The sequence below is a fragment of the Notechis scutatus genome, chromosome 3 (assembly GCF_049901735.1).
Source record: "Notechis scutatus isolate UNSWTSFEM ecotype Mainland chromosome 3, rNotScu1.2, whole genome shotgun sequence".
In the NCBI taxonomy this organism is placed as follows: domain Eukaryota; kingdom Metazoa; phylum Chordata; class Lepidosauria; order Squamata; family Elapidae; genus Notechis; species Notechis scutatus.
In genome coordinates, this window is record NC_142011.1 from 166466767 (window position 1) to 166755124 (window position 288358).

A 288358-nucleotide genomic window follows, 5' to 3' on the forward strand; every position below is an offset into this window, starting at 1 on the left:
AAAAGTAGTTTTTAATTGTATTCTGGCTGAAACCAATATTGAAATAAAGCCAGAACATTCACTGTCATTCACACACAGCTGGAATTATGAAGCTCCACCTTGATCTCTTTTCTCAGATAATTGTATAGGTCATCACAGCCAAGGGTGAATTTCTTCAATAAAAGTTCTATGTTTTCCTCCCTTGACAGAGAACAACACACCCTTCCCACAAGGTGGTGTTATCTTCCTTAACTATGCTTAAATCTGGACGATTTAATCAGATGGACAAGGATTTCATTAGCAGATTGTGGTCCTCATCCTTCTATGCAACCTGTCCAGATCCTCAATATAAATGGCAAAAATCCAAAGTAACTGTATAACCTGACCCAACTCTGGCATCCAATTCAACTTTGCCCACAAAAAGCAATGCAAAATGTTCACATTTCAGCCACTATTTGCACACCGTAGCAAATTATAGAACACAGAATGGAAGAAGAACTTGTTCACTGAAAGTTAAGAGAGGTAGGGAAATCAATCCCTTTGGCTGCCTTTACTGTTTTGGAAAAAAAGGTTCAAATGGGCTTTCAGAGGGACTTTACTTTGTATACCATTATACATCCCAAGAGTTATTTTACTTTGTGAGAGTGCAGGCTGCCCAGAAAATTGCCAGCACCTGTACTGCTTTCTTCCCTTCCCTTTAAGCCAGGGGTGTCCCAACTTTGGCAACTTTAAGACTTGTGGACTTCAACTCCAGAATTCCTCAGCCAGCCAAGCTGGCTGAGGAGTCTGGGAGTTAAGTCCACAGCTCCAAAGTTGCCAGATGGTTACCCCCTGCTTTAAGCCTTTTGCCTCCCAGAGGCATCACAGAAACATTGACAATAAAAGTTTTGTTGTGAAATAACTGAGGATGTGTGGGGAGAGGAGAGAAAGAAGGGAAGGAAGGATGTGTTTGTATGTGGATGTAAGCATCACAAACTCTAAGAAAGGGACATTGTTCTCTGGCTATACTCACTAGCAGCAGCAGGAGGAGGAGCTTTAGGGGAAAAGTGGAGAGGAATGAGTAGAAATAGTATATGAGGATGTGAGTGTTTGTGTTTTGCCTAGGGACATGTGGCATTGTTGGCTTTTTTGTGTCAAATTTGAAAAAGAACATGTGACAAAGAGGTGGCAGCAGTCGGCTATCCAAAACAGGTGGCATTGGCTCAAACTCAAGAAATTCATTACTTTGTATGAAAAGAAAACAAACCTTAGCTGGAAAGAATTTGGCTCCCACAGAGCTCAGACTTTGCAGGTAATAGCCAACATCCTGGCTGCAGAAACCAGATTTCTTATTAGCACCTATAACAAACAAGGATGGAAAAGATAGATGGAGCAGATTCTCCCTTAGGCATAGAGACTTCGGTAGTGATGAGTATCCACCCTATGCCCATAGTTAGGCCAAAGAAGATGATAGACCAGCCAGAAAAGAGGCAAGGCTCAATTATTTGAGCCATTATCATTGCAGAAGTGTTGAAGCAACAGCAAGAGGAATGGCTTTGATCAGAGGTGGTATTCAGCAGGTTCTGACCAGTTCTGGAGAACCGGTAGCGGAAATTTTGAGTAGTTTGGAGAAAAGGACATACCCACATCCATCTATCCCAGTAACTATTAGGTCCCTTACAATAATCACATTAAGTTTTGCTGAGGTCATAGTTTTTCTTCCCAGAAGTGCTTGCATAACTGCAAACATTTCCCCCTTTTCTCTGGCCTTTATAATCTTTTGAGAAATGTCCACTTTTCCCACAGTTGTAACAACTATGGGTCTCCCCAGCTTTGCAATACTTTCATTTGAGTAGGAGCTAAAGACTTTATTCTTTCTCCTTTAACTTTTCCTGTTTTATGGTTCTTCCTTTCTGGAACAGGCTTTACTTATTCTCCTTTCTCCTTCTGTATTTTCCTTTCAAACATTCTCTGATCTTTTTGCAGTTAGTAATCTTCAGCCAATTCTACTCCCCTTTGACCTGTTTCTGGTTATTTTTGCATTCAAAATCTCACTTTACTAGGGAGTACATGTAGGAACTCTTCTAAAATTATTTTCTATACCTCTTTTTATTTGCTCCTTTCATCTAGCCTCAATCTTTTCCTACCTATGTCTTCCAATCTCGCCCATAATTCACAAACCCTTTCATGCTTGTCATATGCATATTGTCATATGCATAAGTGCACAATTTTGCCTACCGTCCCTGTCCTATTGTCCCCATTTATTCGCACCTATTTCCTGTATTCATACTCATGTTTATTCTTATACCTATTATCTTGTAAGCGATTGACAAATCAAATAAATAAATAAAATATGTATAACTCTTAAACTTCTGCCTGTGGATTTGAGTTACACCATACTTGTTTAGGATTACCTCTTTAACATGGTAATAATCCATTACTTCCCTCACTGGAAGATTGTTATAAGCTCTTAAAACCTTTCCTGTTAAACATGGGACTGATCTAGCCATCCATTCACTCTCAGAACAATTATAAGAGGCAGCAACATTAGTAAAGTAGGCTTCTATATCTTCTTCCTGTGTTAACTTGGGCATTTTTATATCTTTGTGACATCTCCTCTCTATTCATTCTGAAAATACTTGGAAGTGAATGTGCTCCTTCTGATGACTGGACCTCTTTGAGCAAGTCTTATCAGTCCCCTAAACTCTTCTCACCTCTTTCACTCTTTTCTCATTCTAGCCTATCCTCTTGATGGTCCTCCAAAGCTGTTCTTCTTCCTCTTTTATAATGAATCAAAGCCAGTGGTGAAATTCAAATTCTTTTATTACCAGTTCTGTGGGCGTGGCTTGGTGGGTGTGGCAGGGGAAGGATACTGTAAAATCTCCAGTCAGAGGTGGTATTTGCCGGATTTCATTAAAAAGGCAGCCTTTTTGGGAAAAGAGCCCCTTACCAGTTTGGGCAGATTGATTAAAGCCAGAGTACAGGCACAGGGAAATGAATGCTTTACAAGAGGGAATGCTCCCATCTGGAGGCAGTAATCTATTCTTCCTTAAGGAGTCACTGGACTCCTCAGTAATAGTGGTAGGAGTAATTTGTAACTTACTATGTAACCTAAATTGGAATAATTCTCCACTTATTGAAAGTTGGACTCAGATAAAAATTCAAGAAGGAAGCTGGGAGGGAGGGGTACTCTAAGAGCCCAGTCTAACACAAAATGGAGGATGGAGCAGAAGCAGGAAGGGAAGGATCCTGAGATCTTTCTAGCCATCGTAAGTGGGATGTCCTAGGAAGGAGAAAGCCTTATAAAAGGCTGACAAACCCAAGGTAAGGTGAACCCCTAGGGATAGACACTTCTAAAAATATGGGAGAGAGAAAAGGGAAGGAGTGTGTGTGTGTGTGTGTAGAAGCAACAGAAAGCAAGAAAGGGAAGTTCTCTCTAGTAGTACTCACAAGGGAAATTAAATTTTATCTTATTATACTTACCTGTATATCAAATCATTTCTTTTTACTCCAATTTCATTTAAAATTGTTTTTATAGGATTTTATTAATAATTTGTGTTTGAAACTCAATATTTTGATATGGCCAATGGGCTAATCAATAAATTAAAGTACTCTGTCAAATGAATAATCTCTGCATAAATATCATGAAAATAGTATCTTTAATAAACAAATATATTTACAATACAACACTGACATGTCTTGATATACGTTATAGCATTAATTCTTTGCTCCTGGTTTAAATAAATGTTTCTCATTCTTTAATGGAATTATACAGACCAGCACAAACTTCACAAATGTAACAATGAATATTCTTACTGAGTCATTTTTTTATTTTGTTCTGAAACATTTCTTACAAACATGAAACTGAATAGTAATATGGAATCTAGAAGCTCTTTTGATACAATGCAAATAAAATTTTATACCCAACCCAATGAATTTCTTTATTCACAAATTAAACCCATTGCTAATAAAGACAAAAACTTCTGTTCTAGATATTAGCAAGGCTTTTATATCCCACTTAGTTTTAAGCTTCATTTTATCAATGAGATGCCATGGATTCTTATTCTAGTGTCATCTTTCTACTGAAAGGTAAATTACAATCTCAACTACTGGTTTCTAAATTTTCATTTAAAAAATAAGTTTTGGAAATTGATGTTCCAATTGTAATTGCTCCAAGCATAACATAACTTCGAGTAGGGATATATACATGAGGCATGCTAAACCCCATTCATTCATCTTACTTTAGAAAGTAGCTACAATGTGATCACAGAGTTTCTGAATACTGTTAGCAGAGCTTTATTCCAACATGAAGTTAGATTCTTGTTGCTTAGCCTATTCTTTTACTGTTAGGTGCTGTTTTTCTTCATTTTTAATAATTATATATCCTCCTCTAAATTCCCAGAGGCTGTGAACTTAATAGAGCAACTATAAAATTATGAATTTGCTCATTTCAAACTTTATTAGACTTTTTCTGTAAGATTTATAAGACCCAAGATTTTTATGGTTTGGAATGGGTGATGCTAAACTATCTTTTAATCTAACTAATCAAAGACATATTCAGTCTTCAAACTGGTAGCATGCATCCCACGGGAGAGGAATCCATGCCCCTTCAGGAATGACTCAATGCACTGTGCCTTAAACAAATTGTTTGAAATACTACATGGGAGAATGGTGAGAAAGTGACAGTAAGGTGTTTATAATACTGCAGTTTTAAGGAGTGAGACCTGCTTCATGGGAATCTATAAGATCATACATTGTTATATTATTTCAGGATAACTTTAGCCATTGAATTCACCCTATCTAATTTACTGAATCACTTGCATTATGACATATATAAAAGTATACTGCACCTCAGGCATTTTAAGGCATTCTTCTTTACCAGGGGTCCCGCAGATATTATAGCACCTCAAATTTCAAAATTTCTAGACTTTGTGACTAATTTTAAAATGTATGGAATATTATACATTCTCCAGATTGGAGAAAGTAATTAGATTGAGGGGTGGTTTTTTTTCCTTTCTTTTTATCATAGCAGTTTGACATTTTCTCTGTATTACAGTATATGCATACTTACTTAGAAGAATATCTCCCAAGTTTGCTGTAATTATTTTCTCAAAGTCCATAATATTTTTTAACTTATTTCCTGGAAAACATTAAGATTGTACATCCAGCTTTGCACAAATGGATTTCATCTCTTGAAACAAATTTATCTTTCATAGGGACTGGTTTAGATCTCAGCTGCAAGAAGTTAGATGATTGACAGTATAAGAACCAGTTTAACATAATACTTAAGGCACCAGGCTACAGGGAAAGCCACACATTCTAGCCCTGGGTGACTTTGGGCTAGTCATGCTCTCCCAGTCCTAGAAAGAAGGCAATGGCAGACTATTTCTGAAAATCTTCCCAAGGAAACTGCTGGGAGTTGTCCAAAGAGTTGCCAGGAGTCAACACTGGCTTGAAGCCTCCAACTGCCAAAATATGACAGCAACATGTTGGAGATTTCTGAATCTCTTTGCTGTTATACAGCGGTCATGTGGATTCCTGAGTTCTGCATCTTAGTTTTCTCTTTGATGCATCCCTAAAATCTGTCTTGGAAGATAGAATGCATTTCTAGAATAGATTGAAGGGCCACTGCTGGATGGACAACCCTGAGGGATTTCGTTAAACTCTGCAACACAATGCATTGAAATATAGGCATTTGATTATCAATGACAATGCAGACACATAGTTGGCATTAGTTCCCCTGGTTCCATTCTCCTATACAGAAATCCACTTGAAGTTTGTGGCATAACACTGCATAGATCTAAGGAACTATTATAAAATGTTTCCTCTGCGAAATCCTCTGCAGTAGGATTCAATAGCAAGAAGCATATTCAAAGCTCTGCCTAAAGCAAACTCTTCATGTTGTGCTTTCAGCTAATCACTTTCATCACAGTCATTTTTCCAATTAGCACAGAAAAGCAGATATTGGATGGTGCCTAAATATATCCAGAATGATTCACTCTATGAGGAAATCAACAAGAATATTTTCCTTCTCCAAAGTATTTGCATAGCAGCATAAGAAAGTTATGATAACCTGTTTAAGTGCATGGTCTCATATTGTTTCCATACATCCTCCAGACATTAAACTTCTGGACATACTATCCAGTTAAAAGTTTACTAGAGTCTTTGTATAAATGGACAGGATTTCAAGAATTAGCACCATTCCTTGCATAGAGTCCCCATGCATATGAATACTACAATTAATCTTCCAACTGACTAGTATTATTAAATATATCAGGGAAGTGGATAGTTAAAATTAAAACCTCAAATTCAGCCTCTGGAGGGGCAGATAAAGGAGCAAGGAAGAGCAATGTACCAGGGTAGGAACTGATAAAAAGATCCTGCTATTTCAAACTGAGTTACATAGTTTCTTCGTTAAAATTTTCCTCCTTTCCTCATTCAGGGCTCTGAGCTAGTTCCAATGTTGGTGGTCAGGAATGTCAGGATTATGCTAGATGATATGCTTTCTCTTCTGCCATTTATAGCAGCAACTGCAACAGCATGTCTACCTTCACTTACTGAACTTTTAGCGGTTCCTGTCCCTGGATATTGCATATTCCTGGTGTTCTCTCCCAACTGCAACAGTCTATGTCTTCATTCCCTCCTGCCCCTAACCTTGATCTAGAAATTTGCAGTACTCGTTCTGGATTTCCTTCATTTTCACCGTATTTCTTCTCATCACAGGCCTTTACAGGTCCTACTAGCACCAGAGCCCAATCTGAGTTTATGGTACTAGTGCAGGGGTGTCAAACTCAAGGCCCATGGGCTGGATCTGGCCTCTGGGGTGCTTAGATCTGGCCCCCTGGAAACAGCAAAGGACCAGCCCGCAGTGCCTTGCTAGTGAAAATGGAGCTCGTGTGTGGCCCACAATAGCTCCATTTTCATTGGCAAGGGTTGCAAGAGGCCGATGCAGCCGAGAACGGAGCTCAGGAGCCCATTTTTGTCCATTCTCTGGCAGAGCACTTGGGTCACCACAGGCATCCCTGACATGAGTGACAATGAGCTGGCCACACCCACCCTGGCCACACCCACCCCAGCCCCCCAAGGTCAAACCCTGATGTAGCCCTCAATGAAATCAAGTTTGACACCCCTGTACTAGTGTAAGATTAGTCATTTACCACTACCCATCCTAGAAGCTCTTGTCTTGGCATAATCCTATTATGTAACACAATCAATAGGATAACCATTTCAAACCATTCCTTTCTTGTATGTACATAGCACTTTTTGGGCTAAAGCATGACTTCTGATAGACATTGTATCATAAAAATTTCTAGGATTGTCTGCATACAGCCAAATTATTCAGACCTTTCTGAAAATCTATCAAATGGCACTGCTGGACTACTCATTCCAGAAAGTTCTGTGCAGATGAGCTCCAACATCCATTACTTTTAAAGGCATCCACTTTCAAATCACTTTCTTTACAGAGTTTGCTAAATTAAGATTGTTTGAGTTTGCCAAGTTTGGTGTGTGTGTTTTTGTATGTGAAAGAATATATATCAGATTATAAAGGTCACAATTTTCTTCTAATGGCAAAAACATCGTTTTTCCTCTCATATATATGGCATGCAGTCTTCTATCAGGTTTCCAAACAAACCTTATAGTTTCCTAATACAAGGATAACAGGTGAAAAACAAATGCAAATATCACATTCAGAAATATTGCAACAAGGCCATAAAGAGATGGGAGAGGGTACAGTTATTTTTGCTTAAAAGTACACACATGGAATCATTTATTCTTGCTGTTTAATATTTAAATGTGCAAAGAATGAGTGGTGGTACATTAGACTCATTTTTCTCTTATAGCGATATTAGTGTTTTTGCGGAACATGATAGTTGTGAACAGAAAGTAGATTGAGATATACTGGTAGATCTTTGGTAAAACTGCCATTGATTGGCAAAGGTTTCTGGTTTCCAATTGCTTAATAACTTCCTCTGCCTTCTACCAAAATAGGTTCCTGAGAACAAATACTTAGAGAGGAAAAAAAGGTGGACTAAACAAGTGCTCAGAAGCACAATATTACAATATATTTAGTGTAAGTCCTCTAGCAACACTCATTTCTCTAAAATAAATCCCAAAAGCTCAATGTTTGTTCATTTTAAAGTCTGTTACAGTCAAAACAGACTAAGGGGTAAATGGATTAACCCCCACTGCCATTTAAACAAATGCATGTCAGATATACAAGATATTTATAATATATATACATCATTTAATAAAATACTTATTATTCCCTTAAGCAAAAAAATGCTTTAAGAAAATTATTCCATTTCATTTTGATTAGACAGGTTTAGTTTTTGGAATGTGGATTCTTTTAATTTAGATTAATAAGACAGCTTTTTTTCTTCCTTAACTGTATGCATTTTTAAGAATATTAAGGAAAAAAGAAGAATGGAAGAAATCATTGAATCACTCTACCAGTTTCTTACTTCTTTAACTGAAGTTACAATTGAATTCTAAATCCACTCTAATTTTAAATGTACTTTATACATAAACAATGGAAATAATGATCTTTATCAATTATTCCAAATTAAACTAGGGCATCAATATTTGCTCAGAATACATGTAAACATTTCAATAGTTTGCAAAATGGTTGAATTTTTTTTAATGCAATTATTTGCTGCTGTTGGTTGACATTGAGTTATTACTTTTCAAATTATTAAAATAGTATATTTTAAATCTCATGCCCCTACTAGACATCAAAAACCTTTACCTCTTTCTTTCTTTTTATTAATAGTATGCTATGTAAAAAAAAAAAACTGCTGGGTGCAAGAATCTATCTGCCCAGACTGTGGTGGATTTTTTTTTTTTTGCATTGAAATATGGATCCATTATTTATTACTACCTGGGAATTTTATAAAAATGAACCTACAGCAAGAACAAGGTGCAAAGGTGGAATATTTGACACTTTCTGTTAAACAAATAGAAACAGAAGACAATGACTATTGTTATTAGAATAAAAATAAGAACTCAAGAAAAAAAAAGATTACAGGGAAATGCAATAATAATAATAAACTGATTTGTGCACCAGTTTTGCTAATCCATAGTAATAAATATGTCTCACTAGACTACATGAGAACAAATTAATTCCCTTTAATGTCCACTATTTAGCAGCTATTGAATGTTCAGGGATGCAAAAGGCACACCTTTATCCTTCTATTATGTACAAAAGTGTTTGCTTAACGCCCAAAATAATCTGCATAGTAATAACTGTTTTTCTCCTACTATTTACAGAAGGAAGGAAGGACTTAGTGCAATAAAAAATTAAAAATGGTAGATTGTGAGTTAGTTTCAGGGTTTGTAGCATACTCTACATTTTATTGAACTGGTCAGCACTACATTTTAGGTCTCCAGCCATTAATAAATTGCAATATTTTTTTAACTTGTAGTTTGCTCAGTTTAAAATCCTCAGAAAGGATCTCTTCATTGAGCTGGACAAGCAAGTTGCCATCAATTTTTTCAGTTACAAAAAGTGTTATGACATCCTCTGACAAGCCTATAAATCGTAGAGACTTAGATACTTCCTCAATGGAAAGTCCAGACAGATCTACAGGTGGCTGCCATGGTGAACCGTCACCACAAGATCTTGGTGCTAGCTGAAGATGAAGAGGTGATGAGAAAGAATAAGAAACCGAGAAGAGGTCTTGCATGCTTTTTTTACCCAGACATTGGTCTTCAGAAAGGTCTGGAGAGCTCCTGTGAGGATCTTCCTCAGCACCATCTATTCTGAGAGACCCAAGACACAAGTCAAGCCCTGGCTTCTCCTCCACCATCTTTGGTGCACGAGGGGGTAAGGCAGGGCAAGAAATTGACTGCAACGTGTCACTTACTGCCAAACTTTTCTCATCAATATATTCAAGTGAGTAACTTGCTGACTTTGGGCAACCGGGCATGGTGCATTCTACCTCAGTTGTAGCTGGTGGTTCATCTCCTGCAGAGACTTCATTTCTGTCAAAATCGAATGTAAAAGGTGCTGGACAGCTTCTCTTTGGTGTGTTGGGAGTCTTCTGCCTTGGATAGCTATAACTTCTGCTCGGATCCAACAGAAACTCATTCCTAGAAAGGCCTTCAGCAGCTCCAGAAAAATGATTTGGCCATGAGAGTCTAGAGAACAAAGCATCAGCAGAAGGGCTTCCCAAAGGCAATTTGTTGTCAAGCTCTTGCAGGTCACTTTTTACCATACCACATGGATAACAAGTAACGGAATAATCTCGGAAGAGTTTTCAGCAACTTCTTCTGTGGCACTGCTTTGAGATAATTAAAAAAAGAGAGACAGAATTAGTATATAGTTTTTATAATTAGTAGTAGTCACTTTAGAATTCAGTAATTTTATATATAAAAGAGCACCGGACTAATGGAAAATAGTATCTATTGCTTCCATTATATAGACATTTTTTTCAGACAGGAGAAATTTAACAACTTTTCCCAGCAAAGTTGGCAACTTTCCTGGCAAATATTTTCCTTTTATTATATTAAGTTGCATATAATGGGCAAATATTTATGTCAAATATGCAATCCATTTTACAGAAAGAAGGTGTAATCACCATCCATACTCAAGTCCACTAGATTGCATAGGTTTTTTTTGCAATCTAGTAACTATACTATCTGTGGTTATAATGACATCTATTTCTGTGTAAGTGAAAGTCTATACTTGAATAGATAGCGTTCATTACAGTTCCACATGCCAATAAAGCTGTTAAGGTCCATGGCACTATGTATTATTATTATGGCTCTTTGCACAATCAGCAGCTGTTCAGACTAGATTTGGCATTTATGTCTGCTTATCAAGTCCTTCCCAAGGCATTATTATTACTATTACTATTACTATTACTACTACCACTACTATTATCATTATTAATCATTGCAGAGACAGCCAGATGTTCAGACTGGGTTTGGCATTTTTGTGAACCTATCAAGTCCTTACCAAGGACCAGGGACAGGCAGATTTGGATATTTGATGGTCTTACAGATATCATCGCAGAATAGAAGCTGTTCCAAGTAAAGCTGCCTTCTGCAATGGATGTTGTTCCAAGTAGCGCAGTCATTTGCAGTTCCGCTAGTGTTATAGCAGGAAGCTGCAATTTCTTGATGCATTTTGTAAAATTCTTGGACATGGTACCAAAAGCCCCAATTACAGTGGGTATCACTGTTACATGTTTCATCCTTAATCGGTAGTTTCAATGGCTAGGTCGTGATATTTTGTGCAAATAATAATAATAATAATAATAACAACAACAACAACCGTTTGCCATGGGGCTACTTTAGGTGGCTTACAACAATTAAAAAATAAAGAAATAAGAAGTAAATTTAAACAAAGCAAAAGCAAAATAATAGAACAATAAAATAAATAAGAAAAAAGATTTGATATTATCATCTCTTTACAGGGGAAAATAGGGCAATCAGCTACATTTTTTGAACTTCAGTAATGAAAACCAGAATCTAATTATTTTATAAGGGGTATTTTTCAAAATCTCCAACCTTTAACATAATAGATAAAAGGATCTAAAGTAGCCTTTCCCATCACAAAAGTGCTGCCCTACAATCTCCTTAATTCCCATTCAGCGTTTAGAAAGACAGTCTGAACAATATAGGTAGTCCATGGTTAGAAATAGTTTGTTCAACAACTGTTCAAAGTTACAATGATGAGACTTACAATCAATCCTCGACGTTGCAGCCAACTGCAACATTTCTGTAGCCACATGATCACCATTTGGGCACTTGGCAACCAACTTGTAATTATGAGAGTTAGAGCATCCTGTCATGATCACCATTTGCAACTGTCACTACTGGTTTCTGATAAGCAAAGTCAATGTGGAAGGTAGCTGGAGGTCATAAATGGCAATCACAATATCACACTTAACAATCACTTGGGGCTCACTTAACAGATACAACTGCAACTGTTGAAACTGCCATAAGTCAGCATAGTCACATGTCATGCTTTACAATCGTATTGCTCACAGTGTTCTGAAACTAGCTACCATCATTACCCAAGGACTACCAGTATGTGGCTTGTAGTCCAAAACATTTGGGAGATTTTAGTTTGGGGATGACTGATAAGGGTAGACTATAGCAAAAAAAAGTTCATAAAAATCAGGTTGATCATGTGTCTGATCCATTTTAGGGTTTGTTATGACATATGACGATAATGATGAATCTATTACAGTTCTATGTCAAAGATTATTACATAGCTCTAGTGGAAAAAGGATTTTAACTTGCACAATGCAACTCAATCTTGCTTGTTCTGAGTAGAGGTAGCTCTCCAAGACCTTAATCAGAAGTCTTTTCTCAATGCTGCTGGCTGTGATTCTTATCAGTGTCAATACCAAGAATGGTATTTACAAAATATAAGGTTACCACATCACTATGCTCTTGCATTTTTTCTTGAGATTTACAACCATGAGATACCCACTAATATGTGAACTAATCAGTTCAAATCTCAAATTTGTCCTTTATTTAATAAGGTCTTTTTTTAATGAATCAAAACAAGTTGAACAGGTTTCACCCTGCGAAACTTGTTCGTCTGTTACACAAGCACCGATGTCTGGCACCTCATTGCTTAGGTGTCATCGTCACAAAAAAATCATCTTTGGTGTTTTGATTGTTGATCTTGCTGCCTTATTACAAACCATCCAGAGATCTAGAAATAGATTCCCATCTTCTGGCTGCTACTAGTAAAAATTGGCAATAGTACTCCATTATTTTTATCTTTAGGATAAAATATGAAATATAATCTATTGATAATATAAGGTGCCAGAATATATAATTGCAACAATTGTTTTTATCTATTTATATTTAGCCTATACATTTTGCATGACTCTGTTAACAAATAGTTTTGGGAGGATATGAACAAAAAAACTGGATTCAGTGGTCTAATGGTCCTGTCCAACTCTCTGATTATTTATTCTTCAGTTATTGCAACCATCCATTTTCTATTAATTATTCATTACCCCAATTTTCTTCTACTTCTGAATGTGCAGGGGGAGAACTCTGTTTACTTCTCTTCACAGCAACACTCCTATGAACTACAGTAGCTTAGGCTGAGAGATAATGAGCTCCAACATCAAGTGGGATTTACACCTGTGCTTTCTCAGCCCAGCACTTGAACCGTACACCGTTAGTATAAAAATAAGACTGACTTTGAAAAGAAAACACTCAGTACTTACATATTGTGCAGTCCTGATGAATAATATGAAAGTGTTGGACTAGGAGAACGAGTTTGCTGCCGCACAGGTTTGCTCGTCCGTGGAGGAATAGAAGGGCTAGTAGATGTTGGCTTTGAGTTGCGTGGCGGGACAGGAGGAGCATTCAGGAGTCTACATTCCTCTCTGACCTGAAATCATGCACAATTGTAATGTAGCACATCATGCAGGTAATTAAGTATCCTGAAAACTAATAATATTAATAGGAATGAAACAAGGATAAAGAAATAATTATTCATCTAAGAAGCCTTGGAGTGTCTAAAGCAAAAATGGAATAGAAGAACTTGCACCTTAGACACCACATTTATTTATTTATAAAATTTATTGGCAGCTCATCTCATATCCAACGACTCTGGGCGGTTTACAATATACAAACATCAAAAAACATGAAAATCATCCATTGTAAAAAACACAGATTAAAAACATCAACAGATAAAATCATGGACATGTGGTGATGGGGGGAGGTCAACTGCCTCCACTATGTAACTCCCAAATTGGGGAAGCTAATCTGAATATCAGGTTAAGGAACAAAGAAGAAAAAAATCCTTCAAGGCCAACCCTTCCACCAGGCGGATAGGAAATGGCAGTATCAGCAGCAGCCCTCAGCTGTTGATTCTGATATTCAAGAACCAGTTCTTCTTTTGCAAGTCACAATTGAATGTATGCACTTCTTTAATTAGCATGTTTTTTGAATCTATGATGCCAGATGTTAATAAATTGCCCATCCAGATTTTGATGGACTGTAATTTGCATCCTCAATAAATCCAAATTACCCAAATGCTGACGTTTGTATTGAAAATGTAAAAGGTTTTGTCTTTCTTTTCTTTTTTTAAGCAGATCCAGAATTGCCTTTAAATGATGACTTTAAATGTTACTTATGTATTACCAGCAGAGGGCAGATGGTAGCTGCTGAAAGATGACTGGTTAAAAAAGCTGGTACAAATGCAATTATCACTAACATGTTGCTCAAATGAACAAACTATTTACAACTCTTTAGGGAAAGATTTCAACAAAATAGATCCTGCTCTTCCCTCTTTAAAATAAATTGTGATTTTTTTACTTTCAAAGACATTTCAAGGTTTTCTCTCATAAGAAAAGGAAGTAATTCAGAAAGTATTTAAAAGCATACAGTAATTGATTTAGATCCTTCAGCTGGAAAAATGAAATATCTAGATACATTTCAGATGGGTTTCAGGTCTAAATGTAGAATAGAAACTTCCTGGATGATGAAACAGTCTTGCTCAGATGAAATCCAGTTTAGACAACTTCTGTACATAGAGCTATCTTTAAAACAGTTCTAAAGCTGCAATTGACCCACAGAATAATGATTAGATTATTAATTAAAATTGAGCAGTTCGACATATCACACTGAGGTTTTGACACCTGCATTGCCTCCAACCTTGTTTCTAGGAGACAATTTAAAATCCCAGTGTTATTGTTTAAGTCCTAAATATACTAAAACATAGTATTATAAATATGCATTAAGCCCTATGGATCTACCTAAAACTTATATTATTTTTCAGAAATCATATTCTGAGGGCCACCAGACAATTATATGCAGATGCAATTTGTGCTGAGAAGTATTTCCACTTCACTGCACAAATCACCACAAAGTAGGCTCGAATAGCAACTCTTACCCATGTTTGGTTGAGTTCATTTGTCTTCCGCCAGCTTCTCTTGATCCGCTTCATCTCTCTCAGTTCCTCCATAAACCATGGGGAATGACAAGATTGACGGGTTAAGAGAGGCCAACTGGGCCCAATCCTATCCAGATTACTTCACCCCCTTATGAAAAATGTGTGTTCCATATGTATGATAGGAATTTCACCCATCTTGGGAATTAAGCAGAACACTAGGAACTTACCGCTTCTGATTTAGGAGGCACAGGTGGTGGAGGTAGGGAAACTTCTGAGGATTTTGCTGTTGCTACTGAAGAGCCAGGTGCTGGCAGCGAAGCTGTACCACCCGTGGACCGGAAAGAACTCCTGTAGTTGTTCTTTTCGCTCTGTGAGCGAGTAAGAGGCTGATCATTCACTTTCCCACCCTCTTTGTCCAACCATAATTCTTCATATGGAAGTTCCAGTTTAGGAGGTAAACAGACTGTTTCTTCACTAATTTCAGGAAAAAGGTAGTTACAGCTCCCATCCCTAGAATCTTGCAAAGCATCATGAGAAGATAAAGCCCACTCATTACACAAGTCTCTGCAATCATGAAGATTCACCTCACTATTTCCATGGAGGTTGTTTCCATAGACACACACAGAGAGACGGTGGAAAGACTGGGTCAACTCATCCCGAGCATAACTGAGAGAGTTTGGCACATGGTTGTGGCTGGTGGGTCGACTTTTTTGTGGGCTTTTGCAGTCTTCATTCCAGTCAGCTTTTACATCTCTCACGGCACGAGAATATTCATCAATATCGAACTGCTCTTGGCAGAGGCTGAACCAGTGCTTCACAAAAGCTTCATGCCACGCTTCTCCTTTCACAAGATTTTCTGGAAGGGTAAACTTTGGAAGAGCTAAATGCAAAGGAAAGTGCATTGGAACAATTTTATTATTATATAGTGCGCAGCAAACCACAACAGTCTTGGTTTGAATATTAACAAACTTGTAACGGTGTCCCTCACGGACAAAATGCAAGTCATAAGGATTCCGTGGGGGAGGGCTTGGCACATTCACATTCACTGGGAGCCGTGTCTTTTCCACAATGTTTCGAATGGTATGCTCGCCTTCTTGCATTTGCAGCTCTAAGGGACTACGTGTGCTAAATCTCCCTTTACACTGGAAAGGCAGACTAATACTCTCATTGGTCCGATGGTTCATGCAAATCAAGCAAGGCATTTTGCCTTTGCCCAATTTGCTAATGGAATTGAGTTTTCCAATTTTCTTGAAGATGGTGTTGAGCCGTGACTTTTCCTTTGAAGATTTTGCATATAGGATTTCTGCTTGTCCCATTAATGTGAGCTCATCTCCTGTGCAAAGGGTAATATTATAAACTTCGGTGTCTTCATTGCATTCGCCTGAAGCCACCTAGAAAATACAGCATTCAAAGTTAAAATAGCATATCAAGCTCTAAACTTAGGCGATGAACCCAGTGGTGGATTAAGGCTCACTGGTGCCCTAAGCACTGACAAATCTTGGTGCCCTGCCTCCTTTGTACGTACTGTACAAACGAAGCCATGTTCTCAACTTTGTGATGTCTCCTTTGGACCTGGTGCCCTAAGCACGTGCTTAATCTGCTTAATGGTTAATACACCACTGGATAAATCCAACAAATCTGAATTGTATAACTTCTTCTGCCTGGTATTCTATATGTTAAGACTATAACATCCATACATTCAGTGTGAATGTTACAAAGTGAGAAAGACTGCTCTAAAAAGTCCACGTGACTGATCACCTTACCTTCTTTTGTTAAAGAAATATCAAGAGTAATATAATATTAAGAATTTATCAGACAAAAATAAGTAATCTCTCTATGTCACAAAGCTTAGGAACATCAAAATTTTAAATTAAATTATGTAGAAACCTACAACCTTATACAATTAGGCTTGCTCACAAGCACTGAAGTGTTATTATAGATACTTTGCTATTCTACTCTAGTTTAATGCTATATTTGACTATCTGTAATTTGTGGTGGTATACTTATTCCTTCCCCACTTTCACTCTCTCTTCTGTATTTAAAAATAAAAGAAAGCATGAATGTGGATATCTAGAAATTTGAACTTTCAGTTATCAATACCCCCAGTCAGGCAGGCTAGTGAATTTAGATTGCAGAAATTGTGGACTATAGCATCTGGCAAGCAACATATATCTAAGTCTTGACATAAAGAAATCTCTCTTTCTCGAAATTAAATACTAATATATTCTACAAATCCCATCAATGACTATAGATTTCTATAGAGACTATTTTTGTTTCCCAGTTTAGAAAACAGAGCACACCTAGAGTGATAAAAATGTTGGCCAAACAGTACTGTGTGGCTGATCATCCAGAGATAATTGCTTCTTATTTCATGAAAATAGCCAGCTGGCAAACTCTGTGAAGTATGAATCTTACGTGATCAAAAGTAAATAATGCCTAGTACTCAAATTAGATTGTATAATCTATATCACCACAGTTCATATTTGCAACTAAGAATAAAAGTTAAGATTTTTCTTTCTGACCTGCAGTGTTAATAAAAAAAGTTAGCAAATGCTAAAATTTAATCTGTGAAATAAGGACATGCCATAATTCTGCAGATACATGTACCAGCTTTTAAAAACAGACAGATATTTTACTACATATACATTTCTGTAACTGAGTTATATATAACCTAGGATTCCAATCTAAGTGTCAGCCTGAGAAAGAACAACCTCTTCCAATCACACTGTAAATTGCACAAAGGAAATGCAAAAGTGGAACAAATCTAACAGGCATGCCTGGGCACTTCAATATTTCACATTTACACCATATGTAATGGCAATTATTTTGACAGAATCTAAGAAAGTCTACAGCCTTTTGATTATGATTTTAGGACACAGAAAGCAGCATTCTATATCCCTTGTCTTTTGAAAAATAATTTCTGGATTTTAACATTCACTGGATCTAAATTTATGTATGTACAGTATGTATGTGTGTGTTTGTGTGTGTATGTATGTAGTATATGGCATGAAAGACATGGATTGCAGCAGTAAAGTTGAACAAAAAGAACACAATAGTGCGATACAAATAAGATGGAGGTGTATGGTCAATTTTGTAAGGTATAAGAAATTCAAGAAGTTATATATTAAATTACAAATTACATTTTAAAATCCATTGGTTCATAAAATTAGTGTCTTATATATGAATGTCTAGGCTATTTTTCTAATTAAGTTTGGTATTTGTTACTTGCAAGAGGTCTACTTGTCCTCCTATATAAGCTCTCAGATGGCAGCTACTCACAATAAAAGATTAGGTGTCTGCTGGGGAGCACCACAGTCACATTCAGGGGAAGTTACTCTGCCCCATTTAAATGGAGAGCCTTGACAGATACCATGTAAGATGCAAACCCTATTCAAAGTTTTCCAGCACTGGAGGGTAGAATTAAAACTGACCTATATAATGACCTATTAGACAAATTATTATTCAGAAGAAAGATCCACTGGGATCTTATGCCAGATAAATGGTTTAACATTGCTACCTTAATTTATTTACTTTTTTTGTATAAAAATATGAAATCACAAAAAATAATCAGTAATATGTTTAGCAAAGGATCCACGGTAATGTGAACATTGGAAAGGAAATAATGTTTCAAACTGAACTCTTTGTTATGTACTGCTTATCAAGCTAATACCACAGTTGCAGAATTTCCTGAGAGGAAGTTATTCCAGTGGTGTGATATCTCAATACAGCTAATTCAGGAAACAATAAAAATCTAATTGAACATGTTTGTTGTTCAAAATTCAGACCCAAAGGCAAAACATTATAATTCATAATGAATATTAACAGCAATCAGATTTTTTATCAATTAAAATTATCTACTTTTAATTTTGATGAAAATAAGTGATCAGAATTTTCCTAAAAAGGAGGCAGATCACAGAATCAAAAGCAAACAGCAATTCTTGCTGTATATGATCCACACAAAACTCTTGCCTCCCAAATAATACTCTTCTTGCCACATTGGACAGCTTCTAAAAATGCTTAGTAAAAGAGTTTAATAATGAACTAAGATTGCGGTCCTTTGCTGTTTTGGAAGTTTATGGCAATAAAATGATGGTTTGGTTAATTGAAGGTATTTGCCTCTAGGGACTTGAAAGTTTAAGTTAACTATTATATGAGCTTGCATTTGCTTTAACTGGAGCAGAAACCTGTTGAAGAATTATCTTCTGAATTAGAATACTGAAGTGATCTTCTTAGGCCCTTTTGGCAGCACTGCCATTGTATAACTTATACTCTCTTCCTTTCAGTAAAAGGAAGCATAATGGATTTTCTCATTAACTCAAACGATGCTGTAATATTATTTAAGTCCATAATTCCTACTGTCTTTTGATTTGGACATTTATAGAAAAGCAAGTATGAAAAGACTGTGACTCTCCAGGAATGTAAAACAATTTGTCTGTGAGTGGATTTGACAGTCAACTCCAAGAAGATCCACGACAAGACAAACATGAATCACAGATTAATCAAGCAAACATTATTTGATTTTTACACTTAAACATAAAGGAGTTTTTTTGTTTCTTTATATAATCATTTTATTTTTTCTTTGAATTCCTATAGACTTAAAATCAATGCATTATTATTTTGCTTTTCTAGAAATATTTTATTATTCTCAGTCATCTGAGTTGAAAAGTAGATATTACTAACCATTACAATATATACTGTCTTTATGTGACCTAAGACATGGTGTAGAGTGAGTGAAACAGCTGCTCCTTTACCAAATAAAATCTAAGGGTTCAGAGGTGAGGGAGAGTGTCTACAACAGAAGAAGCTCTGTCTAAAATTTGGAAGCAATATTCTAGTTGAACACTGAAAAAGAACATTGTTGATTGGAGATAATTCTCTCCTTGAAAAGGTCTTCATATCTTGTAAGATTAAGAACCCTCAAATTCAGATTATGCAAAATGTACCCAAACAGATTAAGAGAAAACAACAATCCCAAATTACTTTTTGCACAATATATTTCTCAATTGCCATGTTTAAAAAAATGGCTTAACCATAAACCATTTAACTTGGGATAAACATTTGTTTAGGGGCTACCTTAACGTTGAATGTTATTTCCTCCATGACGTAAACTCGTTCAGGAAATGCTTTAGCCACCTCCTCCACACTGTTAAAATACTGCACTGGCTCTTTAATATCACGGTCTTGTTCCAGCAACTTAAACTGCCCTGAAAAAGAGTTGATAGATAGACGAGGAGTAAGATATTTATATTGGATTGCAGTTTCTGTGGCAACTGCTAACGCACTCCCTACTCCATTTAAGTTGGTCAGTTTCCTCCAATTATTAATAGTTAAGTAATGGAAGAAAAGATTGCACACATTTTTACAAACCTGAAAAGGAAAGAGCTACCAAGCTTGGCTAAACCGGAATTAGAAGAATGTGGGGGGGCTGATGTGAGATTTAATAGAATTTACAGGCAGGCTTTCTGGAAGTTAACTGAAAGCATTAATACATTCTCAGGATGGAACTTCACACAGGCTTCTGTGTACTTAGAACTTTTTCATGTTATATACTGTAAATTTTAAAACAGGAACTCCTTTTGTACAAAAAGTTTCATTTAAAAAAAGGAGGGTAATTATAGATGTTTTGTAGCTAAACAACATCTGTTAACCAGCTAATAAAGTAAGTTTCCAAGAATCCTTTTATAGACTTACACAAAAGTTCCTATGTTTTTCTCTTTTGGTAGAATTCCTTATGTTGATTCTGGCTTGAACAGAAAAGGAACATTCCAGAAGAAACTGGGATGTTCCACATACAGAACCCCCACACACATGCGTTATAAAAACATTCCAATTTTAATTAGAAGGCTCACAACATAGATTCAGTAGCAAATCTCGGCTACCTTCCTTTGATAATTGATATGGGCCATGTGTCTATGAGACTTGGTAACATGGTTTTTAGGGAAAGTAAGCATTTATTGGATAAGAATAAGTGGTAGACAAGAATTTACTTATTACTTGTATTTATCTCAGTAGAATGCACTGAATTCCATATCTATTAGATATTTAAAGCATATCTCCATGTGCTAATAGTGCACAATTATTTATTTGGACAAAGGTCTCATCATATCAGAAGAATAGCTCAGATGTGCTTATTCAGTTAGCATACAGTACCAGTATTTTGTAAAGGCATCTGGTCTGAAATACATTTGATTTAAAATGTTACATCCATACATATATGTACATCCATACACATATAATATTCCATTTTGGGATAAGCACATTATAAAGGCACAGAAAAAAAGTATGCAATAGTAAGTGAAAATAATGAATGTGATAAGAAACATACCTAAAAGTAACCTTCAGCAAGACATTCATTATCTCTTTCCAAATCTTTCTGTCATTGCAACTATACTTGCTTCCACCATACATGGCCTTTAGTTCTTTAAAGTTCTCACCTCTCACTCTCTTTTCCAGGATCAAATCTGTACTTTAAAGTTTTAAAGTCCATAAAACTGTCGACTGTATTAAGCTTAAATTACACATTTAATTTCATCTTTATACAAGTATGTATTGATAGTTTTGCAGCGATAATTCAGTGCTAGAAAAATGAACACAGATAGCTGATGCTTCATTGAACATCTTTATAAACATATGTAGATTTTACAAACCAGTTTTAGATTTCTCCAACATGGAGCAAACTCAAACAGAAACATGTTGCAAGTTCAGAGCAGAGTTCCAGTCTTCAGCAAGCAAGCAAGCTAATTTCATCTTCAATAGACAGACTCAGAGCTTCAACATAGCTGCAGAGTTGCAGAGTTTAACATTGAACCAGCCTAGGCTACTTTTAGTTTCAGTTTCCAGCCTAGGCTACTTCTAGTTTCAGTTTCCAAACTGTTCTCATTGGCTGATTTAGTTGCTATGCCTATTCATTGGCTGACCTTGTTACCAAGCTCTATTCCAGTTCATGAATATACTGACAGTATGTTTGATGGTACTTTCTGAAGATGGACAGAAGTCAATACGCATTGTGGGAGAACATATACAATTTTAGCCAGAATTATTCCTATTAGGAATAATAAGAGAAGGTTACAGTAAAGGCTCAACATATTTAATACTCCATACAGGGGTGGGATTTTAACAGTTCCGACCGGTTCTATAGAACCGGTTATGATTCTGTGCAGTTTGGAGAACCGGCAAATCGTGTCCTTGGCTGGCCCCGCCCCTCTCTGCCTGCCCCTCCCCACCCAGTCAGTCCTTATCACACATGCACAACATTGCACCCATGCCCGACATCACTATGTTTTTCCTTGCCCAGTCACTTCTTAAGGTATTTCTTTTTCCCCCTCCCGAAAATCAGATGTCCCTATGATCAGCTGTGCAGGGATTTCCCTCGCTTACTTACTGCTTCGCCCAGGAGGCTTCCCTGAGGCCCAGAAGGCCCCAAAATTGAGTGCAGGGGGGTGCTGTGTGCCCCCCCATGCTCCATTTTTTTCTTTCCTGGGCAAGGGGGAAACAAGGGGGAAACAGAATACTATAATACCTGGAACAAGTTATATCAATGGTTGCAAAAGAGAGGGGAGGTCGGAACAAAAATTAATTAGGATGAATAGATCTAGAATGTGATATGATAGAGGATTTAATTGAGAAAGATGGGCAAAACAAGTATAACAAAACCAATATTGTATAAATAATATGAATGTTAATTGTTTAGTAATTTTAGTATGTATGGCAGAGTAATGCCAGGACGGTTGTGTGTGTGTGTGTGTGTGTGTGTGTGTGTGTATGTCAATACACATATTTTCATAGGCTTTCAAATGTACCAAAGATTTTTATTTCCTTCAGTGCTAAGTAGTCTTTCTATCATACCATGCTATTCTTGCTACTTGCCTTATTATAGTTATATAATTAGGAAAATGGAAGAATGAACACCACTCTTTAAATTGCCATCCATATTCAACACTTTCAGTATCTGTAGCTTGTAGATCACAGATAAGCCACCTTTCATATTTTTCCAACTTTATAATCCCTGTTGTTCGGCCATGATAGTTGGATGCACTATAGTTCAAATTTTCTATAGTGAATTAAGGATTTGAAAAACAATGCTATTAATATTTTGGGAAACCTTACTGAAAATTGCAGAATGGATTGACTTATTTAACCTTGGGTTGTAACACAGTATATTTATCATATGCTGCTGCTCTGGTGGTTCTGCATCATTATACTAGCTATACAGAACTTAATATCTCAGTCAATAGCTGCATCCTGCTTTATTGCATTATGGAGGTCTGAAAATCTTTGGCTCGTGGCAGAAATGTAACATCTGGCATTGAAAAACAGATCAAACAAGTTGTGTTCATTCTTTCTTAAGAGAGTAATATTTGGCTGGAAACGGCTACAACTGTTCTGTATACTAATATTAAGCTATAGAAAAACATATAATAGAGGGGAATTGGTAGAACACTCCCACTCTCAGTGTTTCTTATTCTTTGGTTGAAAAGTCTTGCTGAGTGGCTACTCCTACTTCAGGGTCTCCTTCTTTAATTGAATGACTTGTTTCATTCATCATAAAGCTGCTTATTGAGCATTATTCCTTGTCTCTCCAGTCTTGATTCTGGTCCATGTTAAACAGACTGTGGTAGAAGTGTAGGATGGTGCATAGTAAAAAATTCCATCTGACAGGACAATTATGTAAACATTTCTGCTTCTGCTTAGAACTTTGGACAGAGCAAACAAGCCTTGAAAGAAACACTGCTTTCAAAAAGCAATGTTTTTGAACACGTACATAGATCATTTCTATGTAAAAGACTTCTCTTGTTTCATGGGCAGGAAGCCTTTAAGTTTACAGAAATTGAGAAGTTTAAAGCCAAATGAGATTATATAGACTTTGGCAATATAACGTACATTCATCCCACATTATAATGTGGACTAACACTCTACGCAGAATCTAGCATTTCAAAAGTCAGTAGGTGTGACCTGCAAACACTACACTGACATTTGAAGATGAAAAAAACTTTCCTATTATTGAAGACAACTATTTTTCAATCTATGGTTTATATAGCCTGTGGCTTATTGTACAGATCACTTGCATTTGTAAAAATTTCACATTAAAAACAATTTTGACACACCTGCCCATCAGAAGTTTTTTTTAAAAAAATTTATTTATTTTGTATACGTATTTTTTAATTAGTAAAATTTATTTATTGCATTTATTTGCCTCCCATCTTGTTTTGAAGCAATTCTGGGAGGCTTACAGTATAAAAACATTAAAATCATCAGAGATAAATATTCCTAACATAATAATATGAAAATAAAATCATAGTTCCAAGATGGGAAAGGATGGGGTCAGAAGAGGGGAGGATTGGCTCTTAATTAGCAACAGCATTTAGACTTATATACCACTTCACAGTGCTTTACAGCCCTTTCTAAAGCAGTTTACAGAGTCAGCATATTACCCACAATAACCTGGGTCCTCATTTTAGTGACCTCAGAAGGATGAACGGCTGAGTCAACCTTGAACTGGTGAGAATTGAACTGCTGAACTGCTGGCAGCCAGCAGTCAGCAGAATTAGCCTGCAATATGGCATTCTGTCTACTGTGTCACTATAGTTCTAATTAATCAATCACCTCCAGTGTGATATTCAGGACCCAAAACAGAGTTACCTGATAGGTCCAGATCTGTCAAGTAATTGGGAAATCAGGAGATTCAGGCAGTTCAAACGAGTTTAACAATTTATTACAATCTTAAGTTCTCTACAAGAGTCTGACCAAGTAACAATCAAGGGAAATGAGTGGGAGAAAGAAGGCATTCAAGGTGGGTTGGACTTAGATCTCTTGCAAGCATGCTCATCATGACTTATGATGTCTTTGACCCTTCCCTTGGGCGTCTACAAGGTCATCCTTTGTGTTTCACAGCAGTATCATCTGGGTATTACCACTTGGTCACAGAATCCTTCAGAGTTTTGAATACTGTAATGAGAATTCTGACATATTGCTGTTTTTCACGTTATCTGAAGAATAATATTATGATTGAAACAATATATGTGAAAGTTGGTTTCATGATCATATGGAATTGCCAACTCCCATTCCTACTAAATGGTATATCCCAGGACATTCATTAACATTCTAGTTACTGAAGGAATAACGACTCAAAAGAAGTCTAACATTGCTGTGGGACAAGAAAATGGTCCATCTGACTATTATAATGAGGGGAAAGCCAAGGCCAGAAAGAGATTCAAGAATATAAGGACTGTTCTGGTGAGGAACTCTAGGGTACAGAAAGACTGCAAAAAAGGAGGGCCGAGCAAGAGTTCACTATAATGCTTGAGCAATCCAACCAGTTCTTTTTAGGTGATGGCATTTAGGATTCCTCTAAAAGGGGTGAAGAATGTTGGACACAAAGTTATATTTTCGTGAAGGACAAGTCAGGCTGATTTCAGGCTGACTGAGAAAGAGTTTATAATGTATCACATTAAAAACAATTTTGTTTATAATGTATCATATTAACTTTGAAATTTTAAAAGTAGCATCCTGCTATAAAGCGAGGGGGGGAGGGGCAGAAATAAATACAAAAACATTCTTTCTGCTAGTTTTATTTTGCTTAAACTGAATCCTTTTCAGTGTATACCTATATTGTAGTTGTTGATAAATATCATGATCAACTTTCAGTGATGCTGACACTTTTATATTTATTTATAAAATATCTATTCAACTTTTTCAAATGATGAGTAAAATAACTAAATTATAGGCAGCCTTAACCATATCTTCCTTTACTCTGAGTTCACACATATATAATCCCTTCACATACATATTACAAAGAAGGAAGATCCAAAATAGTCATACAAAATGCACATAAGAAAGGAAAATCTAAACAACTGGAAGCAAGAATGAAAAGGAACTGAAATCAAAATTAGATAACAAATGAATAATGAAATAATAAATTATTCTTGCAGAAGGCCCTCTACTGAATTTATTCAGAAATTGGTAAGAACATATGTAAACAAATACTTTATTAAATCACTTGGTCCTAAAACATGGAAGATTTTTACAAGTCAAGCAACAACTTTGAACAGATTAGGAACTGGTTTAACTGGCATAGCAGCATCCTAATATGATCATGACACCATTCTCATCCAGAAATCTACTTATGCAATAGGGAAATAATTGTAATTTCCAATCGGTCCTCCAGCATTCCTGTCTCTTTTTAGGTTTCAGCTGATGGAAGTGTATCTCTATATGTGCATGATGTACAATGAAATAGCAACCTACTTGCCAAATAGTCTTCTAGCAAAATAATACTGAGAGACAGACAACATCTGTTTGTTATCCAGTAAATATGAAACATTTGGGAAAAAGCTTGTTTAAATACCTTTTCTGTCTTTAAAATCAGTCAACCCAAATGCACTTGTTCTCAATTCTACAGCCACATTTTCTCTGTGTGTATTTAATGAAGTGAAAATCCATTAATGCTTAGAATAGTAAGGATTACTTCACTTGATTCATTGCTTTTGGCTTCTAGCTATATGTAAAATTGGCATCCACAAATCTATAAAGCAGACAAAATTTCAATTTATCTGATGCAGTGATACTGAGATTCTGATTACATAGATGGGGTTGGGTTTTTTTTTGGGGGGGGGGGGTAAATTCTACTGTACAAGATATCCTCTATGTTCTGAATTCATTACCCTTGTGTTAGAAATGGAAGGCTATTTCAGTGCAGAATCTCATATTACCTCAGCAACATTACAATGGAAGTGGGCTTTCACTCAACTGAAAGATTTGATTCAAAGGCCCTTTATGGAAACAGGGCTGACAGTTATGAAATCCAAAAAAGGTACGAGTAATGAACCATCCTGTGAGCTTGAAGGAAGATTAATAAAACATATTTGTATTTATTACAGAGCAGGCAACTTGTTTCAGGGTGGAGGAGGATGAAACAAACAAAACGTTAAAAAGTTATGATATTTATGTAGTTATTTACCAACACATGTAAATTATATTAAAATAACCAAAATACATTTCAAGGCATGTCACAACTTTTGAGCACCCCTAATGTTTGGGAATTGAATGTTGAATAATTTAACATGCCCTAATTTTACAGGCTCAAAATGTGAGTTCAGTAATGATGTAACTCAATCTGAGTGCTATGGATGGATATTTTTTTGGGGGAGGGGTGTTGTAGAAGGCCGTAAATCATTCCAAAAGTCAAAAGAGATACATTCTCTTTTATATTACATTCCATAATATGCCTTTATTCTGGTATTTTTAATCAGTTATCAATGAGTAGGCAAAGTCTTTGAAATTGTTCGATACATGTATCTTATATATGACCGTGGTAGATGAAATCATACCACTGTAGAAAAAATAAATCTTTTCTGTTTCTCTAATCATTTCAATTTATAAATTTTCCATAAAGGTCAACATTTATACCAAAGCTTCAATGAATTTCCTTTCATATTTCCAATGTTGGATTGCCTTACCAATGTATATATGAGAAAAATTACTATTTGATTTCCTTAATTTTTATACTGTGTGTTAAATATATGCAAGAGTCTTAACTGTAAAATTAAATATGCCTTTTTCTTTATATCCTCTCCAACATGAAATTAAATAATTTTATGTCACATGAAAAAGTATAATAGAGGAATGTTCTCCAAAGCACTTTAAGATAACTTTCTTGATTTTTTGCTAATAAAACAAGATTTATCTTCCCTAAAATGAAAATCATGTTGTTTTCTCAAATTGAGTCCTTAGATCCACTTTTCATGCATACTATTTTAAATGTCTTCTGTTTTGTCTTTTAATAGCAGCATTTATAAATTACTGTAATAGCCTGGGGATAAGTGTTTACTTTTTGCTCAAAAGATATTAAGCATCAAAGAGCTTTACTGGTAATGGAAGTATTTATAGAACAAATAGATTACTTTAAAAAATATAAAAATGTAGATCATAACTGCTATCGAATTAGGAAGCTTTCAAAGTTATAAACACCAGACTAATTTCACCATCAATAAATAAGAGCACATTCAGTTGTTTCTAAATAAACCTATTATTGATTCAAAGAACTTAGAAATACTTTATTTCATTTGACATGCTCCTTAATACACCAATTCTTAATGTCCTTTATGGAAAATAAGGCAGAAAGTAGATTATATATAAATTTTAACTGGAACAGAACAATGATGGGATATTTGATCATTACCAGCCTGAATAGAAATTACTTGACAGAAGGTTTTAGTGACATACTATGTTCAGATGGGCAGCAGAGTCACTTAGGATCTAATCAAGAACTGTGCTGTGAAGTTATCAAAAGAAGCAAAATTTCATTTCTCAAAGATTTGTCACCTGTATGCTGTAAGCCTCAGGTTTTAAACATGGCTGTGTACACTCTCAATTCCTGAGATATTTCTTCTCAAATAGGCAATTAAGCAAGACTGACCAATCATCCAATGTTATGAACTTGGTGTAAATCAATTGCAGAGATTATGTTCCAACCAATTTTTCCCAATTATGTTTCATAATATTTCTAACAAGGAATTCTAGAAAAGTTTTGTGTGTATAAAAAGATAAAATACTGGAGCAAGAAGGTGTGTGTGTGTGTAAATAAATAAATTGAGGAAGGTTTTCTCATTATTTCTTAGTTCTGTTTGCTTTTTTTATTGTCATTAATTATCTTTCATGCTTTGTTGTTTCCTTTATTTTTGGTATCTGTACTCTTGTTTAAAATTGCTTTGAAAATAAAATTGAGAGGAAAAACTTGTTAAAGAAATTCACATATCTAATACAATAAAAGAGTTCTGAAATGCATATACTGTATAAGCCAAGCTATGTGATAAGTCCAATGGTATCTAACTTCACAGAAAAGATTTTCAGAAGATTTCCAGACAATGATATACATAGTGAACATCGTATTAGAGCTGGAATTCAGTTTTATGCATGTTTACTCAGAAATAAACTGCATGATTCAGCTGACCTTTAGTTATCCTTAGGCGTGCTACTTTAACCATCTCACATGGATTTTTACAGGAAAGATGCATCAGCAGTTTTCCATTAAGAAATATTAATCCAATGCTTCTATTTTTTTTTTTAAAAAACTATTTTTATGAGCAACAAGCTCAAAAGGTATCCCTCCCTCTGTCCCTCCCTCCCTTTAGTGATAAAATGAGGAACTGAAAAGGTCTCATTTCTGTTATAAATACAGTGTCTATTGCTGTAGAGGAAAGAGGGAATGGCCTTAAAGGGGAGGAGGAAGAGGCAACAGTCAGACCTACAAGGCCAAAGCAACAGTCATAACGAAAAGATTCTGTTACAATAGCTTTATAATAAAAGTAGCACTGACCTCCATGGCATTGGTTTTCCAGTTTGGTCTACACTGTGGGACTGACAACTCCTTGTTATTATTTAGCCCATTCTAACTTTACCTTTTCAATTTGCTCTCTGTACTAAGCAAACACATCTGTTACAAATGCAAACCATCCTCATTTCTCCCTAGTGTCTGTATATACAAACAAAAACCTGCATAGAAAGGTGGAGTCAAAAAAAATTAAAATGTTAGCCACCACTGTGAATGAAGTCTCACCCTTTTTAAAATGTATTGGATTAATACATTTAATTGTATTGTGTACAATAGCATTTAGACTTACATACTGTTCCACAGTGTTTTACAGTGCTCTCTAAGCAGTTTACAGTCAGCATATCAAACCGATCTTTTGCCAGAAGATGGCAGGTAGCTGGAAAAAGCACTAAAAATGATGTGCTTAGTTTCCTTTCCCCAGCAAAGTGGACATTTGATATATTGTCCCTTACATCAGGAAAATGAAATGGTTGTTCCCAGTATGTTTAGTAATTTGAGACTGATGCCCACCTCTACTTGGTTTTCTTCTATGCTCTTGTATTTATAAATAGCTCAGATCTTGTTCAGTGACCCTTCTAGCCCATTTTAACTTGGTCAAAAATAGTGTAATTATGATTCATGTACTTTGATAGTTGACAATGCAAAGGATCTGCAACTTCTTTTAATAAAAGTCAAGAGGCAAAATGAAAAAATGGGACTGAAATTAAATATAAAGAGCAAACTAAGGGTGACAGGTACATCAACCAGTCTTAGATTTGACAATGAAGATACTGAAGTAGTGGATAGTTTCTATCTTTTAAAGATCAACCATCAGTAAAGAAAAAGAAGTCAATAAAAACATAAATACAGAAAAGAAATGCAATAATAATACATAGGCATTTCCTATGAAACTCTAGGGAAGCAATAATTGGACTTTGGAGAAGAAGGATAGAAAGAGTATTGACATTTTTGAAATCTGGTGTTGGAGAAAGCTTTGGAAACCAAGAAAACAAACAATGGATCATCAAATAAATCAGAGTTCTCACTCAAGGTACAAATGAACATGTTCCAATTATTACAGTTTAGACAAATTATGTGAATATTTGGCTCTCTGGAGAACACTTTAGAAATGCTAGGAAATGCAAAAGGAAAGAAGATGACCAAATTCAAGGTGGATGGACTACACTATTCTAAGACCAAAAGGGCCAGGTTAGGAACAAACTGTCATGGGCAAAATCTATGTGATTTTTTAGTGTTGACACTTATTTGATGGCACATAATCAATAATTCTGTAGACCTTTCTTGAACCCCTTCCCTTTACTCCACAGTTACAATACAATCCAGCTATTGAGAAGATGAATTAAGGATTAAGGTAGGCTACATTATTTCTGAGAGTGGCTATTCAAATCTTTAATTTCAGACTTTGGAACAGATTATGATTTCAGATGTGATTATTCTAAATCCATTTTTGACCAAACTCTCCCTTGATTGAAAGCAGAGGTGGTATTCAGCAGGTTCTGACCAGTTCTGGAGAACCGGTAGCGGAAATTTTGAGTAGTTCAGAGAACTGGCAAATACCACCTCTGACTGGAGAGTTTACAGTATCCTTCCCCTACCACGCCCACCAAGCCAGGCCCACAGAACCGGTGGTAAAACAATTTGAATCCCACTACTGATTGAAAGACTTGACAACATCAGTTAGAGAGGTATCTGGGAAAAGAGCAATGGAGAAGTAAATCAGACATTACTGTAGGAGTATGCAGGCCACATAAGACAAATTTTTAATTGATGCTATGCCAGGGCAAATGTCTTAAGATGTTCTAAATTATATTTTATTATGCCTTGAATAACATTCTCTGCTTTCATCCTAAAAAAGCACAACTCCATATGTTCCCTTTCTCATTTCCTCCCCCCACCATTTCAAAGCCACCAAGCTGAAAGAGCATGTGCATTTGATTATTACCTTCCTAATGGGCTGTGCCTTTTTTCCTCATTTGATTAACCATCACTGAACATTAGTGTCTCTCTAAACCATGTTAGGAAGTAAATTCGAAACATATCAAAGCAAACTGAACACGAGGAATGTTGGAACCTGAGAGGTTTACAAGCTGAAAATGCAGCACAATATAAAAATACTATAGGTTACTGAGCAATATAACATTTACTTCTAAATCTGCCATAAGTCTAAAAGGCAAGAATATGAAATATACTGCATTGGAAGGTGTACTTGACCCCAACGCCAAATACATATCTCAGTCTGATGTAGTTTCATAACCTTGGAGCAATGGTGAAGGTGTGAACTTTTGACATATTAGCTATTAAAATAGACAACAGTATTAAATTTTAATATTAATTTATATGTAAAATTTTCAAATCCTGTTCCAATTTTTAAAATTTTGTTAGCTGCTTTGAGTACTAAATTAGTAAATACTTATCGTTCATTACCAAGTGCAAGGAAACACCTGTACCAGGAGCTCATTATATATATGTAAATATTAGGATGATTTAGGATCAGTCAACATTCTAAGTCTTGTACAAGTCTCATAGGAGTGTAGCAAACTTCTCATTAAGATACAGCATGGACCTTATTATCTTATCCTCTCTTTTTTCTATTTACTTTCATGTTTTAATTCAAAAAGTGAAGCAGGACTGTGAGAAGCAGGGCTTCTCTTTTGTTTAATACTAATTGTAGGAGGCTTTGACCATTGGTACACAACTCTAATGAAAATCTGGAGGCGTTTGCTTCCATAATAGCACTTCCTAGGTATACAGGTAGTCCTTGACCTAAACATACTTTTTCAAGAGGCAACTGGACTTTCTGTTTTTTCTTTGAAGACGTTCTCTTCAGAAAAAAGATCTGAGGAAGCTTCTTGGATGAGAAGCAAGATGTCTTCAAAGAAAAACCAGAAAGTCCAGTTGCCTCTTGAAAAAGCACCTTTGGGACAACTATGACCTGGATGACTGAGAATCTCCATAGTCATATTGTCCTTGATTTATTACTATTTGCATTTATAACAGCCTTGGTATGGGTTCTTGATGGCCCATAAAGCATCTCTGGTCATCGTAAATTGATGCATTGCCATTCCCACAGTCATGTGACCACATTTTGGGTGCTTGGCAACCTGTTCATCTTTACCATTGGTTACCAAGTACTCTGCAATCATGTGGCTGCCATTTGCAATCTTCTCTACCAGCTTCCCAAGAAAGTTGGCAGGGAAGGTTGCAGCGAACGAGATGGAGGAGCTTATTTAGGAGAAACCATGATTAAGCAGTATCTAAACATTTATTGTTCTAATACAGTGTTTTCCCAAAAATACGACCTACCCCAAAAGTAAGTCCTAGCTTGATTTTTACATGTGCACCCAATATAAGCCCTACCCCCAAATAGCCAATTAAGACCCCGCCCACTGGGGTGCAGAGGGGTGGGGCAAGGCACATGGGTAAAAATGAAGCTAGGGTGGGGATGGGGAGGGTGGAGCTGCCCTATTTACCAGGCCTCGCACACCCCAATACCTGCTTTGCCTTGCCAGCCCACTTCTTCTGCAGATGTTTGCCACTGCTCGTGCATGTCACCCCCAGCCTCTGTTTCTTTTCTGGAAAGCCCTCTGCAGCCAAGAAATGAGGTCTGGATTGATGCAAGTGTCATCCCCAGGCCTCCATTTTGCTGTCAGAGGTCTTTCCGGAAAGCCCTCTGCAGGTGATAACAGAGCTCTGGATCAATTCAGAACTCTGTTATCAGCTGCAGAGGGCTCTCCAGAAAGGCCTCTGATGGCAAAATGGTGGCTAAGGGGCGATGTGCACATAAATCTGGACCTCGTTTCTTGAGTGCAGAGGAAGGCCTCTGACAGAGAAACAGAGGCTGGGGGCTACGCATGCGAGCAGCGGCAACTGCAGAAGAAGTAGGCTAGCAGTGGGTTCTTGCTGGTGGGGCTGTTGGTGCCACCACCACAAGGTGAGTCAGTGTCAGACAACCCTCCCCCCCAAAATAAGACCTGGTGCCATTTTGTTTGCAACCCCCCCCCCCCACCGTGTCTTATTTTTGGGAAAACACAGGTATATACAAAATAAACTAATAGGTTTCTGAATTTTCTTCATTTACCAATTGTTTCATGAAGTTTAATAGGAACGAAATAGGAATGTTTTGTTTAACACACACTAAAATGAATACAATTAATAGTACTATTTCTAAATTTTTATTGTGTTAATTTCTTGCAAATTTGGAATTAATTCAAGGTTTGCCTTGAACGAAAAGGATTTTTTTAAAAAAAGTCAATTGAATAGATGTACATATTATATAAAGAATACTTCAATATTATTCTATATTTCCTTTCTAAAAAATTAGGACAGAACATATTAAATATCAATTTATAGTCATTAAGACAGCCTTTCTCCAGATGCTGGCTGAACTACATTTTTATAAACCTTCAATGACATGGCTAACAGTCAAGATTATGTCCACATCTATCACATTGAAGAAGTCTGCAGCAGGCATTTATTGGTCCTCAAATAAGACTTGATAAAGATAAAAGCCTTGGAAATGTGATTAAAGGAACAAAGAATTCCCTACTGTCCTTACAAATTCTTAGAAGTGTTCTTCATTCTAAAAAGGCAGATTTGTTTGAAACTCCCCCTGAAGGGCACAAAATATACCATAGGATGACAGCAGAACAGAAATAGTTACTTTTTAAACAAAAGTGTGATGGAAAGGTAAAAACCTAATATTACATCTCAGGGTAACATAGCAACATATTCTAGAACTACACCAAACCATGATATTGCAACCTAAAATGAAAGCATTTAATAACAATATTTAAAAACTGACATAAAAGGTAATGTTTCAGTTGAGTTGCAGACCATTGACTCCTAATAATCAAATTTATTACAGAAGTAGAGATTGACCCAATTCAAAACACACTAAAGCTTGCTTTCTTATATATAACCCAAATACAAGTATAGTCCTCAACTTAAAACAGTTCACTTAGTGATCATTCAAAGTAACGACGGCACTGAAAAAATTGACATATGATTGTTTTTCACACTTATGACTGTTACTGTATCCCCATAGTCACATGTTTTACATTTGGATGCTTAACACCCGATTCACATTTATGATGGTTGCAATGTCCTGGGGTCATGTGATCACCTTGTGTGACCTTCTGACAAGCAGAGTCAAGGGGGAAACTAACAACTACAGTGATTCGCTTAACAAATGTGGCAAAAAAGTCATAAAATGGGATAAACTCACTTAACAAATGTTTCATTTAGCAGCATAAATTTTGGGCTCAGTTGTGGTTATAACTCTAGGACTACCTGCACACAATATACTGTACTGGGAAAAATGTTTTCATCCAACCCTGCTGGTAAAAAATGTGTTGTTTTTTTTCATTTTCCAACACCTTGTCTACTTTTTGTCCAGATAATCTGCCCAGGATCTTCCAGAATTGAGGTTGTGTATGATGTGTGCAGGCAACAGGAAATTTGGCAAAAAGTATCTTCTGGCTTTATGCTAAAGGGAGCATTTTAAACAGACTTCTGCATGGGGTGGGGGGATTTTATCTTCTGTTGGGATTGCTGAATTGTTAACTCCCAGCATCTGAAGCCAACTTAAGTGATGGTGATTGTGAGAGATCCTGAGAAGATAGTTAATCAACTACCAGGATTAACTACTAAATTACACTGTCATTTGAAACTAAAAAGCAAAAGTAAAAAAGTAAAAGAGAAAAAAATAAGAAAAACCAAAATAAATAGATGCTGTTTTCTTAGATCGAGTAGACTGTGTCAATTTCTGAAGTAATTTCAATGTGTCTCTTGGATTTAAATTTACTTCGTGAAAAGGCTTAGTCAACAGCACAATAATATATGGTAGGAAAGATGTCTCTGTGAATATAAATTAGAATGGTTCTCCCCCCCACCCGTTAAATACAAATAAATTAATTCAAGAATTAAACTGACCAAGACTGCCAAGAAAAAAAATATGAACTCAGATACCCCAAATAATAAAAATAATGAAGAATGGCAGGAGGCCAATAATAGAATTAGAAATCAATCTTGTTGGACAAGTGGGAGTGGGTGGTAGGATAAAGGAAGGCATTTCCTCTGAACTTTGCCTTCTAATCCCAGAAATATAATGCCACTGTTGTATATTATGAGAGCAAAGAAATGCATTTTACACACACAGTTTTGCTGCTGTTGATCAACAGTCTCCACCTACTCCCAGGACTCATGACAAGCACTGGCTCAAGTTCATCCCTTAGTTAGATAGCTCTAAAAAAGGGAGGAGATTACAGAATTTGAAAGGGAATTTAGGTCATAAAGTTCAACTCAGGTTTGGTGCAGGAATCTCTTTCCTAACCAAAGGCTGTGTATTCTTTGCTTCAAAACATCAAATGAAGGAGAAAACATTTTCTCTCTAAGTCAGTGGCCCCCAACCTTTTTTGTGCCGCGGCCCGGTACCGGCATCACAAAATCATCCACGGCCCGGTACCAGCATCACAAAATCATCCGCGGCCCGGTACCGGCATCAGCACGCATGGCAAGGCGAGCCGAGCGACCGGCCAGCCAGCCGTCCCCCGCTTCTCCCCGCCACCTTCAACTCCTCCTTTGTACCTGTGTCGATGGGCTTCGTGATGGCTTCGGGACGGTCGCTCGGCTCGCCTTGCCATGCATGCTGAAAGAATCCTCGCGCCTTAGTTTTGTTCGAAGCGCCCCCCCTCGATGAAACTAAGGCGCGAGGATTCTTTCAGCACCCAAACGCCGCTTTCTACCCGGAAAAGCTCACCGGAAGCACTTTTTCATCAAAACAAGATGGCGGTGCCCAGCAAACCGGCAGCCTGGTAGAAATTGTTCCACGGATCGGTACCGGTCCGGGGACCGGTGGTTGGGGACCCCTGCTCTAAGTAACTGTATTATCAGTTGCTCTTATAAGGTTCTTTTTTATAACTTCCAGCGGGGAATCTATTTCTTGTAATGGCACATGGCTTTATGTATCTGATGAGGGATATCAGTTTCCACCCACAGATTCATTTGCAGGTAGTTCTTGACTTACGACCTGCTGTTTAGCAACCAAAGTTATGACCGATGTCCCAAAAGGGACTTACAATCCAGTTTTGAAGTTCTGAAATTGCCTCCCTGTGCTTTGGGCACTTGGCAACTGGCCCGCATTTACATCATATGCAGCGCCTCATAATCAGGTGACCCCGATTTATAACAGTTTTGCCGAAAACCAACATTTACTTCCGGTTTCTGGCAAAACTCATCCCATTCATTTATTTAAATGAATGCTGCATTCACTTTATGACCATTGCAAAAAAAAAAGTTGAAAAATCATATCTGGTCATATGGTGACCTGCTTTGCAATTGGAATTGCTAGATTCAGATATGGTCATAACTCGAGGACTGCCTGTAATCTTTTTTCATAGGACTTAAGTTTCTTGTCCCCAATCTGTTTCACTGCTATTGTCTGAACCTATTACAATTTCACTGAATCCTCGTTAGAATGAGGTGACTAAATTCTTCAGGTGGGGGCCTCACCAATAAAATTGAATAATTTCTTTCCATGATTCAAAAATTCTATAGCTGTTGATTCAGCCAATTTTGTTTTTGCTGTGAAATCATGGCAGTGCTGAACCTTGTGTCACCTCTTAATGCTACATTTAATAAGAAACAACTGATTATCAAACTTGATTCCACTTTCCAATAAAAATGTCCATTGTAAACAATGTGTTTGCTTAACAACTGCAATTGTTTGCTTAATGACCATGATCACTTTATTTAGCAACAACCACAAAAAGTTCATAAAATCAGGCGCAGACATGTGGTATCCACTTAATGATTGACATATCTTACGGCTGTAATTCTTGCCTTAATTACGATCATAAATTGAGGACTAACTTATCCAGTGGTGGGATTGGAATAATTTAACAACCTGTTCTCTGGCTGGATAGGCATGGCTAGTTGGTCATGTGACTGGGTGGGTGACATCACTCATCACACCCAGCCCCGCCTCCCGGCTACTCACCTCAAAGGAAGAGGTAGGATTCAGCCAGTTGGAGCTAATCCCACCACTGCCTGGCCCCACCCATTTTTTGGCCTGTGTTTTGGCAGCTTTTTGGGCCATTTTCAGGCTTTTTATTGGCTGTTTTGGGTGCCATTTGGGGGCAATTTTCAGTTTTTGCTGTTTGGGGGGGCATTTTCAAGCCATTTTTGGGCCCACAAACGGCTCAAAAATGGCCTGAAAACACCCCCCCAAATGGTCCAAAAACAGGCTGAAAAACAAGCAGGGGCGGAGCCAGCCAGTGGTGGGATTTGCCGGTTCGCTGAATTGCACAGAATCTTAACTACTGGTCGCCCAAACCAGTGCGAACTGGCAGCAGCCCACCTCTGCTCACTTTGTCACGGCAACATCGCGTGACATATTGGGACTTTTTTTCCCTTTGCTAAACTGAGCGTGGTCAGCGTGTGATAGATTTTGACAGCCCTCCTGTATATGTTCTGTAGTCGGTGTTCCTAACTCTCTGGGATCATTATTTTTCCCCTTTAAAATCAGAATAAAAAATAAAGAGAAGCCCATTATTGAATGGAATCTTATTACAAACTCTAGTGCCATATGTTTTTCTCATCCAACTGGCAAATTAATACTAGTCTGTTCTTTTATATTAGAATATTAGTTCTTTTATATTATTCAAGAAACTGGAAAAGTTTCTTGAAAAACTGGAATAATGACTTCAAGTATCAACAAGGTGACTTCTTTTCTTTTTAAGAATTTTAATGCAGGAAACCAGCTATGGCAACTGCTAGAGTTGCAAGGTACATTTTCATGGCCAACATATCCCACCAACTCACTGTAAGCAGCTTTTGATAGAAGTTTAAATTCTAATTTATAAAGGCCAAAACTTTCAGGATTTCTTTAGTTTCTCATCTATTATTATCTATTAATCAAGCAAGATTACTTTTCCTGAGGCTCTTCCGCTCTACAGAGTGTAATGTGATTTTTATTATAGTGACAAGAAGATAAGCTTTACTTAGACATACACCTTAAATTAATTCAAGTTAACTGAGAACACCCAGCACATTATGTGAACACTTTTTTAAAAGTAATTTATTTTTCATTACTTGCTTTTCACAATGAAATGGAGTGCTCTTCCATACACATATACCAATTAGTTTTCTGTGACTGTATATTATGAATAATGTACACAATAAGCATTTGTTCACAAATTGCTCAAGCAGCAAACTTCAGTTCAGCAACAGACATCGCCTGGTACCACAATTCAGTCACAGTCTGAGAAATCTATGATGTCAGTTGCTTTAATAAGTAAGGCTGACGTGATTGGCACTGGTTCCCAGACATGAACTGCTTTTAGTTTCCATAGGGAGGATGCTGACTGAGGTATTCCAACCACACTTACCAGCATTTTCTAAATCTAGCCACACATATTTCTGAACATCTGAGCAGATGTTAAATAGAATGACTTAATCCAACAACATAGATAGATAGATAGATAGATAGATAGATAGATAGATAGATAGATAGATAGATAGATAGATAGATAGTTTTCAGCACCTTCCTCTTAAAGCAGGAAGCATCAAATATAGTACATACTTAATAGTCGTTTTAAAAAAACCCTTAACCAAATGAATATAATTGGCAACTAAGAACTGCATATACTTTTCCCTATCAAAATTATTTTGAAGTTTCTATGGAGACCATCATTACTACAATAATTTCCTAACTCAGAAACCACCCCAAAGAAAATCCACACGCAAGAAAAAAAGGGGAACACAAATGGCAAAAGGCAATAATGGCTTACTTGGGTTCATCACTGTTGAAATCAGATTTGGATAAAATGTTGTTTTTAAATTCATCTATGATGAACTTATTCATCTATGATATGGAATAGGATCAATCTCTGAAAAAGGTGTATTAGCAAAGTGGTATAATGGGCACAGTCTGGAACAGAGCATTTGGTTATAGACTGTTCCTGGTTAATAGTCTGAAGTGCCAGGTCCTTGAGTTACAGATAAATGGGAATCACTAGGCCACTTTTGTTCACTTCCTGCACCAAGGAGATGAATCTATTCCATTTCCTCTCAAAGACCAACCACAAAAAATGTTAATTATGTACAAGCAGCCAACTGGGGGCTTTCAAGGTATGTTTGACCAGAACTCCAATTACTTCCAAAAGCACCAAGTTAGTGCAGGATAATAATCTCCCAAACAGTTCTTTGAAAAAAACAGATGGAAGAAGAGAGAGAAAGAAAGAATGTGAATATATTTTAGTTCTATAATTTTGTATCACTGGATAAGAATGGCAATAAGGAAGATGTAATGACAAGGATAAGCCGATCAACAGATGAAATAACAGAGGGTTACTTTTAGTAGCTGTGTTAAAGACCCTGAAACAAGATGGCAGAGGAAACGAAACATTTAGAAGTTGACTTCTCCCCCATCCAAGGGCCATGGCAATCCTAGCCAGCTGGAACACAGCTGTGGAGTTTCACTCTTCCTCTTTCTCCTTCCCACTCACAGATTCTCCCTTCTTGCTTTTTCAAGCTTGGCTGTTAAAGTGATTTTTGTAGAAGATTACTTTGGCTCAATTCCTCAATTCCTTGCCAAGTTTTTACCCTGACCCAGGGTATTATTTATTTGACACAGAAATTACCCTTCTCACTTGGAAGCAGCAGAACAGCAGTAGATTAGCCCTGAAATATAATTCATATATGGAAGTCCCATGATGTTGGGGGGGGAAAGCCCCAAATTTCTGTCTCAGTAGCCAGCCATTTGTTTCAGTGGAAATTTGATCCCTACAACATTCTACTCAGTTACATTTCTAAGAAGCTGTAATGATCTGCTCCAGCCCTCCCCACCTGCTGTCTAGATGTGTTAGATCTACTACTGTTCTTGCTGGCTAGAAATTGTTAAGTGTTGCATCTGGGATAGAGGAGGGGACATCAAGTTAGGGAAGGAGAGGTTAACCTGCCTAAAAGTAACGAATATTATAAGAGTTCATATATAATACACTCTATTATCTGTGTTTGTTAAAGCTGAATTTACGATTAAGATGAAACCAAATTTTCATTTATTTACGGTATTTATTTATCACATTTCTACACCACTCATCTCACCTAAGTGACTCTGAGCAGTTTACAATCAAAATAAAAAGTGGTATAAAAATGCAACATAGTTAAAACAGAATTAAAAATGAAGTTAAAATGAAGATATTACAAGTTTAAAATGGTTGTGGGACTACCCTCTTGTCACAAGCCATTTCCCATGGTCACATATTACCCTTTGGCCCCCATAACAGTTGGCAGAGCTAGTTGGAAGGCCAGAAGTGTGGGGGCATGCCTCACTTCTGGGAGCAAGATTTTCCAAAGGGCAGGGATGACGGAGATGTAGGCTTTCTTCTTGGCTTTAAGCCAGTCAAAATTCTTTAACCAATGGGATCTGCAACACACCTCCCTGCCTGACTGGGTGTGACAAGATGATATGATTGGGTTCCTTGGGTAGCCTGGTTCCTATGAAGGGCTTTAAAGATAACCCAACACTTTGAATTGGAAGCAAACTGAGACCCAAGGCAGCTTGTCTAGCAGAGGTGCTACAAGTGCAAGGGGGACCCAGAACTGCTCGCACCACTACATTCTGCCCGTCACAACTTCCAAATACTCCTTAAGAATAGCCCCACATAGAGTGCATTGAAGTAGTCCATATGGAAGATGACCAGGGCGAGTGTGACTAAAAGAAAGGGTTCTTGATCTAGGAAAGGGTGTAATTAGCACACAACATGAAGCTAAGCAAAGGGCTTCCTAGCCACAGTTACTATCTGCTCCACCAGCAGAAGTGGTGTGTCCAAGAGAGCCTACAGTTCACATACCAGTTCTATCTGGGGCAGTACAGCACCATGTAGGACTAAAGACAGTAAGTTCCCAGATAGAGAGGAGCCTCCGATCCACATCCAGTCCATCTTACAAGGACTCATTTGAACCCTATTCCCAATCACATCAGTCACCAGGCATAGTGAAAGAGCATCCACAGCATCACTTACTTGACCTGGGACAGAGAGATACACCTGGGTATCATCAGAATTCTGATGATATTTCAACTGGTGGCAATGGATTATTTCACCCAAATAATTCATTTATGGAGATATTAAAAGGTGCAGAAAGAGCACCAAATCCTGTGGCACCCCACAAAGCAGGGGCTGTGGGCACAACCTCTTGCTCCCTATCTATACTGGTTGAGACTAGTCTCAGAGGAAGATGGTGAAGCAGCACAAAATGGTAGCCTCCATGGCCAACTCCCAAAGCTGACCCAAAAGGATACCAAAGTCGATGGCATCAAAACCCACCAAAAAGTCAAGAAGAGCCAGTGTGCTTGCACTACATTGCCAGAGATATCCTGCTCCTGCCAGAAGTCATCAGGAAGTTACTGTGAGAACATCACATGGAAGTTATCTTGAACCAATCAGCATCACCACTCTGCTTCAAGCTATGTCTGACATACATTCAAATTTAGCTAGCAAATTAGAAGTTGCAAAAGGAGAAATTTAGAAATATTCATAAAAGTAACATGATAGGACGTGCACTGATTGCATGTGGGGTACATACTTCCAATATATCCCGAGGCATTATGCTTTCAACTCTCACTATATATTACTATGCAAGAAAGAAAGAAAGATATATTCTTGCCATAATGCTCCAGGGTGCCACAGTGAACTCATAGAAGCTCTGTGGGATATTTTAAATTTTTGCAACTCCATTTGCGAAGATGCGTTTTGCAACATCCATTTGTGACGTACTTCTTTGTGAAGCCAGGTTTTCACTGGTTGCTGTGATAAACAGCAAGTATTAAGCAAAAATCAATGTGGAACAGGAAACAAGGTTCAAAGATTTGAGAAGCTGTGCATTTATACAACAGGCATACAGATCCTGTTAATAAAAAATGTGTGGTTATTTAAGAATGAAATAAAAATATTATTTTCTTTTAATTAATCTAGATTTTTTTCAAGTGACCGCTTTGTAAGAATTTAAATAGTTATTAAGTCGTTTGGACCCAATTGTTAAATAAACACAAGTGTTAGGTTTAGGGTTTGGGGATTTTTTTGCCTAGGAATGACATAAAAAAGTTCCTGAGGCACTAACGGTGCCATGAACTGAAAAAGTTTGGGAACCTCTGCCCCAAAACAATGGATACCATGCTCATGGACAGTTATTTCCCACAATTCACTTCAAATACTGTAAGAAATAAGGAAGGTTTGATAAAAGTTGCTGCTAAGGCTGTTGATGCAATCATAATATATACTTATTTCACACACACACACACACACACACACACACACAAACAGTGACATTATTTATTGTAAACAAACAAATAAATAAGAAATGAAGAGAGATGTCTTGTGACAGACCTTATCCTTATCTGGCTGCAAGCCCAACTGCAGCTTTTATGTGTCTGGAGTGTCTGGAATCTAATGCAAAATTTTACTCCAGATGTTTTACAAGCATATGTACATGTATAATTTAGAAATTCTATAACAAAGAACCAGATAGAGTCAACAATGGAAGATGACTATTAACAACATGTATACTCCTTTGTTGGCCTTAAAAAGAAAGCAGCCTAATTCCAGCCACCATTTGTCCCAAATGTTAAGATTTCTGAAAGAAAGAGAGACAGAGAGGGAGGGAGGGCGGAATGCATGTAATATTCTACTTTGGAGCAACCTCGGCACTGCTTAATTTCAATCAGTATAACTTTTCTACTCTTCAGCAACAAGGAGAGAGATCTAGTTACATTCTTAAATAGACAATCTAATGAAACACTCTTAAAGGTGGGTTGTTTCTAAGTAAAAGGCAGCTATCATCTGTTTTAGCTGAAGATGGTATAGTGACAATCAGTGTTGCTCAAGCCAGACAGAATCACACTATAAATATAGAGAATATTCATCACAGTCTCAATATTGGGAAAGAAAAAGTCGAGAAAAATGTTTAAGAATTAAAGCCTTCATCCCAATTCAAATTTTATAAAAGATGATGCTTCTAATGAACTGAGCTGAAGCTTGCAAAAAATGTATGCCTTTTAACAAAAGTGGTTAGTTGGAAGAAGTACTGCTAGATTCTTCCTGACAGTTTGCCATAGTAAACTCAAACAGTTCTCCTACAAAACATGGGCACTCTTACATAAAAGGCTTGATTACTGTATTTTATAGTAGGCAGATTTTGGGCACATCGTTTGTCTCTAATAAAGAAAATTATCTAGATATACTGGAAATTTCTCTACTTATATAATCTTGAACGTCAGCTTCAGTTTAACAGTTGTGTCTGGCCTGAAGTCTGACAAAATCAGTCACCCTCAGACAAGTCTGCCTTGCAACATTAAGCAGATAAATTGTTCAAAATGCATACAGATAGTAAACATCCCCTGAACTATTTCACAACAAAGTAATTCCCACACTAGAACTTCACTCCTTAACAAATGTGGACAGCGATACAACACAAAAACAAATGAGGCTTCACATACAATATTTTAGATTTCATTTTAAAATGTGATACTCATTAGAGATGTGGAATGACTGAAGATGCTTTGGATTCATTGTGGGCACCCTTGTACTTGTTAGCAGTTCCTGTAAGGAATCTTGCTCTTTTCTGGGATTGCAAAATAGCTACATGAACTCGGGACAATATATGTTTGAGTTACAGAGGTGTTAAGGAGGTGGCAGTATTTGACTGTATCCTATCAACACATCCATAACACCACCTGAACTCAAAATATTTTTCTAAATCCTGAAACACATACAATGCCAACCCAGGAAAAGGTGTGGCTCCTTTAAGGAATTCTCAACAGGCAGGGTGACGCTGCCCATACCAGATCTGAAACACCTTGCCTGTTTCGGATCTGGCTACTACAAAGCTTTAATTACTTTATCTAGTATCTTAAGGAAACAAATAACATCAAATATTTTAAGTATGATAAACTGCAGTAGATGAATCTTTAATTTTTCATTACCAATCCTAGATTGCATTGGCAATACAAAACAAAGAATATGACATTTGGTTTCTCCCAAAAAATGTCCAAATGATAGAAATCTAAGGTAGCCAAGAATACCTAAAATAAAATATAAATCTGCCAGCACCAAAATATATTGAAAAGAAATTATTTTATCTAATAGGCAGGCAGGAAATGCAAAGCACCACATTCAAGATGCAGTTTCTACTAATTGATTCTTTTAGTAAGAAAAAATAAAAGTCATTTCCTTGGTTGATTGGTTAGGTTAAGGGGTAAGTACCAGTCAACATAAGATACTCTCCTATCTACTTTTTTTTTTTTTTTTTGAAAATTTTATTTGGGTTTTCGCAAAAAAATACAAATAAAACATTCTTTTTTGAAAATAGCATGGTCCCGGGTTACACTTCTTCATACAGACACAAACTCAATTTCATGCTCACTTGTTATGTTCTATTCCATATCTTATTACTGTTTTACATTTTCTACATAGTTTTTCTCCTCTCTTAATTTCTGAATTTTATTTTAATTATCTCATATCAATTCAAATAATTATATTTATACTTTTGTCTGTCCTGTTTCAATTTCATATTTTCTTTTCTCATTAAACAAATTTTCTCCTGTTGTTACTAATTGGAGTATGACACCTTTATATCTTTTAATTTTATCCATTCAACTCTTATTTAAGCTTCAATATATACCTTGAGGTTATAACATTCAATATAATACATAACTTCCAATCGAATTCTGCTTGGTACATTCTTAAAATACACACTATATTCTTAAAAAGTGATTATAAATATATGTAATTAAAACACTCATTCCATTCCAATTCAATTCTATCATTAATATTCATTAAAGTCTTAACATCTTTAACATTACTTTTCAATTAAATATCATACTTCCTTGGGAACACTTATAAGCTACTCTCCTATCTACTTTTGTGGCTTTGAAATGCGAGATGAGAGTGCAAGTAGGGCAAAACATTTGAAATGTTTAGGTTTGTTCTGCACATAATAAACATTTCTGTCCTGTCATTCCAAATTAAACAGATTTGTTATGAGTTTGAAATAAATCACATTGTTCTGGAAAAATAAGTAATAATATGTATGATAATAGCATTTTTTTCCTGAACTGCATCTTTGCATGTTTAAGGTACTGATCTAGAAAAACTTTGTTTTAAATTTAAACTTGAATTGAATTTAAATTGAGATGGTCTATATTGTTTTAAACAAATGTAAGTAATTTATTATATAATTGTCAAATTATAAAGGCTTTTGGTGGAGGAACTCTTTAAATAGACATTTATTTAAAGTATCTTATTAAGATGTTGATGTATTGCCAAATCCACAAGGACTCTGTGGATTTACAGTATTCTATATAAAAACAAATAATAAAATAAATCAATTATGAAAACATTTATCAACACTGATATGTGCAATCCAACAATTTTAGACATCAAAATGCTATGGAAAAGTTCCATCTTAAATGCCTCTCTGAAGACAGTCAGAGTTCATGTCATCTGATTTTCCAGATGGACATTATTGCACACCTAGATGAATCAAAGATATACTATTTCCTAGCCATTTCCCTGCAATCCTACATGCTGAGAAAATCTCAACAGCTCAAGAAGAGTGAACCAGGTAAACCGGTTCTACCGGAAGAAGGTGGTCCTGAAGGTACTTGGGTGTCAAGCCATTAAGGGCTGTGTAGGTTAAAAGCAGCTTTTCAATTTCTGGTCAGAAGCTTACTGAAAACCAAGGCATCACACAGAACTAAGCATTACGTGAAAGCAATAGGCAGGCCCTGCATTTTACATCAATGGTACCTTAGTCTTAGTCTGCATAGACAGCCCATAGTAAGTGTATTGAAGTAGTCAATCCTTTAATAAGGGTCAGAGGTACTTCCACCAGGACCTCCACATCCAGGAAGGGCTCACGGAATCTGGGAGAAGAACTTTAGCACTTCTGTTGGTACAGTATTGCATGCACATCTCCTGGCATCCAGTAAGACAACTTCCAAGCAACTTACTCTCAAAATGAGAGTGGGATTTTCTTAAACAACACCACTGGAAATCAATCTCCTTAAACAATAATGGATTCTAAATCCTCCATTGTCAATAAACAATGATATTCCAAAACCAATCCTGCACTGAGGTCTAAGAACTCAGGTTGGTATTCTGCCATACAGCAAGATGCCACACGATCCCACCTTAGACCTACAACCCAATTTCTTATACAGGCATTCATAGCCTATCACCTCTAGAGAAGGGCCTTTAGTCAACATACGATAAATTGTGGTCCCTTGCCTTCTGGCTTTTCCTATCTTGGAACTGCTTTTGTTTTGGGATAGAAAAGCTGGAAGAGCAAATCACTGATTGGCCACATTCATCCAACATATTTCAGTAATAATACCAGGTGCCATCTATGTTCAAGACATGAATAAATGAAGTTTGTGAATATAATTATAAATTGTGTTGTTTATCAGGAACAGGCCAGGATTCACAGTTTCCAGTAATCTGGCCACTCAATCACAAGATTTAGGCAATTGAATAGAAGAGGAAATCAACCTCTTTTTTTTTTTTTTACTTGGACCAGCCAGTCCATTGTTTTCCACCACAACTTCCTTGACCATCATAACTTGATTTCACTGAATTTTCAACTCTTCTTCACCAGCCCTTCCAAATGTTTTTCCCAACACCCATTTTTGGGGAATAGGACCATTGAAGACCCTCTGCCTCCTTCTTCTCAACCTCTCACACTATCTCCATCATTCCATGGACGGGAAATCAAGCAACTAGCCCACCACTTCCTATCTCTCACCCACCTCAAGTTTATATCCCATGACACGAATTTTTAATTGCATTGTTGAACTTTCCAACAATTCTATGGTGACCCTCTCACACAGGGTTCTACTATCACTAAAGACCTCAATCTGAAATCAGCTTCCTTGTTCTCTCACTCTAGAAAGAGTTCTCCCAGTCATTCCTTGCCTTTCATTCAGGCCAGCAAGTCTTGAAGTAGCTCTATTCAGGCACACCTTTCCAGGGGACCCAATGTTAATTTATGGCATAAGCCCCATTCAGTTGTTCACATTTGAGGTAGGCGCTATGGCAGACTTTCATCAATTGCTGGTAGTCCAGATTTAGCAGTTTGATCTTTTCCACCACCACATGCTACATTTGCTTTTATGCAGCTCTTCAGAGGATAGAGCTCTTTGGGGGGTGGGAGGGTGTGTCTATCCCCTTTATATCAACCACTGTCTCAGTTTCTCTAGTTTGCTGCTGTAACAACCAGTCTTCAAATTTTGCCTTCTAATACAATTTCTCCCGATGGTAAATCCAATCTCATGTCTTTCTCTTTCTCCAGCCACTTCCTTCCTGCCATGAAACTTAAACCACCTTACTCTTCCTTCCCACACAATTTCTCCACCTGTAATCTGTAACCTTCTACTCTCTCACAACAATCTCCAGGGAGGAATAGGAAAAAAAAGCCTTGTCTATTGAACTACATAAATGTGGAACATACATACTGGGAAACCGGTTTCCTGGCTATTCTGGGCTATTCAAGCTATAATTGATTTTACTGACATACAGCAGCAATTATTTTTTATTGTCTGTGCTGTGAATAGAAATTCTAAGACATGATCTTTTGGGGGGGAGTTGCTGAAATTTTTGCCTTTTATTAACTAGTGGGAATACAATATTTTTATTGAAAGATAGTAGAAAAAGGGGGTTGCAATTTGAAGGTGTTTGTCTTTAAGAACAAATATATATATATATACATATATACATATATACATATATACATATATACATATATACATATATACATATACACATACACACATACATATATATATATATATATATATATATATATATATATATATATATATATATATATATATATATATATATATATATATATATATTCATTCTGAGGTTCTCATGGTATTTGTATGTGGATCTTTGGTTATTCGGGTTTTCTCCTGCGTAAGATTGGAAGTATCTGAGCAGCGTTTGATGAAGTCTCATTCATCATCTTCAGGCTTCTGTCTTCAGCTCTGTGCTTCTCAGAGTGAGAATATAATACTGAATATAATACTGAGAAGCACAGAGCTGAAGACAGAAGCCTGAAGATGATGAATGAGACTTCATCGAAACGCTGCCTAGATACTCCAATCTTACGCAGGAGAAAACCCGAATAACCAAAGATACACACACACACACACTATATATATATATATATATATATATATATATATATATATATATATATATATATATATATATATATATATATATATATATATATATACACACACACACACACACACACACACACACATATATATATATATATATATATATATTCAGCTTTGTTCGGGTATTTTCCCATGTCATTGTAGTTGTGCTTTTACAATGTGTACTACAATGACGTGGGAAAATACCCGAACAAAGCTGAATACCATACATATAGATACCCAATCTCATCTGCCATCATCAGGCTTCTGTAGAAGCCTGATGATGGCAGATGAGATTCTGCTGAAACATTGCTACAACTTTAAAAGCACAACTACAATGACGTGGGAAAATACCCGAACAAAGCTGAATACCATACATGTAAGTACCCGCGAAAACTTAAGAATATATGTATGTATGTATGTATGTATGTATGTATGTAGTAGTAAATAAAGTCTGCTCCAGAAATTAAAGAAAATTTGTGGGAGGACAGAGCAATAGATCTGTCTTGAAAAGGAACCTGTTGAGCACTGGATTCCTGAAGTTTGCTAGAAAGAAAAGATCAGGATGAACTTTAAGTAATGTAACGAGTACAGCAATGGTATGCAATTTACTATCACTTAACAATTTTTTGCAATCCCAGGTATACCTTTGTCTATGGCTGTTGGAAAGTGTAACAAAATATCCTTCCATTTTGAAATGAGAAAAACTTAAAATTGTGTCATAAACCCTAAAACAGACTTAAAGTAATTTTAAAAAAGAAAGAAAATCCAGGTTTATTCCATAAACACAATAAAATTTTATAGACTGCCTCCACCCCATCTGCATTATCAACATAGTCACCCTACAAAGATTAAACACAATCAAAGTACACTGGAAGAGGCTCCCTACCCAATACTTGTTTACAAGAGAACCAACCAATAAATATATGTCTTCTGCTGACACCTTTTCCACAGTTCACATGGAAAACTAATAAAAAAAGGATATCATGTCCTTAGATAAACATTTTAAATGCAATGTAGCTGGATCTTAACCATTTTTACAATGACTTCTGATCACTGTGCAACATTTTTTTTCAAAAATTTTACTTCCTGAAAAACTTTTAATGATCAAACTGAATCACTTATAATTTCAGAATGATTACTTTATGTAGGAATCTTGAGAAAAACAAAATTAAATTTTAATGATTATAATGTATTTAATTGCATAATGTTTCTAACATGAAGCAGGAGCTCAATGAGGCTGAAAGTGTTTTGCTGCTGATTTTTGTTTGTGCTCGGTGTCTGATCCATTTCATTGCAGGGTCCAACAAGAGAGTGTCAACACTGAGGGATTCCATTTTCCATGACACCATTTTCCACTGTGGCAACGTCCTGGTGAAAACTTTCACCATGTCCATCGCTGGCTACACCTAGATTTTTGGGAAAGGAGGCTAAGTCTGAATGCAGAAAATGAATATTCAGTGACATATTGCACATGGTCTTGTGTGCTGTAAGAAGTTTGTCAACCAGCTGAATGTAGTTTGGTGCTCTGTAGTTGCCTAGAAAATTCTCAGACATTCTTGAATGCTTTCCAGGCATTTTTTTCTGGCCTCACTATCTTCAACCTACTTGTCATTGATGATGTATCTGATCTGTGGACCAACAAAAATATCTTCCTTAATACTGGCATCAGTTATTCTTGGAAACATCTGTCTCAAATAACAAGAATCTTCCTTTGCTCACCACCTTCACAAAATTTTTCATCAATCCAAGTTTTATGTGAAGTGGAGGCAAAAATATCTTTCTCAACAAATATTTCATGTGCCATGTTTTTTGGTACTGGAACCAAATTCTTTTTCATATAATGCAACCCTCTTGCATGGCTGTCTCATTCTCATATGTAACAACAGTGCTTGGTATATCTGAGCTGCATTCCAAGCAGTAGAGCCACTACTTTTAGATCTCCACAGATATTGGAGATCTTGATGTACTGGATGTGCTTCAAGAACAGCTCCATGTTTTAATGTTTCTTTTATATGTACAGCCTATTGCCAAAAGCTACTGAAAGGGTTCATTGCCACTTGTAAAAACAGATTTCTATAAAATGGTACATGATAGGCTAAATTTAAGTTTATGTCTATGTTTAATAGCCCCAAATCTGCAAGATATACCCAAAAGTGTTCAGGAAACAAAATTTTTGTTGTACATTGCAATAGCTTTGCATAAGACACATACTATTTTTCTTCAGCAGTCAATGAAACTTTATTAGATAAATCACACCTCTTAACAGAAGCATATCAAATATTTCTGCTGTAGAGATAAACTACAGTATTTCTATATATCTTATTTTGCTGAAATTGTTGTCATGGTTTCTTTTAGGGGTAGTCTTTTTTTTTTTTTTTTTTAAACAAGTTTTATTAAAAGTTTCAACAACAAACAAATCATTACATATTAAATCTTTCCCTGTCTTTCTACAATAATTTCCCCAATATTCTCATAAAACACAAACAAACACAAACAAACATAAAAAAAAATCTTTTAGTAAAGTACCTTGGCCCCAGTTACCTCTCTTTGCATGGGCTAAAATAATAGCACATATCACTCTTCACATTTCTATCTTATTTAATCCATCTTAATTAAATCATTAAATTTGTATCTTTTGCCCATTCATTTATCCCTCTATCTCTTCTTATAATAAAAAAATTTCTCCTGAAATCACTAATCAGAGTATGATGCCTTTCTATCCTCCCCTAAGTTAGTAAAATTAACATTCAGCATAACAAATACCCAATTTGGTTCTGCTTGGTACATTCTATCCACCAAAAATGTTTAAATACATTGTATCCTCCTTTCCTTCGATATTTTATTACATTTTAAAATCAATCATTATTAAAAACTTCAACATTTTAATTTCTTATTAAATCTTAAACCATTCTAATTTACTATTTCAAATATAAATGTTACAATACCATCTTCTGTACCTTAGCAGAATCTTTCTTACAGAAAATTATATTTCATCCTTTGTCTCTGAAAAAATCCCTCTTCTCCCATCCAATTTTAAAGCTTTGAGGCTTTTCTCCGCCTTTCCCCTTTCTTTCTTCCCCCACCAAATCTTCCTACCCCCTTCTTCTTCTAACCTCTGCCTTGCTGGGATCCCTTCTCTGTTGTGTTCCCTTTTTCTCTTGTTTGTTATCATTATATTTACTTTGCATCATATTTTTCTCTTTCTCAAATGTTTTTTAGATCTTAAGTCCTTCATTTTCCTTGCTCTCTTCCTTCCTTCTTCCTTAGATAAGTTTTGGGATTCAATGAAGATGGCGTCTTCGTCTCTTCCTTGTTGTTCTTCTTCCGTTTCCATCTGTTCCATTGTCTGTTGGTAATTGACCAGCGCCATTTCTAGAAATAGAAAAGCTTTTTCCATGCCATCTTTGCAGGCTGCTTTTGTTTGCTCATATTCATCCCTCAGGTCTTCAAAAGGAAAGCCATTATAAATAAATCTTTTCTTTTCTTTATTCCTCTTTCTTCTTACACCAACCAAATATTCCGAGAGAAAGGCAAAACAATCCCAAAATCCACAATCCTCAATAAATCCAAGCAAGCCAAAATTCCCCCTTCCTCTTCCAGGGGTGGTATCAAACAAATAAAAAAAAGAATCCAAGTCTATATTTTAAAGCCTTATTAAGATTGTATTTCTGTCCTCAAGTCTTCAAGGCATCTCCTCCAACAAGATCCAAATTTATATATTTTCTTTATCCTCTCCCTTCCGGCTTAATTCCGTCGGGAGGGAGAGTAAACTTTCCCTTCAGCACCTCAAAATAGCCGCTTTTTTTCTCTTGTGGAAGAAATCATCAGAAAACCATCTTTTCCAGGAATTAAATTAGATAAATCTCAAAGCCCTGGGTCGACCAAGAAGAACTTTCACTTTCAATAACTTTCTCTTCTTCCTCCTGCGCATACTTGCCCGGCTGTCAACTTCTTTGTGGCGGCCATTGCGGACCGCCGCTGCACTGCCCTGGTAACAGGGGTTCTGCCGCCAGGGAGGGGTCTGCAACACCCCAAACCCTTCCTCCGGATCCCCTTACCTTCAGCTACCCTGCAGGGCAGCCTTGCTCCGCACCCGTCCGGGTCGGAGCCCCAAAACGGCTAGCGCGGCAGGGATCGCGCAGCTTCGCGAATCCCTACCGCTCGCGAAGCCGACAAACCGGAAACCCCAGGGGTAGTCTTTTTGTAGCTGATAAACCGAGTGGTTAACTATTCAGTTTTCTGAAGTCCACAACTGAAGCTACACTTACCGGCATAATGCACTGGAATTTCTATCTTCGGCCCTATGACGTAATGGCCCTCCTCTAGACTATGAGCTGTAATAGTTGTCCACTGTCGGCATGAATGAATCAATAGGTAATCACTCTCTCGAAGACCTTCTATAGGTTCCCCTACAAAAAGAGAGTAAAGTTTAAGTCATGTTCGATTAATGATTAAAGTACATTAATCTTCAACTATAATCCTTTACGTTGTATACTGTAGTAACTAAAATTTGAGCCCACAGTTTTAATCTAATCTAATTGCTGCAATACATTTATTACAAGGACACTTCCTGTCAACTCTGCCCTGCAATCTGCAATATTAGGCAAAGTTGAATACTCTTTGAGCTGTTATAAGGATTAGAAGATATTTCTCATCACCATTTCAATTAGGAGATGGACAGTATTTTTTCATCTAACAACTGTTTTGAGGCCAAAGGATTAGGGGTGTCATCAAAGTGGCTCGGGCAATATTTGCAGAACTGCAAATCCTTTTAGAAATGTTTTTGGGGGAGGGGGAATTAAGGATTAAACTTCTGGAGACTTAAGGCATGTAGTGCACTGCATAAACTACCCCCAAAATGTGAAAAATTGTCCAATGTGAGCAGTGTGTGTATGAGTGGATTTTTAGGAGACATCAGGATGCCATAACCATTTTGCCTTTTGAAGTCACTTCAAATCTCTGGAATTGTGGCTAAGCTGTTGGACTGGGAAGATCTAAATTTCTTCAGAGACCATGGACATGGAATGTTGGATCCCTTGAGACACCCCATCTCTTTTGTTTTTTGCAACTCTCTAGGCTCTCTTTATCTACACTGGCTGAAAATGAGAAACATGATTTTCTCCCTATTGAGGAAATTGTACAAATGTAGTAGAGTTTCTAAACTAGACTTAAAATTTAAAATCTTAACCAGACTTAAAACTAGACTTGAAATAACTTAAAAAACAAAGCAAATCCTCAGATCCTCAAAAAATATTGATGGAAAGGAACAATAGCAGGGCCCATGCTCCTCTTCTTTCCCAAAAATATTAAATAAGCCTCAGCCCACAAAAAGATGCTATCTGTATATGATTGGGTGGATAAGTATCTCAATCCAATAATCTCACTAAGTGTTTTGGAAATAAAATTAGGAAAAACCCACACTGAGCTTTCAGGGGAATGATGAGACATTAATTAATGTCACAACAGCAGTTAGATTAGCATGATTTATGTATGTCTTCAGTTTCTACTGAAATCCCTCAACTTTTCTAGCAAAGAAGAGGATGGAAAACAGGACCAAGGAAGCATCGAGCCAAGGTAAATTTTAACAATTCTTCTGTCACTATAGAGTGTATTGTACTAAGTAACTATTTTTACGGAAGTGTAGATTGTGACATAATATTTTTTAATAAATGGGGGTCTTTTTCCCCAGAAAAATTCTCTCTATTTCTGTGTGAAAACATATACTGTGTTTCACCAACTCAGGAAACTACAAAGAACCATGCAAGCCTTTTCCTTAAAGTACGGCATTCAAAGAAACCCTCATCGTTACATCATGTTTTTCATATGTATTAAAATATAAATATTAAAGATCAATATTATATATAATATAAAAAGAGGGCTTTAAAATACACTGTAAATCAGCTAGCAGAACCTAGTTTCATTTGGAAAATAGCATTTTTTTAATCCAATTTGATCCTATACAAACCAATTAGTTAATTTAATGTGACTTAAATGAGTTTTTACTACCTTGGGCTTATAAATAGCAATAGCAATAGAACTTAGACTTATATACTGTTTCATATTGCTTTACCACTAAGTGGCTTACAGAGTCAGCATATTGCCCCCAACAATTTTGGGTCCTCATTTTAACCACCTCAGAAGGATGGAAGGATGGAAGCCCGAATCACCCTTGAGTCTGGTAGGATTTGAACTGCCAAAGTGCAGGCAGCTGAAAGTCAGCAGAAGTAGCGTGCAGTACTGCACTCTAACCACTGTGCCACCGAGGCTTTAAAACTCATGAAACTAGGCTTACGGAGTGATCCCCATATCATCAGAAGCAAACATACCTATCACAGTTCCCAACCTCCTAAGCATCTATTTTAGATAGAATAGGTATATATTAGCATTGCCCATGAAAATTCATCGCTATTCTTCTTAAAGATTCTTCAACACTAAAATGATTTCAATCATTTTTACTTTATTTTAGAGAAAATTATATTTTCCCAACTTAAAAATTATCCATCACAAATTCCTGTTTTGTGATTCAAGCAGATATTTTTTGGTTGTGCAACACCAACAACCACTATGTTACTGCTTGTACTGCAATATAATTCAGCTGTTTCTCCATCTGTTTGTAATCCCTCTTATGTGGGAACCAGGTCACTGCAGACTATGTTCATGGCAAACCTATTTGACTTGTACCTCCTTCCAATTCACTGTTGTTGGGTGGCAAAATTATGTGTGGTTTCAAGTTGATTACCTGCCTACATATATTTTTACACCTCCTGGTAAAGAGAAGTTCACAAATTAATGTAAGTCTATACTTTATTATACAGTATTTCTATCATTTTCTAACTTTTTTTTTTTTTTTTTTTTGAAGGAAAAATCATATCACTCTAACCAGAAGATCCAAGCTGATGCTTCATCATGGAGGTTTTACTTAACTAGAATATGCTCTATTGAGATAAAGGGAATTCTATCTGGTACAGAGAGAGGATCTGGATTACCCCCCAATAAGGAGCACCAGCATCAAAGGATGAAACCTAAGCAGTCCACCCCATCTACAAGTCAGAAAGAGAAGTCTTCTTGAAAGAAGAGCCAAACCTCCGCTATTGGTTGGGATGCATCCATACACATGAAGCTTGCTGGGACTTAAGAGACCATGTTATTAAACTCTTTAAGTCAGGCTTGCAGGCTGCTAAAATAATATCTGAAACTAACTCTTCAATCGTTTAATCCCATGATCTTGCTGTTTTGACCATGCTCATATTACAATAAATCTTGAGCTTAACTTCCCTGAAGAATCTAAGTCTTTGTTGAAGTTTGTTTGTTCCAGAGCCTTCCAAACAGAACTGGGTTTGACTGTCAGACAAACAACAGTTTCTATGTTGTGAAGGGAGGGAGTTGTTCATTATGATTCATCCACAAATTGCAAACAAAATATCCAGTTTAGTGGCTATAGCAAGGTTCTGTGGGTTTGCAATTAGGATTCACATGTATAGCTGAGTTTCCTATCAACCGCAGTTTCCCATGTCACCAATTCAACAAACATAATCAATTTTCCAAATTAGTAAATGGAGGGGGCATTGTGAAGGCTTTTTCTCAATATTTTATGAGTTATAACCCTGATAGCAGTAAGAAAATATGTTTACAAATATTTGAAATTTGGTTTGTAGATAGATGTGACCAAAACGTAACAGTTTGAAAATATTCCATTTTCAGGTGATGAGACAGATGAAAGGCAAATGTTGTTCTTTGGATTATTTGTGTAAAAATTCAAAGGTAAGCTCAATTAAACTCTTAAAAATAAAAGTAGAAATATTTTGCAAACCATGAAATTATTATTTGAGGGCCTGTTCAGTATGACATTCTATATAATTACAGGTTTGGAAAAGATTTGATTTTTCATATATGCTTGACTAAGTACAAATTCTGTACGAAGGCTACTATCTTTAAAAAAAAAAAAAAAATGCTGGCAGCTGCCTCTTGTACCGTGGCTTTCTCTATCAAGAAATGGTAACAGATAGTTTATTGTTCTTCTTTGACCAAGAAGGCATCTATTGCATCCCACTTCTAAATAAAAAAGCTAAGCATATTTTCTTAGGAAGAATTTGAAGAGGACATGGTGGAAGGAAGAGAACTGACTCAGCTTATAGCATTCACTAATGCCAATTAAATGCAGCCAAATTCTTCCTTCCTTCTTTCCTTCCTTTGCCTATCCTAGTGAAACACATAACAAATACTCCTACTTGATTTATTCATCGTCTTAACCAGAGGTGGTATATTCAGCAGGTTTTGACCAGTTCTGGAGAACCGGTAGTGGAAATTTTGAGTAGTTCAGAGAACCGGCAAATACCACCTCTGACTGGAGATTTTACAGTACCCTTCCCCTGCCACGCCCATCAAGCCATGCCCACAGAACCGGTAGTAAAAAAAATTGAATCCCAGCACTGGTCATAAAGTAATTTCTTTTCTGTCAGCATTTCTTCAGTTTCTTGTCACCACATAGACTCCTTTTCCTGATTCTCTGTTTGTGGTTCCACAGCCACCACCAACTTTTAGAGCGTCTCTTTTCTGACAGAAATCATGGAGTTTATCCTAAATTAACTTTTAAACAAGTCATTAAATCTCAAACCACACAAGATAACTGTGCGTCTGTTACATCAATGAGCAACCAGCTCATAAACAGAAAGTGAACATAAGTCTTTCATCAAGCACTGTAGATCTGGGATGAGTATCATCCTATTATTATTTTTTTGCTACTACCGAAGGGTGATAAATCCATACTTCTGTAGTGATACATTCCACATTTTTGGTGTGTACAGATGGTCCTCATTTAATGGCCATTCATTCATTCAGCAAGTATTCAAAGTTACAATGGTGCTGAAGTAATGATACTTACAACTGGTCCTTAACGTTCTCCACCCTCATAGCCATTTGATTGTGATCTGAGCCCTTGGCAACCAGCTCACATTTATGATGGTTGATGCATCCTGGGGTCACATGATTTCCTATTGAAACTTTCCCTGACAGCTTCCCACAAGCAAAGTCAATGGGAAGCCAGCAGGAAAGGTTGTGATTTGTTTTGGTAAGTCACTTCCCCCTCACCCCAACCCCCCACCCCACTTGGCAACAGCTACTGCTGACCATGCTGGTCTCTTGCTGTGCCTTGCAGGCCGCCCTTGTTCATGCCTTACCTGCCAGCTTGCAAGACACCTGGGAGTGATATAATGGCTTGCAATCATTGCTTAAGAACATCAGTAAGGAGTACTGGATCGTTGTCCCTAAGCAATGTGGTCACATGAGGTTGTCCTGTATGATCACATTGCTTATCATCAGAAATTCCATCTCAATTACCACAGTTAAATGAAGACTATAATAATAGTACCTTTTACTATGTACACATTACTACCAGTAGTAAATATTTACTATGTAAATAGTACCTTTATTCTTAAACTGTAATAATCTTGTAATACCTTTTAATAGTTTTACCAACAGATAATATTTTAGTATGTTGTGCAATTACGGGGGGTGGGGGATGGAAAGACTATGGCAACGTTAGTTTCTAATGCAAGTTAATCTGATCCCAGGTGCTGTTACCTACTTATAAGCTGTTTTAAATGCACCCACTTAGCCAAACATATCTTTGCTAAGTGGGTGTATTTAAAGATCTACCTACTACTCATCAATACTATAGGATTACAATTGCCATGATTACAGCCAGCAGGATATTTGGAAGGGCATGATAAACCAGCCACTCTCCAATCATACTGAATTACAAATCATCTTCCCTCCGAAATTGCTTTAAGACACGATAGGAAAATTGATGGGATTCCTAAATATGCAGAAGTCTCTTCTCTTGGACACAGCAGATTAGGAACAATATCACTTGAATTCCTACATACCTGAAATGCTAAGTTAAAAATGTATTGGTTGTGAGAATCATAGGAGCAGCATAAACCTGCAGTTTTTGTCGCATTTTATTTTGTATTACTTCATCATGTTTTAGGGGACTATAGAGCAAAAGTGTAACAAAGTCTCTGATTGCAGAGAAGAACCTTCAGTTTAAGTTGAGAGAATCAGTTATTTCCAATTTCATTTGATCAATTAGAGCAGCGGTATTCCCGAATTTCTGACTGAAATACTCTTCCTCAGGCAAAGGTTCAGCTGAAAGACAAATACATACTTGTCTGCAAAGCATTATTGAATTTACATCATTTCAATAAATAATTTATATTTTTAAGGGCAATTTGTCATTTAGGTAAAATGTCTAATCATCTGCAAATTTCAAAAGCATACAGAATTAAATGACTACAGTTAGAATAATTTAAATTGACAAAAATGCCACTTAATTTGTCAATTCTGTAAACTGTCAATTATGCTTTTAACTCCGGTGTTGCTACCACTGTACAGAAAGGTAAAGATATCTCCAAGTCCTGGTAACCAGATGAATATAATACTGGCCACAGTATGGAAGCCGTATCTTACAGCCGTTTCCTTTTCCAAGATGTTTTTCAACTTTCCAGTCTGGCCCAACTCCCTGCTATTTCCTGGTGGTTTCCCTAGAAAGCAATATTTTTGATCAACCCTAATTAGTTTTTAAATTTAGACAAAGTTGGCCAGGTTCTGTACCTGCTTATAAGCTTAAACTTACAAATAAGTTAGACTGAAACAAACCAACTGTTATATTGCCTTTGTCCTCAGAAGATTATCGTTCTTAGTTTTTGAGTATGGAGGGTGTGTGTGTGTGTAAATGATGTTATCATTTCTGTTTTTTGCCTTAGTATCCACCAGGCTCTATCTAATTTTATTTGGAATGAATATATATTCCAAATAAATACATGCTGTAGAAAGTTAGCATGTTGTAACAGCCTCAGGTACCATATTTACTTCCAAGAATACTTCTTATTTTGTTTTCTAAGATTTATTGAGATGCAATCTTAGAAAATAAAAAGAGTGGTTTCCTTTAATTATTACTTTTCCTGGAAGGTAAGCTGAAATAGTAAAAGGCATCTCAGGGAGGTAGGGTCCGAGTGGACGTATAACTTTACAAATTATATACATTAGCAATGAGAAGATGCAGGGACGTGGGGGAAGGGATTAATATTCCAACTCTGCCTTTTAACATTCATTAGAGAGAGAGAGAGAGAACGCAGGGATTTTTTTTAATCAATTGGCTGGAGATGTCATTATCATAAATGGCAGGGGAAAGATACCGCTTTTACAGCTCTGTAAACAGAGTACAAGGCCACTGCCTCTTTGCCCTACTATAGGAGCAAATGATAAGAAACCCATTTCCCCATTCATTGAGATGATATTTTCTGTGCCTATGTGGAAGAAAAATAAGCAGATATGAAATAAATCAGCCCACTCTCACTCATTTCATTGTATGGCCAAATTATTTAGCATATGATCTTTCAGACAAGTTTGAGGAAGCAAAGAAATAAACTGCTTGTCAAAAGAAGCAGCTTTAATTAGATTTATGTGTGTATGCATATATGGTCACATCATTTATGGTATGCCATACTATTCATAAGTGAAAAAAATCAGTGAAAATAGGTGTTTTTAATTTTTAAATTTAATTTTAATTAAAATTTTAATTAAAATTTTAATTAAACAAAACACAATCATAACTTAGACAGCCACAAACATGTGCTCCTTAAAGACTATTTTTATTATGGTTAAAAAAAAATGAATGTCCTATCTGGCATCATGGCAACATTTTATATTTAATGCAAAAGTGAACAAACTGTAGAGTCTCTTCTATTGAACAGTGTGTGTATAGTGTCATACAGATACAATGAACCCTTGTTTACCAGACCCAATGCAGTGAACATGACATGCTTGGGTCTGTAAAAGAATCTCCATATATTCTTTCAAATCATGAGATCAAAAACACGATACAGAGCACAAAATTGTACTATTGTAGTTTGCCTGAATCTGACCAAAATTTATCACATTACTAAAGCCATTATTTAACATTTTTGATAATGTGTTCATTCATGCTCCAAAAATCATAGTTCACTTAGAATTCTATGTTTCTTAGAAGTATGCTATTACAAATTATAGCAATATGTCCATAAATCTGAAGCCTGCACTCTGTATAATATTTTAAGCCTTCCTAGCTGGACTCATACATTGTTTTAAACTATAACTTGATTGGTTTAATTTATCAGTAAGTGTGAATGCAACTTTTACACCTAATTTAATAAACCATACTTACTTAGCACTATTTTTGAAGCCAATCCCATCTATTGAATAGCTTTAAGATACAGAAGGATCTCGACAGATTTGAACGTTGGGCCCTATCTAATAAAATGAAATTCAATGGTGAAAAAAAGTAAGGTTCTACATTTAGGCAAGAAAACCAAATGCACAGGTATAGTACAGGTGGTATCTGGCTCAATAGTAATTATCGTGAAAGGTAGGGGTGAGCTGCTACTGGTTCTCCCCAGTTTGGGTGAACCAGTAGCTAATTTTATCATTTTTTTATGGCCGGTTAGGTGAATTGGCAAATCCAACGCCTGGCTAGCCCCTCCCCGCCCTTCCCAGGAGTCTTCACGTGGCCTGTTTTGGATCCCAGGTAAGTACAAGGTCTGTGCAGAGGCTCGGGGAGGCCAAAAAATGGGCCTCTCAAGAGGTTCTGGAAGGCCAGAAATGGGCTCCAGAGGGCCTCCGGAGCCCAGGGAGGCCATTTTCACCCTCCTGGAAGCTCAAGGAAAGCCTCTGGAGCCTGGGTAGGACGAAAATGCCCCCGCGGTGGTGCAGGAGGCCGACTAGGCCACGTCCACCATGGCCACACCCACCCAGCAACCGGGCAGAGAACCAGTTGCTAAAAATTTTGAAGCCTACCCCTGTTGAGAGGGATCTTGGAGCCCTAGTTGACAATCACTTAAATATGAGCCAACAGTGTGCTGCAGCTGTGAAAAAAGCCAAAGTAGTCCTAGGCTGCATTAACAGAAGGATAGAATCAAGATTACATGAAGAGCTGATACCACTTTATAATGCCTTGGTAAGTCCACACTTAAAATACTGCATCCAGTTTTGGTCGCCACAATGTTAAAAAGATGTTGAAACTCTAGAACAGTGATGGCTAACCTTTTCCACATCGCGTGCCGAAAGTGCACTCGCTCGTGTGCCTGCACCCATGATGCAATGTGTGCATGACTCCCTGCCCCCTGCGCATGTGCACATGACCCCCTGTGCATGCACCGTATGCCTCTGTGCATGTGCATGCAATCCCATGTTATGCGCACATGACCCTCACACATGCCCTGCCCCCTGTGCATGCATCTCGCACGTGTGTCTCCCCCCGCACATGCATGGCAGATACCCAACAATCAGCTGGCTGGTGGGAGGCATGCACGCATGCACAGTGGGAACCTCTTGCGTGTTGGCAGAAATGGTTCTGTATGCCACTTCTGGCACGCGTGCCAATGGTTCACCATCACAGCTCTAGAAAGTGTGCAGAGAAGAGCAACAAAAAAGATTAGGAGACTGGAGGCTAAAACATATAAAGAATGGTTGCTGGAATTGGATATGTCTAGTTTAATGAAAAGAAAGACTATGGGTGATATGATAGCAGTGTTCTGATATCTCAAGGGCTGCCACAAAGAAGAGGGAGTCAATATATTCTCCAAAGCACTTGAAGGCAGGACAAGAAGCTATGGATGGAAACTATTTTTTATTACTAAATTTATGGGATGTTTATTTTCTTTATGCTGCAATTGATTTTTATTGAAGTCAATTTCATGTTATGTCCATGTACAGCAGCACCAAATACCTAGCATCTTACAACTGCCTCTCAGTCTTACTCACCAGAACATATGCGATTATCTTATGGGTTTGTACAGTTAGATCAGCCCTGCTTAGGACAAGATATTTGAATTGTCCATTTAGAACAAGATAGGCAGCCTGAGTGCCAAAATAATTTAAACTTGCTTAGAGGATCAGTCATGGCTGCAACATATTCCTTTTCCTGAACATCAACTTTTTCCAATCAGGAAAGTAACACGATGTGCAATGGACATGATGCACAGGCAATGATTCTGACTCCTTGCTGTATCTCTTCTTCCAGTCACTAGCAGAAGGAAATGCCAATAGCAGCAGTGGCCAGAAAATCAGGACTGGTAGATCTGCTCTGAGAAGACAGCTAAAGTAGAATATTGTCCAAAATGAAGTGCCTTGGATATAAGTGAATCTAGTTCTGTCCAGTGAAATGGCTGGTTCAGGGGATGTGGTAAGTTCACAAAGATTGCTAAGCACCAGGCCTATAGCTGCTATTTTGAGATGTAAACTTGAGATCGGTACATCTGGTTGTGTACCAGGAAGTTCCATGCTGCAAATGAGAGTGTGGCTATGATCTACCTACTAATAATAGTCTGTGTACTGAGAATTCTGGTTTAATTGGCATCCTTTGTTGGTTTCTATAAGTCCATGTTTGATGCTCAACCCAAAGGAACTGTGATACTGCACAGTAGAACTATGCAAATCTGAGTTGAGGCAATTTAGCAGTATCTGTTCAATCAGTATTCCTTGTTGTGGCCACTTGGAGGGAAGAAATTGACAGAAGTACAACAAAATGGCTGGATACACTACAGTGAAGTGGTTACATGAAGATTGCTTTGAGTTACTTCTCAGCTGTACTCAGATGGTGCAATTTCCACAATGAAAATGCCATCGCACTTGTTAACTTGACCCATCAAAGTCTTTGAATAAAAACTGTATTCTTTTTTAAATAATAGAGAAATACTAGAAATAACAATAATAGTAATAATGCCAGCACTTTATAAATACTTATACTTTCCAATAAAAAAAAAACACTGCCTACTGTACGATATAAGCATAATACAGGCAATATATAGCCACAGCATATGCATTATTCTGTTTTAAATGACATGATAGGTACACTTGAATCCTATAGCTATTATGATTTTTACAAAATCTGTTTTGTAGATTTTGCTAAGATCTTTTGCTAAAAACTAAAGTAGGTGTACAAATGAAAACAGCATATCAGAATCTTAACTACTAAAGAACTATGTATTAATTTTCACCCAGCTTACAATCAAAACAGACACTATTACCCATATCTTTATTTTGTGACGAATTCTTCCTGTAGTAATCTCTTCTATGTACACAGTAGAAGATTTGCTTCAAAGCCAGCCTGCCTGACTGCCTTCTAGGTACTGGAAAACTGGAGACATAGTTCATGATTTTTGTCCTTGTCCTTACAGTTAAATAAAGTAAATGGAATAATACCGGAGACTAATTTTATTTTAATGGAGACAAATATTATTTGTCCAGCTCAAAATATGATAAACAGGTTCAACTGTGATTTCATATCATCTCTAAAAAGAATTGAGGAATTCAGCAATTAAAGAAATTACTCTGAACTGAGATATGCTAATCTTCAGCTTTCTTCATAAGAGATATTTGCCTGAATAACTGGAAAATATAGAATTAATTATACAACAGGAAAAAAATTAATATTTTAAGTTAAACTAATTTGGAGATAAAAGGATCATCTGGTTTTATAAGAGTTAAGACAAAAAAAAGGAGACAGTGGAACTTAAAGCTTAACATTATTTATGTTTTTTACTTTGCACTGTAGGGTGAAATGACTTGAAAAGGTCACACAAAGTTCCAGGACAAATAAATCAGTTCTTAGACAGTCTTCAAATCAATAAGCAGATTTATGCTACACTTTCTTAAATATCATAATATCTAGCTAAAACATGGAAGGAGGGGAAAGCTTTTTTAAAAAATTATTTACTCTGAAGTAAAATTGATGCATAATTCATTAGCTAAGTTCCAGGACTCTCTTTATTAAATCTAACATGCAAAGCAACACACAAAAAGCCATAAAGATCTCCTTCTTTTAGTCAAACTAGTGATATATGCAATGTCTTCATGCTTATAGTGTGACAATCTGCAACACAGCCTTGCTCTACACACAACCATTTTTATGCGATTGGCAAATCCGTAAGAAGTATGTATACTTAAAAACTCCCTATTGCAAACATTCATGCTATGCTCCTATGTCTTCACTTAAGTCACCAGCATAATAAAAGTAGAGGGGAGCAGCAAGAATTATTATTTATTTCTGTGTATGATCCTAGTCCAAGTCTCCTGCTTCAGGTCATCTGAATTGGATGTGTAAAGAATGAAATTAAAAGCCATGAAACTAAAATAAACTTCACCCCTCCATCCATCCTGCATGCAGAAGCTGTGACCTTCATTTGGGCTAGCATTTTTTTTTTTAATGAACAAACATTGATACTCCATCTGGCTTAAATAGAAGAAACCTTGACCACCGGTAGTTTATTTTGCTGTCCAGTGTGTGTTTGCCCACGGTTAATGTTACATTATGTCTCATGCTGTGCCAGAGTGCTTTGTGACATAGCAAGAGGCATGAATCCAACTGAAATTTTAAAATAATAATCTTAGCTGTTAATCTATTAAAATTATTTTGTCTCTCAAATCCTCAGAAATGTAATGCTATATTTAAAGGGCCATTGATATATCAGGTTATTCTGACAGGTTATATTTAACTGTGAAAGGATGCATTAAGAGAAACTGCTGTTCATGAAATACATTATAGTAATAGAGATAGCAAGAACAACTGTTGGCAGGTGGACCAAGGCAGTCATAGAATGGATCCCGCTTGATAAAAAGTGTCCATGAAAGTGACCTAAAACAAGAAGGATTGATGACATCAGTTAAGTATTGTGGGCCCAATTGGCAAAAGAAAGCTCAGGACCATAGTTTGGAAACATGCGGAAGATGCAGTGGATAGACTGGAGAGCAGGAGGAGGAGGAGGAGGAGGTGGAGAGATAGCTATTGCACACTATACTATGGTGCTTCCAAAGTGAGTCAGAAGCACTCACTCACAGTGGTTTGTGATAAGTGCCTTTTGATTGCTTGTTTTGAAGAAAAACTATCTTACACTGATTCTGAATGTTTACTTTCTGTGCCAACTGTAAGTACAATTTTAGTCTTTAAAACGTTTATGTATATCTATTAATTTGAAGCTTTTTTCTACATAGCATGAAAGACCAAGAGCTCTCCTGCAGTATTTATGCCTTTTTAAAATATTAATTAGAAAAAGGTTCTCATTCCAGATCTATCAAGGATTTTCTGAACTGATTATACCAGATATTCAGTAAATCAGAAGCAGTACTTCTTATACGTATTTAATTTTTTATAATATTAGTTATACTTAGTACATCTAATATTGCATTAGAACTGAAACGTATAACCAAATTAGGCACATCATATTTTCCTAGTGGGCAGAAAGAGTGATAGATATTTGAATTTTCATTACCTGGGAACTATAATGTGATTTGTTTTCCTCCTCCTTTTTTCACATGCAGAAATCTACATGCAAAGGAATGTCTCAAAAACCAGATGTCTTGCCCTTTTTTCATACATACACATACTTATACAATTGTACAGCCCATCGTAACAGTAAACAGCATACATTCTAACTTGGAATCATGCACCTCACAGTTCTATACCTCTGGTTCTACTGTAAGTCTAACAGTGATGCACATGTCTTTTGACAGCATGTAAAATATATATATTATTCCCTTCCCCCTACATACATAATATTTGACTGCAATGGCTTTAGCAATATTAAGAATGCATATTAGCTAGCTAGTGCAGAACATATTCCACACAGAATTCAACAGAGTGGTATTGTATAAAATAAATATTTTCAGGAAAAGGATCCTCATGTATGAACAATCTTTTCCTCCTCTGATAACAGGAATCAATGTTTACTGCAATATACCAAGTAACACCATTATGTCAGACATTATGCTATGTCAAGCTAAGGTTTACAGCAGTGATCCCCAACCTTTTTTACGCCGCGGCCCGGTATCCCGAACCTTTTTTATGGCGCGGCCCGGTACGACATCAGCTGGGCGCCGCCATCTTGTTTTGATGAAAAAGTGCTTCCAGTGAGCTTTTTACCCGGAAAAGCTCACCGGAAGCACTTTTCATCAAAACAAGATGGCGGCGCTCAGCAAGCCAGCCGCCCGGTAGGACTTGTTCCACGGACCGGTACCGGTCCGCGGACCAGTGGTTGGGGACCCCTGGTTTACAGTATATACAATTCCAGAACAATTATAGCAACTAAATATTCTCCCATTATCCTTTTTAAAAGAGCTTAAACATTGGAGAAATCTAGCAGCTGTAAAGGTATTTTTACCAAACGCTAAGACCCAAATAAAATTAATTAATTCTTTCTCTTATCTCTCTCCTCACAGGATAATGAAAGATGCAAATCCAACATCTGCTGATATAACTTTTGGGGAATTTTATTACAACCTTTATGAGTATCTATTGTACAAGAAACTTTCATTTCCTTTCTACAGCTTTATCATTCATTCATACTTCCTCTGCACAGATTCTGGGAAATAATTGTCAATTGTCATTGACAATTATTTCCATTAGGCAATGCTTTTTAACCTCATAGGTTGTTTAGGCATATTACAGAAAGGCTGCTATAAAAAGCAACATCACTGGATAATGTTAGAAAACTATGTATTGTGAGGCTTCGGTTTGAGCTTCTTCAGCGACAGACCGAAACCTCATCTCTGCGAGGCTTCAATCTGTACTCGCCGCTGGAGCGCCCCGAGCCAGCTGGTTTTGGGGCTAAGCCACCCCATAGAGGTGGTGAAGAGGGGGGAGATTGCCTGCAGGGTTGAGGAGAGCCACATCTCTCCTCCCCAGCTGGCCATTACTCCCTTTCCCGAAGGCGGTTGCAGCGGTAGTCAGAAATGGCCACCACAAAGAAGAACTCGACTGGAAAAGAATGTGCAGGAGGAAGATAAGAAGAGAAAGTTTTGGTTGACCGGATCAAACAGCAAAAGCAACAAATAAGGTACCCTGGAATTGAAACTATTAAAAAACAATAACATTGTTCCCTAAGAAGATTTTTAAGCTGCGAAGAAGAGAGAAAAGGGAAAAGATTTGGTTTTCTCCTTTTCCTATACTGACAGCTAAGAGACTTAAGCAAGAAATTGGAAAAAAATCCACTTTGACATCAATAGGCATTTAATGCTGAAAATAAAAAGTCAAAGGGATAATAAAGATTTCTGGATAATTAAAAGCTTTTGAAAACAGGAAAGGAGAGAATAAAAAAAGAATAAAAGGGTAGGATCTGGAAGGAAGGAGGCTGCCTGGAATTAAAAAAGAACTTACAGCAAAATCTCAACAAGACTTCCAAAAGATACATTCTAACTGAAATATCGCAACAAAAACCCCAGGAAGAGAAAGTCGAAAAATAAGAAGATATAACTCAGGACTATCAGGATTACTTGATGATTTCTGGATTCTTGGCTATTGTTTGAATGACTAAAATCAAATCGGGTGGTTGTTTAAAACTGTTTAAAATGGCTCCACTTTTAGAAGAACTGAAAATGGAACTTAAAAAGTACAAAGAAGATGCACAAGAAGGGAGAGGTTCTTTTGGCTTCGTATTTCAGTTTTTAGAAATGGAGATTTGGAACTATGAGAAACAACAAGAAATGCCTGCAGAACAAGAAGACTGCAACAAAGAAGAAGCCATCTTTAATGAACAAGCAATCTTAGGTGGGGGGGGGGGGAGGAAAGGGGGGGGAGAGAATGGAAAGTTTAAGATTGGGAAAAACAACTCCAAAAAAAATAAATAGAGTGAAAAATAAGTATAAAATCAGAAAGCAACAGAAGAGGGAAATGCAGAAGAGAGAATTAGAACTAGCGAGACAAGGGGGTAAAAAGGGGAGGGAGAAGATGAGAGGGAAGAAAGAAAGGAAAAGAAGTTATAAAGGACAGAAGCAAAATATAGAGAAACAGGGCCTATATAGAGATAATGGGTGAAAATTTAATGGAAAAAGGGATTCTGCAAAGGTACATAAGATAGTATGGTTATATTAGAAACAGAAATAATTTTAGAAAATATGAAACAATGTATGATTAAAATGTCTGATAAAATAGCTATGGTAATTCAGTGGAATGCTTGTCAATAAATAAATGTAACAAAAGGTATATTTAATGATTTATAAAACATATGTGAAGAGAAATAAGGGAAAAATTAATTATGGAGATTATATGTGTCTTTAAGGAAGTATGATATTTAATTGAAAAGAAGTGTTAAAGATGTTAAGATTTTAATGATTATTAATGATAGAACTGAACTGGAATGCAATGAGGGTTTATAATTACATATATTTACAATCTCTTTCTTTTTTTAAAGAATATAGTCTGTATTATAAGAATGTACCAAGCAGAATTCGATTGGAAGTTATGTATTATATATTATATTGAAGGTCATAAACTTAAGGTATATATTGAAGTTTAAATAAGAGTTGAATGGATGTAATTAAAAGATATAAAGGTGTCATACTCCAATTAGTAACTACAGGAGAAAATTTGTTTAATGAGAAAAGATAATATGAAATTGAAACAGAACAGACAAAAGTATAAATATAATGATTTGAATTGAGATGAGATAATCAAAATAAAATTGAGAAAATTAAAAGAGGGGAAAAACTATATAGAAAATGTAAAATAGTATAAGATATGGAATAGAATACAAAAAGGAGCATGAAATTGAGTTTTGCGTCTGTATAAAGAAGTTCAACCCGGGACCATACTATTTTCAAAAAAGATGTTTTACTTGTATTTTGTGTGTGTGAAAACCCAAATAAAACTTTATTTAAAAAAAAACACAACTATGTATTGCAGCATGCGGCTTTTTGTGAAAATTCCAAACAGGCATGGGTGGGATATACAGTAAGTTGCAAAATGATATAAAGGGAATTGACTTAATTTGTATGTGTACTTAGCCTTCATACACTTGCTTTAGCCATTAGAAAAATGTCCTAGAAACTAAAGAATCCTGGTACTTCCCAGGAAGAGAGCTAAGGGTAAGTATGCTTTATGGCCAATTTCTAAACATCAAATTGCTGTTAGAGGAACAGGAGTGGCGAGGGAAATGATACCAAGCACCTCAATCTTGAATTCCATAACAGAAGGGAAGAAGGCTATAATTATAGCAGATAAAATACATTTTAAAAGCCTCTTCCTAAGACAGCTGCACCATGTATGAAATCTAGATGAAGGAATTTCATTTTCAAGAGTTTAGAAAACTGGTAGCAGAAATAGAAATATAAAGGAAGACTATTCTGGGCTTCCTCTGATAACACTAAAATGCTAAGGAATAAAACCCTCTGCTTCTTATTGAAAGTTATTTCCACATATTAACCACACCATGGAACTTGGAAAAAATAAAGAAAATGTAATGTGGTGGAAGTGGCCACAGCTGTCCTATTTACTGCTGAACTTAAGATGTTTTCTCAGTTAAAAGGGCAACAGTTCAGTTCTAAATATGTCATTTAAAACTCACTGAATTCAGGGGGATTTTCTTCCAAATACATTTTGCATCCAATTGTACCTTGCAGTGAGAGGCAAAACACAATGTATCTTCAAAATGTGAATGCTGACTCTGAAATGTAACTATTTATTCAGACACAAACTCCAAAACAGTAACTTCAAACCAACATAGCAACTCTGTGACACTAGTTTGCAAATGCAATGGAGAAGCAGGAGCTTAGGATAAACTAAACAATTTCCTATCAAGTTATTTACTATATGGCACGCAAACCAGATTTTTCAGAGAAGAGTCAAATCATTATTGCTTTTGCTGTCTGATTTACATGATGGAATCAACAGAATGCAGGGAAACAAACACTGTTCCAATTCTTTTATACTATAAGGGAGATGCAGAGAACAATACAAGTGGCTCAGAGTGGGAAGATCTTAATATCCATTGGATGCTATTTAGTATGTGTTGGTAAAAAAAACCTTTTATTTAGAAGAGTTTCATATTCAAAGCTATATGACCACATACTTTAATAGGCAAGAAATGTGTAAAGATTATTTGTACAAGATCATTAGGGTGCCACATCTCAAGCTACAGTTTTCGGAAATCTTTGATACGTAAACACAAATTACAATCTAATAACAGTGAAGTTTGTTCTCTATTTCTGATCATCTCTATTGCATAAACACATATCAAACTTCATTCTTAGCTTAAACCTCCACAATAAGTCCACAGGTAATAAAGATGTTACTTGAAAACCTGTGATTTTGATTAATGCAATAAATGATTAAGGACCTCTAGATTACAGTAGTATGATATGTGAACTTATGATATGATATGACTTACAAACTTACGAATGTATGATATAACTTACAATTCACTTGGAACGCAAGTCACAATGTGTTTTGATTTGGGGCTTAGCATGATAGGCAAACCATCCCAAGGTAGAGGAGGAATACTTCATTTAAAGCCACAAAGGATAAACTTGGATATGGAGATAAAAGGGAAGAACTAGAAAAGTGGCAAGAGCCAAATTGTCTGAAGTCTGAACTTCAGAGCACCCCACTGAAAATAAAATATTTATAATGAATAGAAAAATAATGGGTACTAAATATTTAATATTCTAAATGTTCAGGTGTCTGGTTATTTCCTACTTTTTGATACCTTTCTTCTTGACAGCCACAGTTGACCTGGAAAGTCCCTGTCAAGCAACTAAAAGGGGATTGCAATGACTGCTTAACATGTCTTACATCCAAGTATACTAAGGTTCTGAGAACAAGTCTGGTATAGTGGTTAAGACATCAGGTTAGAAATTGGGAGATTGTGATTTCTACTCCTGGCTTGGTCACAAAGCCTATGGGTGACCTTGGGTCAGTCACTTTCTTTCAAGAGAAAGGAGACAATGGAAAACTTCTGAAAACCTTGCGAAGAAAACTGCAAGGATTATAGTCAAGGAATCCGTGAGAAATGGATAGAAATGAATGGAAGAAAAAATACTAAGATAATATAACAGAAAAACATATGAACTATTCTAACCAATAGCAAAACTGGACAGTTTAGAATAGTTGTTAGCAGCATTTTATATAAATCACTAATTTATTTTAAACATCCAATGTTAAGATAACTTTAGAATATATTGAATATAGATTCAATAATGTATTAAAGTGGTAGAGAAAGAGCTGTTAAGATTTGTCACATGACCTGCCAAATTAACCGTCTTTCATGTGTTCTGAGCATAGAACACAAATAAGTACTAATGTTTCTAAATATTTGAAGTCAAATGATAGAGAAATCAATTTGTTTTTTTCCAAAGGCATGTTTGCCAGACTTTATTTCTTAAATCAATAAATAGAATGAACCAAAATTATCCTTATATATTTATTTGCAACTCCCCCTCCCCACATTACAATGTTCTTTCCAAAAGGGAACAAAGCATACAAAAATACATTAAGAGAAGCACATACCTTTTCTTAAAACTACCAAATATTGTGGAGCAAAGAATGAATCAACTTAGCTTTAAAAAGGTAAAAACTTAATGAACCAAAATTAGAACATACTCTAATTTATTAAGGCAAAATTAATTTATCTGAACATAACTAAAATTACTTTCACTGCACATTTACACAGGAAGGAAACCCATACAAGCTGCACTGAAACAGAAAGGCACAGCTATCATTCATTTTCTACTCTGCAGTGCATATATGCATTGGCCAGCTGTTATAAGTTTATGCTTTATGAGTTTTTATTAAGCCTACACAATGAAACTGATGTATGTTCACTGTCATCCTCCTGCAGGGAAGTGCAAGATTCCTATAAAGACATTCCATTCTCACTCATTTCTTTTAAAGCCTCTTTTTAAAGCTTACTACTCTTTCAAGCAAAGTCATCATAACTGGCTTGTTTATTGTTCATTTTAACTATATATTCTTCTCAGGAATCACTCTCATATTAAAATGTTGTCATAAAGTTTGATCATGAAGCTTTTGAATGTTCATAGTCAATAGTGGTAGATGCAGACTAATCAGTAAATTAAATGCAGTTAAGTCAGTAGCATAAGTAAAATAAAATTTGTCTAGAAATACAAAATACAATATATGTTCTAGATACCATAGCTTTTCTTCTTCTAAGAGTCCAGATGAGCAATGGTGTAGAATGCTCATCTCACCCTTCTCTACAAATTATCAAGATTAATCATTAATTTGATAAGGGTAAAAACACATAAGACATTTTCACATTCAGGCATGGATTTTGATAGTGACAAAAATAGAAAAGAAAACAGAAGAACAGATACAAGACCATATACTTCAGCTTCATTATGAAGATTTTTTTCAGGGACTGGAAATACTGACTTCTGCAAAATTGTCTCACAAAACTAGAAATCTAAATGGAAGCAAAATGTGTCCGAGGATAATGTTGCAGGAACCAATCCTGGTCAGTCACTGGAACCAGAGGTTTTGCCTTTTGAGCTTTCAGACTCGTGCTGGAGCCTGTCTTCAGAGACCTTAGCGAGAACTTCCCTGAAGATGGGCTCCACCACAAGTCCAAAAGCTTGGAAGACAAAACCTCTGGTCCCAGTGACCGACCCAGATTGGATCCTGCAAAATTGATAGTACTTAAGTTTAAAGTACTATCCACCTCTATGTTGAAATGATTTATATACCAGTTCACAAAATCAGTAGTGAATACAGGCCCCCAAAAATGGAATTAAAGGAATACATAGTACATAGTTTAGTGGTTTAGTAAATGAAATATAAACTATGAGTAACACAGATCTAAATTTCCCTAAATAATGAAGAAAACTATTGTTTACTTTTCAGATATTTATGAAACAGCATGTGAGTTATCTTAAGAACTAAGGAAAAGTCTTTCAAATGCTAATGAGAATTATTGTGCAATGTTCTACTTATATCAGTGCTAGCAAAAAATACCATACACTAGTTTTGGGGGGGGGGGGAATCTTATAATACTGGATGAACTCAATTGTTACAATGTACTAAGCAATCTTTAATTTCTCCAAAAATCTTATCTGGGCATGATCACAGAGATCACACAGACATATTTTTTACTGTAGTATTATCAGCCACACTGTGTGGAACTGCCTGCAATGATAAGTATAGGAGTATAAACCTTCTGGTGAAATATTACATCCCAGCACATCACAACTGTACTTCAAGACCTGCCATATTAGTTGTCAATAGGTTTCCAGATATAGTCCAAAGTACTGGCATTAACCAATCATTTTGTTTATGTCTTAGTGCCCCAATACCTTCAGGATCATTTTCACATCTAGTTTTTCCTGGGGATCTGTTTACCCCCCCACCCCATGAGATAAAGGGAATAGAGGCTGAAAGGTTTTGTTTTCCAGTCACTATTTAAGCTTTTTGGAATAGTACCCTTGGAATTAAGGCTTGCACCAAATCTCTTAATGTTTTGGGACCAACTTAAGATGGAAGTCTTTCATGAAGCATTTGATACTATTCAGAACCAGAGAGATGGCCCTGGTGAAGGAAGGTGGTAGCAGTTAGCAAACATGAATTAAGAGGGAGAGGATGGAAGATGCTGTCAGTTTTTCAAGATTCTGTTATTATAGCTTATATTAGTAAAATAAAATTCCAGTATTTCTGGTGGAGTATCTTTTTTGACCTGCCTCAAAGACTGACATCAATCTTGAAAGCCTGACAGCATTTCCCCCCTCCCTCTTATACCAAAGAAAACCAAGGCAGGTTCACACTAAGTTTCTTTCTAATACTCATTTCCCTTCCAAGGTTTAATTCATGTTTTGCTAATTGTTGCTTTAGTATTGTTATTTCTACATTTTTCATCTTTTCCCATTGTTGTAAGCTGCCCAGAGTAGCCCCACAATGAGATGGGTGGCAAATAAATTTAATGAACTAATAATTATGGTTGGTCACAAAGTCAGCCAGCTAGACTGGATTTAGCATTTTTATCCACCCATTGATTCATTCCTATGGATCTGGGATAGGCAGATGTTGTTTGATGATATTGTCACAGGATGTAAACTGTTCTAAGAAAAGTTGCCTTTTGCAATTGACTGATGGTGATTTTTGTCAATGCTGATGATGTTCAGCTGGTGTTCCAGTTGATTTCTGATTGCACCCAACGTGCCTATTACTATTATCTTTGCTTTTTTTGCCACAGTTGTTCTACTTCTATTTGCAGGGCTTTGTATTTTGTGATTTTTGTCATCTCCAAGTACAACTTCTTTCTTATAGGCAATTAAGTCTGGGTGTTATGTGGCAGGTGTTTGTCTGCTTGAATTCTAAAGTGCCAAAGCACTTTACCTTCTTGATTGTCTATTTTGTGGTCCACCAGATATTTCTTAGACATTCTGATGTCTCACTGTTGCTACTTTGTTATGCTATTATTTGCCCAAGTCTGTGTCATCTTCTTGCAGTAGCTAACTAAGTGCTCCACTGTTTGTTCAGCTTCATAATTTATTATGGTTCACCGTACAGCCAGCCAGACTGGATTTGGCATTTTAATCCTCCTATCAAGTCCCTCCCAAGGACCTGGGATAGGCAGGTGTTGCTTGATGGTCTTTTATACTGTTCATAATATCAATTGAGGATATTTTAATTGAGCACCTGTTTTTATCAGAGTGCTATAAACTCTTATGAGTCTGTATTGGTTTGGTAATATGCAAACAGAATAGGTAAATAAAATGTTAAGCAAAGTAAGTCTTACATAAGTGTATTTGAACAAGTAGCGACTGCATGAAGCCACAGAAAACTCTGGCGCAAAGATTTTGGGGTAATTAAGTAATTAAGCAATTAAGAATAAGCCTAGTTAAATTCAACAGCACTGACTGTTGAACTGATATTCATGTAACACAGTACTACTAGGTGCAAACTGAATGATTATAAAAGACAGAATGCCAATAGATTTAATAAGATGTCCACATGATTCCAAAGAATTGCAGCAGAGGCAGGAAATATAAATAAATAACATGGAAAGTAGTAAACAAGATAAGAATGCCAAGATAAAATTATGATTTCAGGAAATATTGCTGAAAACATTTGGGAGCAATACATACAGGAAACAGACAGTAGTTGGCTCCCCATATAACACTACGTCTTTGCCCTTTTAAACCAGGGTTTGTTGTAAAACTCATTTTACATATAACACCAAGCTGTAAACTTTTAGAACTTCAACAGAACACATTGATATTAACACCACATACAAATAAACTACATGTAAACTGTATGTAAATTGGCAGGTATGTAAATCTCCCTACTTCCGATATATAAATCACAACTGAGGCTGGTCTAGATTTGGAAATCAATTTATTCAAAAGGAAAGAAAGGTGAATATCAATATCAATGTTAGTACTGCTGCATATGAGAGAAAATGAAAGATGCAGAAAAAAAAGTAACACTGGAATTCCCAGCAATGGAAATTCAAATACCAATCACCCTTTGTAATCTCTAACAAAACATGAAGTGTGTAGTTTCATTTTTTGCATTAGTTCTAATGCAATATTAAACAAATTTACATTGCATTCAAATTAAATATAAACTAATATCACAGTCAAAAATTGAGTATTTATGAAAAGTGCTGTTTCTGATTTGCTGAATATCTGATTTAATCAGTTCAGAAAATCCTCAACAGATCTGGATGAATAGGTGATGTAAAAATGAAAACCTTTTCTATTTAATATTTAAAGAGGACATAAATACTGCAGGAGAGCTCTTGGTCTTTTGTGCTATGTAGATAAAAAGCTTCAAATTAATAAACAACCTAATCTGTTACATTTTACTGTAATATGGATTTCTGTACGCACAACATAATGTTTTCATAATATTTCAACATAAAGCACACAACATCAATGTTTTCAAAGAGTAAAATTCTACTTATACTTGGCATAGAAAGTAAACATTCAGAAGCAGTATAAGAAAGTTTTTCTTCAAAACAAGCAATCAAAAGACACCTATCACAAATCACTGTAAGTGCGTGCTTCTGATTCACTTTGGAAGCAGAGTGCAACTCCATAGTATAGTGTGCAATAACTATCACTATTACTGTAATGTATTTCATGAACAGCAGTTTCTCTTAACGCATCCTTTCACAGTTAAATATAACCTGTCAGAATAAGCTGATATATCAATGGCCCTTTAAATATAGGGTTACTTTTCTGAGAATTTGAGAGACTACATCATTTTAATAGATTAACAGTTAAGATTGTTATTTTAAAATTTCAGTTGGATTCATGCCTCTTGCTATGTCACAAAGCACTCTGGCACAGCATGAGACATAATGTAACATTAACCATGGGCATTCACTGGATAACAAAACAAACTACTGGTGGTCAAGGTTTCTTCTATTTGAGATAGCTGGAGTATCAATGTTTGTTCATTAAAAAAAATGCTCGTCTAGGTAAAGATTAGTGTTTCTGCACAGAGGATGGATGAAGGGGTGAATGATTATTTTTAATTCAAGCCTCCCTTCTAATATCTCTCCTTACACACCCAATTGGTATGAATTAAAGAAGATACACAGAAATAAATAATTCCTGTTTAGGTTTAGTGTGAGGAGAGCTACAAAATCTGGATTGCAAAAATCAAAACGATGTTTAGTATTTTCAAAATGTTTAGTATTTTCTGTATCGTTTTCATTCAGATTTTTACAGCTCAGATCTAATAGCCCAGCCTATGGCTAACTAGTTCAACAAACCAAAAGCTTTATACACGCGAAGCCAACATTTAGGTTCAATACTCCGTGCATTCGGCCACAATCCAAGTCTCTGCAGTTTTCCACTTATTTCAAACGAATTAAGTGTACTTAACTCTCAGAGTTGGATTCCGTCCACTGACGTTAGTATCCTATCCCCAAAGACCTTTATGGGATTTAACTTCCAATTACATTGCTCGGGAGCTCAGTCCTAATCTTTTACACCCCCGCAATGGGCGTGCGCGTGTGAGCACACACCCACCCACGCACACCCACGGTTGAACTTGTCTGCATTAGGAAGAAGGTAATACACTTGTGTTAAGAAAACTCAGCAAGGATGAAGTGGGGTTTTACGGTTCTTAATAAGTATCAGGACTTTAAGCTGCGGCATTTGCCAATGGCAATTGCTCGATATGGACTCCAAAGGAGCTCGCGGTCCCGTCGAAGAGCAGCTGAAGGATCTTCTCCCGGGCGTCGCGCACCGACGGCACCAGCGTCTGGGCGACAGGACTAACCCTCCCTTGCCCGCCCGCCAGCATTACTCCACGGGCTGAAAGCTCCGGCGTTTCCCCCCCAGGGCCCATTCATAATTTGGTCACGTGCCCTCTCTCCCCCCAATGGGCTCTTCTCCCCAGAAGGACTAGCGGCCGGGAGCTGGAGTTTGGCCAGCGTTCAAGCCGAGGAAGGGAGGGAGGGACCGCTGGTGGCGCCTCACTGGGGGGGAAAAGAGCGGGGAAGACCCGCCCGGCTTCTCGCCCCCTTTTTCTTCCATCGCTCCCGAGCGCAGCCAAAGCCTCTCGTCAAGCGGCATTCCCGGGCTGCTCCTGCCCCCGCGGGTTCGACTTACCGCCGTCCAGTCTGACGACCTGGGGCAAGCGGTAAGTGCTAACCAGAAGGTCCAAAGGGATGGACACGGAGCTCCATTTCACATCCTTCAGACCGAAGCCCGGCGAAGGAGCTGCATCCATCTTCCCGCCCTTCTTTCGGTCGGAAGAGTCGAGCGGCGGCGGCGGCAAAGTCTTTTAAGGAGGGGGGGGTGAAGCTGCACTCTTCCTTCAGCCTCTAGTGCTGCCGCCGTCGCCTTCCCGGGCCATCCTGGACTTGGCGCAACGGCAAGGTGACTTGCCACCGACCGCTGCTGCTCTGCCAGCCGCGGCGTGGGTTGCAAAGGCGGCTGCTGTCGCTCCCGCTGACTCCTTCGCGGATAGCTCCAGTTGACCCAGTAAACGCCATCCCAGCACAGGGGACTGACTAATCAAGAAGGTGCGAGAGACGCCTGCGCAATTCGCGCTCCTCCTCTTCTCCACTCCCAGGGAAAGTGAGGCCCTGGCGTTCCCTCCTTCTCGGATCAACCGGGAGAGGGAGAGGGGGGTGGGTAGAGAAGAAGAGACGGGCAACCCGCCCGCCGCCAATTCTGGCCCTCTCGCTCCCTCTGCCGGCCGCTGAAAAGGCCTGCAGTTTGGCTGCCCGAGTTCAGGATTGGAATCGGTTAAATATATATATAGTTTTGGCTTGAAGGAGGAAAGCAGCAAAACAAACGAACACTGGGATTTACCTTCAAGAAGAAATAGCTTGTGCCGATCATAATTCGGAAGCCTGATCAATACTTTTCTGGCCGCTGTGTTTCTGTTCTGTTGCCGGCTCATTTGGCCGTTAAATCCCATTGAACTCCTTGAAGTTCACACAATACATTTAAACCATGGTTAATGTGGTTTTTCAAATTAAACCAGTTGTGGCTGCGTTACACAAAAGGTACCTGCAGGTACTTGCTCAACCTGCTTGTGATCTTGACCCGAGTTTACTGTTATAGGGCAAACCATCAAGGACAATCTTTGCTTATTCCTTTCATAAGGATCAAAAACATGTAAAGATGTGGAGGGGGACACAAGGACAGCAATTAGAGAAGATGCTGGTCCAGTACATGTTATGTGAACTATTCACAATGTGAACCGTATGAGCACAGCTGATCCGAAACACACACAACCTGGCATGACATTCAGCCTTATGTACCCTAGCTACTTGCTGAGAAAGTTAATGGTGATCAGCACCAGGGAAACCAAGGTTCAAACCTACCTTCAGCTATAGAAATTGGCTGTGCAACTTTGCATCAGTCATTCTTAGGTCTTCCTGGTTGATAGGACTGCTCAACCTTCTGCTGTGATGGGAGGAGGAAATTGGAGCCCAAGAACACATAGCGTATTTTTCACACTATAAGACCATAAGTGGGTGTGTCTGTGTGCGTCTCACAGAGCAAATGTTGCCAAAGCCCCGCCCACCTGCCAGCCTCCACCCTTTGGCCATTTTGTGCCTCTGCATGCCGTTTTCGGCCTGTTCCAGGTGGCAGGGGCTGCTGCCTATCACCGCTGCTGCCACCGCTGCCAATCACCACTGCCTGGAACAGGCCGAAAGCAGGATGCATGGGATATGTGGAGGCCGAAAATGAGTCATGTGGAGACTGAAAATGAGGCGTGTGGAGGCAGCAATTGGTGGCAATAGGTGGCAATCCCCGCAGCCTGGAACAGCTGATTGGCAGTATTCCAGAGGCCAATCCAACCGCCAATCAGCTGCCCATGCTAAATCAAGCTGTTTTGAAACTGACCAGGCTGTTTGCTGTTTGCTCCAAGGAGGCAAATTGCTGGGAGGCAGAGGCAGATTTTTTTTCTTGTTTTTCTCCCCAAAAGTTAGGTGCGTCTTATAGTCTGGAGTGTTTTATAGTGCAAAAAAATATGGTATGTACATCACCTTGAGCTGCTGGAATATTACTCGCATATGCTGGTCTATAACCGGAATAAATGAAGTCCTGTATACTGTGCATTTTGTTTTTGAGTTCAGCCCCATTGGCTATGATCCTCTGCCAGAGAGTTGTGGCAACAGCAAGGAGGAAGGCAGTAACACGCTGCCTTGTTTCCAGCAAGTGCTTCTGCATTCCAGCCAGAGCCCAGCCCTGTTGCCACCCAGTCTTACCATCTATACCTGCTCCATTCCAGTCCCTGAGAGGCAGACGTGACATTCCGCATCAGCATTGGGACAAGATGAAATGATATAGAACAACAGCTGATATAAGAGAGGATTAAATCTCTCTCCTTTCCTACAAGGGAAGTCCCAATAAAAGCAGTATGTATATTTTTAAAAAGTGGGCGAAAAGCAGCTTTCAGCTGGTGAATTGGGTAGATGAGCTAAGCTATACACACACACGTTAAAAATACAACTAAAAAAGAAAGCCCTAAATATTTCTCATAACAAGTGTTTGGTACTCCACAATCTTGCAGAGTTTAAGGTAACTATTCCAGTTTTGCAAATGTGGTAAAATAAAGGCAGTAAATGTTACCAGAGGAATGAAACAAAATGATAATTGTTCAATATGTTACAAATTATTGTGTTAGAACAATATTCCTTTGAATTAAGCAGTATTATGGCTTTGTTAAAGATTAAGAAGATACGTACCAGGTAGAACTAGCAAGAAAATATTATAATCCTGGATAATCTCTTCAGAGTAGTACCCTTACAAGATATGCAAATTAAAACAAACTTTCTTTAGAATACATATCCATGTTTAATTAGAAAACTTACTTGGTTTTAATTCTGATTACTACATATGCTATGTTTAAAGTAGTGTTCTATTGCAAATAAGTACATTTTAATGTAGTAATGAGAATTATAAGATTCAAAAGCTAGGGTTGCTATTTTTAGATTACAAAAATCCAGCTAATCACATGATGGCAGAGCCTTTAGAAAGAACTAATACTTAGCTGTTAAAATGGACCTAGATTTTTTATAACTAATATATGATAGTCCTGTTTTTATAATTATTACACACACACCTTTCTGTGGTTTCTTAAACCAAATGCATTTTTACCTCAGAATCACATGGCAGAATTAGAGAGAGAAGGGGTCAAAAAGGGAAGGGAGAAGAGGGAAAGGAAAAGAAATGATAAAGAACAGAAACTGGACATAGAGAAACAGGGAAAACGTACAAGACAGAGATAATGGGTGAAAACTTAATTGAAAGGGGGATTCTGCAAGGGTACATAAGATAGTATTGTTATATTAGAAATGAACTTTGAAAATATGAAACAAGTGTGATTAAAATGATAGATAAAATACTCATTATAATGTAATGGAATGTTTAATAAAATGAAATAAAGAGAATGAGAGAATGAAATTAGGAAAGGAGGGGAACATCTTAATTATTATAAATGTGTTATAAAAATTTAAGTGAAGAGGAACATGAAAGAAACATGAAAAATTATGGAAATATTATAAGTGTTCCTAGAAGTATGATATCCTATTGAAAAGAAATGTTAAAGATGTCAAAGATTATAACTAACATTAATGATAGAGCTGAATTGGAATAGAATAAGTATTTTATTTATTATTGTTATATATATATTTTCTCTTTAAGAACTTAGTGCGTATTTTAAGAATGTACCAAGCAGAATTCAACTGGAAGTTATGTGTTATATTGAATGTTATAATTGTAAAGGCATAAATTGAAGTTTAAATAAGAGCTGAAAGGATAAAAATTAAAAGATACAAAGGTGTCATACTCCAGTTAGCAACTACAGGGAAAATTTTGTTTAATGAGAAAAGAAAATATGAAATTGAAATAGGACAGACAAAAGTATAAATATGATGACTAGAAAGGTATTGAAACTTAGAAAAAGATATATATATATATATATATATATATATATATATATATATATATATATATATATATATATATATATATATATATATATATATATAATTGAATTTAGAAAGGAATGAGATAATTCAATGTAAGATTGAGAAAACTAAGGGAAGGGAAAAATTATTGAGAAAATGTTAAAATAGTAATAAGATATGGAATAGAACACAAGATGAATATGAAATTGAATTTGTGTCTGTATGGAGAAGTGATAACCCGGGACCATGCTATTCTAAAAAAAAAAAATATATTTTACTTGTATTATGTTTTGTGAAAACCCAAATAAAACGTTTATAAAAAAAACACCACTATTGCTTTGAAGGAATGTGTGTACTGCTTTAGGTAAGCAATGAGATATGATCCTAGAATGTTAGCGTTTGTAGCAATTGTGCCAGATGGCCATAACTTAAAATAGATGTAGTTATTTTATGTATTGGCAATTTGGTGTTTTGTGCTTTGTTAGTTGCATTCAGTCTAAGGTAGAACAGCAAATACTGTTGTTCCTTACTCAGTTCAAGATGTGCTACATCCCAAAAGCTAGCCAAATCAGACCAAATCTAAATCATGCCCAAGAGACCCTTTGCTAAGCTGGTATTTTCAGCTGCAGCCTTAATTAGAACAGGATGCTCTCAATATGGTTACACATACCTTTATCTCATGCCGGGATTATTGCAATTAACTTGGGGAGGGGGAGTTACCCTTGAAGACCACTCTGAAAATTCAGCTAATATATAATGCAACAGTCCGTGCGCTTACTGTGCAATATGGTATTGTCTAATAACATCACAGTTACGGGGGCTGTGCTAGTTAGTGTTTCTTTCCAAGTACAATTCAATATGCTGGTTATTGTCAATAAAGCTACAGGACACAGTTCTTTTGGAGACTAGCTGTCCTAAGTAAATTCTGCCCAACTGACCCAGGTGAATAGGGAGTCCTTGCCTGAAGGTCCTTTTTATTGAAAGGTATGACTGGAGAGTGCATGTAGGGAGGTGTTTTTGGTGGCTGCTTTCCTTATTCTACTCTGAGGCACAAAGAGTTCCCCACTCCTCGGCCATCCAAAGAATAGTTACAATTTTAGTGACTAATTAGGTCAGGGGTGGCAAACTCAAGACACACAGCCCGGATTCAGCCCTTGGGGCACTTAGATCTGGCCCATGGGACCGCCCTGGAAACAGTGAAAACGGAGCTCACGGGAGCCATTTTTGTGATGGCCTTCCACAGCCCTCTGCAGCAAAAACAGAGCTCAGGGAGGCCACGCGTGGCCCACTCGGGCTCCGTTTTCACTGGCAGAGGGTTGCAGGAGGCCATTGCAGCCGAAAACAGCCTTCAGTGACATTGAGCTGGCCATCCCCACACTGGCCACAGCCATGCTGACCACTCCCACCCCGGCCATGACCACTACTCCTGGGGCCCCAAGGTCAAACACAACCCTGATGCAGCCCTCAATGAAATCGAGTTTGACACCCCTGAAGTAGGCCATCATTATTTGATATTTCTTTAAGGTTTTACAGACAGTCCTCAATTTACAATCATAATTCAGCCTGGAATTACAGTTGTAAGTCATTGTGGTTATAAATCAAAGTACTCATGTGATCCAAAGTAATTTTCCAGATTTTTTTGTGGTGGTCCTTAAGTGAACACCACAATTGTTAAGTGAACCCATTCATTTGAATGGGCTTTTTTTGCTGGTAACCATCAAAAAGTGCCTGACACTGGCAAAAAATATTGCAAATCATAGTCTTGTGACTATAGAATACCAGTCATTACCAAGGCAATGAACTAAAATGCTTCTCCTTACTGTTTTCCCCACAACAGCAATAACTCTTTGTGGTGGGCTAGACTGACAGAGAGTGACTGGCCCAAAATCACCCAGCCAGTTTTCATGCCTAAGGAACTAGAGGAACTAGAACTCACAATCTCCCACTTTCTAATCTTGTGCATTTACTATTAGATTCTCTATGGTAAAATACATAAAATATATCCTCTCTTTCGGTATTGTGACTGCTTTGCAAAAAATGACACCAGGAGGAACTGATATTCACTTCTAGTGCTCTCTCATGCGTTAGGGTAGGGTAAGTGACTGGTTACCAATGGGAATGTCACAGATGTTGTTTTGTTCAGTAAAATAAGTTATGTCTGACAGAAAATATACCTTGTTCAGTGTGACAACATCTCAAGCTTGCCCTGCTAACACTGTCTCCCAAAAGAATTAAAGAAGTGAGGCATATTAGGTAGATCTTTTAAAATGGATTTTAATAACGAGTCATACAGCTATGAATGAGTACTGCCTATACTTAAAGTAATTTCAGGCCCTTAAGAATAAAAAAGCGTGCTGGCTGGGGAATTCTGAGAGTGAAAGTCCACACATTGCTGAAGTTGAGAAACACTGCCCTAGGGTATTGAAAACAGACTGTATTGCAGCTAAATCTCAAAAGAGAGCCAGTCATGGGGAACTTTAAAGGAAAAGATAGGACTCTAGGGTTTTCATGAAAGATGTCAGAATTGGCTGAGACAGCAATCCATATGGATACCACGGCTTATGGAAACCAGCAGAACAACTTGTAAATGTGATGAGTCCCCCCTCCTGTCTTAAAAAAGTATTGACATGTTGATATAGGTGAAAACTATTCTTCACATCACTTGCTCCAAGAATACCAACAATTTTAATTAGCTTTGGAAATCATAGTTAATGCTCTACAGGTATAATATGTTCTGACTTCTTGTTCTTATTAACTCCTGGGTACTTAGATTCTAACACCAATTCAAGTTTGCAGATAGTCTTTAAATGCAGTTTTGTACAGAATGCTTATTTATTACATTTTTGAATTGCCCATCTTCCTCAGAGGGGGACTCTGAGCAGTGTACAATAAAATGTTAAAATATAAAAATAGTATATAAAAATTACAGATTTAGAGGGAGGCAAGGATGATTATACAGTTAAAATTAAAAAGTGGAAGGCAGGATTCTCAGAGTACCAGCCAGCTCCTCTGGATTCTCCACACAAGGCCACAGAGCCATGTTTGGGCTCCTTTTCAGAAGGTCAGGAGACTGGGGGCCTGCCTTAATTCAGTGGGGAGAATTTGACAGGACAGGGGCAACAGCAGAGACAGCTGTCTTTCTAGATTCCACCAGTCAAGAGTTCTTTTATTGACATGATCTGCAACATATTTTCCCTGCCTGATTCAGTGGGATGGGCTGATATAACGGGACAAAGAAGGTTCTGTAGGTAGCCTGGCCTCATGCCATCTAGGGGGTCACATCAATACCTTGAACTGGACTTGGAAGCAATAATAATAGCTTAGCTTGGATAGGACAAATAGCTGGCCCTCAATGGGCCATTGAAGCCACAAGAATCCTAGATGGCAAAAGTTCCTCAAAATATACAATCCTTCAAATATACAGCCCCAATCAAAGACCTGATTTAAGCCTCTTAAGCATTGTTGTTCAGGACAGGAAGTCTTGTGATACTCCTTCAAGAGTTCTGTAGTCTCTGTGAGGTAAGTAGAAAGGAGTGAAAGGTAGATGTGACTATCATACTGACTTTTCTCAGTACGTACAGATTCATTACAACTTGATGGAACCTTACAGCACTTTTTAGCTGATAATCATGAAGTGGAACAGGTATTTTCTAGCACAAACCTTCTGAGATTCTTCTCCCATGAAGGAATATGCAACATTATGCCTGACCTATTTAACTCTTTTGTAAAGCATGACACAGTGGAACTGGCCTCCGCTACTAAACTTTGGTGTGATGTCAAGATATGATTGTTTTCAATGTTTCTGCATACAACTCAAATCCTCAAATGGCCTCAACTTCTGGTGGTTGGTATAAAATGTTTTATGAACGACATTATTTACATAGAAATAAATTTACCTTCCTAACTGCCCGGCAGCATTTTTATGCCAGCTATGATAACCTCCTTCCTCATACAAGGTAGTAATAAAATTATTCCTGAGCAAAGTGGAACTGAAAGTGACTTATGTTATAAATGCTGCCTGAGCATTTGAACTTAACAATGATTCATGTGGGAGCCTGAGGTTTTTTGCTGCCTTGATAATGGGATAAGAAATAGTAATAGATTTTCATCTATTCTTTTCACTTGCTTTATCTGGTTGTTTAAAAAGATCTAATAATTTTAAGCCCACAAAAGCTGCAAGAGTGAGGATATCAAAGCTATCCTAATGTTAATTCTCAAAAGGGGAGGTAAATAGCAATATGCAGGGGCTTTTTAAAAAAAGATCCATAAGGAAGATTTGGAGGTAACACTATATTAGACAAGATAGACTGGTAACTTTGAGATGGTTTAATTCAGAAAGCCCCCCACCCCCCCGCGTTGGCCAGTGCGGGAGGAGGGGCTGTTTTTCGCAACAAAAAGCTCCATTAAGGAACATTTGGAGGTAACACTATATTAGACAAGATAGACTGGTAACTTTGAGATGGTTCGATTCACGAGCTCGCTGCCTGCGGGGCAGCTGAGGTAGGGGACGGAGAAGGGGGCGCAGACCCCTGGGCGCCCCTTTCCAGGACGGGTGCACGGGAAGCCCGTAAAGGCCACAAAAAAAAAAGCGGGCAGCCGGGAAAAAAAAGAAAAAAAAAAAAAAAAAAGAAAAAAAAAGGAAAACTTTTCTTCCCCCCTAGCTCTAAGCAATAATCCTGAAAAGGACTTCGAAACAGAAGGGAAGCGGCTGCTTGAGGGCGAAGGATACTTTCCCCGGAAAAATAACTGATTTAGAAACCTGGTGGAAATTGGTTTTGGGATGATGGGAGAGAGAGGATTAAAAGAAAATAGCAGCAGGCAAGGATTTGAAGACTAGAATATATTGTAACAAGACTCATGTCCGCAGCTCCATTTGCATGAACCAGGAACTAAGAAATGGTGTGGAAGAAGTTTTTCTGCCCAAAGTGAAGACAGAGAGAACAAGAAAGAAAGGAAGGAGCCATCTGGGCCAGAAAAAGGAAGAGAGAAAGAAAAGAAAAGAAGAGAAAAGAAGAAAACTAAAGGATTTAAGGACTTAAGATGCAAAAACATTGCAAGGGAAAAATAAGTGCAAAACCAATATGATGATTGTAAACAAAGGGGAAAAAGAAATACGACAGAGAAGGGGAAGCCGGTAAGGCAGAGGCTAGAAGAAGGGGGGTAGAAAGGTTTGTTGGGAAAAGAAAGAAAGGGGAAAAGGTGGAGAAAAGCTACAACGTTTTGAAATTAAATGGAAAAAGGAATTTTTATGGATAATGGATAAAGTATAATTTTTTTTTTTTTTTTTAAAAAAAGATTTTGCAAGGTACATAAGATGAGATGGTAGTATTGCAATGGTTTAAGAGTTGATAAGAGATTAAAATGTTAAAATGTTTAAAAATGATTGGTTTTAAAACTTAATAATAGGAGGAGGTTTAGAATATTGTTTTAATTAAAGGGTTTTGATAAAATTATGGTATTGATGTTATTATAAAATTTTTATTATAGTATTTCTTTTTAATATTTGGATTTATTCTCTAATTATGCACTTAATTGTGTTGGATGTATTAGTTAGATAGAATGTACCAAGCAAAATCTGATTGGGTATTAGATATTATTTTAAAGATTAATTTGATTAACTTAGGGGGAGATAGAAAGGCATCATACTCTGATTAATGATTTCAGGAGAAACTGATTTTCTTTTTTTTTTTATAAGGGATGAGACAAAGGGATGATAAAAAAAATGGACAAAAGATACAAATATAATGATTTAAACTAAGATGATTAATTAAGGTAGAATTAAGAAGTGTGAAATATGTGGAGAAGTTAAGCATAAAAAAAATTTATAAAATAAAAAAAAAAAAAAATAAAATTAAAAAAAAAATAAATTTTAATTAAAAACCAAAACAACAAACACCCCCCCCCCCCCCCCCCCCCCAAAAATTTTTTTCTTTTTTTTTTTTTTTTTCTCTTTTTACAAAAAAAAAAAAAAAAAAAACTAAAAAAAAAAAAAAAAAAAAATAAACATAACCCCAAAAAAAAAAAAAAAAAAAAAAAATAAAAATAAAAAAAAAAAAAAAAAAAAAAAAAAAAAAAAAAAAAAAAAAAAAATTTTTTCTTTTTTTTTAAAAAAATTTATAATAAAACCCAATCCTTCTTTTTCCCAAAAAAAAAAAAAAAAAAAAAAAAATAAAAAATAAAAAAAAAAATTATTTTTTTAATAATATTTTAAAATTAAAAAAAAAAAAAAAAAAAAAAAAACCACCCCTCTCCCCCCCCCACCCCCCCCCCCCCCCCCCCCCCCCCCCCCCCCCCCCCACCACTTATTGGCCCTTGGTGTCACCAGAATCCTTTAGGTTCAAAGAGTGATCAGGCCAGGTGGAGTCTGCAAACCCTCAGCAGCCAAAGGCAAATCAGGCCATCTGGAGCTCAAGCTACAGTGCTTTCATTATGTGGGTCCCTGTCAGCCTTACGAGGTAGACTAGACAGGAAACACTACCAGATGAGCTAAATCTACTTGTGAGTTACATCAACAGATCTGAAAGTACATCCCTTATAAACCAAGAAACTAGGGAATGTCTCTTCTGAGTCTTTTGCCCCATCCATATTCCTGCTGCGGCCTCATTGATGCTTGAGCCATCCATTTTGGACTGTGTCTTTTGGATCTAGACCAGAGATGGTATTCAGCAGGTTCTGGACAACCAGTAGAGGAAATTTTGAGTAGTTCGGAGAACCAGCAAATGCCACCTCTGAATGGCCCATCCCCATGTATTCTCCGCTTCCCAAGTCCCAGCTGATTGGCTGGGTCTTCTTTTGTTGCCCTGGTTGTAAAAGCAGGTTAGTGGGGTGGGGAGGGAATGGGATTTTGCAGTACCCTTCCCCTGCCACGCCACCAAGCCACATCCACAGAACCGGTAGTAAAATTTTTTGAATCCCACCAATTATCTAGACATCCCTATTATTTGATTTAGTTTGCTCAGACAAAGATACTGCTAAACTCCCAGTTCATTCAAAATACTGAATATTATTCTGTGGGTTCTCTATATCTTGTAGTCCACTTGAGCCAACTATAGCCTTAGAGAGAAGCAAGGGATTAGAATACCATGGACCAGATCTTACATCAGGGAGATGGAGTCATAAATGGTGTTGTAAATTCAACCCTTTCCAGCTATTAGGTTAACATATTCTTTTCATTACATCAGCAGTTGATTCAAAATATATCCAAGGTATATATTGTTTGTTATTATTATAGCTGCAATCTGCTTTAGATAATATTGCCCCCAAATGTAAACCAGAAGTTCTACTGCTAAACAGATTGTTGTACATTTGTTAATTTTCTCAATATTTCATCTTCACACAACTTGGCAGTGTTGTAAAAGAATGAAACAGGCATACTTATACAGCTTCATCTGTAATGTTTATGGTAATTGTCTAAAAGTGTCTGAATTTCTCTTTGTCAAGGCTGTTTGCACTGTTTGCTTTTTATCCCTTGATAGAGAGATTTCCAACTTGCATTCCAACATATCCATCATTTTGAGCTGCATGTACTGGGATTGTAGGGCATTTGAATATCAACAAATCTTTTACATCTGGGTTTTATTTGATTTTACTGGGTTGTCATTTGGCTGCATGTAAGTCTATCAGATGCAGTTAACATTGGAGGAATTTGCTTGAAGATAAAATGAGCTCTTTTGGTGTCCCAACAACTCTTATAAGCTCTTAAGTAGGGAGACCTGGTTATTCTGAGGGAACCAATTGTTCTTAATTTTTTTCTCCCTCTTTTCATTATATAGTAATACAGAATCCCTCTCCTACTGAAGTTTAAATGTCCCTTCCAGTTAAGTCCACGCTGGTCTCCCTTAATGTTTGTGCTTCTGTAAGTGATTAGTTTCTTTAGTTGTTTCTGCTAAAAGGCTTTTTTAAAAGAATCTAAATTGTTTATTGGTAAATCCTCAAAAATAGAAACTGCTGTCTCCAATTACTGTTCAAAGGCATTTCCTAAAAATAAAGTCTGAGGCGCATTCTCATTTGTAAGATTCTGTCCCTCCAGCTAGAAGTGTTGGAGAACTGGTAGAAGCCTTAGAAGAAGAAGTATATATTGTAAAAGCATTTTGGGAATCTTGGAGAGAGATGGAGAAATCAGTTGTTGCTCTGTCTCTATTTGCAGGTCATTCTTGGGTGTTAGTCTGTGATTTTGGGTTGCTTTTGGGAGCTTTGAAGTGACCATTTCTGAGTTCACTCTAGTTATCTCTTCCTTTTTTCATTTTATAAAGTGTTTTAACGTGTTCACTAGTAAATATGAATTCCAATCTTCACAAAGATGTCATGTTTACCTTTTAGGTTTATTGTATAAATAAGCTATGATGGCCAACATTCAAAGATAGTTGGTATTTTTTTTTTACTCTTCCATTCTGAATAACTTTTACAGTCATGATGTATAATGGTTTGGCTTGTAACAGCAACTAAATGTCAATGGATAAATAATCCATTCTATCAGTGCTTTAACTGAGTAATTTATATATTAGGAATTCAAGGCTTTGATATATACAAGTTACTAATATTAGTAGCTTTCTCTTTCTTTGTAGAGTCACAATTTGCAGCAAGATCTTGTTTGTAGTTTTTCATTTAGGTCCACCACATCTAAGTTGAGTAATACATGGGAATTCTGAGGGAGGAAAAAGCATAGAATTGTGTTCAGCTGGTAAAATAAAGAAATATTTTTTTATTTAGTATTTTAAATAAAATTGTTGAAAATAAAATTACTGTTAGTGGAGAAAATAAATTCAAGTAGCATCCTGTTGTAGTAATGACTTGAGGGATGCAAAATGCATCCCACTAAGTGATGCAGTTGTAAAGTGATGTCATGTGACTGCATTGCTTAGCAACTGCAGTTCTGGTTGCAGTCATAACTCTGGGACCCTGTGGGTCATTAAGCAGGAGAAGGTGGGAGTTTCAAGCAAGCAGGCTCACAGGTGAGAGCTGAAGTGAGAGGAGGCAAGGGGATGTTGTACAGGCAGGGGATGTTGTAAGCAGGCACACCAGAGCATGGTTACCATAAGGGGCATTGAGGTGCTGCAGACCAGTACTAGGGAGTACAGGTGGGTGCCGCAGAGGTACAGGGCCACTGGCAGGTACTAAGGAGCATGGGCAGATGCAGAGTGCTGTGGGAGGTGGTGCTGTGGGAGCAACTTCAGACTTCCTGTTGGCTTCCCCATTGACTTTGTGGGAAGCCAAGAAGCTGCAACAGCCACAAATGATGAGAATCATAAACCCCCCTCATTGAGTATCATTGTAACTTTGAACAGTCACTGAACAAGTGGTCATAATCTAAGGATTATCTATATTGAAATTCAGGAAAGATATTAAGATTAAAGATATTATGGGATATAGATATTGGTTAATGCTGGTTTTTTATTTGATTTGAAATGTACATGATTTTTTTTACTGTTTTTATTTGTAACCTGCCTTTATTATTTTTACAAATAACTCAAAGTGACAAACATGTTAAACACACCTCCCCACTTTTATTTTCCCCACATTACCCCCTCCCCCCCCATGAGGTGAGTTGGGTTGAGAGTGTGTGACTAGTCCAAAGTCACCCAGCTGGCTTTCATGACTTAGGTGGGACTTTTTAATAAAAGTTTTAATAAGTCCAGGACTACCTATAAGGTAAATAAGTAGATAAATATTAACATCTCACAGGTTGAGTGTTCAGTCTACTGAATTGGAAGGAACTGGTTTCAGTACCTTAGTATAATAATAATTGAGAGTGGTATGGTCAGTATTACAGATAGGCAGAGCTATACAGCCAATATACACAAACCTTTTGAAAGTTGAGCCTTTCTGGTTCATATTTTCTTTCTTTAAAGCTTTTTGCTTATTATGATAAAGAATAAAATATAGAAACATAGCAAACAGATCTCTTACCTTGGACAGTCTTTTAATTCATATGAAATGGTATAAGAAAAAAGAAGTTTCTTTCAATTAGCTTACCTTGTTCAATATTTCTTTGGCTAGAACTGAAAATGCATTTTCAATATTTATATTATCCTTTGCACTGGTCTCAAAGAAAGGTATTCCATATTCCCAAGCAAGCTGGAATGCAAAAGAAAGGAAATAAGGGAATACTTTGCTTTAAAATATAATTCTTAGAAAAATTAACTTAAACGATATATCGCTCATACACTGTGAATATAAACTAATTCCCATAGTGAAGTCGAGGATCATCTGACTATACATATTTGTTCCTTTATTTACTGAATTAACATTTTAAACTAAAACTTATAATGGGATAGTTAAATAATGATTGAAGGGATGTTTCTTCACTATCAGTTTATCTAGCTTTCTTGAACCTGTGGCAAATACTTCCTTTATTAACTAGGTTCAAATCTGTAGTACACAAAGGTTCATATTCTTGAAGATTGGTACATTTGTTGCTGATAACCAGCGGATACTTTACATTAAAAATGATTAAAATAGACATCATTGTAGAGCATATGGTGCAGCATATGTTTTCAATGCAATCATAATCATGTTTAGTTGTTGAGATATCCAGTAAAAGGATCAGATAGTAAATGATGTGAAGGATCTTTGCCAGATTGAACTGAACAAGACCTACAAAATTGAAAAATTATGTTTCAGTTTCACATTTAAAAAGTATATCTGTCCAACATTTTCATCTGATCTTATCCCCTACAACCTTACGGTCCCCTCCCCCCCCCCCGCTAAGAAGTTGAAAACTCAAATGCATTTGGTTTAATACGCAATTATTTATGCATTTTCAAATCTGTATTGTAAAATAGTTACATTAAAACACTCATTCGCAACTTTTAAATACAAATGTTTTAAAATCATATAAAATAATTTTCAGAAAATGTAATGTCTTCCTCCAAGCATATCATATCTCTTTTTTAATTAAATATGCAAAGTAATTATAATTAAGATCAAGAATTTTAGCCCAAGATTTGGTTGTAATAGCTGTACTAGAGACTTAATATTTTTAAAAATAAATTATACTACATTCCAAGATATGTAAAGCTTTAGAAGTGTGTTTTTGGATGATAGTAATCCTATAGTTCTCATAATCCCAGTTGATGCCTCTATGTACATACCCCCCCGCCATCAATGAGTTGGCAAAAGTAACTAAACATAATTTCAGATGTTCATTCTACAAGCCACCATTTGGGAACCATTAAATTTCAAATGCAACTTCTATAGGAGACACTTTGGAAAAAAATAGGAAAGAAAAAATAAATAATTCGAGTTGGGGAAAAAAGACTGCTTTTTTTGAGTAGCAAATATCATTGTGTCACCTGAATTCAGTATAGCTCCATGGCAAATATCTTTATGAGGGAAACAGAGAATTTATAGCTATTTTGAGCACCTGTAATTAGTACTTCCTCTAGGTTCTATGTGATTGTTTGGAATAATAATAATAATAAAGACTGAATCACTTGTGCCAGCAAAAGCAAATCTAAGGGAAGCAAATAAAAACATGGATAACAGGAAGATTTCTACAACCTCACCCAAGTGAAAGCTTGGATTGTATCTTTCATTTTATGAACGTCCTTTTCATGCTATGAAACTTGCATTAAAAGAAACCTAGAAAGTGTTGTGTGAATGAGAAAAAAGTGCCTTCCTTTTCTGTTTTAATAATCTAATGTATGTTGACATGTTTTATCTTTTTAATTAAATGAATAATGAAGATTCTTCTGTACAATATGTACACTAACAACTAGGTTTCAATCTAGCGTATTACGTGAAGCCAGTCCATGTCATGAATTTATGGTTCAGTGTACTGCATGATTCCAGATAAGTTTCATTTAATGAGAAAAATCATATATAGGCATGTCCAACCATGGCCCATGGACTACATGTGGTCCTGGACAGCTAGTAACTAATGTGATCCCAAAAGATCATAAACTTTTAAGATTATGTGACTTATATACATTAACTATATTATGTACATATTTTGTATGCAGCTCAAGACAATTCCTCTTAACTCAAAGCAGCCCAGGCAAGCCAAAAGGTTGGACAACCATGCCACTGATGTATCCTATAATCACAGTTAAAAACAAAATGAAATATTTACATTACAATTTGCAAAAATAAACTGATCACATGTTTATATGTTCAAGTTATAAATGTAATGTGAATGTTCATTCCAAAGGGGGAAAAACATGAGAGATTTGGGTAGGATGGAGAAGGAAATCAGAATTTTCCCTTATATTAATTTCCTTAATGGAAGTATAGTTCAAGTTAGTTGTTTAAAACCTGATCTCAGCAGTGATTTAAAATTGCCACTTTATGCTTACAGCAGTGAAGTGAGAAAGCAGAAATTACGTGGAAGGCTGTTTATTCTTCAAACTCCTCTTAATGGTGTTTTCAGTCACTATTGTTTGCTGTTACAAATAAAATATAACTAACACACTTCTGTTTGTTTATTAATATTATTATAAGAAACAACATTAGTTCACTCAGCTTTTTAGCCAATCTTTCCTTCAAGACCTTAAGGCAGCTAACATGGGACCAATCTTCATTTTATTGCAACAGCAACCCGGTGAAGTAAGTGGGGCTGAGATAATGTGACAAACATAAAGTCACTGAGTAAGTTTCCAAAAGTGGACTTGAATCTGGGAGCTGCCCAGAACTAGTCCAACATTGCTTTCCAAGAAGCTTTTATTAATGAACTAAACCTTCATTATAAGAGTCCCTTATACGGAAATGGACAGCATAAAAATTTAATAAATAAAAATAAATAAATTAAAAATTAAAAACCAGAACCTTTCATGTTCTGACAAAGAAATATAAAGGCAATTCAGAACATAAAGGAAACTGAGGCAGGAGGCAGATTAAGGAAAGGAAACCATAGATTTTATTCCATTAGAAAGCAAACAATTGCAGGTTAGTCATAGAAAATTGGAAAATGAGCTGAAATATTTAAAGTGAGCCAATGAGATATCTCAACACTGCCACCTTGTGATCATTTATAATGTTTTTTTACCAAACTTGTGTGGTCACGAATACTTAAAAAGTACTACTGTAATTTTCTTGAATGCCACTTAAAATACCTGTCATAATATAAAATTTAATCTATGGTGTCAAGGTGTTTTTTTCCTGGGGTATGTCTGTTAGAAGATTGTTTTGGGCCGCTTTTTATAGTCATTTGAGGGGTTATAAAATGCAGGAATACTGGTTTTTGACAGCTGAGACGGAAGGAATTCTGGGAGCCACAAATAAACGGGTTCCCTTTTGCACTTGGGGGAAATATTCAGGATAGCTATTATTTAAAAGTGTTAAACATGTAGAGTGGAAGAAGACAGAAATACAATAATTTCTGAAAGTGTTCTATTTTCTATTTAACTTTTTTTGTAAGATTGAAGGGCATAAAATAAATCTTAGCAAGCAGGTTATGTTTTTTTTTTTTCCAAAAAGCTCCCACAAATTTTAAATGAATTGACTTGTCTCATATTTTATAATTTCTAATGAAATCCAATTATGATTTAACCTTAAGAGGGGACAAAATATAAATGCATTTATACTGTACACACTGGAGAACGTTGGATGTCATTTTTTAAATAATATTTGTTTACTATTTTTCTTTATTTTTCCTATTCTCTGAACATTATATTGTTTTTATCTTATTAAAATAAAAAAATATTTTAAAACTGTATTGAAATGAAATGCACTCTTTCTGCTAACGATAATTGCTTCTGCTACCAGTAAGTCATTTGAGCATTCTGTGGGTGGAAATTTCTTCTGAAAAAGTGGAAGATTGCGTTAAAGTAGATTTTGAATCCACATCAGGGACAACTAGAGGCAACAAGAAAAGTATAATCCTGTGACTAGAAGCCCACTCTTACATCTTTGGATTCCATTCTATAACTCTATCCATAATATTACAAATGCAGAGTTTTACAATATTTTTAAAAATTTGATGAAATTAAGAAAAATAGAAGTTTCAGATTTAATGTCTAAACATTTTTGCTATTGGTTTATTTTTGCAATTTACCAAGTATAGAAGCAGTATTTGAAATAATTTTTCACTATATCACCCTTTAGTACTGAAACAGGCTATTCTGCAATAGTAAACGACTGCATTTATGGTCATGTTGCATGTATTTTATAATATACCTAAAAATATTTAAGCAACAAGGCAATCACTTATAATACATGCCTACCTTTTCTCCTTTGTTTTTTGAAATTATACGTTCTGCTTCCTTATCACACTTATTACCCAGCAGTATTATGTCTGTATCTTCACCTACTTTCTATAAATAGACAGAATATGAGTATCAATACATTCAAATATAGTTGTAGTATTCTTTTGCCTAGTCTTACAATATACATTTTCTCCATCTGAAAAATAAAATCTTACCACACCCAAATAGACAAAAATGTAAACCTGAAGAAAACTTCAACCAATCAAGAAAACATTCAGTGGATGAAACTGAACAAATGAATCATCTCATTCCTTATTTGCTTCCAACTTAATTATTATCAGGAACTGTCCAGTCCTTAGCCCATTCTGGCATCGCATGGATGTTATGAACTTTACAACTTTTCTACAAATGTTTAGGAAAACTTGAGCCAAGCCAGATAGTCAACAATTAAAAAATAGTCATAAATTACAAGTAATTATGCATGAAACATAAATCTCTATTCAGCCATGTGATGGAAGGGTGCAGCTGCTTTAAAGTATTGTAGACGGGGATGCGTTTTATGTTTTGCATCCCCCATGCTCTGAAGCACTTTTTAGACCCTGTATCCAAGATGATGTATAGCCTAATATGTAACCATCCCGCACTAGACATTTTGCACATACTGGGTTAATACTTCAAGAAAGATGTCATAAAAACCCGCAGCATTAACAAACCACTGAATCAATATGAAAGGCTTTGCTTTCAGTTTCTTTATTTAGCAGAGCGGACCCCAACCTTTTGGGCACCATGGACTGATTCCATGGAGAGAGGTTTTTCCATGGACCGGAGAGGGCATGGTTTTGCATGCTTCTGCCTGCATCCCACAGGTGGGGTTTTGCTTGTTTGCGCAGCCCAGTTTCTGTCATGCCACAGACCAGTGCCGGTTCACAGACTGGAGATTGGGGACCGCTGACTTATCAGATTTACCTTGAAACAGTAAGTTTTGATTGACTATCTTCATCAAAACACACACTACTAAAGATGGGATAGAATCCATTGTTCTAGCCAAAATAAGGCAGCCCATATAGACACAGACACAGACACATACACTGGAATGAAGCCTTGGCTGGGCTTTCCTCTATTTGTCTTATATAGACAAATAAGTAGTAAATAGGCACTTTAAAAAGTATTTGTGAAATACAAATCTATTGTTTCAGCAAGAGAAACTTTTATAATTCTAATCATTGACTTAGATTAATTGTTTCTGCTGCTTCCTGACAATTGAAGTTCTTTGAAGTCCGGGTAACAAAAAGGTATTACGCGTCTTTAGGACATTAATATAAAATATGATATACAATGGAAACTTTCTTCTTCAAAAAGTTGATTGTATATATAGAGACATGTAATCATTTTTAAAAAACAGAGGTCTTCAGAGGCGGAAGACTTCAATGTAAAAGTACTTTATGTGCTTTATGCCTGCATAAAATGGGAATGAAATTTTACACATGCTTTTTTATGCTTATGTAAAATTGAAATAGCATTTTATTCATTTAAGTTGTATGTATTTCACACATGCCTAATATGGCCAATTGGATGTTATGCATACGAAGAAGCATACAATATACTTTTTTTTTTCCTGTTGTTGCATCTGAAATCTGTAAAATCAAGGACTGTTAAATCAAAGTTCTTCTATCTATTCCAAAAACTAAATCTGGAGTTTGGAATTTTATATGCAATGTATCAATGACCTACCCAAAGTATGGAGCTTTTTTACTTCATTCAATATTTATAGATCCCAGTTCCCACCCAAGCATTCCAAGAATTGAAGTGATCCTAAAGAAGAATGTCAGATTAACCCTAAATTTAAAAAGTCTATAGAAATCACGCTCTTACCCTATAAATCTTAAATGGAATTATGATGTTGCTCAAGCCTAAAGCCAGGAAAGTTGACATAATTAACTCTTAGCAAAAAGAAAGACATGTAAATAGAACAAAACAAGACCGCTTGCTTTGTATCTGTTAAGTTATGTGAGTACCTTTGCATTAGTGAGTGATCTCATATTTTAGCGTAAAACAGAAATGTCACCCCAACACGCAGAAAAGATGCCAAGGAACAATATTATTATTCATGACAGTCAATAGAGTTATTAGTATCCTGCATACCTACTCATCATAACTGTATTGCTCAGTTTTAACAGCAGAGCACTAGACAAGATTTATTAAGGTCTGCCATTCCATCTTTTCTAATTTACTCAACTAATCTCATTTCATAAATGCAGCTGATGTTCAAGATAATGCAGTTTCTAAAATGAAATAACCTCATTATCAGAGTACAGGCTTAAAATAATGAATCATTCTAACCTGTGGTAGACCAAAATGTTGATTTTTTTTTTTCAGTAGGCATTGGAGCTTTACTCATTAAAGTCAATGGCTCCCCTACATTAAATTATATTATATTCCTAAAATACAGAATTGTGAACAGATAAGTATATCATATAAAAATTTGTAATAATTAGAAAAGATATTTAATTTTATTTGCTTTCTAAAAACTGACAAATTCTTACATTTGAAAAATGAACAATGAAATTATTTTCTACTTTTCAGATATGTGTAGCTTTATTCAATATTGATTTAATGCAGTCATATCAGAAAATACATAAAGTTATTTTTTCCAGAAAAATACATTCACATATTACTTTAAATTAAAATCTTAACACAGATTCCTTCATTGTGTGGTGCTATTTGCACAATTCAAATAATCAACATTGCTTTGAGAAATCTAGAATTTAATTTGGTTTCTTTTCCCAGTTATTCTTTAAACCAAGGGCAGATAGGAGAACTCTAGACTGATTTTTCAGCTTTAAAAATTAATTCACATTCTGGATTCCTTATGAGCAGCATTATGTTTTTTATCAGCCACTAGGAGGAGTAGTTCAATAGTAGTTTGCCACATTAGTATATGAAAGTAATTGATTACATAGAGTCTCAATGCAAGGGCAGCCTTGTTCTGGATTATCTGAAAATTTGGGAGCTTAGCAGATCTGCTATTTAACATATCTTTGCAATTAACATGCAATGAGATGTGATTTGACACACAGATTGGCAGCTGCTTGAATTATTAGAATTTTCACTGATAATGGAACTGAAGGAACCATGGTTTTAGTTGCTTATCTTCTTTCTAACCTCATTTTATCTGTTTCCTAATTTTTAAATAAAAGTTTTATTCCTTAATTGTTATTCATTCCAAATCACCTGGTGGATTAAAGTTTACACACAGCCACTTAATTGGGAGATGAGAAATTAATTTTGCTTAGGAGCAAAGAGCACTAGAAAAACAAATTTTGCCCAATAAATAACTACAAGTATCCTTCACTCCCAAACATCCGTACAATACACATAATGGAAAAAAAAAAGACACAACAGCAATTCTGTATACTTCATGCATAGAACAGGAACATGTGTAAATACTTTGTACTACAAAATACATTTTAATTGCTTGAAGGAGAGATTAATCCTTGCTATTAAAAAGTAATAGCAAGAAATTGAAATGTCCTTAAGAGGGCTCCCTAAGATGCATAAAGTGCTTCATAAGCCATAAGCTACTAACATGAAGATTGCAGTTTTGTAAATACATCATTTGTTTCAGTTAGATTAGCATGCAGTTCGACAGGTTATAGTCACTCATCTAAGAGGCCTAATATTTAGCTCAGGTTAAGTGCTAGAGCAGAATATTAAGGGGAAATACTTTAATTTTTTTTAAATCTAAAATGCATGTTCACCCAATGAAATTGTAAATTTGAAACAATTGGGGGAAGTGCTTCTAATTTCATAATGATTCATACATGGATTTCAACACTACAAAATAAGAATTGCTGGGTTTAGTAGCTTTATAAAATAATAGATAATATAAAAGACAGTAGTAGTTCAGTGAGAACAATAACAAAGTAGCAACAGCATATGAAAAATATTACCATCATACCTAATTGTGGGTTTTTTGGAGATATCCAATTAACTCTTATGATAAAGAATGGATTAAATGACTCTAGTATAATTGCAATAGAATTTTTCTTATACTTTTGCAAACAAGCCTATCAAACCAGTAAATATGATTAAGTTAGCATGTAGTAGATAAGTATTCTTTACAACTAAAGGCCAACAAACATTTAGAAATAATAAAATATTGTATAAAGATAATATGTTCTTGGCTTTTCAGCATATTAATCAATACTTTCCAGATAAGAATCGAATTGTCCTTTATTGTAGCATGGTATATTACAGGGGTGGGATTCAAATTTCTTAACAACCGGTTATGTCGGCATGGCCTAATTTGTGGGTGTGACGGTGGTCATGTAACTAGGTGGGTGTGGCTTGCTGACTGGGTGTGGCTTGGTGTTCACATGACTGGCTGCGTATGGTTTGTATGTAAATATTGTAAATATTTATGTAAATGTTTAATTTTTTAGTTAAAAAGCAACTTTTACCCAAAATCAGGCAAAGCAGGCAGGCAAATTGAGTTGCTCACAGAATCGCAGATTCACTTAGAGATCTATCTATCTGCCATCTGCTACCTGAGTCTGCACTGAAAAATAGAAGCTTCAGTCCTAAGGAAGGTTCAGCTCTTTTTTTAGATTAACTAGAAAGCAAGGAATCCAATGATTTCCTGCTTTCTAACTAATCTAAATTGGCACAGCAGATTGGTTTTCCAGCATGGAAGCCATGATATACCCAAATAATCTAGATACAAATAAAATGATGAGATACAATCAATTATTAGATGATCAAGGGATATTGAAACCAAATCAAAAATTGAAAGAGGAAGGCATAGTGATAGATTGGTGGCCCTACCTATAATTGCAAACAAAATATAAAAAAGATGTAGAAGAATTTGGTATAGATAAAATACCACAACAACTAGACAAAATATTATTAGGATCAGAGGAAAAATTTATAACTAAAATGTATAATTATCTTTTAAGTTTTGATAGAGAAGAGGAGGTAGTGAAACCAATCATGATAACCTGGATGAAAATTTTTGGATATAGCAGACAATTAGAAGATTGGGAAAGATTATGGACTAAAAATTATAAATTAACATTGGCAAACTCATATAAAGAAAATTTATATAAAATGTTCTATCATTGGCATCTAGCACCGGTGAGTTTGGCTAAAATTTATCCAAAACTAAAATCCGTGTGTTGGAAATGCAAAAAGAAACCTGGTACATTATTTCACATGTTGTGGACTTGCCCAAAAGCAAAATAATTCTGGAATAAGATATAGATCTGGCTACATGAAATAACAAGTCTAAAGATAGTACCCAAACCTGAAATGTTTTTATTAGGGATAACCAAAGAAGAATATACAAAAGAGAATGAATGTCTAATGATACATATCTTAACAGAGGCTAGGATACTATATGCTCAAACTTGGAAATTAGACAGTACACCCACAGATGACAAGATTATAAAAAAAAAGTAATGGATTGCACAGAAATGAACAAATTCACAATGGAATTGTGGAAGAGGAAAGATAAAGAATTCTATATGAATAAAAAAGAAAATATAATGCAAAAGGAGAAACTTTAAAGTGTAATTGTAAATAATGTATATATGTATGTATGTATGTATGTGTTGTGGCTCTGAGGTTTGAGCCTGCTTTGTTAGAGGACAAAGACTCGGACAATGGGGAAGAGGAGGTTTTGGAAATGCCTTCCTCCCCAGGACCTTCCTCTTCGGCAATGCCTTCCTCCCTGATTGTGCCTCAGGTGTTGGCAGATAACTGGGAGGGAAGACCTGAGACTAATCAGGAAAAGGAGGAGGGCGTATCAGAGTCTCTGACTGAGAATCAAGCAGAGGAATGCTGGCTTGATGCGAGGCAGCGTCGCAGGCAAAAGTGCGAGCTGCAACGCCGAAAGAAGGGACGAATCAGAGACTGAGCTGAGGGACTGACACGCCCCACAGGGAATAAAAGTGGGTGTGTTTGCTCTGGGAACTTCGTTCAGGACAACGTGTGACTTATTCAGAGGAGCTCCGGATTATTCTGTGTGGTGATAGCTTGTGTGATTTATATTCCTGCTTTCTTGTCGGACTTGGCAGACAGCGTGTGTGAGACTGCCAAGAACTTTATCGGCTCAAGGAGTTAACTCTATAATTACTGGATTTTCTTGCTTGTTTGTATTCAATTGGAATTTGGACTTCTCACCTCCTTTGTAAAGGTGAGACATAACATGTATGTATGTATGTATGTATGTATGTATGTATGGGAGAATGGTATAACTGATCTCACAAATAACTGCAAAAATGTATATAGAATTTGTTTGTTTTTTTTAAGGTGAAAATTTAATAAACTTTATATAAATTGGCACAGCAGAACAACTGGTGGTCAGGGCAAAAAAAGGAAAAATAGCAACTTAGCAGGCAAGTTTGATGGCACACATGCCAGGTAAGGAGTGAGTGGGCAGGGAGAGGAGAGGTCAGCCAGTGGTGCAACTTGCCGGTTTTCCGAACTGGGCAGATCATAACAACCGGTTCTATAGAACCGATCCAACCAGGTAGAATCCCACCACTGGTATATTATCTTTAACTGTTAAATTTATGGAAATAAAAAATAAATCTGTGATATCTGGGAAGTCAACAAAATCACTATCTCTATAAGAATTAGCATATTCCACAAGAAAAAAAAATTGCTATTGCTTTTGATCCATAAGAGTATGTATGTTTCTTAAGTACAATGTTACTAAATTTAACCTGTAAAACTACCAAAGTAGCAAGTGAAATTTTGATTTAGCAAACTCTCTCTTATATTTAGGGAGTAAGCAAAAAAGAATAAGCCATCCAACTGGAAAGATGGATGAGCCACTCTCCGATTCTACCAATTTAGGATCTAATTTCTTGTTGAAGCTTTACATCTTTAATACGTTATTTTGGAGCAATTACTGCTTATTTATAACACAAGGAAAGTAAATATTCAGGAGAAAATCCAAGGAAACAGAATTTTAAAACTATACACTGTTTTTACCTAGATTAGAATTTATTAAGATATATAGACAGTTAGACAAGCCAATTGGGGAAAAATATTTTGACTTAATTGTTTTTATTTTATATCTGGGAAGAATTATTTGTAGCCAATAATTGGCAATTGGTATCCAACCTCTAGTTTCAACTTTCTACATCCCGATCATCTGCTATACCTCTGGATAGCTGTAAAATTCTGCCACGGAATTTTATCTGTAAGGATTCCATAATTGAAATAGGAGATAAATGAGCACCATACAAAAGTTGGGGTGCTGATTTTGTTTACAACAATTTAATGCTAGCAAATACCAATTCCCCCACCTCCATTCTTCATACAGAGAAAAAAAATCAAAATAGCTGTTATGCTCCTTTTGATTTCCTGTGCTGTATGTGCCATTTGTGGATTTAATCTTTGTGATGGAATCGCCAGCTAGACTCGAGGGAGGGGTCAAAAGAGGCCAGAAGAGAAGAAGCTTACCTCATATATATCTTTCATCCAGTGTGAAATTCCTTGAAAGCTTTTCCCATCTGTGATATCATAAACAAGAACAAATCCATGTGCTCCTCGGAAAAAACTAGTAGTAAATGTATGAAACCTTTCCTGGCCAGCTGTGTCCCTAAAATACATTATAATAGATAATTTAGCATTAGTTTTCACTGCAGAAATGTAGACAAAGAGCCATATGCACTCAGTGCAATTACAGTGTCTATGAATTAAAAGTAGAAGCAGGGCTGAGTTATTTAGGTATTTTAGCCTTCCCCTTCTACACAAGAGAGTTGATCCAGAGCAGATGCTTTGCAAAACTGGAACTATGGCTATAGAAAATGTTCTTAATTTGAAGACTTTTGCCCTATGAAAAAAAGTTTCTTTTCATCTAGTTTATGGCCTATTCTGAATACACCAGAACCAGTCTGGTGCTGCAGTTAAGGTACCAGACTATAATCCGGGAGACCATGAGATCTAATCCTACTCTGAGACATAAAGCCACCTAGGTGACCTTGGGTCAGTTACTCTCAGTCTAGGAAGAAGACAATGGCAAATCACTCCCAAATCTTGCTAAGAAAACTGCAGGGCCTCACCAGGAGTCAAAAACTGACTGACAGGTATAGTCAGTCCATGTGCACATACATATTAGGTTTGTAAATATATATATCCTGATGTATACATCAAGAATCTATATATATTCAAGGATGACATGGAGGTAATGTAAATGGTTGTTATGGGGAAATATCCCCACCCTATAGGATAGACCAAACAAAGGAATTGATATTGTATAGGCTTAAAACTCCCTTTTTTAGAATGATAGTTAGCAGTAGTATGGGGGAGAAGGTGCTGTCTGAATTGTTTTTATAATCTTTTTCTTGGTTTGACCTTAAATCAGGGGTGGAATTCTACCAGTTCGTACCTATTTGCTAGAACCAGTTGTTAACATTCTAAGCAGTTTGGAGAACCGGTTGTTAGAAGAAATTACTGGCCTAATCCTGTAAGGAGTCAGGAAGGAAACATTCTGATGTTGCTTACAGAAACTGCCTCTCTGTTAACCCTTATTACATTCTTGGCAGGACTAGACTTCCTGTCTCTGGAACTTCTCAAGAGTTTTTCTCCTCCTCTGCTGGTACTTTGCTCGTGTGGAGTGACCATTCAAAGTTATAATGGCACTGAAAAAAGTGACTTATGACCATTTTTCACATTTACAACTGTTGCAGCATCCCCACAGTCATGAGAGGCCAGGCAAGGAGATGCGTGCCTCGATGTGAATGATATTGAGTTGGCCATGCCCAGCCAATAACATGACCACCAAGCCATGCCCACCAATTAAGCCACGCCCACAGAACCGGTTGTTAAAAAGATTGAATCCCACCCCTGCCTTAAATCATACATATCTGCAGATCTCATCATCTACAGTCTTTACATGTGAAGCCCACAAATATTTTTAGATGTAAAATGATGCCAAAGAATTCAGATGTGCTGGTAGATCTAGAAGACAATGGAGGCATTCACAAGCACATTTGGTATCTACTGGAACATTAACAACCTTAATCCACTGGTTAGTGTGCATTTGAAAACAACAATATATTCATTATGCTTTTTTCTCTGCTAAAGAAGGCTATTAGAAGACCAAAACTAATTATATTCCTTATAAAACTTACCATATTTGAAGTTTCATAGTTGTGTTATCACATGAAATTGTTTTCACTTTAAAATCAATGCCTAAGAAGAAAAATGCAAACTTATGAATGTAACTTAAGAAAGCAAAGAAAGAAACTTAAGAAAGCAAAGTAACTTAAGAAAGCAAATCAAATGACAAATTAAAAAAATAATCTTTTCAAGGGGAGTACACAGTAAAAGAGCAATTTTGACATAAATGGAAACTCCACGGCTATATTTTCCCATTGAGAAATCATCTCATCATCAGAAACATTCTGCAGTACACTCTAACCAAATTAAATTATCTTTTTGCATTTAATGCATATTTAGAAGTCTGGTTTAGTTTAAGTTCAACAAGTGATCATTTTATTAACACTTCAATTCCAGAAAGACAACATAAAAATGAAAATTATTATCTAAGTCCAATACATTGATATTTCTGCACTGTAAGATCTATAAAATAAGAATAAAGTGTGCCCTTATTGTAGGGAGCCAGCTGTACAAATTAATGGTTGAATTCCTTTTGAGCAATAGCTGAGGCAGCATCTAAAAGGGCACAATAAAAACAGGAAGGTCACTTTCAAAATACTGGGTTGGAAATGCTTAAAAAATAATAAGTCAACAGGGGATTTCCAGTCGTACAGAAAACATTTTATATTTGACATAAATTTTAATAATAAATTGACATGAGGTTTTTATTTATAAAAAGACAGCTAAAGTGCTGAATCAGACAAAAACTTAATCTAAATTAAAATAAGGCATATTGACTGCTTAAATCAACTTTACATTTATTGACCTAAGGGTCAATGAATGTTAGTGAAAAACAGAAGTCAATAAGCAGTGCATGCATGAGTTATTCATAGCTTTATATAAAATTTTAAACAAATTTCACAAAAGGACAAGGTTGAAATAGGGAAAGAGAAAAAGAAATAAGAGCACGAGTTGCATCACCAATAGTACTCAGCAATCCAGTTGCATGGCTGTAAAAAAGTTAAACCTATCAAACTGTATCTTCTCTAATTTGATCCTGCTTTTTTAATATAAATCTGATACACAACAATCCAAATCTAATTCTAAGAGGTACACCTAGACGCCTTCAACACTTGAAGTGGTAAATGAGGAAGTAAAGGAGACACTTAGACTTCAACATCTTATTCTTTCCAGTATGGATGAACCTTAGCAACTTGAAAATGGGTGGACTTCAACTCTGGGAATCTGCCAATTTCCAAGGTTGAAAAACACTGAATTATCAAGTACGATTGAGACCTTGAAAAAGAATAATAAATGACACACTGTATATATTCAGTTCCTAAACAAAATGTTCCTTTCCTGGGTAGCTACTAACTGGAGATGAAACTGCAGAAAATTTAAGAGGGGTGTTTAATCCATCTCCACATTTTTGCCAGACACTTTCTAAGCTAACTCAGTCAAGACTAACTTGCATGCTACCATGCAAGAAGATGAGGTTTGCTCATATGTGTTGATAAAGTTACACACTTTTCTACATCTTGGGTTTTTCCAATCATATTGATGCATCTCTTTTATTCTTCCATTGGAAAGAAGGAGATAACATACTATTGTTATAACAATTACTGTATTCTATGCTTGGGTATACTTTCTGCAATACAAAGTTAATGCATCTCTCTCTTGTTAAAAATCTGGCTAGTGTTCAAACAACAGTACATCTACTTCCTGCTCCACTTAGCTATATGCAAATAAAGAAGCAATTCTTATGATGTCCAAGAAAGGAAAATGACATTAATCCATCTAGCCCTTTAACTTTCCAAAATCCATATTCTAGCTGCCTTTTGCTGTTTTCCAAAAAGTACAACTTTTCTTTTTCATCCTTAAACCTACATGAAATTTCTTTCATTAAGGCTAGAAGAAGATTCTCCTGACAGTGTAATAGAACTGTATATTTGGGAGATTCTTAACTTTTAAGAAGTCAATAATAAGCAGCTTCCTAAAGTAATTAAGAGAGGAAGTGGGGGAACCCAGTGTCTCTTTGAATGTTAGGCAGGATGATTTTTTAACATGGCTCCCAAAGCTCTCAAACCTGCTGGAAACCACTATTTTACAATCTCTTTGCAGGGAGATTCTGTATGGAGCAAACTTGTGGTTGGCCCTTGTCCTCTTCTTGATCCAGAGAGGAATTCTGATGAGCTGATACATTCACTGGGTTTCATTTTCACCAATCTGCCATTGTTGCCCTTGGAAGTCCAAACAGTTATATATTTCTCAATTACATGTGATGTTTAAGTGTATGTTCATCTCTGAGTAGATGAAAAGATGTAATGGAATGTAGGAATGAACTTGGGGAAAGAGGGGAAGAGACGCTGCCTAGGAAACAATCAGACAAGAGAGGCACGAGTCCCCGGTGGCTTAATAGTCAGAGAAAAAAAATCAGGAAGAACCTGCCCTAATGCATCAAGTGGTTAAAAATAGTGGCAGGAAGTTTATGCTTTCACTTGCAAGATTCTATTAATGTAGCCTTACAATAAAAATAAAATTAGTTCATCTTTTCATGTTTCCTGTCTGGTTTGCCTGGGTGGGCTGACAAAAGGACATTTGAGACAGTATAAATAAGTATGTAATTATCTGAAAATTCTAGGAGGAAAAAAGAAGGCAAGAAAGCATTTCAGTATTGCCACAAAACAAGTGAAAGAATGTTCACAAAAACAGATGAAAATACGTGATGCAACCAGCATATTTGGCCAGTATCTGGATGGGAGGCTGTGTAATATATGTGTGGCTGTTTATGTATCTGTATATGGGGAGTATGCAAGGAAGAAGTGCAGAATTGAACTCTTGGCTTTTTATGTTAGCAAGGATTCTATCAATAGGTTAAAAAAAATTGCCTCTACTTTGAGAGCAAAGATGAAAGAAAGGATTCTGTTGGCGCATAATTCCTCTGTAGAAAATAAGTTTTGCTTCTAAAGAGTTCTAAAAACTCAGTACTTTCCTGTATATACTTCTCATTGTGCTAATACAATATTCATTGCAAGAAAATATGTCACAGAATATTTCAAAAATTTATTTGGCGAAGCATCTCCTTGTTCACTTGGACATGCAAATCTTTCTTCCCATAAACTTTTTCCCTGGTGTTCAATGAGGTGCCATTGTTTAAACAAAAAACAGTTATTCTTTATAGTCTGCTATTCTCAATGTGATGAGTCTGCCTTATGATCCGTATAAGTTTAATTAGAAAACTATAGCTGCTTATAATTCACAAAAACTGCATAATTGAAGAGGAAGAAGGGCAACCATCCCTGAGAGTTTAAGTGCTGAATAAAGTGCTTTCAATGAAAATTTACTGTGAATGCTTTTTTGTTTTTTTAAGGAAAGCAAATCTTGAACAACTAAACGCTACTACCCACAGCTGCAACCCTCCAATATTGCTAGCAAATTAGCAACATGCAATTATAACACTGGAATTGTGAGCAGGAGTTGAAGTGCCCCAAACTATGAGAAACAAGCATTTAAGCACCAAGAAATGACATTTTATCATATTATCTTACTCACTGTATTCCTTTGTCTCTAAGCAAAGTGAAGGAACTCCCATTTCTTTCAGAGAGGAAATTCCAGGGGGAGATGAGAGAGGACTTTGAAATAAAAAGAATTGATGCCTCCAATTGAGATATGATGTGACGTTTACATAATTCCTTTTTGAAAAATGGACACTGAGCTCTTGCTACAAGTTGTGTGGTATTATATTTTCAGAATCCATCTAAGAAACAGAACATTCCAGCTTAAAACCTGAATCCCACTATGCTTCTCCCTCAGGCATTATGTGGGTTTCTTCTGTATCTCTAATAAGTTGAGTTCACTGATGTTTAAGGATCAATCATTCATGGGCCATTCTGAGCAGAAGGAGCTATTCTCTTCTTATAGCACCTGCAGTAGTATTGGATAAGCTGGTATGGGAAGAATTGTCCTATGACACAGCAAAGAGAAATCTATGATCTTGGAATGTTGAGTTATTATGTTGAGTATGACCTTGACTTTTTCCTCTCCAAATCTTGCCTCAACAACCCACTGATTCAACTTATCTTTTGCAACAGTTGAGGAGCAGCAATAGAGTCATTGACTCGTCTGACTCTCCCCTGCTCCTATCCCATTAAACAGCTTCACTGGTGGGCCACTAAAATGGAGGGTTTTTTCTTACTTTTTAAAAAGGGAGAAACTGACAAGACTTTTACTTCTAATCCAACCATGGTAAGAGTAGTAAGGCAGTGTGTGTTCCACAGATGGATGCACCAAACCAGAAGATGTCAAGTACTAGGGAGTGGGGGAGGATTAATATAAAAGTTCTAACAATGGAAAGCACTTGCCTTCATTGTGGCACTTGTTCTCTTAGCATGGATAGGAAAGATGGCTAAAGAAGCAGGGAAATAACACCAGTTGGATATACTGCACAAGCACCTTTAGTACAACATCATTGTCAAAGCTGAAGAATGAGTTGAAACTTGGACAACTACTTTTTAATCCAGGTTATTTCCAGCCAATTTTACCATGGGGTCAGTAACTAAGGCTGCTGTGCAGGAAAGTCCTAAGACTGGTAGCCACTGCCCATTTTTCAGATAGGGAGCAAAAGAGCAAGGCATGACTACACCTTATTACCTATAATATTATATCAAGGTGGGGGAGAACAGAGAATGAGAGATAATAAGCATAAACCATATTTCCTGGTAAAAGAATCATAGCTTGAGCTGCAAACAGTGTCTCAGTAATTTTTTTCATTCTTTCAAAAGACAGAAATTAGACAAAAGTCACAATAATACACACTTTTAAAACCACAATCCAAGCTCTGACATAGATCCCGGCACCATGCTGATGTGACCACAGCAATCACATCAGCAACTGTTCCACTATGTACATCAGGGTCTCCAACCTTGGCAACTTTAAGACTTGTGGACTTCAACTCCCAGAGTTCCTCAGCCAGCAAAGCTGGCTGAGAACTCTGGGAATTAATCCTACAAGTGCTAAAGTACCAGGTGGAGACCTGATCTTAAGTACATTCTACAACTTGGTTGTGCATTGCTCTATAGCCGACATACAACAGATGTACATAATACAGATTGTGCATTACTGTGTAGCCAATGTAAGCAACCGGTCTGCAGATTTTCACCTATGCACACTTGGTTTTAGCTATGCCTTAGCTAGAAAACAATTTGTAAAAGAGGATTTTAAAACTAGTCACACACTAGTTTTAAACATCAAGTCCAGCTTGAAAAGATCAGTCCACAGCATGCACAAAGCTGCTGTATCTAAAACCTTCAAGAATTAGCTTTAGATGATACTGCACATGATTGATTTATAGTATAAAATATTATGGATCTTATCTATTTTAACACTGAAATGATTCCTCAGGCATAAACATTTCAGTCATATTAAATGAAAGTTCTGCTTGTTTATGTCCCTTTATTTCAAATCTAAAAGTAACTCATTTTATTGTATTTTGTATATCTATATCTATTTCACAGGTAATTGTTTTTGTCATGCATCAAAAGAACCTCGAAAGCTAAGCAACCAAAAGAAATAAAGCAATAGAGACAAACAGATAAGTTGAATCAGTGGGTTGTTGAGGCAAGATTTGGAGAGGAAAAAGTCAAGGTCATAATCAACATAATAACTCAACATTCCAAGATCATAGACTTCTCTTTGCTGTGTCATAGGACAATTCTTCCCATACCAGCTTATCCAATACTACTGCAGGTGCTATAAGAGAATAGCTCCTTCTGCTCAGAATGGCCCATGAATGATTGATCCTTAATACCTTGGCTGGATTTTGAAATTAAATATAAGAGTGCATTTATTGCCCTCAGCAAACTACAAGATATGCTATATGAATATTTTGAAGAGTTTAGCTGTGACAGAAATGTTTGCCCAAGGCAAAAACATGGTTGGAAAGAAGTGATTTTGTCTTTTCCATTTCAATTACAGTAATGACTTTCTATTTATACTGAGCAGTTTGCTGTTCCTATATGCCAAATGAAGGACAATTAAAACTTGAAGGCCAACTCTCATGTGCTGTGAGAATGCTCAGTTTGGATACCACTACTTCTCTTTCTTGCTGAGATCCTTTGATTCACAGGTTCTGAGTAACCTCTCTGTCAGAATAATGCCCATTACATCTAATTAAACTATGTTCCCTTTCACATGTCCTGCACTGATTTGAGACTGATGATGTGCCCATGTCTCCATAATGCTAAGATACATCCAGATATCTTTGGAAGTTGAGCTGATTAACTTTTAGCTCAACTGTTACTCTAGAGGTGATTCTGCAAAAAAAGCTATATTTATTCTGCATATAATGGGCATATTAATATTAATTAATATTAATGGGCATTCTAGCCTTGTCCTAACTCCCAAGATTTCTTTCTTTTTCTGCAGCCAAGGCAGAATAATATTTCCCCTGCCATCATCCCAGGTCAAGTTATACTCAAAAGGAAACAAAGCCAAGAAAAAACAAGGGGTAGTGAGTAGCAGACAATGGGTAAGATATTTTCATCATAACAGTGGACTTTTCATCGCTTCAATGCTTGGGAGACCATTCAGCACTTATGTGGCAGTGCAGGTCAACTAAAGAGACTCAGAAACGTGACTCCAGTGTGGAAATTATAGTTCTACCTTAGCTATGGAGCCTAGCTAGATGCCTTTAGGCCAGTCATGGTCTCTCAGCCTATGATGATCAGGCTTGGGCAACAAGCCAGTCAGTCAATTCCTGTTGCATGCAGCCAAATGGGTCAATACTTGGTTGATCCAAATGAAAATGTGAAACTTGCACTTGCAGAAAAAAATGCTAGAAAGGAAAAAAAAGCATCACAGAGGTGCCTCAGTACTCATTGGTAATGACAGCTCCCCTGACAAATGGCCATCCATCCTCTATTTAAAAACATACAGTGAGGAAGAGTTCACAATATCCTGAGGAAATTGTTCTATGGTTGAAAACTTACCACTAAGACAGTTTTCCTGACAACCAATCAAAATCTACTTCATTGTCATTTAAGCCCGCTGTTTGTAAGCCTACTGCCTGTTCCTCATGTTTTTCCTCCTGGGATCCTTAATATATTGGTTGGTCTCTGGACATGCTCCAGATTGTCAATGTTTTTCCTAAAATACTAAAAACTGGGTATAATATTCCAAGTATGGATCTAACTCACAGAATAGGGAAGAGCTCGGGTTCTGGGGGAAAATGATAGACTGAAGATGACTCCATGTAAAGCAGAGCAATGAATGTGTCATGATGAAGAGCCAGTGAGTAGACCAGCTCTTTGATATTTCTTCTTGGGACAAGGACAGGACTTGAGATTGCCCAGAAGTGCTCCAAACAGTTGCTTGTCAGTCCCTTTGAAAAAACATTGAGTTCTCATACTTCATTTTCTAATCATATTTGGAAATTGCTTATTAACTATCTTTCAGCTATTAGAAACCTTTGGGCTGATAAGTTTTACAGCATAACATCTGGTGAGTTCCCTTCAATCCTTACAAAAAACAAGTTTTAAATACAATCTTATAGAGTTATTTAAAAAAAAACAGCAAAAGAACTTTGATTAGAACTTTGATTTTACAAAGTTACAAATGGACTGAGAGACCAGATAAATTTGAATTAAGATTTTGGAATTAATTAAAATAAATCCTTTCCATGGGAAAATACTTTTGTTGTAATTATTTTAAAAACATAATGAAACTTTAAAAAGTTGACACTAGAAGGAACTACAGATTACAATTTAAGGAGAAAATTCAGACTCAACATACAAATACAAAATGAAGCAAAATACTTTAACATTGGACACACTAAAAAGATTTTTGAACAATGGACCCAGAATTTAATTTTAAGACTTTCTGCCTTATAGATAGACTCTGTTTAAAATATGATATAGAAGTTTTACCTGACAAGATTGAGACTGATTTGAAAATGGATTTAAAATTGAAAGGCAGAAAGAAATATATGGAAAAAATATTACACTGGGAGTACAAAAGAAACTGACCGATGTCACAATAATTAAAAAAGATGTTCAAATAGCAAACCGATAGTGTGACCTGAATAAGTTTCCTACATTGGATTTACAAAAATAGGTTTCTTAAAGCTTTGAAGAATTTTGTGAGAAGAGAGACAAAGAAAAAATGAAAATAAATCAATTTCTAGGAAATTACTCGAAGGGAATAAAGCTCAAGAAACTTAAAGTAAAGGAAGGAATACAAAGTTGGTCTATCTGATCAAGGTTAAAATAAATATATTGTTATCTGTCGTAACCCTTAAAGGACTTCTGCTGACATTAGGATTGAAAGGATGAGGCTCTATGGATTTTATAGATAAGAGATAGAATATGGCAAGAAGAGATCACTAGTTGCATTATAAGATAAGTTACTAAAGTTACTTAAATTTACTAAAGTTACTAAAATTGAATATATTGTGATGAAGGGGAAATATATAAAGAAATATAAAAATATATATCTTTATATATTTCTTTTCTTTATTACATTCTTTTCTCCTATTTTTTCTTTTTCATTTTCTGCATCTTCTATTGTTCTTTGTATTCATTTTTAGTTTGTATTAGTTTTTGTTGTAATTGTAATTTTTAGTAAAATTATTATTAAAAAGAAGTAAGGTGTATCAATAGCACATAATGTTCTATTCTGTTATATTAATCAGTCCCTTTATTTCTTTCCTTAATTTTATATTCCTTTATTTAGCATTAAATTTTTTAGCAAGTAGTCATCAAGGATTTTTTCCTGCCCTATGTATGCAACCCTACAGGCTACATACTATGCATGATACTTTTCTGCAATCAAGCAAATTGACTTTTAATTAATAACAGAAATTTGTTCAACCCAGACTGGATGTGAACTTGCTGAAGTATTATAGTTAGATGTTATCATGCATACAGATTGCAAATTATCATGCCACCGCAAATGTTTGTGAACTGTCATATGATCCTTCTCTTGAAAAATGTCATTGGCACAATTAGTTTTTCCTTAAAGCTAGAATATTAATTTGATAACTTTATTTTGGTACATACAAAGTACTATTTTGTGTTGAGAACCTTGCTTTACAAGTCCAAAGATTATTCTAATTGAGAATCGGTTTGAAGAACGTTCATATCTGATAATCCAAGACTAGACATTATGGAAAAGAAAATAGGAAAAATTAATTTAATTTCGATTTTTTTTTTGAAAATTTCTCCTACTGTGAATGTTTTGTTGAATTTTCATCCATGCACAAAACCTTTCTTCTCTGATGTATTTCCCTCCATTTTGATACATTCTTTATCTTTCTCAAAATAGAAACACGCAAAAGGATTTTTGTATTCAAAACATTCTGATTTCAAAAGATCATGTTTTGCCCTATCCCTATTGAAAAATTGAATCCCAGCAATAGTAATAACATTGCTTTGATACAGAATGGGCACAGAGAATTTGAAATGATATTTGTGGTAGTGTTATTTTAATTACATCTAAAATAAATTTAAAATACTTTTGTCCTAACTTAAAGTGTGGCTCTAGCACTTTATCTAACTAACTACAGTGTTCTGTCTGAAAATAAGACCAACATTACCCTCTCCTGTGGCAGAGGCATCCCACCGTCTTAGAATCCAAAACTGATATTATTCTAGCTTCCAGCTACAATATTGGCATATTTGTTATTCTCTAAAAAATATCAATAAAATATTTTTCCAAAAACATGAAATGCTAAATTTTTATGTGTATGAGTCTCAAATAAATGTATGTACAACCATTTTCTATAAATGATTTTTAAAACATTGCACTGAACTATTTGGGAAAGTACGATTGTTGTGTTGTAAACCTTCCAGCATGGATGGAGTGGCATCTAAAACTATAGCCTGCATCTAATTCGCCCACATATTATCTTTTATCTTGTGGTGTATAATATACATTTTCTGAAATTCAAGTCAAATACATAAGAAGCCATTTAAACTACATCAGTTTATTTATTTTTTTCTGCCAGGATAACTACACTGAGATCTCTACAAATGTACAGCCTGGTTTTCAATAAATCTCTTCCTCTTTCACAGAACCAACTGCCAGTCAGTTCCTGTTGCCTTTTTTTTTTTTTTTTTTTTTACAGAGGGTAAGTCTATTTCCCCGCCTCCCCCAGACACTTTCCTTTCTAGAATCAATGATCTGGTGATAGCTGCTTTAAACAGTAAACTTCCAGATGGGGTTGGCTATAATGAGCAAATCTTCTGTAGCATATTTACATTTGATTGACAGAATCTAGCATTAATTCATCTATCTCTCATAAAGATGCTGAAGCTTTTATTCAATTTGACGACCAAGTGGAAATCAATGAGACTGAAGGATGCTTAGAGGAATAGCATAATTTATATGTGAGTGAATCGTTTTATTTATAGTATATGTCCATGCCATTAAAGAAATCAAAAGGATTCCATATATGTTTCATATAAACATGCATAAAGAATTTTTAAACTTCACGGTCACAATGAAGCACAGAATTAGACTTGCATAATCAATTTAACAAGCATAACCAATTCAGGGTTGGATTATGATCAATAGATACAATTAACTCTCTCATACTATTAAGATTGGCAATAGATTTCCCTTGTCAATTATAATCCTATCTGCAAGTATGTATAATTGCACTTACCAGTGTTTATCAACTGTCTTTCCTTCTTCAGCTATTGTTATCAAAATGTTGAGTATTATCTTCAAAGATATGGGTGTTTTTTTTTTTGCTGATGAAACTCTTTTAAAATATTATGCAATTTCCCAGTTTAGAACAACTCACCAACATATGGCTACATAACATATATAGAAAATAGACTGATCATACTTTGCCCTGCTTTAATGTTTTAGATTTTCAGTTTCAACATAAGAAACAGAAAGGAGAAAATGTGCTTGCCTCACAATACAGCTTAGTTCAAACATAACTATGACTTTATTTGCATGAAATGATAAGGTATAAAATTCAGTTAATGGAATATCATACCACTAAGCCCCAGGGGTGAGATTCCACTGGTATAACAACCAGTTCGGTGATCGCACGCACACACGCCAAACATGCACTCCGTGTCCCTGTGAATAAAACAGCTGAGGTGTGGCAAACAGCTCTGCCGCATGAATCAGCTGTGCTCTAACAAAAGGAAATAAAGTACAGGAAAGAGCAGGGGCGGGTGGGCCCACATGCTTGTCGCAGCAAACCAGTTCGCTGCCAGTGGATCTTTGGAGCAAGTGGTTCACCCAAACTGGTATGAACCGGTAGAATCCGACCCCTGCTAAGCCCCCTCTACACCCATATTACCTATTCCCACTTTACCTATTCCCCAGTAGGGATGTGGCATCCCTACTTTTGAGGAGACCTGAAATGGAATTTGTAACCTAGTGTTGAAAGGCTTGGAAAATGCCTTTCTTCTGAGGATTCGATTTTCCTGCTGGGAGAGCTCCGGTGCAAGGATACAGACAACTGCTTGAAAGCTGGTTCTTTTTATTTTTCAGGAAGGTGAGAGATAGCAAGAAGTCTGCGTTCCTGGGGCTAGCTAGCTTTGTATGATAAACCCCTGATTTTTTTATACCTTTTCTCCTTTTGTGTGTGTGTGTGCTTGTGTTTGTATTTCTTAATGTTTTAAATCCTGTCAGGGGTTGTCTTCATTTCCGCCGGAGAGTAAACTCCGCAGGGTGGTTTGATTGGATTTTCAGTTTCGTCCTAGTCTTTTTTTTATATATTTGTTTTGTGGCAATCTCCTGTCTGCTTCCTATGGAATTTATTTCGTGTCTTTTGTCTATTTGTTTTGTTGATTTGGCATGACTTGTTGTTTGTAAGGGATTTCTTTTTCTTGTTTCCCTAGCTTTCTTAATTACTTGGCTTTTGTCTAGGGGGCTTCTTTCAATACCTTTTATTAAATCTCTTTTCCTATGCAAGTTTGTTTTATGGCTGGCCTGATGTTCCCTTTGGGCTTTTCCTGCTTGGGTGTCACCACTGTCCTCATGAAGTTCCCTTTCCACACTAGGATAAAGCCTAGGGACAAAGTCTAGTGTTTGGAACTATCCATTTCACTACGGATGATATGATACATTGGAGACTTCACTTAAAAAGCTAGGTTGTGTGTAATGGTAGTCTGTGCTTGTTAACAGACATTTATAGCTTAACGCATCCTGAAAACATAGTCCATATGTTATATTGTACACAACAAAAGCAGCTGATCCTAGGCTTTCAGCTGTTACCTGAGGAAAAATCTGTGAGCTATGTCCACAGGATGCATTTTTTTATGGTTTGCATAACACATTTGGCTAAATTTGTATAACTCAGCCCAAAAGATCATATTCTGACTTAAGAGTTTTATACACAAAGTCATAGATTACTAGTTAGGAAGTGGTATCCTTACTCAGACTTTGGTTCTTTCTTCCCAGTGTAGGTGTGTACAGGATTGCAATTCACTTCCACATAAAGTTACGAGGATGCAGAGACACAAAGTTACATCCAAGGCAACAGAGGAGGGATTTTAATGTTTTTGTTTATGACATATACATAGTGGTGAAAGGATTCACCCAGGGGTACCTTCCCCATACAGGAGGGTTTCTATTATATTGTTGAGACAATATAGCAGTAATGGGAATACTCTTTATATTTGCCTGGAGGCTGGGTGATGCTACAAGATATTCTAAGTCGTAGTGGGAAAATGCCCCACAAGCAAAGACATGGTTTCCTTAATGTCCAGAACTAAGTCATAATTCATGATTTACAAGACACAGGGTCTGGGTTCATACATTAACCCAAACCCAGACTAGCAGTACATCTAGTTAGATACATAAACCACAGTACAGTTTAGTGTTGTGTGTGAGCTGCAAAGATTTCAAGTGCAAAATTTATTAAATTTCACACTTTGCAGCCATTGACAGACTATAGTCCTATCTCATTCAATAAAATCTCAGCAACTACCGTCTTTTAGGGTGTATCCCAAAGGTGCTTTTTTCAAGAGGCAACGGGACTTTCTAGGGTTTGTTTTTTTTTTTTTTTTGAAGATCTTTCCTTCTCATCCAAGAGCTGAAGAAGCTTCTTGGCTGAGAAGAAAAACGTCTTCAAAGAAAAACCAGAAAGTCCAGTTGTCCTCTTGGGGAGGGAAAAAAAAAAAGCACCTTTGGGACAACCTTGACCTGGATGACTGGGACTTTCCATCAACTTTGAGGGTGTGTGTTTTAGTTTATGATTACCATGAAATAAAGCGGGTGGGCAGGGCGGGTACGCCTTTCTCTTTCGCTGGCTAAATGAACTCAGGTCCTCATACTCAAAGGAAATGAGGGACTTAAGCTCGCCCAGTGTAATTTCGCCGAGCGTCAGGGGCGCACCAGGCACAGGAAACGGTCGCCGTCGGGGCGCGTTTACTACTCACCGACGGTGGTGATATAGGAATACGGCGGCGCGCGGCCGGTGGTGCAAAAGTCGGTGTATCGCCTGAGGATAGAGGTTTTCCCCACGAAGGAGTCACCCACCATCACTATCTTGGCCAAGCACGTTTTGGGCGCCTCGCAGCCTGTCCCTTCAGCCATGGCCCACCAGCAGGCGTCGATCAAAGCTGGCTTAGCCGGAGTCGCTGGATTCCTTATTAGCGTTGGCGCGACTGGCGCCCAAAGCGTCGACCCGTTTGGCGGCTGTTGCTGCTCGTCTTCCGTCGCTGGGCTCCGCTCTTTTCTCAGAGTTTGGGTTTTAAAGGACTGTTCCGGTTTCCGAGGCGCCTCTTTTGTCTAAATGCCGGGCGGGCGAGCTGACGAAGTTCCTTCCCTTTTCTGCTCAGCGGGCTCTCGGCACCTTCCTTGCCTTTTCCCAGCAGAGCCCTTAGAAGAGCAGCTGCAGGTTGGCCATTCGACAAAGGCCACCGGAGAAGTTCCTTCAACCCTTCCATTGGGGAGACTGCAGGAACTGGCTGGTTGTGATCGAGCTATCATTATAAGCACCTGAAACCTGGCAGAAAGAAGAGCAGGGCGTGATTGTCTTTTCGGATTGATACTATAGTTGCTTGGCATCACCAAATCTGTGTTGGCTTTCCCCACTTGATGGTGTGAGATGCATTGGGGCTCCAAAGAGACTAAAGTGCATTGATTTCCTTGAAAAAGTTTCTGCAGTTAGTGAAACATGAATATTCATGTATATCATCTTTAATTATTTTTTTTTCTTTTTTGACTGTCATGGTAGGGAAAAGCTGTAGGCCCTTTTCATTTTCATTACATGTGCCAACAGCGATCTTGTTGAGGAAATTCTGAAAAAAACCGAATCTATAGGTGTATAACCAGCATGAATTTTTTTTTTTTTACAAAATCAAATATTTATGTTGTGTTTTGCCAAAGGAACAACAGCTACAAGGGGACTGACACAATATAATTAATCTTACACAAATATGTATTTAAACTGTGGCATCGATAAAATGCAGAACAATCTCAATTTTAAAATCCCATACCAGCACCAGTTGGGAAAGTAAGTTGCCTTGGCACACGTCTTGATAACTGGGCTTGAGAGCAGAATGGGGAAGAATAACTCTCCTCCTCTCAAATTACAGAGTTCAGATTCTATTTCTTCTATAGATTAAGACTGAATACTATGCAGAGCAGTATTAGAAGAACTGAAGACAGGATGCTTGAAGGCACAAGACCTTGCAGAGCAGAAAAAAAAGTACTACTAATTGGTCAGCAGTTTCCAATTTAAAGTTGTGTAAATCTTTATTTTCCTACCAAAGAACTGACTGTGCACTAAGTGAGAAGAAGGTGAAAAAGGTAAGTGAGGGGGATAGGGAGAGAGAGCTGCTGGGTGGGAAACTTTCAATTGTCTGCTCACAATTATGGGGGATGGAAAATAGAGGAGGCAATTAATTATATGGAATAAATGAATTGGAGAGGCAGGAATGAATTGGAAAGAAGTGGCCAGCTATTTGCCTGGAGAAGCTCCGAAGCAGGACATCAAGGCTTGGCCTTCCCCATTTGTCACTTAAACATGGGATTAGAAGTACAGCCTCTGTGTCTGAAAACTCAGGAGCCGTGGTTGAGTCTTCAGCTGCAAATAATCTGTTGTTCAAAGAGACGTAGTTATACAATAGATCTGAATTTGTCTTTATGTATGTGCAAACAGGGGAAGAGCTTCCTGGATACATATTACGGCTTGGCTAAAAATGTTACATCAGGCAGTAGCTTGCCGAAAAGGGAAAATTATTTTGCATGTAGTGAATTTGGTAACTCCCAAGTCAAATCTTCCAACAGATAATTTGTAAGAAGGTTAATTACAAAGGTTAGAGCAGTAGTTCCCAAACTTTTTCAGTCCACCGCCCACTTGGTGCTACAAACTCATCCTTAGTGTCCCCCACCCAGGAGTGGGATTCAAATTTCTTAACAACTGGTTCTGTGGGTGTGGCCTAATTTGTGGCTGTGGCTTGGTGGTCATGTGACTGGGTAGGCGCGGCCAGGTGGTCATGTGACTGGCAAACCAAATACCAAGTACCGCCCACTTTGGGAACCACTGGGTTAGAGGATATAGACTTATCTGATTATGACCTGGAGAAGAGGCAAATTTTAACTCACTCTTATACCTCGTATTAATTACTATTACCATAACCTGTTTAGCACCAAGCTCCTCCTTTGAAACATGTTTAACTCCTGATAACATATGCATGTCATCTATTTTCTTGGCATAGAATATAGAAATGGTTTGTGATTCCTTCTTCTGGGTTGTTCTGACTTTCTACTGTAGCCTACAGCCCTGCTACTTCGTGGTGGTCCCCTATCCAAATACTAACTAAATGTGTTTCTGCTTAGCTTTTTGAGGTCACAAAAAACTGCTGCTGTTGCTGCTACTTAACAAGCCAGAGACTCCTATCTGAAGTCCTCATCTAAAGACAAATAGCCATAAGAAGAGAGAAAAAACTTAAACTGCATTAAATAGATTCAGAAACGTATCAGTGAGTTAATATTTGTTGAAAGTATCTTCACATTTTTTTCTTATTAATTCTTGTTAAAATCTATTGGAAAAAGTCTTTTGAATAATAAAATCTAGAGTTGGTAGATTTGGAGCTGTTTACTGGAAGTTCCTACTACAACCAATCAAATGGCAACAGCTATTCTTTTTTCACCTCAATAAATGTGAATTACTAGTGGCTGAGATATCTTTTGTAGCATATTGGTGGTCACAAAATGGGGAAAAACATATCAAGAAGCAGAAAACAGGAACAATATTTTAGGCAGAAACTAAATGGATTATTTACTAACTTTAATATAGTAATGTACAGTTCCAGTTATCAGTTCTATTTGCAATATTTAGTCAGGTGTCAGACACAAACTTGCTTAATTTTAAAAGCACAACTATTATGTATGTTTTTAATAGTCCGCACTTAAAATTATTACTCTTTCTGTTTCATTTTATTCATATTCCTACACACAAGAGGACACTCTTTCCATTTTTCTTCCAATAAATATTGAAAGGTTTCAGTATATTATTAGCCTTTCTAGACCTTTCCTCCTAATTTCAATGTTTTTAATTGTGTTGATAGCTATAGTTCTGACACAGTAAGTTGGAGTCAGTAGTTTAACTCACATTTTAATATGATCTTAGCAAATTTCAAACTTTCAGACTAATATCTGAATTAAAATATGATTTCTCCGATTTTCTAATGGGTTTCTAATAAAAGTGCACGTGCAGTCATCTACATATTGGTACCTAGAAATGCTTCTCTATATGAACATATATACAAAAAGGCAACATATTGGGAAAAAGTACTTATGCATATATTGAGAGAAACATATAGTTAAACTTAAAAAGGCAACTGAAAAGTAGCATGAAATGCAGTAGCAAAGTACTAGTCAGTTCAAATAATGCAGTATGCTTCTTGAACTATCTGCACTGATTGCCACGTTATTTGGAAGGTCTAAATTAAGTTACTGATATTAATCTTTAAAGCTTATATGTCTTAAGACATCTGTTTGAAGGCCCACCTCATGTATTACAAACGTGTCTGAGTGTTAAGATTTGTAAGAGAGAGACAGTCTTCTGAAGACGCTGCCACTGTCAGAGGCTTATTAATTAAACACATGGAAAAAAAGTCATTTGCTTTGTTTCAAGCTATAGAATGAGCTGCCTGTAGAATAGGAGGCAACAGGCATCTCTTTCACCAGGGTTTTAATTAATCTTAATATAAACATTGTTGTATTTATTTATTTAAACAATTTATATGGCCACCCATCTCACAGCAGTGATTCTGGGCAGCATACAATGAATTAACCCATCTTCCCCCAAATAGAATTAAAACAGTCTACGATCCACGTAACATAGGAAATTGAGAAAAGACTGATTCCCAATTTATAAACAGGAAAAAAAAAAACCAAGCAGTAAAGCCAATCAATCAGCAGAGCCCACTTAACTTCCTGGTCCAAATGTCTTAGGGACCAATCAGGTTTTTAGAGCCTTAAAGACTAGTGTGTTTGGGGTCATCTATGTTCCATAGAGCAGACACTGTGACAGAGAAAGCATGACTCCTGGATCCACCAAAATTACACTGCTTGATAGCAGGGACTGGAAACTTGCCCAGCCTGTTGGCTTTGGTGGGGTGAGCAGAAACAATAGGAGATGGGTAATCTCACAAGTAGGCTGGCCTGTGCTATGTAGGGTTTTATAGGTGATAATGAGCAATTTAAATTGCACCTGGAAGCTCACTTGAAGCCAATAAAGCTTGATGAAGTGCAGTTTTACAGAAGTGTATCACAAATGTTCCCAAGGCTGCTATATATTCTGGAGCAGTTTCTATTTTCAAATGTTCATCAAGGGTAGCCCCATTACAGGAGAGGTGATAAAGGCATTGGTTACTATAAGGCTTTCCAATTCAGAAGGGGGTACAATTGGTCCTTGTGTTTAGGGGCTCCCAGTCATAGTTGCTACCTGTTCTTTGAACAAAAGTTGTGAACACAGGAAAACCCACAGGTTTTGCATTACGTGTGTCTTGGGGAGTGTAACCCCATTCAGAGTCAAACATGGAAAAAAAAGTTCACACATGCACTTCCCTTGGTCTTGCCAGATTTAATTGAAGCCCATTCTCCCAAACTCTCTAGCCTCCAGTCTTTGGGTAAGAACCACAGGAATATCAACCTCCTTGCACAGTGAGTAATGCCTCAATGAAATACAAGGATATAAACATAAATCATAATGTGCAATAATGATAGTAAACATTTAATCGAACCTGTCATCTAAAATATCCTGATTGCTACATGTTGGAATCAGAAATCTGTATCTGATCCCTACTGCATAGAGATTTCATATAATTGGAAAAGCAAAAATAAATATCTTTTAGGAATTTTGTTATCTTTTCCATTATCCATCAGATATTCCATTAATCCATCAAATGCACTGTTAGGTACAATTGCCTCTTCTGAATCAAGTTTGTACATCTGGCATTTTCCATTTTTGACCATTTTCTTACTAGCTTGTGAAATAAATACAATTGTTTGGTAGTGTGAACTTTCTTTTTTATATTGGAATATAAATTGATCATTTCCAGTCTCTTGGCCACTGCTGTGTTTTCCTTCCTTCCTTGCAGACAAGTAGCATGTTAACTGCCTAAGTTTTCAAACCATTCTGCTAGTATTTCATCAGCTCCTGCAGCTTTATTGTTAACAATATTTTTTAGGGCCCATTTAACTTCGCTTTCCAGAATGTCTGGTTCTAGTTCAATGATCAAGTCTTGGTGTGTATCATAGATTTTGGGACTGTTTTTGCACAGTTCTTCCATATAATCACACTATTGCTCTTTTATATCTTCTTTCTTCAACAGAACTTTGCTTCCTTTTATGTTCCCATCTTTGCATTAAAAATTCCTTTGATTTTAGTAATTTTCTTAAATAAACATCCTGTCCTTACCATCTGATTGCTACCCTGGGATTCTCTGAATATCTTATTTAGATATAATTCATCACCTCTTTTTGCTCTTCACCCGAATTCCATATCTAGCTTGACAAATTTTCTGTCTCTGTTACTTTTTCGTTTCAACTTTTCTTCTACTTTTAATGTATCTGTTAACAGTCACTTGGCCTTCTTTTGCTTTTTGCACTTTGGGAAGGTTTTTTTTTTTTTGGGGGGGTTTACTTTTTCTTTAATAAGATGTCATAAATTTCAGGTCAGAGTCTAGGTAGTCCTCAACTTAGAGCACATTTGTTAAGTGAGTTTTGCCCCCTTTTACGACCTTTCCTGCCACAGTTGCTAAGCGAATCATTGCAACTGATAAGTTAGAAAACCCAGTTGTTAAGTGAATCTGGCTTCCTCATTAACTTTGCTTGTCAGAAGGTTGCAAAAGACGATCACATGACCTTGGGACACAGCAAAGGTCATAAGTATGAACCAGTTGCCAAGCATCTGAATTTTAATTACATGATCATGGGGAAGCTGCAAAGGTTTTAACTGAAAAATGGTCGTAAGTCACTTTTTCCAGTACCATTGTAACTTTAAATGGTCACTAAATGAATTGTTGTAACTTGAGAATACCTGTACCCTGGGCTGTATTATTTATCAAATCTAATCCACTCCATCTATTTTGTAATAATTCTTAAATGTGGATATATGCATTATTAGAGGATTTGTTAGTGTTCCAAGTACTATAGTTACATCTATAATGACATCAGGAATGTTTCCTTTAATAATTCCATGAAATTCAGTTAAGAGTTCTTCAACTTCTCAAATGTAGTCCATGAAATCTGTTCTTTACCTTCACTGCATAATCAAGTTGAGTACGAAACAGTCATTGCCCTAACCTGCTCAAGGGGAGGTTTAGAAGTTTCATTTTTTTTTATTATACATGATCAAGTGATAAATAACTAGGGGGAGAAACCTTCTTTATTCTGTCAAAAGTTTTCCAGAATGGTTCAGGCTTTTAATCCCTCACCACTTCCAGAATCGCCTCAAAGAAGAATATTCCCAGTTTGTAATCAGACTTTGCAATTGTTATGCCACAACTGTTTTAAATATGGTAGTACTTTCTAGCTGGTTTCCCTACATTCTTTTGAAAAACATAAGTATCAAGACTTGACATTAGAAGTGGCTCTTGAATTCTCAGAAAAATCAAATTACTTCATTCAAGAGCTAACACCAATATACTAGCTGCTGATATCATGCAGTTAGAAGGGAGAATATGAGAAGTTGAAATTCTCCATAATAATTTTAAGTCAGGACTGCAGGCATTTACTTCTTTTTACTCCCTCACCTCTTCTTGAATCACCTCAAAGAATGTTTCTGGTTTGTAATGCATGGTTACCAAATGAAAGGATAATTCCAAGCAGCCATACATTTTAAATGGATTCTAAGCCAATGCTCTTGTGAATAATAATATCAACCTAAAATTTTTGTGAGCAGTAAAATTGTATTTTGAATGGTAAATTTTCCTACTTTGCATGTAGCTTCAATCCACCTGATATGAATTACTTACATGTGAAAAATAAATGCATTATTTCCTCAATATCTTTATGTTGGAGTATGAAAAAATGCCTGAGAAACAACTTTGAGTCCAGAAAGGGTCCTTGCAGTGTTAAGAACTTTATTTACAATGTTTTCTAATAAATTATTAGGAAAGCTGATGGACTAAAGATGGGCTGAAGCATATTAACAACATCTTTCTAATCACAGATACCACGCTGAATTGTTAAATAATATAATTTGCAAAAGACAGAAAGCAACAAATGTCTTTGCAAACCTGAAGATCTCTATTTGGAAGGCAGCAAGGGAAACAAGGAAAACTATAGTTCCTATATTGCAATTAATGGATGACAGTATGCTAATAAGTCTGATTAACTAAGCAGGTGATTCATGCAATAATCCTTCTTGAAAGAAAGTGCCCATTTTGAGATGCTAAATGAGAGCATAAATGCAGTCAGGCATAGGACCCTTAAAGATAGAAAGTGTGCAGACCTGCTTGTTAATGCAGTCAGAGAAATTAATTCTTTGGGGTGAGAGGGGTTCATTTTTCATTTTGTATAAGACTAAGGTTCAAAATTCAAAGACACACAGTTATATTTCTGTCAAATCAAATTGTATGTAATGATTTAGCAGAGCAGAGTGACATTCTTAATGTTAATCACTTGACAGGAGGGTTCATAACAAATCCTTTGCTTCAGCTAAAATGCCTCATGACAGCTCTTAATGGTGGCCTCCTTACAAAAACATCAAAATCTGTAATAAAAATACAACTACATTAACAGACTGATCTGTGATTGAAATAATTTCTCAAGGGACAGAAAGAATGAAAGGAAGCAAATTCATAAGATGAGCACTGTAATATATCTGGTAACATGTCTTCAGTTGGAAAGGAAATTTCTTGTACAGGTGATGATTCAAATGATCATTAAGATCTATAAGGCCCTCTGTATGGCCTATATGGTATCTGTCCACCCCACTGGGTTGGATCCAGTGGGCATGCTCCAGGTCCCATCTAAATATAGCCATTTACTAGCACCTAGGAAGTGTGCCTTTTTCATAGCAGCTCCCACCCGTGGAACACCCTTGTCTCTGAGATATAGCAGACCCCCATTTTTTTAGCCTACCAGAATGCTGTAAAGAACTGGCTGTTTCCCCCAAGGATGAGGTAACGTGAGGTAGTTAGCCTTGAATCTTTGCACAATTGCAAGAGACCTAGGACTGACAACCCTACCCACCCACCCCAAATTTCATGGAATTTTATCTGTTGTTCCCAAGTCTGGGGAAATTCTTGTACTGAGGTAGAATACAATAAAGTAGTCAACTTGAACTTTTTCACATGTGGATCTGATTGCTTGCACCTGACAGATAGGAGCCTGTGAAAGGTTCTTTTGGATGCATCCAAGTAAGCTGGCTGAAGCACAGTTTTTGTTTGTTATTGTTGCTAAGATCCATTCAGAGTTCTATTCTTAAGATGAGCAACCAAAGAAAATTTAAATAAATAAACAAATGTCTGTAAAGGTTTTCCATGTAATTCCGCACTCTAGAATTTCACAGAGAACCTTTATGGGTGAGTAGTAATAGTTTTCATTTGTAGGTGATGAAAACAAAGGATTTTGTTCCTGTTCTGTCTGCTCACATGTAAAACATATGTATGTTGCTTATGTCTGAAGAAGAGCTAAACCATTGTAACCCCTCAAAATTCAGTATAGACCCCCTAATATGTCTCTTGGATTGGATCAAAGATAAAAGGGCCTTGCAACACTGCCATTTATCATTTTAAATAAAAATTTCAAAGCATTTTAAGCAAGATAACATTGTCTTCAATACTAAATTGACAGCAAGCTCAGCATGTAGGAGGTTTGAGTTTCAAATGCTAACCAAAGTCTCCTTAACTAGCCATAATAAAGCCTTTTAGTCAGTGCAAATAATGTGATTATTAGTTAGAGTGCTTAGCAAATATCCTTAGCCCAAGAGTTCTTCAAACTCCTCCATCCCATTCACATTGCCTCCAACATTGCTAATTTAGATGCTTACCAATTGTTCTATTTTCTTGGCAAACTACTATAAAATTTTCTGTAGTTAAGTCTGATCACTTGGTTTACTACACTAGCAATAACTGGACATACAGGTGATAACTCAGTCATTAGGGTTTATTCTGCTGTCCTTGTGGAAGGTCCAATGGCATGATTATAAAATTCTAGTAAAAATCCACTGCCTTTGTTTTGATTCCCAGAATGAAGAATAATTCATCAGTGTAGGGCTGAAACAAAACAGCAACATTAGTGCTATTTAGTGAACTGTGTGGTTGTTAGATGAACCTCAAGGCATTCATGAGGACAATTTCTCTACTGAAAGTTGAATGAGGTATCTCTAAACTTATCCATTGCCCTATTTCACTTGCTTACCAAATTTTAGAAAATGTTCTGGAAATGCACAGAAATTCTAGGACAATCTTACCCAACCTGAATGCCCGGCTTGAACCTCTAAAAATCTCAGTAATCACCATTTTGGCTGGGAATTGTGAATACTGATATCTACATATCTGGGAAGCGTTGGGAAAGACCAGCCTTTCATATTAGGAAAGGCTAGCCTAGTATTGTAGGACAAATGATACTACTTTTTCACTGGACTTCTTATCTCTTCAGTCAGGTGTGGTTTTTTCCTACTATTTTCAGTTGCAAGTTTAATTACTTGGAATCATCAATGCTGTGAGGATAATATTAATTCATTCAATTAACTGATCTTAGTTTCATGGGGTTGAAATATAAATACTCCAGTCTATACTCTTCTTGCTGCCCAAGGCTTGATTATTTGGTAGTTCTGAATCTCATCTGCCAATATAGTTGAAGGTCTTTGTAGTAGTAGTAGTAGTAGTAGTAGTAGTAGTAGTAGTAGTAGATGTATAAGTTGCCTCTGAGAATACTAAAAACATTTGTCCTACATTGGCACTGTTCCATTTGTGTAATGGAGCTGCTAACTTAGACCCATTTATTACAGGATGATGGTTTTGCTAAGCCAGTGCAGATTCACTTCCTCAGCTTAAATAACTTGTCTTCTAAAGTTAATTGATTTGTCTAGTCTACTAAGGACAATAATGGCATCCTTCAATTGGTGTAGCTTAATTACAGTTTGAATTGGAAAGAAATTAGCCTCCCATCTCTACTTGTTGGTTAAATATGGACTTTCCTCTTGATAGTGGCCGTTAGGATATACTATGGAGTAGTCCAAAGTCTACCAACTGTACAAAGGCAGAAAATGTGTCCCTAAACTGTCAGATGCTAAGCAGAGTTCCTTTTAGTTAGACAAAACATCAAAGGATCAAAAAGATGGCTAGTTCTGGCAATGAACATCTGCAGAATAAATCCCAAAACAAACCTTGGGGTAATTACATTTCTCCCAATGGCATTAAACTTGTGTCTCATTGGTAAAGGCATTAGTTGTGATTCCATCTCTGACATTCAGACAGAAGCAAAATAGGGCTGTGCTATTAGATAATGTGTGAAAGAACCATATGGATACACACAATCATCCTGCAGAAAGTCTATGAGAATTACAAAATGTATTAACAATCAAACTTTGCTAGGTCATTTAATATAAATTCAGTCTGATAAGTTAAATCATCTCATTGAACCCTTATTAGGCTGAATTTATAATAAATCAGAAAAATTAAGAATATTAGAACTGAAAGAAGAAATTACTTAAGGCTAGGTGTTAATAAGTTTTCCTTTTGACATTTTTATCAGAATGATTTTTATAGGCAGAAGAATACTGGTGTAATTTTGCAATTTAAGGTAATCTCTGTAACTGGTTTCGATGTCTTACTCAGCTTTGTATCAGTAGTACTAGTTCTGTAATAATTTGCATGAAAACAAATATGAGGATGAGGAAGCATTTCCCCTTGTGTGCAATTCCCACAAAACATTTACATTCTTCTAATTTATTGGTTTACTGCACCACTTAGTGCATTTAGAGATGTGTAGAATGCCCTTACTTTTGGAATATGCAGACAAATTTCCCCCTTTCTGCATTAAGTCATTCACTGTCTCCTTGAAGTCATCACATTCTTTTTTCATTTTCTCTCACTTTGCTTTGTATGTTGGAAAGAGCTTCTTAGCAGTAAGGATGAACTTTTCTAGCAAACAAAGAAGAAGAAATTCAGACAGCCATCAGTAGGGAGAACAAAAATGGGATGAGGGAACCATTGTCCGATAAACTAAACAGGATTTAATTTATTATTACATTGTTACAATATGATTATATCTTCATCCATAAGGATATTCAACAGAAGAGAGAAGAGAATCTAGTAAATACCTTGTAGTTATTAGGATAGGCAAAGGAGAGAATACAGCTAAAATAATACTCTTTTCCAACAAAGAATATTTTAATTCACTTGTTTTTTCCTTCTCCCCAATATTATAGCATAGAGTTATTTATAAAATTTAAGGATTTGAAGCTAAGTCAAGAGTTCTCCAGGAAAACATTCCTGTTACTATTCCTTTCAAGGGCTTCCAAAGTGGTATCCGTTTGAATCTGGACATGTAAAATCTCTTCATTTCCTTGCTAAATACTCAGACACCATTATCAAGATGGAGACTATTAACTTCTGCTTAACCTTATTTATTACCCTTTGCTAATGTCTGAGATTGTGTATAGAATACTTGGGTGAGAAAAAAATATCACAGCATGCATTTTATGTGAATAAATTAAAACAAGCAGGAAAATTTCTCTTCTCTGTAAAACTTGCTTTATTTCGAATTACACTAATCCAACCTTATAGTAGAAGCAGCCAGTACAATCATCTTTTTGAATCAGTAACGGAAGGCAAATATGTCATCTCAACATTCTGTTTCTGGGTATTTATGCCTGGCCATTTCTTTCTTTTTTTGGTATTATGCAATTACAGGTAATCCTCAACTTATGAACATTCGCTTAGCGATCATTCAGTTACAAAAGCACTGAAAAAGTAGGTCCTTGTACTTATGACTGATGCAGTATCCCTATCGTCCTATGATAAAAATTCAAGAGCTTGGCAACCAGCATGTATTTACAAGGATTACAGTATCCCAGGATCACACGATCACCATTTGCAACCTTTTCAGCTGGCTTCCAACAAGCAAGTTTAATGGGAGAAGCCACATTTGCTTATCAACCTCATGATTCACTGAAAAACTGCAGTGATTTGTTTAACAACTATGGCAAAAAATAGTTGTTAAATTTGGCATGATTGACTTAATAGCCTCATTTAGCAATGGAAGTTCTATTCCCAGCTGTGGTCATAAGTCGAGGACTACTTGTATTTTTCTTGTTGACTTCAGAATGCTTGTGGTTCTTTTCTTGGGGTTTGCCAGGCCCCCTATTCACATGACCTTTTTAAAAAAGGAAAAGTAGCATGCTACAAAGCAAATCACTAGCTTTTACTACTGTATTTATTTGTAAGAATGCTCACTTGGCCTTGAGTGGTTGCAGAGTGTGCTTTATTAGAGATATCTCCTCCCCGCCCCCATGGCTTTCCAGAAAAGAAAAGAAAAGAAAAGAAAAGAAAAGCTAATAAGGAATGATTGAGAGTATTCAAGGATGGAAGGTCCATGGAATAGTAGGGAAATAACCTCACCAGTTTGCTTTCTGGTAGTTCTGTGACTTGTGTCCATCACCATAGCTCTTTTATGAAAAGCCATCCTTCAGCATGGCAACCAATTATTGAGACCTTCAACAATGTGAGCACTCAACATCAAAATATCCTCATTGATTAAAAAAAAATTACCCATCCTTGCTTTATAAATTTGGATTCAGCAGGAGCTTTGCCCTGAATTGTAACAAAAACAGCATAAGAACACCACATCTAAAAGGTACAGAATTATTACCCTGTTTTAATGTAATCAGTTTAAATATTGATGGCTTATATAAGCATGATAGACTGGCCGTAAAGTATTTATAAAAATACTATTTTCTCCTACTATATTATACAGGTTCCAGTAATGTAATATTCAGAAACTTCAGAAAATATGATCCCTTTATAAAGCAAACATAAATAATCAAGTAACAAGGCATACGGCTTGAGTGCTTTTTAAGTAGAAAAATGTGATAAAACGTATTTCAATAGATAAATGAATTTGCACATTGCCTTATGTAAATTACAGCTTACACACTGACTAGTGGAGTTACACAATTTCATTTTAACATTAAGTGATATAAAAGTATGAATGCTAAAGCTAAATAATGTATATATTGTACAGTTCTTCAGAAGTATTATATATTATTGTACCGAGAAAAAATATTGGAAGATTTGAGCGTAGCCATTTTAATAATCCATACCTTTAATATTTCAAACAACTTAGGTTCAGAGGAAAGTCAATTCTACTAAACAGGGCTGATGCTCGTTGAAGTCTTGAATATTCATATTTTTTGTGATTGCAGTTGTAAAATAAATATGCTTAGTCTTTCACTAAATATTGACACTGAATCTTTTTCTCAGAAGATATTCCTTGACTTCAATCCAGTGATCATATTTATAGGCATCTACTGGAAGGATACTGTTTCTTACACAAGAAAATCTTTACCAAACAAAATGTTGGCAGTGTCAAAAGTTGCACTGTAAATTTATGAAATGAGAAGAGCAGTTAGTTCCAGGAAGAACAAAGACTAAAAGCTTGCATACATCAGAAGAGATTCCAATTCAGCTTCAATTCTTGTTTTCCACTGCCCATATTTTCCCCTTTAAACCAAGAATTCTAGGGTTCACCACATGAAAATAATCTTGGTTATAATTTGTTTTGAAAATATAGTTTTCTTAATGAAGGTCTTAGAAATCTTTTCCGTCCACTGACACATGATGCAATTTAAACACAATAGAAAAGTCAGGCTACTGTGGTGGCATCAGCTATATAGTCCAAATTCCACGATGTATTTCATAACCATTGTTAATTTTTCCTACTTTGAGCCGTCACCCCAAATCATGGGAACACTACTGCACCTATTTTGCATTTCACATTAATATTTCTGCCGCTACTGAAATTCAGTGTTTAGCATTTGTGATCATTACCTATTGAACATGGCAATGAATCCATCTCCATCACCTGTAGATTCTCATTTAATCCAGTAGTCTTGATAACAAAGTTAAAACACACACTTTTTCATCTATATTCTCTTTTGCCAAATTGCTCTTAATGAAAAATGTGCAGTGTCAAATCTTCATTGTCTGCTACAATGCTTTTTTGTTAAAGGTTTCTTTTCTTAAAAATGCCCTTTCTAAAACACAACCCATGCAGTAATAATATGTCCCAGGGTGGATAGAAACATAAAGATGTCCCTTGCCTCCTGAGTGTCTCAGTATATGATTCAGACATGTCTCAGAGCGATCAGACGTTTTTACCACTGATGCAAAAGAAGCTTTTCTATGTATTCATGAAAACCAGAAGTCCTTCAGAATACTTTTAGATCAGCTTCCAATTAAACTATGTGTCTTTCTTCTACCTTACATAGGAATGAACTCTTTATTGCCTGTTTCTCTGCAAGAATATTTTCAGTGTTTGATCTCCGACTCTCTTCATATTTTGCTTCAGCCTTCATACGTGGGGAAAGAAAAATAAAATCAACTGTTCATGCAACCATTCATCTAGGGAAAGCCTAGACAAAGAATTAAGCAACTGCCTAGTAAAGGTTAATAGGTGGGTTATGAATTTCAGGGAAGAGAACATTTCAGAGTGCACTCTTCCTATGAGAAAGCTTTAACCCTTTTGGACTGTGCCAAGAAACTGCTTTTCAGCAAGCTTATTACAAGGCAATCAAGAAGATGCAGTTAATAGAGTTCCATTAGTGAAATTAATGACAAGAGAGAGGTTAGTAACAACAGGCCACGAAAGAATATGAGAAGATATAGGCCACTTACTGGGGTTTTGTCTCTTGTAATTGTTGTAGCGATAAGGCTTATTGATGAATGTGCCTGAATGGATTACTAGAAAATATTCTGAAATTATCACAGCAGATGGCAGCATCTATTTGATCTAGGTGTCAGGCTTAGTTCACACTGGGATAGGAGATCTGAACTCCCAAGGTGGTAGACTAGACAGAAGTTGAAAAACATTCTGAAGGGAAGCAGTGGCAAATCAGTTCTACACCAATGCCAAAACCACAATTATTCAGAGTTGAGATTTACTTGAGGAGGACTATATTCTTTCAACGACCACCTTGTATCTTTTCAGCAAGTTATGCAATAAAATTTTATCAAAGCAGATTTATTAAGAAAATGACTTATGATATTGCTCTAGGCAAAGCCATGAAAACATCTAAGGTTTAAAAACAAAACACTAATCTACAAATTGAGTTCCTTATAGAAGCATGAGTCTGATAATATTTCTCACTAATCCCGATTTTTGGCCACTCTACAGAAACATTGCTCTCCTACAATATTTTTTATGACCATATTTTTTATTTATTTTTTATGTACATATTTTTTATGTACATATTTCATAAAAGTTTATTTTCTTGGCTATGTTCTTTCCTATGCCTGGTCCTAGGGGAACATATGTTTCTAGTTGTTCTAAACTTATGTTAGCTATAACATCTAAACAAACTTCAGTCTCCAAAAGCTGCAAACATGTATGAATCAGTGTTGTTGATTCCTAGGCCATTCTTGTTTCTTTGATGTGATGTGCTTATTACTGGTAGAGCTCAGCTGCTGGAACAATATAAGAATTTTGCTCTATCAGGTCCACAACTCAGCTCATCCACCATTCTGTCCCACAATGGCCACTCTTGTATTTCAGTGCTACACAAACATGGTCAGGAAGGTGATATCAGTCCTTCAATGTTACTTACTAGCAGGTAATACTCAAAATCTGTCACCTGGATTATGGAGTTAGCAAGCAAGCATCAAGACTAATAGTCATTATTGTCAGATACTGAGTTCCATGATCTTGATTGTGGGAATTCCAATATCTTGTACCCAACCCTGCTGCAGGGCTAACATTTATTTTAAAATCTATTCTATTAGATGTCAGATTCCCAGGATTTTTATTTTAATATACAACTCTAAAGATTGACCATCTTATTTCTGGCAAATTCTAAGGAATTGATTTGTTTCTCTAATTTTTTTGTTATTTAGAATTGACATTTCTTCAGGGACAGTGCTTAGTAAAAGACAAAATGGTGATAAAATGTGGCAAAAATTTTAAAATTCCATAAAATGTCCTGTTATCAAATGTTCTTTAGTCCTAATGCCTTTCAAGCAGCACAAAAGGATATAGGAAGAAGCTAATTACCTAAAACTGTAAGCAATACTCAGTTTACAGTTTTGCCAAGTATTCAGCAGCCCATCTTCCTATATAGTTTCATTGGACCCAGAGCATAATTTAATCAATATGAATGAAATCCCTATAAAACTTATCCATAAAGCTTCTCTTCTTTCATGCTCAGCTAGGACCAATGGACAGCTCAATGAGGTCCTGCTAATCGACTTCATTGATAATAAATATTGGCTTTCTTGTCCTCAATTAAATAATTTGGCCACCCTAAAAATCTTTTATTTACTATGATGTTACTATTTAAAGATGAAGGCTGTAATGCCTGGAAAGCAAAGTCTTAAATTTGTATGAAGTCAGTAAAATATTCTATTTGATGCTATATTTTTAGGAAATAGCCATTAGGGGGAAGCAATATTCTTATATCCTGAAAGGTGTGGCTTCAGTCCTTCCAAGATGTAGTGATAGTCAGAATTTAGGATAAAGTCAAAGACTTTTCTCTTAGAAAGGGAGAAAAGTCTATGTCCCAACTGTCTAATGGAAAGTAGGGGAAATCGTTCTCAAGTCATCCTTCAAATTATTATTTCATTAGGATTACTGTCTAGCATTTATTCATGGAGTGAATTCAGAAGCAACAATAATATGGAATTTCAGGGTATAAAATCATTTATCCCAAATTAACACTGCAAAAATATCAGTGGGAAGTTTGAGGAAATGAGAAAAAACATTACATTTAAAACTACAAAAAAGAAGTAAATGAACTCAGTTGTGCCCAGGTTGGCCTTCACAAAAGTTGTTTTTTCAAAAGTAAAACAATTAAATCTAATAATATAGTTTATCATAAACACGCCAATGCAGTAATAATGCAATTGTACCCATACAATCCTTTAGAATTAAAATACATACACAATTGTGTATTTTGTAGAATATGCACTCTGTTTTAGTTTCAATAAAAGACACGACAGCACAACCTCTGTAGTTTTAGTTTGCAATTCATGGATGGTTTATTAATCAATGCAAGATGCATTCATTGAACTGGATTAATCCTGCATAAGTAATTTCTAAATTTTCCTGCTGAAGTTATTTTTCATTTCTGTGAACAAATAATTTATTTGGATTTTCATATATCAGGATCATAGAGATTTTCCACAGCTAGATTTTAATTTCAATGACATATAAGTTGGCTTAAATATTAGGGTGCAGAGTTTTGCATGAGAACCTCTTCTAAAATCTGTAATTGGTGTGGAACATGCACAGAATAAATCTGACAAGGTCTAAGGAGCTGAGTTCAATTCCACTGATCAACATCTATGCTGCAGATTAACAGAATCATTTATGGCATTAAAAGCTCTCTAGAATTCATTAGTTTCCTCTCCCACTAACTACTCTGACCTCTAATACCACTGGAACAAAACACAACACAAGATGCCCTGTTAAATTTTTTCCTGTCATTCATTCTCTTTTCTCATACACCAACATTTTTTAATCAGCGTACATTAATGATTAAATATACAGCTGTATTGTTTATTATTATTATTATTATTAAAAACTGAGCTTTTAAGTTAAAAAGAGACACCTTTAAAGAGAGTTGGCCTATTAAAATGAGATGTTCAAAATATTAATACATATTTAAAATAAACAACAATCTGGCATTTCTACATAGGGTTTAGGCCAAAGGAACAATTTAAAATAATTGTGGTTAATAGTAAGATTTTTATGTATCTATGTGATGAAATGTGATTTAAACATTCTTAAAGAGAGATCTGTCAGACAGGCATGTTAGTACATAAGATTTTATTTAAAGTCCCCTCACCCTACAAGCAAGCTTCATTTACACACGCATAATACTGTACAAAATTTACACTGTTGGTGCCTTTTATGATTTCCTTGGTCATGCCTTCTAGAGAATTAAAAAGATTTACATATAATACTCATAAATTCTTTAATTATATTTCTTAAAAAAGAATTTTAAATGACAAGACCCCCCCATCCCTATCCCTTAAAGTGGCATTTATCAGTGGCACATGATCATGTTCAGTGTTTGACTTTTTTTTTTTTGAATGCCATAAAATATTCTCTAATGTAGTGTTTGTGACAGGCTTCCTTTTCACATATTTATATACACAGATATATATTTCTAAATACCATCCCTTCACCCAATTGATGATTGCACAGTGTATTATTTTACAAAAATTATTTGAATTGAATAACACAAATAAATACAATCTATCAGAATTCCACAACGTAAGCAAAAATGGAATGAAGTTCCAGGATAAATATTTTAATTTTGATGAATTTATGAACAATGTTATTGTTTTCCCTTTTCCCCTTTAGATACAATTCCTTCAACAAATGATTTGTTACCTGGGTAAGGCAGTACCCAGCCAATTTTGGTGAAATTATATAGCATAATTGGAGTAAAAATTAGTAAAAAAAATTACAGGTAGTAATAATAGTAGTAATAATAATAATCATGGCGTAGTGGTATAACACATATGAATTTTTATTTTTAATATTTTCTGAATAGCCCAAAACCTTATGGAATATTATTTAGTAAATTACTTCTTTTATTCTGCCTATTTATATGTTTCGCATTTGTATCCCATTTGAAGTTATGTTTTGCCTTGCATTTTCGAATATACAATATTCATACAAATTACAAGCTAGACTTTGAAACAGACATACCACGAGTTCACTTAATTTCCAGAAACTGTGCTAATCTACATGAATTTAGGATTTGTACTGAACACTGGAGTTCAAAAATATCATCTATGGCTTGTTATAAGCTGCTGAAATGAGATGAATGTTTATAGAGTCCCAAGAAAGTCAAGATATATCTATTTATTTATATTATGACTCAGTCCCAATCTTTGTCTACTCTTCCTGAGTCCTAGGCAAGATAACTGCATAGTGCAAGGGCCCTCAGTTGATTCCAGTGGAAGGAAGAAGTGATAGAAGCAACATACCCTCCAATTTTTGTATAGTATTGATGAGAAATGGTCCTATTTTTCAGCCTAACAAAGGTATGGGATTCTTAGACCACAGGGCAAAGCCAGTTGTCTCAACTAGGTATATGATTAAATCTTGACTCCAGCCCTGGAAGATTTTGCATACTCTGCTATATTTTAATCTAAGCCTTGAGGATAGGAGAAAGGAATTTCATTGCTCAAAGCCTAAACAAAATATAGATGAGTCTAAATTCCTATTAGTTCTAAGTAAATATATATGTATATGTAATTCAACCTAGTAGTGAGGACAAACATCCATTTTGGAGCTGAACCCATATTGTCCCCCCTCCCCCAAAGTAAATCTAGCTGCTCAGTGGAATTAATCAAAGGACTGAAGTTCAAATATTGGACAGTACAAGGACAATGCTCCTCTTTCTTTTGTGATGTTCCTGAACATTATCTGGTAAGTCAAGGAAACCCCTAATTTCCCCCAAAACCAAAAGACCAATAATGCTCAATGGCCTGAGAATGCTGAGCATCAGTTAGGCAATGGGATATCAAAACATTCCGTATCAAAATAGGGAAATAAGAGTGGAAAATGTGAAAGTAGGTATAGATCAAAATCAAACTTTTCGTGGCAATGCGCACTGTTCAATCCAAGTCTTGAGTGCTGGGTCAGGGGACAGAAAATCTGAACCTTGTTCCAATTTTTTTAAGGGACAGGAAAAGAGAAGGAGAGAGATGGAGGGGGGAGGGAGGAAAGAGAGAGAGGAGGGAAGAGACCTTGCATGCATGAGCTATTGTAAGTTGAAGAAGCTCAAAAATTAGTGACCATTTTGTTTATTTCTAAAAATCTCCAACAGACTTTGATCCTTAACTCAACCACAGCCCCAATTTGAAGATATCAGTTGGATACAAGTGATAGATCAGCCAGTGTGCTGAACAAGATAGAACTAGAGGTCTGATTTTATATGAAGCAGCTTTCCATATTCTGAATGTTCTTCCGGCTTGTTTCCTCTCTTCCTGCTTGTTTCCATCATTCAAAAATTATTGTTTGTATCCTTTTCATGAATTCTTTGTAATATAAAAAGGAACAGACCACTCATTTGAAGAATGTGAGAAAGGCAGATCAAAACCCAGCATCTAATTCATTGTTTATAGCTTAGGGGGAGCCACTAGGTTTTTATATCACATCTGTTTCCATTCTGAAATGCAGATTTACAAGCATTCATCCCCAAGCTTAAGATATGGTTAATTACAATATTTGTTGTACCCACATTTAAATATTTAAAACGGCAGGGATGGCACCCAACACACAATAGTTGAAAGGAAGTATATAAAAATTCTGCAGTCTCTGCAGTCTTGCATTCTGCATGTACTGTTCACAAAGGTTACTGTTTGGGTGTGTGTATATTATACAGCTTAATAGACATTAAACATAGGCAGGTAATCAGCTGCCAATTTTTAAAGAACAATTCCAAAGACAGCAATTACTATAGAGAACATGACAGCTTCAAGCTATATGTTCCTTCTGTATTTTTCTGCCCAAATCTTTCTATGTTGCATTTCCTATCTGGAAGATTCCAACTCTACATTTATCCTCATCGTCTGCCTTACTTTCAGTTCAGTTTTGCTTTGCTCTTGAAGCTGCAAACTATACGGCTAGTCCTTGACTTACAACAGTTCATTTAGTGACCATTCAAAGTTATAACATCACTGAAAAAGGTGACTTATGACCAATTTTCACTGCGGCATCCCCAAGCTCATGTGATCAACATTTACATGCTTGGCAACTGACTCCATATTTATGACTGTTGCCGTGTCCTAGGGTCAAGTGATCACTTTTTGTAACCTTTTGACAAGCAAAGTCAATGACACCTGCAGTGATTCATTTAACTATTGTGACAAAAAAGATTGTAAAATGGGGCAAAACTCATTTAACGAATGTCTCACTTAGCAGCAGAAATTTTGGGCTCAATTATTGTCATAAGTTGTGGACTACCTGTATTGGATTTAGTCAAGAACATACCCTAGTATGTTAGCTCTCAGAATTAGGCCTGCATATATTTTTATTCTATGATAAGGGTACTTTATAATAATATCAATGTTAAACAATTAGGAAATTTGTCAACCTTTGCTAATATTGTATATCACCAAAATGCTCATGTTATAAAAGTACTGTGCTTGAATTTTGTCTTTGGAAATGAAAAGTAAAGAATATTTACCATTTCTGCAAAATAGCATTTGTAATTATAAGATTTTAAACATTAATCAAAACTTTTATAAAACACTTCTAAACAGTACATGCTTATATGCTGTGGAAAGAAGGAAAACTAGAATCTTTGAACTTTTCGAGTAGTTATTTTGGATTTATACTCTTGCAAATAACATTAAAGATTGGCACAGATCATGAAAGCTGCCATAACTTTTTTTCAATTCTTAATGAGGAGAATGTTAGGGCAAAGTGTATATCAGGTCAACCAATTTGTTTGCAATAGAAGCATTACATTATTACCTCTGAGTTTTCTTCTGATGTTTGTCGCTTGCAGAGTATGTAAAGCAGTCAAGGATTAAAACTGAAATGGAGCAGACCATTCTGCGATTCAGTGCTTTTCAGTACTGCAATTTTGAATTACAAGTGGACTGTCATTGTTACTTCAACACCGATTCCATGCAGTTAAAACAGAATGTGCAGTAATGTTCTTGTTCATTTTCTTTAAATTTAGTATCGATATATGGGTCTGCAGCAGGGAAAATATCAATCTGAAATGGCCATCTGTCAACATGTGCAGTGTTCCATGCGTTTAGCCTACTTGTCTGACAAGATACCAATTCATCTGAGGTGGGAATTTGCTTAGTTTCTTTTTAAAAAACAACAACCATAAATGAAGGTGTAGAAGTAGGATCTTGTGGTCTATGGTCCAAAGAATTGTTCTTTAAAATAATTATGCCTCCCATCATTCCTTTTCTGACTGCATCAATATCCTCTTCTCCATTTCCAGGACTTATTTGTTGTACGGCACACATGCAGGAAGTATGACAGTAGAGCAAGCGGGACCTGCAAGTGGCTCAGCTACATCTCCTTCGAGCTCTGTCCAGGATCCTTTCTCAGGACTATAACAAATAGTAGAAGATTTGTAGGCTCCCTGTAATACAATATAGAGGCTTGTTTAATTAGCTGAAAAATATCAATTCAAAATGTAGATAACTGTAACATGATTCATATTAAGAGCCATGGTGATGCAGTAGTTAGAATGCAGTACTTGCAGGCTACTTCTGCTGACTGCTGGCTGTCTGCAATTTGGCAGTTCGAGCCTCACCGGCTCAAGGTTGACTCAGCCTTCCATCCTTTTGAGGTCGGTAAAATGAGGACTCAGATTGTTGAGGGCAAATATGCTGGCTCTGTAAACTGCTTAGAGAGGCTGTAAAGTCTGTATAAGTCTAAGTGCTATTGCTATTCAAGAACCTGCAATGTATTAATCCTCAGAGTGTTATGTTCATACAAACTATCTGCTTTCAGACGTCAGATTGACTCACACATTAGGCTGACTCAGCCTTTCAGACATAAGACCTTCCATCACTCAGCCTTCCATTTTTTGAGGTCAGTATAACAAGGATCAAGATTATTGGGGGAAATATGCTGACATTGTAAAATGCCCAGAAAGTACTGTATATGCTGCCCATTATGGAGCAGTATATAAGTCTGAGTGCTATTGTTGTAAGATTTTATTTTTAAAAATGACAATGGAATTTTAGGATTCAGAGTGTACAGTGTAAAAATTAATAAGAACCTAATAATGATTGAGGGAAATAATCCAATTAACATCAGTATCTTCTTTTTATGGGAAGTCCACTGGAAAACAGCAGGACTCGGGGACCTCCTTAAGGTCAGCAGTAGTCAGACAAGTTGTTGCTATCTTGCTAAATACTCCCTCAAAACAATTCCTAATATTCCCTTTGACAATGGGGCTTGAAATTAATAAGATACCTTTCGGACAACAGGGCAGATGTAATGTATTTTCTAGATACAAAAGAATATTACTGCCTGATTTAAGAAACTTGCAAAAATGCTTATTGAGAACAAAGAATCAATACACCAGTGCAGTAATTACGGAAATTCTAGCACAGATTACATATTTTGCATATATATGATGATTGAAAGCTTTATGACTAGATAATATCCCTTGCATTCAAATGTCTTGCAGGGCTTGTGGCCATAATGGAGTAAATGTTTCTTGCAGTGAGTTGATTGCTGCATATTTGATATTACAGTACTGGTATCTTTTAATGCTTGTGCTAACTGTTTCTTTGGAACAAGCTTCAATGCAGGCAACTTTATTCTATTGTTTTATGCTATTCTAGATGTTCACTTTGTTTCAATTCTTCCACTTCTTTATCTAGAGAGCTTTGTTCTTTCTGAGGCAGAGGAGAGATTGCCTGGTTCTGGAATGAAAACAATGCAATAGCTGTGCTGCCTTCATCTACTGACTTCCCCTGGTTTACCTCTACAATCTAAATTACTTCTGGCAAGGCTTTGATTTCTTTGCATTGGGAAGACCTTTGCAATTCTTCCAATTCTGCTTCTATGGATACTTTGTATTATAAATTGACATTGATCTGCTATAACCTCTGTTCTGTTATTTCTGATTTTGTATGTTATTCTTTCCAGAACTGGTTTCAAACATTCTCTTCTTGCTGGACTTGATCTGTAATAACAGATTATTACTTTATTTCCAATCATTTTGTATTTGCAATGGGTAAACACCTTTTTTTCCAGTAATTCTGTAGCTGCTGGCCCTGATTGCTCAGCCAAGGGTCCTGAAGCCCATTTTCACCCAGGAGCAACAATACATAGTGTGGTCCACATTGAACCGGGCAATGACTGAACCGGAATGTGTTTTTTGTAATTTATGTCTCACCATATTTTTTTATGGGAAAGACACTCTTCTCTTGGCTCCTCTAGTGAGATTTATCTAATATGAGCTGCATTAGTTCCCAGTGAGTTTCAGTTAAATTCAAGATGCTGGATGTCACTATAAAACCCTACATGGCATTCAGCCAGGTTATTTGCAGAATTATCTATCTCCTCACATTCCAGCTTGACCCATCAGTACCAAAGGGATGGCATGATCTGGGTCTCTTCTATTAGAAAATCCCATCTTGTGGGACCTGGAATTGTGTAACATCACTGGCCCTATGAAGCAGTATCCCTTTAGAGATCAGGAAGGCCCTGACCCTTGGCAAGGTACTGTAGATCTGGATGTTTTCTCAAATAGTTGGATCAGAATTCTGAGCAGCTCGGGCGAGGGAGGCGGATTAGTTTATTTTGGCGTATATGGATTGAAAATGGAATGTTTGGGTCCCTGATGTATGCTGTTTTCTGTTATTACTACTATGGTACTGCTACTCTCACTTGCACTATTATTTAGGATGGAATGAGGAGGGTTTTTTGTATTGTCTTGTTTATAATCCTCTATGCTTAGTCACTGCCATGAGATAGGTGGTGGTAAACAATTGCTTAAGTAAATAAACAGCATGCTATAAAATTATAACCAGATGACCTAGTTAAGACTTCATGTTCAAATGAATGCATACCATACTCCAGCTGTAGCCTCCAACAAGGTATATGTTGTCATCAAGGACTGCACATCCAGGACCACTTCGACCCTCCAATATAGGAGTTTGCAAAATATTCCATTGGTCGCCCTTTGGGTCATAACATTCCACAAGCATGACATCCAGGTGAGAAAAACCTGTATCACACATTCATAAAATAATTTGAATCCACTTATCTTAAAATAATGACTACGGTCACTATTAAAAATAATTTCTCAGCAGGATAAAAGGAACTTGTTAGAAATAAGAGGAATGAGCCTGTTAAAATAAAACATTGCAAAAATTTTCCTTTGATTTTTCCTCTGATATTCAGCTAACATCATCATAGGATATTGTACTGAACTTCAACTTCTTAATTATTGGCCATTCTTAATAGCAAACATACAGTGACTTTGTCAACTGTACGACTCAGTCATTTAGTGCAGGGGTCTCCAACCTTGGCCCCTTTAAGCCTGGAGGACTTCAACTCCCACAATTCCCCAGCCACGTCTGCTGGCTGGGGAATTGTGGGAGTTGAAGTCCTCCAGGCTTAAAGGGGCCAAGGTTGGAGACCCCTGATTTAGTGCAAAGAAAGATACTCTTGGCCATTTGTTTTGCCAAGAGTATACTTTACTGAAGCTTACATGGTTACATAAGTAAAATAAGCTGAATCTGAGGTTTTCCAATGCAAACAACACAAAGGAAAGTTGCTCCCCCATCTCCCGGTTTTCTGCAAATGTTCAATCAGGTGCTTGTATATTGTTCAAGAAACTGGTGCTGGTTCCCAGCTCTTCATATCGTACGGTGACCTTGCCTGGCTGTAGCTTCTCACAAGGCTCACATGGGCTTCCATCCTCTCCTTCTTCCTTACGTTCCAAGATCTAGCCCCCACCTGGTGCTAATGTCAGGCTGCCAGCTCATAAAGCTTGGATAGGTAAGATGCACCCATGACAGACCTCTAACAACTACAATAGCTATGGCTGATAATAACATGAGATGAAAAAAATTTCTACTCCTACAATATATTTTGTTTTCATGGTTTAAAGGGATTAGGAATTCTTATAGTAAAGCTTTTTTTTTTTTCCCCACTTCATAGAGTTTGCACTGAGGAATTTCTTGTAAATTCTATCTTTGACAATATTCTGATGTTTACAGTGTGCTTTGTAAGAGACATGTAATCTCTTCTTGTATTTGGTGGTTTTGAAAACAGAGCAAAAGAAAAATGTTACCAGGCAAATCAAACAAACAAGCAATACTAATGTGCATAGAAAAATATAGTATGTTGCAATGTCACTTGCAAGGAATTGTAAAATTCCAAAGATCCCTAAGTACAGGTACAGTAGTTATCAACTTACGACCACAATTGGGGCCAGAATTTCTATCGCTAAGCAATACGGTTGCTAAGTGAGTCAGGCCTGATTTTACTACCCTTTTTGCCATATTTGTAAAATGAATCACTGCAGTTATTAAGTGAATCCAGCATCCCCCATTGCCTTTGCTTGTCAAAATCTGGCTGGAAAGGGCACAAATGGCAATCACATGACCCCTGAATGATGCAACCACTATAAGTACAGGCGGTCCTCAGCTTACAACCTGTTCATTTAGTGCCATTCAAAATTACATTGACACTGAAAAAAGCGACTTATGATTGTTCTTCAGTTATGACCTTTGCAGCATCTTGCGGTCATGTGATCAAAATTCAGATGCCTAGCAACTGACTCATATTTATGATGGTTGCAGTGTCCCGGGTTCATGTGATTACCTTTTGTAACTTTTGTTAACTTTCTGACCAGCAAAGCAGGGGTGGGATGCAAATATTTTTACTACCAGTTCTGTGGGAGTGGCTAGGTAGGAGTGGCTAAGTGGGCATGGCCATGTAACTGGGTAGGCATGGCTTTTATGTGCAACACCCCCCTGCGCTCTGTTTTTTGGCCTCCTGGGCCTCAGGGAAGCCTCCTGGGGGCGCGCTTTTGCTCCCAGGAGGCTTCCCTGAGGCCCAGGAAAGCAAAAAATGGAGCATGGGGGGACCGCGCAGCATACACACACCAGCACAACCCTTTTTGCCTCCTGGGCCTCAGGGAAGCCTCCTGGGCGAAGCAGTAAGACAGTGAGGGGGATCCCAGCACAGCTGATCGTCGGAACAGCTGATCGTCAGGAGGAAAAAAAGAAAAAGAAATACTGGTTCAGCCAAACCAGTAGCTGTTTTTTTATTACTCGTTCGGCTGAACAATAGCATTTTTTTACTACCGGTTCCCCTGAACAGGTAGAATCCCACCACTGAAGCAAAGTCAATGGGGAAGCCAAATTCACTTAACAAACATGTTACTAACTTATCAACTGCAGTGATTCACTTAACAACTGTGGCAAGAAAGGTCATAAATTAGGGCAGGGGTGTCCAACCTTGGTAACATTAAGCCTGGAGGACTTCAACTTTGCTGGCTGGGGAATTCTGGGAGTTGAAGTCCTCCAGGCTTAACGTTACCAAGGTTGGACACCCCTGAATTAGGGCAAAATTCACTTAATGAATATCTCACTTAGCAACAGCAATTTTGGGCTCAATTGTGGACATAAGTCAAGGACTACCTGTACATGCGGTTTCCAAATGGCCAAATTTTGATCATGCCACATGGCGCTGCTGCAATGATCATAAGGGCGAGGACTGGTCGTCACATTTTTTAATGCGATTATAATTTTGAACAGTCGCTAAACGAATGGCTATAACTTGAGGACTACCTATAAAAACATTGGTACAGAATACTAACATAAGGAAAATATGTTAGCAGAAACACTCATAACCATTCATGGGCTATAGTCCAGAATTCTTCAGTGCAAATCCATCACACAGATTGAAAAGAAATATCTTCTTTTAGATAGTTGTACCCTCCCATACGTTTCATTTTTCCAAATGAAAATGATATAAACGTAATCCTTTTAACAAAGTTTAGTAGTGCGTTAAATGAAATGGAGAACTGTGAATAAAACCAAAGTAAACCAAAAATTAGAAATTCTTTTAAAAAACATAATAAAATTTGGATTGACTTTACAAAAATTAAACTCAATGACCCTTTCATTTAAATGCACTTAGTAATAGGGGTTTTTTTTTCTGTCAAAAGCTACACTTCTCCGGAGAAGTATTCTAAATACTGCCACTGAAAAGCCAAGCCAAAAAAGCTGAACATGATTGGCTTTAATTTAAACTTCATTTTAATTAATTACTGTTGCTATTCTTTGTCTTTTCAATAATTTCTATCTTCTGCCACATTAAATGACAAGTTGCTGGGAACTTCTGCAACAGTTCCAGGGAGTATAATCAACAATTTTGCACATACATCTCTGAGGTTGCAAGTTATATCTTCTGTTTTAAATAACAAAAACAATCAGGAATTGATGGTTACTGGTGCTTTCCCTAAATTAATGGGAGCAAGATTTTGGGGGGGAGGGGAGGGGAACATATAAAAGATTGAAAGTAATCTTGCCTTTTCTGGGCACAATGCCTCAGACAAAATTATTTTAGATATACAATACTTGTCCAGTATTGTAGCACAATATTTTTGCAATATGAATACAGAGACATAATACATGTTTTTAGCACTAATAAAATGTTAACATGAATAAAAAAGTAATTTAGATCAATTGTATTTATGCCAATTCAGAAGTCCCCAGGTAAAGGCAGCTTAATATTTACAGTTTCTTCATGAAATCTAGAAACAGTTTCTCCTTGGAACTCTTGTATTACTTCTTATGATGGAAAATAATTTACAGAGGCAAACATTGCAGGGAATTTGGGTTAATAACAATCTGTTTGTAACAATGAATTCATAGGGATGACAAATCATCCATGATTCTGAGTAATGAAAATTCTCTTTTTTATTATCTAAAGCATTCATTACTCATTTATTTAATCTGGTGTTATAAATTTTTCTTTCCTCAAAATGTTAGTGAGGCATGATACTAAAATTTGTGGCAGGTTCTTAACTATGATAACAGAGAAAAAACATTTTTTGATTTAAAAAAATCAGAAAAGTACAGTATTTTGCTATTTAAAAAGTGACCTTTCAAATGATTTCCTCCAATTGCATACAGTCGGTCATTCATTACGGCCAGTGTGTGGATAGCTCTTTTTGTGTTCATGTCTTGTTTTCTAGCCCAGACATCCATTATAGGGTCATAGCAATAGAGCCAGGGGACATATTCACCATTATGGACACCACCTATAAATCAAAAAGCTCCATTAGTTACAGTTTTTAAAATAAAATTTGGGCTCAACCAAATTTTCAAGTCAATCAAATGGAACCTAGGAAACAGCTTACCTGAAATATAGATTTTTCCATTATGTACAGCTCCTGCATGGGCTGCCAAAGGCTGTGGTAGGGAAGATACATAACGCCACTCATTTGTCTCTAAATTATAGCATTCCACACTTGACAAGTAGCCAGTTTCATTTCTCCCTCCAATCACATACAAGTTCTTATCAAGCCGACACGCATAAAAACTAGCTCTCCTGGAGGACAAAAATAACAAATAGAGCAGTTAGTTTCCAGTTGACTAGAATTAATTCTACCATAATTATTTACAAAAGTTGAAAAGCATTTGTTTCCTAATATACTTCAAAGAATTCAAATTGTGGTTTCTCAAACAGTTGAACTTCCACTCAAGCCCCGACTTTAAATACTAAGAAAAAGAAATAAAAGCCAACATTTCAAAACTTTTTAATGTAGCTACCTTTAAAATACTTGGTATAATTCTCTAGAAAGGATACTGTAGAGCTAGAAAAAAAATACAAGATTTTTTTTTTTTTAATTAGGAAGCTGGAAACTCATGCTATAAGGAAAGATTTGTATCTTTTCAGTTTTGAAAAAGGTGGCCCGGGAGCATGTTTGTATGGAAAAATAGTATATACAGACAATGATTTTCCACATTCTTAAAATATTAGAACTTAAGAGTCATCTAATAATGGAAAACTCAAACCGATGGAATACTTCACACAGCATATTGTTAAATTTTGGAATTTGATGCCAATAACACAGATGACTGTAAAAAAGATAAAACAAATTCATAATGTATAAAGGATGGTATTAATGACTACTGTTCAGGATAGAAGAGACATTGTTAAACAGATCAGAGATACAGAAAAGAACCCCAGAATAACCTTTAAAAGAGCAACTGCTTTTGTGACCTAATTGTAAGATTTCATAAATGTAATGATTAACATATCATAAGTGTAATGATTGCCCACTTGTTTCAAAAGCATGGAGGCAGAGACCTTTTATAAGAAAGGGAGAAGCAGTGTCCTGTATAAAAGACGCTATATTCTAAGTAAGCTGATATTAGGAAGATATATAGGTGATATATTATAGATGGAACATTATAGGTCAGACAGAAGACAGAAACAATGTAATGTTGACAGTGTTGGATTTATTCAGATAGTCAGGCTAGGATTTAACAACTCAAGTAAGACAAGTTTAAAGTTAGGACAGATAATGTAACAATAATAAATTAGCTTGACATTCACTTTCTTTATGGTCCTTCAAGGGTCATTGTTCTCAATTTACTAAGAGAACCACATCATCAAATTTTTTCTTCAATTATCGCTTTTCTTCTTCTTTCTGCACTACTGCAAACAGAACAACTTTCCTTGTATTACATTCGTTCTTTCCAAAAAGGAGTTCTCTGGCTAACTCTGAACAAAATCTTATTTATCTGCTTGTTTCCATGGTCATATTTCAAAAGAAATACAAAAGTTTAAGGAATCTATGCTGCTACCTAACATCTTTTCAGACAGCCAGTTTCAATAATTTTCAGTGCTTCTGAAAATCCAAAGCTATTTTTTTGGACACTCATTTCATTTATTCATTAAAAGTAACCTGGCATCCCTGTTGTTTTTGTGTATAAATAAGCCAAGAACCAAAGTTTAAGATAATTCAATTTCAACTCAAACACATTCAAGATGTTGTTTTATTGCAAGGACTGTAAGTATTTTTACTAAAAAAGAAAACCAGAATTCAGACATCAGATGAGGCAAGATAAACACCCACATTTTTCCCACTCTACAGATTACAGGGGAATTATTGCAGAAAAGGCAGTTAGATATCTGAGAACCAGACTGCTGAAATTCTCTCTAGAACAAAGACAAGTCTAGAGACAGTCCATATGTAATCTCCTACAGCTGACTTTTGTGAATAGATGGCAGAAATTGATATTTTTGCAGCTTCTTGCAATCAGCTGAAGGTCACAGGTTCAGTCGTGCTCTAAGTCTAAGCCACAAATGAAACCTTTCAGGGATTCAAGGTTTGATCTCATCTTTTTAATAACTTTGAAGTTTATTTTTTGTACTGCCTCTTTAAGATGGAAAAAACCTTTGGAACTGTGAGCCTACAAATTGCTGGGTGACTGCTTTAGAGAAAGACTTGGAAACTAATTAGAAAGATTCTCTCATGTGAGAAAAATCTATTTTGTTTACTTTTCAATGCAAAACAAAACTTTGAAGATTGATTACTAAAGCACACATGGCTACTTTAAAGGAAAACTTAGATCGGTGTGTGTGTGAAGTGCTTGAGCTTTTTAACTCTTTACTACAGGCTGTATTGTTTCTTAGTTTTCATCTGTTTAATAAAATTATTTTTTAAAAAAAATTAAAACTAGTATTCTTAAACCCATCCTGAAGTGTGAAAAAGTGCCCACCCACCCTGCGAACATTAAAAAAAAATGCTTGCTCACTTGACAGAATCCATAGCAGAGTTAAAACCTATAACATATTTCTATGAAAAGTTAAATAATATTTTCTATGCCATTTCAAACATGAAAATTCCGTGGAAGTTCCAAAGTACTAGAATCTCCATTAAAGCTTCATGTCTTTAGAAATGTTAAAACGGTATTAACGGATCTGAGTTTAAACTGATTCATAAAAAAGATACATAGGTACATACTATACGTGTCAAAAATGTGTTTAATAAGATGGACATCAGATTTTCTATGCTAGTTCTGTTTAGTGGAAAGCCTCATTCTATCTCTCAAATTTAATTTATACCTGTTGTATAATTTATCTCAAAATTATACCAAACTTTTCCCCAGGCACATTTCACAAGTGGACTCCCCCTTTTAATTTTTTTAAATTAAATTAAATTAAATTAAAATAAAGTTTATTTAAGTTTCATATATTTAAAACATTTAAAAAGAAACAAATAACCATATAAACAAATATATATATACATATATACATTTTGCAGCAGGTATTGAGCATTGGTTACATTTTTCTTTTCTTTTTTTATTTCACCCCATAACATTGACATGATCTACCTTGTTACCTTCCTCGTTCTTTTAATGTTTTAATTTCACAGAATACTTTATGATTAAATGCACGTCCTTCATAGTTTCATAACTTATTCAGTTGTCAAATGTTGCTTTTTCTTTAACCATTTGTACCAACACTTCCAAACTTTGTAGTATTCTCTATCTTTGTTGTTTTTTAGTAATTTGGTCAGGCTGTCCATCTCTGCACACTTGTGAATTTTTTTAATGACCATCTCCTCTGAAGGGACAATAGACAGTTTCCAATTTTGAGCATAACTTATTCTGGCTGCCGTTATAATGTGCAAGATTAAATATTGATTTTTTTTTCTATTTTTGAGTCTATCATACCCAGCAAAAAGGTTTTGGGTTCAAGTTTTACTTCTTGTTTAGCTATATTTAGAATCCAATTTCTGATATTTTTCCAAAACTTCTGAGCATATGGACATGTCCACCACATATGGAATAAATTTAAAAATTTATTCCCCTCTGTATTGGGAAGCAAAAGTATCATTTTTCCAATCATTAGGCACACATGCAGTCTTCAGCTGTGTTGATAAATCACACTGCCACTCCTAAGTTGAGAGAGAGAATTGGTGCAGTGGCTTAGGAGTAATCTAGGACACATTCCAAATTATTTCATAATTTTTAATTCCATTTGCTCTTATGGAGTCTTCTTTTTCAGCTCTCTTCATTCATTTTCAAAACAATTATTTCTATCTAAATCATTCTCCATTTTCTTCCTTTCCTTAATTTTAACTATTCTTTGCTCACTTAGCTATATTTTTTCAACTTTATTTCTGTCCATATATTTCTCTCAATTTTTGCAGCAATAATTCTTGTTCTCCATTTTCCTCATCCACAGTTGCTTCTTCATCATCATTCCTCAAGCATTTTTTCCCCTATTTCCCATTACAATACTTTCACATGCTTATGTGGCTCACTGTAATGTCTTTCTTTTCACTTTTGGGAGATTCTTTTTTTTATACTAAGCTCATACTTTCTTTCCTGAAGTCTTTATTGTCTTTTTGGTTTCTTTAACCTTACTGCTTTTATTCCATATGTAACTTTTTCCAAAGATTCACTCTTGACATTATCAACAAAATAATCTAGTTTCACATTCACACTGTATATCTTTCACTTATTCTCTCATGTTTTTCAAAACAAACAAATTAGTCATGTAACAAAACAGATTTATGTTCATTTTCTTGCAATATTAAAATGAATACACCAAATATTCAAAACAGAGTTCCTTTTTTAAGCAAATACTCCAGGTCATTATTTTAATTCACTCGTGAGTCTCTAAAAAAACTTATTTTTTTAGAACTCTCTTGTCTTGTTCCCTATTTATCCATCCATTCATGTCACCTAACAAAAAGTTTCACAATTTTTGCAGAATTCACTACTGTTTCTTTCATTATCACATTTACCAGACTGTAGTAGGATTCCACCAAAATAACGATTCCAAATTTTATACACATGCATAATTGCCTACAGATATGTATTCATATTTTCTGATGTAACCACTCCCCTTCCTCCACACTTCAACTGTACTTTCTCTTTATTTTCTCAAACACAGATGATAAATCTATTTTCCCTTAATTTCATTTGTTGATTCATGCTGTTACAATCCAAGTCATAGTCCTCCATATGCTCTGTCCAGATGGCCTCATAATTATAGATCTCCACCACACATTATGACTTTGGCCAAATTATAGTTTCACACAATTCTTATATTAAGATATAGGTATAGACTTGGATTAACATCAGTCATATTCATACTACATGCAACAGTTCTTGCTAACCTTCATTTCTGACACATTTGTGTCAATTATTTCATAACTGCATTTATGCAAATATAAGGTCCATACAATATGCTGGTATGCATGTTTAAACAATTACAAATGTATACTTTAAAATACTGTCTTTTTTAAAAAAAACCTCTTTATTTAGAAACATTTTTTGTAACAAACTTATTGTCTGTGTGCATTTTTTTACTTCATCCACATAGTGTCACTGTTAGGAACAAAAATATAACATTGTGTTTGAAGTTTAAAAGTGTACTTTATTGGCAAACTCCTAGTAGTGCCACCAAATAAATTATATTTGAACCACAGAGCTCTGATTAATTAAGGTAACATGTAATTGCTATAAAAAAAACCTTCCATGCTAAAATAATACATTAAAAATGCGATTTCAGAAAGGAATAACCTCCTCACATATATCGGATCACCAGAAATACCTTGCTATCTCTGGTAAAATATATTACATTGAATTGTTCTTCCATATCAGATATTGGTTCAATCATAAATCCTTCAGAGCCTTGTCAAAAAAGGCCCTGTAATTGAACTTTGAACAGTGAGACCGGCAACATATAAACTTAATAAACATACTCAGGTAACTTTTACAATGTAGATATATGACAAAGTTAAGAACATCTTTCTTGAATTCCACAATGATTTCTGCCCAGAATCTTGCAGGTTGATAATCTGTCTTACACTGAGTATGTATTAAAATGATGAGTAATAATACCAACACCAAATTCTTTTAGAGGGACACTTTCCATTGAATAGTTTATGGTTGAAACACTGTGCTGTTTTTCATATTTTAGATACCTTAAGACAAGGCCAAATTGGGTCAGCGGCTGAATGAGAAGGGAAGGTGGCACCCTGACTTCTTAAAGTATGGGTGAAAGTCATTGTTATAAAGCTCAGGAAAATGATGTATCCCATTTACAATCTGGTCAAACCTTTGGTTGACATTCAGAATGGAGAAATGCTCCAAGAAGCTCCAAGCTGATCCAATTCCACCATCTAAACACCATTTTCTCTGCTAACAGAACCATGTTAGCCTTATAATAGTCTTAGTGATTAAGCTAGAGAGATAATGATAACACAAGATGCATATTGTATCCATTTCTGAGTCTTTTCTATAAGCTAACAGAAAAGCTAATATTTTCAGCTACATTGCACTGACTCAGAATTATCCAGTGAAGCTTGGAATTTGAAAACTTTAAGCTGGGAATTCATGGAGAGGTTGTTCATATTCATTTAGACTGGCATTGGGACATTTTTCTCCAGAAGAATAGATACATCTTACCAGCAGTCATAGCCCTAATGGGTGACCACTTATAACAGTAAAGGCAACTGAGAATTCTCCATGAAACTTTTATAAACTAGTTTTTTAAAACAAGTAATAATTGATCAATGCCACTTAGCTTAAGCAAAACATATAGTACTTAAGCCAAAGTTCTACAAGGTACTGCACATTCAATGGACAAATGGCATATAGGTCTTTAATTTTTAAAAGAAAAGAAACATAGGAGAAGTTTATCAACCCTTCAACTGGCGTTCTGACCCAAACCTTGTTCAAATTAAGCAGACACTAATTGTGTATAAAAGCAAACCTTTTTTAATGCGGCGCTGGGAATTCAGTGCATTCCCAGCCAAGAGACATGTAAACCTAATTGTCCGATATCAAAAGCAAGTCCTTTCAAGGTTGCAAAAGGCTGCCAAGAATAGAAGACTAATCCACTGAGAGAAGTTTCAAAAACAAATTGGAGTAAGCAGGGATTCAACGAGGTCTATGAGTCTAAAGAACTTCTTTGCTTCCTGCAAAGAACACATCTCCGAGGGCTGGTTTTAATCCCTTATGGGATGGGCCATCATCTTCCAGCCTTACTCCTGAGTTGCCCTTGCTGCTTCAGCTGCTCTTTCCTTCGGCAGCCCTGCATGCACTGGGAACAGGATCCCCGGGTCCTCTGCATCACTGTTGCCAGACTCCACAAGCTCCAAAGGCAGCACCAGATAGTCCTGGCCCCATCCCTGCATCACACGCAGGCCCCTCACCCAAATCCTTGCTACCAGAGACCTCTGTTGTCTGCACCTGCTGCCAGTGAACCACAACAACTGGGTTGCAATCACAATAGAGAACTGTTTGTAATTAATGTAGTTTATAAAGCTTCTTGGCTTTTGGATTCCAAAAACATAAGTAAATAGTTAACATGGTTCCACAAACTGAATCTACCTCAATTCTTTTTGTAAGCAAGTTATCTCCTCTCTGTTAAAACTAATACCTTCCTTTATTCCAAAGCAATATAAGATTAAAGTCCCTAACAGTGATATCTGAATGAATCTAATTGTAAGTAATCATTGTTAACTGGATAAGAACTGTTGTGGTAATTCTTTTCAATGACAGAGAAGACAAAATGACTGTGTGTTTGAGGAGATGGAAGTGATGCAAATCATATTAGGGTTATGTCACAAAATACCTATTTGAATCAAATGCCTATTTGAAAATTGAGTTACAGATTAGAACAAAAAAAGAAGTGTTGATACAATCAAACTCAGGAAATATGTGAAGACTACAGTGTGCCCTTGTGACAATCATACTGATATTAAATGAACATGACCAGAAGAGGTGCCTTATAGTAGGTAGCAGAGTGGAATGGAACTTTAGTATGAATTGAGAGAGAAGAGAGAAATATAAACAATTTTAAAGGACTTTAGGAGTTGGGTATTTTGAAATCTAGGTAAACAAATATGTAGATAATAGAAATAAAAGTAGATTTCCATTCAAATTACATTGGATTTTTCCTAAGATTATCTCTGTTTAACAATATATCATGCTATTTCAGCCCATTACTACAAAAAATAAAGAGTAGAATAGAATAGAACTCTTTATTGGCCAAGTGTGATTGGAAACACAAGGAATTTGTCTTGGTGCAAATGCTCTCAGTATACATAAAAGAAAAGATATATTCATCAAGAGTCAAGAATCATAAGGTACAACACTTAATAATAGTCATAGGGTACAATAAGCAATCAAATCATATTGAGTGTGTTCAGTTCCAGATTGTTCCGGTTACACCATGAGGAAAGTTGTACAACCTCCTGTCTGTATGCAGATTCACTGTTGTCTCGAATGAGACCAATCACTGTTGTGTCATCAGCAAACTTCAGTATTTTAACAGATGGATTGTTTGAGATGCAGTCACTGGTACATAGGGAGAAGAGAAGTGGAGAAAGCACACAGCCTTGGGGAGCCCCTGTGTTAATTGTACAGGTATCAGATGTGATTTTGCCTAGCTTCACCTGTGTGTTCAGGTACTACTAGCTGGTTTAATTTAGTTAGAAGAATGTCTGGAATGATGGTATTGAATGCTGAACTGAAGTCTACAAAGAGGACCCTTGTGTAAGTATTTGGAGATTCAAGGTGTTGCAGGATGTAGTGCAGAACCATACTAACAGCATCATCTGTCAATCTATTTGCTCAGTATGCAAAGTGCATGGGATCTAACAGCGGATCCATGATGGTTTTCAGGTGGGACAGCACTAGCCTTTCAAAGATTTTCATAACTACAGATGTTAGAGCAACTGGTCTGTAGTCATTCAGTTCCTTGATGGAGGACTTCTTTGGCACTGGGATGATAGTAGAGCATTTGAAGCAGATATTAGGTCTTGAAGAAACATTTTGATTTGATGAAGTTTTGACTCAATAATCCCACAAAGGAGATCCATGAAGTGAAACAAGAATTTCTCCATAAAGGAGATTCATGAGATGAAACAAGCTGAAAATTAAAAAAGGTAACTCCCAGTGGGAGGTAACAATGCTTCCTTCCAGAGCTTTCCAGATTGAATGAATTTCCTATTGTTGATGCATGTTGATGTTATCTAGTTTGGGTAATGAAATGTCTGCAAGAAAACAACCAAACACAGAAAGCACCAAAGACTCCTAATTTCCTACTGTTTTGTATGAAAGAGGGTGATGCGTGATATGGACACTTTGATATTTGACAACTGCCAAACAATTTAATCCTGTACTAAACTCTTTCATTATCAGAGTTTCCTTGGAGTGGCAATATTAACATTTTCTGTTACATTTTTCAAATACGCCACAAGCTTTAATATAGTTTGTACAAATTAATGCTACATTTCTGAAATGTAATATACTGTAACTGGAAATTAAATTTAGCCTTCAGTATTCTGAATATGGATTCAAACTGCTCTTACTGGTAGTTTTAAAGTTTACATGGCTGCAACATGTCTCTTGAGATTAAGTGAATAGATACCAGGCTAATTCAGTTGCTGGCCAAACGTTTGCTGTTGTAAAATAAGGGCGTAGCAATACTGCAATTTCATCTTTTGTTGTGCCCTCATTGTGTCTTCCTCTGTAGTCTGTGAATCTTTGTGATACTGTGTCTCACATTACCATCAGGCTACAACATTGATATAGTAGCCAAGCCCTGCCAGGATATGAGAATGTTCTTTCCAAGAGAAGCTAAGATTGCTTTTTAGCTATGTCAATCTTCTAGGCACTACAATTATCAAAAGCATACAGAGTGACACCTCCCAACAAGGCTTCTTCCAAAAAGCAAAACTTGGAAGAACCTCTGATTCTTCCAAGTCTTGCTTTTTAGAAAAAAAATCCAAATTATGTCCACATGCTTCCCTGTCTATGTACTATAGACCAGTGATGAGGGGAAGCTTGTCTATATGCTATTTTGCTAGACAATTTGGAAGCCATTGAAATTGTGCTCTTTCACCCATAACTGTCTTTGTTCTAAAAGATGTACAGCAAAAACATTAAACCACTAGATTATATTTTTTAAATTATTGTATTTCTTCAGTGGCTTGTCTTATAGATATGATAATAGGAACATAAATAAAATTTTGAAAAAAAAATGTGAAGGTTCACAGATATTCTGTTAGAAAACTGCAGGATTATATAATATTTTTTTGTTAAAGAATTATTAGGTGCTTAAAATTTGCCTTGAAACACTTTAAAAGTTATATAGACTATGCTGTAAAGGTCAATGACCTTACTATGAAACCCTACCAAAATAGCAACAAACCCCACAATATTTAATAGATTGCAGGGTTTTGGTGCTTTTATTTATATCTGAAATATGAGTTAGGCTTGTAGGAAAATATTGAGGATGTTCTCTACCTCAATATATCTGTAGATGTAATATACTCAGTACAGACATTAAATCTGCTTTAAGTTAGAGGCAGTGAGGCTGGGAGAAGTAGATTTATTCAAATGGATAATGAGCTGAACATCTTCCGTTTTTATGGATGTCCTAGCTAAAGGGTATCTCCAAATGCTTTATATAGTGTTCATCAGTATCTTAAGATCCGAATTATGACTTTCATCTTAAAATTGCAACTCTTGATTTACAAGCTACCCATGTAATCAGCCACATTAAATTTAGGGGTTCCCTAATTAGCTTTCACTCCATATGGCAAATAAACAAACAAACAGAAAGCTTGGAAGTGCAGCTTTTACTGCTTTGTTCAAAGGCTTTACACTATATTTCCTATGGCTGAATACCAATGCTTTGTTTGTTCCGTTTACTAATTTGTGCGGTGTATTTTAAAACTGTTGGAACCTAACCTTGTAACAGTTTAATTATTTGATATATCAGTACTTTAGTATCAGTTTGAATAATACAGGACTGATTTAAAGTGCATTTGTTAGCAGGTGGGCTTGAATAAAATAAACAATATAAATATTTCAATTTAAAAAATGGGTTGATAAGGTTCAGATCAAAAGAAGAAATCCCTTCATTGCTAGCATGCTTCAATCAACTTTCTCTGCCTGATTATACAGAAACTTCAGCCCCACAGCAGATATCCAGATGCTGTGGTTTAACAGTCAATGCATATGACCTATCAGTTCCTAAGCTGCCCTAGGAAGGCAATTTTCCAACCATACTGAATTTAAGAAAAGCCATGAATGAATATCATAACTTTTTTCAATCTTAAGAGAAAACAACAATGTTAGATTTTATATGACATGCTACAATCAAATGTTAAGAAATGTAGAAATTATATATTTTAAGGCTTCCAAACAGAACATTAATTTCATAACTCAAAATGATTCTTTTTTCTTATTATTAAGAAAAAAAACCATAGCATTTCATTTCTCTCTCTCGCTGCTCTGTCTGAGAGAAAGTACTACCGTTCATTGTGACACTACCACTTTCCAAACATCTAGTAAGTTTTACCTTTCTTGCATAGGTGGAAGTTGTATCCAGCTGTTAAACCTAGGATCATACCGGCTGACGAAGTTTGTACTGTGTTTGCCTGTAAAGAGATTAATTTCACATTTAGCTCTTTGCTTTTTGAAGGACTAACCCAAAGCCTTTTGTTGCTTGAAGATCAAAATTCTGTTCACATACAGATGATTAAGCTGACCAAAAAAGCTTCTCATTCCAGTATTAGGATGTACAGGAGGGCTAGCAATGCTTTGAACCTAATCCAGAATAATAAGAAGGGGCACACACATGTAACTTATTAAACCAGCCATATTTGTTTCTCAGATAGTATAGGAGTAAGTAGCGTTCTTCATAACATCTGAGTAGATGAACATAAGACTCTCACTTTTCATTACTGTTCCATGCCCCTGAGCATTTGCCATTTGCCTCATTCTGTTTTAATAGTAGGGTGGCTGCTGATGCTGTATGATTTGCAAGTCATAGTTTTATAGCATCAGTCTTTTACTTGTGAGTGACAATTACGGATGTTTTTATTTAGACCGATAAAAAATTAACAACACTTCCCTGCAGCTTTATCTAATCAAATTTATTTAGTCAAATATGAAAAAGCATTAGTTATTACTTCACCCTGTATTTCATAAGGACTTCTATATGCCAGTCAAGAAAAATCTATGCCTCCAAGATATTAAGCTATATTGAATGCATTGCTTTATTCTTATTAACATCCAAAGAAAGACTTGAGCAAGGAGAGTGCACTACAAATTATGTTTGATACCTGAGCTTTCAATGCAGAAATTTTAAAAAAATATTCCTTGCATGCAACTTATAATTATAGCATAACTACACCACAGTTAAATCATGTATTTCTCTATCAAAACCATGATGCTTACAAAGTGCTTTTTTCATGGGAATTAAATTCAAAATTCAGTGCCAATGAAATATAGATTTTTGGCATTCAAAACTAATCATAATTTGATTTATATTTTGTACTTATATCATGTGATTTGGATACTTTCATACTTCTAAGGAGCACTAAGGAGTCCCTTATTTATATGAATTTCTAACTCCTATTAACACAAGTTACCCAGAAATACTGTCTGTCATGTCAATCAGTACCTCCCAGGATAATTCCATTTCTCCTAGAATATCAATTCTCTTTTCCCTTCATCTATACCTGTCCCTTCCAAATCTCCCATTTATTATTATTAATCTTTCATCTTCCACTTATACCTTCTCCATTTCTCTCTTTCTAGTTCTTCTTTGTCTGTCTTCTGATATACAGACAAAACTAAGTATGAGCTAAAGAAGATTTTTGTTCTTTGCTGATAAATGGTAAGCAAAGCTGTGGAGCATGTATATTTATTGTACCCCATATATCACTCCTAAAATACATCTCTGTCAGAAAGATGACTCCTTGTTTTCTGTTGTTGAAGTAGGGGTACTTAAATTTATTTACAAATTATGAAAAAAAGTCAAGCCTTATGTCCAGGTTTTAAAAATGGAAGCAAAGGGAAAATCCCTTGGTTTCAGGTTTTTCAGCATTATGTTATCACGTCCCTTCCTGTGGGTCACCAGAATATTCTGTGTAGCTTTCCTGTAGCTTTCATCAGGAAACATGAACATCAAGGTTAAAAGCTGGGAGAAACAGTTTTTTGATCTTCCAAATCCATTTCTGAAGTTTGAGAAGAAAAATCAATAAAGTATTTCTCCATCGTAATTTCATCCACTCTTATGTAATGTGCTCCAAGGCTTGGTATGTTCTCCCCTCCTCTTGTTTAACATCTTCATGAAGCTTCCAGAAAGGTGTTTTAACAGTTTGGGTGAATCTGCTGCTAATGCCCAGCTTTTTTATCTCTACCCCAGGCCATTTTGATGATACAACAGAAGTCTTATCTTAGTGCCTGAAGGCTGTGCACAACAGGCTGAAGAGGCACGACAGGCTTCAACTCAACCCGTATAAAATTGTGTGGTTTTGGGGACTTCCTATTCTGGGATCCTTCCATTGTTATTTCTGGATGTGGTGACACTGTCTCAGGTAGAAGCAGTGAGCAATTTGGGGTCTTCCCAGACCCTTGGCTCCTGCTCAAAGACCCAGTGGGAGTTATGGATAGGAGGGCCTTTGTATGTCTTCATGTTATGTATCAGTTGTGCCCATTCAGAGATCAGGATGTCATGATCACTCATGTTCCTTGTCACCTCCCATTTGGATGACTGTTATGTGCTGTGCCTGGGGCTGCCCAAGAAAAGCATTCATAAACTTCAGTTGAGGCAACATATGGCAGCACAGGTAATTAGTGGTACAGGTAGTCCTTGACAGTTCATTTAGTCACCATTCAAAGTTCAACGGCACTGAAAAAAGGACTTTTCCCCCACTTTTCCCACTTATGACCGTTGCAGCATCTCCATGGTTGTGCGATCAAAATTCAGATGCTTGGCAAGTGGTTCGTACTAAGGGTGGTTGCAGTGTCCTGGGGCCATGTGATCAGCTTTTGCAAACTTCTGACAATCCCAGTCAATGTGGAATCCAGATTCACTTAACAACCACGTTACTAATTTAATCAATGCAATGATTTACATAACAACTGTGACAAGAAAAGTTGTAAAATGGGGCAAAACTCTCTTAACGTATGTTTCATTTAGCAACATAAATTTTGGGCTCAATTGTGATTGTAAGTCGAGGACTAACTGTACTAGCTATATGGAGCATGTAACACCACCACATCACCATTATCAGTTTGCTTCCAGATGCAATTCAACATTCTGGTAATTACCTTTAAAAACCCTACATCCATGATGGTGAACCTATGGCACGCATGCCAGAGGTGGCACGCAGAGCTTTCTCTATGGGCATGTGAGCCGTCGCCCTAGCTCTGCTCTGCTGTGCATGTGTGCATACGCCTCTCAGCTGGTCTTTGGGTCTCTGCCACGCATGCGTGGGGGACATGCGTGGGGCAGGGCACATGCATGGGATGCACATGCATGCACGATGGCGCATGTGCAGGGGACATGTGCACATGCATAGGGGCAAAGTGCATGCATGGGGGGTGCATGCATATTGCATTTTGGGATGCGTGTGTGTGAACGGGCTATGCGCACTCAGTGCTGAAAAAGTTAGTCATCATTGCCTTATATGGCTTGGGCCTGGATTACTTATGGGACCATTTCAAACTGACTGTTTTTACCCGTCTTGTCAAATCTAGCAAGTGAGGCATTCCATCAATTAAGAAGTGTTGGCTGAGCCCCCTAGGGAAAAAAAAGCCTTTTCTGCTGTGGTGCCCACTCCCCCTTCCATAGGCCCCACGCGGCCCTTGGGCCGACGTCCGAGTCCTTTTCACCCCCCCTCCCCCCCCTTCGCCGCGCCCGGCAGCCGCCCGCATCACCCCCATCTTCTGGAACATCACCCTTCCTGAAATTAGGTTGGCCTCCAATCTGCTGGCCCTTTGGAAGGCTCTGATTCGGTGGCTGATCCTGGAGTCCTGTATGTGAAATGGAGCACATTTCGTGGTCATGATTCTATGATTCTCGGAGTATTGTGCATTTTATTTCTTGATTGAGTTTAATATTTTGGTTCTAATATATTTTGGTTCTAATGTTATGAGTCTCCTAGTTATGTACTTGAGATGACTAAACAAACAAACAAACGGCTAAACAAACAAACTGGCCAAAAACAAAACCAACAATTTCAATTTGAGTGAAATAACTCAGAAATTATCCTTCTGAATTTAGTGTAGCAGTTGGGGAGACCTACCATCCAAGTAGTCTAATGTAGGTGTTTGCACATTTTTTTGGTTAAAGAAATTCAATAACATCAACCTTCAGGTAAGCTCTATAGCATATACTTCTATAAATAAATTATCTGTAATCTTTTTTTAGAATAGCTTGTTAAGAACAGACTGCAAAAGTTATTTTTTCCAGATCACTGACTTAAATAAATAATTTTTAAAACTCTATTGAAATAATGCTATTAGAGAAGATTGCTTAGCTTAGTTTATAAAGAAATGAACAGATGTAATGCTTTGATACAGTTTGGTTTAGCACAGATGCTGCAATGGGCTTTTCAAATAAAATATATGCAGTATATGTAATTTCAGCTGGATCTTCTGGCATTTTGAAGTGGAAATGTGTACCTGCAAGCTGTTTTATACTTTCTAAGTCATAATTATCTATGTTACACAGACTGCTACAGCTGCAACTCTGCCTTTATGTACGAGCCTTTCAATAATGTCTTGACAATATTCTAAATTTTGCAAGGCATATTGTTCTTTTGCTTTGTTCAGAAGCCTGTTAAATGATTTCATTTCTCTCCACAGAAAACTTATAAAGTAATCTCGTTAAAAAGCCCTTACCATAATCATTATGTAAATCACTGATAAGACTAGAGATACAGGAGTACCAGAAAAATCTGAAGCCATTTGAGAATTTTACATGATCATATCAGATTGGCACTAGAAAAAAAAGTGAGTAATGGAAACACAAGAAATATAAAGGTACACAAAAACATTGGTACAATTTTAAACAATTCTCACCAAATGTCTTAATTAAGGAATAACTATTCAAACATTTTAGAGATTATGAGTGAATACCAGAAATACTGAAATCCCAAATCAGTGATGTAACTGTAATTAGAGGGGCAACTCATGAAATTAGTTTCCACTTTCTATTCTCCCATCATAAGGTAGAAAGAAGTATTCTGCTAAAGCGGAAGGGTTTGATTGTTGAATTAAAAAAGTGATTTGGAGTACAGAAGCTTGTTGCTTTAATTTCTTTCGTTAGACATATATGTCCATGTAGTAGTTTACATAGCTATTTTAAGAGATTATCCTTCTAACACAACACTTTCAAGCTTCATATTGGCATATATATTTGGCTTTAAATGTGTAGAATTTATGCATATGTTTCTGCAGTAACTGCAACTGGATCTATAAAAATGCTTGTGTTGTGGATCCTCTCTTTATACATGCGTAGATTTTGAAACATACACCTTAATGTTTTAATAGGCCTAAAAAATTTGTGTTGTAATTTGATAATTAGAACTCTGTGTTCTAATTTGTTCTTCTACAACTGTGTAATGTTGGACAATCAATGATTCAAAGATGAGACTTTATTGCCATAAATGAATTTTAAATCGCAGCCTAAATCATTGGTATATAATCTGAAGCCCAAGAAAGTTGCTCAAGATTGCTTCTAGATTCCTAATATTTCCTTCAGTGTTTTCTGATTTTTTTTTTTAGCAAACAAGCTAACATTAAATAATCTGCTCTTCTGATCTGATCAGATGAGATTAGAGCGTGAGATGGGGCAAATCAATTTATAAAAATTAAGGAAAATTACCATACTGCTATTTCATGTATAAGTAGCAGTTCATGGATTTCCTACCTATTAGTTATTTGTGTGGAGGATGTTATTTATGTATTTCTTCATAGTTCAACTAATTATTGCATACGTACCATTAGGATTCCACTGATCTTCTCCTCCCAGAACGAACAAGAAATTTTCTACTTCCACAACACAGTGATGGGCACTATTGTATGGCATAACTGTGAATAAAGTAGATATATTTTATTAAGGTACATTTCAACAGTCAGTGTAATAGTATGGTTATACTGATGATTTCAGGGAAGTTCAAATTTAGAATCCAATCTGGGTCAGTCACCAGGACCAGAGGTTTTATCTTCCGAGCTTCTGGACTCATGCTGGAGCTCATCTTCAGCGAACTTCTCTCTGGCAAAGTGTGTGCTGTTGGAGTAAAGTTCCCTGAAGATGGGCTCCAGCACGAATCCGAAAGCTCGGAAGAAAAAACTTCTGTCCCAGTGACTGACCCAGATTGGATCCTGCAACATTATCCTGTGAGACCTATATTTGCCTTCAAATTTAGACTTTAATGTTTTAGTCCCAGTAAATGCGCTCAGTGATCTAAAACCTGCTGTGAATCAATCCTTATAACCTGTTTAGATGGTCAGTGGCATTGTCATATCTGCTTACTGTTCTGATCAAAACATATTTTTTTTCAATAAAGTTTTATTTCGGTTTTCACACATACAAAATACAAATAAAATATCTTTTTTGAAAATAGCATGGTCCCGGGTTGAATTTCTTTATACAGACACAAAACTCAATTTCATGCTCCTTTTTGTATTCTATTCCATATCTTATACTATTTTACATTTTCTATATAGTTTTTCCCCTCTTTTAATTTTCTCAATTTTATTTTGATTATCTCATCTCAATTCAAATCATTATATTTATACTTTTGTCTGTTCTGTTTCAATTTCATATTATCTTTTCTCATTAAACAAATTTTCTCCTGTAGTTACTAATTGGAGTATGACACCTTTATATCTTTTAATTACATCCATTCAACTCTTATTTAAACTTCAATATATACCTTAAGTTTATGACCTTCAATATAATACATAATACATAACTTCCAATCGAATTCTGCTTGGCACATTCTTATAATACACACTACATTCTTTAAGAAAAAAAGAAAGATTGTAATTATATGTAATTATAAACCCTCATTCCATTCCAGTTCAGTTCTATCATTAATAATCATTAAAATCTTAACATCTTTAACACTTCTTTTCAATTAAATATCATACTTCCTTAAAAACACATATAATCTCCATAATTATTTTTTCCCTTATTTCTCTTCACATATGTTTTATAAATCATTAAATATACCTTTTGTTACATTTATTTATTGACAAGCATTCCACTGAATTACCATAGCTATTTTATCAGACATTTTAATCATACATTGTTTCATATTTTCTAAAATTATTTCTGCTTCTAATATAACCATACTATCTTATGTACCTTTGCAGAATCCCTTTTTCCATTAAGTTTTCACCCATTATCTCTCAATAGGCCCTGTTTCTCTATATTTTGCTTCTGTCCTTTATAACTTCTTTTCCTTTCTTTCTTCCCTCTCATCTTCTCCCTCCCCTTTTTACCCCCTTGTCTCGCTAGTTCTAATTCTCTCTTCTGCATTTCCCTCTTCTGTTGCTTTCTGATTTTATACTTATTTTTCACTCTATTTTTTTTGGAGTTGTTTTTCCCAATCTTAAACTTTTGATTCTCTTTCCCCCCTTTCCTTTTTTCCCTCCATCTAAGATTACTTGTTAATTAAAGATGGCTTCTTCTTTGTCGCAATCTTCTTGTTCTGCAGGCATTTCTTGTTGTTTCTCATAATTCCAAATCTCCATTTCTAAAAACTGAAATACGAAGCCAAAAGAACCTCTCCCTTCTTGTGCATCTTCTTTGTACTTTTTAAGTTCCACTTTCAGTTCTTCTAAAAGTGGAGCCATTTTAAACAGTTTTGAACAACCACCCGATTGATTTTAGTCATTCAAAACAATAACCAAGAATCCAGAAATCATCAAGTAATCCAGATAGTCCCGAGTTATATCTTCTTACTTCTTTTTTGACTTTCTCTTCCTGGGGTTTTTGTTGCGATATTTCAGTTAGAATGTATCTTTTGGAAGTCTTGTTGAGATTTTGCTGTAAGTTCTTTTTTAATTCCAGGCAGTCTCCTCCCTTCCAGATCCTACCCTTTTATTCTTTTTCTCTCCTTTCCTGTTTTCAAAAGCTTTTAATTATCCAGAAATCTTTATTATCCCTTTGACTTTTTATTTTCAGCATTAAATACCTATTGATGTCAAAGTGGATTTTTTTCCAATTTCTTGCTTAAGTCTCTTAGCTGTCAGTATAGGAAAAGGAGAAAACCAAATCTTTTCCCTTTTCTCTCCCTTTCGCAGCTTAAAAATCTTCTTAGGGAACAATGTTATTGGGTTTTTTTTAATAGTTTCAATTCCAGGGTACCTTATTTGTTGCTTTTGCTGTTTGACCCGGTCAACCAAAACTTTCTCTTCTTATCTTCCTCCTGCACATTCTTTTCCGGTCGAGTTCTTCTTTGTGGTGGCCATTTCTGACCACCGCTGCAACCGCCTTTGGGAAAGGAAGTAATGGCCAGCTGGGGAGGAGAGATGCGGCTCTCCTCAACCCTGCAGGCAGTCTCCCCCCTCTTCACCACCTCTACGGGGTGGCTTAGCCCCGAAACCAACCGGCTCGGGGTGCTCCAGTGGCGCGCATGGATCGAAGCCTCACAGAGACAAGGTTTCGGTCTGTCGCTGAAGAAGCTCAAACCGGAAGTCCTCCTGATCAAAACATTTTGTTCTGCATTTGCAACTGAAAGAAATTTAGCAGCCTTGGAAAACTCCAGCATAATTGATATTTCAAAACAAAAGAGCTCAGAGAAGTTTGTAACAGTTTCTGGCATTCTGTTATTTGGATGATCTGCCACCATAGCTTCCTAAAGCATGCAGAAGGTCTCATTAGCATGCACAGCCAGTCTCAATAGCATTATCAATTAGATTTTGGATTGAGGCAGTCTTAGCATCCACTCTGGACAAAGTTTAGCTTGCTAACAAAAAATTACAGTAAATATTGTATATAAACAGTACTCTACAAAATAGAAATGTTTCATAAAATGCAATAGTTAGAGAGTGCTCTATAATCATATAATGCCAAGATTCAGTCTGTAGGCAACATTTCCATATCAAAACTTCAAACTATTCAATAGCTTTCTCTCACACAGCAATATGCATGCTGTATTCCATATAGTTTTCAGTTTTTAAATTAAGGTCCTGCTGATTTAATGCCTCCTCCAAATGTATATGCTTAATTTCCTATACAATGTCATTAGCAGCACAATCAAACATTTTCCATCCACTGAATCAGGAATCCCTTTGTTGAAAGAGCAACATTCCTTTAAAAACTGTTGTGGATAAGTTGTAACTATGAAGGGGAGAAAAAGGAGACAGTCCGTTTTCTGATATGTTTTCCCTAAGGTTACAGAGGTACTAGAAAAAAATGAAGCATTAATGCCATAAAATGAATTGCTTTGTGGTATGTGGCACTATTAAACATCATATGTTGAAATGCATACTCACATAGCTAAATTGTACCACATGCAGCAGTTCTGGCTGGTTGTCACCAGTAGGAAAAATAATGTCCTTGTTCTGCTCATCATATGGGCACCTTAAATCTAGGTGAGGACAAATGGGGAGGTGATGTGCATGTATAGGCAGGGAACTTATTGCTTGACACGGATCAATAGAGCACTTAGGAAACCAGTGCAGTGGGAAATCAATATGACTCAGGGCCAGCTCTTACTTTGTGCTGTTTTGCCAGTGCCAAAAAAAAGAGGAAGCCTATCTCACACTTGAATTATTTTGGGTGATATATCTCTCATTTCATTTGTTTTATTATCTTTTATTTTTCTTAGTGCAGTTGAATGTAGCATATGCAAATAACAATAAGAAATATGTGCAGCTTCCTTGTGTAGGACACATTTTCTTAAAGACCAAGTAGTCCCACTTAAGCTTCTTACTGATTTTTTTTTTTTTTTTTGCTAAAGCAATGATGAATAAGCAAGGTGCATATTTAGTTTCCAGTAAAGGTTAAATATCATTTTCATAGCCTGTGCTCATGCAGCTGTCTAAGCAAAAGCAAGTGATAGGCAGATAAGTTTAGTAAAAATGCATTAATTAACATTATATATTGGTGGTATATCTTACAAGCAACAGATACAATTAATGTGCTGTTTGTATTTTAATTTGTGACAAATGACAAGCCAATTGTATCTTCATAGGAATTAATTTTTTGACATATTTATTCAGATGAAACTCATTGAACTCCAGTCGTGTTTTTGGTTGATATTATACTGCAGTGCCCTTCAACAGCATATCCATGAGCCTTACCAAAATGATGTGATGTTATACTGAAAAATCATGCATCTGAAATTCTTGGGCCTATGAGTGAGCTTTAAATTTCAAACAATGCCAATTATCTGTTAATGCAATCGGCTGTACTACCCTTAAATTCGGTCTTCTTAGGTAGGAGATAAACTACATGTGCATCTAATTATAGTACATCACATTGTTATATTTTAGTGGTTGAAGTATTTTCATGTTATTGAGCATGTCTGTTGATATGCAGTGAAATGCAAACATGAGGCTAATAACTTATCAGAGCAGAGACTGAAAAACCTGTAAGATTCTCTATATTATGATTTTGTGTCATTTCAAACTCTAAAGTAATAAGCAAAGAAAGGAAAGTCCAAGAATGTCAACTAAAAAAAAGTCTAAAAATGTAATTTATGGAGATCATAGTACAACTCTCTACATTTTAGTTCAAATAAAGGTAGAACACTGAATAGAATTGCAATATTTAAATAGAACAATGGAAAAGAGGATGAAACGATTAGGTGTAAGATATACGAATGTACATGCCTAAAATAGCCATTTGAACTATGCAACACACATGGCTGAATTTTGGAGGACGTAACTTTATTTTTTTGTACTGCTGAGACAATCCTCTTGCTCCACAATACCATTCAACTAATCTTACAACAATTCACTAAGAATTCATGGGTGTAAATAATACAATGTACAGGCCAGTCTTCAGTCTAGTGATGCAAACCATCTCTTTCATTAATTGTATACTGTCTTCTGCTTTGCTGATTTATTTTAATATGAGTCTCAGGCTCACTCATCTTTGCATTTCATTTCAGCTTAGGTGAGTACCTATTTTCCCCTCCAAAAAGGGATTTGAAAAGAAGTTTGAACGCCACGCTCAAACACAGCCCAGTGTGAGTTTTTAGCGTGTCAGTCAGTGAGTTAGAGGGAAAGGGTAAAGAGAAGCTAATCAGGATGAAATGAGATTAAAGGCTGTCTAATTTTACAGCAACTGTGATCCATCAGCCACTGTGAAAGTGACAGTGGAAATGAATGATGGAGACAGACAGGTGGGGCTGTACATTTCACTGATTTATCCTCAAATGCACTGGGCCTTATTTTATTGAGTGAACATGACCGCATTTATCATGACTGTCATCTAAACCCACTTCTCTCCATTTAAAAAAGGTCACTTTACTAGAAAGAAGTAGGATAGAGCCACTTTCAAAAGTGATTCAAAAATTTAAGAACATGAGTTTATAAAGCTTTGCAAAGAAGCTCTCAGCTTTATTAAACAAAAAGTGAAGTGAAAGAATAAAGACCAATAAATAAGAGGACAATTTTAACACTTGAAAATACACATTTAAAAACAATCTTTGTTTTTTAATCCCAAGGTTCTAAAATAAAGGTGCAGTATTGGGCTAAATAGTACTCGTTCCGAATTATATTAGAGATTTAACCTGGAAACAAGGAGAAACTTTCTGACAGTGAGAACAATCAGCCAATGGAACAGCTTGCCCTCGGAAGTTGTGGGAGCGCCATCACTTGAGACTTTCAAGAAGGGATTGGACTGCCATTTGTCAGAAATGGTGTAGGGTCTCTCTCTTGGGTGGGGGGTTGGACTAGATGACCTACAAGGTCCCTTCCAACTCTGATTATCTGTATCAATGTATCTGTATCTTATTCTGCGGGATGAGGAGCTTCTTCCAAGCAAAGACAAACTTGATTTTTTCCAATAATTGTTTGAGAGGACATTCTGTTCCTTTTACAATGTTTACTGATTGGACTGTAGGAGTTTGTTTCTGTCTATCAAATTTAACCAATTTGTGAAAAATGATGAAAAGTATCCAGCCAAAAATCAGGAAAAAGCAAAAGGGAAAAATATTAATGTACTGCATTGTATTTGTTGAACATACTGCTACTTCCAACCTTATATTCATTGCTAGTGCATTGCAACCAATAAAAAAGGCAACACAGCTTGAAATAATATGAGCTCTGTCACATATGAAACATGCTTATATAAATCCTACATTTACAAAAGAACTGAGAAAAATTAGTATTAATGTAGTTGCTAGCTAATTTAAGGATACACATGTTTTTTTAATATCATGTGAGATTTTTGCAAGAAATATAACATACCTAAAGTGGGAAATCCTAAAGATATTAACCTTTTTATTTTTGGAAAATGTAGGATTGGTACTTTAAAGGTAAAATATGTATACACTGGCTATATCTCCAAGCCATGGTTTGTTTTTGCCAAGTTTAGCATGACACGGTACTGTACCTTTGTCTATCTTGAAGAAAACCAAAGTTGGGGTTTTTAAAAATATATTAATGGCTTGGTTCTGTGGCTTTACACAGATGGACAAAGATAAAGTCCCTCGTTCATACCTTATGATAGGTTTGACTAACCATATCACAAATCCTTTCGGCCATTTCAACATTACAGCTGACTGTGACATACGAACTGGATATATTGATGAAAATGATTTTCTATAAAGCCCTTCTCTACTCAGTGGAAGGACATTCTACAAAGAATGATATTCCTTTCACCTTTCCCTGGTAAGATCTCTCTCTTTATCTGCCCTTGAAACAGGATTTTTAAAAAAATGGGGGACGGGAATTGGGTTTACTCATCAAAATGGAGAGAGATGATTGCTGAATGAAAAGATATACTAGCAACTTCCTCAGCATATATTATCAACTTAATACTGGCACTAATGGCTTTTGCCTTGATTCATCCTATTCTCCCATTATTCGGGACTTTTCTTATGGTAAAACAATAAACAGTACATTTAACCAAGATTACAGATCTTTGGATGATGTTCTAGCATTCTTTGGGATTTATGGATTATTGCATGCTATTTTGCTGGAATTATTTTGACTCAAAAGTGACTCTTGGAAAAAGTCAATGTTCTCAAAACTTCTCCATTTCAAGACTGTTTCTCTGAACTTCCGGTTTGAGCTTCTTCGGGGACAGACTGAAACCTCATCTCTCGGGGCTTCGATCCATGCTCGCCGCTGGAGCACCCCGAGCCGGCTGGTTTCAGTGCTAAGCCACCCCGTTGAGGTGGTGAAGATGGGGGAGACTGCCTGCAGGGTTGAGGAGAGCCGCATCTCTCCTCCCCAGCTGGCCATTACTCCCTTTCCCGAAGGGTTGCAGCGGTGGTCAGAAATGGCCACCACAAAGAAGAACTCGACCAGAAAAGAATGTGCAGGAGGAAGATAAGAAGAGAAAGTTTTGGTTGACCGGGTCAAACAGCAAAAGCAACAAATAAGGTACCCTGGAATTTAAACTTAACAACATTGTTCCCAAAGAAGATTTTGAAGCTGCGAAGGAGAGAGAGAAGGGAAAGGATTCTTTTTTTTTCTTCCCTTCCTTATACTGACAGCTAAGAGACTTAAGCAAGAAACTGAAAAAAAAAATCCACTTTGACATTAATAGGCATCTAAGCTGAAAATAAAAGTCAAAGGGATAAATAAAGATTTCTGAACATTTAAAAGGTTTTAAAAGCTGGAAAGGAGAGGAAAAAAAAGAATAGAAGGGCAGGATCTGGAAAAATGGAGGAGACTGCTTGGAATTAAGGAATGGAACTGTAATTGAAAGGAACTTACAGTGAAATTTTAACAAGATTCCTCAAAGATACATTTTAATGGAAACTTGGTAACAAAATAATAGAACCCCAGGAAGAGAAAGTGGAAAAAAGAAGCAAGTAGAAACAGCCTTGGATTATTTGGATTACTTGGTGATTTTTGGTTTTTGCATCTAGATGACTAAAATTAACTGGGTGGTTGTTTAAAAGTTTTTAAAATGGTATCACTCTTAGAAGAACTGAAAACGGAACTTTAAAAATGGAAAGAAGACGCACAAGAAGGGAGAAGTTCTTTTGGCTTTGTGTTTCAATTCTTAGAAATGGAGATCTGGAACTATGAGAAGCAATAAGAAATGCTTGCAGAACAAGAAGATTGGGACAAAGAAGAAGCCATCTTTAATGATCAAATAATTTTAAGTGGGGGGGGGGGAGAAAAGGGGGGAAAGAGAGGGAAAGTTTTAAGATTAGAAAAAACAACCAAAAAGAAGAAGAACAATTTGAAAGATAAGTATAATATTAGAAAGCAACAGAAGAGGGGATTACACATGAGAGAGTTAGAAGTAGAGAGACGAGGGGGTAAAAAGGGGAGGGAGAAGAAGAGGGGGAATAAGGCAAGGAAAAGAAGTTGTAAAAGACAGAAACAAGAAATGGAGAAACAGGGAAAAGATATAAGGATTGTAACCATAAGTTTGTTTAGAGATAATGGGTGAAAATTTAATTGTAAAAGGGATTCTGCAAAGGTACATAAGATAGCTTTTGTTAGTGTTTGGGGATTAACCCCTAGCAGAGTATTGCAGCAGTAGTCAAGCCAGGCAGCCAAACGAGAGTGGAAGGGCCCCAGAGTATACACACACTGAACACAAACACTGTTTGTAGTTTAAATAGTTTTTAATCCATTTAGAGTTTAAAGCATTGTCATTCAGTCCATTAAGTCATTCACAGTATTTCCATCCAGTAAGACTCACTAGTATAGTCCAAGTTAAGAGTCCTTGCAATATCTTTATCAGCCGATAAAGATATCTTCTCCTCCTCCAGTGCCTCTCTCCAGAGGAACAAACGCTGGATATTCAGCAAGACGTTCAAACAGTAGAACAGTAGAATTACGCAGTAAATCAGCAAACAGTAGCAAACAAGAACAGTTCAGTCACAGGCACTCACAGTCAGTAATCACAGTTAGTCACAGTAAGACACAGTTAGTCGCAGTAAGCTTTCCAGCTTCTAATGCTTCCTTATATTGTAACTTCTAACCGCACCCTTAATCGGCTAATTTCCTGCAGCATTGTGCTTAAAGTGATAAGCACTTAAACCATGATATCTAAGTTTTATATATTTATTCACCCAAACCATATTTGGTATCAATGTTATACCTAACATACTCCCCTTTTGGGTGAAATAAATATATAATACCTTTACAATCTAACCCCATATTTTTCACAACTCTCCTGGTGCTTATTGGCACCTTGGGCTTTAGTAAAATTATCAGCTAAATTGTCCTCCGACATACAGTACTCTAGCTGAATCATCTTACTTCTTACAGATTGTCTCACATTTAGGTATCTTAGATCTGTATGCTTGCTCCTTGTTTTTACTGCAATATTTGTGGCCATTTGAATTGCTGCCTGATTATCTTCATGTATAATTATAGGATAATCCACAGTTATACCTATATCAATTAACATTTGTTTATACATTATTAATTCTGTACATAACAAAGATAAACAGGAGAATTCTGCCTCCATAGTAGACAAACTTATATGCTGTTGTCTTATTGACTTCCAGCCTATTAATGTCTTACCCAGCATTATGGCTGTTCCTGAAGTCGACTTTCTAGTGTCTCTTTCTGATGCAAAGCTAGCATCTGCATAAGCACTCAGGATTAAATCACCCTTTGGTTCTAAATACAATGAATAATTCATTGTCTTTTTAAGATATCTTAATATCCTCTTAGCTGCAATCCAGTGTCTTTCACATGGTGCAGAATTGAATCTAGCCAACTGATTCACGCAGTACGAAATATCTGGTCTAGACCAATTACTAATATAACTCAAACTACCAATTAAAGATTGATAAATCACCTTATCAAACTCCGGGCTTTGTTCATCAGTGTTGCTAAACTCCTGACTCATTGGAGTCTTAGCTGGCTTACAAAGCTCCATCTTGTAATCTTTTAGCAATTTGCTTATCTTATCTTCCTGAGATATCTTAAAACCTTTCCGTGTTTTCTTTATATTCAAACCGAGATACTTCTTTATCTCCCCTAATTGCTTGATCTTTATCCTCTTTCCTAATGATGCTATTATTTTATTAGCTTCATCATTAGTTTCAGTAATCAATGCAATGTCATCTGTGAATAGTAATAATAATGATACTTTCCCATTTGTCTCCTCTTAAACAAACATGGATCGGCTAAACCAGCTTTAAATCCTATATTGTTTAGTTCCTTTACAATATACTGGTTCCATTCATAGCCTGATTGTTTAAGACCATAGAGGCTTTTTCTTTAACAACCAACAATCATTATTATCCTTATTTTCACTTTTAATACCAACAGGTTTTTTCATATAAATAGTATGTTTTAATGGGGCGTGCAAGTAAGCAGTTTCCACATCTAGATGGTTAACTATATAGTTTTTACTAGCTGCCCACACTAAAGCTGCCCTCAAGGTTGCTGCCTTAAGACTAGGTGCAAACACCTCATCGTAGTCATTAGCATTCTGCCTAAAACCTTGGGCTACTAACCTTGTCTTATGGATTAAATTACCATCTTTATCTGTTTTTACCTTAAAAATCCATTTGCAGCCAATGGACTTCCCACCTACAGGTAATTTGGCATTTTCATACACTTTCATATCTCTTAATGAATTCAGTTCCTTATTCATTGCTGCATACCAACTTTCTTTTTCCTTAGTAGGATACTTTTAATTTCTTCAACAGAATTAGGAACTTGATTAATCTGGCACACTGTGTTAGCCTGGTACCTATCAGGCGGTCTAGATACACGTGTAGTTCTTCTGGGAATTACAGGGCTTACAGGAGGACTTTGTTGAACTACTACCTGTTCATCTTCCTCATCCTGTTCAGCTATTGAATCTGTTTCTTCCTTTATGGGCACTATTTCATCCTGTATTTGTCTCTTTACTTTATTTTTAAAGTTACAGGGATAACTAATGGGATTTCTATAGGATTCAATAATTACATCTTTATTGGCATCCTGTTCTAATTTCACCCATCCTTCATGTTCTAGAAATTGGGCACTAGCACTACATAACACTTTAGATGTGCCTTTCTCCCAAAATCTATATGCCCTATGGTTTGCCTGATAACCAACGAAGAAAAATCTTTTAGCTCTATGTTGCCCTTTTTTCTGAGTTGTGCAGGAATATGCACCCATGCTGGTGCACCAAATGTGTGCAGGTAACTTAGGTCAGGTTTCCTGCCATGCCACTTGGTGAATGGTATTTCACCTGTTGTTGTATTAACAACGTTGTTCAATATGTTATTAGCACACATTGTAGCCTCCCCCACAAAGAATCAGGTAACCCAGAATCATTTAACATTGTTCTAACCATTGCCTGTAGTGTTTGGCCTCTTCTTTCAATAAAAGCGTTATGTTCTGGCCTGTATGGAGCAGACTTCTTATGCTCTATTCCAGCTACCTTAAGTCTGTTCTGGAATTTGTTATTAATAAATTCGTACCATTATCTGTCACCAGGGTTATCAGTTGCCGTTTAGACTTTCTTTCAGCAAACTTAATCCAATTGAAAAAATGTTGATATGTTTCAGTTTTGCTTTTCATTAAATAGCAAAACCCATATCTAGAATAATGGTCCATAATGCTCAGTATATATCTAGCACCCCATACTGGGTTTCTTTGGACCTATGATGTCTGCAAATACCACTTCTAAAGGTTCTTTTGTTTTGAAACCATTTAGCCTATTTGCAGGCAATACTTTGCTCTTATCTTCACAGCAAACATTACAACGCAAATATTTATCACAAGGTTTTAACCTTATTCCTTCAGATAACTCAACTGTACGTTTTAGCATTTTAAAATTTACATGCCCCAAACGCCTATGCAATAAATGGATACATTCTTCATGAGGCTTTATATTATTAAATACAGTTTGTGCCTCCCCTTTCTTACTATTATCTAAGACATATAATGTTCCATTTAAAGCTGCAGTTACCCTTTTGTTATCTTTTTCAATTATGCAATTATTATCTTTAAAAGTAATTACATAACCTAATTTATCTAATACCCTTACTGAAAGCAAATTAAACTTTAGTTGCGGTACATACAACATTTTTATATCCTGGTTTATGCACGGACAATGTGCAATACCTTCACCTTTCGCTTTAAGATTCCAGCCATTGGCAAGTGATATATGTTGAGAGCTTTTAGACATTTTTATAAATTTTGTCTTATCTCTTGTGATGCAGTGGGATGCGCCACTGTCAACCACCCATAGATCATTCTTCACATCAGAGTTGCTAAACATGGCTAGTTCAAATGCTTTCTTTGGCTTTTTTATATTCTGGCTTTTTCTCTTTTGCAGAATCTTGCCAAATGTCCTCTGCCTCCACAATTAAAACATTTTTTAATTGTGTATGCCGTCGAAGATAAATTCTCTTCTTCCAGGTGCTGTACTTTGCTAATCTGGTTTCTTTCAATCTTTGAAGATAATTTCTCTTCTTTCTTATCTTCTCTCAGCTCATCACGCTCACGCCTTCTTATGGCTTCTTCTAGTAGCCTGCCTGTAATCTCGGTTAATGAGAGGCTTTCTTTTGGCAATACCTCTAACGAAGTCACATAGTCATCATAGCTTTGATCTAATGAAGATAATATTATGTAGACTTGTTGCAGTTCATTAAATATAAGCTCTTTTTCTTGCAAATCTTGAAAAATGCTCTTCATACAGTTTAAATGAACTAACATATCTCCATTCCTCTGAAGATGCGTTCGAAAAGCTTCCGTGTAAGATTTATATGTGCTCCTACACTGTCCCGAACATAAATCTTCCTGAGGTTCTCCCAGCAGTTTGCAGCATTTTCTTCTCCACGAATATGGACAAGCTGCTGATCACAGAGAGTCAGTCCTATGATGCATAAAGCCTGCTCATTCTTCAGTTTAAAGTCTTGTAACTTTTCGTTATCATCATCATCAGCAGGATCCCAGCTACTCACATCTGGTGGGTTTGCTATAATGTCCCACAAACCTTCTCTGCGTAGAAGTAAACTACATTTCATTGACCATGAAACATAGTTTGTTCCATCCAGCCTGGATATCATGGACAATTGTGACAAATTTACTTGTGCCATTGCTCTTCAGATATTTTGACTATTTTAAACTAATTAAAACAGTTTGTTTTTACAGTAATGTGCAACTCACACCAACTCTCTCTGCTATATCCTGGTTAGTTAGACTATGCTGCTGGGCCCATAACCAATGTTAGTGTTTGGGGATTAACCCCTAGCAGAGTATTGCAGCAGTAGTCAAGCCAGGCAGCCAAACGAGAGTGGAAGGGCCCCAGAGTATACACACACTGAACACAAACACTGTTTGTAGTTTAAATAGTTTTTAATCCATTTAGAGTTTAAAGCATTGTCATTCAGTCCATTAAGTCATTCACAGTATTTCCATCCAGTAAGACTCACTAGTATAGTCCAAGTTAAGAGTCCTTGCAATATCTTTATCAGCCGATAAAGATATCTTCTCCTCCTCCAGTGCCTCTCTCCAGAGGAACAAATGCTGGATATTCAGCAAGACGTTCAAACAGTAGAACAGTAGAATTATGCAGTAAATCAGCAAACAGTAGCAAACAAGAACAGTTCAGTCACAGGCACTCACAGTCAGTAATCACAGTTAGTCACAGTAAGACACAGTTAGTCGCAGTAAGCTTTCCAGCTTCTAATGCTTCCTTATATTGTAACTTCTAACCGCACCCTTAATCGGCTAATTTCCTGCAGCATTGTGCTTAAAGTGATAAGCACTTAAACCATGATATCTAAGTTTTATATATTTATTCACCCAAACCATATTTGGTATCAATGTTATACCTAACAGCTTTGTTATATTACAAATAGAAATAACTTTAGAAAATATGATGATGGATAAAATATTTATTGTAATGCAGTGGGATGTTTGTTAATAAATAAATGAATTAAAATGATTGAGAGAATTAAAAGGGAACATTTTTAATTATTAGTAATGATTTATAAAAATATAAGTGAGAAATATGGGGGAAAAAGAATTAACTATGGAAAGTTTATAAGTGTTCCCAAGGAAGTATGATATTCAATTGAAAAGAAATGTTAAAGATGTTAAGATTTTAATGCATATTAATGATAGAATTGAATTGGAATGGAATGTGCTTTATTTACATATATATATATAATTTTTTCTTTTTAAGAATATAGTGTCTATATTAAGAATGTACCAAGCAGAATTCGATTGGAAGTTATGTATTATATTGAATGCTATAATCTTAAAGCTATACATTGAAGCTTAAATAAGAGCTTGAATGGATAAAATTAAAGGATATAAAGGTGTCATACTCTAATTGGTAACTACAAGGAAAAATTTGCTTAATAAGAAAAGATAATGTGAAATTGTAACAGGACAGAGAAAAGTATAAATATAATGATTTGAATTGAGATAATTAAAACAAAGTTGAGAAAATTAGAAGAGGGGAAAACTATGTAGAAAATATAAAATGGTAATAAGATATGGAATAGAATATAAAAATGAGCATGAAATTGAGTTTTGTGTCTGTATGAAGAAGTGATAACCTGGGACCATGCTATTTTCAAAAAAGATGTTTTATTTGTATTTTGTTTTTGTGAAAACCCAAATAATTTTTTTTTTTTTAAAAAGACTGTTTCTCTGTCTGTAGACTACTGGTACTCCATAGTTTAAAAATGAGTAGCTTTTCTGGATTAATGATATCATTGAGTTTTTAATAGCAGGATATAATATGTTTGAATTGTGAGAACTTCATGGGATGAAGAAACCAAAGCTGAGAGATGTATAATAGGGTAGGGTTGATTGTTTAATGAAGTAGTTATGCAATTGCCATGAATTATTCCTTTAACTGAATTCAATGTGTGTGTGTGTGTGTGTGTGCACGTGTGTGTGAGAGAAATTGTGATTACTTTTCTACACTGGTATAGAATAACTTTATGAAACAAATGAAACAAGCACTAAACCTTGGTGTTATGTATTCACTCAAACTCCCTCAGTATAAATAGAAAGACCCATGAGAAGCTCAGATAATATTCAGCTGCAAATATATGAAAAAAATGAGAAAATTCTAAGGAGGAATCAACTCTTAATTCTACTCCATAGAACTATAGGTCTTTTAAAACAAATCTATGTTTTTGTATTAACACTGGAAACTATTTTCTGTTAAAATATGAAATATTATTGTTCAGAAATAAACACTCAAAATAATTCTATATAGACCATTGTATAATGTGTGTATAATGGGGAAAGTAGTATTTCCCTAAATAAGTAGCAGCATGTGCTATTATGCAAAAGTTTGAAAAATAGCATTTCAAATTATAAATACTAGATATTGTCAGTTGTTATACCTAGTTATAAAACAGCAGATCATGAATCATTGATTCAAATGATTTCCATGAAATTCTATGTTCATGCACTCACAAGTAATCCATACCATAGTCAATGGAACGGATTTCCAGGGAAATAAAACCTTCAGTCCTATATCTATCTACACATGCTGGATTCAGTGTTCATAAGATCTAGCAGTTCTTATTTTTGAGTAGCCATATGTGAGGTTACACTGTCAGCCTATCAAATTAATCATAATAGTTACAGTATATTTGCTACCTTGTTTTTTGTTTTAAAACTAGTCATCCCCTCATCTATTGCAATTGTAGAATAAACTATTAGATGGTTCACAGATGCCTTTCTGCCTATGGCCTACCTCAAGATGATTTGAATTATTGTATTAATCGGAATTTCCAGCCAACCAAAAACAAAGAAGTGAAATGCAACAAAAATGACACTGCTGATTTCTTTCTAGTAGTAAAGCTTCTTGTTTGTTCCTCTTGTTCAATTTGAAGAGAAGAAACCAAATGCACTGTACAGGAAATGTATATTTGGTGCTGATCCTGATAAGTAGTGAGCTCCTACACCTTCCATTGATTAAATTTAGCACTAAATCCTAATTATCTGCTCTTCTTGTCTCAGACCCTATGCCAAAATTGGATGCGAATCAGTTCTTGATTTCTCTGGCAGTTCAAACACATCTGGTTTTAATTCTGCACTTCAGTGCTAGAAACAGAATTGCTTCTGTTTGCTGCCTTATGGCTGTCTCGTGCATTACATTAAACAAGTTCCTGCAGCTTCTCTGTTGGTTAGCTATATTTTTTTTCTGTTTTCTTATGATTGAAATCAAACTATAAACACATGGCTGGAATAGTAAGTCTGCAAAAGTTAATGAATTAAATAAAAAAAATGCACTTTGAAAAAAATACACTAACTAAACACATGAAAATAAAACTGCAGATTTCAAATGCAACTCTGAATTGCAATACTTTACATTTGATTCACAAGAGCTGCTTTGAAATTTGTCAGCACCTGTCTATAACTTATTAAAACAGCTATGTCCATTTATAGGACTGCAAAACTGCAGAAGCATCCCCACAGTAGCCATATGATTGTAGGAAAAATATGGCTGATTTAATGAGTTACAAATAGGTACTGACTTCATTTTCCTGCACATTTTGAAGCATCTCTTGTGAATACAATTTTTCCATTAGATATCACATATGTTTGCACAAAACGTAAGTACCGAACCAGTAGTAACACTGGTTGAATCTCACCCCTGTATAGTTTTGATATCTTTTCTCAAAGAAATGAGGCTCTTTGACACAGTGCTGATGATCTGAAAAATGTCTGTTGTATAAAAGTGCCACTTTCCCCTATTTTTACAAAACTTCCTTCCCTCAAGGAATGCAAGAAGTTCCAAAAACCAAACAGAACTAAAATAACAACTGAAGAGAGAAGGTTTAACATGACACAGATTATGTCAACTATACATTGCCACAACTGGATATGCAGCAAGGAAAAAAGGGCATAAACCAAAAATAGATGTACAGTTCTTGGAGAGTGCATTTGCTAACATTATAGCATCTTTAAAGCAGGATTTCAAGGGGACAACTATCACAGTCTATAAATCTGTAACATCTATCCCTAAATGGATCAATTTCTTTACCATTGCCAAAATGCCATGACAATTAGTTCACTGTTAAACTATGTGTGTATATGGTAGTGAAAAGTGCTGCTACAAAAGGCAGCATTACACTTTCTATTGGAGACCATATGAAAGAAGAGTACAGAATTTGAATCTGATGTCAGCACTGAAAGATGTGCAGTCAGTTTGAGGATAGCAGCCATGAACTGCGCACTTCTAACTTTGTGCCTGACCTCTAATGAAAAAATATGTCTGCAGCACTCTACTCCCAATTGCCTGTTATCATTGTCTGATGTTCTCCAACAATAGCCGTCTGTTGGGAAAGCTTTTAATTTGCCAGCAAATTACAGCACTTGCTAGTGCCACTAGCAATTTGCTTGAAAGTGGTCATGCAGGCTGGAAATTTGGGGAATTGATATTCAATCCACATGAAGACACCGGGTTATATAAGGTTGCCACAGGAGTGCTACCCTTTGTAAGTGTAAAGTTGGATTGTGCAGTACTTAAAAGTCAGTCTGTAAAATATTATTTGGAATGACAGGTGCACAAATGTAGCACCTATCTGCAACAAATGAATGTGCCCTCGCCTGCAATAGGTTGCAGACAGGTGTTAGGTTTGTGCTCCCATGAAGCATCTCTTGAAGTTCAAATCTGAAACATAGCACAGCCCCAAGATACAGTATAAATGAGCAAAATTTAGAAACAGCATTAAAACATTTTGACTCTTTGGAACAAATGCAACAAAGTAACCCAGCATATAGCTGGATAGATTGATGGATGGATGGATGGATGATAGATAGATATAAATAGCTAGATAGATACAGGAGAGGGAGGAAGGGAGAGGGGGAGATATATATATATTTTGAGGATGCTTTTTGGTGCAAAACTTGTTAAAATGATGTAATAACAAGTACCAGAGATCCAAACAGATATAAAGCATATTCACCAAGTTTCTCTAATCTGACACATGTATAATATGTATTCAGTTTGAGCTCCATGTATTCATCTTGTTCATTGTCATTTCCCATGAAATGGAAATTGGCTTACACAATAGCTATAGATTTTTTCATTTTGTTTTTCAGTCTATTGATCTCTTCTTTTGTGATTCTTTTACCAGGAAAAAAGAACTTGCGTCATAAGGAAGCTAAGCAGATTTTATGCTCACTTCTGCTTTTAATGATTTTTATTCATTTGTTGCTTTTTTTCCATCCCAAAGATCGAAGGTTTGGTTCCCAATATTCTCAGATGGTACTGAAAAAAGCGTAGTTTGAAATCTGGGAAAGCAGCAACCAGCCAGTATGAAAACAATATTACTCTTAAATGTTAATGCTCATCTGATACAAAATGTCTCACATTTTAAGACTGCATTTTATACTTTGTTGTGAACCATATAGGAGGAGAGGCATTTTAGTCTATGCTAGCCAAAAGTCAGAAAAAATTGGGTAACACTTTTTAAAAATCATACAGTCATTAAAGTATATATCTTACAGTATCAAACCATTACAGTGGTTAGTAAAATGCTCAATGAAACCCTTTCCTTCACCGGAAGGGCCTTGCTCACCATCACTCATGTTTTGGTCCTCTCCAAAACTCTGGTTTGAATTGTGCATTCTACAAGGGGCTGCTCCTGCAGACCACCCAGAAGCTACAACTGATTAGAATGTTGTAGTACATGTAGTGATAGTGCCCCTAGATTTTCCTTTGTAATATCAGTGTTGTGTGAGCTACGCGGGGTTCCAGTTTCCTTCCAATCCAATGCATAAAACATCAAGTATGCTCAGAATCCCATATTTGGCATGTGGATCTAACCCAGAACTTCAAAAAGGAGTTTAATTTAGCCCTTTGCTTCAAAAGAAGAGTTTGACTGAAGCTGTGTTCAATTGAAGCAATCCTTCAAAACTCCCTATATTCTTAATATATATTTTTAGCAGAAAACTGGAGAGTTTATTTAATATTTTAAACTATATTTTAGCCACTAATATGAATAGATTTTATAATTAATGTCACAATCTGACCATCAAATAATTTGCAAGTTTCATAATACATAAATTCACATTGTATTCCATATAGTATGAAATTAATAGGAATGACAATCTAAGATGATCCTTATCACTTAAGACTTAAGCATTCCTAAAAACATTTATTTATCTGCTTATGTAAAACATGTAATAGTCCTCCTTTTAAAAAAAATCCCAAAACATCAAGTTATACCAGTGCAAAGATCGGCATTCAGAAATTCCATTCCAACCAATGCAAATTACTTGTCAGTACACTTAATTCATCTAGATATAAAATCCAGTCTTTCTTGTTGCAAGTAATAACATGAGAAAAATGATATTATAAAAGAAACCTCAGTAATAAAATTAATACCAAATAATTATATTCTTTTTTAATAGAATGCACCCTGATGTTTGGACAGCAAGAAATTTAATTTTTTTTCTTTCTCTCTCATCTAATTGGCTTTTTTAAAATGTTCATTGATAGTAGGGTAAAAAAGCAAGGGTTTTAGCCCCAGTTCATCCTTATCATTTTAACAAGTACAACAAGACAAAAGCATTAAAGTAAAATTAATCATGTCAAAGGATTTTAGCAAAAACAAGTGAGATCATGCAGAAAGCATCGCTTTGTCTACTGAAGTCTCGCTCTGATTAAAAACATATAATGAAAGTAAAAGTGATACATCATTGCCTTAGTGGCTGGATTTTTTTAAAGAACTATACAGCTTTGAATAACTCTGTCTCTTATAGGTGACAATTACTTTAGTTCATTTCCAACAAATAAAGCAATTCCTCCAAAATCCTTTTGGAAATTGTAATTTGGCTCAATCATTTTAAAATCATTTTTTTTAGAACTGAACAAACTGCTGTGGATTTTACATAACACAACTAAAAGTCTAAGCACTGGTACTGTATCTGATTTTTATTTGAACAATTCTATTGATAAGCCAAGACAAATTTATTTATTTATATCCTGCCTTTATTATTTTTACAAATAATTCAAGGCAGCAAACATATCCGGCACACCTATTTTCTCCACAACACCAACCCTGAGATGAGTTGGCTGAGGGAGAGTGACTGGCCCAAGGTCACCCAGCTGCCTTTCATGGCTAAGGTGAGACTAGAATTCACAGTCTCCTGCTTTTCTAGCCCGGTGCCTTAAGCTGGCACCAAACTGGCTCGCTATTCAATTTCAATGTTCAACTGAAAAAAAAATCAATTTGCTTCACAATCTTATGCATATTTCTTGGAACTATTCTTCACTGAATTCACTGGTATTTGCTCACAGGTAAGTGGGTACAGATTTGAAGCTTTAAAGTTTAATTAATCATATATTTATGCTGATAAAGGTGCTAACAACGAAGTTTTGTGCTGCTCACCTGAATCACCTAATTATGTCACGGCTAATGCTAATTTATATAAAATGCATGTCCTATGCATGGAAACAGTGGATGGGTAAGCAAAGCACCACTTTTTACTCATATTTAGTTCTCTTTACAAAGGTGGAATTTTCTTCTGCATGAAATGTTGGGATCATCTTACGGAAGTCAAATTTTAAATACATGTGAAATGCATTTCTGCTTGATTTATCCAGTTTGTTAAGGATTTATTGGAGGATACTGGCATAGATCTGACAATTATCTTCCTTGATGTTTTTAAGTAATTGATAACAATGAACAGTTTGGAATAAAGGTAATACTCAACTTACTTACCACACTTGGGACTGGAATTTCCATCATAGGTCATTGTGGTCATCAGTCTAGTCACAATGTGACTGGATCTGATTTTATAACCATTTTATGATGGTTAGCTGAATCACTGAGGACATTAAGTGTATCATGTAGCTATTAATTAAATCCAGCTTTCTCAATTGATTTTTTTTGTCAGAAACTACCAAAAAATGTCACAAATTGTGGTCATGTGATTGCAGAACACTACAGTCATAAATGTGAGTCAGTTTCCATGTATCATGTGACTGCAGGGTGAGACAGTTTCTGATGGTTGTACATGCAAATTCAGATCGTAAGTGACTTTCTGGGACCACTGTTAAACAAGCAATCATAAGTCAAGGACTGCTTGTACTGGATGAAGTTACTGTGGAGTTTGTCAGATATCTAAGCCCATTGCTTTTGCCACCTGCAAGATAAATGCACCACATAGAACATGTTATTTTGAGATGGCAAAGCTCTGGATTAATCACCCACCATCAGATTTAGCAAAAGAATAAAGGTTGGTCAGATGGGCAATACCAATTTGACAGAATCAGTTGCTAGGTTGCCCAAGGTTGGCAGTCATTTGTGGAAATCACTTTCCTTCCATCAAAGGCTACCTTAGCTGAAGTTGTTGTAAGGATAAAAATGAAGAGAGATTCCCCCTGTAAGAAGATTACTGTACCTATTTTCTCAGCATTGCAGAAGTAAATGAATGGAAACGGTGATGTAGAACGTGCTGCTGGAATCAGTTGAAACTTTGGAATCACAGACAGCACCTCATTTGGAATCACCAGAATAGCTGATTCTTTTTCTTTATATGACCAAAATGATGTTTAGAGGAATTTTTCTTCATGTTATTCTACTTTGATTTGCTCAAAGACAATAACCCATCAAGGATTCCGCTGAATGCCAGAGGTCAATGGACTGAGTTTGTCAATGAAGTTAGCAATGGCATTTACTATTGCTAAACTAACTGTTCCACAGAATATAACAGCCTGGAACAGATGTATGGTTTAAGATGTAACTGGCCTGCAACGCTTTCTCCCATAGCAATGCTGAACAACCAGGCAGAGAAATTCCTCACTGTTTTCTTGATGGACTTTTAGGAAGGAATACACATCTTCCAAATACACAGCAAACAGAAGAAATGGACATCAGATGGTAGTAATGTACAACTGCACTTCTGAGTGTTTGCAAAACAGAGTCCTTACAACCATAAAGTCTTGAGAATGAGGGTAGGGGAACCACTGCATGAAAGCCTGCATTTCACACACAATCTCTCCAAAGTGAAATGAAAATGAAAATAATGAAAGAGATTAAGAGTAAATATAATTAAGCAAAGGAAAGATTTTCAGCTTCACACTTGACGGAAAATATGCAAAGGCTTTCCTGCTGATCAGAGAAAACTGAGAGGAAAGGAGGAAAATCTTAGATCATTAAGTTCTATCGAAGTCTCTGGAGCTGTGGAAGATGCCCAAAATGACTATGTATATATAGACACAGAACACAAATATGCACTATCACACAGACCCGAGTGAAATCCTTAATAGATTTTATGAATTATGCAAGGCAAAAGATTTTTTTTAAATTTTCAAAAACTAGTATAAGCACACTCAACTTGTAATTTTTTACATGGTACTGGGTATGCTAGTTTATATGGAAACTGAAAGATGTGATATATTTATACCACTTTATGAAATAAAGTCAACTGAAGCAAGTTAAATGTTAGTTTTCCCTGTGGAGGTAAAAAAATACAGAAGGAAACTATTCTTCTCTCTTGCATCCATCCCCAATCATGGTTCCATTTGATGTGCTCCATACATAGTTCCAACACATTTTTCATCTTTATATAAAACAATAAATCATTAATCCTTTATGTTTATGCTCCCTCACTCCTGTCCAATTTCACAGCCACATAAATTCTGAGTCATACTATACATATATTGCTTGTTGAAATTACACTGATAAGCTGCTACATCAAATATCACATAAAAGGGTTTCCGCATCTGCAATGGAAGTTACCTTTGTTCTCCTTCCTCCTACAAACTAGCTCACACCCAAAATCTACTCCAGAGTCTTCCCCAACTCTCTGCAGCAGATTTAAAACTGCATAAATATGTCCATCCATCCTATTATTACTTACGGATCAACCAGGGGTCTGATAGAGATAGTTTTGTGATGTTCCACTTTGCTCACATAAATTCATATGGAAGGTAAGACACTAGGCAAGATAATATGAAAACTAACTATAAAATTTTAACAAATTAGAAACTTTGATAGGAACTTATTCATGAGATAACAATCTCATCACCAAATTGATTATTGCTACTGAGGTCTACTGGTGAAATGAGAATAGACTACATGTGACATAAACAGATTTTAAAAAAGCTTTGATCTGCTGAATTAAAATGGGAAACTGGAATCACCGTAACATCTTGAATTCCTAAGATATTAATGAAAATATTCCTTCAGTATTGAATTCTTAAGTCTGGAAAGAATACAGTATATTTACCAGCATTAAATCAAATTAATCAATGTCAAATTTAAAAGATAGCAAAAGTATATTTCTAAATTTGCAGAGTAATACACATAACTATATGGATATAAAATTGACCCAAAAAGAAATTGGGAGCTAAATAATATTTTAATTAAAGATTGCATTACCTTATGCTGATGGAAGAGATATCCTTCTGGGGCCTTGTTCTCATCAGCAGAAGTAGTTAATAAAACTGTCCATGAAACAAGTTACCTCAAATATGGCAATAGACAGAGGAGAGGAAATGACAGAGAGCTGACAAGCATAAAATACATAATTCTTCTTGAACTTACCAAGCCTTCTCAGGAACTGCTTCTTTAGGCCATTTTAGTTCTCCCTTTGTCCTGATTAAAAATAAGCAGAACTGTGGGAAGTTCAGCTTGGATGAAAAATTTACAGAGAGTGAATGTAGAAAGGATAACTATATCTTCCACTTTTTCAAATCCCTTTTCTTGTACCTTGCATAAGTATATCACTCAAAGTCTTAACCAGGGCTTGATAAAATAAAATAAATCATTTTTAATTTTCTTTTTTTTAATGTTAAGATTAATGATAGTTTCTTGTGTTCAGAGTTAGCAAGCTGAAATTAATGAAGACTGAAGCTAAAATTTTTGCATACCTTACAATCATATCAGAGAAAGGGGGAGAAAATTGGCTCTTATAGCTTACAAATATAACCACACATTTTAATTTTCCCATCTCTTGAGAAAATTCTATTTTTTACATAGCACAGAGGTTGCTTTAATCTCCCTTGAAGGAGGCAATGGTGTGCCTTGTCCTCCAAATGGCAACACTTGGACTCAACTATTTTACATAATTATTATCAGTCTCCAATCTATCATTTCTTGTTAAGTGAAAACTTAATTTCAACTACAGAAACTTTAGATAAACTGGAATATCTGGATCCCTTCCCATGAGTTTTAGGAGAGTGCCTCTCCATGTTCTGTTTTATCAGTCATAGTACCCTTTTGGGCATCACTTACGGCTGCTTTTATGTGGTTCCATCCTGCGTGGAGAGTTTGGTGTTGAGAGGAAGAATACAAGCTCTTGGACAATTCAGTGAGGTGCTTCAGGGGTTTGTTCATCCTCCCCATTTTATTTATCATCTATTCTACATGAAACCACTGAGAGAAGTCATCCATCCATTTATGGCTAATTATCTTCAATATGCTGATGACACCCAACTTTAACAGCTCTACTCCAGGCCAAATAACAATGGAACTCTTTACTTTCTGAAGTTATAATGGGGTGAACAGGTGAATCTAATTTCAGCAACATGGAATTAATGCTGATTTCAGCAACCATTTTCTGGATGGTTCATCTATTACTCCAGATATAGCTGAACATCCCATGAAGGAGCTGGGATGCAATCTGGAAGTTCTCATGGACTCACATCTTCTGCTGAAACACCACATGAAAGCTATGTCTAGGAGAACATCTGACCTATTGTGAACCAGCCAACTGCATTTTTTACTGAAATAGGAGGTGCTGAAGATAGTGACTCATACCCTTCTAATCTCTTGGTTAAACTACTGCAATTTGTTAGGACAGTCCTGACTTACAATCGGTCCTCACACTTACAATTATTAACTTAGGTGCTTGGACATCAGCATGTATTTATGATAGTTGCAGCATCTTGGAAACAGATGATCACCATTTGTAATCTTCCCAGCTGGCTTCCAACATGCAAAACCAATGGGGGAAGTGAGATTCACTTAATGACTATGGTGATTCACTTAATACCATGGTAAAAAGGGCATAATCTGTAATTCACTTAATAACTGTGTCACTTAGTGATGGAAATTCTGATCCTAATTGTGGTTGTAAGTCAAGGACTACCTGCATGTTGACAATATATTGAGGTAAGTTGGATTGGAAGAAGACCAGTGGAATTATAAAATTGCAGGAAGAAACATCAATAACTTGCTCTATGTTGATATTGCTATTCCAATAGCTGAAATGCAAATGATCCGTAAACTCTAATAATGAGAATCAAGGAGTACCGTAAACTTACAAAGACCAACTAATGACAAATATAGCAACCACTCTTAAATTGACACTGAAGAAATGGTACATAGTTTTTGCCTTTTAGGATCAGTCATGAACAGTAAAAATAAGCTGTTAAAAATATGTCTTAGATCAGCACTTGGTAAAGCAAGCTGGGAAGGCCCTGGAAAATTTATTCATAAATTGTGATGATGTACTAATACCTACAAAGATCAGAATCATGCAGACAATGGTTTCCCCTGAGGTACCATACAGAAATTTTGAAGAAGCAGGACAGAAAAAACACTGCTCTTTTTATCTTTGGTGTTGAAGAAAACTCCTAAGAATGCTAGAAGTACCCCCCCAAACCCCAACAAATGCATCGTCAAACAAATCAATCAAGAGTTAACAGATAACAGATAATCAGAGTTGGAAGGAACCTTGTAGGTCATCTAGTCCAACACCCCTATACCATCTCTGACAAATGGCAGTCCAATCTCTTCTTGAAAGTCTCAAGTGATGATGCTCCCACAACTTCTGAGGGCAAATTGTTCTATTGGTTGATTGTTCTCACTGTCAGAAAGTTTCTCCGTATTTCCAGGTTAAACCTCTCCTTGTTCAGTTTCCATCCATTGTTCCTTGTCTGGCCTACAGGTGCTTTAGAAAATAGCTTGACCCCCTCCTCTCTATGGCAGCCCCTCAAATATTGGAAGACTGCTATCATGTCTCCCCTGGTCCTTCTCTTCACTAGACTAGTCATGCCCAGTTCCTATAACCATTCTTCGTATGTTTTAGTTTCCAGGCTCCCATTCATCCTGGTTGCTCTTCTCTGTACTTTTTCTAGAGTCTCAACATCTTTTTTATAATGTGGTGACCAAAACTGGATATAGTACTCTAGTTGTGGTCTTACTAAGGCTTTATAGAGTGGTATTAGTACCTCACTTGATCTTGATTGTATCCCTCTGTTAATGCAATTTAGGATTGCACTAGCTTTTTGGGCTCCTGCTGCACACTGCTGGCTCATATTTAGCTGGTTGTCCACTAAGACTCCAAGATCCCTCTCACAGTTACTGCTATTGAGCCTGGTTTCATCTAGTCTATATGTGTACTTTTGGTTTTTCTTGCCTAAGTGTAGGACTTTACTTTTCTCTATATTGAATTTTATTTTGTTAGATACGGCCCAGTGTTCTAGTCTGTCAAGATCCATTTGGATCTTGGACTTCTGAGTTGAGCCCTCCTCACTGATGGACCATAGATTGCAACTGTCCGCGGCTATGGTCCGTGCTCTTTCATTGAAGAGCCCCGATCACTGCGATTAGGGGCTGAAGCTGCCTTGGAGGGGTGGTGGAGTGAGGGGAAGCCACAAGCCAGGTTGAGGGGAGCCGCATCTCCCCTCCTGGGCTTGGTTCTTTTCCCCCCGAAGACGACTGAAGCAGTGGTCCAAAATGGCCACCCTGAAGAGGAGGACTCAGCTGGACTAAGATTTGTGCAGGAGTGAAGAAAGAGATGGATAACATCTGAGCCGGAACAATTGGGTGAAACAACTAAACAAAAATACCCCGGGATTAATTAAGGTAACATTGAACTTTTAAGAAAAGAAAAGTGAGCGGCAGAAATACAAAGGGACAGGAAAAAAATAAGACAATAATTTTGACAGCTAAGCGGGGCTTCGAACCGGGAAAGGAAGAAGCTGGAACTAAAGACTTAATTAAATTGGACTAAAATATTTTGGCAATAAAAAGGCATAAAATAAAGCTGGATTTAAGATTGTCAAAAAATAATAATAATATAATTTATAAATTGGAGATTGGATTGTGCTGGAATATTGAGGTTCGAAAAACCCTAAATAATAAAATAGGGGAAAAAGGTGAAGACTTTGTATAACGGAGAGTGCCATCTTCTGACAAATAACTTAAACTCAAACAAAAGGGAAATCATCCTGTTTCTGTATGAACTTATGTCAATATAATGTTAAAGAAATATTGAAACAAAGTAAGAATTTTAGAAAGTGAAAGGGGAACCAAAATAAAGAAAGAAGCAAGGAAAGACTGCCTGTGGGATTGACTGATGTTTTTGGTATAGACCCTGGGCTGGAACAATTGAGAACTTTAGAAAACTTGAAGAAGAAAGAAGGCAAGTAAAAGTGTTTTTTGTGGACTTCAATGATTATAAAATATAAGAGTGTGTAATGATGATATCTCTTCGGGAATTAAGAATGGAACTTAAAAAGATGAGAGAATTACTACAGGAAAGAGGTGACTCACTTTGCTCTGTGTTAGAAGAAATGGAAATGGCGATTGAAGAACAAGAAGAAAGAGCTTCAGAGGAAGAGGAGTCGACTCAAGGAGAAGACATTTTAAAAAGACAATTAACACAAAGAACACTACAAAGATGAGAGGAAAGAAGGAAGGCTAAAAAGTTGAGATTTAAGAAGACAATCAAAAAGGGGAATACCTGTGAAATCAGGAGAGGTAGAAAGGCGCAGCAGAAAAGGGGAAAGGAAGATATCAAGAAAGAGAGGGATATAAACCGGAATGAGAAAAGATATGGGAAAAAGAGGGGGAGGAGAGGCAGTAAGAAACAGGTGCAGGAAATAAAGAAATATGAAAATAGTAAAATGATGAAAAGAAATGGTTTGTTCAGAGATAATGGTTGATGAATTAAAAGGGGGATTCTGCAGGGTGACAAGGGGTAACAAGAATATATTTGCAATTTAAAATATTAAGAAAATAGGGTAATATAGATTATTAATGGAGGGATAGATACTTATAACTCTTATTAGATGAATATACATTTTTATTTTTATCTTTAAAAGAAAAGTTAAGGTCCATTGAAGAAATTGTAATAATTGAAATGAATGTGAAGATGTTTAAAATGAGGTCAATATCAGTGACCAGGAATTAAATAGTCAATCTCCCCCCCCCACTTTTTTTTTTTTTTTGAAATTAGAAATAAAATTAAGGGGGGGAAATATATTGCGGAATCCAAATGAAAAGATGTAATGATTATTATTGTAACTACTTAAAAATAAAGGTTTATTGGGAATTAAGATGAGGGAATAAAGGTATATTTTAACCACTGAGGTGTCACACTCAAAGCAGTAAAAGGGGGGAAACCTATGTTTGTTTATTTTTCTTTTGTGTTAAAACTTGTATTAATCTAGAATTTATAGAAAGAATGTGTGATGGAAAGAAAATATGACAGATTAAAGAACTATTTAAATTAATAAGATAATACAGACTATTAAAAGGAAGGAGAGATATTGGTAACTTTTTAATTATTATTATTATTAGGTAAACATATATTGTTATTTTTTGTTTTTAAAATAAATATCAAAGGATTATATTTGAAATAATTGAAATGAAACGAAAAGATATTTGGATTGAGATTAAGCAAAGAGACTAGGATTAAATTGCTTGTTTCTCTCCTTTCTGAAAGTTTCGAATGGAAAAGGTAATAATAGAATTAAGTATGCATATATGAATGTATAACTATTGTCATATTTGTATGTAAAAGTGATGACCCGGAAATATGTTGTCCACTAAAAAGAGCTTTTTGTTTTTATGTGAAAAACTGAATAAAATTTGTTTTTTTTAAAAAAAGATCCATTTGGATCTTGAGCCTATCTTCTTGGGTGTTAGCTATTCCTGCCAGCTTAGTATCATCTGCAAATTTGGTAAATTCCCCTTCTATTCCCTCATCCAAGTCATTAATGAAGATATTGAAGAGTACTGGGCCTAAGACAGAACCTTGTAGTACCCCACTGCTTACTTCCCTCCATGTAGACTTAGACCCATCAAGGACTACACATTGAGTACTGGTCTGTCTTTTACAGTTATGTTTTTGGTGGGTTGAGCTATAGTTTCTTTTTGCGTGAAGACCGATGCAAAGAATGAGTTAAGCAGTTCTGCTTTCTCTATGTTGCCTGTTACTTGCTTGCCGTCTTCTCTCTTTAGTGGACTGACAGTTTCCTTGATGTTTTTCGTCTTTGCAGATTCTGGCTATCTGCTGATATTCTGCCTTAGTTGTATACCTTTTTTTCTTTCAATTTGCCAGAGAGATCTTTGTGCAGCCATGCTGATTTCTTCTTGGATTTTTTGTTTTTCTTTCTCAGTTTCCCAAGATTCTTGAGTTCTTTTCCCCTTTAGGATTTTCATCCATAGAATCTTTCCCAAGTTCTCTCTGAGTTTATTAAAATCAGCTCTTTTAAAATCCAAGATTCTGGTGTCATTATGTTCTGTTGCTTGTGTTTGTTATGTTGAATTCTCACTCAAGACTACAAAAGACTTGCTCAAATTGTAATATTCTGGACACATTATGTGAACAACTCACACTCTTGTGTTTGTGTAATACTAAAAAATGTGAAGGAAAGCAAAGTGGATGACAGTGGATAGAATTGATTACAGACACAATGGGTGTACTATTAGAATACCTGAAGTATTAGGTTGGGGTCAAATCTTCATGGAGAAGTTCGATGGTAGCTATGTGGTTATTAAGAGTTAACACCCACTTGATGGCACTTAATTAATCAATTAATCTGTAGGTACATGCCTCTGTATAGTATTTTTCAATTCTGTACTTTTTTCAAGTCCTACTTTTATGACTTTAGATAAAATTGCTCTTAGGATCAGATTGCTAGAAAACATTTATTTTAGAAGCCTCCAATTTCACTAGTCAAGCTGTTAAAGTATAGATCTGATTTATGGATGAAAAGTGTTCATTTATAATTTTATCTGAATAGCTTTAGGCAATTCTGACAATGAAAATTTTAGCTTTATTGACCAATGCAGCTAACCTACCCACAAAGGAACTGATATATAAATGCAGCCAGTCAACCCCCCAAAAAACATTTATTTGATTCTACAACCAAGTAAGCTTGGAAATTGTAATTGATCAAATAGTATTTTCTAAATCTCAGTATACAGGTGCCCTTTAAGAAAAGAGATGAACAGAGTTGGGCAATTATAAGTAATATTGTGCATTGACACAAGGCCACATCAGAGAGAGATACAAGACAGACTCATCTAGTGTTGGTATAAGCACAAAAATGGAAATTAAACATAGGTCTTTTCAAAGAATAGGTATCAATTTAGCTACTAAGGTTTATAAAGTAGACATACTACCAAATACTTTTTTCCGCTCTTAATTCAGTGAGTTGGTTTTTAAATGGAGATTTCAGATTGGTGTTTACATATGAGATGAAGGTTAAATAAAATACTGTTACAGATAGAGGCAAAACTGAGACTGTAAAAAGAAGCTAAAAGAGTACAGATGTTAAGGTACTTAACCTTAATCGTAATTAAGCTACAGACTTAAGAATGGTTTGGGACATAAGCAAAGCTCCCATTAGTGGTTACTTTTTACAACATAATGGTAAACTCAAAGAAAAGAGATAAAAGAAAACACAAGCTACTTTAAATTATATAAAAAGAAGAAAAGATTTATAGAAGTTCCCAGAAAAGATCAGTATTTCTCAACAAATTAAGCTTTTACAGAAACAATTATCTATGTAAAAAATACAAGAAATGAAAATGAATTATGGAAGATAAAAGAATTTTGAGTTTGCAAATAAACCAAGGAAATGATTGGCATACAAATTATGAAAAGAAAATGATATTGAAATTGCAGATAATGTGGCTGTAAAAACATTTAATCAATATGATTCTAATTTAGATAAAGGACAATAATTTTTGGAGGAAATAGATCAATATTTAAAGGCACAAAATTTATTGTGGATTGCAGAGAAAAAAGAAATAGATTACAAATGGACTTACTACAACAAGGGAAGTTTGTAAAACTAGAAAAAGTCTAAAACAGGAATGGTTCCTGGACAATACATGGGTTACACTTTTCTTACTATCTTTACAAAATATGATGAATTCTACTTTATAGAGCAAGGGTCTTCAAACTTGGCAAATTTAAGACTTGTGGACTTCAACTCCCAGAATTCCTGAGCTAACATGGCTGGAGGAGGAATTCTGGGAGTTGAAGTCCACAAGTCTTAAAGCTATCAAGTTTGAAGACCCCTGTTAGGGTATAAAGATGCCAGAGAGCTGGAAAGAGCATTAATATTTCAGGAGGGACAAGAATTGATTTTAACAGGAAACATCAGCCAATATCATGACTGAATAATTATTATAAGTTGTTTACAGTGGTTCTGACTGAGAGATTGAAAATAGTTATTCAATAATTTATTTATGAGGATAAACGTAGATTTTTATCTAAAAGATTTTTAAAGGATAATGTTAAAATACTTTGGATATTTTGGATTACTGGGAGGAACATAATGAAAAATCAGCCACATTGATTGTCTTAGAAAAAGCCTTTGACAATTTGAACTGGGCTTTATTGTTTAAAATTTTGGAAGATAGGAATATGGGAGACAATGTATACAATAAGTAAGTAATTGTAAGTTACATTTATAATTCATAGAAATCAATTTATACTTCATAGAAAACACATATCATTGTCAATGGAGATTTAATAAAAACTCTAAGATACAAAAAGGGACAAGAGAGGGATGCCAGTTGTCTCCTGTCCTATTTATTTTAGTTACTGAATCACTGAATATAAGTCAAGATGACAGAATTGTGGGAATAAAGATGTAAAAACTTAAGGGCATTTGCTGTTAACTTGAACTTGGTTTTAAAGGACCACTAAAGGAAACAGAAACATTAACGGGAAAATTAACTAATAAAAATACAACGTTTTATTATGCTTAGTGGACATGCAAAAAAGTTAAAAAGTTTTGGATTCAAATACATTCAATTATTTAGGGAATTTTAAAGATTAACAGTCAACTGAAATCAGAACTTTTCCTCTTTGGACAAACAGTTGGAAAAGAATCACGGACCATTGTTATATAATGATTGCAACATTATTGTATGTACAAAGATAGAAAGTCTCCGCAGTAACTATTACAGAGGAAAGACTAAAGATGACTGAACTCATGGAAATGGCAAAATTTGACTTGTTAGATTAAAGGAAAGACAAAATTTGAAGGGTCCTTCGTGTCCTCTGAGCTTGGTTGTTTTCTTGCAGACATTTCATTACCCAAAGTAGGTAACATCATCAGCACGGTATCACCTAGTTTGGGTAATGAAATGTCTGCAAGGAAACAACTAAGCTCAGAGAACACAAAGGACCACTCATTTCAGTCCTGAACTACAAATATTCCCCTTTACTGATAAGACAAAATCTATGTTTTGTGGTGACTGGAAATCCCTTATGGACCCTTTGTGTAAAAAGCAACAACAAAAAGTGAACTTATGATTTATGGTTTTAACGATCAAAGAGAGAGATAAAGTATACAAAGAGAGTCATGATATAACTTTCGAAAGAGAGATCAATTTATAACCATACCTACATAGTTGCTGTGAAGGAGATTGGAAGATCTTTTATCTTTTTATCTTTTTTTCCCTAAAAAAATCTTCCTTTTCTTTTTCTTTGCTCTTTTTAAATTTGTATTAGTTTCATTCTTGTGTTTAAAATTCTCAATAAAATTGTACACATATTCAGAGTAATACAGTAATTGCACCACAGTAAAAGATACATAATAGAATGTAATACAGAGTGCCATGAATTTCAAAATACAATATAAATTAGACACAATTCAGCCAAGGTTAAACTTCCCAAACTTTATTAGCTGTAGTGTTTATGATATGAACAGTGTGCAGTTGTCCTACAGACATAACTGTTCTTGAAATTCAGTTTTACTGGACAGTAACCATAGTGTGTAACATGCCCTGCACTAAAAATGCCTGCTTATTTAGAGAAGGTAAGAAAGCTAAAACATTATTAAATGATTTTAAGCCAGTTTTAATTTGGGCTTATTCACAGAAAATATATTACCTTCCTCTATCTCAATTTATTTGTCCTTTGTTAAATTCCATTGCTTATATAAACAAATCTCTTTAGGGAAGCAAATCAATAAAGTGCCTAATTTGATTAACCATGTTTTAAAATTCATCAAGGTAACTTAGCATAAATAAATTGCTTACTTGTCAGTATTTTCCATGTCTTCTTTTCATCATCATAATACTGAACCAAATTGCTGGGAAGCCGGTCAGGTCCAGGAGGCAGCCCTCCAACCAATAAAAGCATTTTCTTGTTGGAACGAATTCTTCATCCCCAAAAAGAGAGAAAATAAAAATCTTATGTTATTGGAGAGTGTTTTAACAATAGCAATCAGAAATCTCACAAGAATTTTCACTGTTTACAATTTTCTATTCACTTTTTTGTTATTTCCCTTTATTTCCTTATTTTCTTTATTATGTCTCAACAACTTTCTGAATCAAACAGAAAAAAAAAATCTGAAAAGCTGTGCAGCCTTTTACTTGTGGGATAATATGTTTTCTTCGTGCAATTTGTTAAAGGTTCAATCTAGAACGACCTTTTTCTTCATATCATTCCCTTAAATCATCACTCTTTACAGCTGAATGCACACGGAATGCTCTGGAGTTGTACTAAGGTTAAGCATTAAAGTTGCATGTCAAAATCGTATTAGTCAAAATTATTATTATAAGCCGTTCTAAACCCAAAGAACCATGAAAAAAAAAATTAAGACGATGCCACCTAAGCTGTGTTGTCTAGGCCCCCCCAAAAAACCACTGAGGTACCACACTAGTAGTAGGATGGCCTGGGTGCCAAGTCCCTGACAAGTTTCGTAATTGTTACACTTGCTTTCAAAAAAATTCTTATCCCATCATTTTATTTTCCAAATGACAGTTTACAGATGTTACTCCACAAAGAGGACTTTCAAATGAGGGAGGAAAATAAGAAACCTAGAGGGCAGAAATAATAGAAAGTCTAGGGGAACAGTGAGAAAAAAGGCCCTGCATCAAAAAATACATCAAATATTTCTGCTTTCTTTCCTAAGGTTGCAGTTTGAAACCATAACCCTATTATGTAAAAGCAGTGGATCATCCCTACTTCATTGTTCCTTCTTTTTGTGCTTCTCTTCACTATATCGTACTGTTCGCAAAGAGATGCTGCAAACTCTTTGTTGGTTTCTGCATTTTTGCATCCAGGATTGGTAATCAGATTTGTTGAATGTGTGGGACAAGGAAAATTAAAGCATGTTCCACATGCCTCGGTGCCCCAAGTCAGCTGCTTCTCCAGCCTTCCCCATGCTTATACCATTGGAGAATGCAAAGAATTTGCAAGCCAACTCCTTAATTACATACTTCAAGTTAAATTCCAACATACCAGTACAATTAGAAGCATTTCAACCATAGTTATACACTGTACTCTACTTAGATCTAAAGAACTTTTCTGTTGCTTACTTTAGCCTGGCCTTCCAATTTCCTCCGTTCTGCCCCCATCCCATTGCCCCTCCTTTCTTTGCCAGCTATAGCAACACCAATTGGTAAAAATGAGAGTGTGATGTTGTTTAGAGCCTCCCCAGAGTGGAGTCCTGCCAATGCCTGCCACTGATCCAGCAGCATGAACCTGCTCAACTGTGCAAAGTCACTCTAATTCCCTCCCTCTGTTTTTCTACCTTCTCCCCCAGGGGGCAGCCACTGAGAAGAGTGACTACCCACCCATCAAGAACTGGCAATTCGCTGCTATTAACCGTGACCGTGATTCCCAATCTTCCTGGCAGTTCTTAAGAACAGGGCTTCAATGTCTCATAGGCAGTAAAAGCTGTAATATGCACCCTGGCCTCCATCACTGTACCTGATGAATGCACATTTCTTTGCAACACTAATGGTTTTAACACAAATTCAAGAGAAAAGAGGAAAGGAGACCTAGACCCCTAGATGAGTACTGATTCTTTAATAGTCACTTTACATATAATTGAGTATCTATCAGTTACACAAAGCCTGGAAAGTAATAAAAGCCCCAAAAAGGGAATTGTGTTAAAGTAATTCATTCTAGTATAATAAAAAATAACATACATTGCATAATATATGCCCAAAATTATGTATTACCATATAATACCAGTTTTTGTGCTGCTGAGCTACTTGAGATTACTGAAGTTAGCTTCTATTATTCACTATATTAATCCTTCACACAGCTGTATTAATCCTTAGGAGATTTCTTTTCCATTCATCGTTCTGCATTATGACTGAATTATTTGGGCACATGTAGAAAGTGGGCAACATTTCTGATGTATATGCTTAGTGATAATGATAACAATAATCTCTGCTTTCAAAAGAAAAGTAAAGGTGCTACCAATAGAGTCAACTCCAAAACATCTAGAGCACCACTTGAACAGCACTGGCATTAACAAAATCACCATAGTCATAGTCAATTGCAAAAGGCCACTTTACTTGTAACAGCTTATATTCCGCAATAATACCTTTAACACTATCAAACAATAAAATTTGTCTATCCCAGGTCCTTAGGAACTACTTAATAGATGGATAAATTCCAGTCAATTCCAGTCTAAACATCTGGATGACTGTGTGAAAATCATAATAATAAAAGTTCCTGAGAGGGAGCTTTATTACCAATGTCAATGTGCTAAAATCTCTAAAAGATCCGTCTGCTTAGCATGTAGTGTACATGTACATAATTGGCACAGTAATCTACTAGAAACAACCAAGCAAAATAAGACATTTGTAACATTTTCTGTACATCCTATAATTAGTATATTAAGAATGAATTAATAACAATTAAAACAGAAAGTTCTTACTGAGAAAGCCTTCTGGAATGTACAAAGGATTATACCAATGTATCAAAATATGGTACATATCATATATAATATCACACTGCCAAAATTACGCTACTAATTACTATGTCATAGGATGGTTTTATATTGGGCCTAACCAACTCAAATTCAAGCAGCTGCAACAAGAAAACTATGTTCATGTCCAAAAGTGCTACCTTTCCCATTTTATCTATGCCATTAATAGCTTTTGATGGGACGTTCCCACCTTGATTTTGTTTAAAACTGGGTTCAGAGAACAGGTCCATTTTTGTCATTTGAAATTATGGTACTGGAATGAAACAGTGTTAGATCCTTCCTTTTCCCATTTGCCCATCAGGCTAACTCCCACCTACTTCCTGCTTCTTCTCTTTTCCCCAATATCCATGCTAATATAGCTTTATTTGGCTTTGAGCACTGAACAAAACCTTTTGCCCAGCACTAGTGGCATTGGAAGCAGCAATATCTAGCACCACTGTATCTATGTGCTGGAAAGCAAAGATTGGAAGCAGCATTCCCACCAATCTGCTTTTCAGCACATAGATACAGCGGTGCTAGATATTTAGAAAGGGGAAGGAGTGTCATTAGTGTCATAAAAGAAAAATCAAAGCTAAAGAGAAAGCAGCTAGTATTAATATGGAAGAGTGAGAGAATGGTGTGAAACCCTGTTCCTCACTGACTCTGACTCAATTCTTATTTGTTAATAACTTTTGGGATAGTAATTCATCCTTTGCAGTGGGAAGAACATTAAAAATATGTTTGGAGTCCATTTCTGAATTGCGTTCAGATTACATTCAGAGTTTCTGATGCTTAATAAACTGTGCTGAATCTTCACCATTTACAATATGCATTTCAATAAGGAAATACAATATAATCTAGTGCAGGGGTGTCAAACTTGATTTCATTGAGGGCTACATCAGGGCTGTGTTTGACCTCAGGGGGGCAGGGTGGGCGGGGCCAGCATGACATCACTTGTGTTGGGGGACACCTGTGGTGGCTTGAGCATTCTGCCAGTGGAAACATTCTCCAGAATGGTTTCAACAGGATCCATGTGTGGGATATATTCAGCTGTGCTTGGCTATAAGACTGAATAGAAAAAACTGAAGACACATGCCCCCTTTGGGCCACTGTCCCCAGTTATTCTATTCAGTCTTGGCTGAACAGACGTGCTGTTTGATAGCTCCTCTATTTTTACAAATAGAGGAATGCTGGCAGTTTAAATCTCTTTTATTTTGGAATTGATCCACAAACAGCCCTAAGAGGACTAAAAGCACAAAGGGCTTCCTTCTGCCTTCATGCTCATTGCAATACAGCTGCAGGCATAGATACAACTTCGTGCCTGCAAGATTGCAAAGGAGCTCCTGTTTTCACACCAAAGCACCGAACTACAATATCGCTCCCAGTGCCAAGATCAAGGTACTGGGAGCGTTTTTGGCGCAGACCCTCCTGCTAGGCAGGCTGCCCAAGGAAAGGGAGCGCTGGCTAGCCAGTTGAGAGAGAGAGCAATTGCAGCGCGAGTGGCTCCTGAGCTCCATTTTCGGCTGTGACGGCCTCCTGCAACCCTCTGCCAGGGAAAACGGTGCTAGAGAGGTCCATTTTTGCTAGCAGAGGCACCGTGGGCCGGTCCTTCGCTGTTTCCAGGGCAGCCCCATGGACCAGATCTAAGCACCCTGCACACCGGATTGCCCCCCCAGCCTTGAGTTTGACACCCCTGATCTAGTGTGTGTCCATCACTATATGAAGAAAGATGCTTAGAATTAGTTTTCTAGCCAACCTATTTAAAATTGTTATTAAGATTGTCTCTTATAATCAAATGTATAAAGAAACTTAATATAGAAAATCCTTAACAAATTAGTAAGCATAGAACTCGCATTATTTTGACCCTCAAATTCAGAATCAATCCAGGATTACCTTCAATCTCACAACTGAATCATAAAAATTTCCATATGCTTCAAATTCTTTGTCTAGGAGGTAGATCATAACACTGTTAAATGTGAGATGTATATGGCTAAATATATTACAAGAGCCTCAGTGATGTTAAGCCATAACTCACTAAAGCATTGTCATCCTTAATAAGCAAATGAATTGTTCATTTCAACCTCTTTGTGAAACATGTTCTGTTTTTATAGCAATTAACTTCAGCTGTTCTTTAAAATTCAAAACACTTTGGTAAGGTTAGTCAATAAGAAAACTTTTTTCAATTTTGTATTAGTTTTTACATTTTAATCTTTCCCAAATCACCCTTTCCAGCCTCAAAGCATTATAACAGAATGAAGAACAATACAGGTTCATTTGTCTTTGATGTAGAATAAAAGTTAATATTTATTCAAGTCTAACAGAATGTGCAACACATGCTTGGAACCAGTGAAAAATTGCACAAGTATTAGTGTTATGCACAGAAGCATAGGCATCTGAAATTAGCGGAAACTGTCAGCTTACCTGTTCAGTGCAGATGAAAAAGCAGAGGATCAGAATTAATTAAAACCAAATATCCACTGCCACACATCTGTATTCAAAACATCTATTGTACTAGTAGATTCCAATCTATTTAGATATGTACATGAAAGACTATTTCTGCCAATTGAGAAGTGTACATGGAAATAACAAAATCACTGGGAATTCCTTCTATGCAAGCACATTTAGGAATGGACTTTTCATTTAATTAAATAAGCCTATTTTATCAAGATTGCCAGATTAACATTTCACTGTAGTCATACATTCATATGTCCAGGCACATTTTTTCAATTTATCCTACACCGAAGTGGGAATGTTTAATATTGTTAGGTATGGATTTGGAAATGGATTTAATTCTCTCTTATTTAATATATGTCTGATAGTTTAGACAAATATTATAAAAGGCTACCGTTAGAAAATATAATTAACTGTAACATAGATTAACAGAATAGTCAGCACCCATAAAGACTATCTTCAGTTAAATCACAGCAAAGACGTGCAGGTTGAGTCAGTCAACTAAATTTAAAAGATGAAAAGAATTTAATCAGCAATGCAGTTAAAATCCTTAACACACTGGCAAGCTTCATATAGACGTTATCCTCAGATCACTTATGATCTTTAATTAAATATTAATATTAAATATGGGTAGGGAGATGGAATAGTTGCCATATGTTTTTGCTATGCCAGCGCTTATGACTCCTATCCTAACTGTAGCTCAAGAAGCTATTATAAGCCACTAAAATTAAATGCTTTCAGCAAGAATGAGTCTTATTTTCTCTGTTCTCTCAACTTTTATTGTTCATCAGAACAACTAAATATATTTTGATCCAAAGCCATGCCTAAAGCCAAACCAAAAAAGTTTTATTAATATATGCCTTCCAAGAATATCAGGAATGTATGTTTGTGTGTGTGTGTGTGTATTTATTTATTTATTAGATTTTTTATCCTGCCCTTATTACTCTGTAAGTAACTCAAGATGGCAAACATTCATAATACTTATTCCTCTTCCTCTTTTTCTCCGCAACAGCAACCTATTGGGTAAATTGGACTGAGAGATTGAGATTGGCTCAAAGTTATCCAGCTGGTTTTCATGCCTGCAGTGGGACTAGAACTCAGTCCCCTGGTTTCTAGGCCAGCGCCTTAACAAATACATCAAATTAATGTCTAAGCATTATCCAACTTCAAGAATTTTAAGAACAATTTCATACTTTCCTTTTTCAGTAAGTCAGTCCTTATCACCCAAATCAATGTTTCCAGCCATTTCTCCATATAAGATATATATAATCTGCCAAAAAGGACAAGGGTAATATAAGCAGAAGGCTGCACACAATCTTTCCTCCATCTTTAAGTAATTGAAATAAATCAAAGCAAAAACAATCAAAGCAACTTAAGGGAGGGAAATGACATCTACACTGTAGCCAATGTATCTGATAGCTTGGAATGACTGTGAGCTATTTTATTCAGAAAATATTTTGCATATATGTCATAACATGGATATAAGGGTAGATAAGGGTAGATTATTCTGGGAACTTGTAAGAAAAAGCTTACTGGATTAAAATTCTGTTGAATGCATTGATAAAATTCACTGGTGAATCTTTGACAATAACGCTATAAAGTAAGCTCTATAGTAACTGTTCCCAGCCTAAGACCTATCAGATGTGTTGAACTACAGCTTCCAATAGCCAACTCTGTCTCCAGCACACCTAGAAGACCCCAGCTTAGGATAGGTATTTAAAACTGTATTCAACTGGTACATCTTGAAGTAACAAGCTTAGTCATCTTTATTCAAGATATTCTTTCAAAGGACTTTTACCTATAAATTCAAGAAGAGGCATAAGGAAATAATCAGTACTCTTCATTCTATCGGCAATGCATTATAGAAATTAATTATGATACACTTTACAACGAAGAAATTAGTTATATCTTCCTTACAAAAATAATTAATTACAATAACTTTTGGACACGAATGGACTTTAGTAATCCCAAATTATTATGCCAACAAAGTAAACATAAATAAAAACTAGCTAGTCACAGCCATTCATTAAATTTAATGTATGTTTACAACAGTGGTATCTTTCTTCAGGCTCAATCAGAAACCTGAAAAAAATGGTTACCTTAATGAATTATTAAAAGGTATCTTGTGTATCAGAATAGCCTTGTTAAATGATGGTGCAAGATAGACTATTCCAATGAATCATTTAAACAGCAGTGTGTATATTTTAAAATGTGGCATACATTCTTACAACGTGTTGCTTTTCTTTGGTAATTACTACTGTTGTAACTCTCATACCACTGATGGTTGAATCAATTATTACTGAAATAATTATGGCAAAACCTACCCTATTTCTCTCATTAGAACTGTAGATAGTGTGTGTGTTCAAGAGAGAGGGAGGGAGAATTTGCGTGTGTATGGTACATACATTTGGAAATGAAGACATCCTGTATAAATGTTTGTTGAAAATCCATAATAAGCTACAAGTCTCTCCTGAATGGATGATGACAATACTCCCTGCAAATAAGGGATGTATAAAATGGTATTGAATTATGGAGTGATGGAAACTCTGAAACTTCAAATTAAAGATTTTCAAATTTTGCAACTAGCATGTATTAAGCCATAAATCAATTACATTAATATGTGTTTCATATACAATAATATGAAGAGTTGCCTAGAAATTTCTATCTACCTACCTACCTATCATCTATCTATCTATCTATCTATCTATCTATCTATCTATCTATCATCTATCTATCTATCTATCTATCTATCTATCTATCTATCTATCATCTATCTAACTGTTTTCTGTTCAGGTGTAATGTAATGAAGTAATAGTTGTTTTTAATTAAAAAGAGAGAAGAAGATACATTTGCAGTGTAAAGAAGGCCATCTATGCACAAGTGACAAAATACACAACTACTAGCTCTGCATAGGAAAAAAAAATCTTACTAATTACTACCATGCCTTCCCATTCAAGTCTGCCAACTTGTTTTATGGCTTTGGATTTTTCTTTAAGCCTGAGGCTTAGTTATTTTAACTGAAAGCTTAGGTGAGATTTCAAACAGGCAGATCAAACATAAAACTGAATGCAGAAGTATAAATCTTACCAAGAGTACAAATATCTCAACGTATTTGGCAATATCATAAAGACAATCCTGAGGGCAATTGTTTTGGAACTGTTGTACTGCCTTCAGTCTGCTAACATGGAAATATTTATTTATTTATATTTATTTGATTTGTCAATCGCTTACAAGATACAGGTATAAGAATAAACATAGTTTTGAATACATGAGATAGATACTTATAGGAAAAATAAAAAGAAACAATAGGACAGGGACGGTAGCCACAATTGGTGCACTTATGCACGCCCCCTACAGGCCTCTTAGGAAGGGGGTGAGGTCAACAGTAGACATTCTAAGGTTAAAGTTTTTGGGGTTTGGGGAAGAAACCACAGAGTCAGGTAGAGTATTCCAGACATTGATCACTCAGTTGCTAAAGTCGTATTTCCTGCAATCAAGTTTGGTGTGGTTAACATTGAGTTTGTATCTATTGTGTGCTCTTGTATTGTTATTATTGAAGCTGAAGTATTCATTTGCAGGTAGGACATTGCGATGTAAGATTTTATATACTATATTTAGATCAGACAGAAGGCGGTGTAGTTCTAGATTTTCTAGGTCTAGAGTTTCAAGTCTGGTGGCATAAGGTATTCTGCAATGAGTAGAGGAGCAGAGAACTCTTCTTGTGAAATATTTCTGGACTTTTTCAACTGTGCTAATATCAGATACATAATGTGGGTTCCAGACTGATGAGCTGTATTCGAGTATTGGTCTAGCAAATGTTTTGTATGCTCTAGTCAGTAGTGTGATATTACCAGAGAAAAAGCTACGTAGGATTAGGTTAACAACTCTTAATGCCTTTTTGGCTATGTAGTTACAGTGGGTCTAGCACTTATCAGATACATGATATGGGTTCCAGACTGATGAGCTGTATTCGAGTATAGGTCTAGCAAATGTTTTGTATGGTCTAGTTAGTAGTGTGATATTACCAGAGAGGAAGCTACATAGGATTAGATTAACAACTCATAATGCCTTTTTGGCTTTGTAGTTACAGTGAGCTCTAGCACTTAAATCATTAGAGATGAATACTCCAAGGTCCTTGACAGAGTTTGGATCCTCAACAAGGTCTTGACTATTTAGCTTGTATTTTATTTTCTGATTTTTTTTGCCAATACGTAAGACAGAGCATTTATTTGTTGAGATTTGAAGTTGCCATTTGATTGACCATTTTGATACATAGTCAAGGTCTTTTTGGAGGGTTTCTGTGGTGTTGAATAGCTTTACATCATCAGCGAAGAGAACGCAGTTGCTCTTAATATGATCACAGAGGTCATTTATGTAGAGTATAAAGAGAGTTGGTTCTAAAACACTGCCTTGGGGGACACCACTGTTGACAGGTACAGAATTTGATAGGACTCTCCCAATTTTGACCATTTGTTGTCTGTTTTACAGGAATGCTTCTATCCAGTTATATAGGTGTCCAGAGATACCATAAGATTTTAGTTTTAGTAGTAGTTTGTCGTGTACCACTGAATCAAAGGCTTTACAGAAGTCTATGTAGGTTGTGTCTATTGCTTTGCCCTGATCAAGTTGTGTAGTCCATATGTTTTTGCAGTGTAAGAGTTGCAGATTACAGGATAGTTTTTTTCTGAAACCAAATTTTTTATTAGAGAATAGGTTATTTGTGTCTAAGTGGAGGATAATGGTTTGGTTAGTAATTGATTCCATGACTTTACAGGTGACACAGCATAAGGAGATTGGTCTGTAATTTTCAACTAGGCTGGGGTCTCCCTTTTTGAAGATGGGGATGACCGTGGCTAGTGACCATAGGTTTGGCAAGGAGCTTAGAGGTTCTGCTATGGCAGTGGATAGCTTTTTTAAGAAGTAGGCACGTATTCTGTCTGGTCCAATAGATAGAGATGGTTTTAGATTGCGCAGTGCTTTTTCAACAATGTCTTCTGTAAAATCGATATGTATTAGATCATTGTAGTTGTCTGTGGTTTGACTAGGAAGTACTGGGCTTGATCCATTGCTGTTTACAAATACTGAGCCAAAGAACGTGTTAAAGAGGTTTGCTTTGATGGTGTCATCGTTGCAGTCTTTGCCATTAGGTCCTTTCAGGGGTAATATTGTTTGTATGATTTGGTGCTTCTGATCAGAAGCTATGTGTGCTTGGAAAAGCAATATTGACATCAAATGAACAGATATAACAAATAAAACATTCTGAATAGCCAAATGATTTACATGAAGTGTTTTTATGTTTGCCAGGGCCTGATGAAGAAAAAACTTATGTTTAAAGTAAAGCATAACTTTATTTTTAAAAGTAAATAATTTTCTACCATCCATATTTACTTTAAAAAGTTCATTTTTCCAAAACGTGTTAGAGCTGTAGAAAATGAAAATTGCTGTGCGTATGTAAGAAATCGAGGTATTCATTCTATTAGGTTAAACTGAATTAATTATTGCTGTAGCAGTCATTCTAAAAACACATCCAAGCTTGTGCAATCACAGGTAGAAGGTTCATCTTTTAAAGTATCGCACTTTGACAGCTATAATGGTGATAAACAAAAAGTGAGGAACCAAAAGCTATAATGACACAAATAATGTATTATACAGAAAGCATTGGTATCATTTACACACATATGTGCACACGCGCACACACACACATACACAGCCAGTATAGCAACTACATTAAGGAGAAAAGAACCAAATTTCAAAGAAATGTAACAGACTGTAAACCCAGAACACATTTGAGTGTTGTGTTAGTGAAAGGATTTTCCCAGGATCACCCCAAAGTTTAAAATACATTCAAATTCCTATTTCTATTTCTGGATAAAGTTCAATTATATCAAATAATCTGCTGCTTTAAAATCATTTTTTTCTGGTACCTGAAAATGTTTTTCTATCCATTACAGAGGTCTCATTTGTTTTCTTGTAATTTTGTTTGTACAAAATCTCCTTGATGGCCACAGTCTAATTTATTGTTTACTTTATCTTTCTTTGATGAACCTGAAATTCCCAGGACAAAGCAACAGTTCTCATGGTTGATTTCATCAAATCATCTTCTGGGACAAGTTGTTTTTATTAAATTGTATTAAATTGTAACATGTTTAACTATTTTGATCTTATTTCCCTATATTCCACCTCATTCTAGATATAACATGCTTTCCCACCAATTTGATATTCCCCAGATGCTACTAATCCAAATCTAATGAGAAGAGATACAAAAAGATAATCTTAGGCTAAAGACTTAATTGGAGATACTCTTTAGATGATAATACGCATTACTTCATTCACTTCAAAATGTGTAAGTTTAACCCTGCTTCATTTGGAAGTCCTCCTGCTCATTCAGCTAAATTGGACTTCAGATTTCTGCCCTGTTTAAATGAATTGCCACGTAACACTTGGTTTTCTTCAACCCTATTGTTTCCTACTCTGCTATGAATAGAATTTCATAGCTATATATTAATTTCCTTTTTGGTTTTCAATGCACCTCCCTTAATAGTTTGTCAAGAAATAATTAACTATCCTAATTCTTATCATTTACATTTGTGAGTGGTATTTTATATGCAAATGTTCAGAATTGAGACTGGTATTCTTTGTTTTGTCGTTATTAATTTTAGCCACCTCATTTCTTTATAAATCTTTTGAGTCTCCAGATTATTGTCTGGCCAATCACCCAAATCAAAAGACACTGGGCAGTACAAAACAAAGTAGTTGTATATAAAGCAAAACATTAAAACTAATCATCTCACCCCCAAATGCCCATATAAAATTAATTTGAGTTAGAAGTAGATTAGAATAGTTTAGGAAAGAAGATACTGTATGAAACTCCAAGGTAAGCAAGTTACAAATAATGGAGGCCACTAAGAAAATTACTGGCAATTAAATGTTTTTTTAAAAATCAATCATTAAAATAAAATTAAAACAGCTGGATGTAACTGAAATTTTAATTCTCAATGGTTTGATGAAACAGACAGGTGTTTACCTGTTTGTGAAATAATAAAAGTGTGCGGGCCATTTGGATCAGGAGGATAAGAGGTAGCATGTTCCAAAGATACAAGGGCATCACTGAAAGTTTCCAGGCTGTGCCTTAAAATCTAAATAGCACCAAATAAGCCCTTCCTCTGCTGTTCAAACAGGGCACATAGATTCTATCTGAAAGTGATAGTCCCTTAAATAATCTGGACTCAAACTAAATAGCCTTTTGTAGGTCAAAAAAAGCACTTTGAATTGTACTTAGTACTCAAGTACTCACTTGAATTGTACTCAGAAACAAATTGGTAACCATTGGATAACCAGCCACAGGAGAACTGCTAAAGTGACTTTCATTAACCACCTGTACCCGCTAAAGGTAGTCTTTCACAGAGAGCCCCAAATAGTGCAATTGAAATATTCAAGTCTCAAGACAAAGTCACGTGTAACTGTTTCTAGCACCTCCTGGTCCAAAAAGCCCATGAGCCACAGTCTCTATTGTTGATTAAGTAGGTGCTCTGAATTCATGAAACGCTCATGTCATAGACATGAGGGAAAATGATTACATCCAGAAACAGCATAAGGATTAACCATGTTACTTTGTCTTGCTGTGATTCAGTTGCAAATTGTTTTGTCCTATCCAATCCCCTTAGTGCTTCTATGCCCCAGGTGAGGGCATTTACTGAATCTTCTATCCAGCCCAGAATAGAAGCAAAGAACTGGGTATTGATGATATCTCAATCTTGAAACAATACATGATGTCACTCAGTAATTTCATTTACATGATTAACAATATGAGGGAAAGAGGTGAGCCCTCTGCTCCCCATCACCCCTCACCCCCATATAGAGCTTGTTCCTTTCTAATCACTGCCAACTGAACTGCCTATTTATAGTCTGGCATGAAATTTCAACAAAGGGAAGCAAATACATGTGCTGGTGAATCCTATCCTTGAAGGAAAGAGAGCTTCAGAAGGCAACTGGTGCTAGATGGCTCTAGCCCCAAAGGCTGAGGCAGTGCATTGTGGCCAATTCAGGTCACTCAGCCTGTCATTCTTATATAGCATTAAATGTCACACCCTAGTAGTAGCTATCACAGCCTAGTGGTAGCAACCATGGAGAAGACTTCTATTACTGGCTCCTTGCTACTGCTCCAAGTGCAGATGTCAGTATCTTGTTAAATTGCATTCCAAAATTTGGGAATTTATCCATTACTTGAGAACTTTGCTTAAATCACATATGGACCCATTGAGAAGAAGATAATATTGCACTCCTGGACAGAGGCGAATCTACCAGATTTTAAATTACGGTTCAATTATATCTGTTAATTCTCAGCATTTGAATTAGCAGGTCACCTCAGGTTAGTCATTCTCACTCAGTTCTAGGAAGGAGAAACATCTTCTGAAAAAACTTGCCAAGAAAACTGCAGGGATTAGTCCAGGCAACTGCCTTTAGTTAAAAAGCTAATTCAAAGGCACACAAAAAAGGACTAATGTAGATCATCACTACCATCTACCTTGACTTTAGAATTGGTGACAAATCATAGATAGGATTACATCTATCACCTTTCACTCAATCAGTTCAGAGTTATGCCTCCTTCCAACTAATCTATGAAGGATAAATATCTTATTATAAGCAGAATTGGCATTCACTAAAGGCAAGAAATAGAGAGACCAGGGGAGAGGCAGGTGGATTAGAAGAAGGGACAGGCACCACACTGTCAACATTCCCTTTCCTTGAAAAGCTAGATAATTAATGTCATATCTCATTCTGTCTGTCACTTCAAAAATGTGCCTAACTACCCTCATAACTACTTGGTGCCACCCTGGATCCTCACTACATTCAAATTTGGGGCCTAGCTATATGGAGTTATCAAATATTTGATTATATGGTGATTATCTTTTTTATTTTACAAAATCCAAACATTGCAAATGTTGTATTCTGAATCTTTTGCTAAATTTAACCTTCCACCTATAGTTGTTCCTTTATTAAGTCAGACAATATTTTCTCAGAGATTTCTTTTAAGACAAGAGTTTTCAGAGGTGCGGGTATGTCTGTGTGTGTCTTCTTTCTCAGCCATTACTTTCTCCAGACACCCCCCAATCAGTCTGCTTCTGTTAATCTTGGCAGGGTTTATTTGTGCTAAATCAGTTATATCCCTTGAAATGACACAGCTATACTATGTTCAATGAAATCTTGGGAACCATGATCTTCCTGAAAGCATTCCAGGGTGGCAATTTAATCAGATTCATAAAGCTGAGGACAAGATTTTTTTAAAACAAATTTTGTTAGAATATTATAATTTGATAAACAGCTAATAACTTTCCTTTAGGAAACACTCACCTACAGCATATTGTTGCATATTTGATTATTTGTCAGAATAACTCAATCTGATTCATTTTTGCCAAATATAAATAATGATACTATTTTAAAGTTAGGAATTATTCATGCCAGTGTGATAGAAACATATCATGTATCAGGCTTTCTACAGAGAACTCAAACAATAATGCCAAAGAAAAGTGGCTCTTTGGAAAAAGGATTTAGGAAAAGCAAACAACTTCAGATTTGGAAATTTACCTAGAAGATGAAGAAATGGCAACCACAGGCCAATATTTATTTTATTAAGCTCAAAAACAGCAGGTAGTAGATTGACCCTCTATTACTCAGCAGGATACTTTGATTTAAATCACTATTCAGTACCTCTGCAATCCTCTACAGTTAAATTGCTTAAATCCCAGTAAATCCCAGTGTGCAGGGTTGCTGCCCAAGAGAAAAAATAAATTAAATACATTTTTATACTGCTTACTTGTATTTTAGGTATTTCTCATGTGATTGATATAACAATTAAATCATATTGAACTATAGATAAGTACAGCTTCCAACCAAATACAAGACATATCCTTAAAAAAACATTTTTGCATGTATAAAACAACATTAAACACATTTGTTTACTTCAAAACAAAATATTCAGTAACTGGAGACCAGCATTTCTTGTGAGATGAGAAGTAAATTGACCTAAATGCTATGAATGGATACATTTTTCAATTGAGACTTAGGTTCAAATCATAACCAGACATACTGTTACAAGTTGATCATAGAATATTCCCATTCATTTCAATCTAATCTAGTGAATTCAAAGCAGAGAAGATAAAATAGAATGATTTCACACCTAATGCCAATCCTTCTGGCAGAAGAATGGAATATATACACTATGTGTGACAGATAAATGTAATAATTTTAATAAATAAGTGAATACATATATTCTTTAACTAGTAATAAATATAACAATATCCATAATTGTATGCTAGGGAAATAATAGGACATGGCCAAAATTAATCATTAAGATTATATTAACTGTAGATAGAATAGAATAGAATAGAATAGAATAGAATAGAATAGAATAGAATAGAATAGAATAGAATAGATGATATTATACTATGTTCTCATACTCCAGATTGGTTGGCAGCAAATGTATAATGCAATGAAAATGGATTGAAGAAGATTGTCACTGAAGCAGGATTGAGATCACGATGACTATGATAACTTGGCAGGTAAAGACCCCAAGTAAGAAGTTTCTAAGAAAAATTATAGTGTATAATCTCTTTGGGCAAAGTTGTAACATATTCTCAAAATGCAGGTATTTGTCTTAGAATTTCTTCATAGAAAACAGATCTATATTCAAATCAATTTTTTTTGGCACAGTTAATACAGGCTATTGCATATTCAGTAAGAAGAGATACTGTTTGGATTCTAAAGATCTAAAAATGCTTCTATTTACATAGTGAGCTTAACTTAATACTTACAAATGAGGGTATGCTGCTTGCAATAAACTGACCATGAAAAAATTTGCTTTAAAGTCCACTCTGCACAAGTGTGCTATGTTTATTGTGTCAGTAAATGAAAGCAGCCTGAAGCTGAATGGATTGACTAGTTCCCAACTCCCACTAAAGGGATAAAAATGTAGTTATGCTTTTTCATATTTTCTGAACATAGGTGTTCAGCAGAAGTCATAATGATGTCAATCATACAGTGACATCATTTGTCTGCTGTCTGTAGTTCCTAGAGCAATTTATCCTAAATAAATCTTTTTGAAGGGGCAGGGTGGGCATTCAACAAAACACAATTTAAGCAATCCTTCACATAGTTCTAACATAGCAAGGCATTTCTTCAGAACCCCTTTTCTCAAACAAGTTCTTTCTGGCTAAAGGAAAACTTATAAAACTGCCATTTTCAAAATTGCAACCATAAAATCAGATTTTCACTTCAACCAGCAAGATCAGTGTGCAGAAGCAAGGCTGTTAGCACTTACTGAATCAAGAACAAAGGGTAAATCAGACATGCATCACAGTACTTATCTTGTGATAGGTTCTATTTGTACCATACTAATTTCAACTGAATTCATTCTCCAGTTTATGGTTAGAAATGTTCCTAAAATAGTATATGTAAATAATTTAAAAAGCCATATTGAAAATAGCATAGAATGACTCCAAACAAAAACAAAAATAGCTTTATAAAACACACGTATAAGCCTTAAAACATTAGCATTTAAATGATTAGTTAGAATCAAACTAAACTGGTGATAATATTAGCTTTAAAAAATGTAAGGTAAAATCAAGTACAAAACATGAACACGCTAGAATTAAAAGGAACACAAAACTTTAAGTTAAAAAGGTTACAGGCACTAGACATGCCACCCTGGGGAGAATAATTGAAAGCTCAAGATCTTCAACAGAAAACATCCAGAGCAGTATTTTCCAGGATGGTCTTAAGAGTTTGAATACAGACAGTGAAGGGCAAAGACACATTCCAGCTTTCTATTATTGGAACTGGTCCACCCTGCCTACAACTATAATTACAGCATTTGAATGTAAGCATACAAAAACATCATTTTTTTAAAAAATTCTAATTTCAAACTTTTAAATAATGAGAATGAAATGTACATATAATTAAAAGTTAACTCTTTACCAACCGAATACAGAACACCTAGTACTTTACAGAGTTGCAATTTCCTTAAGTATTTTTAGAATGAATTCCTGTTAATTTCAGGGATTAAAACCTGAGCTAGATTTTTTCAATTTCACCTTATTCAAAATGTAGAGGTTTAATTTCATTTTGTTTTGCTGTTAAATAGGTTGTAGAACCCACATACATATTAATGTAGTGTCAAAGAAGTTATTTTATTCTAAGTCTGAAACTCAGAACTATAATCTTAATAATTTTGAAATGAAAGAAATTTTAATGATGGTCCCATGCTTCAAATTAAATGTCAGTTTAATAAAGATCATTATCAAAAATATCAGCATTGTACTACAGGTGTTTTTACATTTTTGCTATTTAGTTTTGCTTTCTTTTATAACAGTTTAAAATAGATAATTACTACAAATCCCAAAGCAACTATGTACTATGTACTGTACTACATAAGTAGGGTTTGGGGAACAATGGTATTATTTTAAGCAAATAAGGAATATGATTACTAAATATGTTGAAGGCCTGAGACAGCCTTATTAAAGGAAATAAGGGTTTTTATTAAATGTTAATTTAAGAGTAGATGTATTAATTCTGTTTCTTCACTCTTGAACAGCAAGAAGTTACTTATGGCATTCCATTGTTTATCTCTCAGTACCCAAAACTATCACAAGGTGGGAAAGCATCAGATTTGTGTATTACTTCCCAATGCTTGCATTTTTTGTCATGATAATTTACAATGTCATTATTTCCTCCAGAAATCAATAAAGGTACCTAAAAACCATTCACTGAGTTCATTTATCTTAATTTATTTTACTTTCATAACTTCCTTAAAAAATTAAAACCGTATATCTGATATTTGCATATCTTCTAAAATATTTCTTCTGTTTAATGCTACATATTAAGAGCATTTTATTTTTAAATATTTATGTCCCAGTTTTTCATTGAGTATCTAAAATGGGTCTTGGTTGTTCAATCACAGCTTTTACAAAATCATATGGCATAAATCTTACACTTACACTTTTAGTGTATATGTACTTTTTCGTTTCTTAAGGTACTTGATCTGATCTTTATTCTTTTTATATATGTGTGATAATTCAGCACAATAGTGTGGTTAGGCCTATTAGCAATCTAAGTGATAAAGCTGAATAATATTACCATTAAGATAAGATCAGAAAAACAGAGTTAATCAGATAACATTGTTTTTCATATGAGAGTAATTTCTTTCATTTAATATTCTAAATATGTCCAACATTGTTCTATATCCAAATCTGAGTATGTTTTTAGATATAAAAGGTAATACAATGCAAACCTACGTGTGTTTTCTTGAAAACAAACCTCACTGAATTTAATGGGGCTACTGTCCAGAAAACTGGATAGTAGGTTCCACCCAGGATTAAATAAGATGACAGCAAAGGAAGGCCACTATCACTATTTTTGACACTTGTAAACATTCCAAAGTCACATCCTTCAAATGATATGGACCAATGAAGCTGGAAGGTATTTGCACTGAACCAAATCCACCTCAAGGAAAGACCCATCGTGTCACAAGTGGTGCACAGAATTCAAACTAAGGAAAGCACCACAATCTTCCACCATATGGGAATGCTATTTCATCTCGGAGATAATGTAACAGTGCTGACCCCCCAAGATACTTAATAGTTCATAATGCAGTTGGGTATTTTTAAAAAGCCTTCAAGAAAGGAACATGAGAAATTCTTCAGGTATCACTTACTGAATGCCATACAAACTTTGTATAAGTTCTTCTACGCAAAGCAACAAAATACACTTCAAAATACTACAAATCCGATTTATTTTCTGATACATTAGGTCGGAAAGTATTGCTTTGTGTAGAAAAATGTAAAAGTTTTGATATATGCAAACTTTCAGTTTGTTTACTTAATATAAAACATAATTTGTGTGTGTGTGTTCTGTTTATGTTGTACATTTATTTCCTAAATTATCCATTTAAATTTTTGTATGAGCCACTTTCCACTCTGATATCATATTCACAGCTTTATTCCCTTAAAGGGAAATGCTTGTGATGTCATAGACATGATACTCAATTTTTTCAATACAATATGTCTAGTATTAATATATACATAATCTGATTGTAAGATATAAACTCCGACCATTAAAATCTACTCCATTTCTGAATTGCTTTTTAAAATTTAAAATGTTAAACTGGAAAAAAGGTAAGAGACCATAATTAATTGCATGTTCTGATAACTAAATATAATATTTACATTTAATGTGGCATCACTGCGTATGTTATTTTTGTGATCACAGATAACAAACCAGCAAAACACTTAATTCTAAGCAGAAAAGGCCCAGAGGACCCAGGGAGCTCCTAATGGGTTTTAAAACTAATGGTACCAAGGCATGGCTGCTTGCCTTTCTTCCCATATTGTATTTTAAGAGATGTCTGCTGAATTATCCAGCACATTTCACTTTCCCCTGTTACCAATCTTACTTGCTGTATTGCACACAGGCTCCTCTAAAATTAGTTGGATGGACAAGGCATTTTAAATCCATCTAACAGTACAGAACCCGAAGAACAGTACAATATGTTATCTAGGAGTGTCCTCACTTATACTCTCTTTGCTCTCAACAGGCTCTTCTTTTTATACATCTTCTCCAATAGTTCATTCTCCTGTCCCCAAATTAATAAGCCCTATAATTAGAAGGAGGAGGACTCCATAACTTTCTTTCTTCAAATACCCAAACAGTATCTCTTCCAGTAAAAGGGAGGGGGAAACGCATTGGTAATCATTTTGATTGTTCTTCAGAAACTTTTTTCTAAAAGCATTGCGTTAAGATAAGGGTCCTTGATCAACAGTCCTTGATCATTTTGACAATCAGTATTGTCAGAAATAGATTCTGACCAATCCTGCAAACTTTCAACAATCAGACTCACCAAATAATAAATTACAATTTTCAAAGGCGATGAATTGGCCCCTGATGTTCCTTTTTGCCACCTAAGTTATATACCTGTTTTTGGTTTTTTTTGCCAGAATAGATTTTCGGCTGTTTTCTATTTTCCTACAATACCTATGGGAAGTACATTCACCCCGCCCTTAAACTCTACTCAGCAAATCCCTCTCAGGCACCCCCTTAGCTGCTTCAGCTGATGTCAACTTTTGAACTTTGTTTCATATACACTTAGTTAATGCCCTGTGAAGTACTAGATTTCTGCTGAATTCCACCACCTCCCCCCCTTTCTTTTACCTGCTGGCCAGACTTTGTCTGCAGTGCTGCCTGAAAGGCATCAGGTGGTAGTTCATGGCATCCAGAAGTAGCTTCTGGCAGACCGGGTCCGTACGCATGAAATCCACCGACTGGACTCGCTCAACAAGCTCCGGAGCCGGGATAAGGGCAAAACGTAGGCGCTTCATGAGGTCCGGGGCGTACTGCATGCGGGTCTCCCGATCGTGCTCCAGCCACAGGACGGACATCTGGAAGAGCGCCAGCTCCGATTCTACCGGGGGAGGCAATGAGTCTAGCAGGGCGCGCATCTCCTCGAAGTTGAGCAGCAGCACGTCCTCCACAAGGTACTTGTTGGCCAGTTTCTTGGTCTCTTCGAGGCCGTGTAAGGCTGCGATCTTGCACACTTGCTTGTAATTCTGGACGGAAATCTGGTCGTTGAGGAACTGCACGCACAACTTGGTGACCTGCGGGATGTGCAGGATCTTGCTGACCGACAGGACCTCCTCCACCGTATCCAAGGAGAGGGTCACGTTGGCGGTATACAGGTACTCGAGCACCAGTCGCAGTCCGATCGACGAGCAGCCTTGCAACACCAGGTTGTTGATGGCCCTAGGGCTGGCCAAGAGCTTGTCCTCCGGAGAGGAGGAGGGCGTGCCGGGCTCCTCCTGCTGCTGCTGCTGCTCCTTCGGAAGCAGGCCGTCCTGAGCTCCCGGTCCAACGCCCAAGGGGTGATTAAGCCCGCTCCCCCCGCCGCCGCCGCCGCCTCCCCCGCCTCCTCCAGCCGCGGTGCTGGAGAAGAGCGATCGGAAGTATTGGGAGCAGGAGGCCAGCACGGCCTTGTGGCAATGGAACTGCTGGCCTTGGGCCGTCAGGGTCACGTCGCAAAAGAGCTGCTTCCTCCACAGCAGGTTGAGGCCGTGAAGCAGGTTGTCGCTATGGCTGGGGTCGAAGGTAGACGTCCTGTCCCCGGACCGTGACATGGCGAGCAGCCTCAGCGCACCTGACTGGAAACCCACCTCCGACCTGGGCAAAGAGGGGCAAGGCGGGGGTGGGGGAATAAGGAAGAATGAGTGGTTGGGAGGGGGCACACAGAGTAGTCATACACAGGGAGCTTTGCAGGCCTGGCTTGCCCACCCGACTTGCAAGAGCCGAGAGGTTTCCTAGCCAGCCGTCCCCTTCCCCCCATCGCGGCAGCCTTCGGGCTGCATGGCATTTTCTGCACCCCCCCGCCAAGGGGCTTCGTCCTTCATCGGCAGGCGAGGCGGGTTCCCTCCCCAAAGTGGGTGGGGGATGCGGGCAACTACTTTCTTTCCGCTTAGAAACCGAGACGCGCGCGCCACTTGCGAGCAGGTTGCTGTCTAATTTGCAACGGGGCATTTCCCATGCGGGGGGGAGGGGGAGGCGAGGGAAAGGCGGAAGGTTTGTGTGTGTGTGTGTGGGGGGGAGGGAATAGAGACACAAGAAGAGTTTGGGGTTGTTGTTCCGTTAGCTGGGGAAAGCTCGCAGAACGACTCCCCGATGACCCCACGGAAAGGAAAGGAAAGAGAAGCCAGCCCGTCCTTCCAAGTCCAGAGCCAGGCCATCCCTTGAGCCAAGCAGACTGAGCTGCCCCCCTTCGGATGCCCCTCCCCTTCCTCCCCCCAACTGCGCCTTTCCCGCCTTTGCAAAAGCCACTGTTTCTGCAGAGCGAGAGACGCTTCGCCTTGAAGCAGGCAGTACGTGAAAGGAGGGAGGGGAAGGCTCTCGGTGCCGAGCGAGGGGGAGCGCAGCCGCGTGCACCGAACTCTTGGCCAGAGCTTCGGGCGCCTGCTGCATTTGAACACTGGGCATAGGGGCGGAGAGGCAGGCCAGTCGCCTCTGCGCCCGCTGCTCGTGTTGTCCGGGATGGGTTTTTCTTCGGGGGGTGAGAAGCGGCGGCGCTTTAACTCGGGCAACTCTGGGAACTTCGGGGGCGGGGAGGGGAGGGGAGCGAACTCGGAGGGCCTGGGAGCGACTGGGAAAAAGGAGGAGGAAAATACAGGCGGGAAAAAGCGTCCCTGCGCCGCGAGAAAGCGTCCCTGCCAAAGTCGCGGGACTCTTGAGAGGGCGGAGGCGGCGGGGAAGGAAAAAGACGAGCCTTAAAAGACCTGCTGCCAGTTGCACCTGCTAGCGGTGAAGAGGAAAGAGACCCGCGGTGCCTTTAGCCCGCCTCGGGGACAGCAGAGCCCGCCACAGCACGGCAAGTGCCGGTGCCGCCGCCGCCGCCTCTCCTCTGCAGGATTCCAGCTACTTCCATTGTGCCGTCCCCCTTTTTTCGGCACTGCTTGCACTCCCCGCTTTCTCCTGCGACCGGAGGAGTCCCTTTCGCCGGCCACTTTCCTGCCCTCCCAGCAGTCAGGTTTTAAGAAACCTCCAAGAGCCTCTCCCTTTAAGTGGATCTGGTCATTCCTCTCCTCCATCCACATATACACACCTCCCATTCTCCCTCCCCCTTTTTCTTTTCCCCTCCTCTGGCCATTTCTTACAATTCGAGTTTATTCTCCAAAGACGTGTGTGCAATACAAGTCCCCCTCCGTACTTCTCGTCCACAAAAATCGCGCGCATATACACACACACACACACAGGCATACACCGTCTTCACGACAATAAACAAGCCACAAGAAAATACAGCCAAGACGGTTAGACCGAAGGCCAGAAACTTACCTGCTTCACAAACCAGCTGCCAAAGTAAAGGTTCACTTAAGCTTCCCCCCCAAAAAATCAATTGTCCTTCCTTTTTAAAGGTTTGATCGCTCCTTCAAAACAAAAACAAAAAAAAACCTTCTCGTTCCCAATTCCAAGCAGTCACTCTTTACAATTTATTTTGTCGTACATCATTTGATCACCATGAATTAGCAACAGCAAGAAAATGTACGAGAGGGAGAAGGGGAGAGAGAAAGAGAGAGCGCGCAGAGCTTTCTGCAAGAGAAGAAGAAGAAAAAATGTACGTGTGACAAATTATGCTACCAAGAAACAACACATCATTATCCTTGGGCCTGGGGCTCAGTGAGTCGTAACGAGAGTAATAGGAAATCCACGGTTGGGGAGAGAAACGGTCGTGCATGGCCAGTGGAGAGAGACCATACAGGGGGATGGATGCTGGAGAGACTCGCAAAATTATGGCTCAAGGCTATTGTAAAAATTGTCGAGCGTAAATGACTGCGATTTCAAACATCTTTGGAAGAAAGAAGGGGAGAAGGCGACCCCCCCTCCCTTCCTCTGCCTCTCGCTCCTCTCTCTCCTCTCTCTCTCTATAAAGAACCGTCAAGTTTTAGTGCGCATTGCTAATTAGTCAATTTCTCTCTGCCTTCACAGGCTGGCGACTTTGCTGCTGAGCTGAAACTGCTAATTTCTGTGACCAGCTTTTTTTCTTAGCTGTGATCTGGATGAATGAGTAGCTGTCTCACAGAGATGACAAAAATAAACTCTAATCCTCCCCCCAAAAAAATTTCCACTACATCTTTCTCATGCATAGATTTATGATCTTCAGGCACCAAGTGCAATATGCAAACTTTGGTGCCTGTACAGTATGCTCCGAGATTCATACTAGCCATTATTTTCTTTTCTGCCCCCTCCCTTGTGATGGAAACTCTGATCTGGGTATAAGAGATATCGCCACCCTCTTAACTCTATGTTATTAGCTTGACAGGGTACATCCTCGTTCATGCATCTGTGAAAGGAAAAGATGGAGGTAAAATGAGGCTAGTGCATAGTATGGCTACTATAACTATTCCATTTTAATAGTTCATCTGGGCCATCCGAGATTTATACCCTAGTTTGAAAGCATATTTTCTCTATCATTTTATCTGGTTAGACAACCGTCTCTGTACTTCACTGTCAGCTGAACGGATAACATCAGAAGTCACTTTTATTACCAGATTAGCATATTGTCAGATTTCTTTTGGAGTCTAGAGACTTTGCAGTGCAGGAGATGACTTGGAGAGTAGGGAGGTGGCTAGTCTTTAACCAAACCCTTTCAACTTTTCCCTTGATCTGGAGACAGTTATGTTCCTTTCTGAGGAACACATGTTTCTCTTAGTTGGTTTATAATAGTTGGTTGGGGATATTTTAGGCTATTCCTTCTATGAATAAGGAACTCAAGCAGAGGGTAAGGTCTCCACAATTGATCGCATGATACATTACATTCCCAGATTTACAGTTCTGGTCCAATTTCCAGTTGCCCCAAAAGAAAATACAACCTTGAAGAAGCTAAAGGAAGCTGAAGATCAGCAATTCAGAGGAAATTTGGAATAAAAGAATCTTAAGAATTTGAAGCTAGATTTTTAGATGGAGAGATGTCCTTATTTTCTTCTTAGTTTGCAGAAGATGCAAAAGTATATGCTGAGAGGAGAAAACCAGCTGGAAGTTGAATCATAAAGCGGGTGGACCCTGATTGTGATGAGGTTCCTAATGCCATAAAATAGTGCTAATGTCAAATGATTCAAATTACTGTACACATTTTGTAATATAATTTACATCTTGTTGTCTCTAAAATGGTTGTTATTAAACATTATCCAATGTTTTGGATTAATTGCATTGACAATTTTAGCCTTAGCTTGACATTAGCCTTTGCCAACCTGCTGCCAGGCATCTATGCTGAACTGTAGTTCCTCTGGTTTCCACCCAGTATAGCCTGGTAAATACATTACCTAGTCTATTGTGTCTATACAGAGGCACAAAACTCTTTTGGAAACTCATAAGACCAAATCCGTTACATTTCTATCACTTGCTATGTTGTGTCAAAAGCATAAAGTGCTACTTGTTAAGATGTTACCACTTCTACTGCAACATGATAGACTTGATGGTAAGTTTCATTGTATTCAAAAATTCTAATACTGGAAAACATTTAATTTTCAAAGAGATGCGTTAGAACTTTTGTAAACTATAGTAAGTCTTTCACTGCACTCTTGGTGTGGTGAAATCTCAGCATTATATAATCTAGATATACAAATATGTATATGTATTTATATGTATGAATACCATACATATAAATACCCGCAAAAACTTAAGAAAACATTTATGTATGTAATGTTTAGATTTCCATTTTTTCGGTTATAGAACATAGGTAATTTTGTTGCATTAAGATACCATCACTATCGTACTACTGAATGGGGTCGAATTTTAATTTGTGTTTGGGAGTTTGCTTCTTTGTCAATTTTCTTGATTCTGGCTGGAAAAGTGGGGATATCTCCTCATGTTGATTTGTCACCACGTTCCAGCAATACAATTCCAGTGGTCTCTAGAAACTGGAAAGAAGGATGGCATTTCATATATAGACCATAGCCTGTTTTCATATTGTGGAAAATATATAGTTAGTTTAGATTATTATTTTTTTGTAGAAAGGGTCTGTATAGTATTATATCCTGTGATTTATTGATTTTCACTGTGCAGAAATTTTCTAACCCATTCAGCTGAGCAACAGTTTTCCTCTTAGGTATCCAAAGAACTATCATTCAATATCATTCAACATGAGGAACAACCATGTACATTAGGTTTTTAAATTTTTACTAACAAAAGACATAATGCTAAATATCCACTAAATGTTACTGTAATTCTTTTATGCTCAATAACTGTTCACCAAGAGAACAAGGCAGAGAACTTCTCTCATTTCCAGCAATTGCTCCAATACTTCCACTTGTGGATATATAACTAAAGAACAGATACTGGGTAGCAACCATAAGTGTCTTTTCTAAGAAATATAAGGTTTTGCATCACACTTGTGCAATTACTGTTGCTAACCCTATTATGTTTACAAGTCCACATTTACTTTGATATACGCTGTCTCATCTGCAGTGTAAATGTGATCATAAACCCACTGTAAATGTATAATTCACATCTTGAAGGCATTGTTATGAGATTCACAACACAATTTGTATTATGATTTTCAAAGGAATTGCGTATAATCTTATAACAATGCACCAAATTAGAATAGGATAGAATAAGAGCATAGAAATAGAATAGAATAGAATAGAATAGAATAGAATAGAATAGAATAGAATAGAATAGAATAGAATAGAATAGAATAGAATAGAAGATTGGACACATAAGGAATTTGTCTCTGGTGCATAACATCCTGGTGCAAATGAAAAGATATCCATAACCTTTTTTTTATGATAGTGTAGAATTTCTCCTTTGTTTCATGTCTTCACACCAGTCTATCCAATCAAGTGACAATAGATACTTGAAATCCAAATGAAACTCAAACAACTTTCCCCACTCTGATGCATCTCAGGTATGATGGAAAGCCATTCCTGTCATCTGCAAACAGAAGTCCTTGTTCAGAAGGAGGTGATAGTAGTTTAATCTGACACATCTTGAAAAGAGTGAGATCAGGAAAATCTGCATTACTGGACTACAAAGTGATATTAAATGATGCCATACCTTGTACTCATGACAAATTATTGCAAAATAAAAATGCTCCATGATTATGTTCTGTTCTGCCTCTGAGAAGTAGCTTACCTATTACTTACATTATTCATATGAATTTATAATTATTTTCCAAATCTTTTAAAGGAGTTCTTTTCCTGCATAATAGTGCTAAACTGAAGAATTAAAAAGTCTTTCCCTATGAAACTACAAATCCCAACAGAAGATATTACATATCTTTTTTTTTTCCAGTTTTAAAAGTACTTTGCCATGGGAAGGATGGCAATTAGATACTATAGTAGTTACAGAACTCTAGTCAAAACATTTTTGGACATCTGGAACTTGTTGGCCAGGATTTTCTTTTCATCCTGATCTCTTTACCAAAACATTCTTTTTGTTGGACATGGAGCTCTAGACATAACACCTGGAGTCTTCTGTCCATACCAATGTGCTGGCAGACCTCTCTTTTAGGAACTTCCAGCCTCTATCCCCTATCTGATTTTATTTTTTGTTCTTTTCTTTTGGGATTGCCCCCTTCTCACCTGTAGCACCTGACTGAGCATTAACATTCCAAACATGGTCAGTAGTCCAGATTAAGTGGGTTTCTGCACTGTTATGAGAAACATCTACCTACAAAATGGTGTGGTGAGCATTTTTTTTATAATTCTTTCTCTTCTCTACAGCTTGACTTGTATATCCAGAATCTGGTCTGAGAGTTCGTCTAATCCTGAGTTCCCAACCCCCAGGTTGCAGACTGGTACGGGTCCATGGCCTGTTAGGAACTAGGCCATGCAAGCGAGCAAAGCTTCATCTGCACATACGCAGGATCTAGGTTGCACACAAAACCCCTCCCGGTCCATGGAATAGTGCCAGAAAGTTTGAAGAGTGCTGCTCTAACCCATTGGTGATGGCAGGACCAGTAAGGATAGACCATTGCTGACAGTGGTTATTATACTAATACATTTTCAAAGTATAATGTCTATTTGCTCCAATATACTGTAGTTGTAAATAGTTGAACTAGAGCCATGGTGACGCAGTGGTTAGAATGCAGTATTGCAGGCTAACTTGTCACATTTTCAGGAGTTTGATTCCTTCAGTCCTGATTGACTCAAGGTTAAGTCAGGCTTCCATTCTTTCAAGGTCTGTAAAATAAGAACCCAGATTGTTGGGGGAAATATCTGTAAACCACTCAGACAGGGCTGCAAAGCATTGTGAAATGGTACATAAGTCTAAATAGTCAAGACCTTGTTGATGATCCAAGTTCTGTAAAGGACCTTGGAATACTCATCTCTAATGAACTAAGTGCTAGACCCACTGTAACTACATAGCCAAAAAGGCATTAAGAGTTGTTAACCTAATCCTACGTAGCTTTTTCTCTGGTAATATCACACTACTGACTAGAGCATACAAAACATTTGCTAGACCAATACTTGAATACAGCTCATCAGTCTGGAACCCACATTATGTATCTGATATTAGCACAGTTGAGAAAGTCCAGAAATATTTCACAAGAAGAGTTCTCCACTCCTCTACTCGTTATAGAATACTTTATGCCACCAGATTTGAAATTCTAGACCTAGAAAACTTTGAATTACGCTGTCTTCGGTCTGATCTAAGTATGGTATATAAAATCATACATTGCAGTGACTTACATGTCAATGAATACTTCAGCTTCAACCATAACAACACAAGAGCACACAATAGATACAAACTCAATGTTAACCACACCAAACTTGATTGCAGGAAATACAGCTTCAGCAACAGAGTGATCAATGTCTGGAATACTCTACCTGACTCTGTAGTTTCTTCCCCAAACCGCGAAAAACTTTAACCTCAAACTGTCTACTATTGACCTCACCCCTTTCCTAAGAGGTCTGTAGGGCGTGCATAAGCGCACCAACATGCCCACCGTCCCTGTCCTATTGTTTCTTTTATTTTTCTTATTTGTACCCATTTCATGTATTCATAACTATGTATATACTTATACCTATTATCTTGTAAGCGATTGACAAATCAAAAATAAATAAATAAATGCTATTGCTATTAGAGTATTTGTTTTTGATTTTGTACAAATATAACAATCTACAGATCTCAAAAGAGTAATATATTCCTTTTTATGTATGTTATTGAGAATCAAATAATATGGTGCATGCATTTTTTAAGCATTTATTCCTTGTCATTTAACTGAAATGGGTTTCAGTTACATGACCCAAAGTATTGGAAAGAAGGAAAAGACCAAAATAAAAATAAAAGTTCCCAAGATTAAGACCTAATGAAAAAAAAGGAAACAAAAAGAGTTCATCAAAAAGAGTTCACCCACCAATAATCCCTCTCCAAGCTACAAGATAGAGTATTTACCATTTATGGAAGATGTCCTCGACTGGAGTCTTCGTCCTGTGGCAAGCCTGCTGCTGAGGCAGGTAGAGGCGGGATCAAAGTAGAGTGGTCAGAAAGTGGTATTCTCCAAGAGAAAAGGGAACAAGTTTTTTGTAGTTGAACAGTCACTATTGCATGCAGGAAGAGCCTGAGAGGGTTCAGTAATCTGCAGGGGTCCAATTGCCCCCCTACAGCACTGCTCTTTCCATAGCCATTTGTGATTTGGCTGCTTGGAGGAACAAGGAAGGTGAAGCAAGCTGGGAAGTGGGAATGCATAATGGAAGGGGAATGGTGAAGATCCCAAGCTCCTATTCTTCTTCTTCACAAGGACCAGATTATCCTCCAGACAGCCCCTTTGGTCATAAAGGTTTTCATGTCATGCCACTTGTGCTTAATGATGCATCGGTAGTTTTATGCTCATAAATTTAAGGGTTAAATATAGCTGGACTGTCTTACTCTTGAGTGACACCAAAAATTTACATATTAGGCCAAGATTTGCAGTAACCATTTTTTTTTTTTGGCTCTTTGGGGCAAATAACCTTTTTAATATTTTCAAATCATCTTATTTAAATCATACAATACAAACATTTTTTTCTGATTATATTATTTATTCTTCTTGAATTTGTATTTGTATTACTTTCAGTGGATAATATTCAAAGGATAGATTTAGCCTTTCCAGGCTTTGCTGCTTCCTATTCTTCATCAAAGCTTCAAGAAACCAATTGAACAATCCTTAATGTATTTGCAAAAAATAAGATTTATTGAAATCAATAGAGTTATGGCAAGTAAACTTGATTTTAAAGTGTTTCCATGCACCAATATTTGCTCAGTAGGAAGCTGCTTTCTTCTAGTGAACTTTCTTCCCTGAATAATTTACAAAAATTTATATGTGGTACTGCAAATGGATGGAGAAGAGGTTACTATTCCCCTTTGTTATAAATGTTTATTAGCTCTATGAGAATGTGAAGTTTTGCTGTGCAGGTTTATTTCCTTATGAAATACCTTCAGCTGTGCTAAATTGAAAGTAAAATCTCCTTCAAACTAAATATTATCCCAGCCAGAAGTGGAATTGCATTAAGTTAAATGGTTAATTCAGTATAACTCCATAATGGTGGGAGAGAAAAAAGAGAATTATCAAAAAATCTGTAGAAAATTTGAAATTCCTCCCTCTTAATTTTTATGGGCATTTTTTATGTGGTTACTAATAAAAGCTTGGTTTATTTAAGACTGACAACATTATAATCTTCAGTGTAGACTTGCTTTAAAACATCTTGGGTTTATTTGATAAACCCATTTAATCCTGTTTCAAATGTTTTTGAAGTGTTTTTGAAAATGTTTTTGAAAAACACTATCATAATATCTATAAAAAACACTAGGGAAGCAGATAACTGTCTGCAAAGTCATAGATAAAACATGGAGCCAGCAAACTAAAAAAAATATATTAAAAAGCAAAGAGGAAATGTTTATGGTAAAAATAAATCTATATAATAATAAATCTGAGTATTTAAAAATATATCAGTGCAAAGAAATGCCAGGGAAGAAGTGGAATTCTTAACTTTTTCCGGTAGAAAATCTATCTAAATATTGTCAATTTGATTTGCAAATGTAAGTACTTAAAATGCTTTCAATGTTTAAATATTTTAATTAGAAGAATAAATTAAAAGTACATTCAGTGTAAACCAAGTAAATGAGAAAGGCACATAAAAATGAAACCCAACTTAGTGTGGACATACTGATAGAAACCCTTGTAATGGTATTGGCCTTAGAACTGATGGGGCATCGGTCACAGGGAGATTCTAATCCTGCTCCACTAGCTGTGCATAATTGCCCCACTTCCTAATGTTGCTTTTATCTGTGTAGGAAGTTAAAGATAAAATAAAACAACAACACACCAGAATTAAAGCTTAAAATATCCAGTCTATGCATATTGGGCCCAACATTTACACTATCTTGGCTTAATCTCGTTGGGGGAAGAGCTAAAGTATTTTTGCTATTTTCTTGGTTGATATATGAACATTGCAGATGAGAAATAACATTATTATAGTTCTTTAGCAGTGTAAAAATTGTACAATCAGTAAATGGGTTATCTTCTTTAAAAATAGTGAATTGTTCAACTTCCAGGGGACTCTAAAAAAGGTAAATTGCAGTAAGAAACTATGGGGGAGCTGGATGCCTTAGGCAATTGATAATAGTTTATAGAAATGTTCATGATCCAATCATCAACTGAAATCGGACTTTGGTCAGGAGAGACCAAAAATAATTATGGACCCATGATAGCTGCAAACTTAGATGTGATGAATTGATAGCTTCAGTTGTGATACTTTTCATTATAAAGATAATTCCAAAATAAACATTTTTGAGTGGTTACTAAAAAAAAAGAAGCAAACATTAGTACTAATATTCTTCAGCTAATCAAAACACAGGGATTATATAACTATGTAAAAAGCACCATAAAAATTACATTTTGCAACTCTTCTTTAACCATCCCCTGCCAGGAACAAGACAGATCACAATGTCATATAAATATTAAGCAAAGTAGGGAACACATGTAGAGTAAATATTGCTACTATAATTCTTTCTAGCCACTTTACTGGCAGAGCTTATAGCCCATTTTCTTTTTGTGGGAAGAAGTAACCTAATGCATCTGTGTGGTTCTGCTCCCACCTCATGTTGTGCCTCTGCACATTTGTGTGTGTGTGTGTGTGTGTGTGTGTGTGTGTGCATGCATGCATGTTTCCCACTTTTGGTCTTGTAAACAGGAGGGAAGAAGGGTCAAAATGGAAGAGGTAACCATATTTCCAAGCCATGGTGCTGTTCAAATGCCTTTTCCATAAGGATGCATTTAAGGAAACATTTTCTTGAATAGTTTTATTCTCAACTCATAAAAGGATCAGATCCATTTTTTTAGCATAAATGTTTTTTGCTAACCTTTGAGCCATTGTTGCACAGTAGTTAGAGTGCAGTACTGCAGGCTACTTCTGTTGCTTGCCGGCTGCCTGCAATATGGCAGTTCGAATCTCACCAGGCTCAAGGTTGACTCATCCTTCCATCCTTCCAAGGTGGGTAAAATGAAGACCCAAATTGTTGGGGGCAATATGCTGACTCTGTAAACTGCTTAGAGAGGGCTATAAAGCACTAAAGTGGTATGTAAGTTTAAGTGCTATTGCTATTGCTTTTTCACCATACCAAATTTGTTGAAATTCTGGTCAACTTTTAGAGTTTTCCTGATGACAGCAGGTTTCTGAACCTGTTTACATGATACTCTCTTGGGCTGGAAATAATAACAAAGTAGAGAGAGTCCAGTTTCTGGAATTCCTTCTATCTATTCCACCAGCAGTGTCCATAGGAAGGAGGTGTGTATTTTAATAGGTAACCTGTTGCATCCAGGTGTGTGCATTTCTGCTCTCTTTGAAATGCATTGATATGTGACTATCAGTGGGGATGGAAAGGTTCCCCTTGTTGCAACTGTGGTGCTGATATGCAAACTATTAAACATATTATGCAAGATTTTCCACAATGTGCATTCTCTGGTTCCCCTAGAAGATCTGCATGAAACACCAGAGGTGATCACCTGGATAGCTGAATTGGACATCCAGTTATGAGGCCACTGCCATACACCCATAGAAGTTTTTGTATATAATTATATGAATTGTGTGTATATGTTTATTTCTCTTCTGCCACATTCTTATCATACACTAAATAAATAATGGCATGAGAGTATCTATATGGATGCACTTTTCCCCAATGTCTAATCAGGGTTTGTGCACATGTATTACCTGTATATATGTTTTCTATTCTTGCCAGGTATTGTATCTGCATTTGTTTACTTGTATATGTTTCCTTTCTCCCCAAGGATTAATGCAGGTATGTGCATAAGTGATGGTATAACCAGGATAGATTAGTAGAGGTTGTTTCTCTCTGTGTTTCTCTGTTCCATTATGTTTCATGTGTTTGTATGAGTGCACAAGACAGGTTGCATATGGAAAGCAACCTGGAATTTTTTCTAACCCTTCAATGGCTGCTTCATTCTGGATCATGAGACTAAGTCAGGGAAGGACTTAATTATGGAGCTAGAAGTTCTCCAGCCACTGCTTCTCCTTTTTCTTCTTTTTCTCCTTCACAAGCTCTAGGAACTTATATTTTACCAACAAGTAAAGGGAGATTAGTATAGATCTATTTCAAGCTATTTAGCTTTTTAGCTCTCGTCAGCTAACCATACCCTTTCTGTGATTCGAACCCGGGGTACTAAGTGGAAGCAGTATGTTCTGTCCCATATTTGGGTAGACCAGGTTACCCTGATAGACCGGTCTCATCAGAAAACACTCAAGTTCTAGGAACATTTGTCTGTTCTTTTCCAACTTCTCCTATCAAAACAAATTTGATCTTGTTCAGTTCTGTTTGGGGAGAGTAATACTCCTTATAGTCAAACAGAAGAGATTCCTGAGTCCCTTTATGCATTTTCTTTTCAACATTCCTTTGGGTGAAAGGAATAAAAACAGGTTGATTGGCTATTAGCTCAAGGAAGACCTAATCTCTTTGAAAAAGTTACTTTTGAAGCCCTGCCTATTTATTATTGCTTTGTTTTAAACAATTGGTGGTGATAACTGGGAAATGTTGGCTGCTGTTTCCAAAACATTAGTTAATATAAAAGTGATAATTCAGGGTAACTCATAATATTATATCCCTTAAAATGTAACTACAAATGAAATAATTAAGTGAAACGTTCTTCTGTAGGACTACAAAAACAGAGGTTATCAAGGATCTGAAAGATTTTTATATACCTATTTCATTTTGGCTGTATTTAATTGCGCCTGCCTTAGATGCTCTTCTATTGTAATAAATTCCAACTTCTGCTGTAGTGTAAATGTTTTCATTATAAAGTTCTATAGATTCATAATGAAATAAACAAATATAAAGAGATAAATAGATATTTCTTTAACTGATTTTGATGTTCTTCTAAAGGAATTGCAGAGAGTATAGGCAGTGATAATGTACAGCCCTTTTATTATTTTTGGTAAGCAGATTGCATCTTTTAGCACTTGCTTCTCATGAGGATATCCTTATAATTTAAAATCTCCTAATAATCAACATTATTAAGATGTATTATAATGTTAAAATCTTTTTAGAAGGAAGAAACACTAAAAATTCTGTCAATAATCAACACAGAAAAGTAAAATGCATTATCTTACTGTAGCATGAACACTTTATAATAAATTGAATATAAAAAACTTGAAGGAATGGCTCGTCTAAACTTCCAAAATATTTAACTAGAGGCATGTAAGCTATACATGCCCCTTTGATAAGGGTATACCATAAGACCTTTCTTCCTTGAGGTCACCAGTGTATGCAGAACTTCTGCCAGGTTATTCCTGCCATCAAAAACTTGTATAAATCTGTAAAGCTGTTATCTCAAGCCAGTAAAAGGCATTCATTCTACTTTCCCATGTGCCTTCATTGTCAGTGATGGATCCAGGGGGTATTTCAATTGTACTCTTTTTGGCTTGCTTCTCAAAAAAGTCTGGGCAATGCACACCTTGCATGTATGGGCTAGCTCATCAAAGCCTCATGTATATTCCCCTTTATACTCTGGGTTTTTTCATAATTAAATATCATAACGTGGACCATGTAGGTCCTGAGCTCTATACCTGCTTATGTTCAACATATAATTCTGCTACATTTTGCATTGTTAGACCCTACTGAAGGATTGCAGAGAGCTAAATAAAATGTTTCTCTTTTGATTGGTTGAGTTGGAAGATTATTTTATGTAATAACTGAACAACAGGTAAATATGCCTTAATGATTACAATATATTTTTATCTGATCTACATAATAAGGTATATACTACAGTCTATAATATGAGAACATTATAAGCCGTGTGGAAAAAGTTGCCTTCTTGCTGAGCAAGGATTTTCTTTTCTTTTTCTCAGTTATATTAAACAGTGCATATAAACCTACACCACATGTAATTGGGAAATACCTGTTTGGTTCAGGAATACATGTTGATGTTGGCTTTGTTGATGTCAATGAATTTAATATATGGAATGCCACAGTATTTTCATGTAATGTTCATGATAATTTGGGTTCTGCCTCAAATCTAAAAGATTTAATAATTGTCAAGCTCAGGGCTCAAACCAACAATATAACTACCAACCTGAGCTACTAATATTCAAAGACGTTTCAGCCAGATTTAGTAATAGCTTAACAGAAACTGATCTATTAAGTCGCTACTCCACCTTCAGACACTTTGCATGGTTTGCCAGACAATTACTTTATCAGATCTGAAGAAATTACATAATAAATTACATACCTATTCCCAGTGGACTGAGAAACAATGACTTTTATTTTTATAAAGCAAATCTATATTCTTCTCAAGGCCAAATATAAACCATGTATGTACATTTATCTATCAAACTAAGTAGAAATAATTGAAATGCTTAATATGCATAGTAATAAAGAAATGCAACAACAATTCCATTATTAATGTTTATTGATTATGTATATTTTTAAATAGGCAAATGCAGCTACTATTTTATCATATTAGTTTATGAATGTATTTTGGCTTTACCTGTTTATTGGCAAATTTATGGCCCACATTACTGGTGGTTGACTCATTTGCTAGACGCACAGTTGATGTCAGTTATAAAGTTGTGAGTATTTTTTCCATTTGATTATTATATAATGTAGAAGAGAGTGGGTTTTTCTCTCTCCCCCCGTCCAAGCCTTTACTTTTAGAATATTAACAGTGCAAAAAATAACCCTGTAAATCTTTACCTAAAAATTTCAAACTTTAGATTGATTCCAGCAGTGGGTCTGTATTGATCTAAAAAGCTTTGCGTTCCTAACTAAAAACTAATCTTTATTTCACCCTTTAGTGACTACAGCAATAAATATGTTCACTCCTACTGCAGTTTAGTGGATTAATGGTTATTGGAGATTGTGGCTTCCAACTGAGCTGGTAAACTTTAACCTTTGGAGGACAACACGAAGGCATTTACCCCTTGTCATCCTTAATAGCTAGGTCCATTTTTTGACAGTTACCTGAGTGTTAAAGAGAAGTCAGAGCAGGAGATGGGAAATAAAATAGCATCAGTTCACTTTAGCCATCAATCACATCTTAGGTTTCTTACTCTGAGCAGACCTTTACTCATTTTCATGCAGAAACAATGAAAGGATCCCCAAATTTGAGGGGATCATTTGGTTATAAGGAAACATCACCTGAAAATTTAGGATTTCTTCCTGAAGTTGTCCTGTGCAGGAAATAAATACTAACTTCCTTGAAGTCACATTTTAGGAGTGGCATGCACTTGACTAGAATTACTACTAGTATTCTAAATGCTGTCAAGAAAGTCATTAGTATGTGTTTTGTTCTTTGCAAAATTCTGTTCTGCATTCTAGTTTGCAGAGAAATGTAAATGCATTTTTCTCTCTCCTTTTGTAAATTCAGATAAAAAACTATAATTGGGATAGATTTAGTAATGAGTAAACAGTAGCCAAACATTGCCAAGGGTTATGCTTGTTGTCAAGAAAGCTTGCTTCTGGATTTCAAGCTCCCTCCAACATATATATATTACTGGTATATATTAAATATACATTAAATCAGATATATATTTAGCATTCATGTTTTACACACACACACACACACACACACACACACACACACACATTTGTTTTCTTAAGTTTTCGCGGGTACTTACATGTATGGTATTCAGCTTTGTTCGGGTATTTTCCCAAGTCATTATAGTTGTGCTTTTAAAGTTGTAGCAACGTTTCGGCAGAATCTCATCTGCCATCATCAGGCTTCTGTATTGTGTTCGTCTGAATAACATACATGTAAGTTGAGTAAGTTGAGCTGAATAACGTACATGTAAGTACCCGCGAAAACTTAAGAATATATATATATATATATATATATATGTATATGTATATGTATATGTATATGTATATGTATATGTATATATGTATATATGTATATATGTATATATGTATATATGTATATATGTATATATGTATATATGTATATATGTATATATGTATATATGTATATATATATTAAGGCATTCAGCTTTGTTAGGTATTTTCCCACGTCATTGTAGTTATGCTTTTAAAGTTGTAGCAGCGTTTGGCGAGAATCTCATCTGCCATCATCATCCGCCTGATGATGGCAGATGAGATTCTGCAACATTGCTACAACTTTAAGCACAACTACAATGACGTGGGAAAATACCGAACAAAGCTGAGTGCCATACATGTAAGTACCAAAAACTTAAGTATATATATATATATATATATATATATATATATATATATATATATATATATATATATATATATATATATATATATATATATATATATATATGTTCGAGGTTAGTTATTTTTCCACGTCATTGTAGTTCTTTTAAAGTTGTAGCACGTTTCAGCAGAATCTCATCTGCCATCATCAGGCTCTGTTCGTCTGTGGGTCAGACTTTTACAGTGGTTTCAGATTTAAATTTGGGGCAGCCTATTGCTGTGCCAGAATGGTTTTTCTTCATCCTGATTGGTTGGGAATCTTGGTCTGTGTTTATTGTTCTTGGAGTTTGCTGTGAACAATAAACACAGACCAAGATCCCAACCAATCAGGATGAAGAAAAACCATTCTGGCACAGCAATAGGCTGCAAATTAAATCTGAAACCACTGTAAAATCTGACCACAGAGGACACAATCAGAAGCCTGATGATGGCAGATGAGATTCTGCTGAACTGCTACCTTTAAAAGAACTACAATGACGTGAAATACCGAACCAAGCCGACACCATACATATAAGTACCCAAAACTTAAGAAAACAAATATATATATATATATATATATATATATATATATATATATATATATATATATATATATACATATACATATACATATACATATACATATACATATACATATACATACATACATACATACATACATACATACATACATATATATATATTGAAACGTGATTTTTGGCATAATAAACACCGGGCCAGTGCAATACACTCCATTTCAAGAAAGATCTACCAAATGGACCGAATTCTCAATTTCTGGATGTCTTTCTGCTTGAGGATACAGTGTAGATCAGTTGTCTATTACTGGGAGCTGATTAATTAATTGACTCCTGCAAAATAGCTCCTGTTACTACTGGCATCAGACAAGCCCTGAAGGACTGAGCATATCTTTGCATTTGAAAGGCCAGTTTTAATCTTTAGTATCTTCAGATAAACACTGGGAAATTCCCCTATTAAAAGCTCATGAGAGACATTGCAAGCTACCTGTGCTGCAGGAAACACAGAACTCTATTGGGTGATTTGTTTCACTGGCCAAAAATGCAAGAAGTCATCTATGATTTTTTGTCAAGAGATCATATATGATTTTGGCATAAGCTTTTATTCACAGAGGAAACATATTCTGGAAAACCTCCCATATGCTGTATTTATTTGCAGGAAGAGAAGTTTGTGGCATCATGCCATAATTTCAGGAATCAGTTTTATTATGGCAATAATCTTTTTCCTCTCTGTAAACTCTTTTCATTTTGTAAACCGTGTTCCCTCGGGGGAGATTACTCTTGTCACCATAATGTAGAATTGCAGTTATTGGCAGCTGCTACAAATAATTATAATCAGTTCTTATCCCATAAGACATGATCCCAACATCCCAAACCAATCAGGGCATAGGGATATACTTTTGAAACCGTACCTAAAACTGGTCTATAATCTTAGATCAAAAATCATCTACTCTGGGATAAATCCAGAAAGCAAAATGTCTTTCAGTTTGATATCTTCATTTCCAGTTCTTGAGAGGTTTTTTTTTTTAAAAAAAAATAGCTATGATAAAAATATGTCAAAAATATAGGGAAAAATCTCTTGAGTATTTATCTGATCATGATGTTCTACATCATCTGCCTTTCTACTTCATACTTTTGGGGAGCCATGTTGGCAGCAAAAGGAATAAAGAGGTTTAAATAATTGGTGAGTGAAAGGAGGACATTTTCTAAATTAACTGCCCTTGTTATTTTTTATCTTTTTCACCTGCAGAACTTTTACTGGAGTTCTGCAAGAAAAGCTGGAAGGAAAGGAACAGACTTTGGAGACATTTGTACAGAAGAATCAATAGGGACAAACTGAAATAAATTAAATCCCAGGGATTTGGTCTCCTCTATGAGGACAAACAAACACCTTGGCAGGAGGCAAGGGTAGACAATTTCTGTATGACTGCTAAAAGCTCTAAGTTGACCTGCCTGTGAAGTCCATGTTACTCAGGTTCAAAGAGTTTTGTCTTACAGCATCCATTTTCTATTTCAGTTCTTTCTTTACATGATCTTCATAAATAGAAATGTAAAGTATGTACCTTCTAGATTTTTTGAAAAAAAAATCCCAATTGTCCCCATCACTATGCTTCCAGTGCCTGTAGGAATTATGATTTATAGAAATGACATTCTATATGCAGCGCATATGGGTATATCTTTACATTTAAATTGGGTAATTTGTATTCCCTAGGAGTCCTAGCTGCTAATTTTGTACTAGTTTCTTATAAAAAAACTCAAAAGCAAAATCAAGTGAATAGAAAAACTTTTTCACAATAATTTATATTTTACAATATTATTTAGAGAAAACTATCACTGATAAACTGCCTTCTATTTCAATTGTAAATATCGATGCAGTCACTACATACTGTTTAAATCTATCTTCCTGCTGAAATACTTTATCCACTTTGCTCAATGTAACCTCTCTAATCATATACCCTCCATGTGCGAGCATAAACCATAAAAGGAGCCTTGGGGGAGCAGGCTAAAGACTCATCTAGTCCACATCTGTCTCATATAGAAGCCAGTGAGACACATTTGAGAAGCTTACTAACATGGCAAAGTGGGTCACTATTTCAGCTGGAATTTAAAGTGTAGTGCCTGTGATCCAGGGACTGGTATATGCTGTCAATTAGGTCTGTACCCCATTAATCTGCATCTCATAATCTTTAGCCAGCACATATGTTACTGAATAAGCTTTCTAGAAATAAAGTAAGTTTCAAGCTCTTTGTGATTACATGAATAACATCATGTTGTTACCTTGGTAATAACACAAATTTAGTTTGCTGCCTCCTCCTGGTGTTTTTTTTTAATGTATTCATTTATTTGTAAGTCTAATTTGCAACTCTTAGATTTTTTGGGGTGCTCCCATCCAAATATTAACCAGATTTGACCCTGCTTAGCTTTTTTGAGATCAACCAGTATCAGCTAAGTGCTGCCACCTGCTGTGATATCTAAAAAAAGGTTTGGTAACACAAAGAGTTGAATTTGAAGTAAGATACAAAAGCAAAATAGCTGCTGGGTTTTTTGCACAATTGTTTCCAGAAGAGATTTCTAAGTAGCTAAGAGGAATAACTAGATACAATAAAACTTACTTTGCTTGTTTTATCAGATCTGTCCATTTTTATACTTTGGCCACATTTGAGTATGGATCAATAGTCAACATCCCATATCATTTGAAGACAATAGCAAAACCTACAAGAAACAGGTAGCTCTATTAACTGGGGCTGCAGTTATTTTTATTGCCATATTTTTGTAACATAAAATTTATTTTTAATTACTATATTTTAATTTGCTAGAAATATGAACTTTTGCTAGTCAATATGTTCAATGTTTCAAAAAGAAAGGAAAAGATTGAAGAAAGATAGACAAAGAAGAGCAGGAAGAAGATGGATTTAAGACAAACATTTGGAACAAAAAGCTGGTCCTTTTGCCACTTGTTTTTAATGCATAACCATAATTTCAAGTCATGTCTTGAAAAAATGTAACGTGTACATATGGGGAAGGCTGTTCAAAGCATTAATAACTCAAAGGAACAAAAAGATAACTTTAGTGGTCCCATTGCAGTCTGATGGGATGGAAGGGTTTGGTCTTAGTGCCCCAAAATATAATTCTTATTTCATTCTTGGAGCACTGTAATTGCCAAGTGTCACTGGGAGTTGGGCATCATATGCATTTAATTAATTAATAATACTATAGTAATACAAATTACTATAGTAATTTGTAATAGGCTTCATACAAAAGGCTTCTCTAGTAAAGCTCTGATGCCAAAGTTTCTTTTTAATCCTGCCTTTTTAAATATATAAAACAAGGAAGGGAACACATATTCCTTTTACTCTTCTTTTCCGCACAATAACCCAGTGAGGTGAATGAGCTGAGAGAGAGTGACTGGCCTAAAGTCACCCAGACAGCTTCTATGCTTAAGGATGTCTTCTTTGCTCATATCCTGCCCCCAAAATCTGATCTGGAAGATTTTTGAACCTCAACTAACATTGAAAAGTGTGTGATCATTCTGCCTATGGTCTCCATTCTATGGACAGTTGGCCAGTATTGGATCTCAGCCATGGTTATTTTTTTGTGGCTGCTGGAAGCTGTGCTTCTAGGCAAGGGATAGAATATATTTGATCCTCCAATTATGGCCGAACTACACGACTCTCTGCATCCATTACTCTTGGCCATGGAGGCTAGGGACAATGGAGAGATGAAATCAACCCTTTGTTCCTGCTTCTCCCCAAACATAAACTCTGTTGTTGTTGCATGGTATATAGACAGGGTCTCTCCTTGTTCTAGGCTAATTGGTGCTTGGAGTTGCAGATTCCTTTCCTGGTTGTAGCTGTACCATTTAATCCTTTGTCACTTACATAACTAAAATAGATCCCAGCAGTGTCACTTGCTGATGTTTCACTGTTACAATTCTCATTCGTGCATTTTAAATCATGCTCTTATGAGCCAGAAAATAAGTGAAATCGTGAAGCTGCTCTCACAGAATAGATGCTTCTCATGTGTTAAATCTTCCTAGATCACATTGCCAGTGCTAAAGCATTCTGGTTTGATTAAGGAAGGACTAACATTTTTGGATGTTACTAATATTTTCACAGATATGCACCTCGATTAAATCAACATAATTTACACTGATGTAATTATGCACACAACTGACTTTTTAGTGCAACTTTTTATTACAAAGTATGTACTTTCATATTTGGCATTTGATTCTTTTTTTAAACAAAAAAAGAGAAGTGCTTTGCTAGTTAGCCAAAGGATGTGGATTATTCTGACTTGCTTGATTAAAAAAGGCATTGAATCAAAATGAAAGTCTATTCAATCAGCTAGACACCATGCTTTCTATTCAAATTGCCATAAGTACAATTTTGCTGTTAATTCTCTCATAGTCTGTGGACAGCCATAGAAGGTGAGAAAGGATCAGGCAGGAGTTCATGCAGGATATCTCTGTGTGTTTGTGTGTGCGTACATGTGTGTGTGTGTGTGTGTGAGAGAGAGAGAGAGAGACAGAGACAGAGACAGAGACAGAGAGACAGAGACAGAGAGACAGAGAAAGCTTCTCTGCTTACACTGAAGCAGATCTTATTAATTTCAAGAGGATGTTGTCTGTTTTAACAGGTTTAAAATCTGGGAAGTAGGATCCTTTATCCTTAATGGAATGTGCTAAATTTGCCTTTATGGCAAAAAGGAGAAACCTGAGGCAATGAGACTTTCTGGCAATCCTACCATGCAGCCTCTTAAATGATTATCTAAAGCTTCCCCCCTTTTTTCTAATTTAGCCTAATTTCTACAAAGTGTCACAGCCCAGTGAACCACTGAAAGCGAACCAGTTCACTGAACTGAACTGGATGGAACAGATGGAATTCCACCCTTCCTCTGCTTGAGAGACTCTGTGAACAATGCAAAGTCTTTTAAAACCTCTTCCTCTGAGCCTGCTACTTAGAACAAATACTTAGTTTAGTCTGAAGTCATAAAGCCAGCAAAATATATATATATATATATTTAAATCTTATACAAGTTAGCTTGGAAACAGTAAACCAACTAAAATTTTTATCTTCTTTTAGCTTTTCTCTCTGTCTTTTTTTTCCACCAGGAAGAGAATAGTGAAAACCAGGCTTTTATCTTCTACTTTTGTTTCAATAGTACCATCTAAACCAGTTTTTCAGACATTTCTATTTAAATATACATATATTTACACACTGGGTGTGTGCATATGTGTGTGTTTCTGTGAACAGATATTCCCATTTCTTTAATATGGAAATCCAGTGAGAAATGTGGCTTCAGCATTGTGGCTACTTTGATGACTGCTTCTTTAAACTCCCCCCCCCCCCCATTCTGTGCATAATAAACGCATAATACTGCACAGGTATGCATGGTCTTGCTTCTCTTCTCCCCCCTCCAACTCCTCCAACCAAGAACACACATTTTCCAACCTATTTGTGAGTTAAGCTTCATGGAAATTTGGATCGTTATCATGAGGCTGTAATTTCTACAGGGTTTCATGAGTCTGTGGGCAAAATGAAAGCCAGCTCCTCCAACCTTTTTTTACAGGAAAGCCCACTAGTGTGTGCAAGCTCCAACAGGCCATATAAATTGGTTGTGCAGCATCTCTACAGATAAACGACTTGGCTGGAAGGTTGGAACAAGTTGGAAGGAGGAAAAACCTTTAACCAGCCTCTAAGGTTTTCAAGGAGTGGTGTCATGAATTCACATATCAAGGTTTAATTTTTGATAAATAAATGTGTGCACATCCGCTCAGAGCAGCTGCAATACAATGTTATACCCAGCCCGAAGCTGCTGTTATCACTGCATAGATCTCCCTCAGGAACTAACTAATTTTTTGTTAGTTTGTTTTGCTTGGCTGGTTCTGTAAAACAGCATGGACCTTGCCAGAAGGCTGTGAAATTCTAAAGTTGCTTTCTTCCATTCCTCTATTCAAAGTATGCATGGTATTCCCTCTGATGCCATCACACCCTTAATGGCATAGCGGAAGCTGAGCTTCGGGCAGAGGTATATAACTTCAGACACAATAGTCACATGTCATTTTTAATATAATAGAAGAGGGAAAGTGTACTTCTATCACATTAAATCATACATTATCATCATCATCATCATCATTATCTTTTATTCATTAAACATGAAACTCGGTCAACTGGACATTTAAAAATGTATCACAAATGTTGTTGTTGTTATTATTATTTTGATGTGATATAGTAATCATGTTAATTTCATTTTAATAAATCAAACTTAACTTTAGTCCTGATCCTAGCCACTTCTTCCTCTTGGCCCTGTTTACTTTTTGGGATGTAGTACTTGATATAATTTCCAAAGGTCAAAGGTAAAGCTTTACCAGGAGAAATAAATGAACTACACCAAGATTTTGGAATAATAGATGGTGTATGAAAGCATCCTTACAGGGAAACAGGGGTGGGATTCTACTGGTTCTCACCTATTCGCTAGAACCGGTTGTTAACTTTCTAAGCAGTTCGGAGAACCAGTTGTTGGAAGAAATCTCCTTTTGTTTTTTTTCTACCCTTCTTACATTCTTGGCAGTATTGCTAGACTTACTGTATCCGAGGGAGGTTTTTTTTTCCTTTGCTGGTACTTTCTTAAAGGGGAAGGGTTGTTTTAAGCTTTTTACACTGCTGTTGGGAGGAAATACTCCCCTGTTGGAGTTAGCACTTTGAAGAAATAATTGAATAACGAAGCAGAGTTGTCAGAAAGAAGCTTTTAATGATAAGGAACCAAGATGAGTGACATTCAGCAAGGCTTCTTGGCTAGCTAGAAAAATTGACATTCAAACATGAGTTTACATACCCTTTTTGAGTTTTGGTCTAAAACTGGTGGCCATTCAAAGTTACAATGGCACTGAAAAAAGTAACCTACGGCCATTTTTCTCACTTATGACTGTTGCAGCATCCCCACAGTCATGAGAGGCCAGGTGAGGAGAAGCACCCCTTGATGTTAGTGACGTTGAGTTGGCCACGCCCACCCAGTCAAATGACCAGCAAGCCACACCCACCAACTAAGCCACGCCCACAGAACCGGTTGTTAAAAGATTTGAATCCCACCCCTGCAGGGAAGTCAAATATGTTAAGAGACAGTCACAGTTACACTCATGTAATTGAAATTCCCCCTTTTATCAGTATTCTACCATTTGACCCACCCTATAAAGGCTTTTGATTCTATGCACTGACCAGAGCTTAAGAAAGAGAAATTATTTCTAATTATTTCAAAATATAGCACTACTTCACAAAACACAGTTTCAGTTTCAGCTAAGCAGACTAAAAAACAATAGAAATTAGAACTTATTAGAAATAAACTTGATCCAACACTGTCTGGTATCAATTTTGATAGATTTGTGTGTATAAACCAATTGTTTTGTTGTGGGTATTGTTACTCTGTAAGATAGTGTTAATATGGAGAGTATTCCAAAGCAGTTCTCACATTTAAAATCTGAAAAGTAGTTTCAAGCTTATATACATCAAGCGAATCTGATTGTATTGTACAATTTGGCTTTAAGCTACTCACCTCTACTTAATAAAAAAAGTTTTATGAAATATGAAAGTTTGACCATTCCTACAATACAGGTGGTCTCAGACAAACACCACTTTTCATAATTTGTAGCATTGTAGCATATAAGGGCATGTAAATTAATTAGAATACAAATTACAGGCATAACTACCGTGCTCTGTTGTTCCAACCAGCAGCTGCCCTGGTTGAAAGTATATAGAAAGAGGTCCATTTTAGTCAGCAAATATGTGACTTGGCAACTAAAAGGTGGAGAAAATTCTAGTGTGCATTGCAAGAACATTATTAAGATGGATCCATTCATCACACTGAACCTTAAATCCTTATTTTTAAAAAAAATAAATCCCACAATTCCTCAGTTCATATGCCCAAGTAAATATATAAACCATATCAAACCAAGCCCCCAAATAGAAAGAAAGTCTAAATCCATAAACCAGGTGCAGACGGTGCAAAACAATGGCCGTAAGCCATAATCCAGAATCAGATCTGCAAAGCCAGGTATATAAATCCAAAGGCTGAAATGCAAGTCAATGTACACGAGTCAAGGTTTCCAAAAATGGGGAGTGTGTGCCGAGACAAATAGTTGTTCCTGATGAATGCACTCTCCACCCAACTTCTGATGAAATCACCCTGAGCCAGGTGTTCCTTATGAGGAGGGCAAAGCTCTTTGCAAGCAGCTTCCGCTCCACTCTCTGTGCCCCATTCTCTGATTGGGTAGGGGAGGCAGCTATTCCTCGTCGGAGGGGATCTGTTGTCTCTCATTGCCACTGCACGTCTGCAACCAAACCTCCCCTGTGTTCATGAAGGCAGGCAATTCCCTGTCCAGTTAACCACTTCCTGTAATGCCAGAGATACCTGGGGCAGCATCGTCTTCAGCCTCTGGACACTCCAGATGTTCCAGAAGAGATGTGCCATCCCTGTAAGATGGTGCCAGTTCTGACTCCTCCTCCTCTGAAACGGGATCCAACAGGGCCATGATAGGTGTATTATAAATCCAGTCAGAAGCTGTGTAATTGCTGTAAACATTTGCTACCATCTAGACAAAGAAGGTGTTAAGATTGAAGGACAGCTGACACACCAGATCCATTTTGCACTTGTTTCTGTGCCATTTTCCCATTTGTTTTACTTTCATATAAGCCCATTGGTCAAAATATAATGAGAACAACTGTGCCAAGGTGAGAAACATTAACTCTTTTGTCCATAATGTTCTCCTAAAACTGGGATTCTGAGAATAATGAACTTTTAGGTTATGCAAAGCACTTGAAAAGAAATGCTTTATAAAAACAGGATAGCAGGAGCAAAGCTGCTAGGGATCTTTGGATCTGGTGCAATTGTATTTAGAGGCTGTCCCCAGTTCTCTGCAAACATGTGCAAATACAAACTGTGCTCAAATGGTCTTACAGTCATACACAACTTTCGAAGCAGCTGAAGGCCATGGGTATTTTACTGCTATGGAGAGAGGTGCTTTGTCTGTGCTGATATGGATTTGGAAGCACATTTTCAAATGATTTCTATACTAGGGAGTTGATAATATAAGGCATGTAATGGTAATGGTAAATTAATTTGAAGAATGAAACTAGGACAAAATTAAGGCCTTTTAATTTATGATCCCAGGGCTGAATATTCTACAATGGCTTTTTTCCCTAAAACAGCCATGTCCACAGGGTGCAATGGGGGAGAGAAAGACATGGTGGCTGAGACTATGCAATTAAAGCCTTGCCCTTTTTTTTACATGTATCACATGTTTGAAAGGTATGGGATTCAGTCACCTGGCTACAACTGCCATGGTGACTTGTCTGTCCCACCTGTTTCAATCTTCCATGAAAACCAGTCACTATATGGATGAGGTAGAGTGTGGTCTCTGATTGAAAAGTGCAAATGAAAAGCCAACTGAATATGCCTTAGTGGACAAAGTGTGATTTTGTGCTGATCATCCTTAAATTATAACACTTTGCAGTAAGGCCCTTTAAAAATCTAATTAGCAAAAGAGAAAAAAAAGGTATGTACTATCTATCAATCAATATGCACCTCATTATTTTTGGTGTCTTGAGTGTTTATATTCTAAAATGGAGTATATTCCCTTATTTTAGAAAGATTTATATTATAAATGCAAATCAAAAAGGCCACTGATCTTTAGCTGGGATAAAGATTTTAATTCCAGGTAATTAAGCATCTGCTGTTAAAGGAGGCTTTGGTATTGTCAGCATTGCAGTCCAGCAGGGGAAGATCAAATCCTGTTGTCCGCCCATTCTTATAATGGATGAAATCACAATAATTGTACTGCTTCTCAAATACTAGAGATTTGGGGGCCCTTTGAATGCAACATTTGGTCTTCACAGGATGATTCTTCAAACACATATACATGGAAACATTATATCAGAATTAACAGTCCATGTAATTTTTCTAGGGATGAAGCTATAATTAGGCCCTGTCAGAAATCTATGTACATTATGTCAGCATTGGCCCTTCCTTATCCAACAGATTATTGATGTAACTCTTGGGGATATTTCAGAGTGGAATTATGATTCTGAGGCCAACGATCCTCATTAAGGGTTTTTTGTTTTTTTTGGTGTGTAATACCAAACATTTCATGAATTGTAGGGAAAGTCTGGAGCTAAATTTGACTGCTGAAGCCATTAGCAACTCAGAGAAAAACTGAGATGAAGGCTGTAGAAACATAAACATACACAGGACAGAATTTTCCTCCTAATACTCAGCAGTGCATTTCAAGCCTGCCAGCTAGATAACACATTCCTGAGGGGGTATGATCTACTGGTTAGTGAAGCATACTTAGCATCCCCCAGCCGCCCCATTTTCTGGCTAGGGAACATGCTGGAGTTGGCAACAAGCACCAGCCAAGGGCACACAACTAACCCCCTCCTGAAGCTGTAACAAGCTGCTGCTTTCTCCATCAACCCTTTTCCATCTACTGTGGTCTTGCTTGACACCAGGCCCTGCATCCCATTTATCTCCTTCCTTTTTTTCCCTGACACACATGAGATGGGAAGATTCAGATAATTCAACCAAAATATGGGAGATATTTTACACTAAAGACTTACTTTGTTCCTCTGGGAAGGAGATATCAGATGGGCCCCATGTTTGCTTCACTACAGACAAGGTTTTGCAGGGCAGCTGTGGAGAGGGAAAAACTTTTATTTCTTGGCTGGCGCATAAAGAATAAGGGTCTGTTTTTAAACAAACCCTTATTGTACAAAAGCACAGTGAACTCTAAAAACTGATTCAACTAAGCCATGGTATGCTTAACTATCATCTTTTCAAAAAAAAAAAATGACAATCATACAACACATGAAATCAAGCATTATAGCATAGCATAATGTATACATCCAACTTAAATTTGTTCATCTGACATTTCCTTAATGAACTTTTTTTTTTTTTGGCAAAATGTGTTAAGGTGTGAGATTAGGACCAGGGAGGCTCAGATTCAAGTCCACCTAAACTTTGCCCATGGAAACTCACTGGGAGCTTTCGGGCCTCTCTTTGTCAGTCCAACGAGTCTGAAAAGATAGTTATTGTGGGAAAACCTTCAAAGAATCAGTTTTGTGTCTGCTGCTATGAGTTCCTGGAGGAAAGGCAAGGTATAAATATCTAGTGATTAAATAAAGTGAAAACAAACCAAGAAAATGACCACGGAGTAATATGAGTTAAGTATTGAGAATTAAGAGTTTAAGTATTCACATTTTCTATTATGGACTAGAATCAAGCCATCCTTCACTCTCATTTTCATAGGAAAATGATAAGGACGTGATAAAAAAAGATTATTGGGCTGGGATAAGAACTGAATATATTTCTGGCATCTGAAAATATTATAATATTATTATAATAATGAATGCAGCAGAATGAGGTTTTAAATTAACATAATAAAGAGATAACTTATTTAGAAAAACATACCCAGTTTACCAGATTTGGACTTCACAATCTGGTTTCTTGGTAGCAGCAAAGCTATGCAGAAAACTCTAATTCTTTGCTGACATTTATCAGGCATTCAGATATTTGCAAACCAAATCTGGTAGACTTAACCTTCTCTGAAATATTTGTACTTGGATAATTAAATTTATAAGAGTTATAGAATTATATAGCCAGGTAGTGTATTATTAAGACATTAGGCCAGAAACCGAGAGACTTTGGGATCTATCTAGCCTTTTAGGAATGAAGCCAGTTGAGTGACCTTGGGCCAGTTACTTTCGCTCAGCCTAAAAATGCAGTGACAAACCATTTTTGAAAACCTTGCCAAGAAAATTGCAGGGACCTACTGAGGTAATTGCCAGGAATCAAAAATTGACCTGGGTGCCACAACAAGAAAAGCTGCTCTCTTGCTGCTTAATGATAGTAAAAGATGAAAACAGTCCTAAAAGAATAAAAACATGGCTGTGTTAGCCATCTTCGATTCCGGCCTTATTTCTCATTCTCACTGACTATGTGCCCAGCATGATGAGACAGGATCAGGCTTGTCTAGGAGCAAAACACGCTTATGGAACAGGTGTCAAGCTCACCACGTCACATTCCCGTCATGTGACATTTCGTGATGTTTCTCCCACTCGCAGAGCTGGGGTGGCCATGGCCTGCATGTGACACATCTGGCTCACGGGCCGCCAGTTTGACATCCCTGCATGGCATAAAATCTGCCTATTCCTATTCTACCCTTTCCTTATTTCCTTCAGCAGAGATACATAAATGTTAACATATCAAAAAGAGCTTCTGAAGAGAAGTAAGGAGCTTCAGACTTTGAGGCAACATTTTCTGGAAAAAGTATGGAGCTGTTACCTGACCAATGGGCAACTAGGATCATACTAGCAACTAAGAGAGAATTGTTAAGCTTTTAGCTGTTACAATGCAGTGGGCAGAAGTCAAAATAAACGGAAGTCCTCATTCAACCGAGTCATTTTCTGTGTGATGGATGTATATATTACAGATCCACATATTGATTCCTCTTCAGAAGATCTGATGATCTGCAGGAAGTTTCTAGTTTTATCCAGGCCAGCCAAAAGAGGTTTCTGAATTTCCTTAATCACCACATTAACTTAAGAAACTGAGCACTGTAGGCTGCTCTGAGTTTGTCATGGGGAAAGATACAAGTGCTTTAAACAGTCTCAAACTAGTGCTATGTTTGCATTCCCACATGTATCTTTAATATATGGGGTAACATGGCTTTAGTTTTGATAGAAGCATGATTTATAGATTGTTGTTTTTTAATATTCTCATAATATTTTCCCATAATATTTTTAATTCATTTTGATTCTGCCACATTTATTTGTGTCTCGAGGGCATTTGTCCTTTGAATAACAATACCTGCATTACATTTTCCTGGGACTGCTGCTTTCACTTTCTTATTATTTCAACCTTGATTAAAACTAAAGAGAATAGAAATGTCACAGGCTTTCTATTTTTAAACTAATGCATACTTTTTCCTTTTTACAGCCCACAAACAGTTGGTTCCTATCAACTTTCTCCAACTCATTCCAGACAGAGTGCTGTATTTTGATAACCATTCACATACAAATATTCTCAGAAGTGTTTCCAATCTGGTGATATTATGATAACATAGCCCTAAGGGTTTATTAGCATCATGCTATTCATTTCACCTACTTTCATTTCCTTGGATGAAGTCCAGAATAGCCTCTAGTCCTGTTGATTACTCTTCAAACAGAAGAAATAGCCCAGTATTACATTTAGAAACACGCATCCCATTTCTAATGACTGTATTGCTGCTATACCCATCAATGACAGGGTAATTGAAATTCCACTACAGTCACTGCTCTCTGTATCTTTGCAAGTTATTTTTCAGAGCTATCTGTTTTTTTCTCTTTTCTGCTTTGTTTTATTTTTATTTTAATCTACCATTTTGTCCTAAGCCTTCCCAGTCCATGTAATTTTTCTCCCTAATTGTTTTATGCTAGTGTTGCTCCCTTGGTTTTCCTTTAGTGGTATTTTTGTGTTGACCTAACAGAAGAGCACTATTATGAATCTTGTGTAACTTCTTGCTTGTCCCGCTTTCCCACCCATTCCTGAAGATGAGCATTTGTTGCATTCCATTATGATTTGCAAAAAGTTTGGTTCCATTGTTTCCCCTGAACTTCCTTGCCATATTTTCACTTAACTGGCTCTCCTCAGATGTTTTACTTCAACTTCACTCCTATTTGTCAGTTCTCTTTCTGCCTAAATTCAGTAGAGCAAATCATACTCATAACCTTTAAGCCCTTTATCTATATAACCCTGTTTCTTTCTGATAGATGAAGACTTCCCTTGTTCCTTTGATTTTGGAGAATGAGCTAACCAAGACATGCTATATTTCTAATCTCATAATGCTTCTGTTTGCCATTTTTAAATAGGTTACTAGTTTCAGAAAATACATCCAAATAAATCAATGGTTGACTGTGAGATAATGTTCAAAGGAGGTTAGTTATGGTCTGAATGAATCAGATCTGTTGTTCTTTGAAAGACATTTCATCAGGTATACTTTTGAGGGCTCCTCAACATGTCTGTCTCTCCCCCCTCATCCGCCCACACCCCACCCACCCCCTTCCATCATGTCAATGAAGAGACACTGTGGTCTAAGAGGATCAGGTCAAAACAGGGCATTATAAGGAAAAAAATTTCCATGTCAGTTCCAGAATATCATTATATATTTCTCTTCCATTGGCAGTGCTGACTTTACTCCTGTATATCAGAGCAATATAACACATTTAGTACCATAGTACATTTCCTGTGACTTGGTTTGATCCAAGACAGTTTTATTCTTAGAAATAGTCTGTTTTAAAAGTAGCAGTACACAAATTCGACTTGGGAATTGACTGGCCATCACCATTGTATTTACCCAACATATCATTTTGCTGAAAAATAGTTTTTCAACCTATTTTAGATTTTTAAAATGTAGGGATTTTAAGCCAATTTCCTTTTCAGATTTTACATATTTTACTAGCTAAACAGACTATTGGGGAACTCATTGTTCTTGGCAGTGTTATGGGGATCATATTTTCAGGCAAGTTACTCTTTTTGAACTATTTCTTTGATTTATAGGGTACATGCAGATTTTAGAAGGCCAGAAGAAAGCCTTTTAAAGTATAATTAGGCTGTCTTCCCTGAGTCATATTTGAAATGCCAACTTATTATAGAAACTCTGGCAAACAATGTTGGGGGCTTTTGATATCCTCAATTATTTTAGGCAATTTATTTAAAAGCTTGAAATCAATTTCTTTTCTTCCTCAAGTACACTCTTAAGCAGCAATTTTCAATTTGGTAGCTCCCCACTGTTTAATGTGTTCCCGTGCCCTACTTTATAGAGGACAGTTCTCTATTTGTAGGACTGCACAGCCCTAACCTAGTTTAAAGATGAGAAACCAGAATGGTGACTTTGAAATTGCCCAACCACATTTAGCATCTGGATAGCAGAACGAACAGAAGAGGTCATCTGGTTATTGTCTTCCCTATTATGCTGAGAGGTATTTTATTTTTTAATTATGGTAATTATGTATAGATTTGAATCTATGCCTACACATTAGAATATGTACTTCCCATTTTGATGATGTTTTTTCTTATTTAAAATAATGGCCATCATATCATCATTATGAGGTTGTTTCATGGTGAATATTATTCTATCAGTCCATCCATCCATCCATCCATCCATCCATCTATAGCATGTTAATATTGTGGTTCAAATATATAGCTAAAACAATAACAGTTCAAAATAAATTAAATTAACAATTGTTCTTTCTTGATGTGCTTGCAGATTCCCCTCTGTTTTGGTCCTATTTTTTTCCTTTCTGAGGCCAAATACATATAGTGTGTGTGTGTGTGTGTGTGTGTGTAAGTTCACATGATACTTTAAGCAGATTTAGCATTATCTTTGAGTAAGATGCAGACAACAAAGTTAAAATGTATGCTGTTATCTAATTGTTTTCACATTCTGCAAAAGCCAGTAGCTAGCTATGAGATGGTCTTTCACTTGAAGCAAAGCTAAGTCCATCATTTCAAAATAAAAGCCATGGTTTGTCCTCAACCACAAAGGAGTTTTGCCAATGCTTTCATTTTGGCTTCAGATGGATTTTCAGACATTTGGACCAAAACTCTTGTGCTGTGTGTTTTTAAAGAAGGCCCCCCTGGTTTGAGCTGTCAAATTAGGTTGCAGGTAGCCTGTGTTGTGCATTTCACTGGCCTGACAGAAACTGCAGGATCTACAAAGCTATTTTCGTTAATACTGTCAAAATGGTTGGTTGCTTAGAAATGTCTCAGATGCTGCACCATAGAGAAGAAAGTCCATAAATACCGTATATCAGCCTGCAGCCTAAATAAGCATGCTAGCTGAATATTATGGAAACTATAGTTCAGTGCAGCTGTAGACAGAATAAGTTTGAAAAGAAAATTATTTTTTCAGTTGGGATATAATTTTTATTAATAATTTTTATGAAAATAACAATAATATAAGTTTAGAAAGAGGAAGTAAAGTATTAAGTGGAAAAAATGCAAAAAAAAAAAAAAAAAGAGAGAGAGAGAGAGAGAGAGAAAAAGAGAAAGAAAAAGTTATAAAGCAGCATCCAGTCATATTTTACAGTCTCTCTCTAAAGTTACCACCTAATTTCCTTTCCATAGTCTAGCTGAAAAATTCCTTTATATGAACTTTTTAAATTTTTCCCCTTTCCTTATAGCTCCTTGCCTGCTAATTAGGCCCAGTGTCTTGGCTCAATCCTGTTCTCATCCAATATTGCATTCTCCAAAATTTAAATACAGTTCCTGGCCCAGGACAAGATTAAAAAGCAAACTATTTAGGCAGATTGTGCTTTAGCAACATAAATGAATTACTTTCCTCGCTTGTGAAGGAACAAGAACAATTACAACAGTCCTCTATTTTGGCAAATGCTTTCCCAACTACATTGGTATTGTACATAATCTTGCATTTAGGAATAACCCATTCCGTGGTGCAGTCTACTGTTTATTTCAGTGTCTGTCTTTGGCCCAGGGTTAAAACTATTGGAGGTCCAGATGACATCTGGCTTCTCCGCTCTAAGAGAATATTGGCTGCAGTGTTTATCAGTGCATTATTCATCAAACTGATGATGCAAAGTATAACATGCTGTCTGTAACTCAGCCTACAAGTGGAAAGAAGTTGGCAGAAATGCCCAGTTTTCTGTGAGCAGCATGTAATCAATAGTCTGGGTGCTTGTTCACTTTATGTTGATGACTATTCCCTCTGGTATGCCTTTGTATATTTGGGGGGATCACTTTCTTCCCAGCTGTGCTGCTTTTTAACTCTGTTCTTGGTACCAGCTAAGATAGATAGAACAGAAGGGAGACAACCTTTTGTGCAGTGGGTGTCAAATCAACTTCGCTAGTTACACAAAGCATGACGATGAGAATCAGAAAGGAAACGAGGCAGGGTAGCATTTCCAGGACTGCAGATTTTCTTTCTTTTAGCAAAACAAAGATCTGAAATAAGCTCTTGATTAAATGGCCATGGTGACCCCCAGTCCTAATTTACTATGGCATCACTAGTGCTGGTGCTACATCAGTGGGACTCGCTTTGTTTACTGCCTATCAATACAGTTTAGCCTTGAAATTATTACTGCTTAGACAAAACAACATTCATACATTGAATGGCTACAAACAATCCAATAAATGGGGAATGTAGGATCTGAAACTAACATTTGGCAAATTATGCATGCAGTTGGGCAGACTGTGGATGGGGAGGGGAAGGGAAAACAGAGAGCTGGAAATTAGCTGAAGATTAAACATTTTTGGATGAAAGGTATCTTTGTGAGGATCCAATTTGATAGAGTGCTTCTGCTATCAAATGCTCTTTTACATTTTAACTAGAACAAGTACAGTAAAGAAACTCTAGTGCTCTGTTCTCATATACAAAAGAAGCTACCCTGGTATGTTTTCCTGGGATATTCCTGGCCTCATAGAAACGGGAAAGGCAGAAACAAATAGTTTACAAGAAGGCCAGCTATAATGCCTATTTCAAAAGCTGTAATGAAGTCACCTAAATTCAAAAACTATATTTTAGGGTTTGCAGGTAGTCCTTGACTTAACAAGAGTTCATTTAGTGATCGTTCAAAGTTACAACAGCACTTTAAAAAGTGGTCTTATTGCTGTTTTTCATAATTATGACCATTGCAGCATATTCATGATCTTATGATCAGAATTCAGATGATTGGCAACTAGTTCATGTGTATGCCGGTTGCAGTGTCCCAGGATCATGCAACTTTCTGGAAAGCAAAGTCAGTGGGGAAGACAAATTCACTTAGTAATGATGTTATTAGCTTAACAACTTCAACGATTCACTTAACAACTGTGGCAAGAAATGTCGTAAAATGGAGCAAAACTCACTTAACAACAATCCCACTTAGCTAGTTGAGGATTACCTGTGTTGGCTTTCCATTCTGTATATGCCAATTTTAAACATGCTGTCAAAGGTGTCCCATCATGCCTCCCATCCCCGTCCTATTGTCCTCATGTAATCATACCTATTTTCTGTATTCTTAGTAATGTTTATACTTATACCTATTATCCTGTAAGCGATTGACAAATCAAATAAATAAATAAATAAATAAATAAATAAAATAAAATAAAATAAAATAAAATAAAATAAAATAAAATAAAATAAAATAAAATAAAATAAAATAAAATAAAATAAAATAAAATAAAATAAAATAAAATAAAATAAAACTATGTAATCAGGCATTCCACATATTGCTGTTATTGTTGCAGTTAGGACTTTTTAAGGCCGAAAGACCTGAGAGGAGAATTTTTATTTGATTTTCCACCTTTCTTCTTACCGTATTTTATGACAATCTTTTCCTCTATTAAAATCAAAAATAATTCTGAATAAATAAGAAAGGCGCGTTGTCATGACTCAGCATTCATTTGTGAAATGGAGAGGTACCATCTTGACCTTCCTTTTATGTCCTAATGGGGGTCTTTCATCAGACCTCTTCAAGAAGATACTTACTGTCATTTCATTATTCAAAATATTTATATCCTACTTTTTCTTTAAAAAACTCAAAAGCTTTGACTTATTTCAAATACAGATGCAAATTTTATTCTGGTACAACTAGAAAAGAAAATGTACCAGTGGTTCTTGCTAAATAAAAGTGCAGTTCTAAGCAGAAGGCAAAATCTGATGGCTTTCAATGGGATACTTTTCTAGGATACTATATCTAGAATTGCTTTTTTTTTTTTTGCATCCTTTCCCACATACTTTCTGAAGCAGTTGTCAGGATGCATGGCTTTCTATACTGATTTCCTAGAAGAAAAGCTAAACAGTGCATTCTAATGAAAAATGTAACTGTGTGGTTCCCTAAGATGCTTAAGTTCCAAAGCAAACAATATGGATGCAATCCTCTACAAAACTGGGAAATAGCCATGAAAGCAATCCCAGATGTTTTCCTTGTTCTAATGAAACAACTTTCTCTAAAAGCAAGCTCCATTAGAAAAATAAGGCCAAAAATGGAAACATTTTCTTTTTAGAAAAACTCTCCTGTTAAAATATCATTGATTTGATGGATTCAAAGCTAAGGCCAAACTTGGGCCAATCTATTTGGCTCTCTAAACAGTGCAGTAAATGGCACCTCCACTCATCCAATATCTAAAGTAGGGACTTTCATTGGCACACGAAGAAGGCACCTCCATCAGCATCTTCCCCCAGTGCACAATAATGAATTAAATAATTTCCAATGTGCTGACCTTTTATAAGAACCAAAATCTTTTCTAATGATGGAGCTAGCCTTGGCATAATCTATAAATAATTTTTGCAAGGATAAATTTGTGCTGACACACAGTAAGAACTCAGGAGCTTGCTAATATCTGTATTTCATTTCATTTTCAGGGAGTTTGAGGGATATTTAACTAAGTAACTTTTATTGTCTGAGTACCTCTAATCATTAATTATGTTACTTTGTGGAATTCTGGAAGTTGGGGCATCTGAGGCCAGATATCCGCTGCCGCTAGTTTAGACTTAGATGCAGTTTGGTCCAATCTTGTAATGTGCATCAAGTTTTTAAATGGGAGCAAGTTGGCATACATCTACTTCCTCTCATGAACCCCATCTGAATCTCAATTACAAAGTCCAACTGTAACTGCATCCATATTGGCTGAGCACATGAAGGTCAGTTTACTTACCCAAATCTTTGTTATTGATCAGAGTATATAGTATATGCAGAATATATCTTGCATAAAGAAAGTATAGGAAAATTGTAATTGGAAAAAAAAATATCCCTCAGCTCCCTGAAAATGAAACATGAGTTTAAATATTCTGTGCAATGAAGGTAAAATGATACCAGAAAATTACTCCTGCTATGTTGTGGTAAGAGCAATTTAAATTTAATTTTTCCAGTGCCATTGCTCTTCTTTACAGATAAATGAAGACTCATTCTTTGAAAATATTGTCTAAATGTCTGAAGTTTGTGTGCAGAAATGAAATGTACAACCATTACTTTTTTAGTAGAATTAAGTCTTTCCAAAGTTACTGAAGATTTGCACCAAAAATGATTAACTTATATGCAGACATTGGACCTTATCAAAGTTGTACTTGAGTGGAGAATTAACCCTAAATTAGTATGTCAGTTGAGTTAATATTTTTAGATGCTCATACATGAACCTTAGACCAAGGATTTGATAGCTCAAAGAGCTTGTGTGACTTACAAAAGAAATTAAGAATGTCTGACTGCCAAGTATTTAAAAATAACCAACATAATTTTTCCACATAAGTTATGATTTTGTAAACATAGAATGAAGAAGGCTTAAATTAACCACGGGCGAACTTTCCCACAAAAGGACTCCATGCAAACACTCAACAGGCATATACCTTATTTATGCCGTGTAATATATTTATCCAGTATTTCCTTAAATTTAAATTACATTCCTTAAGCTAGTTTTCCCAAAGCATAGTTATCACTAATGTAGTTCTTTATATAATTATGCTTTATAAAACTTGTTGTACTGTGTTCTTTTAAATTTACATTGAACAATTTTTAAAAACAAAAATTCCTGGTGTGAGGGGAGATAAAAATGAATTGTAAATTAGATTTACTTCTCAGATTAAACAAAATGCCCATTGCTGAAGGTAATACCCAGTTGGTACAAATGATTTGGTGAGACCTTATGCATGTTAGCTGGGCTCACACATTATATATGCTTTGATCTTTAAAGTTACATTTGTTTCTTTAGCTCTTATGTGATTAAAAACCATTGTTTCTCCAAAATATCAAACTTATGTTATCCTTTAGTGTATAATACCCAGAAATAATCCCATTGAGTGCAATATTTACAGAAAAATGAGTATATGGTGCAGTCTATTTGTGTTTTGAATATTGTATAAAATCTCAAGAATTTCAACTGACCTATAAATTTCCATAGGAATAAAAATCCATTTACTGCAATTAAAATCAAGTCTAGTTAATGAGATGTTTATTCTGGTTCTTCTCATCTCCTCTTCTCTCCACTTTCATTTCCCCTCTTTTTAGAATATTTAGAACCTTTAAACAAAATTTGCTCTGAACTATGAAGATAGAATAAAAATCAAAGTTCCAAAGTGATATTGTCTTTCATTATTATGCTACCATATATTTGATGTTTTAAAGAGAAAAGGGATCTAAACCCCCAATCATGAAACAGCAGCTTGTTTTTCCATTTGTCTAATCTGAGTGATTATAACTAAATGTAACTAAATAGAAGAGATAACAGAAAATAAGGGTGCCTTGTACTTTTAAAGATGCTGTTCAATAGTTCAGAAAGGACAGGACATCCTTGGTCTCTGTATTGGCAATGGGCCATAAACTTGTTCTGTATGTGGCATATGTCTTGGAAGCATAATCAGAAGAGTACTGATTAGCTCGTCAGACTGACCTGCTCATCCCATTCGTTTCAGTTCAGTAAGCATGCTGCTGCTAAACTCAGCCATTTGGTTTCAGAGTCATGGGATCCCTGACGCAAAGGAGAACACCCTTCTCCAAAATTTACAGGGTTTAGGGCCATTACATCTGAGCACGGGCCCTGGGGCTCCAAATAAACTACAACTCCCACATCCTTAATGTGTGCTTCATTTATTATGGCTACTGAGAGATATAATGCAGCAAAATTTGGAAAGATCTGCATTATCCTATTTCCAAAAGAGTTAATAAACTTCTCTTGAAGTTGCGTACAAAATTATTTCATTTTTAATGTTGTAGCTATCACAATAACTTCTACTTTATCATGCATTTTGAATGGCGAATAAGTAGTATTTTCTGAGCAGCAAAATTACAGATTACCATAAAATGGTAACAATTTGATAGACAAAGTTGAAATTTGCCACCATCAAATGTCCAGAGTTTTATCTGATAGCCCTAGAGTTTCCTTAGCTAACTAGTTTTAAAAGAATATAACATTTTGCATGTGGATTTACAAGCTATTTATACAGAGCTTGAAAACTTGTAGTTCAAAAGATCAGATGAAAGCGAATGAAATGGGTGTCAGTATGAACCAGCTACAGAGAAATCCAATTGCAATGTTATTCCTAAGGATTAATTATTATCATAATAATGAATGCAGAGTGTTTGATTTTTTAGCTTACGAGGGTCACAAATTTTGCCAGCTGTTGGCAGGACTGATAGTTACCTCACATGCCAAGTTTATGGGAAATAGAAATTTTAACAATAAAAGTATGTTTCACTTTCTTCTCTCTCCCTAAAGGGCCATGGAGTGGGAATCACTAATAGTGATGAGATTTCTTTTAATACAGAGGAATAATAATAATAAAAGTTTGCCATGATAAAGACTACTTAGACATCGTGAAGGCAGAATTGTACACTTTCAGATTAATTAAGTCCAACAAACTTTTAATGCTTCATGATATGATAGCTTCTTAAATTATAGTACAAATATGACATGATTTCTGATTCTAATAGAATCAAAATTTATATAAAAATGCATAAATACATTGGCACAGAGGACAATGGCCCAAACCATCACACTTCCCCAATCTATTTTCCTCCAAGTCTGTTTAAGTGCAACTCTCAGCTCCTAGCTAATTGTTCCAATGCAACTAAAGGGAAATGTGTAGGAATTTTGCTGCATAGATCTCCTCCTCTCATGCTCAGGCCCCATCGTTAGCTTCAAAAAACACATTGCTCATTACATTCTTTCTTTATTATAACATGACTTCCATACAATATTTGCATCCTTTTTCTGAATGGCAAAGGCCTTTGTTTTCTCAGATTTTCTATTATGTGGCTGATATTTTTTTATTCAAATCAATATATCTGACTGCCCTGCTCACTAATGTGAGCTGGACAGCTTAAAAGGTTGAAAAATATACAATTAAAAATACTTATCATGACAAATTAAAAACACAGTGGCTGCCAAAAAACCCATATACAAGCAAAGCAGAGGTAGTATTCAGCAGGTTCTGTCCTGTTCTGGAGAACCAGTAGCGGAAATTTTGAGTAGTTCAAAATACCACCTCTGACTGGCCCAGTGGTGAGATTCAAATACCGTATTTGCCGGCGTATAAGATGACTTTTTGCCCGAAAAACATGCCTCCAAGTGGGGGGTCGTCTTATACGCCGGTATATATCCACTGCCGGCTTCGGATGCTTGTTGGACGCAGCGAAGGCGCCTCTGGCTTCCCGGATCCCCTGTGTCGCTTCCGCTTCATCCCGCTCGCCTCGCTCCGCCCGAGGCTGCAGCCTTCCTGCTCTTCCCACGGCCCCTGGCACTCCGCCCTGCCGCTGCAGCCCCGGGGATTTCTGGAGGCGTTTCTGGTGGTGGTGGTGGGTGCGTCTTATACGCCGGGTCGTCTTATACGCCGGCAAATACGGTAATTTAACAACCGGTTCTCTGCCCTAATGATTTCTTCCAACAACCAGTTCACCAAATTGCTCAGAAACTTAACAATCCATTCTCGCAAAGTGGTGCGAACTGGCTGAATCCCACCACTGGCCTGGCCTCACCGCCATCTATTCTCTGCCTCCCGAGTCCCAGCTGATCGGCTGGGTCTTCTTTTGTTGCCCTGCACAGGAGAACAGAGGTGGAAAGCAGGTTAGTGGGGTGGGGTGGGAATGGAGTTTTTGCACTATCCTTCCCCTGCCACGCCCACCAAGCCATGCCCACAGAACCGATAGTAAAATGTTTTGAATCCTACCACTGAAGCAAAGGGTATATGTGTTTGAGAAAATAGTCAACTCTTCAGGTTTTTCAGGAAGATGCAATGGAGCTGGATCAACCAAACCCTGGATAGGATGCTGCTCTAGAAGTTTTAGGAAGGTATTTGCTTTAATCATCCTTAACTTAGTTCTATTATGTAGGCATCCCTTCCCATTGATTAACTACTGGGTATTACAATCCAGAGCATTTGGAAAGATTCACATTGGGCAATGTTTATGTTCAGAATTGTTGGTGCCCAATCCAATTATTTTTCCTTCAGTCTTAATTCAGTTTTGTAAAAGTTATTTTTCCAATACCATATACAGCATCTTTGTATATAAGTAAATATCATATCTTCATCTTTTATTTGATGGAAGATTACAATGAAAAAAATCAAACAATTCTGAACATATCCAAGTAATCTTTGCTTCTTTTCTTTCTTTTCTGGTATTTTTCAACAATGAATATAACATCCACATGAACTGGATAGAGGAAAGTGCCAAAGCAACAGTGTGCAAAAAACAATAGTACAAATTTTAACATATCAGAAAAATAATACTCTATTAAGAGAAACATTTAAATTTGTCTTGACTAATGGTCTTATTTCACAGGTACCAAACTCAATCGCGGCACCTGATGTATCGTGCCTTTGCGGAGCCGGGGTGGGTGTGGCCCATATGTGATGCATCCAGCCCACAGGCCACCCGTTTAACACCCCTGCATTAGACTAATGAAATGAAAAGTTAGAAGAATAGAAACAGCAAAAGCCAAGGCACACTAGCATGTGAATAGCAAGCCAGAGTACTTAAGGGAATGAAATTCAGAGCATAGCTTTACTTTCCATTGCATCATGTTACTTTCCAGTTGCAATTTTTCCTCAAGGAGTTAGAACAAGAACCATCAGTGACCAAACTGCAAACAGAAGAATTAACATCTTCTAGAGCTTTGGAAACTGGATTTGGTGTTTCACCTAGAATCAACATTACTGTAAAACCTGAAGTACACTCCTACCATAGAAATCTCCGTCACTCTGGGAACATCTGGACCCTGCCTACCCACCCATGCACATACACCTGTAAACTAACCGACAAGAAAGCCGGTTGTCACCTGTCACTTTTTATGCAAGAAAGTGTCAATGGAGAGATGCTTAACAAACCATGGATTTGTGGTTCTGCCCTTGCAACTCACACAACTTAGTGAACCATTAACTGGTTAAATATGTGGAGTATTTCTGATAATGTGAGCAAACCAGTGCAAATTCAGAAGTGGCAAATCATACCTAGGGTAACATGAAACTTTGGTATATTAAGGTTTATTGAAAGAAGTTGCATTTTCTTCATGGCAGCAGGGCATTAGCAGTCCTGGTCTTTTTTCCCCAGTTCCTTGATTCTTTCATAACTATTGAAACTGCATAAAATCATTGCGATCATTTTCTAGAAGAAGAGCAGCTCCATCTTCTCAGCTAGATCAACAAAAGAAAACCTCTTTTATGGTTCTTTGTGTAAAATGTTGCAGAGGTTGTTTTTTTTTATAATTGTTCAAATCACAAAGTTATTACATGTTACGTGAAAATATAGGGGGGTTAAAGGCAGTGTTAAAAAGTTATCTTCATTCAAACTGTATCAGCTACAAATAATCAAATTGTATCTCAAAGGTGCAACAAAAATGTGTGTAAGCATCAATCAATTGTAAGCTCCCATTTAAAAGCTGACAAAAAGGAAGCTTGAAAATTTTTCTTGGGAGAGATTCCACAACTGAAACACACAAACAAATAGAAGAGGTCTGCTAGCACTTTTCAGATTGACAAATTAGATTAAAAACATAAGTTTGTGTGAACATTTGATCAGTTGCAATGATATAGACTGATGCCGCTTTTAAACTGGGGTGGGATGAGGTGAGGAAAGAGAGAGAAAAAAGACAGTGTGGTAATTTAGATGCAGGTTACATGTCAGACAGATCAATTAAGAACTGTAATGTGTTAACCCAAAGGTGCTTTTTCAGGAAGCAACTGGACTTTCTTGTTTTTTTCTTTGAAGATGCTTAACTTCTCATCCAAGAAGCTTCTTCAGCTCTGACAGGATAGTGGAGGATAGTGAAGAAGCTTCTTGGATGGGAAGCGAAATGTCTTCAAAGAAAAAACAAGAAAGTCCAGTTGCCTTCTGAAAAAGCATGTTTGGGACAACCATGACCTGGATGACTTTCTCTCATCTCTGCAGACTTGTAATGTGTTAAGTATTCATTTTGTTTGTTGAGATCTTCAGATTGCCTGAAAGCTTTTGATGCATGTGAATTCTGCAATCTTTTCCTCAAAAAGATTCCTCAATCTTTTCCTGATAAAGCTCCCCCCCACCCCCCCAAAATGGCTGTTTTGAGATCTGTACTGGGGTGTCCTAAAAGGGTGAAAATTCCCTGAGGGTACGTGCTTATTTTGAGCCTTAATGTCAAATTGTGCCCCATTAATTATTTTGCTTGTTTGTCTTTTGTAGGATTCAGCAGAGCATTACTGGCAAATGATGACATATTGGAAGTGGAGCATGTGATAACACCTCCAATCTTGTATGTGAAGTTGTTAGTGCTGTGATGGTGCTGTTGGCTATGGAGAGCAAAGAAGACATGTTATTATAGGGTCTAGTTCACATGTGAGCAACATTCTTCTGTTAATTCTTGTTCCTTGTGATCTGCTTCTAGTTAGATAGTGGTCTCCATGCAAGTATGGGCCTGCCACCCAGTGTCCGAGTAAGTGCAGTGTCATTGTCAAAAAGGGGTTATAACTTATTAACAAGCTTGAGTGGCTTGATTTGTGAGCTATAAGTGATAACCAGCGTAGTGAAGTTCTGTTTTTGTTGTCTGTCTTTTAATAGTCCTCCCTGAGAATCAATCAGACTCTATTGATTTATATAATTGGATTGGTAGTTCAGTCTCCTGAATGCCTGGTTTAGTTCCATCTGTTGAACATTTCTGTCAAGTGGGTCAGAACGAATGAGACTGTAGTGTACAGTCTGGCTAGAGATGATGGATATCATGGTCAGTTCTGGATGGCAGTTACAAGCATACAAGGTGATCTGTAGGTTTCCTGAATGAAATGTTGTTTGTTTGTCTATCATGTAGTTTTACTATGACATCAAGGGGACATATTCTGTAGATTATATCAAAGCAAGGTTAATGTTGGAGGAACATGGACACTGATGAGGTCAAGATGGAATGAAAGATTCTTTTTCATAGATCTCAATGAATCAACGAATTTCAAGTAAAAGATGGGTTTCGAGGAGTAAAAGCTGATTAAGCATTCTTCTATGTCAGCATGAAGATGTTGGCATATTTTAGGGCCCCTATACTCCTTTACAGATGTATGAATAGCCATTCTAGAAAAAAAGAAATTAAGTGACTTTGTCAAACAGAAGGTACATCTACATATTTCATATGCAGGGCGTTTGAAATGTATACAGAGAGATGTGAACATTTTTTGAAGCAGAGATATCTCCTTTTCTTTTCATACCACATTCAACTTCTTTATATATTACCTGTCAGAACACTCACATGAAAAATATTGCTCCTGATTATTAGTACAAGGCAGAGCTGCTGGCAAAAACTGAAAGATTTGCAAAAAGCCCTTCAGAAGCTGATGATCTCTTTTCCCTTGGAGAATTGTTAGCTATCATAATCAACAGTTTTGATAATGAAATATTCATTCCCTAATATTGAATCTGTATAGAAAAATACCTGAATCTGTCTACTGGTCCCTAGATATATTATTAGAATCCCAAATATAACTGAACTCCATTCTGCCTTTTAGCTGAATCATTTCCTTCCTGGTAAAGCTTCTCCTATATTTCTTTTTATTACATTTAAAATTTTATTTCTAACTTCCTTTTGTCTACACATCCTTTTTGCCATAAGTACTAACACAAATTCATCTTCTGTGATAATTGCTTTCATTCATTGCCCTCATGACTGTATTTATTCTAAGAGCATGTCTGCTAATGGTTTTATTAGTTGTTGTTAAACTTAATTTTCATCTTTCTGAAATTTTTATAAATAAGTATGAAAAATTCATATGTAAATGTGCATTTCAAAATCATGTTTTAGATATACCGGTAGGTTTTTTTTCTTACAATGTGAATTATCCCAATCCAAATTAATCGTCTCTTAGGGACCCAAACAAGTGTCAGCCTTCACAATTTGCAAATTTCTATATTAGCAAAAATTTCCATCTGGGTCATTTAAGCTCCTGTTGTGATGATCTGAAGTTGAAGAAAAGAGATGAAGATAAGCTATGTTGTTCATCTCTTTCCTGGAATATGATGTTATTTCTTTTGAAGCTTTTCACTCCCATTGTGATTGTAGAGGGTGGCCAAAACTTAGGAATCAAAACAGCATTTTTCAAAGTAACTGAAGAAATATTTTAGAGAATGGAAATAGATGACAGTATGTCTACTAGGCTTCTAGCCAGAGTCAGGTACATCTGGCACCAAATAATTAAAAGCTTCACTAAAGTAAACCACAGCTTGTCAAGGACTTGCACTTAATCCTCTGTTCTTACAGAATATTTGTCAGTTTTTCTTCTCCTTTTTTAAATCTTGGTCACCTCACTGGATATGCTGAGTGCATATTACATGTGGAACACTTGGCTTAGCTTCACCAGATGGTTTCTACAGCAGTGCTACGTTGCCCCCATGAGACATAGTTTGAATAACATAAAACAATGCTGCTTACAAATAACCAATCTCATTTTATGTGTTAAAGCAACACTAACATATTTACCATCTTAGCTCTCTAATTTATTACTACCATTACCACTGCCTGTTGCAGCTGTTTTTCCTGTCACACAATTTCCTTCATCACAATGGCCTATTATGCTACACACATCTCCATTCCCATCAGAATAACAGGGGTGGAAAGATGGCACATTATGATGTGAGGTTGTTTAATTTAATCCAATGGATGTCCACTCTACTAAGATGAGGGGCCTCTGGGATTATAGTGGGTGAATCAGAGACTGCTAAACCACAGTCTCTCTTTTAAGCAAATAGTCTATACAGAATTGAGAACTGGAGAAAGTAAGCAGCTACATGGCATTCTTGTCCATATCCCATCACATCTCTGAGACAATTCAGTGCTATATTAGTTTTATGCAATGCAAACTTTATTGAAAAAGATATAATGTTTAATTCCTTCTTAAGCCAAGTAATAATGAGCGCTGTTAATAGTAACTTTGGAAAATTCAGAAATCCAATAAATAGAGAATTAAAACATTTGTTTTGTGTTTTCAGCATGGGTAGTCCTTGGCTTACAACCAGTTCTCACACTTATGACTAGCAAAGTATCCCCACAGTCAAATGAACAAAATTCAGGTGCTTGGCAACCAACATATAGTTACAATGGTTGCAGTGCCCCAAAGTCATGTGTTCATCATTTCAGCACAAGCAAATGGCTAAATAGAATCCTTCCCCCCAATTACATTCAGTTTTCATCCTCCCACATGACATTCACAACTGAAATGTATTTTTAAAATCCTGTTTCATTTTAAAATGAACTAATTAAACACTGCAAGAATGATGCATTTTCTTGGTGAATGCTAACCATAGGTACTACTTCTAATCATGAGGCTTTTTAATCCCACACCTATCCCAGATAATTCACCCACTTCAAACATTCCCAGATTTTGTTTATTTGCAAATGCTGTCTTCCAGAGAAATAGAATGACATTGTCAACATAATTTTTTAAAAGATGAAATACCTAATGTAGTTGTTCAACTTTTGCCAATCTGGCTTTCTTCTCCCTGCAGACTTCTCCCTATACATCAGGGGTGTCCAACTGGTGTTGTTGCATCATCATCACGTGATGTATCAGGACTTTTTCCCCCTTCACTAAACTGGGAGGGGCAGCACTTGACGCATCTGGCTCACGGGCCTTGAGTTTGACACCCCTGCTATACCTCTATGGGCAACAGTGTTGGAGAAAACTGCAGTAGTCCTTTTCAAATGTTTCAATGAGGTCACATGGAAAACAACTAGAGAGTCTTCCAATAAAAACATAGCTCAATTTATAAACAGATCTACAATTTAGAAAAATATAAAGTAGGAGGACCAAGAATAAATGCACATAATGCATGTATTCTTTCCCTATTTTATACCTTTTTAAATTGCATATCTTTTTTTCTAAACCTGCATTAAAGGTTAAGATGTACATGCTGATTTGAAACAGCCTTCTTTCTGCACACACTCAAGAAAGTCTCCACTTATTTGTCTATCGAGATTCTGAGTCATCAGGTCATGGTTGTCCCACAGGTGCTTTTTCAAGAGGCAACTGGACATTCTAGTTGTTCTTGGAAGATGTTTAATTCTCATCCAAGAAGCTTCTTCAATGTCTTCCAAGAAAAACCAGAAAGTCCAGCTGCCTCTTGAAAAAGGACCTTTGGGATCACCACTTATTTGCAGTGCCCCAGTATTGCACCAACCAGTTGAGTGCACAAAAACATACAGTGAGACCTAGTTGTCAGGCCCAATTTCAAAATTAAATGCACATGTGATTCTGATTTTATATTTTGGTAAAAAAATAAAGGCTCACAAAGAATGTCTGCCTTCTTTTTCTTGGAAATAAATACTTTACTGTTGTGTAATGGTTTGTGAGAAAGACCTTGAGAAATGGGGTGAATAGATGCTGCCTAGGGAATGGCTGGGTAAGAAAGGGCATACCCCACTGCAGCATAATAGACAGAGAAAGGGACTCAGAAGGGACCCTACCTAGTTTTTCAGTATGTAAAGGAGATGGTGAAAGATTTGTATTTTCAAACTTCCAAACTTCTGGTTAGATAGCTTACAATTAAAAAAAAGTTAATGTCAGGTCAGGTTTGCCTGGTTTATATGTTTTTAATAGGAACAAAAATGAGAACATGGATTGATTTTCTCAACAAAAGCAAATCAATCAATAATTATGAGTCATAATGTATTACAAAATGGTCAAGAATAAGCTCCAAACTGAATAAAGTAAACAGAGATGATAGGGCTAAGAAAGTAGAAGGCAGGCAGAAAGTTCCGGATTACATTCCTTCTCACAATTGGGAGGTTGGTAAGTGACAATGGCTACAACTTTTGCTGCAATTATACAGCTAACGTTTGTTAAGATTGTGGTATTAGAATTGCCAGATAGAAGTGTAACTGATAGGAATTGGCCAGATTGTCTCTTATTCCACATGTAGTCTGGGACTCCAATGTTCCTGAAAGTAATGGAAGGATGATATTTTCAATTATACACTAGGCATTAAGAGAAGTTAATCATATCATTGCTTCGCCATATGTTCAGTTCTGCAGAGACCCACTTGGAGTATATGTTCAACATGTCATTTGGGTAGAAGAGAGACAATAGTTTTTTATTAGAATTTGCTTATTATATTTTTATATCTTGTTCTTAGCCAAGATTGGTTCCCAAAGAAGTGTAATGTTAAAATCCATAAGAGCAGGCAGTATATTAGAGATAATTAGAGGTATTTATGGCAGTTTCTCTTGATTGTTGGCTATAGGTGCTCAAGGGAAGGATGAATTTCAGATGGTTGTGAGCGTTATGTGAGAGCAAGGTTAGCACTTCACAGAAACCAGTCTTTCTAAAACCTGCTTAGTTTTTGCACTGATAATTTAGTTTGCACACCAGGCAGTTCTCTTTAGAATAGATGAAAGATGGTATGCTGAGGTACCCAAAAAATTCCACCAAAAGTGGAGTTTTAAAAATCAAGAAGGCAGCTATAATCAAAGCCCTACCTCTGTATGTGTGAAACACAGGCTCTACATACACGCAAAAGATGAGGCTTGATTTTTCCATCATGGCCATCATCTTGATCTATTAGAGGCCCTTGCACTGATGTGTAGGGTAATAGAAGGAAAGAAAAAGCTGTTATTTTTATTACAATTTTAGAAAACTTCCAAAACCAGTGCAGAGAAATTAGAAGTTTTAAAACAAGGAGCATCCCTTTTTCTCAGTATCATTTCCAATCAAACAACCTCCCCCACCCTCCCAGTAGAATTTGGATGCTGTAGACCTACAACACTGATTTACCAACAAGAGCAATGGAATAAATATATATCATTTCTACAAATTGGAATTATAGGAGTGCCCTCCTTTGCAAGAGTAATTTTTAGTCAGTCTCACATACATGCAAAAATTGACATTAACTTTTTCTCTGTGTAAACATTGAGACCATTGAAGATGTTGCACCTGCTTTTTAAAGAAAGTCCACAGCCTTTCCTAAAAATGTCTCTGTGACACTATAGGAGATATTAAGTTGAAATTAAATGGTTGGTTGGTTCAAATGCTGGAGCATATCACATTACATAAGCACATGCAAAACTATCTCTCATCTTCGGACAATGATTGACAAAGTCTTGTCTCTCCCACCATTCTTTACTATGTAACATTTATATCATAAAAAGGGCACAATAATAGATTGTAAAGAATTACAATACCCTTGTAATGGCAAACTTGTTTATAAAAGTATTCTAGAAACATGCATTATTTCCATGAAATAAACACAGAATTGTGGCCAGTTTAGTCTGAGTAGTAGTATTACTTGACATGTTGTGAAATTTCTATGTGGTTCTTTGTCCTTAGAAATAGCATGTGACTTTCTTACATGCTTTTACATGCTTTCTTTCCTATTTCTCATAGGGCTGTGAAAGACTATGAAAAAGCTGGCAACGGGTGAGGCAGCCAAGGAGATTTAATGAGGGACTACATGTGGAAGCTAACTAACTAGTGTATAATGTTTTTTTTAATTAATATTGTTTTAATTGTTCACTGGGAGCTGCCCAGAATTAAATATATGTATAAATGTTTTAAATAAAAATTTAATGTTGTATGCTGCATAAATGTTTTAAATAAACAAATAATATAAATAACATAAATCCACAGCCTTTCATTGATGTGAGACAGAAGGCAGATTTCTGTCTTCCTAGAAACAACATATAAGTTAAAAAAAAAAAAAAAAAGCTCTGTTCACCCCTTTTGTGTAATTGCACAGCTGCAAGTTCCCCTCCTTCCCCCTTTCTACTCTTTTTCGTCTTTATGGTGATTTGGGGAGAATTTCGGAATTTTCAGAAGACTTAGAAGATGTGATTGTTGGGCTGCTGCTGCACTATGAATCCTTTAAAAGCAGCCTAAGAAATATTTAAGATCTTAGTGTGGGAAGAACAGCTCTCCCAGGCATAATTTTGGTGCTGGTTGCAGCAGGGAGCGTATGCTGGGAGGAAAGTATTATTTTTCTAAATGGAAGGTGTCAGATGGTCACGCAATGTGACTGCATGTTCGAGATCACTGCCTCCCATCTGCAATTTGTGACGTGTGAAAGATTCTGCCCAAATGTGCTCACCAACTGGAAATCCTCAGCACTTTTTTTTCCTTATCAGGAGAGACCAAGATAACCAATGGTTTACAGATCAGGGATCCTATCAAATTAATATCATTCTAGGATAAAATCTACTTTAAATACAACTACTAAAAACTCCAGTGAAGTTAACTAGTACATACAATCCATTCATCTGACTAAAAATCCCTCATAGTGAAACAAGGAAAAATGTATTAAAAGATTTATTACCTTTTTTATTACCTTTTTTCAAAAGTAAATCCGAACTGTTTAATTGTATTATTTGCCAAGTTTATTAAAGACATGTTTGGATTATTTTTCTCTCTCTGATGATTTCTTCTTCAGAACCCAGTATTATTGTTTAATTTCTGCCTCTTTTCATTTAGTTAAATTTATCCTGATTAATTTGGAGGGGAAAGTATACTGTTGATTGGCTTTTTGTTTGGACCATGCAATATTGTAGTGCAACTCTTTCCAGAGCCTGTGGATGTGGATAATTCTTCTACTTGTCACACTGATTGTAATTCCAGAGTTAATACTAATGGTAGATTAGTTATTTAGAGATGGAGAGATGGATTTTCAGATGCTTCAGCATTATATGTCATTCTGCTATTTTGATGTGTTAAACCAACCAGTAATCTCTCCACAGAAGATGCACTGCAAACTTTGCTCAAATCTTGGTATAAACATCTCAGGAATGGTAAAGATTCCAGGTGGCGTATTGTTTTTGCTTTCCTGTTTAGACCATAATTCCAGACTGTATGTAGATGTGGCAGTCCTTCTGGATAGGCCAAATCAAAAACAGAGATCACAAGGATTGCAGGGATGCTACTTTATTGTTGTAGTGTATTTTAATCTTGAAAACTTGTCCAGATTTATGCTTTCTCTAATTCTAAACAAAATCAAGGTGTGGTTATTTTTTGTTTCTTTGTTATACTTCTATCTATTTTAGGTTTTTTTAAAATCTTTTGCCCAAATCCCTCCTTAATGTTTCACTCTTTCCTTTCCTCTTTAACAGGTCATCCATGTCTTCCCCAAGATCAGTTCCAGATTCCTTTATAGGATGTGATTTAAAGGTATTTTCTTATTGGAAAGTGCCTATATTTCTCTCACACACAAAGAAGCACATGCTAAGCTGGAGGACAATAGTCATTCCTTTAATCAAATATGTCATGTGTTTATGAATAAGGTAGCATCAGGCATCCAGTACAAGTCACAAAGCTATCCTAACATGATATTACTTGCCATCCCAGGATATGTATAAAAACAGTCATGTTCTTCAATTGTGGCCCTGTGGTGTAACACTTTAAACAGTGACTGAAATGCTGCTCAGAAATTTGGCAGTGTTTAATATTATTAGAAATGACATAGTGCTTCTACCTTATATTTTGATAACATAACTAGCTGAAGATGTAGTAGATACTTTTAATTTCGATACTAGTGAATATTTAAACAATAACAAGTAGCTGACATACCTTTGTTAGCCAGACAGCTATACTATTACTTTCACTATTATTATCTTCCATTGTCTTTCATCAGAGAATGGTTTAATATTCTTTGGTGGCCAGTGGCCAGTGGGAATATGTTATAGTTTGGTTAGGTTGTGGCCACTCTCTAGGAATGGCTTCCCTACTCACTACATAGATGATACAGGGGATAGAGATCTATTCATAAAATACACATGTACCAAAAAGGAAGATTGTCTGCTCACTGTCATTCCCTCACTTACCAGATGTTCTTTGTCAACCCCATACTTTCAAAAAAAAAAAAATTCTGAGGAGACAGGCAAATTTTAAGGTGAAACACTTATCTTTTTAAAACAAAAACAAACTTAAGAGTTGATGCTTTGTTCTGTAATATGTCAGGAGGTTTCAATCTTTGAACTACTCCCCAAACCAAACCTTTAAGAAAAATTAGAATCCCAATATATTAGCAACTTCTTTTAAAACAGGACTCGTTTTTATTTTATTGATTCCTACTGTGTCCTGAAAATTAGTAAAAATGCTAATATTTGGGTGAGTAGTTAGTCAACAAAGTCAGCTTTCTGTTTACTATCTATACCATGCATGTTAATGGACAGATTAATTTAGTTAAGAAAATCAAATGATTTTTTAAAGTCCAAAACCATAAGAGCTTGTAACATTGCTGGTGAGTAATGTTTGTTTATATTGTTTAATGCTTTGGAACATACTGTATACGCCATCCAAGCCCTTCCAAGTAAAACTGCTTTTTGCAATTGATTGATGGTAATTTTGTCAATGCCAATGGGTACAAGAGGTGCTCCCTTGGGATTGCACCCAAGATACCAATTCTTATTGGTATCATCACTGCTTTATTTTGCCATAATCGTTCTACTTCTATTTGCAATTCTTAATATTTGATATTTTGTCCAGTTCTTTTTCTTCTACAATGGTGTCTAGAGATACTGCAACATCCACTATCCAGACAATTTTATCTTTCTTATTGACAAGTGTTAAATCTGGAGGTTATGTGGCAAGTGCTTGTGTGTTTGAATCTAGAGCACTTTGGTTTCTTTGTTTTCTATTACTTTGTTTATTTTGTGGTCTAACCAGATCTTGCTTGCAGGCAAGTGATGTTTCTTGCATATATTCTAATGCACCACTGGAAAGTAGAACAATGGTTGTAAAAGCTAAAATACATAAATATTAACTTTTTTCCTTTGTTTAAGAAAGAAAAAACAATCTCCCAAACACCCTGAAATTTTGGTCCTACCCATTGGCTTTAATGACATCGTTACCTTGTTGAATTTGAGCATTGTTTAAAAACAAGAACACCTATGTTGACAACTGTGAAAAAGTTGTCTGCTTCTTGTTTAGCATTTGAGTTTGGATGACAAATCTTGACAGGTGATTATAAACCCTGGATTTAAAGAAACTATTAATTTAGAAAAACAGTTGGACTTTGTAGAGTGCTGAATCTGGGAAATCTTTTTTGTTGAATTATTAATACTTGTAAAAAACATAAACAACTCTTTTTAAAAGAAAATGAAAAAAGCAAAGCTGCACCTTAGAACAAAGCTATCTGTTGTCTTTTTTATTACATAATACCACCAAGTCAAAGAGAAGAGCATCTACCAAATGTTGCATGAAGCTCTTAAGAGGGGATTTTGAAAGAAGAGTTTGCATTGTTCAGAAAGTCACTCAAGCAGAGTGAGGGTAGAATTCCATCTGTTCAGTTCAGTTCAGTTCAGCGAACTGGGTTTCTTTGAATGGTTCACTAAATTATGACTAACTAAAAATTACAGTTAATGTGCTTTAAAAATCTTGATCTGCATGACAAGATCATCTTATTGCTTGTTCTTTCTTGCCCTTGAGTTTATCACCTCAGAAATATCTGTGTGTAAGGAGGAATGTAGGCGGAATAGTAGAAACATATGGATTCCTTTCTGAGATAATTTACAATGTCTTGGATGGTATGAAGATCTTGTGAAATCAACACGTTCCTGTTACTGTTCTTTCAAAATGGTATGTTAACTCTGGGCTCAGTTTTTAAGAAATCAGTTTGATCTTCCAGTAGTATCCTGGACATATATTAGATGTTTATCTAATTATATATTTGCTTCATGAAGGAGTCTACATTCTTGTTGTTTATCAGCCAAGTAAATTAGTTGATGGTCTCTCTCTGAAATAACCCTGTTTTTTATTAAAAGAGTGATGGCTAAAAGATTAAAACAACCTCTTGAGTTTTGGCTTCAAGGAAACTGAGACATTACGTTTGCATGAATTGAATATACTGTATATTCATTGAGTTATTCTACAGGATATGTGATTTTCCAGGTCAACTTTTTCTTAGAAAGCAAATACCCCACAAATCTTATTAGGTTTCTCCAATCCAGTTGTTCTGCCTTGACAATGAACAGTGGCACCTGGGATAATTAGATCACTTAAAATCAAAGCAGTATATTGATCAAGAATATAAATTTTAAGTTTCAAGTGAATAGTGACTCCAACCAATCCAAACCATGCCTTTTTTCAGACTATGTTTCTTAGATCACATTTCTTATCAAGAAGGATAAGCTAATAACTATATAACCATCTCTCCTTTCCCTTTCCCTTTTTGTAGAAGTGATGAAAGAAAAGGCATTCCTTACAAGCTTACCATTCACAAAATGTCAGGAAAAGATTTAGAAAAAGCAAAAATTAATTCCTTCAGTTTTACCCAGGTTCAGCACAATGGTAGAGTAGTGTTGAGTAAGGGACCTCAGACAAGGAGGTTCTGAAATTGTGGCCTCCAAAGCTCTTGATTAAAGTGTTTTTGATAGGCTGGTTCTTGTTCAGATCCAATATTGACCCAGGTTCCAGTACTGGATCTATCTCTCACTTTTATTTCTGATCTTTCTGATCAGGCTGGTTCCTCTAGTCAAGATTAGTTACATAGGATAACATATCAGTTTTATCTAACTTTGCACCAATGCAAAATATTATAAGCTACATTAAATCTTATTCTAGGTAACTATTGTAAAAAGATGAAATAATCTGCCTATCTTTTAAACCTGGGCTGTTTTACCCTACATGGTTTGCAGTTTTTTTCCATTCTCTTTTCTTTCCTGAGTAGCAAAATCTCTTAACACACACCATCATACATTGTTGTTTAAATTCTCACATTGACAATGATGTGAGAAAGCAAGGTATCAGTTATTAAATAAATAATCTATATGATTGGAACATTCACAGTAATATCTGTTTGTAACTTTTGGCAAATATAAAATTTATCTTCTGCACAAACCAGATGTCCTTAACTAGTTTTTCTCTAGTTAATTCAGTGAAGCATAGCATAGCATAGCATAGCATAGCATAGCATAGCATAGCATAGCATAGCATAGCATAGCATAGCATAGCATAGCATAGCATTACTCCCATTTCATGCCAGAAACTTTGATTTCAGGTCCATGTTAATTTCTAATCCAGATGTGTCATTGTGAATGCATAAAACACGTCACATTCTGAATTGGGGTAATTTTTCATTTCAGCGCTAATACACATATAATGCTCATCTGCCTCATTGTTTTTTGGCACCTGTTTCTCTCAGATTCTGGATCAAGAGTGAGACCTGTTTACTGGAAGCCTTGTACCAAATAAAGTAGAAATGTTTTATTGGCTACCCATAGAAAATGGACTCTATTTTTTTTTAATGGAGACAACTTGTATACATTTATAGGATGATTTGGCAAATACTCTAGAGCTACAGTATTCATGAACCTATGGATTTTGTTGTTCCTAGAGATTTTCACATGCATACTAATATGTTTGTTTTCTCCATCCCGGCAAGATTTGCTTTACCAATGTGTAGAGTGAAGTGGAACCATCAGGCAATGTCTTAGGGTCATGAAAAAGTTAGCATCTTGCTGGTCTCTGTGTATCTATCTACCATTTACCTATCATCATCAATCTTATTATCAAGAAATAGAATAGACATTTGTAAGGAGTGTTATTTTTTTGTTTTTGTTTCAGACATTGCAATCACTTGCCTGGCCTAGGATCCTATGCACCTTGACTTCAAAGGAAGACAGACAGTATGCTACTGCTGTTTTGCCGCTGGCAAGAAAATCTCTTGAGCCAGCCCAGCATTTCCATGGCTAAAACTAATGATGCTACTTTGTCCTCTTTAGCTTGCCTTCTTATGAATGTGTCAAGTTTCAGTCCTGTGGTGACTGATGTAGTACTAAGAAAGCACAAAGTTGCTGAGTGGACATCTCAAAGCACAGGGTGAGAATCTATTTCTATTACTTCTCTTCTTCTGTGCCCATCATCTTTGCAGGAAAAAAATCCCTTTAGCTTCCTATTGGATTTCAGGTTTTTAAAATAATATCAAGAGCCCTTCATTATATATCACTTACCTATATTTGTTGAGGTTACTCTGGAGAACATAATCTCACAAACACAGGATAATGAAATGCAATCTTCTTTGCTTATCTGTACCTGTATGCTGGAGTAATGTTAAGTTCTTAATGCAGAATTCTGTGAATATCTGTAATGCCGATTTAGCTTTCAAAATAGCGGAAGGAAATTCCCAAGAGTTATATTCAGCATTTTAGAATGGGCTGTGATGTCTCATTTGATCTACATCTAAGATCAAGGCCTCCCTTGGAATTTATATATACTTGACAGGTGAAAAAAAGTTTCTTCTAGTACAGAACTCTTTTTTTTAATCCAATTTTTTTTTATTTAGATATAAACATCTTCTAGTACAGAACTCTTTGACAGCAGCCCTCCTCTAGAGTAAGTTTAGTGTAGTGGTTAGGCACAAGCCAAGTGAGAGGCTTTGGGCTAGTCACTCTCTTTCATCCCTAGGAAGAAGACAATGACAAACCACTTCCAAAAATACTGTCAGGGATACTACAGGGAATTATCCAGGCAGTTGCGAGGCAGAAGTGGTATTCAGCAGGTTCTGACCAGTTCTGGAGAACTGGTAAGGGGAAATTTTGAGTAGTTCAGAGAACCGGCAAATGCCATCTCTGACTGAAGATTTTACAGTATCCTTCCCCTGCCATGCCCACCAAGCCATGTCCACAGAACCAGTAGTAAAAAAATTGAATCCCACCACTGTTGCAAAGTGTTAACTTTGACTCAGAGATGTGCACTTTGGCACATACACATACTGCTGTAGAGGTCAGTGGTTCAACAGATGTTATGGTTGGAAGATTGATTTTGCTAGAAGATTGATTTTGAGAATCAGTGCTTACAAGGCATATGAAGAGATATCCCCTCTTAAAACATAGCACATAAAAATTAATAATACTTGATGCAAGTGATTTTAGTATTCTTTGCTGGAAACCAAGTTGACCTGATCATTTTCATTTAATACCTGAGATTCTTTGATATAGACTCTATCATGTTTACCAATGAAAGGGTTTGGTTTCAATATAGACAAATCATGTTTACCCTTCGTCCAATTGCATGTGTTGACAAATCCTGGTGCCATATAAAATTCAAAAACAGATTATGAGCTCCCTACATTGCAAACTATATGCTTAGAAATCTATGCAATGTTGCCAGGAGACTAGGCAGATTCAGTAGCACCAATTAGCACACAATGAGATGCTATTTTGTCTGGAATAATGAACATATGTGCTTTCAATTGAACAGTTTTTTACTGGGCATTCCTATTTCTTATTTAACAGTTTAATGTATTAGATTCTTCTAGAATAAATATTAGAGTTATAGTGACAGAATCTTATAAATTTGATTGTGCTGCACTTCCTCTTCTTTCTTCTTACACTTCAGTGAATTAGGGAGGCATCTGTCTAGCTACTTCCAAATGTTATGTTGCTGGTCTCCGCTTAAAAATGTTTCAGCCCCTTTTGCCTTGGCAACACCTCCTGCCTACCTCTGTCAGGGTTATCTGTCTTATTTTCCATTCAAACTTACACTGGCATCTTCTCCATTAATGGAACTTATTTGATATTTTCAGCCGATATTGAAACATGACTGTTTATAGAAAGTTATCCAAACTAATTTGTTGATGCAATCGAATTTTCCCTAACTAGGAGTCTCCCAGATATTTTTGGATAACAATTTCCAGAGTTCCTAGCCATATATTGCTTGTGTGTAAACCCAGGTTAAAGTAGGGAGCAGAAAGCCCTGTTCTGGACGCAGATAATTAAATTTCCCCCAATGAAAAGAAGCAAATGTTGCAATTTTCGGAATACAGCTTCATTTTGCTTTTTTATTCTTTTATTTTGCAAACATTGGTTATGCCTAATGGGAAAAAAGAAGCAAGAATTCCTTTTAAGAAGGAAGTAAGCCCTCAGGTTCTCATTTTTAATCAGACTATTCTTGCATTAGTCAGCCAGACAACCAGATAAAAAGAGCCAGTTAACATGCTAAAGGTCAGAATTTCAGAAGTGCTGCTACAAATGTGTTACAACCAACTATTAATTCTGCTTTCTTTTTTAAAGGGTCTGGTCATGTCCAAGGAGATGCCAGGTACATTTTTCTTAATGTATAAGCACAAGTTACACATAACAACCTAACATCACAATACTGTCTCTTTAATGCTAATCTATTCCTTGCAATCTACTAGATACATGTAGAATCATTGGTGTGTATCAAGAGAGCAAAATCAGATTCTGAAAAAATCTGAAAGGATGCACTAGAGTGTACATAATAATGTATTTTAATCTGTCAGGCCTTAAAATTAATCATGAATTCCCACAGAGATTTTAATAATTTTGAGATGATGGGGGAGGGTGTATATGTATATGCGCATATTCATCCAGTGATATTTTTAGATGAAGTTCTTAAAATGCAGCATGTAAAAAGGTGGGAAAGATAAAGAAAGAAAGCATTTTTTCCACTACTTAGTTGCATAAAATACACTTATAAGCAGGTATATTTAATTGAGTGTATTATTCTACTCTTGACCTAATGGTCTAACAGAAAGATATCACAAAAACAAAACCAGTCAGGCAATAAGATTGACCCTCAGCAAGAACCATAAGCAATGCTGTATATATTAAGAAAAACAATTCTTCTTGCACAAGTAAATGCAAAGAAGAATTGAACATCTACAAACCATAGAATTACAAATGACATACATTAGCCAGTGTCCATGGTAGGACCCTGAGTTGTTATAATAAAGATCAGATGTTGATATAAGTGTGCAATACAAGGCCTTCCATCTTGGCCAGGATATCACTGGTAGCAAATCATGGAATAGATGCAAGGGCACCATTCTGTCTTCTTTGAATTTGCATTTAAAACCCTCAAATGGCACAAAATAGCTCTCAGTCCGGACTTTCCAATGTAGCACTTGCTGAAAATGTATTTCACCACATTTAAAAACAACAACATCAGTATTTTTACTGCTACACAAGATTCCTCCCCCCCAAAAAATTTGATCAGCTATTTGGGCTTGGGGGAGGGCAGTCATACATAACCCATAATGCTCGGCATCTCTATTGCAAGAGAAACTGAAAAAAATGACACACGCATTTTACTGCCCAACATCAACCTACAGATTCTAGGTATAATTATGGGTGTAATTCATTGCTGTGTTCATTGGTTTGTTATTCTGCTTCTCTCTAGGAGCTTCTGGCAATATATACACAATGTATGACAGATACTATAGCTGATAATTAAAATTAGAATGTATATTCTATGGCTTTAAAAACTCTTTGTAGATAAGAATTTGCACAGCTAGCTTTGCTTTGCATGTCATGCCTATGGTATCTGTGCCACAGTCATAATTTGTAGTGTTTCTTTTCCGTCTCTTTATCTCTAATGCATAGCCCTTCTTTGAATGATGCCATTATTTTATATGATCTAACTGCCCATGAATATTTAATTTTAGAACAAACACAGGATATATTAAAAGTTCCCAATATTGTATTAATAATATTTGAGTTGAGATTTTGTTTTCTAGCCTCGGTGGTTGGTGATATTTCTGACAGGAGCACTGAGGTAGGGGTAGAAAAGAACTGAAGTGTGTCTGATGCAGCAGTTTCTCTTCTGTATCACAGCTTTATTTTATTTTTTTATGAGGCTGTTGCAAATTGATGTCTTCTGATATCCAGTTCAATAAAACATTGTTTTATTAGAAGTGGATTAGAAATTGATGGGATAAAGAAAAAAGGAATGAAAGGATATCCATGGTAAAAGTTACTTGTGATGCAGTTCATCTGTACATTAACCAAGATACCTAATGGAGAAGCTTGAGGGCAAAGGCTTAGTTTTTTCTAATTTTTATTTTATTTAAATGGGTATTCAGAACCAGGTAGTCTCAACAAAACACCAATGAAGGCCCACCATAAATTTTAAATTATGGATTAAAGTGAATAATGTCCAAACAGTAATTGGATGTTTGATGATTTATTTTCTGCATTCTAAAAACCATTGTCTTAATGGAGAAAAATGGCTTTCAGAGGGTTTTTTTTTCAAAGAAGAACATTTTCTTAAGGGGTTCCAGGTTCTAGAACATAATGAACCTATAGTGTATGTCAGATGAATGCCTTTCACCAAATACTCTGTCTCAGACTGAAGCCTTTATGACTGGCCACCATTCAATTAAATCTAATTGACAACACATTTTTTCTTTTGAGGTTTGAAGTCTGTGTAGCTAGCTGCCAAGTTATGAAAAAAGATATAGCTGAAAGCAAGAATAACAATACTAATGTTCTTTATTACTTTATTACTTTATTACTCATAATGATTGCTAAATTTCAACAATGGCATCAAGAGAATTTTAAAAGTATTTGGGGACTTCCGGTTTGAAGGGCTTTGGCGACAGACAGAAAGCTACGATCGTGCGCGGTTTCTGTCTGGGCTCGCCGCTGGAGCGCCCTGAGCCGGCTGGTTTCGGGGCTAAACCACCCCGTAGAGGTGGTGAAGAGGGGGGAGACCGCCAGCAGGGTCGAGGAGAGCTGCATCTCTCCTCCTCAGTTGGCCATTACTCCCTTTCCCGAAGGCGGTTGCAGCGGTGGTCAGAAATGGCCACCTCAAAGAAGAACTCGACCGGAAAAGAATGTGCAGGAGGAAGATAAGAAGTGAAAGTTTTGGGTGACCAGATTAAATTGTAAAAGCAACAACTAAGGTACCCTGGAATTTAAACTTACAAAAAATAACATCGCTCCCAAAGAAGAGTCGGAAGCAGCGAAGGAAAGTGAAAAGGGAAAGGTTTGGCTTTTTTTTTCTTCTCTCTCCTTCCCTATACTGACAACTAAGAGACTTAAATAAGAAATCGGAAAAATCCGCTTTGACATCAATAGGCAATTAAGCTGAAAATAAAACAAAATGCCAAAGGGATAATAAAGATTTCTGGACATTAAAAATTTTCTTTTTCATAAGCAGGAAGGGAGAGAAAAAGAATAAGGGTAGGATCTGGAAGAGGGAGGAGACTGCCTGGAATTAAAAAGAATCCACAGGAAAACTTTAACAAGACTTCTAAAAGATACATTTTAACTGAAACTTTGCAACTAAATAGTAACCCCAGGAAGAGAAAGTGAAAAAAAGAGCAAAAAAGAAACAGCTTGTGTGTATTTGGATTATTTGGTGATCTTTGGATTCTTGGTTATTATATTTGAATGACTAAAATCAATTGGGTGGTTGTTTAAAAATTTATACAATGGCACCACTTCTGGATGAATTGAAAATGGAACTTAAAAAGTACAAAGAAGATGTACAAGAAGGGAAGGATTCTTTTGGCTTCGTTTTTCAATTCTTAGAAATGGAGATTTGGAACTATGAGAAACAACAAGAAACGACTGCAAAACAAGAAGACTGGGACAAAGAAGAAGCCATCTTTAATGAACAAGCAATTTTATGTGGGAAAGAAAAAGGAAAGGGGGGAAAGAGAATGGAGAATTTAAGACTTAAAAAAACAACCAAAGAAAAGAAAAATAATTCAAAAAATAAGTATAATACTGGAAAGCAACAGAAAAGGGAAATACAGAAGAGAGAAATAGAGGTAGAGAGACAAGGGGGTAAAAAGGGGAGAGAGAAGAAGAGAGGGAAGAAGGAAAGGAAAAGAAGTTACAAAGGACCGGACCAAGATATAGAGAAACAGGGCCTATTTAGAGATAATAGGTGAAAATATAACTGAAAAAGGGATTCTGTAAAGGTACATAAGACTGTATTGTTATATTAGTAATAGAAATAACTTTAGAAAATTGGAAACAACGTATGATTGAAATCCAAGGATTTCTTGCTTTCTAGCTAATCTAAAAGCAGAGCTGAACCTTCCTTAGGACTGAAACTTTTCACTGCAGACTCAGATATCCAATTGCAGATAGATAGATCTCTAAGTGAATGTGTGATTCTGTGAGCAATTCAATTTGCCTGCGTGCTTTGCCTGCTTTTGGGTAAAAGTTGCTCTTTTTTATAAAAAAAATATCAATATTTACATAAATATTTATAATATTTACATGCAAGCCATGCCCACCCAGTCACATGACCACCAACCCATGCCCAGTCAGCAAGCCATGCCCACCCAGTCACATGACCACTAATCCATACTCACAAATTAGGCCACACCCACAGAACCGGTTGTTAAGAAATTTGAATCCCACCCCTGCCTAAATCCCCAGCACACTCAACTTGACTTCACAAAAACTGACTACTGTCCATACAGCGCTACATATTTTCCTCACATTGTGCAATTGGAATCTGAAAAGATTGTACTTCAGGAATGGCAGTGAAATAATGAAGATATGATAATAGTACTATTCATAGACACCGGAAAAAATATCTGGCATGTAATGGGTTTTGGATCAGGCACTAATCTTCTCCAATCAATCACCCTCTGATTTGTTGGGACTGCCATTCCAGAATTCCTAGAGAATAATTTTGGAGGGTGCTTAAGTAGTTACTGTAAAGTTTTTCAGATCTGAGGATTGTCGTAGACTGTGGAGCCTAAGCAAGAAAATGCTTAGTATCTATAATATCCTACATGCATGTTACTGGTGTGTGTGTCTGTCTGTCTGTGTGTCTGTGTGTCTATGTGTGCATGCATATTTACTGTATATACACTGAAGGGGCCACACCATCTTCTTTTTTCTTGGAATTCCATACCTGCATTAGAACTTCTGTAACCAGAGCAGAGTGACATAATTAAACAGCACAATAGATTAGACCTAGGCTAAATTAGTCATGTTTCCATTATAAACAGGAGGGCAAGTTAATCATGAACTTACATGTGTTGATGTCAAAAGATCAAAAGCTTTAATAAGCCTGGATCCAGCTCTGCCACAGTCTATTCTTTGAAACCGCTTATTCTTAAATATGTACTGAGCTTCTGCACTGACCAATCACTTTACCCCCATCTCAAATACTCTGTCCAATCTAGGTACCATACTTTGAGAAGGATTCAGAGCAAGGAAGTGTATTTGTGGAATAAACAGTCAAACATGATATATGGAGAAAGATTATGGGAAATTAGTAAATTTAATCTTGGGAAGAATGAGTAGGAAGTCTCTTTGAGTACCTGAAAAGGGTGTCACATAGAAATGTCCTGTTGTCAGTCATTTCAAATTAAAAGACATGGAACAATAGACATCTGATGCAGGAAAGCAGATTCTAACAAAGTACTAGAAACAAATTAAAAACAGCCAGGGAACCAATAACATAGGATGGTAATAGCTCCCTTTCACTGGTTAGTTCAAACTGAGGCTGGACATGTAGTCCCCAGACTGGGCCAGTTCATTGTAGAGAAAGAGACATTACAATAGTTACTTCACTTGTATTTTATTTCATTTTGTGGGGAATAACTGAAGTGTATCTGACACACTATGTGCTACAGTGCATATTGACATATAAAGTATGGGATATATTGTGAATATGAGGACAACATTAACACTTTAATTAATCAGTGGAGGAAAAGCTGAGTCTCAAGTACCACAGTGTGGTAGCTGCAGCATACTTTTGGTACATTCATAATGAAACAAAATATAATTGCTATGTAATTAGAGTTTAAGACCAAAACAATTTCTTAATCAGTAATTATGAAAATAATGTTAAATTATTTTCATTAATAAATGGTTTGCAATTAACACTGTTTTGAATTAATGCTGTATTTACAGCATTACTAAAACTTGGTTACTTCAATTAAAGACCAATTTAATCAATGCTGGGCTGTCAAAATGCCCACGCACAGGCAAGTATCTCTGCCAATTATCCAAGAGTCTTGGTTGTTCATTACCAAAATCAAATATCCAACCATGACAGAATGAATGTTTCTTTGCCCTTCATTATTTCCATGTTTTATAATCTCTTTGTCTAGTAAAAAGAAAGAGAACGGAGATAAGAATAGCAATGTATGAAATACGGATGGAAATCTGATGCAAGGATTAGTTTTGGATTTTTTTTTAGTGACTGGTTAAATCTTTGTTATGTATGAATGTTTATACAGTATAAGTTGCTGAGTAAGTAGACGATTAAGTTGTTTTATATCCTCAAATAGCAAAACCATATTTTTCTGGTGTGCTGGGTGGTGGTAGAAAGATCTGAAAACATGAAACTAATGTGCAACAAGAGGGTGTCATTCAAAAGTTGATGGCTAATATGCTTGGATAAAGATGTATTTCAGTTTAAATCAGGTTCCTTGGGAACCTTGGAATTCTGAGGTAAAGATCTTGAGATCTTCCTAGGCATCTGCTTCTCTCGGAGATAGGTTGGTTGCTATGGAGCTTAGAAAATTCAATACAAAAAGGGGATGCTGCAATCCTCCACCAATGTAAAATCAATGTGTAAGATTATCAAATATGTAGGTTGATTAGGCAGCTTAGCTAAGTATTTGCTAAGATTGTCCTTGCTGTTCTCTCTGTTTGTGTGTAAGAGAGGGAGAGAGAGATCTTTTCCCTCTTTCTGTTTATAGTCCTATTTTATTTTGTTATGTTTGATTATTTTATATTGAATAATTTTAGTATTTTGGGGCCTACTAAAATTTCTTTCCAAAGTTCCATTCCCAAACATTGTTTTCACCAGTTCTTCCTTGAAACTGGGTGGGGACTATATCATGAGAAATTTTCATCTATGCATTTTGCATTACTAGTGTCACAAATGAAATCTAGTTTTAAGGGGCAGGAAGGACAACAAACCTCAAGTGGATGGCACAGAGGCAAAAAAGCTTTGGCTTACTTATATCTTGAGTAGGGATAAGAAAAAAAAGTGATTGACATCTGAATGTGAAATTCCGCAGCTCTATACTTCAAATCAATTAACTGAAATACAGCTATCTGTCAAATCTACAATTTTGAGAACACATATAAATAGATCTTTCTAGGAGAAAATAGTTACATTAATGAAAATAATACATATAGTACAGTATAATAGGAAATATTGTTTGCCAAAATGCATATTACAGGGAAATAGTTATGTAAATACTGACAGTTTTTCATGTGTTCATTCCTGACTAGTTCAGAAGTGGGTAAGGATTAATTTAAGACAAGAAAAATGAATAATTGACAGAAATTGAAATTGATAAATTTGTCCATCCTTAGTCTTGAGCTATGAATCTCTGAAGCAATAAGATAACTCAAAGAAACTGACTTACATATTTTGACTCTGAGGGTTTCTGCAAAGCTGTTTGTTATTTAAAATATCAAACAGGTTTTGGCTTAGAGAAAGCCAAGATCTAAGTATCTCAAAGCAAATAGTAGCAAATGAGATACAATCAAAATAATTTTACTAATAAATAAATCCTGCTGAATTCAACAGGACATAACATATACAGGCTCTAAAAAGACAGTAATTATAAACATTGTATGACAAAAGAAAAATAATGATAATTGAAAAACATGGGGAAAATATAAATATCTAGAAAAATAATTATCAAATTAGCATGGATTTATATTCTTTTTAAAAAGTATCTTTAAAAATGGGAAGGAGTGAAAGAGAGAGGGAAAAAAGGTAGGAATTATACAAATGGTGTAATTTTCACCCAGACACGTTTTATATGCAGAAATGAATGCAAGTCCTTTGATTTATAGTTTATATTTTTCTTAGTGATGCAAAAATCTAATGAAGGAAGGGAGGGAGGGAGGGAGGGAGGAAGGAAAGAAGGAAGGAAGGAAGGAAGGAAAGAAGGAAGGAAGGAAGGAAGTTTTTTGAGATGCAAATGAACTTTAAATCAATCACCAAATCTGATCATTAACTTCACAGACATGCAATTCAAGGCTTAAGAATAACAGACTTTTTAAAGAAATGTAACTGTTCAACAGTTGAGGAAGCCCAAGCTGCCTGAAAGCTAATGGGCAGAAATGCCACACAGGCCTAACTTGGAATTTTGAACTGTTGAGGTGGTCAAGATAGTTCAGTATTGTCTTGCACAGAGAATTCAACTGCATCGATCTCATGGAGACATGGACATCTGTTTTTCTGTGTGGCAGCCAATCTCTTGTTGGCAAAAGCAAGGGAATATCCCAGAGCTTCACAGAAAGGCAAACAAAAGAAAACAAATGATTCTCAATTCAGCCCATCTTTACTCAGCTTCATCCCACAGTGTGTTAATTAGATGAGCAGATGTAGAACTTAGGAAGATTTCCAGATTAATTGTCAGGAAAGTGAAACCGTTAGCACAGGCCTCACTAAGCAGGGTTCTAGTCTCTTGTCATGTTGACATAAGCAGCACCACACCTGCCAACAGGGCATCTGCAGCCTTCTCCCAGAATTGGCCAAGATCATCTCCTTGGCTCTGATACACAGTGAAGCCTCTTTATAAGGATCATCTTTGGTTGTAGAAGCAACACAGAAACCCGGGACACCTTTTTCTTAATAATGTCACCTCACTCTGAGGTGTTGATGAAAAGATTCAAGCTGTTCATTTTTTTCCCCCCATCTCTTGGCATTGGCCTAGAGACATTTGTTTGAATTGGTAATAAATTTCAGGAATCTAAAGAAACTGACAATATAACTTTCACAATAATATTCAAGGCTAACAGAAAATGGGGGAGCTTTGTATTATACTTAAATAGAGGCTGAATGCAATATTTTTGTGGGGGAAAGAAGCATATATAATAGAACATAAAGACTAATTGCTAGTGAAGGCCATTGTTTCTCATTTATTCACATATACTACATAGAAAAAGGCTCATATATGTGTATGATGAGTTGGTGGAAGAAAAAGCAAACCGAGATAAATTGATAGTGATAGATTGGGTAGGGCTGGTAGATCAAAATAACCTATGCCCAATATGGGCAAAAAGTACAAAAACATCATGAAGCTAGAGTCCCAGTACAGACAACAAAGGTGTAGCTTCTTCTTGCTTTCTGTTTGTCCAAAGATTTTCTTCCATCTTTTCAACATACCTGCTTGACATCCCTTATAAATCTCCCAGACCTGTCTGTTTCTACTCCTAAATATGACGAAATTGACCACTTCTTCTATGTATATTCACTCATGCCATTTGGTCTGGCAGGAGAGGGCTAGTCCTGGTCCCATCTGCTAGGAAGAGAGCCTTTTCTGTCATGGCCCCACCTTTTGGAACATCACAATCCAGGAAATTAAATTGCCCCTAGATTGACTTAGTTAGCCTTTTGCAAGCCTTGCAAATACAGATCTGGATGTGTTGCAGAGGTTATATTGCTTTGTTGGCAGTTATTTTTTTAACTGTTTTCTATTTATTAAATATATAAAGACTGTCAACATTCAAGACTTTTTTCTGTTGTAAAATTAGAAACCTTCTACCTGTTTTAGACTGGAATATTTGAAGATTAAATGATGGATGATTTGGCCCTGATAATTGTTCTCACTCACAAAAGAATGCTTTGAAATATGCAAATAAGTTAACATTAGGGTCTGAAGAAAACATGAAGGATTTTAGTGTGAAATATTATAGATTCTGAGACATGCATAATCTTCTAGGGTGCTGCCCAAGAAATATATTAAATGTTTGTAGATATCATTTACAATTCCTCTATGAAGTTGCATACCTTTGCATAGTGCCGCTTGCATCTCCTGAAAACTACACTCATTTATTTGTACAAATGAGTCCAGCACCAGAGATAGCTTTTATGTGTAATCAGGCTGCAAAATGTCTCAGGCCAGCTCTAATCCCCAATACCTATATGATTCCCAGAGCAATGTAATCCCACCTGACATTGGAATAATTCAGTGAGAAGAATATTCTCTAGGCAAACAAATATTTCTTTGTATCCAGAATTTTCTCATGAAGCAATATATTCACTAATGCATAAAATGCACAAAAGACACAACATGTTTATGAAGATTCATGGTAAGAAACAATACCGGGAAATGCATAATTCTTCATATTAGAAGCCAACCAAGCCACACTGACTGTCTATAACACAGCAAGTGAAAAGGTTAACTCAACAAATATATACAAATGATAATTTGTCTTCTCAATTAGACCTGTTTGGGACAGTGGCTGCTCTCTGCAATGGACTTTACTCCTCTGCAAGTGCGTTCTTACATGAACTAAATCTTGCTGAACTCAGTAGCTCTTACTCAGAGTAAATCTCTTTGGCTGGTCTTTGTACATGTGTTGGTCTTGAGTTAGATGGCATTGAAATGTTATATGCAATATATTTTACTGTAAATATGCATGCAAAAAAGTTAGCAACATTAAATACAGGAGACAAGATCTAATTTAAAGCTACTCCTTTGTAAAGTGTGGGTTGAAAAGAGGAAGCATTTTCCTAGTTCTAACTCAGGACAGACCTGCATTTTCTACTTGGCCCATTCCCAGCATGGGCCAACTGCTTCCTTAAGGCAGGAATGGAGGATGTTGTCCTCTTCTTACTCCCAGCTCATTTTGAACACACCCTACACCAGTGCTTTCCAGGTTCAAAACTGTTGTTTCTCAACTTGAGCTGTCTTAAGCCCTTCAGAGTAAAAAGTATCCAGGTTTCATTCCCGCATGGGAGATGTTCCAATTGGCTGGTGAGCCTGATATCTATCCAACAAAGATTTAGTATCACCAGTCAAGCCCTGGACATACCTGCCCTGGCATCCTCTTGGGATGGTTTTCCTTGATATCAATGTCACAAGATGGATAAATTCCTCATATATATCTGGATGTGGAGAGATATTCCCTACATCTTTATCCAGCTACTGCCTAAAGTTCACCCATTTGGCTTTCTTAAAGTCAAAATGTCTACGGAAGGGTGTCTCCCGGGGTTTCACTACAGCATTTACTATACACACGATGGGTCTATGCTGGGTGCACAGAATCAGATCACCAATGACTTTTGTGCATTGTGCTGCAGTCGTTTTGCTAACAAAGATGTCATCTGTGTTGTATTACTTCCTCCTGCCACTGTTGAAAGATGCTTGCAGTTTTGGGTCATGGACAAGTTGAAAGTCATTAGTGACTGCCCAAGATATAAGTTGTGCCCCTGGTTGTATTCCCCAATCCTCACTGTGACAATTTAAATCCCTAATAATAAATTATATTTTATCACACATAAAATTATATGGTTATTATCTGGGTTAGGAATATGTTCTATCCTAATCACAGCTACCATTTTTAATAAACTTGATCCAACTGTGCTATAATTCAGTGAACTATTCTCAATCTTAGCAGCTCATGCTCTATTCAACTCTTACATCTCCCAATGTGCAGTCTCTGATTGGGTGAAGCATATTCCCTTATTCCTCTACCCTGCACCCACTTTATGACAGGACTTCCCTTCCCTTCCCTTGGCTTCCACATATGAAAACATTTGGAAAAGGGGAGGTAAGGCACAGGGTCTATTGAAAAGGGAACAATCCCTGGAAGGAAAAGGTAGGTAATGGTCATTCTGTCCACAAGGGAGTTAGCCAGCAAGGCTGCAGAGGTGGGACAGAACAGTGGTGGGATTCAGCCAGTTCGCACCACTCCGGCAGAATTGGTTGTTAACTTTCTGAGCAGTTTGGTGAACTGGTTGTTGGAAAAAATCATTAGGGCAGAGAACCAGTGGTTAAGTTATTTGAATCCCACCACTGGGACAGAAGGGGGGTTTCCAGAACCAGGGGAACAACCAAATGTGTCTCCTAGTGGCCAAAATCCAGACTGAGCTGAACTGTAGCTAACTGAACAGCAATCCAGGGTAGAATTTCTGATACTGGTTTTGTAAAGGTAAAGGTTCCCCTCGCACATACGTGCTAGTCATTTCCGGCTCTAGAAACTGGCTTTGAGCAACACAAAAGACAAGCAAGTTAGGCTGCACCATGGAAATATCCTGTTTCTTAATTCTACCCACTTCAGTGACATTTTCATTTTGACTTTTTTTTTTTTTACAGCAGTAGATTCTGTTTTTGAATATTGACATGTTGAAAAAGAGACAATAGGAAACGTTATGAAGAATTATAGAGAAGCAAATGCATATTTGCAATTTCTGTTATGTCCAAGGGAATAAATGTTTTGAGCCTTTTAATTGCTATACTGTAGGTTGGAACAGTGTTTTTCCCAGTCAGAAACTTATATCAATTTTAACAGATTTATGGTTATCTTCATAGGATAATATGTGCAAATGATTAAAAACAATTTAGATGTTGTAACAACAGAAGCATTTTTCATAGTAGCATGCTGCACTTTGCCAAAATTCTTCTTATTAGGAATCAATTAACATCAGAGCTAAGACTGATGCATATTTAGGTCTTGGAATCAGAAGTTTCAACTTAATGCCACTTCCTCATCAAGTGTGGAGTTGGGTGTACATCTCCAGATGGTCCATACAAATGTTTTGCCATACATCATTCACTCTTTGAATGTCAAACATCTCTGGAATTAAATACATCAACAGTTAGCAGCGTATAATTGTATTACAGAATTGCCATACCCTGCTCTTTGATAAGGCAAGTGCAGAGCAAATATACAATAGTCTCATTCTCTGAAGCCACTTTGGATGTACCAAGATACAGCCCGGGCAGTGAGAAAG

At 36.3% G+C, this 288358-nt stretch overlaps 3 protein-coding genes and 1 long non-coding RNA gene across 7 annotated transcripts; 1 reads left to right on the top strand and 3 right to left on the bottom strand.

Annotated features, from left to right (window-relative positions):
* Positions 1 to 3598: 3598 nt before the first annotated feature.
* GAREM1 (GRB2 associated regulator of MAPK1 subtype 1) lies at positions 3599 to 78242 on the bottom strand. The gene is given in 7 exon segments (XM_026670387.2): positions 3599 to 10192; positions 10195 to 10238; positions 13155 to 13321; positions 15055 to 16218; positions 19901 to 20031; positions 52650 to 52790; positions 77764 to 78242. Coding segments are annotated over 7 exon segments (2634 nt in total). The 5' UTR covers positions 77885 to 78242; the 3' UTR covers positions 3599 to 9326.
* Positions 77667 to 114908, top strand: LOC148131460 (uncharacterized). The gene is made up of 3 exons (XR_015748888.1): positions 77667 to 77794; positions 102035 to 102145; positions 110350 to 114908. It is a non-coding gene; the product is annotated as an uncharacterized LOC148131460 (long non-coding RNA).
* On the bottom strand, positions 89887 to 118601 carry LOC113413778 (ras-related protein Rab-10-like). Of its 4 annotated transcripts, XM_087961674.1 has the most exons (7): positions 118237 to 118601; positions 104869 to 104929; positions 103196 to 103334; positions 95740 to 95833; positions 92023 to 92177; positions 91557 to 91658; positions 89887 to 90228 (listed from the first exon to the last, which is right to left on the bottom strand). In XM_087961674.1, the coding sequence occupies exons 1-7, from the start codon at positions 118391 to 118393 to the stop codon at positions 90151 to 90153; spliced, it is 786 nt and encodes a 261-aa protein (XP_087817800.1). In that variant the 5' UTR covers positions 118394 to 118601; the 3' UTR covers positions 89887 to 90150. The 4 variants fall into 4 exon arrangements, with proteins under 4 accessions (XP_087817800.1, XP_026526072.1, XP_087817799.1 ...); XM_026670287.2 differs by lacking the exon at positions 92023 to 92177 and having other exon boundaries at positions 95744 to 95833; positions 118237 to 118593; XM_087961673.1 differs by lacking the exons at positions 92023 to 92177; positions 118237 to 118601 and adding an exon at positions 108389 to 108629 and having other exon boundaries at positions 95744 to 95833.
* Positions 118602 to 140461: 21860 nt separating this feature from the next.
* Positions 140462 to 218739, bottom strand: KLHL14 (kelch like family member 14). Its single transcript, XM_026670290.2, has 8 exons — positions 217445 to 218739; positions 197124 to 197245; positions 163789 to 163878; positions 158351 to 158429; positions 147366 to 147556; positions 147108 to 147266; positions 143056 to 143213; positions 140462 to 140606 (listed from the first exon to the last, which is right to left on the bottom strand). Exons 1-8 carry the CDS (start codon positions 218401 to 218403, stop codon positions 140466 to 140468), a joined length of 1899 nt encoding a protein of 632 aa, XP_026526075.1. The 5' UTR covers positions 218404 to 218739; the 3' UTR covers positions 140462 to 140465.
* Positions 218740 to 288358: the final 69619 nt, after the last annotated feature.

Bases quoted from the DNA above. Each gene is read 5' to 3' on its own strand.
- LOC113413778 (XM_087961674.1), bottom strand. From the start codon at position 118,393: ATGGCTGAAGGGACAGGCTGCGAGGCGCCCAAAACGTGCTTGGCCAAG. The intron at 91,659-92,022 runs GTAAAGTATCCG...TTTGCATTCCAG, and splicing joins CTATTTTAATCATTTTTAAT to CTTGCTTGGGAATATGGAAT. The intron at 90,229-91,556 runs GTAAGCTAATTG...TTCCTCCCTCAG, and splicing joins CCAAAGAAATATTGAACAAG to AATTCCCATGTATTACTCAA.
- KLHL14 (XM_026670290.2), bottom strand. From the start codon at position 218,403: ATGTCACGGTCCGGGGACAGGACGTCTACCTTCGACCCCAGCCATAGC. The intron at 158,430-163,788 runs GTACGTATGCAA...ATCTCTTTACAG, and splicing joins AGATCAGTGGAATCCTAATG to GCAAACACAGTACAAACTTC. The intron at 147,267-147,365 runs GTAAGCTGTTTC...TTTGATTTATAG, and splicing joins TGGAAAAATCTATATTTCAG to GTGGTGTCCATAATGGTGAA.